General features: G+C 44.8%; 3 protein-coding genes across 12 annotated transcripts; 2 read left to right on the top strand and 1 right to left on the bottom strand.

Annotated features, from left to right (window-relative positions):
- Positions 1 to 10,777: 10,777 nt before the first annotated feature.
- Positions 10,778 to 145,831, top strand: KIAA1549 (KIAA1549 ortholog). The gene is made up of 20 exons (XM_045089746.1): positions 10,778 to 11,744; positions 60,835 to 63,540; positions 66,629 to 66,717; positions 67,954 to 68,131; positions 69,073 to 69,203; positions 71,331 to 71,514; positions 72,723 to 72,782; positions 74,219 to 74,367; positions 83,527 to 83,704; positions 87,347 to 87,531; positions 95,677 to 95,873; positions 97,539 to 97,654; positions 102,699 to 102,904; positions 104,569 to 104,792; positions 105,641 to 105,794; positions 111,447 to 111,764; positions 120,150 to 120,196; positions 126,459 to 126,616; positions 137,958 to 138,103; positions 140,065 to 145,831. Exons 1-20 carry the CDS (start codon positions 10,778 to 10,780, stop codon positions 140,317 to 140,319), a joined length of 6,648 nt encoding a protein of 2,215 aa, XP_044945681.1. The 3' UTR covers positions 140,320 to 145,831.
- A 19,171-nt stretch (positions 145,832 to 165,002) lies between these two features.
- On the bottom strand, positions 165,003 to 171,509 carry TMEM213 (transmembrane protein 213). The gene is made up of 3 exons (XM_013049992.2): positions 171,353 to 171,509; positions 167,517 to 167,588; positions 165,003 to 166,663 (listed from the first exon to the last, which is right to left on the bottom strand). Exons 1-3 carry the CDS (start codon positions 171,507 to 171,509, stop codon positions 166,494 to 166,496), a joined length of 399 nt encoding a protein of 132 aa, XP_012905446.1. The 3' UTR covers positions 165,003 to 166,493.
- On the top strand, positions 170,394 to 244,604 carry ATP6V0A4 (ATPase H+ transporting V0 subunit a4). Of its 10 annotated transcripts, none has more exons than XM_045063022.1 (29): positions 170,394 to 171,182; positions 171,323 to 171,420; positions 172,376 to 172,487; positions 180,749 to 181,231; positions 181,930 to 182,114; positions 191,992 to 192,086; positions 192,191 to 192,256; positions 192,776 to 192,880; positions 193,181 to 193,269; positions 194,704 to 194,837; positions 195,916 to 195,994; positions 196,479 to 196,573; positions 199,453 to 199,578; positions 200,041 to 200,135; positions 201,174 to 201,300; positions 203,169 to 203,251; positions 203,884 to 203,977; positions 206,721 to 206,933; positions 209,432 to 209,582; positions 210,650 to 210,789; positions 212,448 to 212,605; positions 215,602 to 215,695; positions 219,481 to 219,599; positions 221,195 to 221,411; positions 224,198 to 224,299; positions 236,692 to 236,820; positions 240,524 to 240,641; positions 242,963 to 243,134; positions 244,199 to 244,604. In XM_045063022.1, the coding sequence occupies exons 10-29, from the start codon at positions 194,721 to 194,723 to the stop codon at positions 244,290 to 244,292; spliced, it is 2,523 nt and encodes an 840-aa protein (XP_044918957.1). In that variant the 5' UTR covers positions 170,394 to 171,182; positions 171,323 to 171,420; positions 172,376 to 172,487; positions 180,749 to 181,231; positions 181,930 to 182,114; positions 191,992 to 192,086; positions 192,191 to 192,256; positions 192,776 to 192,880; positions 193,181 to 193,269; positions 194,704 to 194,720; the 3' UTR covers positions 244,293 to 244,604. The 10 variants fall into 10 exon arrangements, with proteins under 10 accessions (XP_044918957.1, XP_012905416.1, XP_044918958.1 ...); XM_013049962.2 differs by having other exon boundaries at positions 170,394 to 171,420; positions 180,749 to 180,815; positions 181,083 to 181,231; XM_045063023.1 differs by adding an exon at positions 192,405 to 192,695 and having other exon boundaries at positions 170,394 to 171,420.
- Positions 244,605 to 245,343: the final 739 nt, after the last annotated feature.

Raw genomic sequence — 245,343 nt, 5'->3', positions numbered from 1 at the left:
AGAATTCTTAAATAAAATTCCAATGAAGAATTGAACAATAATAATTATCATGGTATACTATTAGTGCCAATTATACTACTGAGTGACTTACTTGATTTTTTAACTTATTTTCATACAACACTATGAAGTAGGAATTCTACTAATATTTCCATTTTTAGGTGAGGAAACCAAAGCTCAGAAAAGTCACAACCAAAGTTAACAGGGTTATTAAGGGGTAAACCAGTATTTACAGTAAGGTCTGAAAAAAAAAAAAATAAAGTCCCAATGTTCCAAACTACACCATGGCTTTGTAGAACTTATCTCCAAAAATATAAGACTGGCAGATCACAGAACTCCGAATATATTCATCATGTCAACAGAATGAATAATGAACATCAGAAAATTACTTTGTAAGGGTGCTTGGGTGGCTCAGTGGGTTAAAGCCTCTGCCTTCAGCTCAGGTCATGATCTCAGGGTCCATTACACTCTGGGCTCATTACACTTTTCTCACTCTGGGCTCATTACACTTTTCTCCCCATGGTTCAGAGCTTTGCTGTCCCGTATGGTGGTCAGTAGCCACAGGTGGACAATTAACTTTAAATTAATTAAAATTTTTAAAAATATTAAAACCACTTCTCGGTTGCATTAACCACATGAAGAGCTTGATAGCCATTTATGGCCAGTGGCTACTTCGTGGATGGCACAGACGTATGGAGCCTCTCCACTGTTGCAGAAGGTTCCATCTTCTGGACAGCACTGGTCCAGAAACTTCGTAACTTGCCCTTTTAAAGGCCACAGTTGTTTTTTTTTTTTTTTTTTAAGATTTTATTTATTTATTTGACAGAGAGAAAGATCACAAGTAGGCAGAGAGGCCAGCAGAGAGAGAGGAGGAAGCAGGCTCCCCACGGAGCAGAGAGTCCGATGTGGGACTGGATCCCAGAACCCTGGGACCACGACCTGAACCGAAGGCAGAGGCTTTAACCCACTGAGCCACCAAGGTGCCCCTACTTTTTTTTTTTTTATTAAAGATTTTATTTATTTATTTGACAGACAGAGATCACAAGTAGGCAGAGAGGCAGGAAGAGAGGGAGAAGCAGGCTCCCTGTTGAGCTCCCTGCTGGGCTCAATCCCAGGACCCTGAGATCAGGACCTGAGCCGAAAGCAGAGGCTTAACCCACTGAACCACCCAGGCACCCCACCCAGAGTTGTTTGTAGGCAGATAATTTTATCCAGCTTCTCAAAATTTTCATCCAGAGCCTATGAAATTCAAATTTTGTGAGCATATTTTATTGTTTGGAGATTGTCATTTCCTAAAGGGCAGAGATTGTGTTTTCCCTCTACTTCGGGGAAGAGTCTAAGTTCACTACATTTAGTAAATGTTTGCTGGCACCAATTACTGTAGCTTACGAACTCTGTGTAAGACCTAGGGAGTGTCATATTGGAGGTGACCTTTTCCGTTTTTCATGTGCTCTCCATTGGTGTTTCATCACGGATCATGGGGATATCTGGCATTTCTGGACAGACTTTGAAGTCTGAGAAGTCCCCTGTCAGCGTGAGGGTAGAGACCTGGATCCCACACAGCGCCTCCCTCCTGGGCCTGGCACCAAAGAACTGTGGGCAAACTTATGCTCCCCTTAGGCTAAGTTGCTAAGTTAACCTAATTAGCTAATTAGGTTAATTGTTCATCAGGGAGAAGGGAGAGATAAGGTGAAGGAGGAGTCTGGCTTGGAGCATATTTTTTATATTTCTTTTTTTTTTTTTTAAGATTTTATTTATTTGACAGAAATCACAAGCAGGCAGAGAGGCAGGCAGAGAGAGAGAGGAAGGGAAGCAGGCTCCCCGCCGAGTGGAGAGCCCGATGCAGGGCTCGATCCCAGGACCTTGAGATCATGACCTGAGCCGAAGGCAGAGGCTTTTTAATCCACTGAGCCACCCAGGTGCCCCTATATTTCCACTTATTTATTCAACAAGCATTACTTGAGCCCTGTAATCTGCCAAGCGCTGCACCAGACACTGAGGAATAGAGATGAAAACAAGAAGGTCTCTGCTCTTGAAGAACTTAGAGACAAGTGAAGTTTTATTGTGTGTGCTCAGTGCCGTGATGGAGGCATCCCAGGGACTTCGGGCAGCTCAGAGGGAGGGCATATCACCTCTGGGAGACCACGGAAGGCTTCCTGGAGGATGCTTTGCCCACAATTCTAAGAGGCTCAGAAGCAGAGATCTCTCCCAGGAAGGGTGTCCACTGAAGGTTGTGAGTGAAGAAGGAGTTTTCTAGAGGATCAGGGTGATCAAGACAGATACCTAGTTAGTGTGGGTTTGGCTTTATTGATTCATGGAATTGATCGGAACTCATGACAAGATGGAAGAAAAAGACACTGAGCTAGACTACAACCATTATTCTCATTCTGAATCTGAGCCAGCGTTGATGAGTTTTAGAACACAGTCATATGTGAGTTGGAGTTAGTAGAATGCCAGAGAATGAGAGTGATTCTAAAAACAGCTTTCGCCAACTGTTGCCATGATTCCAATGTGGATTTTTGGCATGCCTCAGTAGAGCATGCTGGGTCTGGGGCTATAGTGGGAAATGACCATGGAGAGTGTGGGCAGAGGACTAAGCCAGTGGATCTGTGGCAGTCATGTGTTGGGGGGGAAGGAGTTGGGGGAAAGGTGGTGAGGCAAATTGCAATGGATGAAGGCAAGTCTGGGACTGTGCCTTAGGAACATTCTCACTTACCACTAAATTGTGCAAGGATAGACATGTCCATCCCGTTTCCAAGACAAGATCCTGGTTTAAACCTTGTGTGTTTGGGGATACCTGGGTGGCTCAGTTGGTTAAGCACCCAACTGTTGATTTTGATCTCAGGGTCGTGGGATTGAGCCCTGCATCAAGCCCCACACTGGGCTCTGTGCTCAGTGGGGAGTCTGCTTGAGAGTCTCTCTTCCTCTCCCTCTCCTTTGAGAGAGATCACACACACACGAAAATAATAATAATAATAATAATAATAATAATAATAATAAAGAAAACACATTGTAGCTGTGGTGATCAGTGCTTGACAATGTCACTTGCGTGCCCCCAACCCCCACCCGCCGGCTTCCCCTTTGATAGGCAGGAGTTCCTCTGTAGGTAAATTAAGGTAATGACAGGTATCCTACACTTTCTGAAGGTTCATGTTAGGCCAACTGGTTTTTACCAAAGACTTGTGTTAGCACCTGTTTTTGCTAATGGAAAGAAATCCAAAGAAGATTTTCACTTTTATGAAAATAGTTGTTCCTGTATTAATGTACATCTTTCCAACTTTCTGAAAGTGGGGTTTACTCTCCACTTTGTGCCATTTCCAATGGAGAAAGGTTTCATAGCTAGGCCTACTTTCAAATAGTGGGGGAAACCGTATTTAGTTTAGGCCATGGCAGACCTGAATTCTTGCTACAATCTCACCACGTTCTATGTATTTGCTCTTTTGTCCCCAAATTCCTTCTAGATGGCTTTTCTTCCAGAGAGGCAAGTGGTCGCTGCCCACATTCTCTTCATTTCTACCCTCTTGTTTTGCCCTTCTACTTTTCTTTTCTCTGCAATAATCCTCTCTCTCTCTCTCTCTTTCTTTAACAGATGTTTTCCCTCATTCCCATTGTTCAAGACCCAGCTAAGCCTCACCCGGTCTGTGAAACCTTCCCTACCTACTGTAGTTCATGCCGATCTTTTCCTTTTTTGGGTTTTCACACTTCCAAGTCCAAATCCTGTCATCTAACACTGAGACGTCTGCTGTTGGAAGAATGAGAAATCGCTTTGGAGACCACCTAAAACCTCCTTCTCAGTCCTTGTCTTCTCTTGGAGGAAGACATTCCCAACATTTTTTATGGAAAAGACAAATCCATCAACAACCTCAAAGGGTCACATGCTCATAATCCTTACGTTACCGCAACAATCTCAAATGTTGCACAATTCCTTTCTAGTCCTTTATATTAACACACAAACCATTTTATATTTCGTTTTGGTCCCATTTAACGTTATAACCCAAACACGCCCTACGTGTCTTCACAGTCATTGTAACAGAAGCACACATTCCCTCCTTACTGGAATATGATTCCATCAAGCCGCTCTCCTCATACTGGACATAGGGTCACTGGCCCTGTCTTTTCAAAAGACGTACATGTTGCTCTTGAGTCCGTCTCCTCTAAGCTCTGAGAATGGACTCAATGAACCTTCTCTTGCACTTTGTCATCTCACCATCTTCAGGCATCTTCTCTTTCTCTTGGCAGGGATGCTTAGTCTTCCCTGTCCTAAAATAGGTCTCAAGCCTACTGGGTACCATTCTCTTTGGCAGCCAGCATTTCACAAGCAGCTCTTTCTTTTCCTTTGTTTGCCTCTCACCCTCACCATCTCAGTGGAAAGTCTCTTTTTAATGACCAGTCATCAAGTCCAAAGAGATTTTCTCAGTCCTTGTCATCCCTGACACCGACCATTCCCTTTGGAAGCTTCCCTCCAGGCCTTTGAAGACACTACACGTCCCTTGTTCTCTTCAGCGTTCTCCTCAAAGTCTCTCTGCCTTTTTCCACTCCCTTTCAGCTCTTCTGTGATGAAATTCTTCCGTGAGGGCCTGTCCTCAGCCCTCTTCTGTTCTTCTCTCCTTTCTTCCCAGACACAGTCATGTACCCTCACATCTGCAGCTAACAGCTTTGAGCAAATGATTTCTGTGTCTGTGTTTTGAGCCCTACCTGCCTTATTTCCCAAGCTGACGCTCTTACCCTCACCGCACTCTGTGTTAACGTTGCTCCCTGGGTGCTAGCCGGGCTCCCACAGCCGACCACTCTGACCTCAAGGATCTTGCCCTCTAACCTGGACCCTCCAACCGACTTGCCTTTAATTATCCTGACATATACGGCCTCAGATTCTCTGCACTTGATCTTCACCAAAAGGCCGAGAAGTAATGACCTCAGAGCCTCGAGTTGTCAATCCTTTATTTTTTTCTCCCCTTGTATTTATCAGTTGATTTAAGATCCAGAATATGTCTCATCTATTTTCTAATTTCCATTCCAACCCACAAAGTTTTTATTAAAAAAAATTTAAATACATGGGGCGCCTGGGTGGCACAGTCAGTTAAGCATCTGACTCTTGGTTTCCACTCAGGTCATGACCTCAGGGTCGTGAGATCAAGCCCACTGTGGGGCTCTGTGCTGAGTGTGGAGCCTGCTTAAGATTCTCTCTCTCCCTCTCCCTCTGTCCCTGCCCTGCTCCATGCTTGCTTGTGCTTTTTCTCTCTCAAAAAATTTTAAATACAAAAGTAGTACACGCCTGTGTTAAAAATGCAAATGATATAATATTACTATAATTATATGGATTAATATAGGAGTAAAAAGCAAGTGATTCTCTTCATAAAAGTGAACATTCCCTTTCATGTATTTGCTCCCCAACCCTCTCTCCAAATTCTGTTTCTTCACCCAGTGATACACTTATACTTTTTTTTTATAAAGATTGTTATTTATTTGTCAGAGACAGAGGGAGAGAGAGTGAGCGAGCACAGGCAGACAGAGAGGCAGGCAGAGGCAGAGGGAGAAGCAGGCTCCCTGCTGAGCAAGGAGCCCGATGTGGGACTCGATCCCAAGACCCTGGGATCATGACCTGAGCCAAAGGCAGCTGCTTAACCAACTGAGCCACCCAGGCGTCCCACACTTATACTTTTTTAAAGCAGTGGATTTATAATCACATTTTTTCTCATTAATGGGATTACACAATACAGTGTCTTGCTTTCTCTCACATGTAATACATAGATCTTCCATGGAACAGAGTAGGAAGTCCAGAAATAGACCTACACAAACATAGCAATTAATTTTGAGAAAGTGTAAAGTCAGTTCAGTGGAGAAAGGAGTCTTTTCAACCAGTGGTGTTGTAACAACTGACATATACAAAAAAAAGAAAATTAACTGCAACCCTTATCTCACAAAAATATAAAAGTTGACTCAGATGGACCATAGAGCTAAACATAAGAGCTAAAAATTACATATCTAGAGGGAAACATAGAAAAAAATATCTGTGACCTTGGGTTAGGTAAAAATTTCTTATGTAGGACTCAAAAAAGCAAGAGTCAAAAAAATAAAGAAGAAAAAAATAAAAACTGGGTTTCATCAAATTTAAAAACTTCTGTTTTTTTTTTAGGATACCATCAAGAGAATGAAAAGATAAATTACAGAATATGAGCAATTATTTTCAAAATATTATCTGCAAAATGATTTGGTATGCAGGATTTTTAATGATGCTTACAACTTCATACTAAGGAGACAAACAATCCAATTATAAAATGAGTAAAAGATATGAAGAGACACTTCACCAAAAAAGAAATATCACTGGTAAATAAGCACATGAATAGATGCTCAATGTTATTAGTCATTAGGAAAATGCAAAATGAGACCACAAGGAGATAGCACTGCATACCTACTAGAACTGTTCAAATTAAACTGACAAAAGCAAGTGCTGACAGTTACGTGGAGCAACTGGAACTCTTATACAATGCTGATGAGAATGTGAAGTATTACATTCACTTTGGAAGACAATTGGGCAGTTTCTTATAAAGTCAAATATACAGTTGTTACATAATTTTGGAGTTTAATTCCTATTTACCCAAGAAAAATGAAAACATATATTCACACAGAAGCAAACATTTATAGAAGCTGAATTCATGATAGCCCCCAAACAAGCAAAACAACCCCCCCAAACAATAAACTGAAATCAGCCAACATGTCCATCAGCTGGCGAATAGATAAACAAATTGTGGTAAATCCATTAAATGGAATGCTAGTTAACAGTAGAAAGGAACAAATTATGGATACATGTAACAAGGTGGATGAATCTTAGAGACACAATAGGTAAAAGAAAGTGGACACAAAAGGCTACATACTGTATCATTCCATTTATGGGAGATTCTGGGAAAGGCAAAGCTATAGAGACAGAAATTAGATCAGTGTTATCAAGGACTGGGGTAGAGGCAGGGGGTAAACTGCCAGCTGGCATAAAGGAACTTTTGAAGGTGATGGAAACATTCTATATATTGAACATTGTGGGGGCTTTAGGATTTTTCATACATTTTCCAAAACCCACTGAAGTGTAAATTTTAAAAACAGTGAATTTTATCTGATGGAATTACTGGACTGAATTTACCTGTCTGAAGTAAGCCTAACTAAAGAACAATAACAATAAAAGAAGAAACACCGAGGAAGAAAGAAAGAGAGACACGCAAAAGCATATCTACATACAGAATTTTCTTACCAGATGGTGAGCTGATTTTAAATTTAGATAGATAAGGCCAAATTGTCCTCCAAAATGGCTATACCAATTTATACCTCCATGAGTAGAATCCAAGAGTGCCTATTTCCCCATGCTATGGCACAAATGGACATAATCAATTTTTTAAAAGTTCTGTCTATTTGATGGTGAAAAATGTTATGATCCTGATACTTCAGGCACGCACAGTTAAGATCTTGTCCTAATTGGTCTCTCCACTCGCAGTCTATTCTCTCTCCAAATCATCTTATATAATGTTAATAGAGTAATCCTTCTTGTGCCTGGTTCTAATAATATCTCACAAAAATTATTAACGATACCCCACTGCCTAGAAAATTATGCCCAGACCCTTTATCCAGATATTTGAGTCTTTGTTCTACCCCAGCTCCTACTTTCTCTCTTCTCTATGACTGTCTTCTTATTTTTAGCAGAAAATGTTGACTTACACCTCTAGTTCAATGGTTCTTACTCCCTTTTCTTTCCAGCCTTTTTGGAGGTAGAGTTGACACATAACATTGTACAAGTTCAGGGTATACAATGTGATGATTTGCTACATGTATATTTTGGGCAAGGTGGGTATAATCAGGCCTATCATCAGAAAAGAAAAGACTGAGGTTTGAGAGTAAGTTTTCCCCAAGAAGACAAGGTTTTATGTGAGAGAGCAGAGCTCAGAACTCAGCTCTTCCCATTCCTAGTCCAGGGCTCTCTGTTCCATTCCCTCCTGCCTTCTGGCCATCTCCAACTTTCAGGCTGTCAGTCTGTCCTTCCTGTTTCTATTCTACTCATCAGCATGAAGGGGCCTAGGTCAAAAATACAGCTGGAGGTTTACACGTATTTCGTTGAAATATTAGACACTTATATGCCACGCAAGCAACCTATTAAATATTACTCTCCTCCTTCCTTGACGAACATACCTTCAAAATGACCTGGTAGGCGAGATTCAAAAGCAGAGGGGTTCCTGGGTGGCTAAGTTGGTTAAGCGGCTGCCTTTGGCTCAGGTGGTGATCTCAGGGTCCTGGGATCAAGCCCCGTGTCGGGCTCCCTGTTCAGTGGGGAGTCCGCTTCTCCCTCTGCCTCGGTGCTCTCTCTCTCAAGTAATCAGATAACATCTTTAAAAAGAAAAACAACAAACCAAAAGCAGAATTCCCAGACTCTTTGAAATTCTGAGTAGTACGGCAGCCAAGCCATATGAGTATGAATATGGAGCTTGTTCCGCCCTCTCTGCCCACTCCTTGTTCTTGGCTTCATTCACTTGGGCTCTGTGGGCTCATCTCATCCTACCTGCACATCTCAGTTCCCTCACTCCCCGGCAAACAACTACCCATGGCTGCCTTGGGACCAGACATACCTTGGCTCACTCACCCTTTGGGAAGAAGAGGCCACAGGGGCCCTGAAAGTGAGCGTGGGGCCGACTGGTGGGGCATTCTGGGGGCCTGGGTACCAGACCATGGGGGAATGTGGGCTCCTGCTGGGGTGCTCCTTTGGCTTCTCAGACTCCTTGTCCTGTGGGGAGAGGTACAGTTGGAGGAAGCCCACTCTGGGGCCCTCCTGTAAACTGGGGCCCATTGTGCTTAGGTCTAAGGGTGGCACTGATCCTATCTCCCTCCCCAAATCAGACAGCAAACCTTTTGAGGACCCAGGCTAATTCTTCCCTCACCCCACCCCAGAGACTGTATTTTACTGGAAAACAGGAGATGGGGATTCTACTTGAGGGTCAGCCCTAGGTAAATAAACTCACCTGCCTGGTTGGTTTCTTTCTCCATACAATGAAAATTGCATGAGATAATATCCAAAATCACTATTTTAATCTTCTTTTATATCTCCCCCCACCCCCAGCACTAACACGTTATAGTATGGTGCTCAGAAGAATTTGCTGGATTTATTCTGCCTCATTTGGTATGAATGCTCTGAGGCCTTGTCTTGATCTCTTCTCAGGCACAAGTGTGCATGGGTGTGTGTGTGATTACACACGTAAGTGCCCCTACCACCCGGTTGGCCTTGGACTTCCAAGTCACACAAACTTCTAGCTGGATGATTAGAGCCCCAGGAGACTTTTTCTTAGACACTCAGGCAGAATGCATTACATCCTAACAGAGGTAACATTCAGTTTTATGCCTTCAGAGCTTGGAATCTAGGAGACCCTAGGGGTCTTTCTATAGAGAGTTGGTGACCTTGAGTCATTTCTAATATCTCTAAGTTGCAATTTTTATATCCCACTGATGTCAAACCCTTCTTAATGGCTCGGCAACCATTTTATTTTCTTTAAATTGGCTGAGAACGGAGAGGGAGACTTCTTTCTCTAACAACCCCGGTACTAGTGTAGGTGGGAGCTCTCTGGAGGCTGGGGCCAAATCTGAAAGCTTGAATCGCTTCCCTGGGCCTGTAGATACTCTGGTTCAAGACCACAAATGTATAATGAGGACTTACTGGTGCTATGGGGATCCCTAAGCTGGATAACATCATCTTGGAACTTCATACTAATTTGATTAGAGAGCAAAGGATACATTTATAAAAGATAAACTAATACTTGAGGACAAGACGATTTAAGAACCACCCCAAGGCAGTGGTCTGTAGTCCAATGACATGTTTACACAGTGAGTTCAGAGGGTGAAGAAAGACATTGAACAAGAGATCCTAGATCTCGGGCCAAGGTATCCCGGGCCAGACATGCCTGAATAGGCAGTGTTTTCCCAGAGGAACTCACCTGGAGATTGTGAGCTGAAGGCAAGGTATGCAGAACCCTCTGGAAGCTGGTGGGGAATCAATTGTTACTAACATAGCACTGTTTACGATTGGAGGCATAATGAAGTACAAAACAAATTAGGAACATCAACAAAAGCTAACTTTATCCTTTATTCTCAATTATCTTCCTCGAAAGTAACAGGTAGGTACTTCTAGAAGGGTGCCTCAGCCTTCTTCAGAGGAAGGACTACTACTGATTCTCCAGTCATCTCGCCAGGGGGAAAGGTGCCCAGGTGGGTTGGAGTCGCCAGGCTGGGTCTAGCAGGGGAGCCAGACTGGAGAGCAACCGGGATCCTTTTATCAATGGAGATGAGTCACATTTTCCACTAACCACTACAGTTTCCTAGGCAATGAGATAGTGTCTCCAACTCACACCTTTAGTCCCCTGCCTGGTGCAAGCCTTCTAAAAGGATGCAAAGATGCAAAATTGCCAAGTTCACATTCCAAGACCTTTACACCAGGTGTGTTCGGAGTTAGACGCCTGGCCCGTAGCAGCTATTTGACCGATGTTAACTCCCCTCTTGGCTTTCCACGTTTCCCCTCATCCCCAAACTCTGACTCCCCAAACGCTTATCTTCCGACCTTCTCTCCCCTGCCCAAGATAGCTGCTTTCCCTAAGAGGGCCTGGACGGGCGCGCTTCTCTCCAGCGCTGCGGCGGTTCGGTTCAGCAGGCGCCTTCTGAAGGCCTACTACGTGCGGGGTTTGCGGGCCTCCCAGGCCCACAGCGTCCTGTCGTTCCGGAACGACCCACACAGGAGGCAGAACCTCTGGAGGGAGAAAGGATGCGTGGAGCTGTGTGCGCGCGTTTCCCGCCTCCTCGACTGCACGTCGGGCTCTCGGGAAGGGAGCCCGACCTTTGCTTCGCTTTGTCCCCTCCGCAGCCCCGAAGGCTGTCCTCCGAGCGCAGGCGCCCCGCTCACACCTGCTGCCCCGCACGGAACGGAGCAGAGCGAAGCCAGGCGCCGGAGGAGGAGCGTGAGGCCCGCCGCTCTCGGGGCCGGCCAGGTTTTCCGGCTCTCACCCCTCCTCGCGGGCCTCCCTCCCTCCCGGCGCCCCCGGGAGTGGAACGCGCGGGGCCACCCGGGCGGCGGGCCCCGGGGTTCCGTGCGAGGCGGGGCGGCACCGGCCGCCGGCCCGGCCCAGGCCTCCCGCGCCTCCCCCGCGCCCCTCGGAGTCCCCCTCCAGGGAGGCGGGACCTGGGGGAGACCCGGCACCGGCCCCGCGCGGCGCAGCCCCGGCGCGCCCGAGCCCCGCGCTCGCCGCCTGGCAGCCCCGCAGGCAGGCGCCGGGCCGGCCGGGAGGTGGTGCTAGCCTCCCCGCGCCCGGGCCCGCGCGTTGCCGAGCAGCCGCTCGGAGGCTCCGAAGGGGGCGGAGCGGCGAGGCCGGCGTGCGGCTGGCGGCCCCTGTCCGCGGTTCCGGCCCCCGGCCCGCCCCCGCCTCGCCGGCCTCCCTCCGCGCCGGTGCGCGGCGCCCCGTCCCAGCCGCAGCCGCAGCGGCCGCCCCTCCCGGGCCCGACAGCGCCGAGCCCCGAGGCCGGGCCGGGGCGCCGGCCGGGACTGCCGGGGGCGCGGCGCCGACGCCGAGGCGCGGCCATGGAGGGGAAGACCCGCGCCGGGGTCGCGCTGGTCCCGGGGCCGAGCGGCCGCGGGCCTTCCGCCCGCCGCGCCCGCCGCCTCCGCCGCCGCCCGGGGCTGCTGCTCCCCGGCCTCTGGCTGCTGCTGCTGGCCCGGCCGGCCTCGTGCGCCCCAGGTAAGCACCGCCGAGACCCTCGGGCCGCGACCCTGCCTTTTTTTATTGCTGTTATTTTCCAAAAAAGAAAAAAAAAATCCTGCTTTCCCCGCCCACCCTCTTTTATTCTCCACGGCTCCCTAGCCCTCCTTTCTTGAGATGCTTTTCCGTTCTTCTCGGGCCCGGCCAATAAAAGGCACGGCGAAAATGCACCGAGAAAGCGAACGGATTCTGGCCAGTCTTGCCAAAGGTCTGCAAAGCCCCCCTGTTATCCACGGAGCCCGAGGCGGGTCTGTGGCTTCTCCAAAGGTGCCTTTATTTTCTCTGCAAAACGCAGGCACTGGAATTGTATTTGTTCATGGCTGTGCCAGTGTGGCGTGTCAGATGTTCGGGAATACTTCATTGTAGGGGCGAAGGGGTAGCCTGGGTGTGTGGGCTTTAAAACAGTGTTGCGTTACTCCGAGCGGCCCGGCGTCCCCCAGATGCAGGCAGGCTGGCGGTGTCCCCCAGTGCACCAGGACACAAAGAACATTCAAAGAAAATCTCTTGGAAAGCGCCCTGGCCATGGATCTTTCCAGGGAAATAGCTAGTGCTATTACTTCTGCAAAGGCATCAGTACAATAGAGGGGGAAAATATTGTGATTCTTCAGTGTCCGGGCATGAGAGGAGGAAGGGTTGTTTTATAATAGATGCAGTTTACTGACTGTTCGTCACCCTGGAATTAAGAGGCATCATTTATGAAGGAGCATGTGGGCGGGTTTTGTTGCTGAAATGATTTAATTCATACTGCTTCTCTGAAATGTTTACTTGTCCACACGGAGCACACACACAGGATGCTCTGGAAAGCTTCTCTGAGCTGACACCCGGTAAACCAGTGGTTGCCCCAGCACACACCCTCTACCACTTTGGGGCAGAGAAGGAGAGGTGGAATGAGCAGCTCTGGGTGGAGAGCGGCTGCACAGTGAACACAAACAGAGCCATGGAAGCTCCTGCAAACGCTCCCTTCGTGGCGGCAGGGCCGAAGGACTGCCAAGTGGCTTTGGAAGGAAATGGAACACATTTGAAGGTGTCCCTGGGACATCACTGTCAGAATTATAACCAGTGTCCTGCAGGGGATGGTACAATAGAAACACAAGAAGGGACTTTGGGGATCACAGAGTGAAACCTCTCCTCTTACTACAGGGGAGAGTGATAGAAAATTGGCTTGGTCAAGGTCATTGGCTAGTTGGGGCAGACTCATTGCTTTTCCGTTACCCCCTGCTGCCCTGTGACCTGTAGGCTTATAGGCACCTGAGGCTACTGCAAAGATTTCCCGTGGCTGGGTGGAACCCTGGCTCAGGGAGCCCTGCCAGAGCTGGGGCGACAAAACAGGTCTCTTGCAGGCAGTATACAGAGTGCAAACAACTTTCCTAACCTAGCGGCTCAGGTCCCAGTCCCGCCCTCTGTCTGTTCCAGCCCTGCGTGTCCAGAGGAGAGGAGCATCAGGGCTTTCTGTGAGAAGAGATAATCATGAAGAGTGCCCTTGGCTTTCATCTGCAAAGAAAGCCCATCTGATACTAATGGACTCATCTGTGAAGGGACCCGACGTTAATCATTTCCATTTACTGAGTGCTTTCTCGGTGCCAGGTGCTGCATTTTATAGACACGATCCAGTCCCGTTGCGAGTTGGGCGGGATTAGCCCCATTTTACAGATGAGGAAACTAAGACTTCAGGAGTTTAGGTTAGTTTGATTCCAGACTCTATGCATTTAACTTCTGCGCAGCTTCCCCATGTGCATATACCACAGATGTTGTGCAGAGAATAAGTAATTCTTTTGATAAACTTAAGGTATATAGCGGAGATGTTTGCACTGTCCCTCTGTAAGTTTCTTCTCTTAGTCGTTCCTGTTTCCCATCAACCCCTGATACAAATATTCACCCTGGACACATGAAATTCAGTGTATTTCTGTGCTGGAGCTGACATCACAGAGGTGGAGACGTCTTCCTTTCAGTAATTTGTGTTTTGGGCTCCACCGGTTTGTACAATTACTTCTAGAACAGGTGATAGAATAGCAGCTGAAGAAGTAGAGGACCCTGGGTCTGTCCCCAGAGTTCCAGTTGGAAACTCAAAGCAGGTGCAGATCCGTGCATGGACTGTTCCTTCGAGAAAAAACATCTTTAAGGTAGCCCCTCACCCACTTCTCGAAGGCTGTGACAATCCACAGTGGTGGAGGGTCCCTTCCTGATGTAGAAGACATGGGCTAGTGCGTGCTGATTGGTGCTAGGAAGAGGCTGCATTTCAGTTGGCCGGTGTCTCCTCTCTGCAACTAGGACTCTCTGGCTCCCAGTCCTGAGTGTTTCCTTTTCACCATCGGAGTGGGGATGGGGGAGGCTTTGCCGATCCCTGCCGCAGTGGTTCTGTTTCTAAAGAGCCTGATTCAGAAAATGGCATGTCTTAATCCTGTGTGGGATTTCCTGGGTTAGGCAGCAGTCCCTTTCAAGGCTGATGGAAAATGATCTCCTTCGGCAGGCTTCTCTTTCCTTGTTAACTTCTGTTAAATGGAATCCACCTTTCAGTGGGTCCCCTTATTTCAGTCTTTATTTAAATTTCTGTGTTTTATTGATTTCTTGTCTCTTTCTGTCTCATTCAGAATCTTGAATGTGCCCTTTTTTGTTTGTTTAAACATTTATAAATTTGGTCTTGACTGTTCACGGTTGTGGAAACAATGTGAAGTACTTTGGACTTGCTTTTGATTGCATTTTTTAGGCGATCCTATATCTACAATATAAAAAGAAAGAATTACACTCCATTTATTCATCTTATTCATGGATAAGTCTTTCTTAAAAATAATGGTTACTATGAAATCGATAACTTTGCAGAGATTTTGGAAATTACTAGAAGATACAGAAAACAGGTACCCATGACCCTGCAGCCCACAGATAGCACTGTAAATAGTCTTTTCTTTGTTAACATTCAAAAGGTGAAAATGGAATTATAGGCATCATTACATTTATTACTTTTTTCACTCAATATTTAACTTAAGCATTTTCCTATTCATTAAATATTGTTTGGAAACTGTTTCATCCTAATAATTTCCTTAATTATTCTTTTATTATTTCGAGCTTTTTTGGCTGTTATAAATAATGCTACGATGAATAGCTATGTAGATAAGGTTTTATAGTTGTGTGTGTGTGTGTGTGTTTAGCATATGTTTCTAAAGGGAGAATTAGAATGCAATTTAAATCTAAGACCCACCAGGCTGAATCTTTGCGTGTTCAGTGTGCTGGGTGCCTAATAGGTGCTCTGTAAGTGGTTGTTGAATGAATTGACTTGTTCTGTATGGCCGTGATGCTGAAATAAACCTTAATAACTTACACAGTGGCCTGTTTCACTTCATCATCATCAGCATTGGATATTATTTTAAAAATTCTTATAGAGGGGAACCTGGATGGCTCAGTGGGTTAAGCCTCTGCCTTTGGCTCAGGCCCTGATCTCAGGGTCCTGGAATTGAGCCCTACGTGGGGCTCTCTGCTCAGTGGGGAGCCTGCTTCCCCGCCTCCCCCTCTCTGCCTGCCTCTCTGCCTACTTGTGATCTCTGTCAAATTAATAAATAAAATCTTAAAAAAAAAAAAACTCTCATAGAATAAATTTGTAACCCACCGCTTAAGTTTTTTTTATTTTGGGTTGGCTATTTTTGGTTTATTTTGTATTTGTATTCTGTGAATTCTCTCTGTTTTTGCTCACATGTATGTTGTTGGTATATATTTAAATCTTTTTATGTTAAGGATAGCAACCATTTCTCTCCTGCTGGTTGCCTTTTCTCCCTTCCAATGGGTTTTCTTTTCCATTTTATACAATTTAGAAATTCAGAAGTTTTGATTATTTTGATTAGCAAAATCTGCTGTTCTGCTTTTCTTTTTGTAACTTTTTTTCATTGCATTTATTCTCGACGTGTTAAATTTTTATCTTAATGTACTTATTATTAGCCATTTTGAGGTGAATATTTGTTGTACTTTTTGGTTTAGTATCTTATAAACAAAGACTTGAAATGATTCAAAAGTGTGATTCTCCAGCCCCCTGCTTCAGTATCACTAAGGGATGTGGGGGTGCTTGTTAAGAAGGTAGATTTCTGGGTCTCACCCTTGACCTGTATTAGAGTCTTCAGTGGTGGTGCCTGGGAATCTTCATTTTTAACAAGGTCATAGTTGATTGTTAGGTCCTTTAAACTTTGGAACCACTGATCCAGAGACTGTACACCCAGTAATTGGAAGTTTTGGGGACACACTGCTTAATATCTCACAATTGTCTTTTCATGATTAGAACAGTTGAGTCAAAATTGTGACGTTGCAATTTTGTTGTTTTTGTTGTTCTATCTTGTTGGCTTGGTTTTCTTTTGGTTGGGAATCAAAGGGCGTAGAGGACTTCATTTTAAATTCTCAGTCTGTTCACTGGGGAACAGTGGCTGCCATCTTTGTCAGGAAATGCCTCCCTTAATCCTGAAAACAGAACCCAGCCAGGGAGTTGTTAAAACTCACCAGGGACCTAGGAGCCAAAGGTTTTCTATCAGTGTGCCCTGGGTGCTAGAGGCAGCTAGTTACTGTAATTAAAATTACACTAAGTTGATTCAGATGAGAAGATGCTGCTGTAACCGATCCAATTTGTTTCATGTTGCGTAGCTCACAGTGACGTGGTTGCTTTCTTGGTCTTAAGCAGCATGATTTGTTGGGGGGAGCTCACTGAACTGTGAGCTCACAGACCCAAGTGAGTTCTTTTCTGCTGGTAACTTGCTTTTTGAGTATGGACGAGTTACCTTGCTCTGGGTTTCTTTGTCGGTGTCAGAAGAGGTCGCTGAGATGATCTCTGAATTCCTTTTACCTCTTATATTTCAAGTCCACATGTTGGATACCTTGGATTGCACTTGTTACAGACAGCGACAGTCCTGTTTCTATTGAATGTTTGTGTCAATGTCTGCCTGTCCTGTAGATGTTCCAGCCCCGTGACTTGCCGAAGGCAGTTCATTCAATTCTTTTTTTTTTTTTTTTAATATTTTATATATTTATTTCACAGACAGAGATAGGCAGAGAGGCAGGAAAAGAGAGAGGGAGGCAGGCTCCCTGCAGGCAGGCTCCCTGCTGAGCAGAGAGCCCGATGCGGGCCTCGATCCGAGGACCCTGAGATCATGACCTGAGTCGAAGGCAGAGTCTTTATCCCACTGAGCCACCCAGGCGCCCCTCAATTCTTTTTGTTTTTAAAAATATCCTCCTCTGCTCTCCCCTCCTGCATCCCCATACTTTGCTCTCTTGTATTTTCTTTTTGTCTCTTCCTTTTTTATCCATTTTCACTGATAATGCTTCAGGTGGCTTCAGGCATTGCTTCTCCTCGTTAGTGAAAATCTAAACTTTTTACTTATTCTTAAAGTGTCAGAAGAGGTTGTTAGAAATGCAGAATCTCAGGTCCTACCCCGAACCTCCTGAGTCCGAATCTGCATTTTCATAAGCTCCTCAGGTGATTTCAAACATGCACCTGAAGTTTGGGAAGCACTGGGCCAAGATGTGGTGCCTCCTGTTCCAACCATCTGGGAGCAAGTGGTATTGGATCCCCGGGGCCTGAGTCAGCCCGCAGTACTCTGGAGCCCTTCCAGATCTTCAGGGACCTTGAGATGCACCTGCCTTAGGGACTGAGTCTGTGTGAATAGTGTGCAAGAGCCCTACTGCCTTTGACCAGGCAAATTCAGGACAATATGATTCTCTAGATCCACCCTAATTTTTAACCCATTCATTCATTATGGCCATTTGGCTGGTTGTGAAAATACTGAAATTCGGCCCTACCACTTGGTAGATGGCTGCTAATCCCCAGCTCTCCAAGTCCATGGGGCCTCCCTGTCCTCCTCAGGCACTCAACTTTTGAAGACTGAGATGTACCCACCTCAGACGGAGGGTCAGCCCACACAGGTTTTTCAGCCTCAGGGTGTGCTTCCTGGTGACAGACCAGCAGCTGATTGCGGGCCATCTGTCACTTTGGGCCGGGATGGGGTGGTGGTGCTGCTGCTGTGTTTGTGCTAGGAGTGAAATAGGGCAGAATGTTAGGGGATGGTAAAAGAGGGTGTGGAAAGGTAGGGACCACTTGTGCAGTTGAGGAAGTAGAGAGGAGCACGGCAACACCGCGTGGGGCTCAAGGAGGTGGAAGGGGGGCAGGAGGGAGAAATGGGGGGGCTCACCTGCAGACAGAAGCATTGAGGAGAGGGTAGTTTTGTAGAGAGAGGTAGACAAGATGACCTTTTGGGAGGACGGCAAGCAGGGGAGGACCTGGGGGCTCGAGAAAATACAGCTGGTTTCCCGAGACAACTGAGACAGCAGCCTCAGCTGTCAGGCGCCTGCTGTCTGCTTGCCCCACAGCAGCCCCCGGGGTGGCCCAGAGCCTTGGCGGGCAGTGAGCGGGCGACTGTGCTCCTGGGTTACCTCCTGGCAAGTCTTGGTGCGAGGTCCGACTGGGGAGGCTCCTGCTCCTGATGATGGGGTGGGGGGGGGGTTGCCCAGCCGTGCGGAGTCATTTAGAAAACTCCTTGCTTCTGTCTTTGTTCTCCTGTCTCTTGTTTGGGCCTGCGGAAGCGACCCTTCATCACTATGGTTTTGGGCGCTAGGATTAACTTCGGAGCCAGACAGCCTAAAGGGCTTTAAAACACTGGGTAAATACCGCTGGGGAGCTTTCAAAGGGGGAAGCCTCAAACATACAAAACAAACCATCTTCTGAAGCCAGCTTTGAGGCGAACTTGGGCAAAGCCCGGGAGACAGGTGTGAACTGGTGGCCAAGTCAGAGGCCTCTGCTGCTCCAGGTGTGGTCCACAGACGAGCAGCATCAGCAGCCCCTGGGAGCTTGTTAGAAAGGCACAGAGTCTGGTCCCTCCCCACGTCTACCCAGAGTTCACCTCTGACCACCCCTCACCCGGGATTTGTGCGCGCACTAAGGTTTGAGATGCTCCGGCCTAGGCTGTGTCTCCTTGAGGCTGGGTGCATTTCAGAGATTTTAGGGTGTTACCCAGTTACTGAGGAGGCTTTTTTACCTTGTAAAAATCCACCCCAGATTTTAAGTTGATTGGGCAAACCGGGGGAAGGAGCAGGAGCAGAGTAGTCGGTTCAGAGCTGAGCTGGTGTCTGGCTGGACGTGCGAGTCAGAGCGCTGGTCCCACTCCGCCTCTCCCCACAGAACACCCCCTCCCCAACCCCCATGGGGCCCGAGTGTGTTTGGGAGCCTTTTTTCTTGCCCTTAATTTCTCTGCCCTGATAGCAGGAGTCAGGGCGGCTGGCTGTGGAGGCCTGCGGGAACACGTGGAGCTCCTTGAGGCAAACAGGTGTCCAAGCTGAGGTAGAGGTGGAAGGGCCCCAGGTGTCTGTCAGGAGATGAACGGATTAACAAAATGCGGCTTATACACACAATGGAATTATTCCTTCTTAAAAAAGAAGGAAATTCGGACACACGCTATAGCATGGACGGACCACGACATTCCGCCAAGTGAAATAAGCCAGTCACCCAAAGACAAAACCTGCATGAGTCCTCTCAGCGAGGTATCTGGAGTTGTCAGCATCCCGGGGACATGGTGCTCTCCAGGGGCTGCGTGGAGGAGGGAATGGGGGCGTAGTGTGCGATGGGGACAGAGTTTCAGTTCCGCAAGACGAAACGTGTTCTGGAGATTGGTTGGTTGCACAACGGGTGTGAAGATACTTAATGTTACTGAGCTGTGCGCGCAGAAGTGGGAGGTCGATATGGTGAACTTTCGGTTATGTGTGTGTGTGTTTTTAACCACAATTATTAATCAAAACAAAGTGAAGCTGGGTGGGGGCTTGCTGGTTGGGTAGCAGAAGTGGACGCTTCGGAGAGCTGGGAGCCACAGTCTGGGGACAGGGCAGGAGCACACGACAGGTGTTCCGTGGGCTCAGGTGAGAGGCGGGAAGCAAGGGCTTCTGCAGACCATCAGAGGCCAGATCTGCATGGGGACAGGGAAGGGGCAGGTCAGAGCCTGGTGGCCAGGAGAGGAGTCACAGCCCCTGCACCTGGCCTGTGGCATCAGCTAGGATGTCTAGGCCTGTCTGCCTCAGGACTGCTTCACCTCACCCTGACCGCCCCCGACTCACTGCACCTACCTCTCACCTCACCGCTCATCTCACTCTTCACCTCACCCATCACCCCTCACCTCACCCCTCACTTCTCATCTCACCCCTCACTTCTCATCTCATACTCGTCACCTCACCCCTCACCTCACCTCTCAACCTCACCCCTCACCTCACCCCTCACCTCACCCCTCACTTCACCCCTCACTTCTCATCTCATACTCGTCACCTCACCCCTCACCTCACCTCTCACCTCACCCCTCACCTCACCCCTTACTTCTCATCTCATACTCGTCACCTCACCCCTCTTATCGTCCCTCCCTTCTCACCTCATCCTTCACCCTTCACCTCTCACCCTTTACCTTTCACCTCCCCCTCACCTCACCCTTAACCTCAGCCCTCACGTCCTATCTCACCCCTCCCCCTTTACTTCTCATCTCACCCCTTCCCTCACCTCATCATCTTCATGGTATTGATGGAGGATGGGCTGGGGGACTGGGCTGGGGAGGCTGAATAGAGTCTGGGGAATTTATAAAATCAGATTCTTTTTCCTAGCCCTTGGAATGGTGCTTTTAAATATTTTTATGCATTTTCACTACGACAATAGTTTTATTGGTTTTTTTCCTGATTAGGAAAATAATATGTGTTCATTGCACTGATGTGGGTGTACCATTCTTTCTGCCTAGAACATTCTTAATCTCTGATATTATCTACACGGTTTACTACCCGCTTTCTTCAGGTCTGCTCAGATCTCATGTGGTCAGAGAAGCTTCCTCTAACTAAGTTTTAAAAATACAGTGACCTCCTTCATAATTCCTTGTTCCAGACTCTGCCTCAGTTTCCTCCGTGGCGCTCAGCACCGTCTCCTGCGTGTCTCTTTATTCCCTGTCGGCGTGCGTGAGACAGTAAGCTTCCTGAGCGCCAGCTGTGTTCTTCTGTGTTGTTTCCTCATTTACTTGTCCCATCTTTCTCCAGTGACTGCTCTGGGCCGGCGCTGTGGTGGGCCCTTCCGATCCATGGGTGAACCCGCTTACCCGTATGCTGGGTTCCTAGGCCATATGCGCCAGGAAGGAATGGGGCAGAGAAAAGGCTTGGGTGTGAGGGATTGAAGTTTTAATCTGAGTGGTTAGGTAGGCCTCACGGAGAAGGCGAGTATGGTAGTATGCTAGGGCTGCGGTAACGAACCGCCACAAACTGAGTGGCTTACACAAAAGTTACTGTCACATGGTTCTGAAGACCAGAAGTCCCAGATCAAGGTCAGCAGGGCAGTGCTCCTTCGGAAGGCGTTAAGGAAGGGTCTGTTCTCAGCGTGTCTCCGAGCTTCTGGTAGTTCCTTAGGCTTGTGCAGCACAACTCTGATCTCCGTGTGGCCTTCTCCCTGTGTGCGTGTCTGTGTTCAAATTTCCCCTTTTATAAGCACAGTCATGTTGGATTAGGGCCATTCTACCCCAGTGTGACCTCATCTTAACTAATGACATTTACAGTGACCCTGTTTCCACATAAGGTCACATTCTGAGGTACTGGGGCTTAAGACTTGAACATATGAATTTGGTGGTGGTCGGGGGGAGGGCATGGTGCACCCTGAACAGGGACATTTAATCTAAGACTTGAAGGAGGTGAGGGGGTGAGCCAAGCAGGCCTTTGGGGAAACAGCGTTCCCAGAAGGTGAAATAGGCAGCATAAAAGTGGGAGTTTGCCTGGTGTTGGCGGAGGGGTAGGAGGCCAGTGTGCCCAAAGCGGAGCGGGTAGGGATGAGGGTCAGCGGCTGCTCAGGTGGGTGCTGGGCGTAGGGGGAAGTGGGTGCTGGGGCAGAGCATCAGAGGCCCTCTTAAGGATGTTGGCATCACTCCGGTGAGGTGGGAAGCGGTTGGAGGGTTTTGAGCAGAGGAGGGATATGATGAAGCTTAAAATGTAAAATTTATTGCACATTAAATGACTTCAGATGGTAAAAAAGATGTAAGTTAGAAAGTGAAAATCACCCCAAATCCTACCACTCCGAGATAACCATTATGACATTTTGGTGTTTCTCTTTTCAGACTTCTTGTTCACACATACAAGCACATACACATACACACAAAGTGATGGTGTCATACTCGCCATGTTGTTTGCTGACTTGCTTTCTTGCACTTCACACTTTATCATTGAATCTTTACATTGTCAGGAAATGTGGATCCACGTTATGATTGGGTATGATGCTCTGGATGTTCTATACTTTACTTAACCAGCTCTCTGTCCATGGGTAATTATATTGCTTTCAGCTTTTGCTGTGACAAAGAACATTGCTATGAACATCTTTGTCTTTCTGTCTTTCCATACTTTTCTAATTATTCCCTTAGGATAAATTCCCAGAAATAGAATTGCTGGACTAGGCAGTATTCATACATTAGATTTTGATGCATATTGCCAAATTGCTCTCTAGAAAGGTTGAAGCACTCTGCATTCTCTCTAGCAATGAATCAGAGCGCCGTTTTGCTTCTTCCCTTCATCTGACTGGCTGTTACCAATCTTCATTATCTTTGCCAAACTCCTAGGTAACAAATAGCTGCTTTAAAGTTGCATTTCTTTGGCTCTTAATTGGCAGTCGGGCCTGTCATCGAGGCCCCCTTTGCTCTCCTTCTTTGGTTCTCTCCTGCAGAAATCTCCAGGCTGACCTGGGAGTCATAATACCCAGTAATTACAGAGCGCTAGCTAGCCAGGTGCCGAACGTTGTGGGAGGCACAATATATCTTTTTAAATCTGTACAGTAACCGCAGGAGGTAAGAGCTATTATTATCCCCATTTTGCAGATTAGAAAGACCAAGATCAGAGAGGGTTACTAACTTGCTCAAGGTCATACAACTAGCAAGAGTCTTCCTACCTTCAAGGTTGGGGTGGGGGTTGTACCTCAGCCAGTGCCTCCCGGGCTCTTGGTCCATACTAGTGAATGAGTCTATAATCTCTACCATTTAGATGCCCACTCACAGGTTTTGCTTGCTGGGTAGAGTGAACTCTTTGGGTAGAGCTCTGCAGTCAGGGTCCTCTGTGGCCCCTGTGTGTGTCAGAAGCCCTGGCTGGCTGTGAGGGCTCGCCCAGGGCCCCACACAATGATAGAAATGAAACTGGACCCCAAAGTCAAAGGCACAGACAAGGCTTTATTAGGGCTACATCTCGAGTGGAAGAGAGACAGGGCACAGGCGGGGAGACCCTGATTGTATAGAGACAGTTCCCTCCTCCTGATTGCTTGGAAGGGCCTCATCCTGATTGGTGGATATTCGCCTCTGAGGCAGGTCATTGGTGCTTTTTGGAGCCGCGGCTTCTATTTTAAGTCCGACTTGCCTGTGACTGGGTGTCCTGGGCCTGCTCTGAGAGAAACATGTGTGATAATGATAGTGTCCCGTGTGCATAATGGCTTTCACTCAGGGCTTGTGCCCGTGGTCCCTAACTGTCTCCCGTAGAAGGTGCTCACTATCTTGGTTAAGAGAAATGAAGGAAGCGGGCATGTGAAAACTACAGTATTGTGTGTCATTGAGGTTTCATTTTGTTTGATCCCAGCAGATTAAAAATTTAAAGTTTTAAAAGTAAAAAAAAAAAAAAAATTCAGAAAGTTAAAATTAATCTTTCGAGCCTATAGTCCCTGTCCTCCCACACGGAGAATAACATTTTTTGTAATACCAAGTAACATTTTTGTACTGCATTTCCTCTCTTATGTGCTGGGCCATATCCTTGTGGGTTTGATAATATTTCTTCTTTGTTTCGGCTACACTATCTTCCTGTGGTTTGTTTCTGACTGCAGAGCGTGTGGTTGGAATACATTTTCTTTGTTAATAAATTGGCATATACCACTGGTTTAAAATCAATTTCTCACTAACTCTGAAATTTTGGTGGGAGGAAGTCAATGCCATAAAATAAATACCTTGTTCGAGACTCAACCAGTGTAACTCGCTGTCCTGGTTCCATTGTTTTATGTGCCTCTTGAGCCTTTTTAGTTCTTCGTAAAACACAGTGTATTAATTCCTTGAGTTCTTGCCTGGATCTGGTGTTAAAGTTTAACCTTCTGAATAATTTCCAGAAATCTTAGGCCTGAAACTGTTCTATTTGTTCCCTCACAGTTTATATTGACTTTACTCATTGACAACCTTCAAGTTTCTCTTCTCCCTCTTGCAATTCAAGGTTCAAGTCCCACCGAGAGGAAAGCCACATGTAGAATATGTATTCTCTCAATCAGGATAGACTCGTTTTGTTGCAGAAACAACCCCAACTCTCAGTGGGTTTCACCTTTTGGCTTCAAGACTCCACCATGCTGATATTTCCCTTTGTCTCTTTCCTTTACCTTTTGGATTTTGTGTGGTTCTGGAAATTTTGCTTTTCCATCCTAGTCTTGGGTTTTCCAGTGCCAGAATGAGTGCCTGAAGGTAGACCAGTTATATGAAGGCCCCATTCATTCGTGCATGTGTGCATTTTTCAGCTAACATGTTATTTTTTAAAAAAGATTTATTTATTTTTTGGAGGGGGAGAGGGGCAGAGGGACAGAGAATCCTAAGCAGACTCCATGCTGAGTGTGGAGCCTGACGCAGAGCTCAAGACCCTGAGATCACAGCCTGAGCCAAAACGAAGATTTGGATGCTTAACCAGCTTTGCCATCCAGGCGCCCCTTCAGCCAGCATTTTTTGAGCACTCACTACCATGTGCTAGAAGCTGGGATATGAAGATGAATATGGCAGTCAGTCATGGCCCTCAAGGAATTCTGTCAGGAAGGCGAGAGAGTCCTATACATAAGTAACTATACAACAGAGTGGTCGGTGCCGTGTTAGAGGACGACAGTGATGATACAAAGAAGGCAAGAACTGGTTGCAGATGTAGGATCAAGGAACTGTGTGGGATATTTTGTTTTAAGATGGGAGGTAAGATTGGAGCATTCTTTTAGTGCTGAAGGGGAGCATTGTTCAGTTATGTATGACAGCATAACAAATCACCCCAAAACTGAATGATATGAAACAATAGTGATATATTATTTCTCATGATTCTCTGGGTCAGGAATTTGGACAAGGTTCAGATGGGCGATTCTTCTCCATATAGTCACTACTGAGGTCCCCCACTTGGCTGCCTATGGTTGGTGCTGGGATTGGGCTGGAAGGTTTAGGAGGGCTTCACTGATGTGTCCGGTTCCTTGGTGCTCCTCCATATGCCCCCCCTTCTCGTATGACTGTCTGAGGCTTTATCGAAGCATAGTGGTCTCAGGGTAGTAGGATTTGTTATTAGGCTACAGGCTTCCAAGAGGGGTGAAATAGAAGCTGCCAGTTCTCTTAAGATCCTCGGCTTGAAATTTACCCAAGGAAGCCATGAGAATGTTGCTTCTTGTGCATATTGTTGGTTAGAGCAAGTCACAAAGCCAGCCTAGACTCAAGGGTTGGGAGGGGACAGGAGCTCGCCATTGATGGATAGAATAGCATATGAATTGATGGTAGACATCTTTGGAGATCGTCTGCCACAAGCACAGAATTATCCCGGATGGAGAGGAGCTGGAAAGGAGACAATTGCTGGAGCAAGTTCTCAGAGTGGACTGAGGGAATAAGTGGTAACAACAGGCATTATAACAGCAAACTCACACTAACTGTGCCCTTGCCATATGCAGGGCATTCTCTGTGCACTCAGCATGTGTTCACTGTATTTATTTATTTAATCCTGACAGCAACTCTGTCAGGTACAATTGTTAACTCCCTTTCTCAGATGAAGAAGTTGATACACAGGGAGGTGAAGTAACTTGCCTTAGATCGCCCATCTAGTAGCTGGGAGCGGAGGAATTCAGGCTCCTTGGACGGGAGGGATGGCGTCTCTTCCACTGAGGTAGGTGGGAAGGAAGGAGTGGTGGGTGCAGGTACGCGTGGGAGGGTCATGCTGTTGAGGAAGCCGACGTCCGATTGACTCTTTTTTTTTTTATTGTGTTGTGGTCATCACTTAAGTGTGATGGGGCTGAAGCAGTTTGGGCTCCATGAAAAAAGTTGTTTCTGGTTGTAACATCTGTGCATCATAGCGGAAGGGGCAGAGCAGGGAGCTATAAAGGGACTGTTGAGTGGTCGAGGTGTGTGCAGCAGCAGCACCCTCCCTTGGCCCAGTGGGGGTGTCTGTGGCTGGATATGTCAGGTGGAGAAGGTACACGGTGGGGCTGATCCCAGAGCCGCTCTTTGAACCCATCATAAAAGTCTCTTAGATCTATATTTTCTCCGGCTGCTGTGACTGTCTCGCCTCACAAGATTTGCCCAGTGGCTCTCAGAAAGCAGCATGTCCATCATAGATTTGAAAAGAAGAGTGCTAGGTGACTCCCTGTGTTGATCCCACAAATGTTCCTTGACTTTGCATTGGGTGCCTGTTCCACGTACCGAGTGTCAAATGTCAAGTCTTGAGATTGCCCCTGGGACAACTTAGAATAGGCTCCCAGAAGAGATGCCACTCTTTTTGGTGGGGTGAAGCATGTGGGCATTGACTGTTACCCAGCTCAGGGTGAGGCTCCCATTCCATAGGCCACACTGATGGCCTGCAAGGGGCCCGTCTTTCCACAGGACTGCACAGGAAGGGGTCATGCTGGGGATTGAGGAAGAGCCTGCGCTTTGGGTCCCATCCACCCCTTTTATTTGCTCGTACAGTGTGGGATCTATGGTGTTGCTGCAGTCTCCCAGTGCTTACCACTTATATTCTTGAAGACTTTGAATCATAGGAGTCTATTTTCATAATAATTTGATCTCTTTGGAAAATTCAGAAGGTACCTCCACATGTCTTTCTAGTCCCACAGGGCTTTAGAAAGTATTTCTTTCTTTCTTTCATTTTTTTAAAAATATTTTATTTATTTGACAGATCACAAGTAGGTAGAGGCAGGCAGACGGAGAGGGGGAAGCAGGCTCCCCGCTAAGCAGAGAGCCCGATGCGGGGCTCAATCCCAGGATCCTGGGATCATGACTTGAGCCGAAGGCAGGGGCTTTAACCCACTGAGCCACCCAGGAGCCCCTAAAAAGCATATCTTGCAAAAAGCACACTTAATATGCAAGAAACAGCTTTACCCCAGAAGGTTCCAGATAAACTCTTATGAGGTGCCGAAGTCTATAGTTTTGGCTCCAGCCTGGGGTGCCTGGGAGGTTCTGGGTGTCTGGGATCCACTTGCTAGTATTAGAAACATTTTAGTCTGTTATTTTTTGACATATTATACTATCTCCTAAGCCATAGGGCTCCAGGGGACAAATTCTACTTCTCCTGGACCCCAGTGGCCCAATAAGCCTTCAGCCAGTTGGAGTGGGGATATCACTCTAATTCCTGCTTTGATTTGTCTATCTTGGATTAAGTTCTGTGGTGTGAGCTAAAGCCTCCTACTGGACCAGATCTTATCCACGTCAGAGGACCGGCAGTCTTCTCCATCTCTGCCCTGTAGTCCAGAGAACGGACCTGAAACCATGAGGCCATGACATTGGGAGTTGAAAATGGTTAGTGCTTAACACTGGTGTTTAAAGAAGGGTCATGTCTAATTCAGAGGCACGGCTCCCTGCAGTCGCTCTGTGATCCTTACAAGTGGGGTTGGCTCATTTCCCTTGACCCAGCAAGTCAGTTCTTTGGAATTTAACCAACTTCTGACTCTTTGACAGTAGAATTTACATAACTGAATAAAGACATTTGTTAATGGATCCTCTAATCAAGAAAAATCAATGTCTCAAACTTAATGTAAATTTTTTTTTTTTAAAGATTTTATTTATGTTTGTGAGAGAGAGAGAGAGCCCGCCCGCCCCGCGCTTGCTCACAAGATGGGGGAGGGCAGAGGGAGCAGCAGACTCCCCACTGAGCAGGGAGCTCCATGATGCCGATGATGCCGATGATGCCGGGCTCCATCCCAGAACCCTGGAATCGTGACCTGAACTGAAGGCAAACAGACGCTTAACCAAATGAGCCACCCAGGTGCCCCTTAATGTAAATTTAAATCTTATTTTACAACAAAACTTTCAAGACTTACTTCATGTTGAAATAACTGATAACCAACATCAGGGTTAAAAATCATCATAACAATGATTATATTTTCTCCATTTATAAAATCCGGGTTTGAACTGCAGGCTTTTTATGGGAATTAAATAGAAAGACCTTTTACCCTGTGCCGTTTGGGCCTCTGCACCATGAACCTCACCTATTCCCTTTTTCCCATAGTGGGAACCCCGTTCATATGATCTTTTTATTCCATGATGCCCACTCAGTGTCCCGTACAGGCAGACGAATGAGTGAGTGAATGCGTGAGTGGCCCTTTTTCTAGTTGTTCATGGTCGTGATTTGTGGTCGTCTTTTGGTTTTGGTGGTTGGTCAGTTGCTGAGAGGGAATGAATTAATATACACCAGGTTTTTGTAATACTATTGGGGTTGTTGAGTTCAAAAATTATGCATCAGAACTTCTAGCAATAGTACGAAAACAAATCTGCATTTCCTTAAGAGGGTAGCTTGTGCACCTACCTGGACAGGAGCAGCTTCTGAATCATACCACATTGTTTGGGTCCCATTGGATCGTTGCTGAGAGATCCAGTGGGGTCTGCCGTCCACACTGGGTGGGGGTTGCTAGGCTGGTCCTTTCTGGACCTGGGAGAGGGAGGTGGCTGATGGGGGATAATGGAGCAACAATAAAGGGAACTGGGATGAGAGAAATACTCTTAAGTGACAGTCCCCGGCAGAGTTGTCATCATGGGAAGTATGTGATAGATTGTAAAATAGTTCCCGAGTCATGGAACTTTTCAGCTGGGGAGTTATATAAATAATCATTCATCTATCTCTATATATGTCAGTTTCTACTTCTGTGGCCTTGACAAGATGCCCCAGGGCCTGCACCGCCAGGATCCAGACTGTAGGAGTTGGAGCCTCTTCCTTTAGGACACACCCAACAGGATGAATTTCAGCCTTTTTATTATTCTGTCAAGATTCAAGTTTTGGGGAGAGAGCCTGCGGCTTAGGATTGCTGCCCCTTCCTTGGGCAGGAGAGCGTGGGCCTCTTGGGTGACAGATGTACTTAGATCATGCTCCGTGGTGGAGGGATCGTCCCCAAAACAAGACTGGGGGAAACCGAAACCAATGTCTACTCCCATGGCCTGCATGTGCGAGTCATGTAGGTGCAAATGTGCAGACCCATAATCAGAGAGAAACACGCCTGTGTATCCAGAGGAAGACAGTCATGCAAAGATGAGAAGAGGCAGAAATAGGCATTAACAGACATTTCCACGCATACAAAATACGTGAAGACACGTGAGTATATAAAGATGCATCGTGTGTACGAGGGTGTAGGTCAGTAGCGGCATGTACAGAGATGCCCCTATAGACAGGCGCGTGGAAATACATGCATAAATGCAGACCCACTTACGAATACGTGCCCGTGGCAACGTGCGTGGGTGCTTGGAGAGAAAATGAGCAGAGGAAAGGAGGCTGCATCGTAGAGGGCGGATAAAGGAGAGAGAGTCCGGGGGCAGCAGAGTGCCACGCTTTCGCCAAGTAGTCGGTCAAGATTTATAGACTGGCTTTGGATTTCTGCCTGTGCTCTTCCTAGGCCTCTTGGCTCTGGTCCCTGTTCCTGTATCCACTAAGTTCATTTGATCAGAAGGGCAACGTGATGCCACAGATGGCAATCTCCCCGCGGAGCCTTCATTTACCTTGTTCTGCCTGTATTAATGGAACAGCCTCTTCCCCCTTTCATGCCTCAGTTTCTTCCTCTGCTCCTACCTTACCGTCCTGGCTGTGTGGCTGTTCCCATAAGGGGAACTATGTTGAGTTCTTTTATGCTTCCATGCCTTTGTACATGCTGTTCCTATACTGTTCCTTCTGCTTGGGATGCTCTTTCTTCTCATTTGCCTCATTCTACTCTTCTCTGGAAAATCGCAGGCCAGATGTTGCCTCCTCCAGGAAGCCTTCCAGAAATCCCAGAATGGTTTAGACACCATTCCTCCATGTGCATCCCTATTAAAGCACTAACCACTCTGCGCTATAATTGTTTTTTAACCAGATTGGAAGCTTCTGGAGGGTAGAGATGTATATTTGTATCCTTACCATCTAATGTTGTACCTGGTCCTCAATAAACATTTGTTGAATTGTTAAATGAATGATTGAAAGAACGATTCTGTGAATGAATGAATGATTGTATAAATGAGCAAATGAATAGAATAAATAATGACTTGGTGAGTTTGGTAACCTGAACTTCATAAAGCTGGGAATTCCTTTTATTTTTTGCTGCTTCTGACCTGTTTTCTCCTCTTGAATCATAATTCAGAGCTGCTTTTCATATCCCCCGTTCTTACTTGAAGATCTTACTCATGTGGTTGAACCTCAAAACTACACCTTAACTTAAACCCCTGGAGTTGATTGTCATTGAAAACTAAGTAGTTTCTGAGTCTGAGTTTTCCTGGCATGCCCATTCTTTCTGTGTGGGACAAGAAAGGTTTATTTGTCTCTGATGGCAAATAATACTCATTTACATATACTTTGTGAAGTATGGGAAGTACATTTGGAAGAAAATAAGGATCTTTATTTCTACCACCTCACTATTTTGTAAAATGTCTGATATATGTTTTTATAGTCTTCTAGGAAATGTGCATACATGTATGCAAATGTAGAAAAGACTTGACTTTTCCATAAAATGAGATCTATGAGAGATCTATCTGTGTAATCTCGCATCTTGTAAATTTTACTTCCGGACAACCGTTTCCCATGCTATCACATACTCTCTGAAATGTTTTTGAGGAATGCATAGTATTCCTTTATAGAGCAGAATTTTTCAGGTCACTCTTTAATTGTTTGGTATCTTTATTGGTGCTTATTGTTGCTATTATATACGATGTTACGATGAACCACTTTGTACATAGGTGTTTGACTTCTAGTTATTTCCTTTAGGATGGGTTTATCAAAGAAGAATAACCGGGTCAAGAAGGGTAGGCTTTAAAAGAAAAAAATCTCGTGTGTCTGTGTAAACCAGAATGCACTGCAGAAGAGCGATTACAAAATATGCCCTCTCTGTTGGGATTTTCAAAATAGATTTATGGTTCATGTTATTGAGCTGTTTTCCAGAACAGGAGTTCTCTGGCTGGGACTGTTGCTTTTCCCAGCCCTGCTGTGTGGTCATGTCCTGTGTCATCTCTCATTGGGAGCAGGTGTTTCCCCAGAAGGGGGTCCCCACCCTATGCACGCCTTTAAAGATCCAGAGCCCGGGAGACAGAAGGTGTTGGCTTTGGGAATCTTGGCCACACTGGGGATGTGGGATGTTGTTTCCTGGGGCCTGATGGTGTGATCTAGAGGTGAGAGGAGGGGCGCTGGAGAACTAGGCCCTTTTCTGGGGCATCCCGCCTGCCGTCACCCAGCGGTGACCCTCCTTTGTGCAGCAACTCTTTCCATTGTCTTTGTACTGGTGGTCATACTAGTGACTGATCGATTGATCGCTTATTGAGGTAAATACGCACGACACAGGATCTACCATGGAACCATTTTTATGGGCACTGTGCGGCGGTATGAAGCGCACTCATGCTGTTGTGTGCTAACTCCAGAAGTTACCATTTCTTACCGAAACTCTCCCAGTGACTTTTAATTCGGAGCAGTTCAGGGTCAGGGACCGTGTCTCCAGATCCCAGAAATCTGGGGCAGTCTGTGGCACAGAGTAGCAGCCTGTCGGTGTTGACAGAAGAGATGGCGGAGCCCCCTGGGAGGCCCAGCTCTACGGTTTGGGGTCTTCCCTGTTGCTGGGTATGGCCCTGTCCGCCCTGCCCACAGCTCCCCGACTCCGCTGTCCTGGAATTAGACAGCACAAGTGCCCTCTGCTTCCTTTTCTTTTCTTTGTTTCTTTCTTTTTTAAAATTAGGTTTTATTTATTTATTTGTGGTGAGATAGAGAGCACAAGCAGGGGGGGCGGCAGGCAGAGAGAGGGAGAAGCAGACTCCCTGCTGAGCAAGGATTCCCAACTCAATACCAGGACTCAGGGATCATGACCTGAGCCGAAGGCAGATGCTTAACTTACTGAGCCACCCACCCGTCCCTCCTTCCTCTTCTTTTAGCCATTTCTGTCTACTTCATTCACTTGCCCTTATGAGGATCAAATTTTTATTATTCTCAATCTGAGTTTTTATGTATACATCTTGTTTCCCTGCTAAGATGATTCGCTCCCGGCTAGCATAAAGCCTTGCATGTTGTAATATTACTGCTGATGACTGATATAATAGTTCATTGAAGCTAAGATGCCATCAGCAGCGTGATGGGCCATTTATTTTTTGCACCTCTGAGAAAGCAGTATCATGAATCAAAAAACACTGCCACTTAAGCCATGACACATCATTGGTTCCAAGTGCACCCTAATTTCAGATATCTTAGAATGTGAAAAAATGTATTTTTGAATGGATGAATCTCAGTAAGCAAGAAATAAATGCTTGTTTCATGTTTTGTTTCTCTGTGTGTATCTGCATTAGGCGAAAGACGGGTGAGAACGTTTATAGATATTATAGGCAACTATAGGGAAAATAAAATTTTATTTTGTGAAAATTCTTGAATAAATTTCCACTCATTCTCTTCTTGAGGATGTAAATCACAACGTTCCCTTTTGAATTGAGCACTCCATTCTTTCCTGAAGTGGCTGTCCTTCTTTTGATTCACTTGTGTTTCTTTCATTTTTTTTTTTAATATTTTATTTTTTTATTTGACAGACAGAGATCACAAGTAGGGAGAGAAGCAGGCAGAGAGAGAGGAGGAAGCAGGCTCCCCACTGAGCAGAGAGCCTGATGCAGGGCTCAATCCCAGGACCCTGGGATCATGACCTGAGCCGAAGGCAGAGGCTTTAACCCACTGAGCGACCCCGGCATCCCATCATATTTTTGTTTTTTACTACAGATTTTCAGTTTATTCGTTCTGGGTTGTGTTTTTTTTTCTTTTTCTTTTTCTTTTTTCTTTTTTTTTTTTTTTTTTTTTGCCATGTTTCCTGTAGGAAGGGTGATCTTTCTTTTAAAGGCCTCCTAGAAACCTCTAGAGTATTTTTTTTCAGGGCCCCAAAGAGTCTTACAATTAGCACAGAGTGACAGAAGTGATAAGAGCAAGTGTTAGTGTCTTTAATGTCAAGTGCAAATTTCAGTGACTGAAAAATGCATTTTCAGAGTATGAATATTTTGCTAAAGTGGCCCATTAGATGATTATATTAGCACCTGGTTGGATCTTCAGGTCCTGGGAATTCATATCAGCAATTTACAGTTCCTACCTACTGCTTAACTATGGGTAACCTTCAGTGAATACCCCTTGATACAGTGTGTCCTTAATTTATTCCTGGGAACTACATTTTCTTTTTAAATTACACTGCTGAGAAGAGCAGGAACAAGAAAGTGTTTTTGTTTCTATGGGCCCTCAAACCTATTTCTGCTAAAACTTCTTGATTATTAACTCACTTGCCTTAGCTTGATTTCTTTTATGTGCCTAATCTTGTTTACACCCAGATCCTGAATTCTTATTTTTTTCTAGGGCATATTATTAATAATTATACAAAGAGCTGGCATGTGTTTTGAAAGCTCGCCTCTTTATTGTTCAGTGGCTCTTGACCTTGGGCACATTAAATCACCTGGGAAAGTTTCAACCTCCAGCCCATATCCAGACAATTGCAGTTAGGATCTCAGAGCGGAACCCAGGCATCATATCCCTGCCGTGTACTATCTCATTTAATCTGTCCGATAACGCTGTGAGGCTTATATTCTTTTCCTTATTTTATGGACGGAAATACCGAGGACAGGATTGAGTGACCCAGCGTTACTGGAGACTCAAACCCAGTCTGTCAGATACCGAGGACTGTTCTTTCCATACCTATTAGGTATGCATTGGCACCAGATTGTTTCATTAAAACAAAGCAATTATTGGGACGCCTGGGTGGCTCAGTCAGTTAAGCGTCTGCCTTCGGCTGAGGTCGTGATCCCGGGATCCTGGGATCGAGTCCCATATCAGGCTCCTTGCTCAGCAGGAAGCCTGCTTCTCCTTCTGCCTGCTGCTCTCACTGCTTGTACTCTCTCTCTCTGACAAATAAATAAAGTTTTAAAAAAAATCACATTAAAAAAAAAACTTGAAGCAGTTATGTTCTGCAGTATTTATAAAGGTAACTCTTCACCCATCACTTCACGAGTAGTTTCAAAGTCCTGGCCATTGATGCAGGCCTATATTGTGTTCTTTTCTCTTGTGATGGGCTCTTCAGGATGTATTAAATTTCCGCTGGCTCCGAAGTATCCACCAAATTGGTATTTTATTAACTCAGATGGTCCTGAAGGATCCTGGAGGAATGACTTGTTCTGTTTGTAATACTTCGGTCAGTTGTTTTGTGGAGAGAGCAGTGTTATGTCTAAGACATGGGTTTATGGAGTGAGCCTGTGAGAGTTGTTCATCTGAGTGGCTCCCAGAACCCCAGGGATGGACAGAAACAGCCCCAAGGGTTAGCCTTGTGAGTGTAAACCCACCAGAGAGGAAATGCAGAGAAGAGATGCTAATCGCCCCTTCCAGGAAATGCCTGGGGAAGGAAAGGGCCAGGGATTAAAAAAAAAAAAAAAAAAAAAAAAAAGAAAGAAGTAGAGGCTGGGTGGGAGCAGCAACAGGGTTAAGGACCTGTGTCTGTTGTTTGAAGGAGAGAAGAATTTAAGGAGGAAGAGAGACAAGCTGTGGCTGGAGGAAAGGTCCCTGTGAGCCTGCATTCTGAGATGCCGTGTTTGGGTTCAGAGAGGAAGATGTATAGGTAGATGGGGAGGGGAGAGGTGCACCTGACCTTGGGGGACGAAGGGGTCATAGGGAGGTAACTGGTGACCCAGATGGGCCAAGGTCAGGGTGAAGGTGGTGGGGACCTCGTGGGAGATAATTGAGCTGACACTTGAGCAAAGCAGGAGAGCTGATCTCGTGAGAGGGGGTGGTTTCAGCCCCTGCCAGAGCAGGAGGACAGCAGCCCCAGGGAGGAAGGGGATTCAGGGAGCTGGTGGTCGCCTCCGCCCTCATCAGTGCAATAAGGGGGGTGGGGCAAGAGCAGCCCTGAAGGTAATTTGGAAGTGAATATTCTTGTGCTAAACAATCTTTAGATGATAAGAGGCCCCTAAGGCATTTAAATATAATTCAGATTCCAGAGGTGGTTTCCATACAGGTTTTTAAGAATTCATCTCATCAAAGCATTAAGGCTCACAAAGCATTTTCTCTTTTCTGGAAGACTAGGAAGGCTGGAAGGACGATTATAGGCGACCTTTCCCTTTTCCGAACAGCTTAGTTGAGGGCTTTAACTAACCAGCTTAGCTGGAGTGTTTGGTGGGTCTGTTAGAAGTGTTTTAAGGGTTTTTGATAGAAGTATAGTTTTTGAAGTTTTATATATCTCTACACCTTTTACTTGTATCTTGAGGTGTTATATATTATTTTATTATATATGTTATGTATGTATGTATACACACACACACACACACATATATATATATATATACTCTTAAGTATATAGCTCTCTGAATTTGCCCAGACTGAATACAGCTGTGTAACAATACTGAGATCAAGCAACAGAACATTCCCTGCCCTTCAGAAATGCACCGCCCCCCATGCCTTGTTCTTCCAGGCTCAAACCCCTCCCAGCAAGGTAATCCTTGTCCTGACTTCTGACAACCCAAGCACTAAATTAGTGTGTGTAATCATTTCAGATACACATTTGAATGCGATGGAGACCACCGGAGTGTTAGCTTATGTGGCTGGGGTAACTTCGTTTTAGTGCAGATCCTAAAATAAGATGGCTTTAGCCGTCTTCTTGAAAATGTGGCATGAATTAGGAGGATTGTGGCTTGGCACAGTCTGTTGACTTCAGCTCTGCTCAGTACCCTCTTGACCTCGCGCAAGCTGCCCCCAGTGCCCGTGCTGGCTCGTAGGGCTTAGGCATGTTTGCTTAGTGTGTGTGACGTATCCCTGGGTTCTGGGAGCCCAGTGTGTTACAGCCCTTTCTGGGGTCTGTCTTGGCTCCCCGGTGCTCCTGGGCCTCTGCATTCATTTCAGGAAACACAAATGATTGTTAGGTGACTTTAGGGACTCTTAGTAGTTTTATTATTTTTAATTTATTATTATTCTTTAAAGATTTTATTTATTTGACACAGAGAGAACACAAGCAGGAGGAGTGGGAGAAGGAGAAGCAGACTCCCCACCGAGCTGGGAGCCCAACATGGGGCTCGATCCCAGGACCCCAGGATCATGACCTGAGCCTAAGGCAAACGCTCAATGACTGAGCCACCCAGGCACCCAATATTTTTATTATTTTTTAAATTAAAAAAATCTAATTCTGGCATAGTTAACATACAGTGTTCTATTAGTTTTGGGCATATAGTCTGGAGATTGAGCAGTTCTACACATTGTACAGTGCTCAGCAGGGGAAGCGTGCGCCTCGCCGCCTTCACCCGTTTCACGCATCCCCTCTGGTAACCATCAGTGTGTTCTCTGCAGTAATGGGTCTGTTTTTAGTTTCTCTCTCTTTTTTCCTTTGTTCATTTGTTTGTTTCTTAAATTCCACATACGAGTGAAATCATATGGCTTTTGTCTTTCTTTGCCTGACTTATTTCACTTAGCATTACACTCTCTAGATCTGTCCATGTTGTTGTAAATGGCAAGATTTCTTTCTTTTTTACGACCGAGTAATAATTCCTCTGTGTGTGTGTATGTGTGTGTGTGTGTGTGTGTGTGTGTGTGTGTGTGACTTCTTTATCCAGCCGTCTGTTGGTGGACACTTGGGCTGCTTCCATAACTGGGCTCTTGTGACCAATGCTGTGCCTAAAACACAGGGGTACAAAGATCTTTTCAAATTAGTGCTTTCATATTCCTCAGGTAAATATCCAGTAGTGGCATTACTGGATCATGGGGTAATTCTGTTTTTAATGTTTTGAGGAATCTCTAGATGGTTTTCCACAGTGGCTGCACGGTTTGCCTCCCCTCAACAGTGCAGGAGGGCAGAACTCTTCAATCTCAGGGCAGACATTTCCTGGTGCTCCTGTTTTGAATTTGAGCCTGAAGAAGTGGGCTTGTTGGCCTGCAGACTTACTTATTTATTTATTTAAAAGATTTTATTTATTTATTTGACAGACAGAGATCACAAGTAGGCAGAGAGAGAGGGGGAAGCAGGCTCCCTGCTGAGCAGAGAGCCCCATGCGGGACTTGATCCCAGGACCCTGGGATCACCACCTGAGCTGAAGGCAGAGGCTTAACCCACTGAGCCACCCAGGCGCCCCTTATTTTTAAATATAACAAGAATCTCTAACATTTAAAAATGGAGAGATTTCGCATCAAAATGTAAATTTCAGTCTTATCTTGAGGTAATAGGATAGTCAGAATCCTCAGCCTCACTGAGCCCACTTTTATGAACCGTGGCCCCATGCTGAGGATGCTTCTGGGCAGCCCCCTTTACTTGACCTCACACCCCGTATTTTGTAGAGTCACTCCTGGGCGTCTTTCTTCCTCCTGTAGGTGCTTGTGTTGAAGAGCATTCAGAGGTTGCAAAGTGAGGAGTTCAGGAAATGTTACAATTTTTTGTTAAGTTTGATTGAGAATGTTCTCGGTATTGAGCAACGTAACTATTTTTCAGCAAATATATTTATCTAAATCATGGATCACAAGCTTCCAGCCAGAATTGGCAGACAGGGTATGGTATTTGTTGTTTTAAATATTTTATTAATCGAATGTTTATTGAATAGGTCCTACTTTCACCTGGTTCCAAGTTTAAAAGGTTAAGTCACAAACTCAGATGCCTGCAGGGGGGAGCCAGGCAGAGAATAAATAAATGAAGCAGGCTGGTGGCACAGTAGTCGAAGGACAGTAGGGAAGAGTGGGGCCGGTGGAGAATGCCCTTTTAGGCATTACAACTTCATTTTATTTTATTTTTTAAGATATTTTATTTATTTATTAGAGAGAGAGAGAGAGAGAGAAAACGAGAGACAGCAGGAGCAGGGGGATGAGGGAGAATCAGGCTGCTTGCTGAGCAGGGATCCTGATGAGAGGCTTGATCCCAGGACCTTGGGATCATGACCTGAGCTGAAGGCAGACGCTTAACTGACTTGAGTCATCCAGGTGCCCTTAGGCATTACATTAAAAAAAAAAAAAAAAATATATATATATATATATATATATATATATATTTTTTATTTATTTATTTGACAGAGATCATTAATAGGCAGAGAGACAGGCATAGAGAGAAGGGGTAAGCAGGCTCCCTGCTGAGCAGAGAGCCCGACGCGGGGCTCGATCCCAGGACCCTGAGATCATGACCCGAGTGAAGGCAGAGGCTTAACCCACTGAACCACCCAGGGACCCCCAGGCATTACATTTTAAAAACTATGTGCAAATGTTGCCAAGTGCCTGAAAGTGACTGGATTTTTTTTTTTTTTTTTAATGTTTGTAGGATATCTAATAATTTACTCGGTGCCTGGTAGATACTCAGTAGACAAGCATTGGCCCAATGAGACTAGATGATTTGACCTTTATTTACTTGGAGCTGGTGGACCTTTTGGGAGTTAAGATGTGAGAGGGGTTCTACAGGTCTCTCGCTTTACCATATGACGAGAGAGCAGTGTGGACTTGTGGTTTCCAGAGTGGGGCAGGAGAACAATAGGAGAACATTTACTTATTTTTTAAAAATTTCTATTTTATGGGGACATCTGGGTGGCTCAGTCAGTTAAATGGCTGCCTTTGGCTTGGGTCATGATCCTGGGGTCCTGGGATGGAGCCCCTCATCGGGGTCCTTGCTCCGTGGGGAGCCTGCTTCTCCTTCTCCCTCTGTCCGTAGGTCTGCCTACTTGTGCTCTCTCTCTCTGTCAAATAAATAAGTAAAATCTTTAAAAAAAAAAAAAAAGAAAAAAGAAAAAATACCTATTTTGTATATAAAATTCGAGATGATGTTTTCTAATAGGTCGTGTATGGGTTGAGCCTGACGCCCTCATCTGGTGGGTGTGACAGAGGGTTTCGCGTCACATACGGAGCACAGAGTACACGGTCACCGGGGAGGGAGGCGATGGCAGCGGGTCTGTTTCGTGTTGCTGTTTTTCAGTGGCTTGGGGTGGACAGAGGTGTGTGAATGCTCTGGTAAGGGGTTTTCAAACGATATATAAACAAAATTTCCCTGGTAGACCAGTGGCTTAAACTGGTATTTTGGAGGGTGTGGGGACTGGCAAAGCAGAGTTTACCAGTGCGAACAGGTAGGTGAGCAGGTCTGGCCGAACCCACGCAGCTCCTGATCCCAGCTGAGCTCTTCAGCCTGGTCGCTGTGCAGACAGTGGCCGAATCTCTGTGGTCTCCCAGGGCTGCCCACACAAGGTACCCCAAGGTGGCTGAAAGCCACAGAAATGTACTGGCTCGCTGTAGAACCTGTTTCCCAAGAAGGTCATGTCCAGAGGTACTGGGGGTAAGACCTTCAACATATTTTTTGCAGGGGACACAATTCCACCCACAGGGGCATTTTATCAGATGTGGTAAGAAATTGACCCTTGAATATTGACACTGAATAATGTCATTTCTCACATGTTCATATCATTCTTTTAGAACTTGGTTATGGGTGCGGTGTTCGGTTGGCTCAGTTGGTTAAGCATCCCACTTGTGACCTCAGCTCAAGTCTTGATCTCAGGGTCGTGAGCTCAAGCCCTGTGTTGGGCTCCATGCTGGGTGTGGAGACTACTTAAAATATAAAATGTGGTTATGTGTATGATTTGTAAGATTTATAATATTAAAACACTAAGCTTTTTTTTTTTTTTTAAAGATTGTATTAATTTATTTGACAGAGAGACACACAGCAAGAGAGGGAACACAAGCAGGGGGAGTGGGAGAGGAAGAAGCAGGCTTCCCGCCCAGCAGGGAGCCCAGTGTGGGGCTAGATCCTGGGACTCCAGAATCATGACCTGAGCTGAAGGCAGATGCCTAATGACTGAGCCACCTAGGCACCCTTGTGTGGGGCTTTTAAAAAAGAAATAAAAGCATATGAGTGGAGGTGTGCTTGGGAATTTTTTAATGGAGTGTGTGTCCTGCCAGTCTGGAGACCACTGCCTGGGCTCTCTGACCAGTGGGGGCAGGTGCACAGAGCTGGAGGCCGGCAAACCCATGTGTAGATTCCTGTTCCCCATCCTAGTATCACATGGCCCCCGTGGATTCCTTTACCTTTCCAGCTTTAGTTTCTTCATTTGCAGAATGGGTTTTTGGGAAAAGTTAGTGCTATGATCCCTGAAAGGTGCTTAGCACGAAACTGAGCTTACAGTAGACAGTCAAGAAATATTATCCATCACTGATGTTAATAAGTGGGGTTTTGTCTCCTTTCATTTCATTGCAAGGAAACTGCTCAGCCCTTGGGGGCCACAAATCACACAAGAAACACAACTGGATAAATTGTGATTCTGTACTGACTTAAAAACAGTGAGATCGTGTAGAAGGGAGTGGAAGAATTTACTTTTAGTGCCACCCGCTTGGTGTGAACATGTCAGCAAACCTAACTGAACATACTACTGTGGGTTTTCTGTACCGGCTGGGAGTGGGGCTGCCAGGGGCGACCTGGGGTTGTTGACCTGTCCTCATCAGCTGCTCTGCCCAGGCTGCCCCAGTAAAGGGGCAGGTACGACAGTGGTTCTCAGCCGGGGAGTGCCACCTGCAAGGCATTTGTTGTCACTGTCAGAATAGGGGACACATTACAAACAGCTGGTGGGGTCGGGGATTCCAAACAGTTGGGGACCTCTACATGTCCCTGTGTAGGACTGCTGTAAGGCCTGAATTTATTTATTTATTTGTAAGCTAAAGTTCTGTTTTAGAATATCTTTGGTCTGTGAGAGACTTTTCTTCCTGTCCCCACAGCCCAGCAAAAGAAGGAGTCATTGTATCATGACAGTAGAGTGGTTTAAAATTCTCACTGAGGATGCCCTGTGTTCCTTTTTTAAATGGTGTCTGTAATCAAGACCCTTTTTCTCTCCGAGGCCACGGATTCCTCAAGAGAAATCAACCAAGGCTTCCATACAAGCAGGAAAAAAAAAAAATTTTTTTTTAAAAGAACAAATTACAATCAGTGTTTAAAAGCAGAGAATAAAAAGCCCCTCTCAGTAAATGTAACAATGACTATAATAGGTTATTTGGTTTCATATTCTTGTGTTAAACCAGTGGAGGAACGGGAGAAGACAAGAGGCAGATGAGAACACAAGCACTGGGGAGAAGCTGGGGAAGGATGGGGAGAGATGGGGAAGCGGCCAGGGGGAGGGCCCTTAGTAAGAGATGGGGGACGAGCTTACGGAGCGTTCACTGCCAGGATTGCTGCTGACCCAGACTGGAGGTACCTGTCACAGTTGCCACTCACATAAGAAAATTTCTAATCTTATTTAAAAACTGGTTCATCTTAAAGGAAGATTTTTTTTTTTTAAAGATTTTATTTATTTATTTGACAGAGATCACAAGTAGGCAGGGAGGCAGGCAGAGAAAGAGAGAGAGAGAGGAGGAAGCAGGCTCCCCACCGAGCAGAGAGCCCGATGTGGGTCTTGATCCCAGGACCCTGGGATCACGACCTGAGCTGAAGGCAGAGGCTTTAACCCACTGAGCCACCCAGGCGCCGCTTAAAGGATGATTATAATATGTCTAGAAGAAACTGTGTTAGTAATCTTAGGTTTTAAAGTGGAGATGGTCAGAAATCAATCACAGTCTTTGGGTCAGATGGCACGTATGAATTCAGGCTTTGAGTACCTAAAATTAAGTACATAAAATTAACAGATGAAAGTACAATGTAGAAAACCAACAAAGTCTCATCAGTCTCAAAAGCAGGGTAGCCACCTCTGTGGACCAGAAACGGCCCAGGGCTGCACCTAGTTAGCAGGGTCAAGGTCGGCTTCTGCCCGGTGGAGGTGCTTGACTTAGCAAATGCGACTGAGCGCTCACACAGCAGATGCTTCCAGCTCGGAGGGGATACCCAGACGGCAGCTGTCAGCATATAGGAAGGAAGTGATCAACACCTTCCTTTTGAGAAGCTCTGGGAATTGGCTGGAAGGACAAGGGTGGGCGTCTCAGAGGCGGTGCTAATGCTCTGGGTTCCTGGGTCCCATCCTCTTGGAAAGTCGGGGGAAGGGCCTGGAAATCCATATTTTTAAAAGAGCTTGAGGAGATTCTGGGAGCAGGACCCCTTGGAACAACACTGCAGGGATAGGAAAGATAGTTTGGGGATAGCAAGCTCACCAAAGTTAAATGGGCATAAGGGTGTTTCACCTGTACCCCAGTACCCAGGAGCTTTTTGTATTTGAGCCCTTGAATTGATTGCTTTAAAAAATTATCATAAAATGCACATAACCTAAGCTTGGCATTTTAATTATTTTAAAGTGTGCAATTCGGTGGTTTCAGGGATAATCACAGTGCTGTGCAAACATCACACCCCCCCCCCCCCCCCCCCCCCCCCCCCGTCCCGCACCCCCAGGCAGCCCCTAATCTCCTTTCTGTTGCTCTGGATTGCTGATTCTAGATATTTCATGCAAATGAAATCATACAATATGTGGTGCGTGTGTGTCTGTGTGTGAGTGTGCTCTCACTTAGCATAATGTTTTCAAGGTTCATCTGAGTCAGAGAATGTATGAGTACTTCATTTGTTTTTGTGGCTGGATAATAATACTGCCTTGTAGGAATGGGCCGCGTTTAGTCTCTTCATTTGTTGATGGCTTTTTGGTGGTTTGCACCTCTTGGCTGTTGTTAATAGTGCAGCTGCGAACATTCCGGTACCAGTTTTTGTTTGAACACCTTCTCCAGTTCTTTCGGGTCTCTGCCTAGGAGGGAGATTATTGGGTCCTATGGTGATTCTGTGCTGTTTAACTTGCTGAGCACCGTGAAAATCTTATCCACAGCCAAGGCGAGGCAGTGAATGAGGATTCCAGTTCCTCCACACTTTGCCTAACACTTTTTAAAAAATCGGGCTCTCGGGGCACCTGAGTGGCTCAGTGCGTTAAGCTTCTGCCTTCCGCTCAGGTCATGATCTCAGGGTCCTGGGATCGAGCCCCACACCCGGCTCAGCAGGGAGCCTGCTTCCCTTCCTCTCTCTCTGCCTGCCTCTCTGCCTACTTGTGATCTCTCTCTGTCAAATAAATAAATAAAAATCTTAAAAAATTTTTTTTAGAGCGCTTGGGTGACTCAGTGGGTTAAAGCCTCTGCCTTCGGCTCAGATCATGATCCCAGGGTCCTGGGATCAAGCCCTGCATTGGGCTCTCTGCTGGGTGGGGACCCTGCTTCCTCTCTCTCTGCCTGCCTCTCTGCCTACTTGGGATCTCGTCAAGTAAGTGAATAAAATCTTTAAAAAAATTTTTAATAAAAAATAAAATAAAATCGGGCTCTCCTAATGGGTGTGAATTGGGATGTCATTGTGGTTTCTCTAATGGCTGATGACATTGACCACCGTTTCCTGTGTTTGTTGGCAGTTATATTGCTTTTAAGTTCCGATGTATTCAGATGGGTGTTATTTGTGTCATGCAGTGGAGTCCTTTGGTATATTGTGACTGAAGACGCGGACAGCCCAGGGTCCTGATTGTCTTGCTAGAACTCTCCGCGCCTGCCCTCCTGTTGCTGAAGCTCTGACGGGACCTTCCCTACCTTCCCGGCAGGGCTCTACACTTTACAGGTCCGTGTAAAGTGTCTAGGAGCCCTTTGTCATCATCGTTTTCACAGATGAGGGCATCTCTTCTTAGATCCCTGCTTCTTTCTTGTGGGTCTGACAGCAGTCCTCAGCGACTGAAAAGAGACCTCCCCGAGGGGCACGTTTTTGTTGTCAGTCCACTGTGCGAGGCCCCTGGGACCAATTTCTGAGTTGCTGGGGGTAGCAGGTGTTTTGGGCCTTTGTATTCCTGCTTGAGTTTTCCTGCTTTGGGCCCCACCTCCCGTTTCCCTTTGCAGGTAAGGCAGTGAATGTATTATGGGCACAGTGCCTGGGAAAGCTCATCCCTAGGAAAGTTCTCAACCTTTTCACGGATCCCCTTTTTGGGCCTTCCCACGGGCCTGAGCATCCTTAGCCAAGTACTGGGTCTTCCTGTGGCATTACTCCTCTGCGGTCCTGGTCCTGGTCCTGGAAGATGCAGAGCTGACCCCAGAAGCTTATTTCATCCCCTATGGATACAGGGTCTAAGACGTTCTCCTTGCTGTGTTATTCTTTTACATATTGTGTAATGTACAGGCCTGCGTTGGGAGGCAGTGAGCACAGTTTTCAAGTTGGAAAGTTGTTTTTATTTTTATTTTAAACATTTTTTTAAAAAAGATTTTATTTATTTATTTGACAGAGGGAGATTACAGGTAGGCAGAGAGGCAGGCAGAGAGGGGGAAGCAGGTTCCCTGCTGAGCAGAGAGCCTGATGCAGGGCTCAATCCCAGGACCCTGAGATCATGACCTGAGCTGAAGGCAAAGGCTTAACCCACTGAGCCACCCAAGCACCCCGGGAAGTTGTTTTTAATATATAGAAATCTTGTTTGTCGTGTAATTATAAAGACTTTTGCACATAGTTATTCAAGAATGATAATCTGGAGCTTTCCCTTGAAAACTCTTAGGTGCAATTTAAGATCCACCTCCCCAGAGAGGCGGTGTGGTGTTGTGGAGAGAGCAGCGGGTTTTGGTGACAGAGGGGTCGGGGTCACCTGGCACAGAGGGGTGGTGATTGCGGACACAGTCTTACGGGCTCAGCTGACCAGTCATTGCAATGTTTTTTCTTTATTGCAATAAGACACACAGAACATACAATAAACCATTTTAATGATTTTTGAGGATACAGCTCTGTGGCATTCATTGCAACATTTGAAACATTTCCTTACTCGCGGAATTCAGCCTCCCTTCCCATCATCCCTGGAGGCCACGCCTGATGGCAGGACTCCCCAGCCCCTCCCCTACTACTTGGGGCTCCCGCAGGCTTGTCCTGTGAGCTGCAGACTCCCTGCCCCAGGGGGAAATGCAGGCTGGCCTGGAAGGCTTAGCTATTAATAGAGGCTTTCTCGGGGTCATTAAATGATTCCACAGAAGGTATTAAGTAGTGTCCAGTTTTGGAGGAGGGGAGGATTCTTATGTTCTCAGAGGCATTACACTGTTTATTAACTTCTGAGTATGGGATAGGGTAAAAAAAAGATTCAGGTTCTTTTTTGCTGTTTTCTCGAAACTCCAGTTCAGGGGAGAAAAGTGAAATTGACCATGATGTCTTAAAGTTATTTTAGTGCTCCATTCATCTCTTCTTTGGGAAGGGACTCAAATAAATGTACTGCTTTGAGATATTCTGACGTTTTATTTCCTCCTCCCTTCCTCCTTCATAATTCTCATAATTTCCAAGATTTCCTTTATTTTTTATTCACTATCTTTTAGGAACTTGGAATTTAAGAGCGAGTCAGATAGACCTAAGGCTTTATTCTATTACGTGCTGAATCAGTAATTTATCTGTAATCTTTCTAAAGAACAGTACAGAAATGAACATCTTTGTATTGAATTAACCAGGTGACTTAAGAAATGTTCTCAAACACACACAGATATGTTATTATGTAATCATGTTATTGTTTCAGACACTAAATAATTACTATTCTTTCTGTGAGTATATCTCAGAAGTGTTAGGAATATCTTTTAATTAACACAGGCTTAAACAACTTCCAAATTCCCTAATGAAATAAGGGATGTAAGCAGTAATCGTCATGACTGTTTCATCATTAGGTGACAAGTTGGTGAAGAGTCTTTTCATGCGTAGAGCCGACTGTCACCACCTAAAACCCCTGATCAGGTTGAGACTCACTGAACATGGGACAGCCAGGTACCAGTCACCTCCTGAAGTGTTGCCATGGGAAGTACAAAAGACCACCTAGAAAATATTCTTGCTAAAAATATTTATCCTGAATCTAATGAAGGCTCTCGATGTAATGACCGGTTTATAGAAAATTTGGGGGTTAGAAAAACACGTTAAATGACACTGTGAGAATACAGTTAGCCAAATACGGAATATGGGCTGGCCATAAATGACCAAATATGGTGATAAATGACCTTTTTCTTTAACAAGTCAATTGTGAGAGCTTGAAGATATAAAAAAGGAGGAAGAAACTCTTATAGAGTAAAAGAGACTTAGGAGACACATCACCCAAAGCAGTGTGTGTTCTTGGTTTGGATCCTGATTTGCAATAGGCAATTGTGCAAAAATATTTGGCGGCCATCAAGGAGAACTAAGTATGGAACGTGTAATTAGATGATATTATGAATTATTTTTAATTTTGTTGGTTGTGATAATGCTTGTGGTTATGATTTTTTTAAGTCTTTATCAGAGATACCAGAGTATTTATTGGTGAAATGAATAGTATGTGTGACTGGCTTTACTCTTGGTTAAAAAAAAAAAAAAAGAGTGCGGGATAGAGGAATTGAGTTGAGATTGAAGTGAAGCCTGGGAATGGGTTCTATCTAGTCTTTCCGTTTCCATGTATGTCTGAAAATTTCGTAATGAAAAGTTTAAAAGGCTGAAATTGGTTTAGTGGTGGCATTTAGATACTTTAAAATAGCAAAAACAAATATAGAACTCTCTACACTGGTAAAGCCTCAATTTTGGAAAATTGCCTTTTGGCTTATCTGCCTATTTGGTCTGGTTAGTTTCTTGGCAAATTAGTATTTACATTAACTTCATGTTATTCCTCATCCTGGAGTCCCACGGAGCCCTCAAATAAACTAAGAGAAGTCATAATTATAGATACTTAGAGAGTTAATGCTACGGATAATTGCTAATCAGTTGGCTCTTCATACCAATAAGCAGGCAGAAGAGGGGGTTGGGGAAAGATTGTCAGTGAATGGAAATAAATTAAGTAAGGATGAGAGTAATTTGTGTGCTTGACTGAATTGGATTGTGGAAGGGTATGTAAATACCACTGTGTCTGGTATGATCGCTAAAGGTCGCCCCTTCTGATTGCTGCAGAAAACTGGGTTCTTTTGCCACCCCTGAAATGAACTAGAGTTACGGGAATTGAACTTTTTTCTCTCTCTCTTCCTTGATGGGGTCATTTGACTTCAGTCATCATCTTTCCGCAGATAATTACCTAATCTGTCTCCCCAGCCCCGGTGGCTCTTTGGAGCACTAGAATCACATTTCTACCCACCCGGGGTTGGCTTCCTGCCTTCTGCACCGGCCTCCAGCCGGGCTTCCCTCCCCAGCTCTGTGCCGTGCACACCGCACACCGGCTCTGTTCACATCTCTCCTGCCTCAGGCTTTTGCACACGCGCCATCCCTGCCGCCCGGAGCAATCTCCCGCTCTCTCTTACTCCTGGCTTCTCGTCTTCCAGGTGTTGGCTCAGACACAACTCCTCAGAGTTGATTTTCCTGACCTTTGCCCATCATTCTGGGTCGCCAGCATCTTGCTTATTTCCTTAGCAGCTTTCTGAGTTGAGTCAGTAACTCCTGTCTCCTCTCCTCCGCGGTGACGTCCCTGAGCAAGCAGGGGGACCTTTCTGTCTTGGTAGAGTTCTGAGCAAGCGGTGATAAGGACTCAAACTCTTCGGCAGGCGTGATGGGGATGAAGGAATCCGGGAGTTCTCGGAAAGACCGTGGTGTGAGAATGAGTGTTAGCTGGCAAGGAGAGCTGGTCAGGGTGGGGGTGGGGGGTTCTTAGCGACAGATACTCCGGGGTGTTGTCCGCAGTGGGCAATTGAATCTGTGACTCAGAATCACCTTGGACTTCCCGGTCCATCCCTCCAGCTGCCGAGTTCTGCAGCTTTTACATTTGTGCGTCTCTCTGACTTGTGGCTTCTTTTCCATCTTTTCCATTCCCACGTGACCCTGCTCTGTTACTGCTTGTCCCATCGGCTGCGTACCTGCGCTCAGGGTCACTGTCTCCTGCTTCTGCCGGCTGTGCTTTCTGCAGAATAACTACTAAAAAGGCCCCTTTGCTCAAAATAACCCAATGGATCCCCATTGTCTGGGGACTTTCTCACGTCCCTTAGCCAACTTTTCTAGTATTCTCTCCAACCGGTGGGAGCCACGACTGTTTGTTACGCAAACACATCCCACATTGTGCAGACGTGGAGCCTTTTGTCTGCGCTGCTGCTTCCAGCCAGAATGGCTCCTCTCTGTCTTTTAAGCCTCCTGCTCCCCTGATATAATATAAAAGCTTAATTTAGAGCTGAATTAAGGAATTCAGCCCGTAGCATAAGCTCTTCACTGTTTGTTGGAATTAGACCCATCCAGGGAGGTGGTGATGTCTCCTGGTCACTTAGTTAAGGGCTCATGCATTTGTGTGGACACGGGTACTGGGGTGGCTGCCGGCTCCTGTGTTTGGGCGGGAAAGTGCCTCTTCCTGCTGAGTCATGGGATGTCCTGCGCCATTCCAGCCCGGAGTGTAACCAGAGACAGAAGATTATCTCGAAGCTGATGGTGTCCTTTTCCCTGTTGCTATGGGACTGTGTTTTGAATTAAATTATTTTAGAAACAGATGGCTGACTGAGAATTTTTTCCTTTGTTCTTAAGTGAGTGGAGAGTTTGGTTTGGTTGGTTTTTGTGGCTTGCAGTGCTGATGGTCCTGTCTCGCGGGGTGGTAAGAGGATTGCGTTTTATTTCGGAAAGGAGAAAGCAAAGCAAACCAGCATCTTCCGATTAATACTCTGTACCAGGCTTTGAATTAAGCCAACGTTTCAAGATCTGTATGTGCTCAAATGAGAAAATCATGCAAAGAAATAGAGTCCCTAAATCCCAGCACAAAGCCCATACAGTAGCCCCCCCTTATCCACGAGGTATACATTCCACGTCCCGTTTCCGTGGATCCCTGAAACTGTGGCTAGTACCGAAGACTATATATATATAGTATCTTTTTTCTTATGCACACATACCTGCGGGCAAGTTTAATTGAAAAATGAGCATAGTAAGAGAGAAACGACAATACATAGTAATAAAATAGAACAGTTATAACAATATACTATAATAAAAGTTACAGGAATCTGCTCTCTCTCAAAATATGTTATTACACCATCCTCAGCCTTCCTGGGTTGATGTGAGATGACAAAATGCCTCCCCGACAAGGTGAAGCGAGGTGAGTGACATAGGTATGGTGAAGTCACGTTAGGTCTCTGTTGACCTTCTGAGCTTCCATCAGAAGGAGGATCATTTGCTTCTGGACTGCAGCTAACAGCAGTTGTGGAGTGAGAACTGTGGTTGGAGGGGGGACTAGTATACTGTTGATTTTAATTGTAATAGTGTCAATTTTTAAAGAAGCTTTGTGCTACCATTCTTCAGTATTGTGTTAGTTATTTTCTGAAGTTACTCATTCGTTCTCGCCATGTTTTAGCGAAGCCACAAATTGTTCTGCGTCCCCATCTCTAGAGGAGGAAATGGAAGGTGTGGCTAATTATAAGGGATTTCTCCAGGGAACCTGAGCAGGTCTGAGGTAAAACAGGGCCCATTTCTCTGTGGAATGTTCTGGAGCTTTTGGCCCTATTGTCTCCCTCTCTGACTGGAATTGTATTCCACCGGTGCTGAAGGGCTGTGCTTTTTCTTAGCTAAAACTGAAGCTCCCTCCATTGCTGACGTAGTGGCTATTTGTCATCTTGGGAGCCTCCCCTTTCCCTTTCCAGGAAATCTTTCATTGTGTGAGGGTCAGAGGACTGCAGGGTTGAGGCAATGTGGCATGGGATTTAGGCATGGCCAGTGGGACCCTCCCAGCTGGACTTTGTATTCTGAGGATGTTTTGCCATGAAGCAGAGGAATGGCAGGTCTGTTGGCAGCTGGGCCAGTGGAGAGACTTGACATCATCAGCGGACACTGTTAGCCGTGGGCTTCTCTGCTGCCCAGTCTCATTTGGCTCTTTAAAAAAAAAAAAAAATAATAATAAATTAATTAATTAATTTGACAGAGAGATCACAAGTAGGCAGAGAGGCAGGCGGGACGATGTTGGGGGCGGGGGAGCAGGCTCTTTGCTGAGCAAAGAGCCCAATGTGGGACTTGATCCCAGGACCCTGGGATCATGACCTGAGCTGAAGGCAATGGCTTTAACCCACTGAGCCACCCAGGTGACCCTGGCTTTTGTCTGTGTTCTGAAACAGAGCTGCCTTGTCCATTCTGTAGACCCTCTGGTATCCTTCCACTGAACTTTCCTCCTGCTTCTGCGGTCAGAGTTGTTGTCACTGCAAACAACAGAGAACCCTGACTGAGAAAACCTACAGCATAAGCCGAGGCCCCTATTTCGGGCTTATACATAGAAAGTCAACCCCTGAGTGCTCATTTTTCAAGTAGTGACTTTCAGGAATCCTATATCTTATTAGCCAAAGCGGGAACTGAGACCCAGGAATGTGACCTGAGTTACACAAAGTTGGCAGTTAATTAACTGCGGTAGACCAGGGTAAAGTCCAAAGCCCACAGTCTCTTGTTTCTGGTAGTGCCTACCCCTTCCGAGCGCCTCTTGTTTGAGTCAGGAGGGGAAATTGTCTCTTAGCCTCTTGGGCTGTTATAACAGAATGTCACATACTGCGTGGTTTAAACAACAGATGTTTATTTTCTCATATTTCTGGAGGCTGGAAGTTCAAGATCAAGGTGCTGGCAGGGCTGATTTCTTGGGAGGCCTCTTTCTGCTTACAGATGGTGTCTTGCTGTGTTCCTATGTAGCCTTTCCTCTGTGCCAGTGTGCTGAGAATGAGCGAGCTCTGGTGTCTCTCCCTCTTCTCAGAAGGACGCCGGTTCTGCAGGACCAGGACTGCACCCCTATGACATCATTTAACCGCCTCTACCTCTGTAAAGGCCTGTCTCCAAATACAGCCTTATTGGGGGTTAGGTCTTCAACATATGAATTTTTGGGGGGGGCCTCACGATTTAGCCCATTCTAGATGTGAAATATGGAAAGAAATATGGACATTCTGATGTCGTCTGTGACATGATAAAAGCTGAGCAACAAAAATATCAAAGGAATATTTTTTCTTTTTCTCCTTTTCTTCTCTTTCTTAAAGAGAGGGAGAGGGAGCATGTTGGGGGTGCTGAGGGAGGAGAGAGAGAATCTGAAGCAGGCTCCATGCTCAGCACAGAGCCCCATGTGGGGCTCCATCTCATGACCCCGAGATCATGACCTGAGCCAAAATCAGTAGGCAGACGCTTAACTGACTGAGCCACCCACACACTCACAAAGGAAGATTTCTAAAAGTTTTGCACAGTGTTGAGATCTTCAAGTGTCAGGACTGTGTAGCCGGGTTCTTAACATTCACCCTGAGAGCTCATCAGTGGTTGTTCTTAGGGGGAGTCCCCATATCCAGCTCTAGCCTAAAATGCTGATTTGGGAACAGCAGCTTTTCCTCACACGGGACACGAAACCTGCTGTGTCTCTATGGGAGAGCCTGGCGGTGTTGTTCATGTCTGTAGGCAGCCTTGCTCCCCACTCCATGTGTTTTTCACACATGTCCTGGTGTTCCACTGTCCTGGTGTAGTCGGCCCTATGCTAGCTCTGTCCTTCCCTTATGTTGTCGCCAGCATGTCTGTACAACTGACCTGTCTCTGCTCTCCTCCTCTTAGTCTGTTCTCTAATTGAGCATCAAAGGCCACTTCCCCTCTGGATGCCATTTCTTCTTCCTTCTCAGCCACTGGGATTCCTCACTTATCCACTGCACCTTCCAGCTCTTCCTCTTTTCTGGATTGTTCCATTGGCACTGCTCTAGTCCAGTACCTTTCAAAGGAAGGTCTCTATACTTGTATTAGAATTACCCATGGCGTTGGTTCAAAATGTAGACTCTAAAACAGCAAGAACAGCAGCAAATACAACACCCTCCAATTCCTTAGCCCCGTGCCTGGTCTACTGAATGAGAACGTGAGTTTAGTTTTTATTTTAGTACACTGAGTTCCCATATACCCTTTAGTCAGCTTGCCCTAAGGTTAAGATCTTATATAATCATAGTAGAGTGATCAAAACTAAGAAATTAACTGTGTTACAACACTATTAACTAGACTACAGACTTCGTAGGGTTTCACTAGTTTTCCCACTTCTGTTCTGGAATCCAGTCCGGAATCCCATATTGCATGTGGTTGTCCCCTCTCCTTCATCTTCTCTAGTCTGTGACCATTCCTTATTCTTCCTGATCACTTATGACCTTGAGATCTTTGAAGGGTCAGGTCTTCTGTAGAATGTCCTTGAGCTTGTCTAACATCTTCTCTTGATTAGATTGGCATTTGCTTTGTTGGAAACCTGTACCTTTAATGATCTCCTGGGTGATTCTTACCCACTCTCTGAGAAACGACTTCCCCTGGGCTCTTCCAGTTGCCCTCCTTTCCCGATCCTTCCCTACACAGCTAAACCCAAAAAAGTTCCTGCGTATAATCTCTGTCTCCTCACCTGTCATTCACTCTTTAACCCACACCAACCTGGCTCTGCTACCACAAGGCCAGAGACCAGTTATCCTGTCCAGGTGGTGCCCCCCGTATTCCTCTGCTTGGCCTCTCTGGGTCATTCAGCACAGGTGACCCCTTCCTGACTCCTAAACAACTTTTCTGTCGGCTTGTCATCTCACATTCCTGGTCCCCCCTGCTTCTCAGATTTCTCCTGACTTTTGCAGGTTTATCTCCAGGCTCATATGTCTGTTTGCAAACTTGATAGCTCCACGTGGTTTCTCTTTAAAAAAATCGCCCCCCCCCCAAAACAAAATAAAACAAAAACTTTAACGAGCACATGAATCACCGGGAATCTTGTAAAAAGCAATTTCTGACCCACTGATGTCTTGATGGGCCAAAGAGGCTGCATTTCTGAAACATCCCCACTGATGGTCTAAAGGCTACACTGAGTAGCAGAGTTCTGGAAAGACCACTCTACTGTAAGCCACCATCATCTCAGGCCTTGACTACTGTGAGCACATAACCAGTCTCTCCCCATCTCCTCCTGCCCCTTGTTCACCTGCTCTGCACACTGCAGCAGGAGGGAATTTTAAAACCATTCTTCTGGTCAAGTCATTGTCATGTTTCTAAATCCCTTCGATGGCTTCCCGTTGCGTTTATGAAATCGTTCTCCTCAACATCATGGCTTCCAAGCCTTGAATGTTCTGATGCCCTACCTCCCTCTGACTCCATCTTTGGGTACTTTATCTTTCCTTCCTTCCTTCCCAGACACACTCCTCTTCTCTGTGTTCTTCAGTGGGCTGCCTTACCAGTTCTTCCTCCACCTGTCCCACTCCACTGGACCTTCTGGAGATCCCACATCCTCTGCCCAGATGATACTGTGCAATGAGCTGGCCTGCAAAGTCTTGTCTTCCATCCAAAATGGGACAAGGAACTTAGACCAGAGCACAAATTGACCCCTTATGGAGAGCATGCTTTCTCGTTAGCTGACATTTTTGTATCATGACCTACTCTCTGAAGAAGCCGTGCATCTTACATGCTGACTCCAGAAACTTCTCTCATCACAGGCCAGTAATGAAAAGTGCAACCACTTTGAGTATCAGTCTGAGATACTCTCGTCCGTGTTCATACTGCATACTGTGTGCACGCACACATACACACACATGTGCACACAGACTGTATACCTCCAGGCACATGTAGCTTTAGATGGGAAAGGCAAAACCTCAAAACTTTGAGAAGACAGTCTAAGGCCATTGTCAAGCCTTTTTTTTTTTTTTTAAATTTAAAAAAATTTTTAAAAATTTCTTTTTAGTGCCCTTGTCAAGCTTTTTGATGTAGGGAAGGATTTCTTATACCTTAAGAGCAATGCCTGTGACCCTCAGGCAATAACAGAAAAGATTGTTGAATTTGACCATATTAAAATTGAGAACTTCTGTTCATCAGAAGGCCACATAAAGAGAGTCAGACAACAAGCCACAAAACTGGGAGAAGTTATAACTGACATAGGATTAGTGTCCAGAAGATATCAAGAATGCCTTTAAATCAGAAAGAAAAAGACAACCCCATAGCAAAATGGGTAGTAGAATTGAAAAGACACCAGAAGAGGCAACAGGAATGGCTAACAGATATGGAACAGGTGCTCAGTCTATTATAATCAGGGAAATGCAAATGAAAACCTTAAAACTATAAGGTTTCACACTAGCCAGATTAGTAAAAATGTGGATGTCTAGGAGTCTTTAAGTATTTTTTTTTTAAAAGATTTGTATTTATTTATTTGACAGAGATGACAAGCATGCAGAGAGGCAGGCAGAGAGAGAGAGAGGGGGGAAGCAAGCTCCCTGCTGAGCAGAGAGCCCAATGTGGGGCTCGATCCCAGGATCCTGGGATCCATCTGAGCTGAAGGCAGAGGCTTTAACCCACTGAGCCACCCAGGCGCCCCATAGGAGTCTCTAAGTATTGATGACAATTTGTAGCAACCAGGAGTGGGAGTATAAACTGATTCAACTACATTGAAAGATTACTTGGCATCATTTAGTAAAGTTTCATGTGAATATCTCTTTTGACCAACATATTTTTTAATAAAAAAAATCAATATAAACATTAATATATAAAAATATAATATATAATATTAATATATATTGATATTGAAAATATTAAAAAATATTTTATTTATGTATTTGAGAGAGAGAGAGCATGAGCAGGAGGAGGGGCAGAGGGAGAGAGAAAAGAAGAAACAGACTCCCTGCTGAGCAGGGGGCCTGACATGGGACTCGATCCCAGGACCCTGAGATCATGACCTGAGCCAAAGTCAGATGCTTAACCAACTGAGCCACCTAATCCCTCCCAGTCCAGCAGTTCTTTTCTCATGCATGCATACACAGCACACATGCACACATGTTCTTAAGACACAGGTATACACACACAAACATATACAATACACACATCCATGTACACATATGTACTCATATGAACATCTATATTTTATATATACATTTATGTACCAAAAGATGAGTAAGAAAGTTCATGTCAGAAATGTTTGGGGTGCCTGGGTGGCTCCTTCAGTTAAGATCTGACTCTTTTTTTTTTTTTTTGGAGATTTTATTCATTTATTTATTTGACAGAGATCACAAGTAGGCAGAGAGGGAGGCAGAGAGAGGGAGAAGCAGGCTCCCCGCTGAGCAGAGAGCTCAATGCGGGGCTCGATCCCAGGACCTGAGATCATGACCTGAGCTGAAGGCAGAGGCTTTAGCCCACTGAGTCACCCAGGCGCCCCAAAGCATTCTGACTCTTGCTCTCAGCTCAGGTCTTGATCTCAGGGTCGTGAATTCAAGCTCCACGTGGAGCTCCATACCCTCGGCATGCAGCCTACTTAAAAAAAAAAAAAAAAGGTGGGCGCCTGGGTGGCTCAACTAGTTAAGCATTTGCCTTTGGCTGAGGTCATGATCCTACGGTCCTGGGACTACGGCTTGCCTTGGGCTCCTGTTCAGTGGGGAGTCTCCTTCTCCTTCTTTCTCCCTCTCTTCTCCCTCCTGCTCATGCTCTATCTCTCTCACTCTATCAAAAAGTAAAAATAAAATCTTAAAAATAAGAAATGATTGTATTAACAAAATAGACAGTAGTCCAACTGTTCGCCAACAATAGATAGATAGGGGCACCTGGGCGGCTCAGTTGGTTAAGCCGCTGCCTTCTGCTCAGGTCATGATCCCAGCGTCCTGGGATCGAGTCTCACATCAGGCTCCTTGCTTGGCAGGGAGCCTGCTTCTCCTTCTGCCTCTGCTGCCACTCTGCCTGCCTGTGCTCTCTCTCTCTCTGACAAATAAATACATAAATAATCTTTTAAAAAAACACAAAAACTATAGATAGATACATTAATTTTAGTATATTCATACCATGGAATTCATGTCGAAGTGGGAATAAGTACCTGAAAAAAATACACTTGGACGAATCTAAAAAAAAAGGAGTGAAAAATAAGTTGCAGGAGAACACATGCAATATAATTTCATTTTGATGAAGTTTGAAAACACAGGAAACGAGAGAATATGTACTCTTCAGGGATACACACATGTGGTAAGACTAGAAGGAAAGCAAGACTTGAGAAAGGCAGAGTTCAAGAGTGATTCTCTCGGTGGAAGGGAAAGGGGAGAGGGGTCCCCAGGGCGTGTCAGAGGAAAGGGCAATCTGTTTTTTCTTAAACTGGGTGATAGGAACTCGGATGTTCTTTGTATAATTGTCTGTCTACTTGGCAAATATGTTTTTATAAATAGTATTTCTTACGTACTTGATAATTTGATAATAAAACCAGTACCAGTTGGAAGAGAGACTAATTTAGAAGGTATTAGTATGTGGTTGGGTTTGGAAAAGGGAAAGGGAAGGAAGATACTTTTTTCTAAACCAGGGAGAAAAATGGGCAGGGGGAGGATGGTATTTGTTTTAAAGATTTGCTGATTTATCCTAGAGACAGAGAGAAAGAGACAGAGAGAGAGAGAGAGAGAGCGTGCACGAGTGAGAGCGCGTGCACGAGGGAGCGTGCGCGCGCAAGGAGGGGGGAGGGTCAGAGGGAGCGGAAGAGAATTCCAGGCAGACTGCCCCAGGGAGCACAGAGCTGCATGTGGGGCTTAGTATCCTGATCCCAGAGATCATGCCATAAGCCAAAATCAAGGGTTAGAGGCCCAGCCGACTGAGCCACCCAGGCAACCCCGGAGGATGATTTTAATAATGGCACTAAAAGCTGCAGGGTAACCCGAGACCTGCAAAACGAATAAAAGTTGCTAAACACCAACTGAACTGGGTACTAGTTTAACTATCTGCTTTTCTGTTTTAATTCTTAGAAACCCTAGGGGGTCCTTGTTTAGTAGTTGAGTTAACCTCCACCCAGAGTTGAGATGACTCACTATGCTTTGAAAATTCCACAATTTCACAAAGAAGCAAAAGTAATGGTTCTATTTGGATTAAAGCTCTTTAGAGGCTTTTGCCCCTGGGTTTCCGAGGCCAGCCCTCCCAGCATGTGTTGTTCTCCTGGCACCTGAGCCTGCACCTGTGAGCTGTCCCCAGGTGGATGTGGGGCCTCACAGCTCTGCACGGGCTTCCGCAGCACAGAATCATAATATATGCTCTCAGCTCCTTTATGATGTCATATAACTTGGCATGTTTTCCAATATAATTTCTTTACTAACAATTGTAATTAAATGGACTGATTTGAGTAAGGGTGCTGTGATGTGTGAGGCGCCTTCAGTCACTGGGCTTTTATGAACCTGCCTTCCTAAGGCTGCCTTGGGCCTGGGTGCTATTTTAAGCAAGTCAGCTTAAACTCTTTGAGCCTCCTTTTGCAACGTAATGGGATCAATTCTGGTCTTAAAGGACCCATTCAGGTAGGGAGGTCCACAATTCCATGATCGACCACTCTATTTGGGGATGATTTCCAGATAGAACAATATGACTAAAACCAAGAAAACAAAATTATCTTGCTTGGGTAAAACCAACAAGTTCCTAGAGACAATTGGGCATCTCCCTCGTGGATTTCTAAAAACATCCTAAAAAGCTTTCTAAGAGATTCTTAAAAGCATTTGTTTTTTCAAAGAACAGTTTTAGGTTCACTGAACGGCGAAATCGAGCAGAAGGTGTAAGTTCCTCTATGTTCTGTACCTCCCACACATGCATAGCCTCCCCCTCGCCCCATCAACATCCACCCAGCGGCATGTTTGTTACAAACCATGAATCTATGTTGACAAATCATTTGTCATCCAAAGTCCGTAGTTTATACCTGAGGGTTCGTGCTTGCTGTTGTACGTTCTGTGGGTTTGCCTTGTGAGTTGCTAAGCCCTGTGAGTCTGCAGACAGTAGGACAGGCCCAGCTCTGTTACCTACAGCGTGGCAAGATTGGAGGCCAGGTCGAAGTACAAGGTAGGCACCCAGTACGTCTGTGTGGCTTGGTCTCCATGGGAGAGAGTGCCTCAACACGGGCTCTTCAGGGTGGCTGCAGACCTGACACCGCCTGAGAGCGACACAGAAACTCAGTGCCACCGCAGCCCTGCTGGGACAGCACCTGCCTGTTATCAAGACCCTCCTACTGCCCCCCCCCCCCATTTGTGAACATGGAGTCTGAGAAGCAGGGGTATCTCTCCAGCCCCCTGCCATTCTCTCTGTTGGCACAGAGACAGCCTTTCGCTCAGGTGAACTAATGCTTTAGAGCTTGAAAATTGATCTCCAGGGCTTGAAATTAGAGTCTATGAAGGCTTTTCGGCTGGGAGAGACTCACTTGGGTTTTCTAACCTCTTCCTGAATTAACTGCAGAAGTTATTCCCATGGCATCTCAGCTGCTGTCTCTTCAGAGCTGGTTTCTCTCTCTTCAGGGGCCTGGCCAAAAAAGCAGGGGAAAAAGAAAAACAACCCCAGAACCACAAACCCCATCACAGCTTGGCGTACCTCACAGTTCTTAGTGGGAAGTGTTGGTTCCTCTTTTTTACCACTGAGAGAATTTTTCATCTTTTTGGCTGCTTTGCTTTTCCTCTTCCATGTCCTTTGTAAACAGAGTGAATTGAATTCTAACTTGCATCAGATACTCGGGCTTATAACTTAGCCCCAAACTGTTGCTTTTCTTTGCTGTTTCATCTCTTGTAGTCTTCTGGTGCATTTTCAAATATGTTTCTGATTCATTTTAAAAGGGATCATGCTCTCTCTTCAGATCTTCTATTTCAAAATAGATTATATCTTAGCAGAGTTTTAAAGCACACATAAAATGATTTGTCCTTAGAAAAACTTTGAAATCTATATGTTATGTAGGTGGACAGAATGTTGATTTTATTACTTTTATTATTATAAATAGATTTATAACTGTTTATCCTTTACTGGGGAAAAAAAACCAGCTGTGATTTACTTGGCTGCGGTTGTGAGAAACATTGTGATTACTTTTTGGCCTATGCTTGGAATGTGATAGGTAAATAGTAAAGTATATAGGCAAAATATCCTGGAGCTAGGTTGTGAGGAAGGTTGTAAGGAAGACAACAGATGCCTAATAGTATTGAAATCTCTAAGAAATGCTTTCCTTCTTTTATTCATTTTTTAAAGTTGCATTCCATAAAAAGGAGTATGACCTGTTTAAATAAGTAGCTTATATCTGGTGTAAGTTTGTGACTTTCAAATGCTAATGGAACCAGTTAGAAATCTTTTGTCTAAATAAACATGTAGCTAAATATCATGTACAAATTTTAGAGGATATACATAAAATCGATTAACAGAATTTGGTCTTAATCTTGATTTCCATTTCTCCTAACGAGTCACAAATAACCTCTGGATGCCCTCTTTCAGCTTCTGTGGGATCATAGTAAGCTATATAAATTCTGTAGTATGTTTTTTAACCTTACAAATTATCTAACCTAATATTGTTCATTTATACCCACAGTATTTGCTTAGATTTAGCTGTATTTTTATCATTTATTTATCCTCTGTTCTTCTCCGATCTTCCTTCTGGGGTAATTACCTTTCCTTTTGAAGTATATGCTTGTTTAGAGAGGCCCCTCTACTGAAGGTCTTCAGTTGGTATAATCACTTTCTGTTTATCAAAAAATGTCCCTATTTTAACAAATAGTATTGTCGGTTATTCAAATCTAAGATGTCAGATATTTTCTCTTAACACTTTGAAATTTTTATTTCACTGTCACTTGGCTCCTAGCTCTGGGAAGAAGTTATCTGATGGTGTAATTGCCAGTCCTTTCCTCTGACTCATTTACAGTTTCTCTCTGTCCTTGGTGTTCTTATAGTATCATCATGTGTGTAGATATGAGTATTTCTTTATTTATTATTTTGGTGGGAGGGCAGAGGGAGAGGGAGAGAGAATCCTAAGCAGACTCCACACCCACTGTGGAGCCTGCCGCAGGGTTCAATCTCACAACCCTGAGATATGACCTGAGCTGAAATCAAAGTTGGGTACTTAACTGACTGAGCCATCCAGGTGCCCCTAGATATGGGTTTTAAAAAAATTCTCCTGGCTTGGGATTTCTTTGTCTTCCTGAATTGAAGGATGTCTCTTACTAATTTTGGACAATTTTTAGTGCTGTTTCTTTGCATATTCTCTCTTTAAAGTAGGTTCCACACCCAGTGCAGAGCCCAGTGGGACTCAAACTCATAATCCCGAGATCAAGACCCGAGCTGAGATCAAGGGTCAGATGCTTAACTGACTGAGACACCCAGGCACCCCATATCTTCCATGCTTCTTAACTTCTCTTTTTAATATTCTCATCTTTCTCTTTCTCTGTATTCCATACTGTGTAATTTTTGGATTTATCTTCCAGTTCACTAACTCTCTCTTTAGCTATGTCTAAATTGCTATTCACTGTTTATTTTGTATTGCATATTGAGTTTCAAAATTTTAGCTGCTATATATATATTTTTAAAGGTTTTAAATTTAGGGGCATCCGGGTGGCTCAGTCAGTTAAGTGTCTGCCTTTGGCTTAGGTCATGATCCCAGGGTCCTGGAATCGAGCCTTGCATCAGGCTCCCTACTCAGCAGGGTGCCTGCTTCTCCCTCTGCTGTTCTTCCTGCTTGTGCTCTCTTACATTCTCTGTCAAATAAATAAATAAAATGTTTAAAAAACAATAAAAGTTTTAAAACTTATTTAAGTAATCTCTGCATCCAATGTGGGACTCAAACTCACGACCCTGAGATCAAGAGTTGCATGCTTCTCCAACTGAGCCAGCTAGGGCCCCCCCCCCACTTTATTTTTTCATTTCCAAATATTCTTTTAATTCTTTTTTCAAGCCTTTCTGGCAATTTTTATATGGTCTCTTGCTCCTTACTCATGTTTTCAGCTGGCTCTTGTGGAAGAGCAGGAACGTGGGCTTGGGAATCAAGGCAGGCTTATATTGAGATTCCACTCCACCTCTGTCTGGGTGATCATGTAACTGATGTAGTTACCTTCTCTGAACTCTCTTTCTTGTGTGGTAAATGAGACAGAATGGACTAGACAGCGTACCAGAACCTCCTCCACTTCTGGTATTCTGTGGTGTCATTTGAAAGTAAGAGAAAAAAAACGTCAATGGGTTCTTACACATAAGCTTAAGTAAAGGTGGAGGTCATGGTTATGAATATTGGCAGATATTACCGTGACTGTAGTTCTGGCAATTTCTGGCTCCCAGCTAGCTGTTTAACTTCTAATTGTGAGTTATGCATATTCACACTGAATGGATATTTGTTGTCTGTTTTTCTATCTGAAACAAAGTGTCGGTAGTTTGACTTTGATTGCCTTGCAACTAACCCAGCTTTTACTTCCCTTATAGATGAGCTCTTCCTGGAACAGCAAAACCTCTCTTTATCCTCTGCAGAGCTCATGATGAAGAAAAGCACCGTGCACAGCACTGCACACGTGGCCTTAACAGAAACTGCCCCAGGGTCCCAGCAAAGCAGTTCTCTCCATGTCATATCCTCTCCATCTGCCACTATTTTTGATACAATCTTTTTTAACCAAGGAACACTGACCCAAAGTATAGCCGATCACAGCATCTTGGCGGCCAATTATATGTCGATGATGAGCAACGCGGGGGTCAGAGATGACGATGAAATGGATAACTTTTTGCCAGAAGCTCCCTGGACCACTTCCCGCGCTGTTTCTCCGATCCAGTATCTCCCGCTCAGCCCACCAGTGCCGACTCCATCTTCACCCATTACTTCTTTACGAGACGAACAGATGACATCAGCCTGGCAACATACAGTGCAACAGCCAACAACGTACACTGAATCCCCTAGTCATTTCAGTGCTTTTCCGTCAGCTTTTCCCACATCTGGGGGCATACTTCCAACTCCTAGTAGGAACTTGGTGCTTTATCCTACTGATGCTTATGGGCACTCAGCAAGCAGGACTTTGCCGGAGATCATGGCTTCAGGCACGGGGGAGGCAGAACCCCTTCTTTCCAGCTCTCTGTCTGCAGGGCCTCTGCTCTTAGGTAGTAGCCTTCCTCGGCAGCCGTTTACCTCCTGGGCGGAGGTCCCACCGCCTGCAGAGGATCTTCTGGCCACAGGCACCGACAGATACCCCGAGGCAACCACCGCTCCGAGTCCCAGTCTACAAGGAACCATCCTCTCTAGAACAGACCCTGCTGAGGCTCTGGCATGGACAGCCCTGGCTTGTAGCAGCGGCAGCCCCAATTCGGCTTTGTCCCTTTCTCCTCCTGCCTCCGTGTCCTTTTCTCCCCAATCAGCCGATGTTTCTTTTCACCCCTTTCTTCCCGGCAGCTCCAGGGAGCTGTCGGAGCTGCCGGGTGAGGCGGCGGTGGCCCCAAGTCTCGTGGACGACCCTGGGGTCCTGAGCCCGGGGTCGTCTCGGAGACCCTACACGTGGTGCGTGTCCTGCCGCGTGGCGTCGCCTCGGCCCGTCGCGTCAGCCAGCCTCCCGGAGGGGGAAGACGTGGGCTCGGGGGACGGCGCCGAGACCCTGTCGGTGACCACCCCGCAGGCCAGCGGCGTCCCTCCGCCCAGCCGTGGAGTGGCGGACTTCTCCGAATTCGAATTCGGAGAGGAGCCCCAGCCATTCAATACGCTTTTCCCCTCCCGGCCGGTGGTTGCCCTCTCCTCTCCCTCCGGGGGCAACTCGGCCGCCGAGGGGGGTGTGGGGCGAGTCGGGACCACCCGGGTGCCTCTTGCCGGCGGCCACCTCTCCACGCCCGTGTCGCTCAATCCTGCTCCCTCGGGCTGGTCCCCTGTCCCCGAAGCATCGGGAGCGCCGTCACCATCGAGCGGGGCATCTGGGCTCCCCTGGGTCATCAGCAGCGCGCTCCCCGCCGCCTCCGTCCCGGGCACAGCCGACCAGCACCGAGGCCCGCCCGCGGCCGCAGACGCACGTCCTTCCCGGTCCTCCGCCCCGGGCCTGTCGGCGGGGCCCTCGCGGCTCCTTGACCTCGAACCTGGCAGCTTCTCCGCGCCCCACACTGGCGGGGTTTTGGAGTCCTCGTCCGGTTTTTTCTCAACGCCGCCGCTGGAGTTCAGCAGCCTGGCCCTCTCGTCCTCAGAAGCGCTGGCCTCTCCGTCCGCCCCGTCTGTGGCGCCCGCGGGCGACCCGGCGGCCGTCACCGCTCAGGCCTTCTCCACCTCGGCTGAGACGCTGGCCTGGTCGGACGCTCCCCGCGGGCCCTCCACGCCGCTTTCCCTTCCCAATTCCACAGCCTCTGGCTCTTCCCAGCTCTGGCCGAGTTCAGACCTTCTCATAAGCACCTTCACGTTCCTTCGTGGCTACTCTGAAGGGTCGCTCCTCTCCGGCTTCCCTTCTGACTCTCTCCAGTTCTCTGAAGCAGCCACGGTTTCCGCGACGGGTCCCGGTGCCCACTTTACCTCAGCCCTCACTGCAACTACCTCCTTCTCTTTTGAGTTGTCGCTCATGGCCCGTGAATCTGCGGTCACCACGCCGGTGCCCTCCAGTTCTGAGCCCCCCCTTGACATTCTGACTCTTGGGACTCACTCACCAACACCTTGGACTGCTTTTCCTACAACACCCATTTTAGCAGAATCTTCTCTCCTTCCGTCTCCGACTCCAGCACCTCCCAGTGACGATGTCAGTGCTATGGGTGACCACACACCTGTCTTGCCCTCTTTCTCCAAAGTCCTTCCTAGCCCCACACTCCTGGTCACTGATGGGTACTTGTGGTCAGCATCCTCCTTGGCTCCTGAGGCGATCCCCTCTCCTCTCCCTACAGAGCCAATGTTTGTGGGCCCGTCATTCCCACCCACAGATTTACCAGTGAACACCACCATGGAACTGAACTCACCCAACACCAGTGTTGCCCCTGATCGTACTGTTGACAGCACCCTGAGCAGCAGGGGCGACACTGCGAGTCAGACCCCCCCGGAGAACAGTTCGGCCCGACCGCCGCCATCCCTTCATCCTGTGCCCACCTCCACTTCTGAAACAATGGCTGACACTCCAGCGCTGGTAACCACCAAGCCGCCATATGTGTGTGATATTACGGTTCCTGATGCCTATTTGATCACGACCGGTAAGGCCTTGCTTCAAGTCACCTCTTGGTTGGGGTGATCTTTCTAAGGTGCTTGTATGGAATGCCTCTGTGATGTGGAGCATCATGGGAAAGAGCATGGGCTTTGGCCCCAGGGAACCCTCACCCCTTCACCTTTCTCCTGTGAGTTCTCTGGATAGTTCTCCCTTAGTCGCTCTACTTCTTGGTTTCCTCAGCTATCAAACAAGAATGATTGTGCCGCCTATTTCGTTGGGTTATCAATAAAAAGTAAAAAATAAATAAAAATAAATAAAGTTAAGAAGCAAATAAAAGTTTTAAATGGAGCCTTAGGAGTGTTTGCTAAGATCTTTGTCTTTGAAACTCCTATCCCGGTAGATGCATAGATGGCATGGTTAGAACAAAAACCTTCATGTTTCGTTTAAGCAGGTAGTTGTGCAAATGTGTAAGGGCAACTGCTACAATTTCTTACTAATTTCTTATTCTTTCCTTGAAAGGAAGGAGCACTTTGCTCCTACGTGTTCCTGGAAATGTCACTTAGATCCCGAGAATCCGAGAAAGAAACAGGGAGCGGCTAAATGTCTGATCTCAATTATAAACTTTGATCTGTGCCCTGGTCCACAGCCCAAGTGACAGGATGACAAACAGCAGCTTCCCTTGTACCTGCCCAGCTGCTTTAGTCTAACGAAATGAGAGCATGTTTGACGTCATGTCTGTATAGGTCCAGTGACCGTGGCCTGCTGTGCCGCGTTCTCCAGCTTGTTCTTCATCAGGAATGACAGGCTGCGTGTTAAGTCTTACGACCTGGTAATGTACTTGAATGCAGTATCATACGCATCTGCAAGCCTGGCTCTGTTGTGTTGATTTTGGTGGGAATGGAAGGTAGAAATGAAGGAGGGAGACAGAAGATGGTAGAAGTAAAGGAGGAATGGACTGGAGTAGAGAAGGAGAAGAACAGGGAAAGGTAAGTTGAGGAAAAAGAAGGTCGTGCTGTGAGGTAGGCCATGCCTCCTCTGCCCATCATGGTGGTGCCTCCCCTCTCTGAGCTGGTGCAGAGAAGCTGAAGCCTTTGCTCTCCTAACTCCCTCCCTCCCCTAAATAAGGTACCATTTATCAATTCATTTGACAAATAATTATGGAGCACTCAGTATGTGCAGGTGCCTTTAGAAGGTCTAAGGGTTATCTAGATGAAGGACACAGATCTGACCTTCAGGGAACTTAGATTCTAGTAGGGTAGACACAAGATATGTTTTCTTGGGAGCTGTGGTGAGAATGGTTGAGAGAGAGTTCTCTAAGAGCGACTTTTGGGATGATGAGGGATGGGTTTGGAAGGATTGAATTGGAGGTACACACTCGAGAGGGCTGTTGTCTGGAGGTGGAGGGAAGGGTCCTCCTGGTGGAAGGTGTGCACACAGGTGGAGAGGTCGGACAGCCCAACAACAGTATAATGGGATGAGGCTGGGGGAAGTGGTGAACTTTTGTCTGTGATATAACAGCAGTCCAGAGGAGGGAGAAGAGTTTCTGGTAGATACGATACTTTTCTCCCTTTCTATAAAATTACTACATAGTAACTACGAAGTGGTCAGTTAAAAGAAGCTTATTAAAAGAACTACTGAAAGCTTCTTTATTTCTTGGATTTCGTGACATTTGTGATACTTGGAGGTATAATGCGTCTTTTCACATTTTTCTACAAATAATTAGAAAACATTTTTAGAAGTATCTCTAAGAATATCAGATAGATACAGCATTGATTAACTGTCGCAGAGGATATACATTTAATGAATTTGGTGTCCTTTGTTAGAGATCTGTGTATTTGCAATTTTAGGGTAAAATTCACCCTCTGTAAATGTACACTTCAGTTGTTAAGTATGTGGAGTTGTACATAAGTAACCCTACTGTTACATTGTATTTTTAAGTGGACAGCTGTCTTTTGCTTTCAGTGGTTATCTTTGAGCCATAGGAAGAATCACCTCATTTAGAATTTTCATTTGGATTTGGCCGTGGTTTATTTTTAAGAATTATCAGAGAGAAAGGGTTGGGTTGATCTCTTGTCCTCTGAAAGGGTTCTTTTTATGGAGCCGTATCATGAAAGTAAGAGCCCTCCGTCGATCTGTGGCGGGCTGTTTGGAGAACCCTTCATCCTGTGGATCCTCTAAGGGGTGAGGCTGTGCTCCCACCCAGGACCTGCCTGACCCTGGCCTCCTTGGCAGGGGTCTCTTGCCTCTCCTGGTCCATACCAGATACCTAGAGAAAAAGATAGTTATTGCTGATGACTCTTTTCCCCCAAAGACCCTTGTGCTCATATCCTGATGTTACAGTTTAGGTCTTACTCAGATTAACTAGAAAAGGTGTAGGTTTTCATGGTGGGCCGTGCAGACTATTGAGAGTAGTATGTGGCTGGTTCTCCCTTTAGATGGGGCTACTTACAATGTGTGCTTCCTCCTTTCCTCTTTTGGGTTTTTCTGTCTCTGATTCTCCATTCTGTCTCTCCCTTCCCCAAGTTTAACTTCTGAGATCTTGGAAGAGAAAAGAAAAAAATAATAGGGAAAAGAAAGGGGAGCAGCAGGACATGTTTACTAAATACCGAGAAAGAGGCTCTCTCATTACACATTTTAAAATAGAATTTCTCAGATGTGGAAGGAGAGTTAAATATAGCTAGACTTTGTTACAAGAAATATTTTACTTCCTACATAAAATTTTAATACACGAGGATTGTGAAAATCTTTTCTGCCCTGTTATTAGTGGTGAAAACCCTTCCCTTATCGCATTGAAAAATTGTGGTAGGAGACCTCATTTTATAGGGGAAGATGTCATCTAGTGTTGCCGAGTAACATCTTAAAGCCTTTTAAAATATTATGGCTGAGAGTTAAAACTTTGTGTTTTACTGTCAGGGGCATAGCCAAGAGGGGGAAAAACAAAAAACAAAAAACCCAGGAATGTCCAGATCTACTGCTGTTCCTCTGTTCTTTCGTAGTCTGGGCCTCATTTTACAAAATGATTTTCAGAGCTGGTGTCACAGTTCGGCTGAGCACTGCCTTGGGGCCCAGAAATGTGCAGTCCACTTATTCGTAATGAAACTAAACTGCGTTTGGTGGTTGGCTTTGGTTTGCAGTGCTGGCCAGGAGAGCCGTGCACGAGTACATCATCACGGCCATCAAAGAAGTGCTGAGGATTCACTTCAACCGTGCAGTGGAGCTCAAGGTGGGTTCCTGTGGCGCGGGAGCTCAGTCTGAAGGCCTGTCATGGTTCTAGAACGCTCGCTCTCTCCTCTCCTCCTTCCTCCTCTTGGTGAATGCCTGCTCATTCTGGGATAGCTGCTCAAACGTCACTTCGTCAGGGAAGCCCTGATCCCACCGTAGGCCAGGTGTAGTGCACTGGAGGGGTGTGTTGGCAGAATTGGAACAAAAAGGCTCTAAAACCAGAGTTGGGCATGATGATGTGATGATTTTGCTTCCTTTGATTTGTAAGAAAGGACTTGGATTTGAATTTTAATTATATTTTAGAGTGAGTGCTTATGCACATTTCTGTACACTCAGTGGGCTAGAGATTGATTTCTGTATGTTTTTCAGTGGACAAATGCCTCCTTCCTCCTCTCCCTGATGAGGTCAGAAAGCCCCACTCTAGGCCTGCATGTGGCTGCCAAGCACATGAAAGGGGCTTGTCTGAATTGAGATGTGCTGTGAGTGTAACACTGACATAGGATTTCAAGGGCCGCGTGAAAAAAGAAATGTAAACGATCTCATTAATAATTTTTTTTACATCGACCACATGTTGAAATGCTGTTTCAGATGTCTTGGGTTAAATAAAATTAATGTGGCTACTAGAGATTTTAAAAATTGCATATGGGGGCTCATGGATTTCTTTTGGACAGCCCTACTCAGCAGATTAAGTATTCCTCTACATGTGGATTAGACACAACAACATTCAGTTCCCCATTATTCATTACTCAGTTCTTATTATCAGCTGTTGTTTCTTGCTGCCTTTGCTCTTGTTATTCTGTGCTGTTTTTTTTTTTTTTTAAAGATTTTATTTATTTATCAGAGAGAGAAGTGGAGAGAGCGAGCACAGGCAGACAGAATGGCAGGCAGAGGCAGAGGGAGAAGCAGGCTCCCCGCTGAGCAAGGAGCCCGATGTGGGACTCGATCCCAGGACGCTGGGATCATGACCCGAGCCGAAGGCAGCTGCTTAACCCACTGAGCCACCCAGGCGTCCCTTCTGTGCTGTTTTTGAGAAGGCAGGCAGATCTGCAAAAGGGATAAAAATGGATAACTAAAATAAAATGGATTGTTTCTGCAGCCCTCCCTCTTCATTTAGAGCTACCTGTTTTTCACCTCACTTGCTCTGTTATTTTTCTACTTCATGCAACTTCCTTTAATTTTGAGTTACAGTCCTCTCAATTTGATAATTGCTGTCTTTTGTGTTTTTTAATTTTCATAGGTTTATGAACTATTCGCTGACTTCACTTTCTTGGTCACATCTGGACCTTTCGTTTACACAGCAATATCAGTGATAAATGTACTTATAAACAGTAAACTTGTCCGTGACCAGACTCCTTTAATCCTGGCTGTGAAACCTTCCTTCCTTGTGCCAGAGTCCAGGTTCCAAGTTCACACGGGTGAGAAAACTGAGCATAGTTGTTTTGATTGATTTGTATATAAAATTTTATTTTTATTTTTTACATCGTTAAAACATCGGGGGAGGATTTTAAAAAATTAACTTAAAATTTTAAAAAGCCTTTATCATTACAGAAAACTTGTAGCATATACAAAATTGCACAGAATACTTGAATGAGCCCCTGCGTAGTCATCGTATGGCTCCAACAATTTTCACCTCCGAGTCTGTCTTGTGACACCTACGTGCCCTCCTCCCACGTTATTTTGATATGGTATCATGTCAGCCCACCCATAAATATTTCAGCCCGTTCCTCCAAGAGATGAAGCTTATTAAATACACTCTCACACACATATCCACGCCTGAAAAATTACCCATTGTTCTTTTTCCCATTGACATTTTCCCATTGTTCTGTCTGTCCCCCACTGTGTGTTTCTTTCTTTCTTTTTTTTTTTTTTTCAGATTTTATTTATTTATTTGACACAGATCACAAGTAGGCAGAGAGGCAGGCAGAGAGAGAGGGGGAGTGGCTCCCCGGTGAGCAGAGAGCCCCATAGGACCCTGAGATCATGACCTGAGCTGAAGGCAGAGGCTTAACCCACTGGGCCACCCAGGCGGCCCCTCACCCCCCACCGTGCTTTTTGAGGAATTGAGAGTGTGTTCACTCTCCACTTGAAATGTTTCTGTCAGTTGCATCTTTTGGTGCTCCCGCTGTTACCTTTTTTCATTTTCCATGATACAAGTCACCTTCACTTGCATGTATCCATTTGGTGCCAGTTTGCCTTGTATGTTTCCCTGCTGGGAGGCTGCTAACTGCTCCGTCTCCATACTTAATCCTGTGCTGGGGGGAGCGTTCTCGGAGTTAGATAGTATTTTTCACCTCCTCGTCCTCAGCCCTAAGCCAGCACCTGGTTCATGGGCTTGTGACTGCTGTCCGTCTCTTAGTTCTTCAGTTCGTGCCTCAGAGTGTGGATACCGGCTTCTGCAACTTCACCCAGCACATCGAGAAGGGCCTGATGATAGCTCTTTCTGAAGTGAGAAAACACCACCAGGGGACGCATAACTTCACCGTGCAGGTGAGAATAGCACTGAATGCAGAACAAGGAGCTTTGCCCTTTGAAGAGGAACTTGTTTCACAGTCTTGTTGAGGGCACAATTAACTCTTCCTCATTTCATCTCATGGAAGAAATTCAGTTCACGTGAATCAGGGTCGATCTCTTTCTGGGGCACGGAGTTCACGGGCGTGAATAGGCAAGTACTTGAAGATTACAGAGCAGCAGGATAACCACGGAGCTCAGATGTGGTGAGCTGGACAGAGATGAGCATATGCCAGAAACACAGGAATGTTCTAGGAGGGAACAGTATCAACCTAACTCCGCCCTCCCCCCCAAAATGGGGGGAGTGCCTCAGCATACTGGTATTTCGTGTTATGGGGTACCACGAAATGTAGTGTTTCATTCTACAAAACAGAATCTAGCCACTCTAGATGAACAGGTTTTGTGTGTATTGTATGGAAATCACTGATGTTGTTATATTTCTTTGATATTTTTTCTCTGTATTCTTTGTTCTCTCTTTCTAGATTTTACAGCAAATAGATTTTTGTGTACCTGGAGCCACCTTTCGTAATTCGTATGTTTTCTTGTAATACCATCTCTTTTTAAATTCCCCATTTTTGCACACCATTTATTTATTTATTAAGGTTTTGTTTATTTATTTGACAGAGAAAGAGATCACAAGTAGGCAGGGAGGCAGGCAGAGAGGGGGAAGCAGGCTCCCCGGTAAGCAGAGAGCCCAATGTGGAGCTCGATCCCAGGACCCTGAGATCATGACCTGAGCTGAAGGCAGAGCCTTAACCCACTGAGCCACCCAGGCGCCCCTGCACATGTGCTAAACTTTGTTCCCTGAGTCATTAATTTCGTCTTCAGCTGTGTGCATCGTGTTTCTCAGTCCCTCTGTTGACTTTGCTTTCAACTGTCCTTTTTCTGTTGTTCTTGGCTCTTTTCTCATTTCTCCTGCAAAGACGCAGGATTATCTTGACTGGTGATGCGATATCACCTTGAAAGTCTCTGAGGATATTAACGAGCATTTGTTTAAAAAGTTGCCTTCCGGTTCCCACCTTGTGTTTTCTCCCAAGCCATTGTTCTTTGTTGATCTTGGTCCTTGGCGCTAGGGCTCCTAGTTTTCCATAAACTATCTGGACACTGTTGGTTAGTCGCCATGAGGAGTGAAGAAGCAGGTTGTTAATTTTGGCAGCTCACCCCTTCAGCTGTGGCGTCTGTAGCCACATCCGCCCTGTCTCCCGATGGGAGGACTCCCTGGCGCACTGGGTCCCAGGCAGGGGATGAAGTTGGTGGGGCGGACTGGAACCCCTGCCCCAGTGCAGGACAAGGATTTTGGGGGATGGAAGGCTTCACAGCAAAGCTGCCTTTTCTTTCGTTTTCTTCCCTTCTCTGTCTCTCGTGTGCTCTGGTGGGTAGGAGTCTCTACCCTCCTTCCTAGTGGCTAAACCCACAGCCTTGTAGTCTGCTCTGACCAGGAGCTCCTTTTCCTTATGGAGCTGTTCCTTGGGCTGGTCAGGGGGCCCGTGTGGCTGCGCCAGCCCCTCTTTGTTGGCCTGCCCGTGGCCATGAGGAAGGAAGAAGGAGGGAGAAAGTCAGCTCAGCTCTTTGGTACGTGGGCTTTGAATAACTGTACTGATTGCTGTTCATGGCCTCCTCTGGGGTCGGTTCCTGCAGAGCCCTCCTGGCTCTCTGCTCCTGCGCGCCAGGCCTGGCTATGATTTGGGTCTCTGTTCCCTCCGTTCTGGTTTATATCATTACGATCCCATCCTGTCTCCATCTTCCAGGAATGTGACAGAATCTCTGATTTTCTTCCATTCTCCGAGCTGTTGTGGATTTACTCCCCTTTGTTCAGCTTCTTGTTATTTCAGTGGGATTTGGTGTGGGTGGGGCGGGGAGGGACCGTGCCTACATGTGTTGGGTTCATCGCTTCATGTGAAAAACATTTTCAGTAAACCGAGAATTTTAAGTATTGCAAACGGGACCCAGGTGGTGGAGCTGGTTTGTTCCTTTGAAAAAAATGTTCTCTCCTTAAAAAAAAAAAAAAAAAAAAATCAGTGAGAGAAAGTTTAAGGGAGAAACCAGCGGCTTTTCCTCAGTGTTTCGCTTTCTTTTGGAGGCTGATCCCACCTTCCTTCTCTTTAGATCCTGAATATCACCGTGGGTGCTTCAAGGCCGGCCCCTCGGCGGGGCCCGGTCAATATCATTTTTGCGGTCAAAGGCACGCGGGGGTTTTTGAATGGGACAGAAGTGAGCCAGCTGCTCAGGAACTTGAGCGTGGTGGAGTTCAGTTTCTACCTGGGGTACCCCGTGCTCCAGATCGCAGAACGTGAGTATGGCTCTCACCAAACGCTGGGAAAGCGGCCACAAGTGTTTTCATTGCTGGACCTCTTTTGAAATATTTGGCTGAAGTCCAGAGTGTAAATCAGATAAAGTCAGAGCTTCTCAGAGTCCATTCCGGCTGGGCCTCCGGAGCCCTCCTCACCCACGGGCCTTGCTTTATTATTGTCCTTTGAGAGTACAGGGCATTAGTAAAGACTGCACCCGTTCTGGGGAGGGTAAAACCAGAGGCAGAAAAAACAGACCTGTGGTTGCCAGGGGTGACGGGTGGGAGCAGGCTAGACTGCGGAAGAGTAGCAGAAGGCAACTTTTGGGGGTTGATGAGCCTGTTCTGTATCTTTGATGTGGTGACGGTTATGCAACTTTGTGTATTTGTCAAAAGCCATAAAGCCGTACACCAAAAAGAGTAAGTTTTGCTGCATGGACGCACAAAACTGAGAAAAGAATAATAGATGAAAACAAACAAAACCTTTCTTCCTGGCTGAAGCAATTAGAATCACGGTGCACATGGAGCAGGCTGGGGGTGGGGTAAACATTTACTTCAAAAAACAGTAGATTTGAGGGTTGAAGTCAGGCCAAAAAATGCATCAAATTCCTTTACAAAAATGGAACAGCCAAATGGTCCAATGACTTTTATGTGTTTTCGTGTGTGGTTAATTAAATTAAAAAGGGTAACTTGTCAGATGCAAAAGTAGGCAGGGATAGAAATTGTTCTTTACACATTGCGCCGTTCGTTCTGTGCTGTGCAGGTATGGGGAAAAGAGTAAGGATGAGAGTGCGGGTAGCCCGGGTCTGTCCCGGGCAAGCCAGGACATAGGGTCACTTTACCTGGAGTCATTGCTGGGAAATCCTGGGGTCCCAGCGAACACAGTGTGAAATCTCATTGCTCTGGAACAATGAGATTTCCAGGGGATCATGTGGGTGGGTGGGCTCTGTGTGAAGCAGTGTCCCACTGGGTCACTCGAGCCAGCCTTTCACTTCTCCTTCTCTGCCTTTCTCCTGGAGACTCCTGTGCTCAGAAACTGCCTGTGGTCCTCGCCTTCACACCAGCCTGGCATTTTGTTCTAACACATTTTGCACTAAAGGCGAAATACTGTGGAAAGGCAAAGTACTGTGACTTAGCAGGTACTCCCTAGACTTACCTTTCTGATGCGTGCAAACATGTTCTTACGGATTTCCCTCCTTTGCCTTTTATAGCCTTCCAGTACCCACAGCTGAACTTATCTCAGTTGTTGAAATCCTCCTGGGTGAGAACAGGTATGTTGGACTTACATAATGCTTTGGCAGCTGTAAGAATAAAAAGTCTGTGCAGGTGTACTGAGCGTGATGTCAACTTTCGTGCGTCTGAGTCCTAAATTCAGGGCGCCATGTCCCTTAAATTCTTGGCAAAGAATGAATGAGAAGGGAATTCAGATTCAGCTGTGGGAATATGTCCCGCTGAGTTATGGCACAAAAAGGATTGGCTTTCTTTAAAATTCATACATCAAGTTCAGGGGAAGGTCTAACAAGAATTGACAGTCTTCTGATCCAAAGCAGGATAGAGTTCCAAAGCAAGGATCTCTTTCTCTGTGTGTGTGTGTGTGTGTGTGTTTTTTTTTTTCTAAAAAGGCTTATTTGTTTGGTTTTATGAGGACGAATAAGATAACTTGGTGAGCAAATAAGGTTTTTTAAAAAGTCTCGTGGGCCTGGGTCAGATATTTATAGCTATGGCATTGCAGATAAAGGCTTTCTAACTGGGTAACCAAAGCCCAAGAGATAGTGACACCCTCACTATGTTCTCAGTGTGTGAGCGGCACAGTAAGTAGCTGGTCACGGAGAGAACCGTGTGCTGTGGTGGCGGTCACCGGCTGTGGTTTCTCAGACCCTGTCGGTTCTCCTTGCTTCACATCCCGTGCAAAGGCTCCACTTCTTTGCATGGTGCAGTGGCCCCATTTTCCAGATCGTTTTCCTAGCACTTAGGAGACTCGTCCCTTGTCTATCTCCGGGCGGATTTGAGCCGGTTCTGGCTGCAAAGCCCACGGGTCTTTCCTTCGACGTATGCTGACAAGCCCATTATCTGTTTGATAATCTTGTTTACAGCAGATATTTTTCAGACAGGCACCCTTATCTGGGGTGAGTTTGTGCATCTAAGTCTTGAGACTAGACGAGATATGAACTAGAGCATTTCCAGAAGGTTTTTTTTTTTTAGATTTTTACTTATTTATTTGACAGACAGAGATTACAAGTAGGCAGAGAGGCAGGCAGAGAGAGAGAGATTGGAGGAAGCAGCTCCCCGCTGAGCAGAGAGCCGATGTGGGGCTCGATCCCAGAACCCTGGGATCATGACCTGAGCCGAAGGCAGAGGCTTTAACCCACTGAGCCACCCAGGCGCCCCCAGAAGTTTTGAAATAAGGATGGATAAAATGTTTGCCCGTGTATGGGAGTTCTCAGCTCCAAAGCTTCTATGCCGCTGAGTTCCTGGGACTTCTGGCCACCAGTCTGTGTAAGAGCTTGGAACTGTAAATAAGACCCTTGAGCAGCACTTCCTGGCTCCCCAGGACCCTGTTCATGTTCACTTTCTCTCCCTAGGATCTCCTCTCGAGGCAGGGGCACGTGATAGGAATCCTATGTTAATTTGTCCTCCGCACGCGCTCATTTTTCCTCCGCTGCTAACTTGTTTCGGGGCCTGTGTGTGTTTCATTTTGTAAATGTAGTTCTCCTGGGCGTCGTGGAGAAGCAGCTCCAGAATGAAGTGTTTCAGGCCGAGATGGAACGCAAGCTGGCCCAGCTGCTCAGCGAGGTGTCCACGCGGAGGCGGATGTGGAGGAGGGCCACCGTCGCTGCCGGGAACAGCGTGGTGCAGGTACTCCTTAAGAAGGCCAAGGGAGGAGGGAAGGAGGGAGCAGAGATTTGTCTAAAAACACACGGAATTTCCACGCAAATGGAAGATGCTATGAGAAAATTCTAATGGGGACGGAGGACTCTATCTGGTAGTAAGTGAGAGTGGTAGCATTTCAGTTCGACCAGAGTCTAGACACGTAGACACGTAGACCCGTGGGGAGCACGGCAAGAAAATTGTGTCACTGGGTTGCCATGCCATCAACATGACCTTGTTTTTTGGAGTAGTTTTTAATCACCAAAAACGTAGTCAATTTAATGCAGTGGTAAGTATTATTAATCACATCATAGCTATAAATCATCCCTCTGCAAGAGACCTTAAGGGATCGGAGAGAGGAGAATTTTGTGTCCTCCCTTGAGCACTTGATCCTCTTTGCCTCCAGCCAGTGCAGGTGGTTTCATGTTACCCAACTATCTCCACTTTGTTGCTGTTGGTTCAATTGGGATAAAATTGGTATGTGACATTATGTTAGTTTCAGATGGACGAGAAAATGATTTGATATTTGCATACACTCCAAAACGACCACCGCAAGAAGTCTAGTTACCATCCGTCACCCTATAGTCCATTTTGTAAACTAGCAGGAAGGCCACGGAAAACAGATCCACTTGAATCCAAAAGTGACCCATCAGAAATGCAAGTGCACACAGAGAGCTGGAGATTGGGGCTGTAATTTATTCCCATCTCAATGTGAATTCTGATGTTTTGGATGTTTTTCTTTATTGACTGCTGACCTCTAGAGCTAGGAAAACGGGATATTTAAAGTTAAGGCGTCGAGGGATGACTGGGTGGCTCAGTTGGTTGAGCGGCTGCCTTCGGCTCAGGTCGTGATCCCAGTGTCCTGGGATCAGGTCCCACATCAGACTCCCCGCACAGTTGGGAGCCTGCTACTCCCTCTGCCTCTGCTTGCCACTCTGCCTGCCTGTGTGCTCTCTCTCTGACAAATAAATAAAAATAAAAAATCTTTAAAGTTAAGGCGTCGCAGAGACAGGAAAGCTGGTGAAACCCGGGGGTGCAGGGGCATCAAAGGGAAAGGTGTGCATCTGACTTGGATGGGGGTGGCGGGAGTTTGCCTTGAGCTGGCGTCATTGTCCTGTGACCCTCTTACCAAGTTTTCCCCGTCAGCATTGCTTTGGATTCCCTCTCCCACAGTCGTTCCTTTGCCAGCTATAGTCGAGTATAGAGAAATTTTAAAAAACTAATGAAAAATTGTGAATAACATTAAATAAGCATTAAACAAAGAAGAAATTAAAATGACTTGTAAAAGCCTTGCCTTATTTAGCAGTTCTGGCTTCGTAGAGTTCAAGGTCTTGGTGGAGGCGAATTTATGCACATAAAACAGAGACCTCATTAAACTACCTAAGGAAGTGCTATGTTAGTTGTGCAACTTCCCTCAGGTAGGAGTGTGAGGTCTGTGGAAGTGAACCAAGCCACCCCTAGCCAGCGGTGCCACCTGACGGATTGCACTGGGACTGCGCCCCACATCTTCCCCCCCCCTTAGGGTAACCCAATGTGGAGACGTAGACAAGGATTCATGTGCAACAGTTCAGGACTCTTCATTGAAATATCATCTGTAAAAGGGAAAACATGAGAGCAACCTCAATGACCAGCAGTTGGAGAATGAGTAAATAAATTATAGTGAATCTTTGTATGTTGGAATGTTAGGTGGCCATTGTCATTAAAAAAAAAACCAAACTATTGAGGAGTACCTGGGTGGCTTAGTGGGTTAAGCATCCGACTCGTGATTTTAGCTCAGGTCTTGATCTCAGGGTGGAGAAACCAAGCCCCACTCCACACTCAATGTGGAGCCTGCTTCAGATTCTCTCTCTCCCTCTCCTTCTGCCCTTCCCCTCCTGGCCCCCTCCCCCACTCACTCTCTCTCACTCTCAAAATACATAAATTAATAAATTATTGAGTGATATGGTGAACAAAGATTACCAAAGAATGCATGCGCTGTCATCTGAATATTGATATGAAACCTATGAAAAAAATAATGGAAGTATGCCACAGTGTTTATAGTAATTTTCTTTGGTTGACTGAACTTCAGGTGATTTTCATCTTTTTTTTTTTTTACACATTTTGTGTGTTTTCAGAATTTCTCCAATGAGCATGTAATTTGTACAGTGAACATGTGATTTGAATCAGAAAATAATTTTTAAAAATGAAATTGAAAACGTTGCCCAAAATAATGACTCCATCCTACTATGGTTGTATGGATTCCAGATATAAATCTGATAAGAAGTCATCTAGAAAGGATCTAGAATTAGATTTTACTGACTGTTGCTTTTAGATTGGATGAGTTTATAGAATCTTTAATTATATACCCCAATACATTGGAACTTGGTTACTGCCAGGTGAAACCATTTCTAAAAGGTATCAAAACTTTTTCAGTGTAGTAAACATTCACATAGTCCTTCGATAGTATTCCATTCTCAGGGCTAATAAAAAATTAATCATTACCGCCCAGTTTGGGGAGCGAGTAGGTGGTTAGGGAGTAGAAGTGGTCAGGGAGTGAGCCTAGACATAGCAAACAAAGGGCAGGATAGATGAGTCCTTCTCCCCTGGAGAACAGATTCCCCAGGGATGAGAGTTTGGACCTGTTTGTTAAGGATCTTTTAAAATTATCTGGAAGAAGGCATTCACAGTGAAATCATGAAGTTGTTGATTTGCCAGAAGTTTCCAGTGGGGAAGAAGGAGTCCCGCAGCCGTGTACAGAACGCAGGGCCGTATTACAATTCTGTACACGTGGCTAGAAAAGTAGCAGCTGCGTTTTGCCAATGGCAAATGTAGAGACCAAAAATTCAAATTGCTTATGCAAAATAGAGGGCTTGGACTCGTTGTTGACAGTAGTCCTGCATTTTGCTGGAATCTCAAGGGGCAGTAAAATTGTTGCATATTATTAGAGAAACAGCAACAAAATAGAAACATATATTTATGTAAAACTGTGATACAGCAAGGATCCCAGATTCTGAAGTCCTAATATGAGAGGGCACCAGAGGGAGATCAGTTCTGAGACAAATCAAAGCACTATTTGACTAGGTGATTGTGAATTTGTGTACAACTTTCTAGCTCCATTGAAAGATACTTGATATGATACCATATAGGTTTAAAGTGTGCAATTGATGATTTGATATATGTATATATTGCAGAGTGACTGGCACAATAACATTAGTTAACACATCCATGACTATTTTTTGGATGTGGTAAGAATTTTTTTGGTTGTGGTGAGAATTTTTAAGATCTATACTCAGCACCTCTCAAGTATATATAAAACAGTATTGTTAACTATGGCCCTATGCTATGCATTAGACCCCTGGAACTTACTCATCTTACAGCTGGAAGTTCATACCCTTTGGCCACCATCACCCATTTCTCCTGAGCAAGAGCATACGGTGATTGTCTTTCTGTCTGCCTTATTTCGGTTTGCATAATGCCCTCCAGGTCTATGTGGTTGCAAATGGCAGGATTTCCTTCTTTCTTATGACCCAATGATACTGCGTGTGTGTGTGTGTGTGTGTGTTTGTGTGTGTGTTTGTGTGCACATGTGTGTGCATATCACATCACATCTTCTTTATCCGTTTGTCCATGGATGGACACTTAGGTCACTTCCATGTCTTGGTTGTTGTAAATAATGCTGCAGTGAGCAGGGGCAGGGCTGGGGGAATACAGATATCTTTTCAGATAGTGGATTTTACTTCCTTTCGGTGTATACCCAGAAGTGGGATTCCTGGATCACATGGAAGTTCCATTTAAAATTATTTGAGGAAAGTTCATACTGTTTTCCACAATGCTGGCACCAATTTATATTCCCACCAACCATGCACAAGGGCTCCCTTTCCCCAGCACCCATCTCTTCTGAGGATAGCCATTCTGTCAGGTGTGACGTGATACCTCATTGTGGCTTTGGTTTACTTTTCTCTGATGATTAGTGATTTTGACCTTTTTATATACCTGTTGGCTGTGTGTATTTTTTGGAAAAATGTTCAGCTCTTGTGCCCATTTTTAAATCAAAGAGTTTGGGTGTGTTTTTATTTGTTTGTTTGCTCTCGAGTTGTATGAGTTCCTTATATATTTTGGATATTAATCTCTTATCAGATATATGATTTGTTGCATATTTTCTCCCTTTCCATATGTTGTCTTTTCATTTCATTGAGTCTTTCTTTTGCTATGCAGAAGCTTTTAAGTTCGATACAGTCTGCTTGTTAATTTTTGCTCTTTTTTTTGCTTGTGCTTTGAGTGTTATATCTAGAAAGTCATTGCCAAGACCAACGTCAAGGAGCCTTTCCCTTATGTTTTCTTTTAGGAGTTTTATGGTTTCAGGTCTTACATTTAAAACTTTCCATTGGAGTTATTTTTATTTTTTTTAAAGATTTTTATTTATTTGTTTGACAAACAGAGATCACAGGTAGGCAGAGAGGCAGGCAGAAAGAGAGGAGGAAGCAGGCTCCCCCGTGAGCAGAGCCAAATGCAGGCCTCCACCCCAGGACCGTGGGATCATGACCTGAGCGGAAGGCGGATGCTCAACTGACGGAGCCACCCAGGTGCCCCTGGAGTTATTTTTTGTGAGTGATATAAGATAGGGACCCAGTTTAATTTTTTTGGTTGTGCATATGCAGTTTTCCTATCACCATTTATTGAAGAGGCTTTTTCCCATTGAGTATTCTTGGCTCCTTTGTTACCAGGGTCTTCTGTGATTCCATATGAATATTAGGATTATTTTTTCTATTTCTAAAATGCCATTAGAATTTAGATGGCTACAGAGGTGGTGTCTGTAGATGGCTTTGGGTAGTATGTACATTTTTAAAAAAAAATTTATTTATTTGAGAGAGAGAGAGAATGCACAAGCAGGCAGAGGGGCAGAGGGAAAGGGAGAAATAGACTTGCTGCTGAGCAGGGAGGCCAACGTGGGGCTTGATCCCAGGACCCTGGGATCATGACCTGAGCCAAAGGCAGATGCTTGACCAACTCAGCCACCTAGGCACCCCAAGATAATATGGACATTTTAACAAATTCTTCCAGTTCATGAACACAAAGTATCTTTCCATTTATTTGTGTCTTCAATTTCTTTCATCAGTGTCTTATAGTTTTTAGTGTACAGATCTTCTAATTCCTTGGTTAAATTTATTCCTAGGTATTTTATTATTTTTGATGCTGTTGTGAATGGTACTATTTTATTTTTCAAAATCTTCATTATTATTATAGAGAAAACATAAGGGCACCTGGGTGGCTCAGTTGGTTGGGTATTGGACTCTTGATTTCAGCTCAGGTCTTGATCTCAAGGTCATGTGTTCAAGTTCTGCAATGGGCTCCACACTTGGCATGGAATCTACTTAAAAAACACACACATGGGCACCTGGGTGGCTCAGTGGGTTAAAGCCTCTGCCTTCAGCTCAGGTCATGATCCCAGGGTCCTGGGATTGAGCCCCGCATCGGGCTCTCTGCTCAACAGGGAGCCTGCTTCCCTCTCTCTCTCTCTGCCTGCCTCTCTGTCTCCTTGTGATCTCTATCTGTCAAATAAATAAATAAAATCTTAAAACACACACACACACACACACACACACACACACACACAAGGGTGCCTGTGTGGCTCAGTGGGTTAAGTCTCTACCTCCAGCTCGGATCATGATCTCAGGGTCCTGGGATCGAGTCTCTCATCAGGCTCTCTGCTCAGTGGGGAGCCTGCTTCCCCGCTGTCTCTGCCTACTTGTGATCTCTCTCTCTTTCTCTGTCAAATAAATAAATAAAAATCTTTAAACACACACACACACACACACACACACACCCGCAAACACAACAGATTTTTTAATATATTAATTTTGTATCCTGTAACTTTACTGAAGGTGGAGTGTTTTGGGTTTTCTATGTATAATATCATGTCATCTTGCAAATAGTGACAGATTTTACATCTTCCTTTCTGCTTTGGATGCCTTTTGTTTTTTTTTTTTCTTGTCTGATTGCACTGGCTAGGATAGTATTGTATTGAATAGGAGTGCTGAGAGTGGGCACTCTTTTCTTATTTCTGATTTTATTTATTTATACCCCCCCAATTCTATTTATTATTTATTTATTTATTTATTTATTTGACAGAGAGAGGGAGAGACACAGTGATAGAGACAGCACACAAGCAGGTGGAGTGGGAGAGGGAGAAGCAGGCTTCCTCCTGAGCAGGGAGCCTGACGTGGGGCTCGATCTCAGCACCCAGGAATCATGACCTGAACTGAAGGCAGACGCTTTATGACTGAGCCACCCAGGCACCCCTTGTTTCTGATTATATAGGAAAAACTTTCAGTTTTAGCTCTGGGTTTGTTATATATGGCCTTTCCTATGTGGAGATATGTTCCTTCCACACTCAGTTTGTTGCTGGTTTATATCTTGAGTGGAAATTGAATTTTGTCAAATACTTTTCCTATATCTGTTTAGATGATTGTATGATTTTTATCTTTTATTTATCAATGTGATATATCAAACTTACTGATTGACTTGTTGAACCATCCTTGCATTTCAAGGATGAATCCCACTTGATCATAGTGCACAATTTTTTTTTTTATGATTTTACTTATTTATTTTAGAGCGTGAGAGAGAGTGTGCAAGAGAGAACATGAGTGCAAGTGATGGAAGGAGCAGAGGGAGAGGGAGAGAAAAAGAATCCTGAGCAGACTCTGTGCTGAGCCTGGAGTCTGATGTGGGGCTTGATCTTACAACCCTGAGATCATGACCTGAGCCAAAACCAAGGTTCAGGTGCTTTACCAACTGAGCCACCCAGGAGCCCCATGTTGCATGATCTTTTGAATGTACTCTTGCATTTGGTTTGCTCGTATTTTGTTGAGAATTTTTGCATCCAATTCGTAAGAGATATTGCCCTGTAGGGTGTTTTTTTGTTTGTTTGTTTGTGTGTTTTTGTTTTTGTAGTGTCCTTAGTAGACTTTGGTATCATGGTAATATTGGTCTCATAAAATGAGTTTGGGAATGTTCTCTTCTCTTTATTGTTTTGGAAACTTTTGAGAAGGATTAGTATTAATTCTTTGAATGTTTTGTAGAATTCGTCAGTGAAACCATCTGGTCCTGGTTTTTTGGGGGGGAAGTTTTTGATTACTGATTCAGCCTTCTTAATTTTTTTTTTTTAAGATTTTATTTATTTATTTGACAGACAGAGATTACAAGTAGGCAGAGAGGCAGTCAGAGAGAGGAGGAAGCAGGCTCCCTGCTGAGCAGAGAGCCTGATGTGGGACTCGATTCCAGGACCCTGGGATCATGACCTGAGCCAAAAGCAGAGGCTTTAACCCCCTGAGCCACCCAGGTGTCCCCAGCCTTCATAATTCTTACTGGTCTGTTCACATTTTCTGTTTCTTCCTGATTCAGTCTCAGTAGGTTGTATGTTTCCAGGAATTTATCCATTGCTCCTGGGTTATCCATTTTGTTGTTGTGTAATTATTTAAAGTATTCTTTTATGATCCTTTATGTTTCTGTTACCTGTTGTAGTGTCTCCTCTTTCATTTATAACTTTCATTTGAGTCCACCTTTTTCTTTGTTCTTTCTTTGGTCTAGCTGAAGATTTATCAATTTTGCTTCTTTTCAAAGAGCCAATGCTTAGTTTTGGTAATTTTTCCTGTTATCGATTTTATTAATTTCTGCTCTGATCTTTATTATTTTCTCCCTTCTGCTAACCTTGGACTTAGGTTTTTCCTTTTTTTCTTAGGTCCTTGAGGTGTAAAAGTTATTTTTTTGTTTTTTGTTTTTAAAGATTTATTTATTTATTTATTTTAGAGAGGGAGTGAGAGCGTGTACTATGAGCAGACTAGAGGAGGGAGGGTCAGAGGGTGAGAGAGAATCTCAAGGCTCACGACTAAGTATGGAGCCTGATGTGGGGCTCAATCCCACAACCCTGAGATCGTGACCTGAACTGAAATCAAGAGTTGGATGCTTAACTGACTGAGTCTCTTAGATGCCTAGGTTTTTTACTTGAAATCTCATTTTTCTTAATGTATGCATTTATAGCTATAAACTTCCCTCTTATAACTGCTTTTGGTATATCCCATAAATTTTGGTATGTTGTATTTCTGTTTTCATTTGTCTCGATATATTTAAAATTTCCTTTTCAATTTGTTCTTTGGTCTAATGGTATTTTCAGGAGTGTGCTGTTTAATTTCCATGTGTTTGTGAAATATTCAACTTTCTCCTATTATTGATTGTATTTTCATACTGTTGTGGTCAGAAAAGATACTTGATATAATTTCTGTTGTCTTGAATTTGTTGAGACTGTTTCGTGGCCTAACATATGGTATATCCTAGAAAATGTTCCATGGGTGCTTGAGGAGAATGTGTTTTCTGTTGATACTGAATGGAATGTTCCATAAATGTCTGTTAGGTTCCTTTAGTCTATAGTCTGCTGTTTCCTTACTGATTCTCCATCTTTGTGATTAATCCGTTGTTGAGAGTGGGGTGTTGAAGAATTTATAATCCCGAGAGCAGTGGTTCTCAAGTGGTGGTGATTTTATGCCCCCTGCCGGTGCATCTGGCATGTCTAGTGACAATTTTGGTTGTCACAGCTGGTGAGGGAGGTGTGGCTGTTGGTACTGGCATCTAGTAAGTAGAGGACATTGATGCTGCTAAATATCCTATGATACTTGGGATAGCCCCCTGTTGAACCCAAATGGCAGTAGTACCAAGGTTGAGAAGCTGTGCCTTAAAAAAAGAGAAAATGCTGATTCAGGGTGAGATTGGATGAAACCAGGAATAGTTTCTGAGAACCAGGGATGCACACAGCCCTTATGATTCATGTTGGGAGAACAGCAGCATTCTCCCATAACAGGCTGGACGTGGTCGGTCTCAGCTAAAGACTGCGTGGCCTTGGCCAACTCTGTGTTCTCTCTGTCCTACTTGCCCATTTGTCTCAGGGATTATTTTGAGCAAGATGAGGCACATTTGTTATTCCGTACAGAGTAACATTCATTGTCCCTCTTCCCATTGAAAGAGCATTGTGGGGATTCTGGGATCCAGAATGGTGTCACAAGCTCATTATGAGCATTGGAATGAATCCTGAATAACACAGTCAAGACTGGGTGCCCTGAGCCAGGGCATCTGGAAATAGGAGCTTCAAAAATGCTAATGGTTTCTGTTATCTTTCAGATGGTCAACGTGTCAAGGCTAGAGGGAGAAGACAATCCTGTGCAGCTCATCTACTTTGTGGAGGATCAAGATGGAGAAAGACTCAGTGCAGTCAGGTCTTCAGATCTGATTAACAAGATAGATATCCAGAGAGCAGCCATTATCTTGGGTTACCGCATTCAAGGTGCTGTTGCCCAACGTAAGTGTGTGACACATAGACCCTAAGTGCTCTCTGTGCTGTGCTGGCATCAAAAGCCAGGTTTGGTGGTTGTTTCTTCCCTAACAATGAAATCTGAATTTAAAGCATTCTTGTGTGCATAGAGTAATGTCTTAAACCCTTATTATTTATTATGTGGCACTTGAATAAAACGTCATTTTTTATTTTTATTTTATTTTTAAAGATTTTATTTATTTGACAGAGATCACAAGCAGGCAGAGAGACAAGCAGAGAGATGGAGGAGGAAGCAGGCTCCCCGCTGAGCAGAGAGCCTGATGTGGCGCTTGATCCCAGGACCCTGAGATCATGACCTGAGCCAAAGGCAGAGGCTTTAACACACTGAGCCACCCAGGGGCCCCTAAAATGTCATTTTTTAAAAAGAATTTTTATATATTTGAGAGTGAGGAAGCAAGAGAGCATGAGTGGGGGGAGGGGTAGAGGGAGAAGGTGAAGCAGGTTTCCCACTGAGCAGAGAGCCAGAGAGCCTCTCCAAGAGCCCCCTGAGCCCCTCCCCCCTCCAGCCCCTGAGAGTCGCTGAGAGCCCCCTCTCCAGAGCCTGAGGTAGGGCTTCATCCCAGGACCTTGAGATGCCTTACCAACTGAGCCATTCCAGTGCCCCGCAGTGTCAGTTGTTAAAATTTACTTGCCAAGTCCTTTATTTCAACTGCTTGTACTTGTAGCTTGCACAGCTGTTCCCCTGCCCAGCATTTTGTATCTCCAGGGTTAGAGTGAGTTACCTTAAGTTAACTGTAACAATTTTCCCCCTACTCCTGTACTATGTCTCTTTTTAAAAAATTTTGTCTTACCTAAAATAACTTGTTTTCTCTCTATTTATTCCGAAATCTTGCCTGTCATATTTTGACGTTGGTGGGGACAGTTAGTCACACAGGAAGCTGGGAGGTGCCCTCTGCATTTATTGGCTTCCTGCTGAGTTTTGCAACACAAAGAAGTCCTTGATCCTTACCGGGTTCAGTGCTGTTTCTCTCCCTCCCGGTCCTCGCAGTACTTCACAATTTAGAAAGAGGTATTTTGATATTTCTGTATTATTGTTGGAAGACTCTTGGCTCCTGCCTCCGGCAGCGGTTGCTCCCAGTGCCTTAGTTTTCAACTCCCAGATTCTGGGCATTTAAAATTAAGAAAACGGAGAGACACAGAAGAGTGTCTTTCTCTAATTGTTCCTTTATGAACCAGACGGCTTTTTTTTTTTTTTTTTAAAGATTTTATTTATTTATTTTACAGAGAAAGAGAGATCCCAAGTAGGCAGAGAGGCAGGCAGAGAGAGGGGGGGGGAGGCAGGCTCCCCGCTGAGCAGAGAGCCCGATGCGGGACTCGATCCCAGGACACTGGGATCATGACCTGAGCCAAAGGCAGAGGGTTAACCCCCTGAGCCACCCAGGCGCCCCAGATGGCTCTTTTGACGTGGATGCTTTTGCCTGTGAGCCAGAGAGCAATCCTTGTCGGAGCTCGGCCATATTTGCTCCCAACATTAAAGGGATAAGTAAGTGTTTAGAAGGAATAGAGCATCAGAAAATACTGAAAAGTTCTTTACAAAGAACACGTAGGCCGCGAAGGCACCTTTATAAAATGACAGCTTCACGGTGATCTTCGGTAACGGAAGGCTCTTTGTGACCCCTGTCCTTGTCCCTGGAATCTAAGCAGGGCCAGGGCTCAAGGGCACGCTTTGTCACATTCACAGATGATGATGCGGAGAGTCTAAGCAAACAGTCCATTGGTGGTTTGTGTATTTGAGATATGATAGTGTATTAGTGTGTTCTGTTTCAAAGCAGTGAGAAAAAAATAACGAAGCACTTATTACATGTCTTCGTCGAGGACGTCTCGATTGTAGGAGAGGTGCCCCAGTCCAGCTAAGCCTCTGAAAGAAGATGAGTTACTCTAGGGTGTTAGCTTTTGAAGCTCCTTCCCTCTGTTGTTTGCACCTCTCTTCCCTCAGTTTCCTGCTAAAAACCACAGGATAAAGATCCAAGGGATTGGAAGCCTCGGCCGGCGTCAGGCTCAGCCCCGGGCAGCTGTCGACCCTGGGAGCCGGGCCTGCTTGGGTCCATCTGGGCCCCTCCTGGGTGTTCCTAGGTCAGAACTAAGAAGAGCATCCGGTTGTCACAGCTCCTTGGTTTGATTCTGTCCCTCCCGTGTTGTCCGTTTTCATGCAAAATGAGCTACGTGTATAGACGCTCTTCAGGCCAAATTTAAAGATAAGATTAATAGTTTGTCCCTTTTTCCATTTCCCGTGTGGTCTCTGCTGTGTAATTTGTGCCTCCTCCATGGCACTCAAGCTGTGGACTGCTTGCTCGGCTCCCTGGTGTCTCAGAGGCCGGAACCCACCCGTACACCAGCGCCGAGAATCTTTCCTGTTGTTACATCTTTGAGCAGAATCATTTTGATCCCATGGCAGGTGCTAACCATCATGGAATATGAAAAGAGCATAAAACTTAGCCCCTGCCCCTGGAGACTGAACTGTATTTGAAAAGACAAGACTCAGAGTCACGACCGTATTAATGACTAAAGTGCACTGTATCGAGATGACAACATTTATGTAATAAAATGCACTTTAAATTAGTAAGATACCAGGACGGCTGGGTGGCTCAGTTGGTTAAGCATCTGCCTTCAGCTCAGGTCAGGATCTCCAGGTCCTGGAATTGAGCCCAGCATCCGGCTTCCTGCTCAGCAGGAGTCTGCTTCTCTCTCTGCCTCTGCCCCTCCCCACTGCTCGGTCTCTCTCTTTCTTTCTCAAATAAATAAAATCTTTGGAAAAAGAAAATAGTAAGGTACCATTTATAAGGCAAAGGCCTCCAGGACAGAACAACTTAGGCAAGGAGGAAACTCGCCTTCTCACGGAGCAGTTTTTATGAAGTGATGATAATGGGTGAGAAGGTTGGGCAGAGGGGAGGGGGACATTTTGGTAACTGGAAACTGAGCTTTAAGAGGAGCTGAGTCCTTTGAGAGGATGAGCGCGGTATGAAGAAGACGAGGGCCCAGGCCCAGGAGGGGAGGTTAGGAAAGGAGCTGGTAAAGGAGAGAAAGGCAGAGCACTTGAAGCGAGTTCCTCCAAGGCCAGGGAAGCTGGGAGGCTGCGGCAGTGGTCGGGGTCGGGGTTAGGGGGGAGGTGATCAGGAGGGTGGGGAGGGGCAAACTCTGAGTAAGTAAGTTGGAGGTCATATAATGTTTAAACTGACACCTGGTACCTTAAATCTTGTTTCAGGAATTTAGAGAGATACACAGGTGAAGAAATTAAGGCAGACCCCGTAAGGTAGACCGTTTATGGGGATTTCTGCCTTTTAGTATGGAAACGTTCCTGCAGTGAGATTAGGGCAGAGCCAGTGGGGTACCCGGGACTCAGGAGACCTGGAATTAACCTAGCCCTGCCGTCAGATGAGCCGTGCTCCTTTAGACCTGTCCGTATGTCACCCTGGTCCCTCGGGCGTTAAGGTCCCTCTAGGCAGTGTTTCTGGCCATCAGGAGATTGCAGAGTCTAACCATTTGCCTCAACCTGAAATGACGAAGAGCTTCCAGGTTTCTCATAGAAGAAGCCACGTTCCCTGCACAGACAGGCCGTCAGGGAGGTGAGTGCAGAACAGTTAATGAACAGCCTGTCTTCCCTCCCTGCAGCCTTGGACAGAGTGAAGAGGCCGTCCCCCGAGTCCCAGAGCAGCAACCTCTGGGTCATTGTCGGCGTGGTCATTCCAGTGCTGGTGGTCATGGTGATTGTCGTCATCCTGTACTGGAAACTCTGCCGCACGGACAAGCTGGACTTCCAGCCTGACACGGTGGCCAGCATCCAGCAGCGCCAGAAGGTGAGAGGGTGAGCCCCAGTCTGCACGCAGGTGGTCTCACGGGCTGGGGTAGGCCGAGCTCAGGCTCTCGATGCTCAGCAGTGGGGCGGAAAGCTGAGAGGGATACTTTTTTGGCTTTAGTGGTGGTATCTCTTTGCCTCACATTTGCTTACTGGAACCACGATTCTTCTGTATTCTTAATTATAGGCCGCGAAGATGAAGCCCTTATCAAGGCTTAGCCGTGTCACGAGTGCTGAGTTCTCCTGTAATTTTATTTACGAAATGGTTAATTCAAAGATCACATCCATTTTTGTATGAATTCTGATCTATAGTCACCCTGGATATTTTCAAAGAACAGGAGCCAAAGGAGGTTGTCTCAGATCTGTGTGTCTCTTTTGTACACGGTACCACTGGACGGCTCCTTTAGTTTCTGTCCACTGTATCAGAAAGCCACTGTGTGCCTTCATCAAGACCAACTAATCATTAGAAAAATGATACTATACTCCTTAAATATTTTAATTTAAATATATGAGTGGGTCTGTATTCACCAGTCTTTTGATGTACCTCGAGTCTTTTTTCTTTTTTTCTAAAGATTTTATTTATTTATTTGGCAGAGAGAGAGAGACAGTGAGAGAGGGAGTATAGGCAGGGGGAGTGGGAGAAAGAGAAGCAGACTCCCCACTATGCAGGGAGCCTAATGCAGGGCTTGATCCCAGAACCCTTGGATCATGACCTGAGCTGAAGGCAGATGCTTAATGACTAAGCCACCCAGGTGCCCCTGAGTCCTTTTTTTTTTTTTAACATTTTATTTTTTGGACTCTTGGTTTACTCAGAGGATTTTGTTTGGTTTTTCTCATAAGAAACAACACACCTGGGGTACCTGGGTGGCTCCGTCCTTTACGTGTCTGACTTGATTTAGGCTCAGGTCATGATCTCAGGGTCGTGAGACTGAGTCCCACATCAGGGATACCAACATCGGGCTCTGTCCCACACCCGAGACACCAACGGAGCCTGCTTGTGATTCTCTCTCTCCCTCTCAAAAACAAAAATTAAAATTAAAAAAATTAAAAAACAACACCAAAATGCAGTTTCCAGTGTGGGTTTCTTTGGAGAAAAACGAGCAACCTGATTGTAAAATTCCGTTTTTTTTTTTTTCCCCGATCCCACCCCAACTCTGTAATCTTCTAGAGCTTGTTCACTTACACCGAATTTGACAGCAGTGTGTTTTTAAACATCTTTTTCATGTCGTACCGAAGCATCCCATTTAGTTTTCATAATACTAGCAATTCTCACTTTTATGTTTCAGTGATTTCTGCAATCTTGAACTGTCACGTACCAGCTTCAGAGCAAAGACATTAGGTTTTGGTAAGGATTGAGTTTTGGTTGATCTGGTGTGAGCGAAAGAAACCTGACAAACCTTGGAAGAGAATGCAGTAGCCGTTCACCTCTAGTATATCAGGGGACAGGCCATTACCACAGGGATGGAAAGTGGTCATCGTCCACTGTGTGTGAATGTGCCCCCTCCGTGGGTCTCACACATTTAGAGGAACGTACTTGACTCAGGAACTTTGATAAGAAAAAGCAAGGAAGAGAGAGAACAAGAGATAAAGGGTTGTCTGTTAACTTTTTAGCTTTATTCTGTCTGGGTCTAAAAAATTCTGCCCATTACAAAGGTACACCTGCTGAATAAAAAAAAGTAAGCATTCTGAATTTATTGTACTTTGTAAAAGTAAATGAAGAGTATTCCTTTTCTTAGGAATTAGGTAAAATTGCAAAATCGTGACTAAATTGGAAGTGGATGGTTATCAAGTGTATTGGAAGCATTTTGTACATTAACATTATATTTATTACCTATCTCCATTTATTATTTACGGAGTGTGCTAAGATTGTTTTGTTCTTAGACAAGATAGTGCCGTGGAAAACCCTGGAAAAAGTGTTGGAGGCACTAAATCATTCATAGTGTGAATTTCATTTTAGTAAGATCAACAGTGAGTTTGGAAATGTTTTTGTTCTGGTGAAAGAGTGTGGTTGCAGAGAGCGATGCCCAATGTAGATGGTTATGGATTCAGGTGTTTCATGTTCTAGGTTCCCTAACTTAAACACTCCCTGGGAAAGCCCATCTGTCATCTGTTACTTCATGCAAATGTCAGAGGACAGCATCCCTTGAGTTCAAAACAGGATGCTCCCCAAGTTTTCTCCTTCTCTTACTTTTCTGCCGAAATATCTTCATGCACCAGATGTTGCTGTAAATCAGATGGACAGAGGGACACCTGGGTGGCTCGGTCGTTAAGTGTCTGCCTTCGACTCAGGTCATGAACCCAGAATCCTGGGATCAAGCCCCATGTTGGGTTCCCTGCTCGGCAGGAAGCCTGCTTCTCTCTCTCTCACTCACCCTGCTTGTGTTCCCTCTCTTGCTGTCTCTCTCTCTCTCTCTCAAATAAATAAATAAAATCCTTAAAAAAAAAAATCAGGTGGACAGAGTTTCAAATAGAACTCCAGCCCTGGGGTTGCTCTCGCTTTGCGTGTGTTGGAGGATCTGTGCATGTCTTTACAACTTATTTGTCAGAAGGTTTTCTGTGTGGCAGAGTCCCTGGGGAGTCTGCGTCTTCTGACCTGGGTGAGGGGGCCTAACTTCCATGGCATTTCAGAAGGGTGGTCCTTGCTTCGCTGGCACAGGAAACTACCGTATAGATTCTGTTGTGTGTTTATAATGGGAAAAGGATGATCTCTGTTTAGTTGAGAGTCCTATTTCTCCTTCACCAGTGTTTCTTCTAAGATTTACCCGGCAGTAGTGAAGGGCCTCGATCCAGCCCATCCCTTGGGACGATTTGAAAAGGTGCTAGTTGTCTACGGTCATACCACCCTGAACGCGCCCGATCTCGTCTGAAAAGGTGCTAGTTTCCCCTGGGACTTCAAGACTTCTTTTTCCTTTGGTCCAGCTCTCTGTTGTCTCCGTATTCTGCTCACCCTGCCCCCTTGCTGCTGCCTCACTGCTCCTCGAGCTCAGTAATCCCAGAGCTACCAACATCGCAGACAGTACACGTGCCCACCAACACCCCCCCCCCCCCGCCCCCTGTAATGAGCAGGAAGCCTCTTCAGATTGGCTGGGGAGTGGATTAGTTTGATCATATGGTATGAAGGAGAGGCCGTTCTCTCACATTTTGAGACAGGGTCCTTTTTTATTTCCAATCATTAGAAAACCAAATCTAACCCTTCTCTTTCATCTGGAGTCTCTTTAAAGTCATCCCTGTTTACTGGTCTCAGGAAAACGGCAGCTGGACCCACATCGCCCTGTTGAGGTTCTGTTTGAAGAGAGGAATGGCATTGGCTAGATGCCGCTGGTCCTGTCACACTTGTTCCTTCCCGTGGGGACAGTCCGATCTCTGGTTGTCGTGGGACCATGGTTCCTGACCAGTGGGTACTGCGGGCAGCCACACGGAGCTGCCTTAGTCACTGCGTATCCGTTCAGCAAACACTGAGCATTTTCTCTGAGCCAAGCGGGGCCAGGCTGGTTGCAAGCCCCGGCAACGTGCAGTCCCTGGTTCGAGGGCTTCCGGAAGGAGAAGGACACACAGCAGTGGAAGTCTGTCTAGGCTATCTTAGAAGCAGGGAGGAGGGGCAGACCCACTCCGCACCCCCCTACCCCGCCGTTGGGTGGGGGGCTGCCTCTGCCTCCTGGAAAGAGGCAGGGCTGGGGCTGGAGCTCAGAAGTAGAGGTGAAGCCAGGTGAGAGCCAGCCCAGGTGGAGGGGATGGCCCATACGTCGGGCATGATGGAGCAAACGTCTGGAAGGGCACAGCCAAAGGTGACAGGAGGCATGAGCCAGGCTGGGAGGAGCTGTCGGGCACATCAGCGGTGGGCAGTGGTGCTGTAGGTAGTGGGGAGCCACAGAAGGGTTTTCAGCAGGGAGAGCAGCTTGAACACATTTATGTCCGAATGACCGCGTCGGGAGGCCGTGTGGACAGCTGACTGAAGAGAGAGGCTCCACGGGCGTTTCTCCCATCTCAGCCAAGTTCATCTCGTCCCCCGTGGCCGGGTTGCCCTTTGAGTGTCTGCAGGGACCCCGTGGCACCTAATACGTGGAGAGTTCAGTTCACCGGCGGTCCCTCGGCTGCGATCTGCTGCAGCCCCCGGGGGCGGCAGAGTCTTGGGGTTCTGCAGGGTGACCGAGGCCCGACGGCACGGCAGACACAGGCAGTAACGACACCGTGCCCCCGCCTTCCGCATGGAAGCAGCGCGGCGACTGTGGAGACGTCCACGGATCTCATCCGTCCAGTAAGAAATGGGAAGACAATGCCGCTGTCTTTGAGACGGCGCGGCTGGGGTCTGCTCTGTGACTTCTGTTGTCGTCTTAACTGCTTCTTCCCAGGGCCTCCCGCTCCCTGGAGGGCTGGAGACTCGCTCCGTCTTGTTCCGCCCGGGCTGTAGTATGTTCACAGCTCACGTGCTTTAGAATTCATCAGGCATCTCTCCTGTTCTTCGGCTGACCTGCTTTACCCGCCCGCTCTGACTTGGTGGCGGCGTTATTCCAGTGGGGCACGGACAATCGGGCTGTCCCCTCTGTGACATATTAAAGAGAGAAGGAACAAAAGAGCCTCCTTTCCTCAGAAATAAGGGGTCCTAATGGAAATATCGAAGGCACTAATTAATTGTGGCTCTTCTTCTATAAAATACTGATTGAAGCTTATTCTGCATGTGGAAGCTGGGGATACAATACAGCCAGATTTAATACTAGATTTCTTTTTTTTTTTAAAGAAATGGAAAAGCTAGAAAAAGCATTCTGGAAAGTAAGGATGAAACAAAAGGAGCTAATTCCACGAGAGGGCAAGATTTTCTCTAATTTCTTCCTTCTGGGTGTTCTAAGATAGCTTTTGTTTCGTGCAGAAGCACCGAATAGTCGCCACATTTCTATTGTCGTAGAAGGTGGAGACTTACCCTGCTGGTGAGAATTGCAAGGATCTAATGGAGATATTTGATGATGTTAGTGGGAATCAACAGTAAACCCACAGGGCTTCGATGGCCATATAGTTATTGATGACGTATACCCTTTTTCATGGCTCTCCACAAGAGCCGCAAGTTTGAAGCTTCAGTTGACTTTTAAAAATTCATTTAGTCATCCAGTATTTACAGATGGTCTACCATGTGTCACACCCTGTTGCTAAATTATAAAATTTTGTATCTAATGTCATAGCTTTTATCTGATAGCCAAGAATGCGTAGGTATTTATAATAACTGCCAACAGCCAAAATAATGAAGCATTTGACACATACATACGCTTGTTTCTTGCATGAACCCTGGCACGTTTGTCAGGGTAGACCAGTTGTATTAACTCCTGGGCTTCGGGTACGCTGACTGCACACAGAGGCAGAGTTGTTTTGTTTTTCCCTCATTCACTTGGAGACCTCTGCTTGGAGGAGGCGATCTGCGGCTCCTCCTTCAATTTTGGTAAAGCAGACCATCTGCCTTACAACATTGATTGTCTCTTAGTCATTGGAGGCATTTAGTTTCTTGCTGGGAAATAGACTAAAAAAGATTATACCATGTTTTCTTAAATGGCGTTGATGGTGTTGACTCGGCGACCATTTATTATGCTTGTGATTCTTTCAGGGGCCGCTGGTTTAGGGAGCTGCCATGAGGTGCGGCTGGGTAAAGGCTCCTGTGTGGGTGAGGGGGCGCCTCTCTCCTGTAAAGCAGGAGAAGGACCCTTAGAATGGGGGGTGGGGGCAGTAGCAGGGAACAGGATGCCTAGACTACAGGCACACTGGTGATGGGAAAATCACTGGTGATGGTAAAGAGAGTACACAGAGCTTGTCCATCTGGATGTTGACGGTCTCAAAGTGGCTGCATGCCCCTAGGAAGACGAACACCCCCAGGGATTGAGGGAACCCTGCTGAAGGTCACAGTCTGTGGAGGAGGAGATTGACTTATCCTGAGTGGTTGGAAGGGACGGGGAACCAGAGGGTGGCAGGTTTGGGTTCATATTCATGGAAGAGTGTTCCTGAGCCAAGGACTGTGGTGGAGTCGCTTGGCCTTGTCACATGACATCATTAATTTAGAAAATACAGCCACATGGGGTCTTTACCTTTTGTTTCCAAGCAACATCTGTGTAGACCGCACTTCTAGTAAGTTTTGTCCCCCTCTGCTGGCAGAAGTCATCACTGCAGACTCCTTCCCTTCTCTTCACTGATCGTAGTAGATTTGTGGTGCTTAAAAGACCTTCGAGATCACCAACAGAAGCCCCTGGTGCTCATTTGGCATAAAATTAACACAGATATGGCAAAACCTTTTGCTTCTTTATAACACATTGTCTAAAATAACTCCTTAGGTTGGTTTGGCCTTTGTCTTTGACGGATGGACGGTCTCTAGGGGTGGAATGCAGCTTGGCTAAGGGTTTCGGTTGTGCTGTGGCCTTCTTTCCAAGGAGGACATTGGGACAATTCCTGAAATGCAGCTGAGTTTCCTCTACCTGCAAGCTCAAATTAATGACGCACGACCCCTCCCCCCTACACTTTTAGTGTCGCACAAAGGGAGCCTCACCTTTGTTGCCCACAGTTCTCTGTACTTTTTAGCACCTTTCCTGTGTTCATGCAGGAAGCTGGAAGCCGAGTGGGAAGCTCTGGGTGGTGGGTTGTAGGACTTCTGCGACCCCCAGTGTGAGAGGTGGGGCTTTTTTGAAGACCCCTCTCTCCTTCCTCCTTGTGCCCCCCAGGACTTCCGTTGGCCACTGGTTTCTAGAAATTCTCTATCTTGCCTTCTGTTACATCAAACTTTACAAATTCTTTTCTTTGAGGTTATCTATTTTTTCCTTGCCTCCTTTTCCTCCTTGGAGCCCCAAACTATTAGATGTTCCCCAACATTTTATCCACAGACTCTGTTTTCATCTTGAAAAATCTGAGGGGGAAAAAAAAAAGAGAGAAAAGTCTCAGGTTCCCTACCTGTCCTCTTCTGTACAGATTCTCTCAAAGTCCTGTCTCCAGCCCGAAATTTCCCCCAAGCTATTGTCCTCCGTGTCCAGCCACACAGGGCTACTCTCCGTTGGAGCTTTTTCTGCCATCTCCAACTAAGCGTGTCTAAAGTGAAACCCGTCTTTTTATCTCCTCAGGTTAGCATCCTTTCATGATGAATGTCCCTTTCCCTGCTCAGGACGCCTGCCTAGAAGTCATTGAAGTCATCACTGGCTGCTTTCCCTCCTTTGCCTCCTGCGTCTATTTTTGGCTTCCAGATCCTTCAGTCCGGTCTCTAGATCTATTCATTCCTTCCCGTTTCCATTGCTAGGGTTTGGGGCTCAGGCTTTTGTCATTTCTTGCGTGGGTACCGTTGGCCCTCCGACAGCCCTTTGTGTCCTGTCTGCTTGGATTTTAGAAATCTGCCTCTTCAGAAATATTTCATGGTTTTCTGCTCTAGAAACTGGCATTTGGCGTTGGCCCCCCTCTTCTCCCCCTCCCCACATTCTGACCCTTCTAGGGCAGCTGACGGAATGTCTTCCCAGCCCAGAAGTGTTCTCTGGTCATGATCTAGAACATTCTCTGTGTACCTGCCCCTTTTCATTTCCAAGTTCTACCTGTCCTGTGAATCCTGGCTCAAGTCTCCATTTCTCTATAAAGAATATCTCTCTCGGGGGTACCTGGGTGGCTCAGTGGGTTAAGCCTCTGCCTTCGGCTCAGGTCATGATCTCAGGGTCCTGGGATCAAGCCCCACATCAGCTCTCTGCTCAGTGGGGAGCCTGCTACCCCCCCACCGCCTGCCTTTCTGCCTACTTGTGATCTCTCTCTCCCTGTCAAATAAATAAATAAAATCTTAAAAAAAAAAAAAACAAAAAGAGTATCTCGCTCGTGCCACTCCCTCCGGAATCGCCTAGCATGTGATCGCGCTACTGTGACAGTGGGTCAGGTATCGTCTTGTGATACGATTTGCATTATGGTCTAGCTCTTTGATCCTGTACTCTTCTTTAATCTTTCGCCAGGGTCTGTCTTTTCTGCAAACCCTACGTGTGAACGGCACTGTGCACACGGTTAATGATTTAGCGATGCTTGTTGAATTAGAATGATGGGCTGGCAGGCACCATCTCAGGTCAGAAGTCAGCGCTCAGCAGTCTTACCAGCTCTCACAGTCCTCAGATTTCAGATTGACGGTCTTCACTTGTGTGTGTACGTGTGTGTGTTTTAGTTGCAGATCCCTAGTGTGAAGGGCTTTGACTTTGCTAAGCAGCATCTGGGTCAGCACAATAAAGACGACATCCTGATGATTCACGAGCCAGCACCACTGCCCGGACCTGTGAAGGACCACACCACGCCCTCTGAGAACGGAGACGTGCCGAGCCCCAAGGCCAAGATCCCCTCCAAGAACGTCCGTCACAGAGGAAGGTTCTTATCGGGCTTTCTGTCTTGTTCCCTGTTGCAGAGCATGTTTCCCTCCTCAGTTTTGTCAGTTTCCAGTGTCCCAAGAGCTGATGGTGAGTATTCCTTGGGTTCGCAGCCCAGGACACTGGCGGCAGCTTGCCCAAAGTCCACGAACCGGAGGGCTCTTGATCCACGCCAGGGGACCACCAGAGGTGGCCAGATTCTTTGGTGGTGTCCCCCTGCCCCGCACCTCGATACTTGATTAGCTCTTGCCTAGCCTGGTGGGTATATTCTGGGGTGATCATTCTGGGCCCTCTGGAGATGGTATCAGAAGAAATGTCTAAAAAGTGCACTGCACATCATAGGCACGCAGCCAGTGGTTGGCTTTGCCTTTGCTGCTGTGCCAGCGGCTGGCTCTGCCTTCATTGCTTTGCCTGCGGGGGACTTTCATCAGATCCTTTTTTCTTTGCTTGCTTTCCCTCTGGCCGCCTGTGTTGTCACCCTCGTTAGCATGTTTCCATGGACTCGGCACCGTCTCCTCCCTGTCCCACTCCCCATCCCTAGTGTCTTTCCATTCCTCCTATCAAAGGGAAGCAGGCGGAGGGTTGCATGTTAACATGCCCCCTGGAAGTCCCCCATCGCCCTCTGATCCTCGGAGAAGGGCCGTAGCTGGGTGAAAGTTCGGAGTCAGGTTTTATGCAGCTGCCTTCAGATCTCAGCACAATCAACACTAGGGTATGGAAGCCTCAAATTATCAGCCTGCCTTTGAGCTTTGAACTCCAAATCTTGATTTCCTGCAAAGAGGGAAGAAGTGTGTGATCATACCAACATTTGAAACGCTGTCACGATTTCTGACTTCCCAGAAAACCTACCCCAGGGGCTTCTGGCCTAGTTTTAACAATTTTAACGGATATTACACCACGATCTTTACAAAAGAAAATGAATTATGTAGAGAGATGTTATTTGCTTAATCATCTTGCTGGCTAAGACTAAATCAAATCATTAAAGACTGTTGAATATGTTAGTATAATTTTGCCATTTTTTTTTTCCTCTTCCCTTGGTCATCTCATCCTAAACATTTAGAGGCAACATTTCAGTGGTCTGCATGGCTAATGTAGGACTTTAGCATCCCTCAGGGGCCCAGAGAGAAGGGGTGCTAACTGGTTGAGGCCTTTGATTAGCCTCGTGCAAGTTGGTTCTGTGTCACCCTTGCTTTTGATAGGCAGAATCAAAGCTCAGGGGAGATCGTTGCTTTTGTATTGTAAGTATGGACTTCTCCCAGAGCTGTGGGGTTCTGTGGGGTTGACGATAGGACCATCCTGGGTTCTTTGGGATTCTGCAGTCCCCATTGACCTGGAACTGGGCCTGAATACAGATTTTATGATACAATCTGTGCCAGACTCAGACTGCCAGTCCAGAGCTCTGGTAACTGAGGGACCGTCCTCCAGCCGGCCTTTAGCTAGCTTCCTAGCATTTGTTGGAATGCCGCCTGCTGAGCCCTAGAAGCCGTGTGATATTGTCTTCAGGAGGGGACCATGTGCTATCCTTGAAGATGGTTTTTGGGAACGGTCTAGTTTCGGTCTGTTTTGCCCAGAAGCCTGACTTCCACATCTAAATTAATGGGACCTCTCCCCAACCCCCACCCTGTGTCGTCGTCCCCTAACGTTTGCATTTGTTTTGTGACTGTAGAGTTTCTCCCTCGGATGCTGACTCTACCGTAAGCGAGGAGTCCGGCGAGAGGGACGCTGGAGACAAGACACCGGGAGCGGTGAACGATGTCCAGCCCCACAGAGCTCCGCAGAGCGGTCGGTGACTCTTCCCATTCTCCGTGGTAAACGTAGGGATTATGAGATTCCAAGAGGATCAGGTTTTATGCTACTTCAAATGCTAGACACTAAAAAAAAAAAAAAAAAAAAAAAGTCTGCAGGGGAATATTCATCATCCATATGGTGAATTTCTCCGCATTGAGTATCACTGCCTAATGTCGAACTGGTGTCTGGATGGAGGCAGGACACCGTGCCAGAGGTTAGGGGATCGCTCAAGTGTGTTTTGAGGTTAATAGCCACGTTCCATTCTAGTTTAGAGTCCTAATGGTTTTCCTCCCCGAAGAACAGGAGAAATCAAATGAAAACCAGAGTCTCAAAAACTACCTCCAGCATTTAGGGACCTTCTTGTGATCCAATTCTGGATTTTTCTCAGCTGTCACTGCCAGAAGGCCCTTTATTTGTCATGGGTCCAAGTGCATCCTGTTGGGTCCTGTTGCTAGAGCCTTCTTCCTGCAGCTAGTTCCATGGGGTCCAACAGTGGAGCGCATTTGTGTCTGTAGTCTGCGGCTTGTTAGGTCTGGAATGAACTTCATGTCCACCCCAAAGGACTGTACTGTAGACCTCATGCTCTATGGTCAGACTAGGCCCACAGGTTCTAACTAGACTTAGGGACACTTTCTGGTGTGATGGCGAGGTAGTTTGGTTTTAGTTTCACAGATTCTGTTAATGAGTGTGCTCTTACATTTGCTGGAGTTTAATTTATATCTCAGGACTCTTTTAGTAATGCAGAGAAGAATGGGATGCCTCAGATATCATTTTTATTTTTTATTTTTTTATTTACTTTTTTATTTTTATTTTTTTTCTTAAAAGATTTTATTTATTTGACACAGAGAGAGAGAGAGATCACAAGCAGGCAGAGAGACAGGCAGAGAGAGAAGTGGGAGGCAGCTCCCCGCTGAGCAGAGAGCTCGACATGGGGATCGATCCCAGGACCCTGAGACCATGACCTGAGCTGAAGGCAGAGGCTTTAACCCACTGAGCCACCCAGGCGCCCCTCAGATATCATTTTTAATGCTAATTTTTAGACTTAAACATCTGTCATCGCAAATTTCTTTGTTTGAAAATGCAATACAGAATGAGCCATATTCTGTCAATGAACAGATTCTAGCTGGAAGCCAGAGGGCCTGATCTGTCACTGTCATGTGTGTAACCTTGTGAGTCCCTCAGCCTTTGGGGCTTCTGTGGGACTAAACTAGCTCATTTTTGAAATTCCTTCCCGCTCCTTCTTGATGTTAAAGAAAACCCCCTTAGAATAAGGGAAGAGTTTTTTTTCTTTGGATTCAGTTTCACAGAATCTTAGAAGTTGTCTGGCACCGTGAAGACAAGTGCTCGGTTTCAGATAGACAGGACTAAAATCTAATTTTGATCCCAGGAAGGAAATATTTGGGGGGGGGGCAAGAATCTGCTCTGGAGTTTCTCTCTTCCTGTTAATTGCTTATCTGAGAAAATCTTACTTTTTGTTCTTACATTTAACTCCCAACAGTTTTGGTGTATTCTGCGTGGGTAACAAAAATCAAAAGTCACCATCCTCGTATATTCAAAATCCAGGTAGTGAGCATGTCAGGTGTGGGACTGAGTTGCCTGTGGCAGGAGGCAATTGGCTTCGATGTTTTTGTGAGTTCTAGAAGCTTAGCTGCTGCTCTTACGATTTGGAGAGACACCACAGTCTGCATGTTATTTTCATGTTTTAGAAAGATGATTTTCTCACTGTAAATATCAATTCACTTTATTTCTGTAAAGCTGCCGTGAAGGCATTTTATTGCTTGCATAGAACTTAATTAAATAGCCTAGAGAAAAGATGGCAAGTTTCTAATCCTAGCTTTTGAATTTTTTTGGTAAACATGTGAAAGTCTTTCTTCTGTGGCAAGTCCGTTGCTTGAGAACCATTCGGGTCCCTCCTCCATGTTGCCCTGGGGCCAGCATCCCCTCTTATCCCAGCAGGTGGTATGGCCACTGGGTCCCTTCCCACTCCTTGGCCAGGCTTTTGATGGATGTCACAAGTCATCTGACATTTCCAAGACCTACATGGCAATGATCGCTGAGAAAAGAGCATGGTTTTGGTTTTGGTCCATTAGAGGTCATGCTTGATTCCTTCCCAGCTGACGGTCTGTGGAAGGCAGCTGGACCATGATGCACACAGGACTGTCCATGGATAGACCTTTATGAGGTTACTGACTCAGATGCCACTGTGTCATGGTTTTAGATTAAGTCACAGCATTACCAGGGGTTCCCTTTAGCAGAGCTGGGGAGAGCGAGAGGAGATAGGGAGGTGACGCACCTTCCTCGAGTGAAGGCGGTGGCATTCACAGTGTTACTGTGCCCCCACTGTGCTGTCCTTGTGCAATGCCACATCCCCCACACTTCTGTCAGCAGGATGCCAGCCAGTAGGTAAGGACTGTGAAACTCGCGTGTGCAAGGGTGTGATTTTGAAGTAGTTGGAACTTCATTAATAAGCTTTGCACAAATTCCGAATTCTAGAATGGAATTCTTAGCTGGAGCTGAGCGGACATCCACTGTGGCACGTGTGAAAGAGTAGGCAAGGCAGGAAAGTGTGGTCTGCTGAGTCTCCAACTCTTGGTTTCGGCTCAGGTCGTGATCTCAGGGTCCTAGGATGGAGCCCCGAGTCGGGCTGTGCGTTCGGCCGGGGAGTCTGCCTGAGGATTCTCTCCGTCTGCCGCTCCTGCTCGCTTGCCCTCTCTCTCTCAAATAAATAAATCTTGAAAAAAAAAAAAAAAAAGGTTTGCAACACAAATTCATAGTTTTAGAGAGATTGCACAGCAACTGTTTTGAGTGTCTGTCACATCAGAGTTTTCCAGGTCATTGTGGAGTGCTTATTTATGAAACGAGCTGAGGTCATAAATTAGAATTCTTTGTCTCTTTGGGGTAACATTTTATAAACTTAGTTGAGGTGACTGGTCGTGTAGTCCTGTGTTCAGCAGATGTGCGCTCTGGGACTGGAGTCCGAGGCGCTGGGACAGGATGGAGTGGGAGGGAGAGATGGGGTCCCTGCCTCACCGGATAGTAACTGGGGGGCCCTGGGCCTTGGTGCTGATGCCCTCTGGCTGTATTCACCCACAGATAATGAAGTTCGTATTTCTGGAAGTGTCCTATTGCTTCAGCATTTTATTTATTTATTTTTTAAATTTATTATTTTTTTAAAGATTTTAGTTATTCATTTGACAGAGATCACAAGTAGGCAGAGAGGCAGGCAGAGAGAGAGGGGGAAGCAGGCTCCCTGCTGAGCAGAGAGTCCGACTCGGGGATCGATCCCAGGACCCTGGGATCATGACCTGAGCTGAAGGCAGAGGTTTTAACCTACTGAGCCACCCAGCTGCCCCTTGGTTCAGCATTTTAGCAGCGGATACTGCGCTTCCCTCTGTCACTCTGCTCCATCGATGGTATCCCATACTCTGATTTCTATCATTACAATTTTGTTTTGTAATATTTGAATAGAAATGGGTTTTTATCCAAAGTCTCTAAACTTAACCTTAAGGCAGATTCGCACCCATGAATCTGTGTCTCCAGTTGTACTCGCTGTTGGTTATTGTTGTCCACATGTTTTGTGTGTGTTTGTGTGTGTGTGTGTGTGTGTGTGTGTTTAAAGTATGCAGTACATGGCAAACAATAAAAATAACCCAGTTATAAAATATATATATTAGAAAGGCTAGGTTCTGAGCAGTATGGAAGCTTGATGATTTTCTGGGCTTCTCGTGTGTCTCTGGGTGCAGTGGTGAATTCTAGAGCCATGAGCCATGACCACGGCTGGGGGCTGGAACAGGGCCCAGACAGGAGCTGGTCCCAGGCCTGCAGCTCGCAGGTACCCAGGCAGGCACACAGCACTGCGGGGATGATTCTTCCTTTGTCATCTGTGTGTCCTGGTCTTTTCACCCTCTTGGAGGAAAGCAGTCTCACCTTTAAGTGTCAGTAGCTTAATGCCCCCTCCCCTTTGTGACATTTGCTGCTACCTTGTAAGTTCTCTTATAAGGCTAAGTTTCAGTTAGCCAGGCTAGACTATGTGGAGAAGCTAATTACCTCCTTTTAGGCATCCTGTCTGTAATTTGAGCAGCGGCCGCCAGATGAATGGTGGTGCCCAGCTGTGCTTGTGTTGCACAGATAGGCTCCCTCCCTGCCCAGGGCAGAGAAAGAAAGCCCCAGAATAGCCTGAATCGAGACAACTCTGCCTCCTCGCTACCAGAGGCGTCATTCATTCACAGTTGCAACAACCATTTCTAATCCTGTGGGGTAACGAATGAATGTAATTCACACGGAGAGGAAGTACAAAGACTTACATACCACTGATGTGTGTGCGTTCCTTATGTCAAATAGCTGCTCCTATTTCCTACTGTTTTGTTCAAATCTGTCCTGTTTTATTTATCTTTTTACGATTTTATTTATTTGAGAGAGACAAACAGAGAGAGTGTGAGAGAGCATGAGCTAGGAGGAGAGGGACAAGACCGTTCCCTGCTGAGCAGGGGGGCCGACATGGGGCTCGAACCCAGGACCTGAGAACATGACCTGAGCTGAAGGCAGACACTTCACTGACTGAGCCACACAGCCCCCTCGACGATTTTTAGGGGTACTAGTCTTCTTTTTTTAAAGTGGGAACAAATCCCCCACATGTAGGACCCTTTCCTTCTCATGGGTCTTCACCTTGGTTTTCTTGGTGAACCAGAACTCAGAGGCCAGACGCAGACGCAGACTCAGAGGCCGTACCTGCAGACCCACACTCCCCTCATCCCCGGTCTTTTTCCCAGTATCATTGCCTTGGTGACTACGTTTCTCTCCTTCCAGATGAGAGCGGGAGGTCAGAGCTGCTGTCCGTGTTTCTCTAAAAGCTCCGTGAGCTGCTTAGTGACTCACTGCGCAGCTCCTGCCTTTTCCCTTCTCCTCCTAAAGACTTTGAAACACCTTTAGGCAAAACAGGGCACTAAGTTTTGGCACCAAGTAGCGTGAGGACCGATTACTTGCTGTTTCTTTAGGATGGCTTTACTTATTTGTGCTTTTGCTTCCCCTTTTGCTCCAGGGCCACCACCGCCCAGTTCGGGAAATGAGCAGCACTCGTCGGCCTCCATATTCGAGCACGTGGACAGGCTGTCCCGGTCCTCGGAGGCCAGCCGGCGGGTCCCCAGTAAGATACAGCTGATCGCCATGCAGCCCATCCCGGCACCTCCGGTCCAGCACCCCGGACTGGCCGACCGGGTGGCTGAAACCAACAAAATTAACAAAGAGGTATTTGCTCTTTTTTCCAAAAGCACATTTATATTTTTAAACATTCACATTCTGATTGGGTCAGTGCTTAAAAACAGGTGGGAGTTGCAGCGTCGGAAGGTTACTGAGGCGAGGAGCTGCTGACACGTATTCTCCGTTTTCAGTGTGAAGCTGAGTTTTTTATTTAGATCCAGTGCCATTCAAGGACACGGGCAGGCGTATGGCAGACGTGCAGAGAGTTGACATAGCAAAGCCCGCTGTCCTTCAGGAGTCCTGCTGGGGCCCTTGGCTGGTGTTTGGGAATTTACATTTCAGAAACATTCCCACTATTCCCAGAACAGAGCGGCTCACCGCGCCCAGATCGTTTATGCAAACAGTATGACTTATCTGAACATCTCTTTTCCTTCCGGGACTGTGGAATTTTGGCGCATGGTATGCGGAGGGAGCCTGTTGGACCGGCCCCAAGTACGCGTATCCTGGGCTTTGCATCTCTAATGGGCTTCCTTGCTGGACATTTCACATGCATTGTCACAATCATTGCTGGAGGAATGAAGCGACATTGTTCTGTGTGACTCTCCTGGGGAAGGCCTCCGAGAAGCTTGCTCTTGGTTTCCTCCAGACTTCGCCCCACATGCCATTTCTCTTTGCTTATTTTGATTTGCATCATTTTGCTATAATAAATGGGACTAGCTACTGAGTCCTATGAGTTTTCCTAATGAACCTTTGAACCTGGGGTGATCTTGGGACCACTGTAGACTTTGATCCCTGATAGATCCTGATAGACTATGATCCTTGATAGATCCACACTGGCCCCAAGGATCCAGTAATACCTTGTAAAATCCTATTCCATTGAATCCTGGAAGAGTGAGTTAGATCCACGTTCCTCCTAAGATTCTGGGAACCAGAAGGCCAGGCCAATTCACTGTTCACTGGGCCTTGAGAGATTTGTCCTGGGCTGGACAGTGAGTGGAGTGAAGCCCGTTTAGGGTTGCACCTAAGGCAGCTCCATGTTTGTCCATTTCCTGCCTCTAAGAAACACCAGCAGGTGTTCTGAGAACTACGGAGAACTATAGCTGTGAGTTCTGCCAGGATGAGGTAGTAGAGAATTGGTACAGTTGCAACCCCCTCCCTGCTTTAAAGGTGATCCTTAAAGTAGATGCTCTTACAGAAGTTCTAGAGTTCTTAAGGATCTTTCCTTCTTGCTGAGAATGTGCGCTGTGGGTATGGGGTGGTGTGCGCAGTCTCTGCTCACCAACGCTGGGGAGCCCCAGCCTTGCACAGCCCCGTCCTAACCTAGACCTGTCTCCAGCATCTCCAGTTGCACGTGCCTCTGTGCCTGCCTTAGAGCGGATTCTCCATCTGCTGGAAAAAAGGAAGGGCGTGTGCTCACCAGGCCGGTGGCCCCACAACTTGATAGCATACACTGCCATGTTTTTCTTTTCCTCTCTTTTTAAAATGTAGTTCTTGATGCATAGCAGGCTATGGGAGCCAGCCCTTGGGGTGGCAGGTTCTCTGCCCCCGTGTGTGGGTGTGGCTGTCCGTGTCACACCCCTCGCAGCTTCGCAGGATCCTGGGACGGCTGTCTGGGGGAAAGGGATGCCTTCCCAAGATGCTGTTTCCGCATGGGGGCCAGAAAGCTTCCAAAACATTCCATGTGTCTCCCTTGTCTCCCCTTGGCGGTGCAGATCCAGACGGCGCTGCGGCACAAGTCCGAGATCGAGCACCATCGGAACAAGATCCGGCTCCGTGCCAAGCGCCGCGGTCACTACGAGTTCCCGGTGGTGGATGACCTGTCCTCGGGCGACACGCGGGAGCGGCACCGCGTGTACCGCAGGGCACAGATGCAGATTGACAAGATCCTGGACCCCACGGCCAGCGTGCCCTCTGTGTTCATAGAGCCCAGGAAGAGGTGCGCCTCCCCAGCAGGCCCCCCCAGCTTTGCCTTCAGAGGCCCCGAGGGCTCTGCTCCCACTGGGGCTGCTCTCATTCGCCACCCCCTCCCCCGGCCCCTCCAGTTGCCACGGAATCTTGTTCCTGGGTGTGTTCTGCCTCCTGGACTTCAGCTAGTTGAAATCGGCAGTCACTCTTAGTTTCTCCGATGGTTGCCCCCTGGTTTCCGTCCTCCGTGCCCCCCACCTCTGCGGCATGGGCAGGTCCCTTTCTTTTCGCACCGCTGCCCTCAGAGTCTTGGTCTCTGGGTCTTCCAGACCCCTGTCCCTAAGGCACCGCATTTTCTCTCATCACTGCTCTCATTCACGTCTTGCTCTGTTCAACACCTGCCATGGTTTTGGTTACCTGTGGGGCCTGTGTTTCTGCAACAGGCGGGGCCCTGCCTCTCCACGCTGGCTGCTTTCCACCATCCCGCAGTGGGGACAGTGTCACTGCCCCCCACATTCATCTGTTTCCTGTTTCTGGCCCTCAGGGTGGTGGAGCCTTCACGTCCTGCCCTCTCCCCGCATCCCTCCCCTCCGTCAGATCCCGCTTGCTCTTCCAGACCCGTCTCGGCCGGAGAGCCAGCCGTGCTATCCGTAGCTCACGCTGACCTTGCGCTTTTCTCTTGTTCCATGCGTTTAATATGCTCAGGTGGACCGTAGCTTCCTCATGGCCGAGTCTCACACACTGTTTGTACCCTGCGGGGTGTTTACCACAGTGGCCAGCATATCCCAGAGGCTCAGAAAATACTTAGTGTGTAGTTGATAAGTTACGGGCAGGAAGGTTTATTTCCTATGAAGATAACCTTTTTGTTCCCCCCGGAAGCTCCAGGATAAAGCGATCTCCCAAACCACGCCGGAAACACCAGGTCAATGGCTGTCCCGGCGATGCTGAGAAGGACAGACTCATCACCACAGACAGCGACGGCACTTACAAAAGGCCCCCCGGGGTGCACAACTCTGCCTACATCGGTTGCCCGGTATGCAATGCCGCCCCTTGCTTCTGGGATCAGGGTGGGTGGCTCTTAGGGGGAGGAGAGTGAACCGTGGTGGCTGTGGCCCTGTGCGATGGTGTTGCCAGCTGGGCCCTGAGGCATGGGGGGAGGCGGCCGGTGGGTCACAGAGCCCAGTGGGCTGCCAAGAGAGCCCCCTGGAAGTGTAACTCTCGCGTTGGTCCTTTCTGTATGCAAGCCCGTTTTCTAACGCTTCGGGGTAGGTACTCCTTGAGGTTAACTGGAAAAGAGAAGGTTTTTTGTTTGTTTTGTTTTTTATCTTCCCCTGGTCAGATAATTGTTTGGGTTCCTTGGTAATAGGAGGGATATTTAGAGTTCTGTCTCTCCCTTCTGTTCCTGCAGGGCTAAGAAGATATTTTATTTGTGTGTGTGTGTGTGTGTGTGTGTGTGTGTGTGATCTGAATGGAAGAGAAAGCTTAACGGAAACTATGAAATACAGAATTAGATATTTTTGTTTTCGAACGGAAAGGAAAGGCCCACTCCGAATTGCTTGAAGTGTTCAAGGCAGACATTGATGGCATTAAGGCACACATACACAGACCCCATTGAGCCGGGGAGAAAGGGACCGCCTCCCCAAGGGTCTGAGAGACCCCCAGACAGAGAGGGAGCTCTAGATGTGGCCGACTCCATCAGCGCTAGACGCACAGTGGACACCTGGAGCTTTGTGCCAGGGGCAAGGCTGTCTTGTTGCACAAGACCCCTTCCTTCTTCCAGAGACACTCACAGAGGGCATCCTTGTTTAGCGAGAAATCAGGAATAAACCCTCACATCCTTGGAGAAGGGGTTTGTGACATGCAAGATCACTTTGGATAGAGCTGGTGTGCCCTTAGCCTTTGTCTCCTATTGACACAAATAACTAACCCTGAAAGATGCGAAGCCTGATTACACACATATGCCAAACACCGTAATGACACTGGGGCTCTATATCATTAAATCATGATCATCTGAAAGAACCCGACTTTTCCCTGGAAGCTTCCTGTCTTTCTAGTGTCCTAAAGACTGGGAGCGCCTGCTTATGGGGATGGGTGCGGTCCTGAAGGGCGCAGGCTTCTCCAGACGAGACTGCTTTGCTCCTGCCTGGAATGAATCCAGCCGGTGGGGAAGGCGCGAGTGAATGCCTCTGACAGGGGAGCTGCTGGCCGTTCTCACAGCAGATGGAGCTCTTGTGCTGCTGTCCTGTCTTGGACAGGTGGTTGTCTGGGCATCTGCGGTGTTTGCCTTCATCTGGGAGGACGGTCCCCTTGGCTCCCCACAGTGGTCACTTGAAGCTTTGGCTTTGGTCTCCCACAGGACTTGTAGGCCTGATGTGTGAAGCCAGTGATTAGAAGAAGGGGGGCTTCCTTCTCCCCCCTACCCTACGCCTGCTGCTTACTTCCCTAGTCAGCCTGGCTCCTTCCCTCAAAAGAAATCTGTACCAGTGCTAGCTCAATCCTGGCCCCTCTTTTTTTTTTTTTTTTTTTTTAAAGTAGCTCCAAGTTCTGTCATCTGAGGCCCTTGGGTCTCTCCATTTGTCTTCTTCAGTGATCTGAAATCATGCTGCCTTTGCTGGCGGTGGGGGTTGGGGGATGCTGGGGGAACTGGGATCATCTTTTCTCTTCTTGCTTTTTTCTTAGCAGCAAGTGGAGGGTTTCCTCCTTCAGCTGGTGGAAAGAAACCCTTCCCCAGAGAGCACCACCGCAGTTGACCGGCTTCATTTTTCAGAGATTCCCTGAAACGAAATTTTTCTCAGATGGACTTTTTACTTTCTGCAAAAATTCTGAAGCGCGTGCTCTCACATGCAGTGCCTTTTTGTGGAACTCCTCCCCCCCTTTTTAGGTAGTATTTAATTTTGAATATTTCACAACACATATATGTTTTTTCTTAAATTTTACACTTGGCCCTCAAAATATCTTTTCGTTATGAGCTCTTTTCTCTTAGGGTGGAAGAAATATTCCCGTTATTTCTTGGCCACTAGGGTCACCATTATAATTCAGGCCTCGGCACACCACGGGCCTCAGGACAGATCTGGCCAGCGACCAGTTTTTGTGAAGTTTTGTTGGAACACCATCACTCTTGTTCATCTGCATGTTCTCCCTGACTACCTCTTCGAGTGGTAGAGTTCTGTAACAGCAACGGAGACTATGTGACTCAGAGCCTATGATATTTTGCCACGTGGTCCTTTACAGAAAAAGTTTGTCTACCCCGATACTTTGTCACCCAAACCTGAGAGTGGTAGAAGGCTCTATCAATGATTCTGTGGCGACAGCAGGCACAGGCTGAGATTGTCCTCGGCCATCCCAGGTCACTCTCTTATAATACCGACAAATGATGCCCGATAGCACCAGGATACATCTTTTCCGATGACTGAAGGTAAAGAAGAAATTCCTACGTTCTTCTGAGAAATGACAGGTGGATGCATATCTGTGCAAGGGAAACAGATCGACTCGTAATGAAATTATCAGACTGAGATTCAAAAGAGCGGAATTCAAATTCCAACAGGGACCCTGGGTAAATCTTAACATCCGTCCACCACTGTTAATCCATTTGTTAATTCAGTACCACCTGTCTGTGAAACGCTGTGCCGATGTCAGGATTTAGAAAAACGAACAAGACCTCTTCTTGGTCTGGGAGGTGCTGGCAGTGGAGCCTGCCGGAGAGGAGACTGTTGAAGGAAGAAAGAACGAGAAGCTCTGACGTCCTGTGGCCCTGTAGCTCTTTCCTTTCTTGGCGGGATTCACGAGTCCCATCTTCAGAGCATCACAGCCCGTTTCTTGCTATAAGCGTTAAGCCGCTGGACTCTCAGTTCAGGCTTGCAGTGTTTTATGTGGCTGCACGCTCCCTTCCTTGCCACGTGGTGTTCTAAAACAAAATTCAGCTGAGTAAATTTGAAGATCTCATTAGCTTTATTCAGCAGTTCATGAATCGGGCAGTGTCCCCACCCAGCAAGTAGAAGAGAGCTCTGGGGGGCAGTACAAAATGCAAGGTTTTTAGAGACTCAAGGGGGCAGAAAAAGGAAGCTTTCTAACAAAGAGTGGATTGTTTCAGGCAAGGTCACCTTTCTTTGGGGGAAAAAGGGGGGGTCTGTTGTGCAGATTACCTCACTAGGGCTGATCAGGAATTTCCAGATCGACTGGTTAAAGGTCACATTCCTGGGAGAGGCTGGAAGTCTTGCTTTGCTCTCTGGGGGCAGTGACTCCATTCGGGGCCGGTCCGTCGTTGCTTTCTTGCTTGCTTTTTTGTTTTTTGAAGAACAGCTGCGCAGTCATTTACTGGAACCACTGCTGGGAGCATCCCTTCTGTCTTTGGAAAGACTCATTCACTTACCAGTGGGATGTGTTTACAGGGACACTTATCCTCTTACTCCTCCTGTTAGGTTGATGACACACTCCTGGCCGCAGTCTTCCGCCTCTACTCCCTAGGAAAACCCAAGAGTGGGAAAAAGGCCTGCACACGGACCTTTTATCCACCTCACCGGGAAAAAAACACAGAGTTCTTCCAGGGCTTCGTCATAGATCCCCTTTTGGGGCCCCAAATCCGTACTTAGAATTCGTAGCTGACAAATGTCACTTAGTAGAACCTTTCCTGGCATAGCCCCTTTTTTTTTAAATGAGTTTTTTTTTTTTTTTTTAGATTTTACTTATTTATTTGACAGACAGAGATCATGAGTAGGCAGAGAGAGAGAGGGAAGCAGGCTTCCCACTGAGCAGAGAGCCCAAAGCGGGGCGCGATCCCAGGACCCTGGGATCATGACCTGAGCTGTGACCTGGGATCATGAGCTGAAGGCAGAGGCTTTAACCCACTGATCCACCCACCCAGGCGCCCTGGCATAGCCTAGTTTTAAGGAAACAGACTTCTGGGGCCAAGGGGTCCCGCCTCCAGCAGGGAGAACGCCCACTCGCTGCTGGGAGGGGCAGGCACCCGCCCAATCTCAGGAGGGCAGTCCCGGCTCAGGCCAGTGGTTTCTGTGGATGAGTCGGGGCCTGGTGATGCCACAGGTTCAGAATCAGCCAGGAGAATCCGGAAATCTGAGCTTTAGTATGAAATTTTCAGATTTTAAGAAATATTGACTCTTTATTTATTTTAGATGGCACAGGCCAAGCAAAACAGGTCTCTGGGCCATGTGTAGTGTGCCAGTTCGTGGTCTGGTTTTCTGTCTGGAGTTAACCAACTGCTGCCCTTCAGTGTTCAGTGCTGGCTTGGATAATAATGGATTACCCGTTGGACGGAACCTAATCATGAGGAAGCATTTTATTATTTTATTTTTTTACGATTTTATTTATTTGACAGAGAGAGAGAGAAAAAACAGGAAGAACAGGAGAGGGAGAGGGAGAAGCAGGCTCCCCATTGAGCAGGGACCCCGATGTGGGCTCCATCCCAGGACCCCGGGATCATGACCTGAGCTGAAGGCAGAGGCTTAACCAACTGAGCCACCCAGGTGCCCCGTGAGGAAGAATTTTAGACAGTTGTCTGAGAGTAAGGGTATGTCTGTGGAACAGAGATTTTTCTGTATAAGTTATTGATCCAAACATTGATACAGACAGGAATGTCTTCTTCCAACCAGCTGAGCTGGACTGGGCCAGCTGGATGAGCGAAGCATTCTAGGTACAAGGCGCCCACCCTTCCTCATGGAAGACGCAGGATCACCAGTCCCTCATGCCCAGCCCCTCCTCTTCTCAGGGTGTCACTGACAGTGACTGTGACGGTGCGCTTCCGGCACCGGTGACACCGGGAAGGCCTCTCCTTACTTTAGTGTCCTCTTTGTCTCTTGGGAGTTGACTCCGTGTATATGACAACAGTATTTTGCTCATAAAGCAGTATCAGGAAATAAGATTTTAAGAAACCTTAGTTGTTACTTTTATCCCTGACTCTTCGACAGTAGGTGTAGAATATAAGTTAAACCTTTCTGGGTTGACTCATGTTATCCAGAGGTAAATCCATTTGAAAGACGTGAAAGACATGGGGTTTCTGAATCAACACTTTCTATTTACTATTATAAGCAGTTGTTATAATAAGTATTTGAGTTGTTTATACACAGACAGGCACGATATGGTGGTGACTTTGAACTCTTCTGGGTGGTATGTAGGGCAACTTTTTCTTGCCATAGTCAATAGACTGCTTTAGTTTTTGGTATGTGGGAAAAGTTGACTTGGTATTTTAGTATATAAGACTGAGACATTTTGTGGCTTCTTAGGGGCATTTAATAAAAATACATACTTGCAGGTATTGACATGCATTTCCGATAGTGGGTGAGTTCTTTTGTTTTTGGTTTTTTTTTTTTTTTTTTTTAAATTTTTATTTTTTGACAGAGACGGTGAAGAGAGGGAACACAAGCAGGGGGAGTGCCTGAGCCAAAGGCAGACGCTCAACCACTGACCCACCCAGGCACCCCCAGATAGTTGGTTGAGTTTTGCTGGCCAAATGATTGTTGACTATTTTCACTTTTTTCTCTCATCCTGATTTAAGCTCCCCTTGCCACTGCTAGCTACCCTATAGCTGTTATGTAAAAAATTCTTACGGTAAACTTTTTCCTCAGTGTCCGTGAAAATTCTTAAATTCCATTTGGGCCCTGTGGTCACGTTTTTGCGTCATCACAGGAGCTCACCTTGATCCTCCTTCCCTTTGCTCTTTGCCTTGCTGCAGTCCGATCCCGACCTCCCGGCCGACGTGCAGACACCGTCCTCAGCTGAGCTGGGGAGGTATCCAGGCCTGCCCTTCCCAGCCTCCCAGTATATCCCGCCCCAGCCGTCCATCGAGGAGGCGCGCCAGACCATGCACTCCCTCCTGGACGACGCCTTTGCCCTCGTGGCCCCCAGCAGCCAGCCTGCCAGCACTGCGGTCCCAGGCCCTGGGGTCCCAGCCGTCCTGCCTGTGAACAGCACCCCTTCCCGGGAGGAGAGGCGAGTCACCCAGTGGGGGTCCTTCTACAGCTCTGCTCAGACGGCCAACAACCCATGTAGCGTAAGTACTGGCCTTCTAGAAGTCTCTGACGGGCCAGATGTTGGAACTTTGTTGCCTGTCTCCCTCCGTTTCAGAATCACTGCAGTAACACTCGTTTCACTTGATAAGAATTAAAGCTTGGCTGAGGTGTCTCAGTTTTCAGTATTTTTTCCCAAGTTAATTCTTAATGTTGGAAGCACCCTTTTATGCAACTCTGGTATTTAATGGGAGTCTCTTCCTGGGTTCCCTTCAGTGCCATGAAATGGAGATGGGGTAAGTGTCAAAGCATATTCTCATTGATGTCTTTATAAAGGTGCAGTTAGAATGTACCAAGTCATTAGGCTTCTTCTTAGAAGGCCACCTGGGACCGGAGTGGTCCTCAAGGCTCCAGGAGTATGGGCAGCTAGGCCACAGGCAGGCAAGGCCAACCATTCCAAATATCAGGTTTCCATCTTAGGACTTAATATCAGGATTTCATCTTCCATTGTTATCCTTTTTTTTTTTCCCATAATCCCTCAGTCCTTTCCAGTGTGTCTTCTCAAAACATGGGGGAAGGGGTAAAACTGAAGGATGTAAAATTAAGTATTGTTTTGCTAATTCCAGATTGGATGATTGAACTAAAACATTCAACTCTGGAGGGAAGTTCATTAGACCCAGTTTCTCAAGGAGTGCTTATACCGGGTCGTCTGATTTTGCTACCCATATTAAGGTGAAATTGGGTGGTCATGAACACATGTTAAAGGAATCGTCGTCTCTGAAATTGTTTTGAATTTTCGAAGTATGTGGTTAGTGATAGATTCTTCCCTTCCATAACTGCTACCATGTGGTGAAAAATATTCCATTTCATTGTTTTTAATGTTACAACTATAAATATTAACTACTTCATATTTATAACTGGTAGTTTATAACCTTTAAGGAAATGAGTGATACAGAACGAACTCTTTGGTAAAGCGAATGTGGCTTCAGCTGCTGTCCCTTCACTTTAAGCTTCTTTCACTTGTTTATACATCCAGGGAGCTTTATGGAGCAACTGCTGTGTTTGGGTATTCTGCTGGGTGTTGGGGGTACAGCAGTGCACAAGGCACAACTCCAACTTCTGTATTACAGCAGGGGGATATGTGGAAAAATTGAAGCAGTAATTTTAAAACTGCATGGTGGCTGCCTTGGCAGGGGTAGAGTACAGTCAGGGAGCACCTGCCTGAGCTGTCAGGTGTTTAGAAGGATTCTGTGGCTAAAACGGCATCAAAGCGAAGTCTAAGGTTAGTTAATGTAGAGACACATGGCAGAGACAGAATTAAAAGTATCCAGTACAAGCTTCTTCTGAACAAGATGGAAGAACAATGTGGGATTACCTGCCTTCCAGAAACAACTAAGATAACAAGGAGGGAAAATATATATAAATATACATACACACATACATATCTGTGGGTTTTCATAGCCCTGGGCATTAGGCAGCAAAGGAGAGGGCTTGCTAAGAAATGGGTTGAGCTCTACACTTATTCCAGTTCATTATCTTGAGAGAGTTTCTAGCTGCGGTGTAGGGAGGGAGACCCTCTGGCAGAGCGCTGTATTCTCTCTGAGTTGAGAAAGATAGAGTTGGAGACTAGGGAGGAAAAGATAGCTAGATTTCACAACAGGGAGTACAAGAAAGCTGAGAATTTTAGAGATCTGCAGGGAACCTTCATCTGAATACTGACCAGTTTAAGGGTATGAGGAAATTACCCAAGCCTGGGGAAAGAACCACCTAAAAAGATTAAAGCGAACAGTCCTCAGAGCTCACACAGGTGTGGAGATAAGTCCCTACTGTGGAATGAATTGTGTATCCCCAAATCTAAATGTTGAAGTATAAACCCCCTGTGGCTATATTGGAGCTGGGATCTTTCAGAAGGTGACTAAGGTTAAATGAGGTCATAAGGTTGGAGCCCTGATCTGATAGAACTGGCACCCTTATAAGAAGAAGAGACACCAGAGCTTGCTCTCTCTGCTATCTGAAGATATAGCAAGAAGGTGGCTGTCTATAAGGCAGAAAGAGAGCTTTCACCATAAACCAAACCCTGCGGGAGATTTGATCTTGGACTTTCAGACCAACTACTGCAAGAAAATACATTCCTGTTACTGAAGCCACCCATTCTGTGGTATTTTGTTAGGACAGCCCAAGCTGATGATTACAGTTCCTTTCCTTCCAGAGCAGAAAGCTGCATAATTCATGGAGCACCAGTTAGGTTACTCAGAAGGGACATTACTTTGCTTCAGTAGTGGGACAAAATGAGCCCCAGATTAAAGCTTCCCTAGTTCTGCCTCACAAAGCAAAAAACAATACGTGAACCCAAACAAACCTCAAAAATATGTATAAAAATCAAAAAATACATAGCACTCAACAAGTTAAAATTAATAAGGTCTGAAATCTAATCAAAACTAGCCAGATAAGCAAAGAGGCAGGAAAATGACACAGAAGTAGTAGACAAGGATTTTAAAAGAATAGACAAATGGAAAACACACACCAAGATGTTAGACTTAAATTCAGCCCTATCAATAATCCATATGAATGGTCTAAATATTCCTATTACAGGGCAACTATCAGTGGAATAAAACTCACAATCTAATTATCTGTTGCCCACAAGACACAAATATAAAGCCACAAATAGGTTAAAAGTATGGAGAAAGAAAAAAAAAAGCCTGGAGATAGATGAACTCTGTTAACACTAATCATAAGAAACTGGAGTGGCTCTATTAATGTTAGCCAAAATGATTTCATAGTAAAGAATATTACACAGGGATCATTTTATAGTAATATATTAGTCAGTTCATCAGGAAGACATAAAATCCTAAATGTTTCTGTGCCTATGACAGAGAATCAAAATATGGTAAGTAAAAACTAATAGAACTTTACACAGAAATAAAGCCATTGTTATAGGCAGAGACTCCAACACTTCTCTTTCAATAATTGATAGAATGAGTATATGGAAAATCATTAAGGTAGAGAAAAATTGAACAAGTCTTGCATTCATACTGATTATGAGCTTGAACTAATTGACATTTATAAAGGGCTTTACCCAAGAAGAGCAGAAAGAGTACACTGTATTTATACGGTGGGCTACTACTCATTGATAAAGAGGAATGAATTATTTATACATACAACAATTATTTATACATATGACAACATGGTTGGGTCTCAGAATAGTTATGCTGAGGGAAAGGAGCCCCCCCACCCCCAAAAAGTGCATATTGTATGATTCCATTTATATGTAATTCTAGAAAATGCAAACTACTTTATAGTGACAGAAAGCAGATCAGTGGTTGCCTAGGGATGGAGTGAATTTGGGAAAGGTTATGGGACAGAGGGATTACAGAGGAGCACCAGGAAGCTTGGGTGGTGATGGATATGTTCATTATTTGGTTTATGAACATGGTTTGTGGGTACCAACATTTGCCAAAATTTAAAAATTTGTATACTTGAACATGTACAGTTCATTGAGTGTCAATTATAATGAAATGAAGGCTGTGAAAATTTTTGCTCCAAAATGTTTTTAACAATGAAATTGGTTCTGAGGGACTAATACAGGGTGAGAAGTAGGAGTGGTGAGACATGAGGCAGGAGAGAAAAAGCAGGAAGCTCTTGGGACAGAGCCTAGACCTCATCCTGAGGGTAATGGTCAGACACTGAGGAGTTTTGAGCACTCTAAAGACATAATTCAGTGTGCCTTTTTGACAAATTGCTCTCATTTTAAATTGGAGAATGGTTTGTCAGAATGCAAGACCAGAAGCAGGGAGACATTTAGAAAGTTTTCATAGTAATCTTGGTGAGTGATGTTGGTGGCCCCAACTAGCATGATGCAGTGAATGGATTCCAGAGGAAGAATCTTCATGTCCTTAGTGTGTTTAATTGCTAATGGCCCTGAGCCAGCCTATAGGAAGGGGAATCCAGAGTACTGAAGGAGGAATTGTCTTTAGAAATGAAGGGGTATATTTCTTGCATTTTAATAGCGGGTGTGGGGAGGAGTTGGGTGCAGATATAATCATGTTTGTAGTGGGCGACGAGAAGTTGAGGGACCTCCCATCTCATTGTGGCTTCTGTTTTTCACAGTGGAGAAAGCAGAGCCACTTAGTGAGAATGATTCAAGTGTGGCAGGGCAAGAGATTCAAGGGAGATTCAAGAGATTCAGAGATTCAAGGGAGAGCAGAGATTATGCATACCTTTTGTAGAGAATGGAAGAAGACCATTTAGGGACATAAGAGTAATTACTTAGTGGCATTGAAGCTCCTGTTGAGACTGGCTGTCACGAAATTATAGTGGCACGAATTAAAGTTCTGGATTTTTGTTGATCAGCATTTGGATACGCAGGTGGAGACAAGGAGAAGATGGGCAGTTGGATTGATCCGAGAGTAGAGGTTTCTCAGGCAAACGTGATGAAAGGACAAGGGGCAAGAGATGCGCAGACTAGAGGGTGCAGAGCACCTGGGTGGCACAGTTGTTAAGTGCCTGCCTTTGGCTCAGGTCATGGTCCCGGGATCGAGCCCCACATTAGGCTCCCTGCTCAGAGGGAAGCCTGCTTCTCCCTCTCCCACTCCCCTTACTTGTGTTCCCTCTCTTGCTGTGTCTTTCTCAGATAAGTAAGATCTTAAAAAAAAAAAAAAAAAAAAAAAAAGTTGTTGAGAGGCTGCCATTGAAGTAGCAGTAGATCATACACTGTAGGGCAAAGACAGGGAGTTGGGGTCCATTCAACATGCTGCAGCTTTGTAGGTTCTCCCTCTAGCGTCCTCGGCATCATGTAGGTTGGATCCACCTTCATCTCTCACCACCCCTGCGGGACTTCCTGATTGTTTTCTGGCTCCAGTCTTGGATGTAGGATATGAGGGTGGTGGCTGACCTGTAAAATGCCATTTATTGCTCTTGAGCAGGCTGGGGAGTGGAGAGGCTGACACATCTGTGACCATCTTAATTTCCCTTTTCCTGGTAAGGGCTTATACGTACCCTACCTGCTAGGAACCCTGAATAATTTGGGGCACTCAGCTAGTTTTTCTGAATCATTTTCCTCCATGAGTAGGCAGTGTCCATTTGATCTTCAGATTCAGCTTTTTCATTCACTTTAGGGAAGCTTTCTTTAATATCTAAATCAATTTTCTTACTCTCTTCTATTTATTGGAGTCGAAGATACCAATTATCTTCGTGTTGGCTCATCTTTGTTTTCTGTACCTATCCTTTCATTCTCTAATGGCTTTAGCTACTTTGTCCTGGTTTCTCTGCCTTCTTTATGATTATCATGGACCTTTTGTCTGTGGCATTGATTTGATTTGGAGCCATATTATTCTTTTCCCCACTAGTTGATTTCTTAAAGTCATAAAGGCATTGTTTCGGTCCTCAAATTTCCATCAATAATTAGGTCCCAAATTATTTCAGTTTTCTGGTCTCCCATTTCCATTTATTCTATTCGTTTATCATATCATCTTTGAACTTAAAAAAAGTATTTGCTATTCTTACTATTTACCATTATGCAGCCACAGTCCTTTTTTATTCCTTGGCTGCTAGTTCTCTCAGTTTATGGCATGAATCTGTTTCTTTCTTTGCTTGTTTGGTTTCTGCTGGTGAATTTTAGCAATAATTTTTGATTGATTTGTGTTACTATTTTTATTATTTTTTCATTGTTCTTAGGTTTTGGAGATGAACAATTCCACAATGATACCTTAATCTACCATCTTTTTTTTTTTTTAAAGATTTTATTTTTTTATTTATTTGACAGAGAGAAAGGGAGATCACAAGCAGGCAGAGAGGCAGGCAGAGAGAGGGGGGAAGCAGGCTCCCCGCCAAGCAGAGAGCCCAACGCGGGACTTGATCCCAGGACCCCGAGACCATGACCCGAGCCGAAGACAGAGGCTTAACCCACTGAGCCACCCAGGCGCCCCCTTAATCTACCATCTTAACCAAGAACTCAAATCCATAGCAAGATTTTTATAAACACTCTTAAGAGAGTGGTTTTCTTGTCATGGACCTTGGATATTACCCTTATTTGTTTTGATAATGATAGCTGTTTAATCTAGTGAAAAGCAAAATCATTGGCTATATATATGCATATCTAATATAATTTGATGATGTTTATAAATTGGTCATAAATTGCTGTTTGTTGCCAGGAGGAACCTTATCACCCTTTATTCCCTCCTTTGACTACAGTAAAAACATAATAATGTAGATCTCAGGATGTCCTCAGTTACCACGTGAACCTTATTTACCATCTAATGACATTTTTTTAATCTTTTTTTTTTTTTGCCAGTGTAAGGGTGTTAGTTTTGCATTGGTGAGAAGGCTACTTAATAGGTGATGGGTGGTGTTTCTGCTTTCCTGAGTAACGTTAACCTCCCTGGAGCTGTCTTCTGAGTACCAAGTATGGATGTCTGAAGCAGGACATTTTATAAGTAGACCCATCCCAGTCTCCACCGACGATTTAACATGTCTTTCTTGCTCTATTGGCCTGTTTTATACTGAATAGAAAGAAGGGATTCATTAAAATGGGATTTTTATTTGACATCGCTGGTTGAAACCTTAAAATTCTATTATGTTGCCCAAAGTTTTATATAGCTGTGACCCACTTAAACACCTGTCATTATGTCTCTGATTTTTTTTAATCCTTTTCACTGGGGCCTGCACTACTGAAAAAATCACTTCCTTTTTCTGATTACAATAGAGTTGAAATCCCTCGTACCAGAATAACAAAACAGGTGGGGTAGACAGCTCGTTTTCACTCTTCTGTTAGTTTATCACTTACTGGACCTCCTGAAATCCTGATATGTAATATTGATCTTTTTTGTTTTGTTTTATTTTGCACATGAGTATGTTTAAAAAATCAAGACTGCTGAAAAACACAGGGACCACTGTGAATAATCTTTATCTGGTCTCAGATTTCCCTTTAATTATTTGAGAAGGAATAGAAACTCCTCTTCCTTCTATTCTTCCCTTCTTCCATAATCCCCTTTGCCTGTTTGACCTCAAATGGGGAAATGTACAAGGTTCTCTTCTCCCTCCCTCCGCCAAGGAGATGGAAGCAGGGAGGGTCAGAAGATGAAGTAATTTAAGCACAGTTTCATACATAATAATCCTTTCAAACTGTATGAGGTATAGGGTTCATTCTATCCTCCTTGGCATCACGAAATAGGCCCGGGGAAGTTGAGTAGCTTGGCTAGTCTGTTTAACTCCAAATCCTCTACTTTTCTTCCCAAAGAAGAGATTTATTCAAGGGGCGTATATCTGGTTTGGAAACCATGGGCCTTGCATGCAGTGGTTAAAACCTGGTCTCTTGAGTCAGAAAGACTTACTAGGAGGAAATTACTTAACTTCCTTGTGAGTTGATTTCTTCTATAAAACGAAGCTAGTGAGCCCTTTGTTTCTGTTACTGGGGCTGGAGTCAGCACTCATCGTGCTTACCCCAAAATACTAATTCATTAAATGGCAACTTAAAATATATCTAATATGAGAGCAGGTCCAGAAGCAAGTCTGACTTAGTAACTTCACTTGAAGCTATGGATCCTGGACAACCAGTTGGTTCAAGCTGACTGCAGTTGGATGGACTCTGGCCAGAGTCCAGTCTCTGCTTGTTAAATCTGATACCCAAATATCGACTCACAGCTGTTGAAAGGAGTGTTGAAGTAGGAGTCCCATGAATGTAGAGTCAGGATGTGTTGATATCATGAGGAACACAACATAGATACATGTTTCTTTAAACTGGATGCCATATTAGTATTGTTTTCGCCAAAGAACACATGGTTAGCTGAGATTAACTCAAGTAAAAAGAGCTGATTGAAGGATATAGGCATTGGGGCAAAACATATGGGCAGGAGTACGGCTGGGACTCCTTGGAGCCAGAAAACTTTAAGAAACTGAAGGTGTTAACCTCATCTTTAAGCATATGTCTAATTTCTGGTTCTTGTTTTATTCTTTTCCTTTTCACAATGTTCTACAGCACAGTACAACACTCACGTACTTTAGTTTTGTGGGTGTGTTTGGATTGCTGCTGGAAACCCGCTGGCTGTGGTGACCATCATGGCCCATGTGGGTAGAGTCATTTGTACTCAGTGTGACCACAAAGGCCTATCTTTTTAGCAGAAGGTACAGATTTGTAGAGAATACGCCTGTAGGGAAAAACAGAGGCCAGAAGGCTGTTACTCATATTTTCAAAAAAGAAAGAAAGGTCTAGAAATGAGTTGTGTGGGTTTTTTAAAAGCATGATAGTTTCAGTTCCCCAGGCTGAAACGTCTGGCATTATTGATGGCAGAATGCTTAAATGACATGCCAGCTATCTTATGAGAAAATAATTCTCTTGAGAGTCAATCCTGCAAACCCAAATTTGTGTGTTTGCTATTGTCACTTTCTAATAAATGTGGAATGTTAATCTTCATCTTCTTGTGGTTTTCTTCCAGAGATATGAAGACTATGGAATGACTCCCCCATCAGGCCCATTGCCGAGGTAAAGTTTTTAGGAGAAAATGCATTAGGACTCCCTCACATAAACTTTTAAAAATTTTGTAAACTCACTTTTTTGAGCTAATATTTAGAGCAGATAAAAACTTCAGAGTTGTGTGTTCTCTTGGACTAATCTGAAGAGGAGAAAAAAGGTGGAATTTACGGTCTGCTTCCAATAATGACAGACTAGATAATTTGCTGAGGGCAACTAGAAAAGCTAGACAAGATGTTAAAATAAAACAAACCCAAACCCAGATAGCTAACAGGACAGTGAAGTGGCATGGGGCCAAGGTCCAGGAAATCCAGAGAGATGAGCCCTGCCTTTTGGGCGAAAATTCTCCCAGGGGCCCCTGCTGATTCCAAAGGATGTGACTGAGAAAGTGAGCAGGACTTTGGACAGACTCATGCAGCTTGGAGTCTTGAAAATTCGACATGAAAGTTGTGGGATACATCTCAAGGCATGCTCGGGGGGGAGTTTGATGCCTTAAGTGAATCAAAATATATTTGAAAAGAAAAATGGCTGGAAACCAGTGATCTAAGCATCTATCTCAATGTTTAAAAAAAAAATCTAATTAAACCTAAAGTAAGTAGAGGGAAGGAAATAATAAAAATAAGAATAGAAATTAAAGAAAGGGGCACTGGGTAGCTCAGTTGGTTGAGCATCTTCCTCCAGCTCAGGTCATGATCCCAGGGTCCTGGGATCCAGCCTCATGTTGGGCTTCCTGCTCAGCAGGGGAGTCTGCTTTTCCCTCTCCCTCTGCTTGTGCGCGCTCTCTCTCTCTCTCTTGCTCACTTTCTCTCAAATAAATAAATAAAATCGAAAAAAAGAATAAATAAAAAGAAATTAATGAAATAGAAAAACAAGTACCATAATAGAGGAGATTGACAAAACTAGAAGTTGGTTCTTTGAGAGAAGCTAATAAAATTGGTAAATCCCTGGAGAGCTTGATCAAGTAAGTTGCATATCATTATCACTGACGGGAATGAAAAAAGACATTTTTTTTTTTTTTTAGATTTTTTATTTTTTATTTGACAGACAGAGATCACAAGTAGGCAGAGAGGCAGGCAGAGAGAGAGAGGGAAGCAGGCTCCCCGCCGAGCAGAGAGCCCAATGCGGGGCTCGATCCCAGGACCCTGAGATCATGACTTGAGCTGAAGGCAGAGGCTTAACCCACTGAGCCACCCAGGCGCCCTGAAAAAGGACATATTAATCCAGATCTTTCAGAAACAAAAAAGATTTTGACGGATTTTTAAAAAGACTTCACAGATGTTAGGAAGATTTTATGAACTCACTTTTGTTAAATTTAAAATGGAAAGTAGGTCAGTTAAGCATCCACCTTCAGCTCAGGTCATGATCAGGTCCTGGGATCTAGTTCTGCATTGGGCTCCTTTCTCAGCAGGAAGTCTGCTTCTCTCTCTACCCCTTCCGCCTGCTTGTGCTTGCTCTTTGTCTCATGTTCTCTCTCCCATTCTCTGTCTCAAATAAATAAAATCTTAAAAAAATTCTTAAATGGAAAAATTCTGGGGCATCTGGCTGGCTCGGTCAGTGAGCATCTGACCCTTGATCTCAGGGTTGTGGTAGGAGGCCCATGCTGGGGTTAGAACTTATCAAGAAATAAATTAAATTGAAAAAAAATTTTTTTTCAAAATAAGATGAATGGGAAAATTTCTAGAAAGAAAGCCTGAATTGTCATATAACTATTAAAGAAATTGAAATCATTCCTAAAATTCTTCCCACAAAGAAAACTTTGGGCTTTAATGATGAATTCTACCAGAAACACGAAAGGAAGTAAACATGCCAGTGTCCTACGAATTATTTATAGAATATAAGAACAGAGAATGCTCCCCACCTCATTCTTAAGGACTGCATAACCTTTATCTTTTATTTTTTTTTATTTGACAGAGAGGGAGAGAGCACGAGAGAAAGCACAAGTAGGGGAGGTAGCAGGCAGAGGCAGAGGGAGAAGCAAGCTCCCTGCTGAGCAGGGAGCCCAATGAGGGACTTGATCCTCGAATCCTGGTATCATGACCTGAGCCGAAGGCAGACACTTAACAACTGAGCCACCCAGGTGCCCCAAGACTGCATAACCTTGATATCAAGGACAGGGAGAGGGAAATTGCAAGAAAGAAGACATTAAAGGTTCATGAGTTTTATTCAGGAGCATAGATGCAGAAACTTGAAACCAAATATTAGCAAACATATCCAGCATTGTATATGAGAGGATATCATATCACAGCCAAACTGGATTTATTCCAACAATGCAAGGGCAATTTAACATTTCAGAAAATCAGCCAATCTAATTCACTACCTTGAGGAGAAAAAAAGAGGGAAATCTCATTTCACTAAATAGAGCATTTGATAAAATTCATCATCCATTCAGTGGTGAAAATCTTAGCAAGCAGAGAGTAGTAGCAGCCTTGTCTAATCTGATAAGAGTTATCTCAGCAAATATGACTTAAGATTGAAATGTTGAAAGTTCTCCTTTTGAGAATAGAAACAAGACAAAGATAGCTGCTTCCATTACCTCTGTTACCATGGGGGGTCTACATTGCCCTGGGGGTCTAGATGGTATAAAGAAACAAATAAAAAGAAAGAAAGAAAAAGATTAATGAATTCAGGAAAAGAAATAATACTCTTATTATTCTTAAATGATTTTTTTTTTTTAAGTAAAATCCCCAAAGGTCAAGTTGAGAGGTAAAGTGGAGGGCTGGGGGGTAGAGAAGGAAAAAATGAAACAAGATGGGACTGGGGAGGGAGACAAACCGTAAGAGACTCTTAATCTCACAAAACAACCTGAGGGTTGCCCCAGGGAGGTGGGGAGGGAGAGGGGGTTGGGTTATGGACATTGGGGAAGGTATGTGCTATGGTGAATTCTGTGAAGTGTGTAAACCTGGCGATTCACAGACCTGTACCCCTGAGGCTAATAATACATTATCTGTTAATAAAAAAAAAAAAAGAAAGAAAATCCTCAAATGTCAACACATAAATTGTTAGAATTAAGAGAATTTAATAAAATAGATAAATTACAAGATAGCTAGATATAAGATCTGCATACAAAAATCTGTTTTATTTCTGTTTATGAGCAACAGACAAAATAAAAACTTTTAAAGATACTACCCAAAATAGCATTAAGAAATATAAAATATCTCAGAATTAATCTCAAAAAAGGTAGCTAAGCCCTCTAAAGAAAGTGTTCATGGATTGGGCAACTCACTGTATTTAAAATATCAGTCTCCCATAAGTGATATACAGATTCTTTTTTTTTTTTTTTAAGATTTTATTTATTTATTTGACAGACAGATCACAAGTAGGCAGAGAGGCAGGCAGAGAGAGAGAGGGAAGCAAGCTCCCTGGTGAGCAGAGATCCTGATGTGGGGCTGGATCCCAGGACCCTGAGATCATGCCCCGAGCTGAAGGCAGAGGCTTAACGCACTGAGCCACCCAGGTGCCCCACAGATTCATTTTGATCCCATTCAAAATCCTCGTAGTTTGTTGTCTTTGAAGAAATATGTGGAGACTGACAAGCTGATTTTAAAATGTATGTGGAAATGGAAAGGGCCTATAATACTCAAGACACTTTGAGAAAAAGAATAATATGTGAGGACTGTTCTAAAGGTTGTAACTTACTATAAGGTAATGAAGACATTGTGCTATCACCGTAAAACTAGACGAATAGACCAGAGGAACAGAATAGAGTCCATAGGCAGACCCACAGGAGTGGACAAGTGATTTATTACAAAGAAGGAATTGCAGAAAACCAGTTAATCTCAGAAGTCATACTCAACTATTCTTTCAATGACCACATATCACACAGAAGTAGGAATGTTACCTGCTTCCTCATTTTTTTTCTGTTCTTTCTTTGCCCACATTTTCAGAGGGGCTTGTTTTATTCTCCCCCAAAGCCCTCCCCAGTGCAGGCACTGCTTCATGGTCCAAAAACAACAAAGGTAAAGAGAGTGCATGAAGATTAGGTGATCTGGGGCAGAAGTTAATGATGGGGGGTGATCTGATCTGGTTTGCCCAGTTCAGTATACACCTGTTTTTTAGTGTAAATTATTAATCACTTGGACTCTCAAAGGCATTCTGGTTTGGATGGCCAATTTTATGGTTACTCAAGTTAAAGGATTCTGGGGGATTGGGATCCAACTAAACTGTGTACACACAATTTAGGATAAAAGGATGTACATGTAGCCAGGAGGTGGATAACTGGGCAAAGTAGAAATCACTAAAGGGCAAGAGCTAGTTCTTGGGTAGATGGTCAAGAGATTATGATTCGATGAGGTGAACTGCAGGATACAGATGCGGAAGGAGAAGCATGCCTTCATGTTAACGCTCTCAGATCCGTAAGGTCAGAAATGTCAGGCATCTCTCTCTGAGGTCAACCTAAAACAGTAGCAGTGATCTACAGATAGCAATATAAATAGCTCGGGCTTCAGTTGACAGGAGGTACTCCAGAAATAAGACTATAGAGTTGGGGCAAACCAGTCTGTGTTCTCGTCAGACTAGTTTGATCCGTTAATTACTGGTTGACTGTCATTTGCAAAGAGCTGTAATTAGACTATCATATTTTTTTATTCTCGAGTTTCATTAGAAGAATGGTTCTCAAGGTGGAATTCTCAGACCCCTAGAGGGTCCTCAACACCCTTTGGGTGGGTGGGGTCTATGAAGTCAAAATTGTGTTTCGTAATAATATTAAAGAATTATTTGACCTTTTATTTATTTGTTTGTTTGTTTGTTTGTTTGTTTAAATTGTGTTGATTCCTATACTGAGGGGCAGAAGCAGTGGTGGATGAAACTGCTGGAGCCTTAACCCAAGTCAAGGCAGAGAGGCACCAAATGGCCGGAATGTCCTCATATTCCTTACCACCATGCAGTCCGACTTTTAAAAATGCCAGTTTGTTAGTTACGTTAGCGTGTCCTTGATGAAGTAGTACAAATTATTAATTTTATTAAAAGTAAACCCTTGAGTCTTTAATCACAAAAGAGGGCAAAAGAGGAAATACATATAAAGCGCTTTGTGCAGTATGGAATTTTGAAGGATAAGCACCTGTTCAGGTGTTTATGTCGAGAACTGATCTGTACTGCTGCTTGGTTTTCCGTTTGCGTTGTCATTTGGCAGACATCGTTATTCAGACTTGCCCTGCTTGGCAGACACTGTCTTGAGAATGAAGGAAGTGAGCCTGTCACTTCAAGAAAAATAACTGAAAGGATTTGTTGTGAATTATAAAATTGAGCTTTCAAGCGAAAATTTGATTTTTGTCTGCCACTGGGCACTTGACAACTTCCTAGTGCTTAAAAGACTGTTTTGCTGAGCTCAGTGGTGATATTAATGAATTAATTTTTTAAAATACTACCAAATGAAATGTATCAATATCTAGGAAGTCTGCAAAACTCAACAAACCCATATTTTCCAAATGACTTATGTCATAAAATCATGCATGGGTCTGTTCAAAGTGCAAAATAAATCAGTGGGATTTCTAACTGACAACAACTGATTGAATACAAAGTATATGAAAACCCAGATGTTTTCTATTAAGGAGATTTGAAAAAAAAGATTCTTCTCACTACTGTTTGGGGAGTGAGGGGCTAGAAAATATAATTGATTTCGTGAGAAAATACTAACGGGTGAGATGCTTAATATTGTGATTTTTAAATTAATTTTAGGCATAGGTATTTAAAAACATTTTCATTTTAATTCCAAATGCAAAAAATATCTGTAGATATATTCCACATAAACAGACATTCTCAAGAGTCCTCAGTAATTTATGAGTATAAAGGTGTCCTGAGACCAAAAAGTAGGAGAACCCCCACCTGAAGCACTGGTCTTCAGCCTTTAGTATCAGGACCATCAGTGGAACTCTGGGTCCTACCTTTAGAGATTCTGTTTTCATTGGACTAGGGTGCAGCGTGGACATTGGGGTTTTGTAAAAGATACTACTGTGCAGCTGGGTTGGGAACCACCACTCAGTCCCATGCTGGAGAGGCTCCGGCCCTGGAACTTCGCCTGCACGTTCATGGGGTCTGTGAGCTAAGGCCTTTCTTCCTCAGTCATCTGGCAGAGATGTCTCCAGCTTCAGCTATATCCCAGGCACTATTCTTAGCGCTGGAGATATGTCCTTGAGCAAACAGAAAACGCCTCTGCCCTTAAGGAGCTTGTGTTCCAGGCAAGGAGACAGATAATAACACTGCTAGGCAGAGAGGTCTTCCTTTTCTGTAGAGCCGGGGTGATGTGTGGTCCTGATGCCTGGGCTTGCTTTGCCTTCAGACCAGGTTTTGGGCCCGGTTTGCTGCAGTCTTCGGAGCTCGTGCCGCCGGAGCCCCAGCAGCCACAGACGTCGGCAGAAGCCCCGTTTGCCGCCCGAGGGATCTACTCGGAGGATGTGCCATCGGTGGCCCGGCCACGGCCCGTCGGGGGCACTACAGGTACATGGGGCTGTTTAGCTTGCATTCGGCCACAGTCTGGCAGAGGCCATGTCAGACTTCCCGGTGTTTCAGTGTCCCCGTGTTCGGTGACCTCCTCCACAGGTCTGAGCCGCCTTCCCCTGGATCCTGGTGGAGGTGTAGGCAGGGGGGTGGGAGGAGAGGGCGGCTGAGAGATCCTGGGACTGACGCCCTCTGGGTTGTTCCTGGGTCTGTGTCTCAGAAGCTGTCCCTTTACCTGGAATTCACGGCACAACTCTTCCAGGGAAGACATTCCTACATTCTCACGGTACACTGAAAGATCTCTGGCTGGGCTCTTGGTGGTGAGCCCCCTAAATGTGGTGAGCCCCCTAAATGTCTGCTGTGATAAGCAGCTCTGGACGTTGCTGGCCAGTGACCTGAGGGAGATTTTGTTTCATTTGTTCCTCGTGATGAGGGTTGCTGCTCATAGCTGACAGGCGGGGCCCAGCAGGGCCGAGCTGAGGTTCCTACATGGCACTGGGCTGGTCTGCCCCAGCAGTTTACCTGAGAATTAAAAATTGCTTTGTAATTAATTATCAATTAATTAAATTTAATTAATCACCATTAATTATTATATAATTGTTAATTAAATCTAATTAATTAATTAATTAATTGAAATAGCTATTTCGTGTCGTGGAACCCCATCTTAAGAACTGTTGATACTATGAATGGCTGTTCATGGTTCCCAAAGCATCTGTGGAGTTTCTAAGATTCTAAGCCCTTTCTTCTTTTTTTTTAAAATACAGCTCAGCATACTCTGAAAAATCCTCAAATTTCATGTTACCTATCTATGTTTATTCCAAGGGCTCAAAGTCTCTCTATTGTTTTCCTTTTTTTTTAAAAGATTTTATTTATTTATTTGACAGAGATCACAAGTAGGCAGAGAGGCAGGCAGAGAGAGAGAGGAGGAAGCAGGCTCCCTGCTGAGCAGAGAGCCCAATGTGGGGCTCGATCCCAGGACCCTGGGATCATGACCTGAGAGAAGGCAGAGGCTTCACTGAGCCACCCACGTGCCCCTATTGTTTTCCTTTTTATTTTATTTTCATTTCTTCACCTTCATGTTGGAAGCTTTAGTGAGGAGCCATGACATATTAAATAGCTTATCTTTTTTTAATTTTTTTTACTATTATCTTTCTGGATGATCCCTACCTTTATAATGTCATCAAGGAACCAGTTTAAGCCAATTTGAAACTTGTAATAATTGGTGAATAATTACCCATTATGGCTTCTTTGGAAGTTCTTGTATGTTGCATTATCAGTCAACCAAACAAATAATATATCTGGTTGTCCAACAGGATTTCATATATTCTACACATGCTATGCTTACAGTCAGTTTTGTTTCTCCTGCTAATCATTATTTATTGGAACATTGTTGTGTATTATATATCCCAAACAAAATTCAGACATGTCCATCTTTACTCTAGAAGAATAGGGAAATGATACATATAGAACCTTTGAGGGTGCCTGGGTGGCTCAGTGGGTTAAGCCGCTGCCTTCGGCTCAGGTCATGATCTCAGGGTCCTGGGATCGAGTTCCGCATCGGGCTCTCTGCTCAGCAGGGAGTCTGCTTCCTCCTCTCTTTCTGCCTGCCTCTCTGCCTACTTGTGATCTCTCTCTGTCAAATAAATAAATAAAATCTTAAAAAAAAAAGAACCTTTGAAAAGGATGTTGTTCCTAATAATTTCTAATAAGAGATTAAGTTATATAAAAACTTGTGATAGAAAATATTAAGATGTACTTTCTGACTGTGTAAAATGGTCAAATATGTCTATGTCTAAAAATTAGTAAAAGCAAAATAAAGATAGTATCTGGGGAAGTATTTAGCAGATACATAGGTCCATGAGGTGTTTTTATTAGAGGATGACTTGTATAAATTGATAAGTGGGCAGATTTCAGAGCATGAATGGGCAAAGGACAGGAAGAATGAATTCACAGAAGGAATATTTGTGTGGGGTGTGTGTCACATGAAAGTAAACATATGAAAAATGCCCAGTTTTGAAAATTACTAAAGAAATGCACATTAAAACCATGGTGAGACACAGTTTCAGTGTTCTATTTTTCCATAGTAACATAGCGTGACAACATTAGTATCCAATTTCTTGCTCTGTACAATGGACGTAATGTGTTAGTACTTACCTCCTGTCATTGTTTTGAGGATTACAGAAGAGAAAAGATATGAAGGGCTCAAAATAGTGCCTAGCATGTTGTAAACTCTCCGTGAATATCAGCTACAATTATTATGTTTTCAGTGGTGGTATAAACCACTGAACATTCGGAAAGCAGCTGGGCAACACGACTTACTGAACTTTGGATTTGGTAATTCCACTTTTGAGAATTTAGGATTCTCCTTCCCAAAGAAATCCAAACACTGGGAAAAAAACTACATGTGCAAAGATATTTATTAGTGCATTATTTATAATAGTGAACAGTGGTGAGCCCCCTAAATGTCTAGTGATAAGGGAATCAGTGAGTAAATTGTGGATCGATTTATTTATTATTAATTAATTCCTTAATTTCATTTTAGTTTTTTTTTTTTTGAAATCCCAGTATACTTAACATATAGGGTTATATGAGTTTCAGGCATACAGTATAGTGATGCCGCATTTCTGTACATTACTTGGTGCTCATCATGGTAACCACGTTTATCTCTTTCGCCTATTTCACCCATCCCCCACCTCCCTTCTCTGCTAACCATCTGTTTGTTCTCCATAGTTAAGAATTTGTTATTTTGTTTGTCTCTTTTTTCTTTGTTTATGTGTTTTGTTTCTTAAATTCCACATGAGTTTAATTGTATGATATTTATCTTCCTCTGATGGACCTATTTCCCTTAGCATTACACCCTCTAGCTCCATCCATGTCATCGCAAATTGCAAGATTTCATTCTTTCTTACAGCTAAGTAATATTCCAGTGTATACACACACCACCTCTTCTTTTTTTTTTTAATTAAAAAAATTCTTTTCAGTGTTCCAAGATCCATTGTTTATGCACCACACGAGTGCTCCATGCAATACGTGCCCTCCTTAATACCACCTTTTCTTGACCCATTCATCTATGGTTGGATACTCGGGTTGCTTTCATAACTTGGCTATTGCAAATACTCCTGCTATAAACATAGAGGTGCATATATCTTTTTGCATTACTGTTTTCATTTCTTTGGGTAGATACCACTAGTGGAATTACTGGATTGTAGAGTAGTTCTATTTTTAATTTTTTTGAGGAAACTCCCTACTATTTTCCAGAGTGGCTGCACCAGTTTGCATTCCAAGCAAGAGTGTGCAAGGGCTCCTTTTTTCTCTGTCTCCTTGTCAACACCCATTGCTTCATGTTTTTTGTTTTTTGTTCTTACTTTAGCCATTCTGACAGGTGTGAGGTGATATCTCATTGCAGTTTTGATTTGCGTTTTCCTGATGATGAGTGATGTTGGACATCTTTTCCTGGGTCTGGATATCTTCTTTGCAGAAGTGTCTATTCATTTCTTTTGCCCATTTTTAATTGGATTATTTGTGGGTTTTTTTGTTTTTTGTGTTGTTTTGTTTTTGTTTTGGTACTGAGTTGTATCAGTTCTTTCAAGATTGTTTTGGCTATTTAGGGTCTTTTATGGTTCCATACAAATTTTGGGATCATTTGTTCTAGTTCTTTGAAAAGTACTGTTGGTATTTTGATAGGCATATTTGATAGGGATTGCATTAAATCTGTAGATTTCTTTGGGTAGTATGGACATTTTAGCAGTATTTGTTATCCCAATCCATGAGCATGGACTATCTTACATTTTAGTGTGTCGTCTTCAGTTTCTTCCATCAGTGTTGTATGATTTTCAGAATACAGTTCATTTCCCTCTTTGGTTAAGTTTATTCCTAGGTATTTTATTATTTTTGGTGCCATTATAAATGGGATTGTTTTCTTAATTTCTCTTTCTGATACTTCAATATTAGTATATAGAAATGCAGCAGATTTCTGCATACTGATTTTGTGTCCTGTGACCTTACTGATTAATTTATCAGTTCTAGTAGTTTTTTGGGGTCTTTGGGTTTTTCTATACATAGTATCATATCTCTGCAAATAGTGTAAGTTTTACTTCTTTCTTACCAATCTGAATGCCTTTTATTTCTTTTTGTTGTGTAATTGCTATGGCTAGGACTTCCAGTAATATGTTGAATAAAAGTGGTTAGTGGACATCCTTGTCTTATTCCTCCTGATCTTAGGGGGAAATCTCTCAGTTTTTCACCATTGAGTATGATGTTAGCTGTGGGTTTTTCATATCTGGCCTTTATTATGTTGAGGTATGCTCCCTCTAAATATAGTTTTTTGAGGGTTCTTATCAGGAATAGATGTTGTACTTCATCCAGTGCTTTTTCTGCCTCTACTGAAGTGGTCATATTGTTTTTTACTCTTGTTGATGTGATGTATCACATTGATTTATTTGGCAATATTGAATTACCCTTGTATCCTAAGAACAAATCACACTTAATTGTGGTGAATTATTTTTAAAATGCATTGTTGGATTTGGCTTTCTCATATTTTTTGAGGATTTTTGCATTCATGTTCATCAGTGATATTGGACTGTTGTGTGTGTGTGTGTGTGTGCGTGTGTGTGTGTGTGTATGAGAGAGAGAGAGAGAGATGTCTTTATCAGGGTAATGCTAGCCTCATAGAATAAATTTGGAAGATTTCCTTCCTCTTCTGTTTTCTTGGAATAGTTTGAACAAAATAGGTATTAACTCTTTTTTAAATGTTTGGTAGAATTTGGGGCACCTGGGTGGCTCTGTCAGTTAAGTGTCTGACTCTTGATTTTGGCTCAGGTCATGATCTCAGGGCCATGGGATTGAGCCCCACACTCAGCAGGAAGTCTGCTAGGGATTCTTACTCTTTCTCTGCTCTTCCCCACCCATCTCTCTCAAATAAATGAATAAATCTTAAAAAAAAAAAAAAAAAAAGTTTGGGTGCCTGGGTGGCTCAGTTGGTTGAAAGACTGCCTTCAGCTCAGGTTATGATTGTGGAGTACCAGAATCGAGTCCCTCATTGGGCTCCCAGCTCCATGGGAAGTCTGCTTCTCCCTCTGACCCCTCTCATGCTCTCTCTCTCTCTCTCAAATAAATAAATAAAATCTTTAAAAAAATTTTTAAAATGTTTGGTAGAATTCATCTGTGAAGCCATCTAGTTCTGGATTTCTGTTGGCTGGGATTTTTTTGATTACTGATTCGATTCCATCACTGTTAATTGGTCTGTTAAAAATTTCTGTTTCTTCTTGATTCAGTTTTAGGAGGTTATATGTTTCTAAGAATTTATCCATTTCTTCTAGATTGTCCAATTTGTTGGTTATTACTTTTTCTCTTTCATTTATCATTTTGTTTGAGTCTAGTCTTGTCTTTTCTTTCTTTCTTTTTAATGATTCTGGTCAAAGGTTTTTCAATTTTGTTGACAGTTTCAAAGAACTGGCTCCTAGTTTCTATTGATCTGTTCTGTTTTTTGTTTGTTTGTAGTTTCTACTTTGTTTATTTCTGCTCTGATCTTTTTTATTTTCTTCCTTTTACTGTTTTTAGGTTCAGTTTGTTCTTTCTCTAGCTCCTTTAGGTGTAAGGTTAGGTTGTTTGAGATTTTCTTCTTGAAATATGCCTGTATTGCAATAAACTTCCCTCTTAGATCAGCTTTCACTGCTTTCCAAAGATTTTGGACCATTGTGTTTGTTTGTTTGTTTCATTTGTCTCTCTGTGTTTTTTTTATTTTCTCTTTGATTTCTTGGTCAACCCATCCATGGTTTAGCAGCACTGTATTTAACTTCCATGTATTTTTGATCTTTCCATATTTTTTTCTTGTGGTTGACTTTTAGTTTCATAGCATGGTGGTCATAAAAGATGCATGGTATGACTTCAGTCTTTCTGAATTTGTTGACACTTGTTTTGTGGCCTAACATATGATCTGTTCTGCAGAATGTTCCATGTGCATTTGAAAAGAGTGTGTATTCTGTTTTAGGATGGAATGTTCTGAATCTGTTAGATCCCAGGGGTCCAATGTGTCATTCAAAGCTACTGTGTCCTTGTTGATGTTTTGTTTGGATGGTCTATCCATTGATGTAAGTGGGGTGTTTTAGTTCCTTATGATTATTGGATTGCTGTCGATACTTTGTGTATATTTGTTAATAGCTGTTTTCTATATTTGGGTGCTCTTTTTTTTAATATTTTATTTTTATTTATTTGACAGAGAAAGAGATCACAAGTAGGCAGAGAGGTAGGGGGAAGCAGGCTCCCTGCTGAGCAGACAGCCCAATTTGGGGGCTCAATCCCAGGACCCTGGGATCATGATCTGAGCCAAAGCCAGAGGCTTAACTCACCTAGCCACCCAGGTGCCCCATGGGTGCTCTAATATTGGTTGCATGAATATTTACAATTGTTATATCTTCATTTTGGATTGTTTCCTCTATGATTATGTAGTGTTCTTCTTTGTTTTTTGTTACAGTTTTTGTCTTAAAAGTCTGTTTTATCTGATATAAATATTCCTATCCCAGCTTTCTTTTCACTTCCATTTGCATGATTATATATTTTTTCATTTCTATACTTTCAATCTGGTGGGGCACCTAGGTGGCTCAGTTGTTAGGCATCCCAGAGTTCTGGGATCAAGTCCCGTGTCAGATTGAAAGTATAGGTCTGAAATGGGTCTTTTGAAGGCAGCATATATATATATTTTTAATCCATTCTGTCCTCCACCCATGTCTTTTGAATGGTGCATTTAGTCCATTTACATTCAAAATAATTATTGATAAATGTGTACTTACTGTCATTTTGTCACTTCTTTTATGGTTGTTTTGTAGATCTTCTCTATTCCCTTCTCTTGCTCTCTTATCTCATGGTGGCCTGGCTTAATTTAGTGATATACTTGAATTCCCTTCTCTTCATTTTTTTCAGATCCATTACTGATTTTTTCTTGTGGTTACCATTAGGCTTATATATAACATCTTATGCATATTGCAGTCTATTTTAACTTGATGGTCATTTAAGTTTGAACCCATTCTAAAAGCACTACATTTTTACTCTTCACCCTTCCATGTTTCAGGTAAATGGTTTCATACTTCGTATCCTTTTATTGATGTGAATCCCTTGACTGATTTTTATAGATATACTTAATTTGTACTGCTTTTGTGCTTCCTACTGTTCTTATTTTTGCTATGGTCTCATTTCTACTCAGAGTCCCCTTTAACATTTCTTGTAGGGCTAGTTTAGTGGTGATGAATTCCTTTAACTTTTGTTTGTCTGGGAGACTCTTTATCTCTCTTTGTATTGTGAGTCATAGCCTTGATAGTTAGAGTATTCTTGGTTGCAGGCTTTTTTTTCTTTCAGCACTTTGAATATGTCATGTCACTCCCTTTTGGTCTGCAAAGTTTCCACTGAAAAATCCACTGATAGCTATATGGGGCTTCCCTAGTATGTAACTGTTTTCTTTTCTCTTGCTCTTTTTTGAAACTCTCTGTTTATCACAATTTTCTTGCCATTTTAGTAACTATGTGTTTTGTTGTGGACCTCCTTTGGTTGATTTTATTGAAAGCTCTCTGTGCTTCTAAGATCTGAATTTCTTTTTCTTCCCCAGATTTGGGAAGTTTTCAGCTATTTCTTCAAATATATTTTCTGCCCCCTTTTCTCTCTCTTCTGGGATCCTTATAATGCAAATATTGTACTTGATGGTGTTCCTGAGTTCCCTTAATCTAGACTCATTTTTTATGATTATTTTTTTCTCTCCCCTGTTCAACTTGATTGTTTCCCACTACTCTGTCCTCCAGAAATTTCAGTGACTTAGTTTTTCATCTCTGATTCATTCTTTATGTTTTCTATCTCTTTGTTGAGGGTCTCACTGAGATCTTCCACTCACTTCTCAAATCCAATAAGTACCTTTATGATTATTACTTTAAATTCTTTATCTGGTGGGGCACCTAGGTGGCTCAGTTGTTAGGCATCCCAGAGTTCTGGGATCAAGTCCCGTGTCAGGCTCCCTGCTCAGTGGGAAGCCTGCTTCTCTCTCTCCCGCTCCCCTTGCTTGTGTTTCCTCTCTTACTGTCTCTGTCTCTCTGTCAAATAAATAAATAAAATATTTTTAAAAAATTCTATATCTGGCTTATTATCTTTCATTTAGCTTTCTTGCTGTGATTTTGTCCTCACTTTCATTTGGGACATAGTCCTCTGTCTCCTCATTTTGTCTAACTCTCTGTGTCTGTTTCTGTGTGTTAGAAAAGTCAGCTATATCTCCTGCTCTTGTAAGTAGTGGTCTTATGAAGAAGAGGTGCTGTAGTGCCCTACAGTGTCCTCTGTTCTCCAGAACATGGTGCTTAAGGGGTATCTCCTAAACACCTCCTGTGTGAGAGAGCCTCCTGTGTTGTGGCTGTGCCACTTTTGCCTTCAGTCCAGTTGTTGGTGATGGCTCTCATTGCCTGTTGTGGCCAAGATTTGGACCCTTGTTGTTAGTGGGCTGTCTGGGGCCACTGGGCTTGTTTTGGGTCAGACCAGGTGTTTGCCAGAGATACAGTAGCACTGAACTGCAGGGCACTTTCCCTGTGTTGTCCCCTTAGAAGCTTTCCTTGGTTAGTGGGGCTTGCAGTCACAACAGATGCCTGCCCCCAGCCCACTGCTGGGGTCCCAGTTGGACTGCTGTGCATGTGGTTATCTTCCTCTCACTCCAGAGCAGGAATCCGTTTCTGAGTGGTGCTGATCTCGGTCAGGCTGGTTGCTTACTGCCATGCTGTGACACTTCTTTGTATGTGTTCCTACCAAGGTGGGTTGGAGGGAGTGTGTCTGCAGGAGGATACAGGAACAGTGTGCCCAGTGTTAGCAGAGCTTCTCAGTTCTGCCTGGGGAGGAACCTGGAGCTTCTTTGGAGAGGTGCTAAGGACAGGTTGGAGGGGGTGGTTCCACAGAAGTGTGTGGGGACAGAGGGCACCATTAGGGAGCTAGGTGGAGAGTATTTGTGCTGTGCTGGTTCCTGCAGGTGTCACCTATATGTAGGCTGGCAGTTGTGGGCAGGGAAGTGGCATCTCTATACCCCAGGCGTTTTACAAACTGTTGCCTCTATGCTGTATCAAAGTGGGGCTGTTTTTCCGCTGTCTCTTTAAGGGTGGGGACTCAGTTTCCTCTCACTCTCTGGCTTCCAGAGTTGAGCCTATTCATTTTTAAAGTTCTAGGTCTTAAACCCCACTGATTATAAGAATTCATGAAGTTAAGACCCTCTGGTTTTCAAAGCCAAATGATACGGGGATTGTATTCCCAGTGCAGGCCCGCTGTGCCTGGGGTGCCTGGGTTGGAGGCCTCTCCTCTCCCTTCTCTGTGCTTGCAGTGACCCTCCTCCTGAGGACAGTCTGGAGGGTTGGTTTGGTTCCCGACTGCATCTCTGCCCTACCTACCCTTTCTGATGTGGCTCCTTCTCTATGTTTAGCTGTGGAGAGTCTGTTCTGCCAGTCTTCAGGTCATTTTCCGGATTATTTACCCTGATGTGGGTGTTCTCTAGGTGTATCTGTGGGATGAAGTGAGCTCAAGGTTCTACTTCACCATCTTCCCTAGAAGTCCCCGGTTGTGCAGCTATTTAAAATGAAGAGCTCAGAAAGAATAAAACAAAAAGAGGGTTTTAAGATTTCCCAATTGCCTCTTACTTTTATGGTACTTGACCTATTTTATCTCTTTCAGTTCTTGAAATAACATCATGAAGTGAATTTTTTATGCCCATTTGAGAATTGAGGCATCAAGGCTCAGTGGGAGTGGTAGGCAGCTGCCCAAGGTCACAGTGGCGGGGCTGGAATGCAAACCCAGGTTTCCTGCATGTGAAGCCCCACTTGCATCGTGGGAAAAGCCTGTGCTGTAACATTAAGTTAACAAAGCAAGATATAGAATTGTGTCTCAATTAGGATTTCAACCACCACTGTAGTTTTAACACAAAGGTATGCTTTTCTGTCTACGTACTTGTCTGCACCTTGGTAAATGCTGGAGAACAGTGTGCTGCATTTTTGTTCTTTGCAGGATTTGCTGAATGTGTGTTGGGCAAACAGTACTGATGGTCCTAATAATTTTAATAACTATGTAAAACTTCAGTACCTGGCACGAGTTTCTGCAGGGTACATTGCTCTGATAGGAGCCTGGCAGGTTTTTTCTGACCTTTAGTTATTAGATATCCAAATAAAACTGTGGTATTCCTTTTTCTTTCTTTAATGTATTTGGTTAATAGAGGCTGTAAATTTGATAGGTCGAGTAGGAGAGAACTGGAAGGTGGAGAGGCCCACCTCCCCTACCTCTGTGAAATCTTTGAACCTTGTAGGACCGGTCCACACAACACAGATGTATTTTATGATCTGAGAAGCTTTTGAATACAAGTATTTTATTTCACAGTGCTTAAAGATCACTTTTTTCCTCCCTTAATCTATGAAATAGGGATATATCCATATACCAGAAGTTGATGGAGGAGAAAATATGTCATTTATAGCCCAGCCTTCATAGCTACTTGAGACTACAGCATGTCTACGTGTGGAGCATGAGCTCTAGAGAGACTCCTGGCTTTAGCCATCAGTGTACCTCACTGGGGAAGCTGGGGGGAGGGGGGCCTTAAATTTTTAATTATGACATAGACAAGTTAGGGAAAAATAGGAGTATAGTGAAAATAAATATACTTAAACATTCTGAAAGGAAAGAGGCACCCTGCCTTTTAAGAAAAAAAAAAAAAATGCATATTGTATTTTCTCTCCTTGTGAGTCTCAACGCCACGAGCAAGAAGGAACTAGGTTACATCTTCTTTATGATTCCAAAACCTTTCACTCGTTTTTTCTAAGTAAGATCATCCTTATTTGTAACCTCTATATAAATGACTGGAAGGGCCCTCTATTATAGCCATTATACCCTGTCCTTTGATGTCTAGCCAGGAAAATAAGAACATCACTGTATTGGAAATAAGAGCCCATGAACCTAGAAGCTCACGGTCTGTTTTCCGTAGGAAATGTTGTTCTCTGGAGATAGAATTGGTGCCATGTTTGAATACTGCTTGTATCCCTTGTCCCTAAGGAAGAGCTGTGGTCAGAACCGAAGTGTCTTGAGCACAAGTGTCCGACTCTTGGTTTCAGCTCAGGTCATGATTTCATGTTGTGAAATTGAGCCCATATGTTGGGTTCCCTGCTCAGCGGGGAGTCTGCGGGAGATTTTCTCTCTCTCTCTCTCCCTTTTCTTCCGCCCCTCCTCTCTTTCTCAAATAAATAAATCTAAAAACAAAACCAAAACAAAAAATAAACAAAAAACTGGAGTGTCTTGCCAGGCAGCCTCACTTCCCAGCAAGTGGTGACCAGCCTGTCCCACTGTGTTCCTTCAGGCTCCCAGATTCAGCATCTGACACAGGTGGGAATTGCAAGCAGAATTGGAGCCCAGCCAGTGGAAATCCCACCCAGCAGAGGCGGCCAATATGGGGGACCCGGCTGGCCTTCATATGGGGAGGATGAAGCTGGCCGAAGAGAGGCTGTGAGTATCTTGTGTTTGGGTCATCACTGAAAACTCAGACATAATCATTAAATTTAGCTGCTTCTGCTTTGAGGATCCCTTTTTAAAACCTACATTAAAAAAAAAAAAAAAAGTTTTAACCTGTTTCCCTTTTCTCTGTGAGTGTATTTTTGCTTGCAGTTTTTACGTAGTAAATTCCCACCCACCCAGGGTGGCTGAGTAATTACACTGTACTTATAGAAAGCATATAATTTTACATGAGGCAGATTTCAGGCTTAAAGTAGTGAATTTTTGAAAATAACCTTTTAAAAAGATAGTAAAAGTGATACTCATTACAGAAAATCTGGACAGAGACCTATAAGTAACAGCTACCTTTAAAATTTTTCTAATTTTTATATAATGTGGTAAAAGACGCATAATATAAAATTTTCCATCTTAGACACTTTCAAGTATACAGTTCAGTGGTTTTAAGTACATCCACGATGTCACGCTACTATCTCCACCATCTGTCTCCATAGTATTTTTCATATATAAAGTGGAAATTCTTTGCTCATTAAACACTAAGTGCATTTGCCCTCCCCCCTCCCAACCCCAGCTGCAGGCAACCACAGTTGTACTTTCTGACTCTGATTTTGACTTTCAAGTAGTGAATTTGAACCTGTAGGTGACTAAAATCTGGACTTGATCTTTGGTGTTATTGGGTACATTTGCATGATCTTACATACCTACTTGCTCCCCATTTATGGTTTGTTGTGGGTTTATCCACATCATTTCCCTTATGAACCCCCACGGAGTTGCTTCAGCCATAAGCTCACAATTTGGGGGTCCCAAGGCACACTTTCTCTTGGAAGCTTCTCATCCCTTTGATCACTCCTTTATAGGAATAGGATCAATATAGGCATAGATGCTGTCCTTTGTTTTTCTCAAGAATTTTACATGCATTTACATGTCTTTCCAGCAAATGCACTAAATTATTTTCCTAACTGGAGGCTTCTACTACTCAGTGAAAGAAAATTATTTTGAGAATATAATTTTCCTCTAATAGATACATTGTAATACTTTGAATTTTAGGTGTCTGCTTTACATTGCTGAGCTTTTTCTGCCTTCATTGTGCCTAACTTATTTTCATACGGTATTTTGGATTTTCCTATCAAACCCGGTGTTTACTTGACACTGACACTTTATCACTACTTGGAAACGTGAGGGCTTGAATGCCATGTTTACCAGGAGACTTTTTTAACATCAGGGAAACCACAGATTTAGTACTCATGTATATTATCTAAAGAGAGATTTTTCATTGAAAAAATATGAAAAAATCACTGAGTACAATAATTCTAGTCCGATGAATGCCCAAGTACTTTATATTATGCAAATATAAGCAAAACTGTTGTGTGTCCTAGTACAGATAACTTTTTAAAGAAAAGGCTGTGCAGAAGAGTCAGTAGATGCACATAAATAGAATAGAAAATGATTTTGTGACATTCCGCACGTGCTGCGGTCCCTGTGTGTGTCACACGCACACCCTCCCAGGGCTCAAGTCCCAGAGCAAAGCAGTTCTTGTCAATCTCTCTGCAAGTACTTGCTCGTCCCTTACAACTCTCAGATACTCTCATCTGACCCTTCGCCTCCACGGGACACCCCAGCTGTCCAGGTCCCTTCCTGTTCTCTCAGTGGGCCCCTCCCTTGCACACACAGGGACACTGAGACTTGGCCAACCTCATCATTCTTTCTGTCTGCCTTTAAGTCAGTATTGAATAGGCACCTGTTAAGTTCAGGGCTTGTTTTTTGGTACTGCTCTCCCTCCAGCAGTTCTTCCAGCAGTTTCTATATTCCATCCCGGGGGCCTTCTTGGAGGGCCCCGTTCGGTGGGAGGTGGGCAGGAGGAGTTCAAGTCCCAGGGGCACACCCACCACCAGTTTGAATGGGATTATCCCCCCTGCGCTTCCCTGGGAAGCCCAGTGACGTTTGCCGTGTTTTTTCAGACGCACGTGCTTGGACATCAGGAGTACTCTAACTCACCGCTGTTCCAGGTGCCAAGGACTTCAGGCAGGGAGCCTTCCGCTCCTCCCGGGAACCTCCCACACAGGGGGCTGCAGGGCGCGGGGCTGACTTACACCACCAGCTCCACGGAAGACCTCCAGCCCGGCCACTCTTCAGCTTCACTCATCAAAGCGATCCGCGAGGAGCTGCTCCGGCTTTCCCAGAAACAGACCGCGGTGCAGAACTTCCACAGCTGATCGGCATCACCTTGCAGATTTGCCAAGTATCTGCTTCCCGTGGAAGCAAGACTAAACGGAAATCAATGAAATGGGTGTTGGTGAGAGAACGTGCCTCTCCTGGGCTAGGTGCCCGTGGGAGGGAGCGAGCGGCAAAGTTAGAAGATGCCATAAGTCACGGGACTGCTCACGATGCTTTTAATAAGTGGGCAGTTTTTTGACCACTTGGGTTGTATTCGACATGTACATACTTTTGGCCAAAAGCCAGCAGCATTTTGTGAAGGCAAACCACAAACCTAAGCTAACGAAAAAAAAAATCACTAAATTCGTCTCCTTTTTAAAGGTAAAAGGTGGAAATGTGTAGATGGTATAGGTATGAACAGAATCGAGCATTTCCGTGGGAAGGTGTGATTCAGACTGGTTTGTATGGGGAACTTGCTGCTTTGTTTTCTGAGAAAAGAGATTTGAAGACATTTTATTAACAGCTTGATTTCCCTCTTTTTCTCCATAGGAACTTATTTTAATAGTCATATTAACAACAAAAATACTAAGACTGTTTGGGAATTAAAAAAGCTACTAGTGAGAAACCAAATGATAGATTGTAGAGCCTGATGATTCCAAAAGAAGCCATCATCTGCATTTTTCCTTCTTCTTCTGGTGCTACAGCTCCGAGGGCCCCTCCACCTTTATGTCTGTGAAATGCAACTTTGGCTTTTGCAGTGGTAGGAACACGCTGAAGATTTCGTTTTGTTCTAGAAAGAAAAAAACAACCAACCTCCCAAACGGGGTGGGGTGGGGGCCTGGGGGAAAGTTTAATATTTATTTGGTTATTGAAAATACATATTGAAGTTTAGATTTACATTCTTAATTGTATTTGCTGTTTATTAATTGGGCGCATGCAAGTACCAACAACATCCCATTTCGGTGCATGCCATCATTAAGGTCAGACCTATAGAAGGAGGCTTTCAGGAGGTCATAACCAATCCTTGCACTTGGCTGATGAGTTGCTCAGAAATTATGTTTGAATGAGAAAAAAAATTATTTACCAAAACTACCGGGGCCAACAAATTGTTATTCACAAGTACATTTCTAGTAATCACATTCTCTGTGTTCAAGACCTGGAAATGGAACAGAGTTCAATCCAGCCTCTCAGTAATAAATCAAGAAATGTAAAGAAGAGCTTTGAGGACCACAAGGGAAAGGCAAGAGTTGCTCCTGGTTTCCGATTTTATTGTGCACGACCACTGAGTGACTGTTAAAACCATCTTGTGTTCTTGTGGCCTGACAGAGGGTACCATCTGTCTTGAGATTCACTACTGAAGTAAACATTTCCCTACTTCCCCAGCTAGAGTAAGGAATATAATAACTAGGGCCATTCTTTTTTCTGATACCTGAGTGAAGCACAGAGGAAAACCATAACAGATTTCCACTAGGAATGCTTTTTTATTAGATCTGCTAATACTTTTGATGAACGACAGATAAACAGATTTGGAGCTCTGATGAATCAAAATCTGTAACAAATTTTAAGAACCCTGAAACAGCTAAAATAGGTTTCTGAAGTGTAATCATTGGGGGCCACAATCATGTTTTAGCGCTTCCTTAATGAAGCTGGTCAGACAGTCTGATGATACAGGGAATATTTCTTCTGGGAAGTTAAATGTAGCCTTTTCTTCCTCTGTGCCAGTATTCGGGAAATACCAGCTTACCTGAATATGTTAGGAATTTGAGATAGCCAAGCAGAATTTTATTACGGACACCTTATAGTAAATTCAGGTTGTGTGACAGCAAATGGAGTAAACGTAGGCCCTTTCCTGCCATTCTGCTCAGTGTCCTCTTTGCACACAGTGTACTAAGAATGGTTACCTCCTCCGTACATCCCAGGAATGTGTTTCTGTTTTCCAGAGGGCTGCAGTAGTGATTTGATGCCTTTCAGACTAGTATAAAAGGATTCCACCTGTATTGTTATGTTTAGAATTGATAGACTTTTCAACTAATGTCATGACCAAAGATAACATAGGATAACCTGTAGTGTGTGATGTGGTGTGGGCAGGCTCATGGGATCACCAGCACTCTTGTTTTGATTGTAAAGCACACTCTGCAACTGTTCCCTCTGAACACCTACAGCAGTTTTCTGTCACCAAACTCAGGACAGACTGACTTTTGTTGGGAGCACCACACCCAAGTGGGTCTTTGGACACTCGGTTAACATGATCTACTTAAAAGAAAGGTTCTCATGTTGATCTTGTGTGGCTTTGGAGTTCCATTAACTGAAGTACTCTAAAATGAAAAGTCAAATTTTGTGTCTATTCTCTTTTCCTAGTTTAAGTCAGGTGGTGGGACACTTGGGTGGCTCAGCTGGTTAAGCGGCTGCCTTCGGCTCAGGTCATGATCCTAAGGTCCTGGGATCGAATTCCACATCGGGCTTCTTGCTCAGCAGGGAGCCTGCTTCTCCCTGTCTGCCTGCCACTTCCCCTTCTTGTGCTCACTCTCTCTGATTTAAAAAAAATAATAGTAAAAAAAAAAAAGTTCTAGTGGTAATCATGCAAGCCATTAGGTTGAGTCAGAATTTCAGAGGGGGTTGGAGATCATTTTCAGAGTCTACTTAGTCACCAACTTGCTATGTCAGGTACCTTCCTGAGCCTCTTCTCCTCATCAGCCAGATGAGGACAGATCTCTTCTGTCCACTCCCAGAATTGATTGTTTCAAGATTCAGATATGATCTTGTGTGCAAACAACCCTTGAGGAGGGTGCATAAATCTTGGTGAAATGTAAAATGTTATCTGTATGATTGAACTGGTATTGGACAGTCCGACATGCTGTTACCTACCAGTGAATGACTTCACATGGAGGTAACCAGAGCAAAACTAAGGGCGCCATGTGACTCCTCTTCCTTTTTCTCTATTTGCTTGAAATTCACTTCCTTCATCCTTAACTTTAAAACATCATTTATCAAACATCTTTTTGCACCCGAATTTTTGCCATTTCTAGCACCAAAAATGTCAACATTATTCTTGTCTTTTAGAGCTTAGAATTTAAATCAGATAGCATAGCTGGGTATAAAAGATGGAAGCTACAGATACACCATGTGGTGTGAACATCAGTAAGATTCACTGAAAGTACGCAAGTGCATTGGGTACTCAGGAGAAGGAATGTTGCACATTTGGAAACCAGGGGTTCCTGGGGAGGAGCCCACTTCAAAAGCTACTTTAACGAAGGTTGGGGAGCTGGTGAGATGGCAAGGGAAGAGCTGGGAATGGGCATGGCGAAGGATGGAGAAATTGGATGAAGCTGTCCTTGAAAATGAACTTGATCTACTGCAATATGGATACAGGATCCCTAACTGCACCATATAGGGAGTTCTAAACAAGAGGAGGAAATGGGGCTGTGAGAATGTGTTTGCAAGAATACAGTGAGACAGTGGCTGGGTCTGTGAAGAAGGTCTGCACAGCAAGAGATCCAGTCTGGAGGAGGGAAGAGAAGTGTACCAAGAACTGCTGAAGGACCAATTGTAAAGTATGAAAATATTGTAAGAATTCCACCGAGGTTTACTGCTTAGGGCAGCTCTCAGTGGTCAGCCATTCAAACACATTAAGTCCTTTGTGGAGCATAGTAGGTTATAACTAAACATATTCCACTTCTGTGTAGCTATCTACACAATTTTCTCCAAATTTTATTTGACTTCAGAGTATGTTTTGACTTTGGTGGGACATGGCTTTTGAGCACCAGACGAAGCAGGTTTTGCCAGCCAGATTTTTCAGGGCCTGAGGCCTGTGATTCAAAGCATAGGTGACGGAGTACCTGAAGGCTTTGGGCCAAAACAGGTAATTCTGTGTTTTATGAGCCTCCCATTTAATTGTGTACAGGGTCAGTGTTTACTGCATTGCCCTTCTTAGTGCTCCAGTGGCCAAACCAGTCACTGGGACACCGATTTGCATTTGCAGTAATTCACATGTTAATCATTAAATACACTTCTCTTTCCCTTTCATATTAGATTCTTAGACGTGAATGCATTTGTTGGTTGAAAGGAAAGCTGGTTAAGGTTCTGGGCAGGTGAGAAGGGGGCCTCCAGTCTTAACGGCCATACCGACTTCAGCTCAAGGTGAGCTTTAGCCATTCCATTTCTACCTCCAAAGCCAGTCTCCAGAGCCTGCTTATCCACATTTGTCCCTGACGGGAGTGTGAAGGAGTCCACTTCTAGACATGCACACTGACCATTTGATCACAAAACATGTTTTTATGGAATGGTAACCTGGACTTCATTTTTACATTTAATCCAACACATGAATGAATATTCTTAAAACAGGTGAGAGGGGTCTCTAAGAGCAGCTGCTGTAACATACTCATAAAATGTAATAGGCTCATACTTACTACCTAATGAATAAGGAGTGTGTATATTTTAGGTTTCTTTTGATATTCTTGGAAGTGACTTTGAGTGTTTAGGACTCCCCTCCCTAGTATTAAAAAGACTTGAAAACTGAAACCTCACGGTACGATCCTAATTCCAAGCTCATGCGTGTTAATAGTACGTTTAAGAACTTATCTTAAGAACACGCAGCAGCATTGAAATTTAGGAAAAGAATATTAAATGCCTTGGAAATACGAAGCAAAGTTAGGAACCAGCGAGCAAGTGAGAGAAGGAATGGATGTCTTAATCTGAGGTGGTCTAGCCCAAAGTAGTTTCCCACAGGGTAGTTCTACAGGATCCTTGCTTTTCCTTCTTCTTCCAAGTTTTTCTGCTCTGGGGCCACTTCACATTTCAAGAAAGAGTGAATGGTAGAAGAAACAGAGATAGAAATTGCAGTGATTTGAGTCACTCGGTCCCTGGTTCCACCGAAACGTTTCTGGACATCTTGGAGCATCATGAAGGGTCTCATGCCCCCGGTTTAGGCATTCATGACTTGACTTCCTAAGTGTGCAAGTTAGGAATAGTACAGGACCAAGTTTAATCCAGACCCCCTGTACTGTTCCTCTTGTTCATGTGGGGAAAGATGGAGACTCCACTGATGAATGCACTCGCTCTAAACACCAGAGGGCTCATTTCAGAAAGGGGGGGGGTAAACACTCAGCTTGGCCCTCCTCCAGAGAATCCTTGAGGGAGCATGAAGATTGGGTTCATTACCTGGCTCAGCAGATCTGCTTTGGGATACCCACCTGTCTCCTCCTACTTTGTCAAGGTCCATGTTCTTCAGACTTCCTGCTCTCATTCCTGGACTGTGAGTGGTAATGTACGAAAATATGCAGAGTAAATTGAGGCCATCTGTGGCATCGATACTGCAACTTGAACTTGACAATCATGGTTTGCTGGTCTCAAATGGGCACTTAAATTTCAGCGTGGGTATATGATTTAGTAATCGAACCCTCCCTTCTGTTTGTCAGTTATGTTTCTACCCTTCGATTAGCCGCCCTGTTTTCTAATGTGCTGTAGAGTTTTTGAAATAATTTATGCAAGTGTTTGGTTTCCATGTTTACAATTTATACTGCTTTCCTAGCATTTTAAATGGAAATGTCAATAAATGCTATAATTGGTGTCAAACGATCTTTTCTGTTTATTTCCTTTGTAATGCGATTTTCTCATTTGTAAAGTGTGATCGTAGAAGAAAATGATCTCTTCCTCTAATGGTTGTGTCCCTGATGAGAACACCTAGGACCTTCATCTTCTAAGGAGTTAAGTTGAAATGAATCTAGTCTGCTGGTGCAAATTGCAGAACTGTTCATTGCTCCCTTGGCTGGTACCACCTGCTTCTGCCCACTGTGTTTTGCTTTTCGGCTTCCCACTAATCAGATTGATGCTTCCACTAAGAGAAGATTCATTTTGGAATTAAAGGATTAGGTCTCTACAATCTAGACTGATAAAGGAGAAGATCAAAGTCTGCACAATCTTGGAGGGGCATAGGGTAAACCTGGAGTTGTTTATGAAACCCAAGACAATAATGCCTTGAAACTGAGAAAAGCGAAAGGAACAAAATGCGGGCCAACAGCACAATGGCATCAAATGTGGAAACATGGATAGGATCCGGGAACAACAAGAACAATAACAAATGACATTAGAGGAAAAAGTAACGGAACCCAAATCAAGTTCATAGGGTAGTTGGCAGTATTATACAAAGGTTAATTTGTTGGTTTTGCTAACTTCACTGTGATTACTAAGACTTCTCTCAGAGGACATGCAGAAACACTCTACTTTTACAGTTTTCTCTACATCTAAAATGGTTTAAAAATTTACGAATTTGGTACGGAGGAGGCTGCCGGACCCTGTGCAGAGAGGCTCATGTGAGCCTGCTGGGGGAAGCCACCACTCAGCCCCTACCATGCTTCTCAGAGCAGCTGGTTCCTATTGGAAGTTGGAACCACAGTTAACAACGGCCAAGTCTTGGCAGAAAATAAACCTCCATGAAGGAGAAGTCATAGGATCAACCAAAGGAGAGTTTGGACCTAAAAATCAGAAAAAAGAAAGAGACCTTAAGGAAAGTATGTTTTAAATGACAAAACCAAATATTAATCCTTGATGGAAAAATAAGGGAATTTTAAAACAAATGTACTCTAGTATTTTCAACATAGCTGGCAGTTTTAATTAATATGTCCTCATGTTTTAATAAACATAGCTTTAGATTAAAAAAAAGAACAAGCAAGATAGAATGTAGACTAAGTGCCGCAACTGGTTCCCCTAAGAGATTTTATATGTTCTGCACGTAAATAGATTCAAAACCATAGAAGAACAAGGAGTTACTGGAAGTAGCTAAGTTGTGAAAGAAAGGTCAGGCTGGTCCCACGCCCAGAGCCTGAACACGGAGTTGACATGAATATGAGTCTAAACCATGATTGGCATTTCTTTTCCCTCTGCCTCCCCTTATACTTTGCACCTGCCAAGTGCCGCTTACTATAAAAAGAAAACACGAAATAGTAGCAATACAAAGAAAGAGCCTTTGGTCCTTGGAGCCTTTGGTCTGAATTAGATAATCAAATTAATGAAATGTTTTTGTTGTTGTTGGACCATGCACTGTTTGTTTAGTAACTTCTTTCCTTTAAAGATTTCCTGAACATTCCTTGCTATACCCCTCTAGGGTTAAGGACTCGAAAAATTACAACCACAAGTCCAGGTAACCCACATTTGTGTAGTTAAACTATTTTTTGTTGTACTAAAGGATAGTATTACAGAAGCCTAAAACAGAACATAGCTGGAAAACTTACCATAAACTTGTTCTAGAATGGCTGGGTCTTGGATGCTTGTACCAGTGTCTTGAAATCTGCATTAGTGTAAGTACTTAAGTTTCGATTCTGTGATGTGATGATATCAGTGGTTGGTTTCCTTCATCCAGCATTTTGAAATTCTGAGATTGTTCTAAAGCAAACAATGCAAAGAGTGAAAGAGAGAGAGAGAGAGACTTAAAAGCAGAAATGGAGTTGCTGCATTTAGGTAACAGTGAATGTTGGTCTTTTTTCCCCAACAGTATTGTGCACCATTCCTGCTTTTGAAGAGCAGCAAGGACGTTCTACTTTTAGCAGAATCCAGAAGTATCTCTTCCCCCTTAGATCCTCCTAAAGCTGTGATGGATGGGAGTTATCCTGGGTTTGAAGGTCAAGAGCCAGTGTATTTTCAGATTGCTGTCTTACATTTCCCCAGTACTGTTATTTCTGGATTCCTTGTGAGATGAATCTTATACACAAAGGAGTAAAGTTAAAAAAAAAAAAAAGACATAATTTTAACCAAATTTAAATCAGAATATCCTGTTACTATATGTAACCAGGTATCCCTAACCTTTTTATGTTCTGTCTTTCCCGGTCAAAGAGCAGATTAGCAAAAAAAGAAGAAAATAAAATAAAAACAACTCCACCATCAGAAGCAAAAGCCATCAAAATTTTAGTGAATTTTGGTCTTAAAAAAGAAATCTCCACCAACTTAATCTTGTGATTGGGACTGCTGAGAATGCTTTGCTTTCTAATTGATTTTACAATAAGCTATTGGTTTGGATTCCAAAGCACCCAAGGACAGAGGGAGGGCTGGGAGGAGGGCAGAAGGATTAGAGTTGGTGTTGGAGGTCATCTGGAAAGGATGGGGAGATGTGTCCGAAGACCTTCAGCAGCAGATTTTCTAACTGCTAGAGGAAAAGTGCACCATGACCTTGAGAGGCCCAACCCTTTCTGCCTATCTGCATGCCAGCGGGGGTGCTGCCCAACAAACCCCCTGACCCATCTCCTGGAATTTTGCAGGGACCTCCTGCTTGGTGTTGGAGATAGAGGACTTCATGGATAGAAAGTAAGTATTATTTTGGTCCGGAGAGTAATAGTCTGTTTCTGGCCCTTAGCCTTAACGCTTGGTAACTTAAAGACTTCAGTACACAAACTGTGTTTGAGGGACCCTTGTGAAAAGCGTGTGCCTCAATGTCTTTTCCTTGATGGTGGGGCTCTCCTTAACTGGCTAACTAGACATAAACATCAGCTCTGCACAATGCATTTCCTTCCCTGGCTGGCACTTGTGTCCTCCCAGATGAAGGAGGAGTAGCATCTCAGCTGTTTCCACAGGGTCATGACAGAGTCCTCTGTGCCTCGACACTTTTCTGGATAACTAAGGTTTCACCTTCTGAGTTTACTGGGCCCAGGACCTCAGAAATTAGAGTTTCTTTGCTCTTCACATAAATGAGTTTAGAGTGGTTTACCAAATTTTATATTTTTATATTTTCAAAATTTAGCAGGATGGTATTGTGATGGGCGGTAATCAGAAGTCAAAATGTGGAGCTCCTGGGTGGCTCACTTGGTTAAGCATCCCACTTGATTTTGGCTCAGGTCATGATCTCAGGATCATGAGATCAAGCCCCACATCGTGGTCCACACCCAGTGGGGAGTCTGCTTATGATTCTCTCTCTCCCTCTGCTCCTACCTCCCTATGCTCGCACTCTCTAAAATAAATAAATCTTTTTTTAAAAAAAAAGTTAAATGATATTAACAGGCTACCTCACAGGCCACAAAAAAAAAAAATCAAAATTTCATTTATTCTTACTAAGTTTAAAGTTCTACTTCTAGGATTAAAAAATCTATAATATGCATATAGAATAAAGGGAGTAGGGTCTAACAACACTTTATAGGAACAGAATTGAGGGTGTTAACAGACATGTTAGGAGTGCTGTGCATATCTGAAAGATCAGTCCAGACTTAGACACTGTAAATAGAAATATATTGTCCCAGTGAGGGGATATAAGAATTTCCATCTCCCTTGGTTGTTATTTGAAAAGTATAGGTGCCTTATTTTGAAAGGAATGCTTATGAATTGGATGGAAAGATTGGGAGAAGAGGAGCCAGAATGGAGAGATGGGAATCCATGTCGTTTGAGGAAGAAATGAAGAAATTAGGTGTTTATCGTGAGCAGCGAAGGCTTTGTAGGAAGCATAGCTGTCTTCGAATATCCAAACTGGTGTCATGAGGACAGGGATTGACTTGCTTTATGGTATGCTAGAAGACAGAACTAACATTTTGTAGAAAGTAGATCTTGGCCCCATTAAAAGAAGGAACTTAACGCTTAATAGGTCCACACAGAAAAGCCATTCTCTGCAAGTCCTTCCCATTGGCCCCTGGTGAGAACCTGTCTCCCATGGCAATGAGCTTGTCCATCACATGGCCTCCAGTGGAAGGGTGGGCATGTCCGGGCGTTGAGGTCTTCCAGCTCACACACTCCTTTTCTAAGATTCCAGAATCAGTACAATGGAAAAACACTCCATCCCCTTCTCCATTAGGCTGGGGGCAGGGGAGGCTATTGTTTAGTATGTCTTGGGAAACTAGCTATGAATAATGGTTTACACATGTACTTATACAGTTAGAACTTGGTATACCACTTGTGCATAAGAGCAAACAATTTTAATTCCATGAACCTCATGGAACAGCAAATATATTCACTGAAAACGGACTAGACTGTATGGTCATACTACCGATGCATGAATGCATCCCCAAGGATTTATTGACTGCCAGCTATGTGCTAGATACTATTGTAGGCACCAGGAATTTGTAATATACTGGGGAATAAGACAGACAAATCCCTTGCTCCAAATGGGGAGTTACAGATACACAACATGGGGGTGTGGGGGACCTTGACAGGAGCAGTTTCTGGGGCATGCTGGAGAAAGAAGCTAGCTTGGAGGGAGGCTGACAGAGGACTAGGAGATGGGAATGGAGAGAGCAGTGAATTTAGAAAATTCTTTTCAGATACTTGGCCGAAAAGGGATAAAAGAGAAATGTGGTGGTAACTGGTAGATGACAAGGGTTGCCAAATAAAATGCAGGGAAACCAGTTAAGATAAATTTCATTATAATTTTTTTAAAAATTTATTTTACAGACAGAGATCACAAGTAGGCAGAGAGGCAGGCAGAGAGAGAGAGGAGGAAGCAGACTCCCTGCTTAGCAGAGAGCCTGATGCAGGGCTTGATCCCAGGACCCTGGGATCGTGACCTGAGCTGAAGGCAGAAGCTTTAACCCACTGAGCCACCCAGGCACCCATAAGATGAATTTCAGATAAACAAAGAATACTTTTTTTTAGCTTAGGTATGTCCTAAATATTGCATGAGACACACATACTAAAATATTATTTGTTGTTTATCTGACACTGATTTACCTAGGTGTCTGGTTTTTATTTGCTAATTGGAAACCTTAAAGTGACCAGCACTGAATACGTTGTATGCTGATGGGGTTGACCCATGGAGTGGGGGAGGTTATCACTGATAACACAGAAAACAGAGAAGGAAGTGAGAGGTTCTGGGATTCAGAGTATAATGGGGAAATTAACCTTCAGAAGAGCAGGGATATTATTCTATTGTGTAAAGGAAGAAAAACAGAGCATAGCACAGATCCAGGTCATTGAATTTTTTTTTTTAAGATTTTATTTATTTATTTGACAGAGAGAAATCACAAGTAGATGGAGAGGCAGGCAGAGAGAGAGAGAGAGAGAGGGAAGCAGGCTCCCTGCTGAGCAGAGAGCCCGATTCGGGACTCGATCCCAGGACCCTGAGATCATGACCTGAGCCGAAGGCAGTGGCTTAACCCACTGAGCCACCTAGGCGCCCCATTGAATTTTTGATTCTGAAAAAAAAAATTCCAAGTGAGTATGTTACCATTTCTTTTATTTTTTTGAACATTTTATTTATTTATTTGAGAGAGAGAGAATGAGCAGGGGAATGGGGGATGCAGAGGGGTAAGGGGAGAGAAGCAGATTCCCCTCTGACCAGGGAGCTTGACGTGGGGCTCCTGGGATTGTGACCTGAGCAGATGCTTAACCTGCTGAGCCACCCAGGTGCCCCTGTTTTGATTTAGAAGTTCAGGGATTCTTTTCTTTCTTTTTTTTTTTTTTAGTAGCAAAACATTATTTTATTTCATGATAAATTTGCTTAAATTGTGCTTGCTTAAAGATGGACTCTGGTTCATTTTCAATGGCTGGTAAGATACATTCAGATTAATAGTGTCTATTATTTGGGCTAACATAATGACTGAGTGACATGGTGGTATTTATTTTGTTAAATTTTTTAAGGTGTGTTTTTTGGTCCAGAATGTGGTCTATTTTGGTGAATATTACATGTGGGCTTGAGAAGAATGTGTTGCCTGCTGTTGTGGAATGGAATAGTCTATGAATGTCAATTAAATCCAGTTGATTGATGGTTCTGTTCAATTTAACCATGTCCTTCCTGATTTTCTGCCTGCGGGGTCTGTCAGTTATGGGTAGAGGGGTGTTGAAGTCTCCAACTGTAATAGTGGATTCATCTGATTCTCCTTGTGGTTCTATCAGTATTTGCCTCACATATTTTGTTGCTCTATTGTTAAGAGTGTACACATTAAGGATTGTTATGTCTTCTTGGAAAATTTGATCGTTTATCATTTTTAGTGCTTCTCTTTATCTCTGATAAATATTCTTGCCCCGAATCCTGCTCTAAAATTAATATAGCTACTCCAGCTTTTAACGTTAGCATGGTCTATCTTCCTCCATCCCTTTACTTTTTATCTGTCTTTATATTTAAAGAGGTTTCTTGTAGATAGGTATAGGTGGGTCTTGTTTTTTTTTTTTTTTTTAAAGATTTTATTTATTTATTTGACAGAGAGAAATCACAAGTAGATGGAGAGGCAGGCAGAGAGAGAGAAAGATGCAGGCTCTCCGCTGAGCAGAGAGCCCGATGCGGGACTCGATCCCAGGACTCTGAGATCATGACGTGAGCTGAAGGCAGCGGCTTAACCCACTGAGCCACCCAGGCACCCGGGTCTTGTTTTTTTAATCAATTTGATAGTCTTTGTCTCTTATTTGGGTATTTAGACCATTCACATTTGAAGTGATTATTGGTCTATTTTTAACTGGTTTCATCTATAGACCTTGTTCTTTGTTTTGGGGTTTTTGTTTTGTTTTGTGTTTTGGTCTTCCACTCTTTTTCTCCTCCTCTAGTTTTATTAGCATTTTACATCATTCCATTTCTCTCCTCTCTTAGCATGTAAGTTTTTGCTTTTATAAGCAGTTGCCCTAGACTTTGCAATATACCTTAATGATTAATCCAAGTCCTTTTGCAAATAATACTGTACTGCTTCATAGGTAGTATAAGGACTTCATAGCAGAGTACCAAGCTCTTTACATGTTGGACTAAACAATTGCAAGACCTGGTATATCTAATTCACAATTAAATACATATTACAAATATGCCACCCATACACATTCCCTCATCATGTTGTTCAAATTTACTATGCAATATATTCAGACAGCCCTCAACATTTCAGTGAAATCCCTTCCGGGCTTTTTCCTATGCCTTTTCTTATACCCAGTAGAAGGGTATATTATATATACAATATTTTTTCCTGTTTTCCTTCTTTAGCATGGTCATAAACATTCTCTTGTATCATTAAAGATTCATTTTTGTCCATCATTTTATGTCTATAGAGACATTTTTTCCCCAGATTCTTGTGTAATTTGTCATTTGTTTATCTTATAGCTTCCATTTTTTTAAAAAAAGATTTTATTTATTTATTTAACAGACAGAGATCACAAGTAGGCAGAGAGGCAGGCAGAGAGAGAGGGGGAAGCAGGCTCCCTGCTGAGCAGAGAGCTGGACTTGGGGCTCTATCCCAGGACCCTGAGATCATGACCTGAGCTGAAGGCAGTGGCTTAACCCACTGAGCCACCCAGGCGCCCCTGAGTTCATTTCTTTATTGAAATCATTTTTTCCTTTGGCAACTTAATTACACTTGTTTCTTTTAAAAATTTTGTAGTTGGCACTCCCATTTCTTTTAACATTTCAGCAAAGAAATTGCTGATTTGTTCATCATTCTTGGCTAAATAGGAAGCACATAATTAGTTTTGGAGGAAGAAGTTGGAAATCAGGGTGTGAGCTTGGTAGGGTGAGGTGCCTCTGTCTTCCAGGTTGCAGACTTCTCATTGTATCCTCCCATGGTGGAAGGGGCTAGGTACTTTCTTCTGCATAATATTCCTTCTATGGATCTACCATAACCTATCCATCTCCCTAATGTTAATGTTTGGTTGTTTCTAATGTTTTGCTGTTATGAATGATGGTGGGCTAAATACCTTTGTGTTTAAGTAGTCTGACTTTCAGATTACTTCCTTAGAATAAATTCCTAGAAGTGAAATTTTTTTTTCATTTATTTATTTTCAGCATAACAGTATCATTATTTTTTCACCACACCCAGTGCTCCATGCAATCCGTGCCCTCTATAATACCCACCACCTGGTACCCCGACCTCCCACCCCCCTGCCACTTCAAACCCCTCAGATTGTTTTTCAGAGTCCATAGTCTCTCATGATTCACCTCCCCTTCCTATTTACCCCACCCCCTTCTCTCTAACTCCCCGTGTCTTCCATGCTTTTTGTTATGCTCCACAAATAAGTGAAACCATATGATAATTGACTCTCTCTGCTTGACTTATTTCACTCAGCATAATCTCTTCCAGTCCCATCCATATTGCTACAAAAGTTGGGTATTCGTCCTTTCTGAAGGAGGCATAATACTCCATAGTGTATATGGATCACATCTTCCTTATCCATTCATCCATTGAAGGGCATCTTGGTTCTTTCCACAATTTGGTGACCATGGCCATTGCATGCACAGCAAAGGAAACAGTCAAGAAAACAAAGAGGCAACCCACGGAATGGGAGAAGATATTTGCAAATGACAGTACAGACAAAAGGTTGATATCCAGGATCTATAATGAACTCCTCAAACTCAACACACACAAAACAGACAATCATATCAAAAAATGGGCAGAAGATATGAACAGACACTTCTCCAATAAAGACATACAAATGGCTATCAGACACATGAAAAAATGTTCATCATCACTAGCCATCAGGGAGATTCAAATTAAAACTACATTGAGATACCACCTTACACCAGTTAGAATGGCCAAAATTAGCAAGACAGGAAACAACATGTGTTGGAGAGGATGTGGAGAAAGGGGAACCCTCTTACACTGTTGGTGGGAATGCAAGTTGGTGCAGCCTCTTTGGAGAACAGTGTGGAGATTCCTCAAGAAATTAAAAATAGAGCTTCCCTATGACCTTACCATTGCACCCCTGGGTATTTATCCCAAAGATACAGATGCAGTGAAAAGAAGGGCCATCTGTACCCCAAAGTTTATAGCAGCCTAGTAGTGAAATTACTGAGGTGAATGGTCTGAGTAGAGTTAAAGAGAGTTTTTCTATATTATTTTTTGGAATTCCTGGGCCAATTTATATTCCTAATGTCTACTTTGAGAATACATGTTATTATCCTCTTACCAGTGTTGATAAAATAAAACTATATACATATACGTGTGTGTGTGTGTGTGTGTGTGTGTGTGTGATTTTATTTATTTATTTGAGAAAGAGAGAGAGAATGAGCAGGAGGAGGGAGAGAGAGAAGCAGACTCCCTGCCCAGCAGGGAGCCCAATGCAGGGTTCAATCACAGGGCCCCGGGATCATTGGCTGAGCTAAAGGCAGGTTCCTAAACGACTGAGCCGCCCAGGCACCCTATATTTATATTTTAAACACTTTATAATTTGACCAAAAAAAGGTTTCCACGTAGTTCTCATGGTTATCATTTTATATCTCTCTAATAACCCACAGTAATATTATCTTACCTTAGCCCTGTTTTTTGTTAGTGTTCTAATATGTTACATTATGTAGAATAGCTGAAAGACCCGCGGATCCCCTTACCCAAGAATCCAACACTGCCACTGGATGCAATCAGCAAGAGGTTCTTTATTGTTACGCAGGCGCCTGCGGGTGGTCAGCGCGCGCGCCTGCGGGTGGTCAGCAGCTCCTGCTAGCTGAGCACACCCGGCTGTGGTGGCGCCGGGTTTTTATAAACAGGTACAAACAAGTTTTGGGTGGGGCGCAACTGATTGGTTGACAATTAGAACTTTTGAAAAAGGCCTTAGTGGAGTTTGCTGATTGGCTTTGGGGACCCGCTCGCGCGAAGAGAGAGGCGGGAAGGGGGAACAAGCTGATTGGTTCTGAGGGCCCGCGCGTGGGAGGAGAGGCAGGGAGGGGGAACAAGAAGGGGGAAGGTAGGAATGCCATCATGGCGTCTTCTATTATTTCTATAAGCCAAGTGGTTACAGAAGGGCAAAAGAGCAATTAATAACCTAATTTACGCCTAAAAGCCAGCGGTTCACAGAAAAGGAAACAAGCAGTTAGTTATCCTATCTATCTTCTAGGGGAGGGGTCTTTCATAGCAAAATATTAGAAATAACTATTTTCCAGACTATTTTCTACCTTTGTTTGTCTTTGGATTATTTTTTTAGTGAGACAAATTATCAGCAATAGGTCATAAATTGTGGACATTTTTATTACATATGGACTTTAAGGAGGTCTCTTATAATGTGCTAAACATCATTTACTGGAAGTCACTGAGCAAGAACACATCCTTAAAAAGTGTGTGTGTGAGTGTGTATGAGAGAAAGAGGTCGGGGGCAGGGGGAGAGAGAGGGAAGGGGAGAAAGGAGGGAGGGAGAGAGGCGGGGAAGGAGAGAGGGGGAGGAGGAGAGAAATGGAGCCCACTGGCCTCTAAGATCCCTTCTAATTCTGATTTTGTGACTCCCTATATTGTCCAGCATCCAAGGCAGTCTTGGTGATGAGGGTTTAAAGAACTCCAGACCTGGAGAGGATCGGATTTTTGTTTGTTTGTTTTTAATCCAAGCTGAGCTGTTTAGACTAATGTGACTTCAGCCAACTTACATTATCTCCTTGGGTTTCATTGAAAGCCATAGATGCCCTAAAGGTAGTTCATGTAAATCACATTAAATGCTAACTTAAACGTCTCTGGATTAAAAACAAATTAATGTTGTTGTCTTTGGACCATTGTGGAGACCTGATTTACCTTACATGCAAATTCCTCCTGCCCCATAGATGTTGTCCACCTGGCTCCCTGCCGCCAGCCCACCCCACATACCTCAGGGTTCTTCTAAGGGAATTACCCTTGGGAAACTGGAGGTGAGAGGCTTGTTTGCTCCTGTTGAGCTGATTGCCTTCCATGTGGCTTTATCCAGGATGGCTTGGAAAGCTGCTCTCTCTGAAAGAAAATTAGAGATACTCAGATACGTCATTGTCTTCTGAAGAATTTAACACTTGCAATGGTGTAGCAAGTCTGTGGAAATTATCTTATCTTATTTTATTTTTTTAAAGCCTATTTATTTTAAGTCATCTCTACACCCAGTATGGGGCTCGAACTCATGATCCTGAGATCAAGAGTCACATGCTCTTCTGACTGGGCCAGCCAGTATTTTAAATTATATTAAAATACTAAAAGTAATTTTTTTAAATTACAAAAATACCTGGCCCCTGGTATCAACATTCTAGCATTTTATAGAATAACAATGGAAAAGGGCACCTGGGGGGCTCAGTTGGTTAAGCGTCTGCCTTCAGCTCAGATCGTGATCTGGGGTCCTGGGATCGAGCCCCACATCCGGCTCTCTGCTCAGTGTGGAGTCTGCTTCTCCCTCTCCCTCTGACCCTACCCCTCCTCATGCTCTCATGTTTTCTCTCTCTCTCTCAAATGAGTAAAATTAAAAATCTTAAAAAAGAATAACAATGGACCAAAATATCCTCTGTATAAACCTCACAGGTCATGATGTCTGAAAGTTTTCTCAGCATCTTAACACAAAACCTGGGTTTTAGGATCTGCTCTTTTGTTTGTTCTCATTGCTAGGGTGGACTTACAGAACTGACCAGTAGTGTATACATTTTCATTCATTCTGACAGAAACCCCCTGTGGTGTGGTGTGGTCTCACGCATAGTTCCCAGAAAGTCAACTGCCGAATTACTCTTTTGAACAAGGCATTTCCCTAAACCTGGCACGATCCTGGCATATCTGAGGGTGAAAAGACTGCCTTGGAGCCAGGAATCTGGTAACGGGGCCACAAATTTTATTTTTATTTTTATTTTTAAAATTTTATTTATTTATTATTATTTTTTTAATCGTCTTTTTTTTTTTTTAAGATTTATTTATTTATTTATTTATTTGACAGAGATCACAAGTAGGCAGAGAAGCAGGCAGAGAGAGGAAGGGAAGCAGGCTCCCTGCTGAGCAGATAGCCCGATGTGGGACTCCATCCCAGGACCCTGAGATCATGACCTGAGCTGAAGGCAGCGGCTTAACCCACTGAGCCACCCAGGCGCCCCACAAATTTTATTTTTAATCAGGCAAAATGCACACTGGCCTAGAATTATATTTACAGCCCACCTTTAAAACTCTCACATAAAAAGAAAAATATTCACTCTAATACAAATCAATAGCAATTCTATCTTCAGAGTCAAAATAAAATTGAATTCAGTAAGTTGAATTCAATATCTAATAGTGGGAATGCTGTGCGTGTTATCTTTGGGTAAAACATAAGGGCATGATTGATGTCTCTCCTGAACTGGCAGGTAGAAAGAAATAATAAAAAGTCAATTTCAATTCCTGGGACAATTGAATGAAATATCTATATGCCAATTTAAAAAGCAAGTTATCCCGTACTACTTAAATTAAGAATATATTTCTCCTGTGACCCAGCATGACTGTATCTGGCAATATTTCCCAAGGAAGTACATTCACAGGCCCATGATGGGAGAAGGTAAGGATTTTCATGGTGGTGCAGGGCCGGATTGGGGCTTGAGCCCAGCTAGGAGTGCATCTCCCAGAGAAGGGAGAGGTGAACCGTGGTGGTTTATGCAGAACACAGTGCGGGCAGCCAGAGGCTCTGGACATAGGGACGTAGGGTCAAAGATCTGAAAAACATTACTCTTGTATGAGCAAAGAGGCAGGATGAAATCTAGTTTATGTAAATTCAAAACAACTGAACTTAAAATAACTCCCAATCCATAAGAGCACAGAGAGGGATCCCTATGGTTGTCTTATGGAATGGGAGTTGGAGACTTGGAGAGAGGCCTGGGGGGGGGGATAAAGGTGACTGAGGAGTAACATGAATGGAACTGGCTGCTGATGATAGAGTCAGAGCTACCTCCCCACACAGACAAGCAGAAAAGTGGAGGAAAATGTAGGCAATGAATGAATTAAACTTTTGAGGAAGGCTGGGGCTAAGCCTGGGAATATAGCATACATTTTCCCCAAATCCATAAATAAATGAGTACAGTTCTCTTAAGAATAAATGGGTACTTACCATTTTAATCTATTCAGTGATCCTAAGAATGGACTTGGTGAGCTAATTTTGGCATTAAAGTTTGGTGCTAATGCATGAGATACAGAAGGCGTCCGTCCATTAGTAGTCCTATGTTGAATATTTTAAATTCAAGTGTATTTAACTTGATGCATACATTATCACCTTTCTCTTGAGCAATAAGATTCTCCCAGATTCTTGTAAATGGGTTTTTCAAAAAATAGACTCCTCCCACTCATTCTTGTCTCCCCACTAATCTGTTCACTGATCTGTTCGCTGTCTCCATAGTTTCGCTTTTTCCAGAATGTCCTATGGTTGGACTCATACAGTATGGAGCTTCTTTCACGTAGTAATATTTCTCCTTTCCCGTAGTAGTACACATTTAGGTTTCCACCATGTCTTTTCATGGCTTCCTAGCTTGTAAATCAGTTTCCAAAAGAATATTTTATCTGAGCATCTTGGAAGTATAATTGAGTATTCTCTGTACTTAATCTATCGCTCATAACAATATGAAGTTTGTTTGGGGGTTTTTGTACAAGACAAAGTTTTGGAGAATTTGTACCAGACAAGCCTATAATGGAAACCATGTGTTTTACCTTATGTGTCATTTTCCCCCCACTCTTAGGTTTTGGTGGCTCCTAGGACACCTCTGTGCAAATGATAAAAGGTGCCCATTCTTCAAGAAAAATGGAGTAAGTGCATATGAACAACCTGAGCTACCCTAGAAGAGTTTTCTAGGCCCCAGGGTGCAGCAGCCTTGGTGACCCCATCGCCCTCCTGATCAGGTGCACCCTGGACTCCAGGGTGCCCCGTGTTAGCTTCTCAAACAATGCATGTTCCTTTTCTCTGCCATCCAGAGACAGGTGAGGACACAGGCTCAGCAGTGTCGGGGGAGGGGGGAGGAGGGAAGCGAGCTTGGGGCCCCCAGAGTGGGGCTGGGATAAGGTGCTGGTGAGTGCCCTCTGCAAGTGTGTGCACGGCTGTGTGTACAGCATGGGCTTATTAGAAGGGTTTACCAGAAGGGGATTCCCGCTGCCCCAGGACCAGTATGAGAAACCTGCATTGCTTCATTCCCCACCCCTCCTGCTCCCAGCTCTCACACAGATAAGTCCGGATGGAATCCTGACTTGGCAGGGCGCAGGGAAAGTGTGTGAGCCTGGGGTTGGCATCCATCACCTGAAATAGCAGTTCCCAAGGAGAGTCTCCACCCTCTTGCCCTGTTCTTGGGCAGGTCATATGTGGTGTGATGGCACGCCGGGAGGGGCAGGCAGGCTGCCCGGGTGTCTTGTGCACGGGGAATCACTGAACACTCCCGTAGCTGGACACTCCCTGGGCACTGCCTCCTGCGTACCTATCTAGTTGCTCACATGTCTGTGGTCTGTATATCATAGGCACTTGAAAACAGACTGCACTTTGTTTCAAGTTGAAACTGCTCTTTTCAACAACTCATGCTCTGTATTAGTTTGCTAGAGTTGCTGTAACAAGTGCTACAAACTGGGTGACTAAGACGGACAGAGGGAGAGAGATGGAGGGTCTCACTGCTCAGTGGCTAGAAATCTGAAATCAGCATGTCAGCAGGGCTGGCCCTCTCTGAGCGCTGAGGGGGCGAATCCATTCCAGACCTCTCCCCTGGTGTCCGCTGGGTCACTCGTGACCTTTGGGACCCCTTGGCTTGTAGATATGTCATCCCGATCTCTGCCTTCAGCACATACTCTTCTACTGGTGGGCAAGTCTAGGTCCAAATCTCCCCTTTATATAAAAACAGACTGGATTAGCGGCCCACCCTATTTCAGTGTGACTTACTTTAAGTAATTATACCAGCAAGCACCCTACTTCTGAAGAAGATCACATTCTGAGGTCCTGGGGACTTCAACATCAGCATTTGCAGGGGACAGAGTGCAGCCCATAATTATCCCTCTTGGTGGTTTCCTTCCTTTGATGGGGTAACAGGAACTTCCTAGGTAAAAAGATCTCTCCTTCAAGGTATAAAGAACAGGACAGGTGTTTCAACAAAGAGTTGAACAAAATGTCACCGTGGAAATGAAAGAGGGCCACCCAAATGGGAAGCCAAAGCTATTCATTCAGAGTCTACTCTTGCCAGGGAGTCCGCCTCCATCCCTTACATCTGGTAGTCACTGGGAGGCAGGCAGGAAAGTGGGAAAGCTTCACAGCGGAAGAGGGGAAGGCTCCCGATCTTCCCGGTGCCCTGACTAGGACTGTTGGCAGGGGTCAGCTGCAGTGGGCTGACTGGGACTGGGGCATCCTGTGTGCTTGCTTAGGGGTACACATTTCACTTTCCCTGGATGGTCCAGACTTGGAAACAGGGCTGAAAATTAACTGAAGCTGTCTGTTATTCACCAAATCTTTGGCTATTTGGGCTGATTGTTATGGAAGCTGTTTGCTCTCCTGGCCTGGGTGCTACACATGGTAGTCTGACTTCCTAGACTAGTTGGTGTCCGAGACTACCTTCCTACACAGGTAGTGGTTTGGCTTCTTGGGCTGGTTGCTGCAGATTGTGGGTCAAATTTCTATTTTTATACACAGTCTGGTCCTTGTCCATTGTCTCTCCTCACAGAACTGGTGGGTAGACCTGCCCATTACTCATTTCCACAAATGACTTAAATATATGTTTATTATAAACTTATGGAAAAATAATTAAAATTTTTTTCCAACCTTGAGACACCAAATTTGCCCAAGAGCCTCCTCCTCTGTCTTCATAGTTCTACCTCTTTACTGTGGCTGTTGGCACAGGTCACATTCTTGGGTCTTGTCTGAATCACTAATTCATCAAATGTTTACTGAGTTTGTGCTGTACATCTGGGCCTTGGGAAGGTGGAAGGAATCTGAGGTTAAAGACACATGGGTTTTCCAAGAGACCCATGAGAAAGACTAGGTAGATATTATACTCTAACATGCGCCATTGTCAAAGATTTAAAAAAAAAAAAAGCCACATACCGATGTGGTTAAGAACAGATTTTAATCATAATATACTATTATAGTAGGGAAGTAGGGAAAGAGGGTCTAATATGAACTCAACTTTGATTTGTACAGAGTGACTGGGTGTGTTACAGAGGAAAGAGGGGGAAGGGAGTGGGGAGAGCTGGGGCTCAGTAGAGTCAGGGAAGTGAGAAATGCAAAAAGTTGGTCAGTGTAATCGCTGATGATTAGTCCAGCTGTGTCTGCCAGCTGTCAGTCATCAAAGTTAGGATCCTGTCCTTCCTGATGATTACATTTTAAAGGAATAGCTTCCAGATCCTGGTCGTAACAGATATATAGATGGTAGATATATAGGTAGATATGTCGATGTCGAAATAGGTACATATATTTCAAAGCGTCAAAGGAAGAATTTATGCTTGTAAGTCAGTTTTAGTAAAAGCTCTAAGAAAAGGTGGTCAGATGCCTCCTGTCAGACATCAGTTAGAACAAAGGGTCAATCCCTTTGTCAGCCTTGAGCACTCTCAGGTAAGTGCTTTAAGGGGGTGGGAGTAGGGTCATCCTGGGGATGTGGCCTTGAGTTGTTAGAAGCTATATTAGTGTTCGTTCAAGTCTTTGAATATGTGGGAAGAAGGCAGACAAAATGGTTTTTGTTGAGATTCTGTGGTTTTTCTAGGCCAGGGTTGAGGCCTGGTTGAGAAGAGGGATCAAAAGGAGCTTGGCTAGAGTTTGGTCAAACACTTTGTCATTGTGTTGCCCTGAAGGTGAGCACAAGCCCTTGAGGTGGTGCATGTGTCCCTCTATCCAGGGACGAGCGTCAGCCGGACTGGAAAGACCACATCCAGTAACCTAAATGAGTCCAATCAGAAGAGGAAATGGGGCACAGAAGGACAAGGTTCAGGTTTACGGGGTCTCACATGTGTACAAAAGGCCCTCTTAAAAAAAAAATACAGAATTAGAAATACAAAATTAGGTAGTGGTCCTGGGGCGGGAGAACATGCAAGTGAGCGCAAGCCTCTCTTGGCTCATGAGAAATCTGCCTCCTGGGAAGAGTATGTTCCAGGCCCTGTGAATGGCAAGAACAAAGAAGGGGAGGATAGAAAAGACCTGGCATGTTTAGGAACTGAAATAACTCACAGCTGGGTTTGCATGAAGGATGTGTAAACGTTAAGCTAAAGAAATACCTGGGGATCTAATCCCAGAAGGCCTTAGGGGTCATCCTAAGAGTACAGATTTACTCTGTCAGCTGTCAGGAGTCACAGGAGGATTTCAGGCGGGGGAGTGCCTTGATCACTTATTTAGGTATTAGAAAGATTGTTCTGGAAGAAAGTGTGAAGGATGGGCTCGATCAGGTAAGGCTGGAAGGAGATGCCAGACAGAGGTTGTCTGTAAGGCCTTCCTACCACACACCGATGAAAACCAATGCAATCACACCATATTCTGTATACATGATCTTAAAATAGACGTCAGGGTTCAGGCAGAGAAAGTTGCTCTTCATCAAAAACAATTCTAGATTATTATTTCTCTAAGTTAAAAAAATGTATTTACATGTATTTTTATGGAAAAGGTAGCCTAAGACTTGTTGTTGATGAATCTTGCATGGTATACTATTTTATTTTATAAAAGATTTAATTTATTTATTTGCCAGAGAGAGGGTTGGGGGGAGGGAGCACAAGCAGGGGGAGGGGCAGAGGGAGAAGCAGACTTCCCAATGAGCCGGGAGCCCGATGCGGGGCTCGATCCCAGGACCCCAGGATCATGACCCAAGCTGAAGGCAGATGCTTAACTGACTGAGCCATCCATGCGCTCCTAACATTTTATTTTTAATAAAAAAAAATATATATTTGATTTATTTGTCCCTGGGTATCATGCATCTATAAAAAGGAATAGATTTTAAAGTCAGATAATTGTGCCGCACCTTAATGTTTAATATTCTGTTTCTACGCAGGCCACTTTGGTACAGAGGTGCCCCAAGCAGTGTGGACTCTGTGTCACCCAGCCTGTGACAAGCCTCTGGGGGCAACACCATCTACTAAAAGCAAAAATCTTAGATGAAAAGCACATCTGCTGTTAGGTGGGTCCTGCCTACTGCTTTATACCAGGGAGTTCCTAGGTCCCCGGAAGCTGGTACTTGGTTTTCCCCTTCAGGTTTTCATTTTTAATTTATTGACAAGTCTTCACTTGGATAGAGTGATGAGATCCCATGCAGAGGGAAGAGCTAAGATGAGGCATCTGGAAAGACTAGCCATCAAATTACGTAACTTGTCTTTCGGTCTAGTCTCAGAGAAAAGAGCGATTATTTGGATTTGGTCTGTCCTTGCTCTGGTACAGAGGAAAGGGAGGCAACTCACAACACGCCTGTATTTGAATGTGACAGTGACAGCAGCTATGTATTACTCACCTCAGTGTAGTCTAAGTAACTTCAACACGTTGCCCAGATCCGAGGGGAGGTTCCGGCTTTCTGCTTCTATGGCAGCAAATGAGGGGGGGGTGGCGCCTGGGTGGCTCAGTTGGTTAAGGGTCCACCTGTTGATTTCAGCTCAGGTCATGATCCCAGGGTGGTGAGATCGAGCCCTGCGTGGGGAGTCCACTGGAGATTCTCTCTCCCTCTCTGCCCCTCCCCCCCACCCCCTCTCTCTAATAATAATAATAATAATAATAATGAAGGAGCAAATGAAATTATTGGGGAGGTCTGGTATCTAGAGGAGGTAAGAGCCATGCTGCTTTGGTGGCAAGGACCGGCCTCACGCCCACCCCTTCCGCGCGGCACCCCCAGCTAGCCCTCCAGGCTTTGGCAACTGAGTCTGTAATCACGGCTGTGTCTGATTCCTACATTCTCTACTTAGGAAGCTGACATTCCCCAAGGTGAAGTGACTCATTTTTGTTCACATTGGCCAGCCATCAACCTCCATTTCCCTTCTCTTCTGTTGCTTTTCGAAGGTCATGTTCTCACCACGAGGTCACACTGTTTTATTTCAAAAGCGCTTGCAGATGTTAAATCCCAGGGGGTCCTTACTGAGTCTTTCCATCTCTAAGGATTTCAACCATCACATCCTGTGGAAACTCTTCTCAAACAGCTAAAAAAGGAGAACCTGCTCGTGTGTGTTCATAACATCGCACGGGGCGTCACGCAGACACTTGTTCACGCCATCACTTAGCGCAGGGGCACAGTAAAGCCATCCAATTTATTGATTAAACCACGGAGAGTCAGAAAGGAGCAGACTAAGCCAGGCAAAATTCCTTCAGTTCCCACCGTCGGGGAAATCTACTTAGATTTTCTGAAAGCACCTAGGAAATGCTTCTTCAGGGGCCCCTCACTTTCTTGTGCATAATTATTTGGTGGTTCAGACTAAATACACGTGTCTCATAATAAGAAGAGTCATTTTGTTCTTCCTTCCTTCTCATGAACCCGCTCTCCTCTCCTCTGACCCACACCCCCCTCCCCCCATGTTCCCAGCGACCAGTAACATCCTTGTGCGGGGTAAGCGGGAAGCAAACCCGCTGGCTTCCGTGGAGATGGGTTATTTCAACCCTTTCTAGAAAAGTGAAGTTCTCTACACGGAATGAGTGTCATAAATTCATCTCAGGCCAGGACCTGCTCATTGGTTTGTTCATTCATTCACCATTCGTTGGTGGGACAGACATTAGGAGGAACTTGCCCCAGGAGCAGGACAGAGTATCCACTGACTGTATATTCATGAGGACTGCACTTCAGGGCGGAGCAGACGCCCCCACCCCCCACCCAGAACACCAGCTCTGGGTCCCCCAAGGCTACCAGAGAAAGCATTTGGGCTGGACTTTGAGGCCTGCGCTTCCATCTGGAGACGGAGGGCCTGACAGCAGGAAGTGGGAGATGTTGGGACAAGGACAGGGTCCCTGGAGGCCTGGTCCCGGAGGCGCGGGGGGACAGACCTGGGAAGGAGAGTGGAAGGCCAGCCCTGTGAGAGGTTCGGGGGTGAGGCCTCACAGAAGGTCATCCGCAGGGGGTGACAGCACCGCACTGACAGCGGCCCTGGGGAGGACCCCGTGGGGAGGACCCGTGGGGAGGATCTCGTGGGGAGGACGTGCTGGGCCGTGGTGAGGACAGAACCGAAAAGGCCTGAGGCAAGGCAGGGGTGATGTAGGAAGGCCAGAGCCGGGCTGCGGGCGGGGACGGTGGGGCAGGACCGCCGTGGAGGACAAGGTTGAAGAAAGAGCAAGAGCCGGAGAAGCAATGCACGAGGGGGTGGGGCGGGGGGAGGACGCTGGGCCGGTCAAAGCGAGTCCTGTATTTCGGAAGGCCAGGGATGCCCTTGGATGAGACGAGAGACGGCACACAATGGCCTGTTTGGGGTGAGAAGGTTCTGAGCTTAGCTCCGAAGAACGTGCGGACAAAAGTCAAAGTCACGTCGCGCGGCCCGCGGGCGGGAGCCCTGGGGAGAGGCGAGGGGATCCGGACAGAGACGGTCGGGGCTCTGCACGCACGAACGCCTTGTGCGTTTCGGTGGGGGGCAGCACTGGCCTTCCTTCCTCGGATCTCTCTTTCCTTCTTCCTTCTCTTGTGGAAGTCACCGCAGCGCGGAGGTGACAACGCCTGGAGCTGCACCCCTCCCCTGGTCCCGCGCAGTGACCCGCAGTTGGGTGGCGACCCACGTGCTCGGGGCTCAGGGTCTAAGCCTCACGCTCGCAAATCCTTGGGCTCGTCCGGCGTGAGCTTCATCAGTTTGTCCACGCAGAGCAGGATGAGGGTGAGGAACCACAGGCTCCAGCCCACGGCCGCCGCGATCCAGCCGTACTCGTCCACGCCGGTGTGGCAGCACCGAGCCGCCTGGGGGCAGAAGTCCACGTCTGGGGGGGAAGGGAGAGCAAGAACAGCAGGGAGCACGGCACCCGCCCACCCAGCTCCTCCTCCGAGGTTTGTGAGAACAAACAGGGCGTCATAGGAGGGCTAGCATTCACTAAAGGATGCCACACACTGTCAGGTGCTTCCCACACGCTCCCCCATTCATTCCGCACCGGGGCGAGGGACAGCGACTATTCCCATGAAGGAGCTGAGGCAGTAACTCGCCAGAGGTCCCCAGATGGCAGACCAGGACTCAAACCCAAGTGTGAAGGAATCCAAAGCCATGAACTTAATCTCTACCTATTATCTACCTGTACCCCTCCTTTGGAAATGCCCAGAGGTAAACCCATTTGGTCATCCAGGGAGGGCAGCAGAAAGGGAGCCAGACATAGAATGAAACAACACTGTCTATGAATTGGACACAGGGTAACAATGCTCCCTGCTTGAGGAAGTACTGAGCTCCTCGCCATTGGGAGTAATCAAGCAGAGGATGGACAGAAATATGCAAAGAGTGTCAAAACAGAGCTCCTGCATTGGGCAGAAGTTGGACTGGCGGATTTTTACGGTTTTCCGCCTTCTAAGTTTCTAACGTGTCTTTGGTTGCTCTGCTGTGGATGGGTCACGAAAGCCATCTGTACCAAAGATGGTGAGCCTACATCAAGGCCAAGGCTGAGATAGCTTTTTCAATGTGCTAGGCAGGAAGTTCTGGGGACCATGAACAAATCACACCAGGGAACAGGAAGGCCAGGCAGGCACTGTGCCACCAGACCCCCATCAAGAGAAAGCAAGCAGTCTTCAATTTCCCTCCCAGATTCAGGGCCAGCTCTGGGGTGAGGCCAGTAGCCAGGAGAAGCTTACTGGGGCACTGCTCCAGGCTTCCGGGATCTGGGTGCTGGGTGGTCAAGGTTGAGTTGTTGCTGTTCCTCGTTTCTGGAAGAAAAGACAAAAGAGGGTCTCGGGCAGTAGGAAAATTCATCTCCAGGCATAGCGTTTGAAATCTTTTTTGTGAACTCACAGTGATACTGCAAAAAAGTATTATAGAAGTCCCGGCCTAGGTACTTTAAGACTTCATGCAGCAAAGCTAACCCTCTGTTCTGGACTGAGCTGTCCCGTCCAAGTTCACTGAAGTCCTAACCCATGGTAGTGACTGCCTGTGGAGAAAGGGCCTTTAAAGAGGTTAAATCAAGGTTAAATGGAGTCATCTGGGTGGGTCCCCATCCTGTATGATGATGTCCTGCGAGAAGAGGAAGAGACACCAGGTGTGCGCCTGCAGAGAAGAGACTGGGTGAGGTCACCGTGAGAAGGTGGCTTCAGCAGAAGACAAGCCTGCTGACACCTGGAGTCGCCACAGCTGTCAAAAAAGAAATTTCTGTTGTCTAAGCCACCGAGTCTGTGTATGTTGTTACGGCAACAAAGAAATACAGGCCCCTTTGCCTGTCACTATTGTCATTCAGAGACGGTTTATCTGCGTGTCTCATGGATTCAGGGCTTCACAGCTCATCTCCTGCGTATCTCACCCTTCAGTGGCTGACGGCTTGCTGCAAATAGCTTTCCAAACACTCTATTTTAGCTATTTCCCATGCAAAGAGCTACGTGTAGAAATGGTTTCTTTCATCTATTTGAGAACGATCACTTAACAAGCTCCAATGTCTTCTCATAACGATCTCCAATTCCCTTAAAAAATTTGAATGACTAGGGGCGCCTGGGTGGCTCAGTGGGTTAAAGTCTCTGCCTTCTGCTCGGGTCATGATCCCAGGGTCCTGGGATTGAGCCCCGCATTGCATCATTGGGCTCTCCGCTCAGCAGGGAGCCTGCTTCCCCCTCTCTCTCTGCCTGCCTCTCTGCCTACTTGTGATCTCTGTCTGTCAAATAAATAAATAAAATCTTTAAAAAAAATTTTGAACGACTGAATGTTGAAATCTGACTTTGATTCTTGACTTCTAATGATTATGCTGGTATACCTCAGGCGGATGGTTATAAAAAAAAAAAAATCCAACAGTATGCAACCAAGTCCAGAGGTGGCTAGGATTTGCAGCCACTAGAGTTGCCTCTTGATCAGGAAGTAAAGAGCACAAAGGCAAAAAGAACTTTCGTGGGAATTCTCAAAGTTCTGTCAGACTGTGGGGGTGAAGTGGAGCTGTGGAGATGAACATGGAGATGCCCAAGCATGGGAAGCCATTGTCTGCTTTCCTTTTCTTGACTGAGAATGAGAAGACAGATGATCTAGGTCCGCTCTGTCCCATATGGCAACTACTTGTAGCTACTTAAATTTATTAAAAATTCAACTTCCTGATCATATTAGGCACATGTCAAGCGCTCCGTTACCACATTGGATCACCACATTCCGGAACGCTACCATCCTGGAAACACAGCACAGACGTTGAACATTTCTGTAGAGGCCGTTTTCAGACGACCGGCATGAGCTCTGGAAACTTGATCAGGGCAAAAAGGTCCACAGCAACCTCCAGCTGAAAGCAAACAGGGTCACGAAGCCTCGAAATAGCCGCCCTCCCTGACCCATTCCAACCAGGCACAGTTCCCTGGAACAGGGGAATTTCTCTGTTCCCACGCTCCCTTGCTCTGCCCTGTAACTACAGCCACCACCACCTCGCGGCAGTCTCTCCCTGGCTGTCCTGCCCACTGCCCCTTGCAGTGAACTCAGTCAACTTCTATCTCCTATGTTCTGCTTGGGGGAAATTCTCTCACTATTGGTACGGCTGGCTCTCACCCCATTGGGACACCCCACAACTTCCATCATCAAAAAATTTTTAGTGTTAGATAGTGTTAGTGTTAGTCTAGGTAGGTCAAGACCAAGAGGTCAATTGCAAAGAATTGTTCTGGAAATTAATTATATGCTGTTCAGCTTCCTTGAGGATGCAAAAAAAAAAGTACTTTGGAAACTCTCAAGGCCCCACTGACTCTAGAGCAGCGTGTCCTTCTAGGGCAGCGTGTCCTTCAAAGGAGCTTGTTGTCATGCCGCAGGACAAGTTGGGAAGAAACTCCTTGTTTAGCCAAAGCCATGAAATTGCTGCTCAGACTAATTTTATGCCACCTGCCCACCAAGCCACTCCAATGTCCTGCCTGAAGTATAGTAATTACCTTGACAAAATCTGATTGTTACTGTAAATTATTTACAACTAAATGGCTTAGAACCTGGTCTTTATTTGTTTTGGAGAAATTGATTCCTCCACATTTAATTTCCCTTAACTTCCTTGGCCTTGACTTTCATCTCCCCTCTGCCCTCGAATGGGAGTCGTCCCTGTCTAGAGCAAGTGGATGGAAAAAACCTATTTAATCAGTCGCTGGTATTATGCAAAAACATTTGAAATCGCCATTTCGATAGGTCAAAATTTTTTTCGATATCAGTGATTTTGTATGATTCGAACTGAATAGTCTAGTTAATAATTTCTAAGAATTTAAACCTCATCTTCCTCCCTCATAAGCACAGCCAGTCAGGGACTAGTCCCACTTAGGGTCACTTCCAAAGTACTGGGTGCTGGAAACACCCAACAATTAAGTGCAATTAAATTTGTCAAGCTTTTTGAGAGCCCATTATGAGCGAGTCACTATGAGGGTAAACAAACAAAAGAAACGAAACATTTATTTGGGAAGCGGTATTGGAAAAGAAAACATGCTAACATTCATTGTTTACCCTGTGCTGATTTATTAAAAGTTCTTTATATGCAGTGGTCTCATTTCATCTTTAGGACAACCCTATATATATAAGCGCTATGATTATCCTCACGGTATGAATAAGAAAACTAGGGCGCAGAGACGTTACGTGATTTGCTCAAGGTTGCACAGCTTGTAAGTTGTGGAAGCCAGACTTGAGCTGAGGCTGAGTGACTAGAGCTCACGCTCTGAATCTGCAAAGGAGAGGCGGTGAGGATAAGGGAGACAGAGCTCTGAGGGCTCATTGTGGGTTGGTTTTGAGAGAGGGAAGTCTGTCAAGGACAGGGCAGGAGCTGCAGAGCAAGAGATGAAAGCCAGAGGCCACAGCCAGGAGCAAAAGAGTGTGAGAAATATCTTCCTGCGTGGGGTGCAGAGCCCAGCCTGAGAGAGCAAGCCAGGGGCTGCTACCAACCCCTCTTGTCTGGGAACAGACAGGGCAACAGCTCAACATCGCCTGTGCTCAGGGAAGGTGGGAGCATTGTAGACAGCGTTGGGCAGCGTTCCTGTCTGAGGATTTTGAGAAAGTTGCAAAGGAAGCACAAGATCAAGGGAGAGACTAAAGACCTTAGGGCAGGATCAGGAGTACAAAGCGGGAATTGCAAACCATAATAGCCAAGGACACGGGGAAGGAACCATTGAAACATAGCAAACCAATAAAATGTTACTTTAGGCCAGACCAGTCCTTGGATGAGAGGGACCGTGGGTACTTTGCTTTTTCCTCTTTCTTTGTGGCAAAGTCCGCTCGAGGTGGCTAATCCTGTCCAAGCTGAGGTGCCCAGCATTTGATCAGGGGCTCAGGTAAACATCGGACACCCCCCACGCCAACCCGCCACCTCCTGTCTAATCCTTCAGGTGAGAACTGTTTGCTCTTTGCTTTGTGCGGGACCAGCCCTAGCCAAAGAATCCTCCTCCTGCCCTCTCCCTCCTCCCACCCTCTTCCTCCCTCCTCCCTCCTTCCCTCTCCTCCTCCTCTTCTCCCTCCCCCTCCCCAGCGTGGCCAAGAATAAAGCCCACAGTTCTACCTGCCAAGCAAGCCAAGTGGAAGGAGGCAAAGACCAGGCCGAGGGCCAGGGCAGCCCAGGGTGCAGAGGTGAGGCGCTTCATGCCGAAGAGGGAGAGGGAGAGGGAGGCGTCTGTCCGCACTATCCCTGCAGAGGTGCGCCGAGGGCTGTGCCTCATGTGTCCCGTGTGGACCGTGTCCTGCGGGAGCTTGAAAGCAGTGCTGTCAGAGGTGAATTTCTGCTTGTGTTTGGGGGAAGAGAGAGGGGGTGGAGCAAAAGGAACCAGCTGTCACTCCTCGCTCTTACCTCTTCAGGAGGGAAGCTGAGCTATGTTGGCTGGGGGAGGAAGGGAGGGGTAATTTATGCAATTCTGCCTTGAGTTCATTGGTTATCCCTGCTGATAAAAGAGGGGGCCAGAGCAGAGTTTTGTGCCCTGCCAGCTCCTTGCGGTTGAGTTGGCTGCCGCTTTCATCTGCCCGGTGTAGCCCTGGATCCTTGATTCTCTCTAGTCCAGTATTTACTGACAGCTACTATGTGTACTGAACTATGCCAGAATCTGGGAATGACCGCCCTCGAAGTCCTTTCAGTACACACGCATGTCATCCAAACACAGACCAGTGTTTCAGGCATGACTGGGGAAGGACAGAGTGCTTTGGGTTCTTGGCAGCAAGAAGCTACATCTGCAGATGGGGTGCTTCAAGACCAACATGGGGTTGGAGTTGCGCCTTGAAGGGTGAATAGAATTTTCACAAAGAGAAGAGGAGGGCACTGTAGGTTGGAGGGACAGAGGAATCAAGGGCCAGAGGTAAGGGGTGCTCAGGAGTCCACCGTGAGTCCACTGCAGCACAGATAATGGGACGGGACCAGAGGAGCGGGAGAGGGGGAAGTGACCAGCGAGCCATGGGACTGAGACTGGTGTGCCAGGCTGGGCGGCGGGGGCGGTGGTGGGGGGGTTTGAAACAACCAGGAGGCAAAAGAAAGTCTTTGTGAAGATTTTGAACCAAAGAGTAACACTTATTGAACACCCCCCATTTATAATGAAAGGCATCACCATAGGCATTTGGAACCCAACAATGCCTAACATGATCCTACTCTTGATCCCACTCATGGTCCAGCAGCGAGACCAGCCATAAAGAAAGATGTGTGATGCAGTATGGTAAGACTCAAACATGGGTGTCTTCTACAGTAGAAGGGGGGAGTGGTCCATTCCGGGGAGAGTGGTTCAACCTGCCTGAGAGGTACAGGCGACGCATTCACGGGAGAAGTGACATTTGGGCTGGGTATTAAAGTTTGCATACACAGGTGGGAGCTGATGGGGCAGCCCACACAGGGGAAAGAGGATTGTCTGGGGGCCTGCGGGCCCATCATGTATAGATAAGAATGCTGTCTTCGTGCCCAAGAGCTGGCCTGGTCAAGAGAGTGAGGGATAAAGTCTGGGTGGTTTGAAGCTCTGTGGAAGGACATGTAAGCCACGTGTCATCTCGGGTGTCTTACTGGAGTACATCAGCCCAGAGGAGGCATTTTTTCCTAATTTGCCCAAAAGTACAAATGAGTGGTGGCCCTATAGTCTTGGGGTTGGAGGGTTGGGAGCAGAGGTGCTTTAAGAAGGCTAACCTGGGGGCACCTGGATGGCTCAGTGGGTTAAAGCCTCTGCCTTCAGCTCAGGTCATGATCCCAGGGTCCTGGGATCGAGCCCCGCATCGGGCTCTCTGCTCGGCAGGGATTTCAGGGATTCCCCCCACCCCCCGCCTTTCTCTCTGCCTACTTGTGATCTCTCTCTGTCAAATAAATAAATAAAATCTTAAAAAAAAAAAAAAAAGAAGACTAACCTGCAGGGGATGGCACGCACATCCACGTTAGACATACCGCTTGGTAGAACTTTCAGTTACCGAGCAGCTGCTGTGTGCTGGGTGTTCGCTATGGGAGAGGCTTCTGAAGTGGCTCAGGTACCACAGTCCTTGTCCTCAAGGAGCTCAGGGCCCGGTGAGAGAGAGAGAGAGAGGAATAATGACAACACAATAAAATAAGTGTGGCAAGGAAGTCTGGACGAAGAACGGGAAAATCATGGAGGAGGGTTGGGGACTAGGGGGTTCAGTGAACATTTTGTAATAAGGAAGGCATTTTGACCTGATCCTTGAAATCTGTGTGGTCCGTCAGGCACGGGAAAAGGGGACAGTGCGTGTGCAAGACCCGTGAGGCATGAACGCGTGCCTCTTGTCCGGGGGAGTAGTCACTGCCTTGGGAGCATGAAGTGGGCTGAGGATGTGTCTGGTTTGACTAAGAACAGATCATAAATGGTCCCAAATTTATGACAAAAGCAGACAAAGCAGACTGGCCTCTATTTTACCACTGGGGCACATTTTAGGGAACTTGTGTATGTGGACAACTTAATATTTCAGAAACATGGAAGATAGATCCACAGAGGGCAGGCCTGGATTCAGAGAGGTCCTCTAAGACACTGTTGCTCTAAGACACTCTTGCAAAAATCCCAGCCAGACAGGGAACCTGGCTGGCTCAGCTGGTAGACCATGCCACTCTTGATCTTGGCATTGAGAGTTCTAGCCCCATGTTGAGCGTAAACCTTACTTTAAAAAAAAAAAAAAATCCCATACAGAGATCCAAAGAGCCCTGAAATAAAAAGCTGGACTGAAGATAGAGAAGAGGGAGCAGAATTAAGAGGCATTTATCTGGCTGAATCAACAGAAGGGAACCCAGGAAGTGGCTTCCCCAGGTTCCAGCTGGGGCGGGTGGGTGGCCATGGAGTCAGCCTGGGGTGCAATTCCAGCCCAGCTTTTCTTGGCTGAGTGGCCCTGGCAAGTTACTTTATACCTCAGGTTCTTTATCTGACAAGAACTAAGATCCATCTCATGGCTTGTTATGATGCCTGAATGAAGTGACCCACGTGACCGGTTTCCCTGCAGTGCTGCGAGCCCGCGGTAGTAAACACTCTGTCAATGTCAATGTTAACTCTTATTTGAACAGAAGGATCTTTAAGTAGAAAATGTGGGATGGAGGTAGTCCTCTGGAAAAAATGATGAAATCGATGTGCTGACTTATTTATATCCTACGTGGGTCCAAAAAGAGTTGAAGGAAGCTTCCCTACAATTAATTAAGCCAGATAAAATAAATTTAAAATGAATAGGAAGAAATGAGGCAAAGGAAAAGCTAGGGGAGGAAATAGAAGAGGGATCTCTGAGTGACTTTAGAGCACAAAATGGCACACATGTTTTCTAAGCTCTGCATTGACCCGTGGGAAGAGGATAGGTCATCTGCCTACAGGTTACCCACATGACTCATGGGCTCCGAAGATGAAAAACAACAAAGTGAGTACAACCACTCTTGATACCAGAATAAGAGACATTTTTCTCCTTGGGTCCTCCACAGAGATGACATGACTTAATGGGACGTACGTTATTCTGGATGTTTCCTTCACAGTAAACCCTGCGGTAAGCCTCAGAGACTAGGGCTGATTTATCCCACGAATGCTAGAGATGATAGCAGTGCCTGGAGTTCGACAACATTTTTGAGGGTCTCGAAAATGCAGGACACCTGAAAAGAGGTTCTTGGCTCCAAAATATGAACAACAGATCATGCATTCAGAAGGAAAAGATGACTTCAAAAGCAAAGTCATACAATTTGTTTTCAACTTTTAAGCAGAAATGGACGTAGGGTGTTGGGTGCTTTTTAGTACGTTGGATGTGCTTGTCCCTCTGAAATGGTGACAGCCTGGGACGTGCAGAGATTTGAAACAGCCCTGCCTAGGGTCATTGTTGATGGTGGTTTGAGTAGCACCCACTGATCTAAGCTGACAGCATCCTATCGAATCATACCAGGGAAAGCAATTCTGGGAGTAGCAGTAGAGAGAGCAAGGACAATAATCTGTCCCCTGTCTCTTTCTTTTTAATACACTGTGGTTTGATCCTGGACTGTTTTAGATTAGGAGTTTGCAAATCAATGGAAAGACAAACATTCTCTTAACAGATGAGAGGATTTTCTTATCCTAAAATAGGATAATATGGGCTTGACTGGTGTCTAATACCTTGTTAATTCCCCAAGTCTGGGCTGCATAGCAGATATTCTTACAAATATCACCATTATGAGCCTTTTTAAAAAAACAGGTCTGTACTTAATAACTCTGTGCAGATGGTTACCTCACCTAGCAACTCTCTCATACATTTTATATTAGGTTTGCTTTGGAGAGCATACCGGGAAGTTGTGCTGCTCAAAGCTAGACATTTTCTGGGAACTTCCTCAAGATTATTTTTTTTTAATGGTTGAGTTAAGTGTTTGGTTACCTTTCAAAAAAAGTCCAGGCTAAAATGTGGCCAGCCTCCATGGTGGCATTTGGGATGGGACTGGCCGAGATGGTGGGAGTTTCATGGCCCTCACTGCCTCCAGTTTGATGTTTTCCTTGATAAAGTTGCATTTGAAAAAGAAAAGGAGCGGGGCACAGTGTTTCCTGTGGTGAAAGACTGAAAACCAGCATTCTGTGGGCTGGAGTGTTCGCCTATAGGTGGGATACTTTATGAGAAGGAAACTTCCCTTGTGATTCTGATAGGCCCCTTTCCTGTCCCTTCCATCCCTGGGAAGAGACCACTGGCTTTGAACTTGGGGTTTCATTTCCAATGAACCCATTCTGAAGAGAAGCATGGCCCTAACCACAGTTTTGCCTGCTATGCCCTAACTTCTGACCAGACATGGGCCCATGTCTCTTTCAGCAGCGGGCTTTGTCACACTCTGTTTTCTGAAGATAATGGCAGTCTACGTTTGCGCATGGACTGAGACATGTAGCTTCCCCTGATCAGGACCTGGTTTGTGGGGGAAATTAACCACGCCCACTGCTGCTCAGTTATGGGTCTATAATTTGGAGAGCGTGAGAAAGAAAAATGAAGTTCAATCCCGAGATCACGCCATAGGGGTGACCGAAGCAACAAAGTGAACAAGGTCTTGGGCCCACCATTTGGAAGCATTTCTGAATGGTTCCCAGGATAATTCATTCAATTATTGCACGAGGGGTGTGTGTGGGGGGGATGGTACCAGACAGAAGTGAGGTTAACAAATGGAGGAGATTTCTTCTTGGCGAAGGCCATCTTCCATGTGGGCCCTGGATCTCATTCCCTCCCATCTTCTTAGATTGCACTGCAATCTGTGAACATACTTTGAGGATTTCTATGTTTTGTTATTCATTAAGACACATCATATGGCCATTTGGGGAAAACATTTGGCAGTGCTTGAAAAGAATGTGTCACACAGTTGTGGGGTTCAGTGTTCCATGTAAGTCCATTAGTGTTAATTGTGTGGCTTACATCTCTTGTATCCTTCCTGTTTTCAAAAATCTGGTCTGCTTATCCTGTCAAATACTGAGACAGATAACTGTGGATTTCTCTCTTTTCTTTGCAGTTTTGCCTATTTTAGCATTAAGTAGTTGAGGCTGTCATTAGGCCTCATGCCTAATTGACACCCTGGTGAATTGAACCTTCTTAAAAAAAAATCACTTTGTAGTATCCCTCTCTATCTCTAGTGGTACTTTGTGCCATCAAGTTCACTTTGACGTTACTACAGCTAAACCGCCGTTTTTTTACTTTGTTTTGCATGCTGAGCCTTTTCCTATCATTTCTTTCAACTTTTCTGAATTCTGACTATTTTGGATGTATACCTCACAAAAATGTAGTGTAGGATTTTTTATTTTTTAAAAGCTGGCCTTAGATTATTTACAATAGCCAGCTTATGGAAGCAATAAAAACAAAACAAAACAACACAACCTGGACTTAGAATCTTTGTCTTTAATTTGGCTATGTAACCTGTGTACGTGGGATGTATCGATAGCGATCGGTTTAGGTTTGAATCGCCTTCTGACAGAGTGCTCTCTGGTTTTCCCATCTGTTTGACATCCCCCTTTTTTTTTCCTCACCACTTTTGGATTGCATTTTTTATCCTGTTTTTTGGTTTTTTTTTTAAAGAGATTACTGCAGACATTCTTGTCTTTTCAAAGTCTAATATTGACACTTTTACCATCTTCCCAAACAATATGAAGAGCTTAGAACTTTAATACTACTTGTCTACTCCTAATTTTTGTATCATTACAATTATGTATTTTAAGTATACACACATATATTTTTTATCCTGGTAACTCACCATTACTATTCTATACAGTGAATGTTTACTTAAATTTATCCATGTATTTGCCACTTGATTGTTCTGGATTCCTTTCTGCAAGTCTTGTCTTCCAGCTATGTTTCTTCTTCTTGAAGAGGATCTTCAGGTATTTCCATGTTGGAGTGATTAATCCTCTCAGTAGTTGTTTGTTAGGATATGTTTCTCTTCTTCCTTTATTCTTGAAAGTTATTGTCATTGAGAGCAAAATTTTAGCTTTTTTTCTATCAGTGCTTTAAAGATGTCATTCTAGGGGCACCCGGGTGGCTCAGTGGGTTAAAGCCTCTGCCTTCAGCTCAGGTCATGATCCCAGGGTCTTGGGATCGAGCCCCGAATTGGGCTCTCTGCTCAGCAGGGAGCCTGCCTTCCTCTCTCTCTCTGCCTGCCTCTCTGCCTATTTGTGATCTCTCTGTCTGTCAGATAAATCAAAAAAATAAATAAATAAATAAAAGATATCATTCTATTTCTTTTGACTTCCACCGTTTCTTTTGACTATCCGCTAACTGTGCTCCCTTCTAAGTAATTTGTCTCTCGTTAGTTTGGTTGTTTGAAACATTTTTTGCCTTTGGTTTTCAGAAGTTTTATTACAATGTGTTTAAGTATGGGTTCTTTTTATCTCTTTTGCTTGGGGTTTGTAGGCAATAGAATATGGAGTTTGATGTCTTTCATCAGTATTGAGATGTTGTCAGCCATCAAATACTACTGTTGTCCCATTCTTCTCTCTCTGTCTGGTCCTCCAATTACACATAGGTTAGACTTTTCCACTGTAGACTCTAATACTCTAACCCTCTTCTTTATTCTCCATCCTTTGGTTTTCATGGGCTTTATTCTGAATATTTCTTCTGCCCTATCTTTTATTAAATCTCTTATCATCTGTGTCTAATAAACTTTTATAATTATCCATAGGAGTCTTAATTTCAGTTGTTTTAGTTATAGTTCTGGAATTTCCACTTTGTAGACTATTAAATAGCTTTTTGTTGTATGGTCTCATTTTCCATCTTCATGACCAGAGTGAACATAATTAAAAAACCTGCTTGATAACATCGATATTTGTTCACCCCCATTGATCTCTTTTTATGGTCCATTATTTCTCCTGGTTGGTTTTCATTCATATCACTGTGTTTCCTTGTATACCTGGTTATTTTTATTGTGTGCATAATTGCAATTACACACAGTTGTTTGTAGAAATAAGTTGAGACTTAGGATGAGTCATGGTTGTTTTTTTTGTTTTATTTTGTTTTTGTTTTTGTTTTTTTTTTGGTTTGGTAGCTTCAGTCGGGGGCCAACAACAATCTGCCACAATGTGTCTAGTCTCCAATGCTGAGATATTTATAGCTAAGTTGTTGACTTTGAAAGGGTTAATTTATTTTGGTAACCTTTCCTTCTATGTGCAGCTCTTTGGAAAATTTTTCACCAAGGTAATTAGAGATGAGCACAGAAATGCATATCCAAGATTCTCCACCTCAACATTACAATATTTATGAAAATGAGAGCTTAGAAGCAGCATATAATGGGATAAAAGATAGCTTTTAAAACACTGTTTTACACTGATATTTAATTACTTGGAAAAACACTTGCTGTATAATACAAAGCAGAAAAAACAGGATGTGAAACTATATATTTAGTAGAATTCTAGTTTTGTAATACACATGCATATGCAAAGAAGAAGCTTGGGAAGCATCCTATCAAGATGTTGGCAGTGGTCGTAACTAGAATTAACACTGCAACAAATTTTATTTTCTTCTTTACACTTTTATAGGTCTTTCAGATATTCTGCAATGAGTGCATATTCCTCTTTTTTTGCATATGTATTACTCTTATAATCAGGCAATAAAATCAAATTAATACATCTTAAACTCTTTTTTAAAAAGATTTTATTTATTTATTTGATAGAGAAAGAGCAAAAACAAGGGGAGCAGCAGGCAGAGGCAGAAGGAGAAACAGGCTCCCCACTGAGCAGGGAGCCTGACTCAAGGTTTGATCCTAGGACCCTGGGATCATGACCTGAGCTGAAGGAAGACGCTTAACAGACTGAGCCACCCAGGCACTCCCTGATTGTTTGTTTTCAATTAAAAAAAAAAACATTTTTTTAAAAAGAATATTTCAGGGGCACCTTGGTGGCACAGCTAGTCAAGCATCTGAGTTTTGGTTCCGGGTCAGGTCGTGATCTCAGGGTGGGGAGATCAAGCCTTTTGTCAGGTTCTGTGCTCAGTGTGGAGTCTGCTTCAGGTTCTCTCCCTCTCCCTCAGCTTCTCCTGCTTGTGCTCTCTCTCTCTAAAATAAATAAATGAATCTTGAGTATTTCACAAGAAAGCAATATAATTACAATAGAGCAGATAGACTACATTTAACAGTACTTATCAGGTGGCCTGGGAAAATTTTCAATGTCAAGGAATCTTCTTTTCCATAAAAAAAATTTTTTTAGGTGCTATTTATTTATTTGTTTGTTTTAGAGAAAGAGAAAAAGGCAGGGAGGGCAGAAGGAGAAGGGCACACAGAGAGAGAGAGAAAGAGAGAGAGAGAGAGAGAGATTCTTAACCAGGCTGTATGCCCAGCACAGAGCCCAGTGTGGGGCTTGATCTCACAACCCTGAGATCATGGCCTGAGCCAAAATCAAGAGTCAGATGTTTAACTGACTGAGCCACTCAGGTGCTCCCCTCAACCACCCCCCCACCAAAAAAGCAAACAAAAAAAACCTAATTAAATGTCAAGTTGTATGTGGTGTAGATAATTGCTTATTGACAGACAGCCTCTGTTTTTGGAGTGCCCAAGGTATATAACAGAAGGTCACACTCCAGAGTGTTCAGGACATAAAGAAGACTAGAAATGGGACAGAGAAAAAAAGGTAGAATCTCAATGTTGGAAAGGGACCTTGAGGCCATCAGGCCCAATCCTTAACTAGTAAGAATGTTCTCCTCCAAAGAAAGTAGTATGTTAGAGAGCTTGGTAAGGCTGTATTTGACCTCTCTTGCCTCTCGAGGTTGTTACTGGACTTCTGCTACAATGACTCACGTAGCAGGTTTCTTACTAATTGTTTTTTTTAAATATTTATTTATTTATTTTTGAGAGAGAGAGAGAGAGAGATCACAAGAGCATGAGCAGGAGGGGCAGAGGGCAAGGGAGAGAGAATCTCAAGCAGGCTCTGTGCTGAGCCCGATGTGGGCCTTGATCTCATGACCCTGAGATCATGACCTGAGCTGAAACCTAGAGTCGGACACCACCGACTGCCCACCCAGGCACTCCTGTTTCTTTCTAATTTTTAAGGCAGCCAGTTCCACTGTGGGATAGCGCTACCTGTTGGAAATGTTAGTGAGTTACTAGCACCAAAAAGGTAAGGGCATTTTAAGGTAAAGTTAATACAGTGGGAGGGGAGGGCCTGTCCAGCTCTAAAATTTTATGATTGGCAATTGCTGGCTTCTTCATTCCCAGCCTTACCGTTTGTACAAAATATTTCTGTTGGCCCAACAGTGCTTGTGGTCAGCTTCATTTTTGTTTGGTAAACAGAGATGTATGTTCTCAAAGAGTAATTTTAAGCTAAGGTTTTTGGAAAATAAACTGCATGTTTGTGATAAACACTCAGCCCATTTTTCTTTTCCAGTTTGTCCACATGAAACTAAAAAGGATCAGAGAGCTGAGTCAGACACTTTTGGGCCTTCTTCCCTCTGGCTGTGTTCTTCTGGCTGCTTCTGGAACTTTCCTTCACTCTCTGTCGTTTGTCTGGGCTACCCATGGCCCGGAGAACCAGTTGTGAGTCAGGAGTCCCAGATTCTATGTTCGTGTTGTCTTCTTCTGTGTGACCTTGGGGGAGGTCACGTAACCTTGGTGATGATGGTACCCAAGAGAGGTGGTGGGAGCTCTCTGGGAGAGAGACACATGGGGGAAAATCCAGGGAAATGTTGCCCTCAATCCTTTGTGAGAAAATTTTTATCTGGGGTCCCCAGGACCCTCCAGATAAGCTAGGTTATCCCTACTAGGGGTTTTGCTACCTGTATTGCCTAATGCAAAGGGATGTTTTGTCCTGTGAGAGACAAACAGGAAACTAGCAGTGATGCTGTGAAGAGACTCTAAGAGTCTAGAGCCCGTATTCTGCTTCTAGCCACTAATTCGCCTGCGGACCTTAGGCAAATTCTTTCACCCCCTGGGGTATTTCCTCATCCCTACAGCAAGGGGGTTGGACTCGATGATCTCTACATTTTCCTCCAGAGGTACAAATCTGTGACTCTGTGTTCAACAGAGTATAGTTAATGGAGAAGCAAGTCGAGGCGGCCATCATGTGGCAAAGGGCCTCCCCAAGGGAGTTTGGAGTAAATATTATTATGGAAAAGGCAACTAAGTGGGGAGGTGCTCCTGAGTGCAAAATGGGGAGGTCTGAAAGGTAAAATGCATCGGTGAGGCATTCTGTTTTCTTCATGAGGAAATTTTGTTTTCCTATATCTCACTGCCAGTCGGTCTGTGACTTGGCAAGTGAAGACAGAAAGGAGTGGAGTGTGAAGTAGCTCCGCTCTGGAGAAAGGAGACGCAGAGAGACGAGGCCAAGATACGTGGAGGTGGAGGACAAGGAAGCTGGAGGGTTCCATGATGGAGGGTTTTCTCCTGAGGAGTGAGGCGGCCGCCTGCTGAGGAGAGGGAGGTAAGATGAAATGGAGCAGGGGAGGAGAATGTGGCTGTCAGGGGACTCTTTCTTTTTTAGGGAATAATCTTGGGTTGTAGAGTTGAGTTGTAGAACAACTCTGAGGGCCAGACTGATGTTGGAGGGCACCATTGTACATCGCGACACTCCCTGGAGAGGGTCCACGGCCAGGAGGGGACAGGGAAGTACTCGGAGGAGAAGATTCTGGTTTGAGCAAACATCACACTGACCTCAGTGTGCTGTAGTGACATGAGCTCTTGGACATTACTGTCAACAAATAGCATCTTTCTGCTCGTGTGTGTATACGTTGAATGTCATTCCCTCTCTTTTTAGCAACCTCAAATCATCCCCTCTGTCTCTAGCACTTTCCCTCTATGAATGCATCTGAGGAAGGATTGTGGATGGCGCGGGGTCAGTGTGTGGCAGACGGTGAAGTGTGCCAGGCAGGTGGATGATACAATCCATTACACGAATGAAGGTGATCTGGCCGGAATTCAGTTCAGAAAAATTAGACACTGTTTTTGGAAAAACAGGTTGTTACTTTTGCAGTTAGATTGTTATTTTTGGATTAAATTCCTTGGGAGTGTGTTAGCTTGCTCTCCATGTATCCCTTTTGGTTTTTTAAATTATGATGATCTCCTGTAAGGTGATCTTGTACCGCTGAACCTGTGGTCGAGCAGAGTACCTTTGTAATGCCCTCTATTGGGACGTGGGAACAAAGGAGGCCCTTTGTTCAAAAGAATGTCCATTTGGAAGGTGTAAGTGGAGTGTTCACGTCTTTGGCTCCTCAAGAGCCATTTTATAGAAAGTCCTCGGGGCACAGAAGTGCCTCGCCAGAGATCTGCATAGACAAGTATAAAGAGGCCCCAAAGGGCACTGCACTCCAGCCTTGTCTAAAGAATGGGACCATTGGCACTAAAGCCTAAGCGTCAAAAACATTTGATAATAGAGGGAACTGAGTCTGTTCTAAGAAGTTTGTTTTTCTCAAGACCCGATGCCAAAGGTGTCAATTTCCTTTAAAGTATTGGGTTGAGAATTTTGAGAACTCATAAAAACGAGGCTCAATGACCAACAGGAAAACTACTGGCTTGCGGGGAAATGTAAAAGCCATCTTTGTATGATTCCAAGTGATTGTCTCACAGGCACTTAATGGATAAGGAAAGGTAGAAGATGCCGGTTTCCCGATGTGCTGGGCAGCTGGAGCTAACAGAATTATCTTGGACTATCAACTGTCTCTTCCTTGAGAAAATAAGTGAAGTCTTCTCATGGTGCCAGTTTTCTCCTCAGTTCCTGTCCCGCTCCCTCCTTCCCTTTCACAGCCTGAGATCTTGAGAGAGTTTGAGAGTATCCGGCATTCGTCACCGGCCACTGACTTCCCAATTCCCTAGTTGCTTCTTTAAATTCTGCCCCTGCAGGAGGTCCATCAAGGTCACCAGTAACCTCCAGAGGACAGATAGTCAGCACCCCATGTTTCTCGAGACACTTGCTTCTCTTGACTTCTCTTCTGACTGTCCTCCTCGGTCTCTGTTTCTGGTCCATCTTCTCTGTCCTGCCTTCAGACCTCTGGGCTCTCCCACTCTGGGGCCAGACTTCATTGCCTCCCCCTTATTGTGAACTGAATTGTGTCCCTCTCACCCACTCCCTGTTTCCATAGGGTGACGTTCTAACCTGAGGACCTCAGAACGTGACCTTACTTGGAAATAACCTGTTCTTTGTTAGTATCAATACCTATTTTTATGAAAATACAGTATTTTCCAAAACAATTTAGTGAAAAGAATAGCAGGGATTGCTTTATTTTGCAAGTTTCCTTAATGGTTGACTTAATAGGAGACAGCTGGATGCCTTTTGCATATCTATTTTTACTTTCGGACTCGTTGCTATATGTTTTTTGTTGAGATATGTGATGAAAATCTCGCCTCACATAAATATGTAGTTTGAAAAAAGGGAAAAAGGGGGATGCCTGGGTGGTTCAGTTTGTTAAGTGTCTGTCTCAGGTCAGGATCCCAGAGTGGTGGGATGGAGTCCCGCATGGGGCTCCTTGCCCCGCAGGGAGCCTGCTTCTCCCCGTGTCTGCTGCTCCCCCTGCTTGTGCTCTCTCTCTCTCTCTCTCTGACAAATAAATAAGATCTTTTAAAAAAGTAAAAATAAATAAAGAATGGAAAAATGTTACTAGTCTTTTCAGGGAGTTGTGTATATCTTTCATTGATACTCTCCTGAAACTTAACAAGTAGTCATTTTTAAAAGCATGGGTGCCATATGGAATCAGAAACCAAACCATTGACCTTTTCATTACAATCCCTTGGCTAATCGTGTAATTTCCATGGATCATTTGCCCAAATGTGGCTGTATAACATCATGAATTGGGCATTTGGGAAATATTGGTTCCCTGGGTTTTGCAGATCTGGCAAATGCTGTCACATTTCATCATACAACCACTTCAAAAAAAAAATCACATTTATAAATATCCCCCACAGAAATATCCTCATCAGAAAAGTTTTCTGCATTGAGAAGCTGTCAAGTTCCTGTTGGCGCATAAAAGTTTTTCTAAAATTTTAATTGTGGTTTGAAAGTTAGAATTTCATCATTGGCAACAAACAATGTCGGTTGTTTTCCTTTGAAATGACAGAATCGTTTGGATTGGCTCTGAGAACGCATCCGCCAAATGCCTCTGTCTGAATAAGCATCACTTGTCAGCTGTTCCTTCAAGTAAAGATGGTGTTTATGAAAAGAGCAGCTCATTCTGCTGACAACTCACACCAGCGTTCTCCTGACTTCATATGCCAGGGATGTGCTTTCTGGGTGCTTTCCGTTTTGTCCCCCAGGATATTAAAAATAAAATATTATCTTATGGTTCGCCCGGACCACAGCTCTGCCTGCTGGGGCTCTTGCCTCCCTCCCCACCTGCTCTGCATTTACCACCCCCGCCCCTGGCTCTGGACCCATCAAGGGCACCAGCCGCTCTTGTGATAAAGCCACAGTCCTTAATAGGGTCCGGGCTTGTGGCTGTCCTCCTTGGGCTTGCTGTGCCAGTGCAATCCCACTCCCCCGCACTCCTTCTCTCTGCCCTATTTACCCGGACTTCTTTCCCCAACGAAGAAGTTGGTTGTGCAGCCCAGAGAGCTGTGTTTTCTCCTTCTGTGTACACATCACAGTTATTACACATTTGTCCCTGTGGTTATTTAATAATCTGATTACTGAGCCCAGAGTGTCTCAGCTCTTGGAGCCGCGCTATCGGGGTTCAAGTCCCTGTTTTACCACTTGCTAGCTGAGCATCCTTGAACTTGTCACCTGTCTCAGATTCCTAATCTGTAAACCAGGTAAATCACAACAATGAGGATTTAAATTATATCTATCTCTTCGGGCTTTGTCTTACATTAGGTCATAGAAAACCTCATCTGGGTATTAGCCATCGAAATTAGGATTATTATGTTTGACTGTCCTGCTAGACTTCACCAGAACAGGAACAGTTTTGTTCATGTTGTACCTTGTCTGGCACATCATAGTTACTCAGTACTTTTGAGATGATTTTCTTTTATTGTCAATGAAAATTTAGTTTTAATTAAATGTTTGATTTTCTTTAAAGTAGTCAATGGGGGAGCCCCTGGGTGGCTCGGTTGTTAGGCAGCTGCCTTTGGCTCAGTTCATGATCCCGGGGTCCTAGGATCGAGCCCCTCATTGGGCTCCTTGATCATCAGGAAGTCTGCTTCTCCCTCTCTCCCTCCCCCTGCTTGTGTTCCTTCTCTTGCTCTCTCTCTTTCAAATGAATCAATAAAATCTTAAAAAAATAAATAAAATGGGACGCCTGAGTGGCTCAGTGGGTTAAGCCTCTGCCTTCAGCTCGGATTATGATTCCAGGGTCCTGGGATCGAGCCCTGCATCAGTCTCTCTGCTCAGCAGGGAGCCTGCTTCCCCCTCTCTCTCTCTGCCTGCCTCTCTCTCTCTCTCTGCCAAATAAATAAATAAAATCCTTAAAAAATTAAATAAAATAGTCAACGGAGGCCAATTTAAAAAAAATCAAGTGGTGCAAAGAGTTTATCAAAATAACGATAAATTGCTCCCCTCCATGTGCAATTTTGTTCCCTTAGGATTACTTTTGTCTAGTTTTTTCTTCCTGTGGTTACTTTCAAAATCTCTAGATAATAAGCTGCCATTGCTATTCTTGATTTCTCTGCCTTAGACAGTATCTATTGACTTGTCCACTGCTTTAGATATGGTCTCTCCTTCCTCTACTAAAATGCAAGCTCCACGAAAGCAGTGGCTTGGTTGTGTTTCCAGCTGTTCTGCAGAGCCTAAAACAGAGCCCGACACATTGTAGGTACTCCCCAAATAACCGTGGTGCCTAAAACAGAGCCTGACATATTCCAAAATAACCACGGAATGAGTAAGTGGTTACATCAAGACATGCTTCTGGAAGTTTCTGTAGATGCTTAGCCTTTGGCTTGGCAAAGCACCAGTAATGCTCAATGGAAATGAAATGCGCCCTATTTCTATCTTTGCTCTTGCACAACTGTTATCTTCTGTCTCTTCTCTGATCAGTTTCCATATCCATTTTACAGCTTACCCAGCTGTGAATATGAAGCCCGCTCAAGTTGCCATTTCATTTTGTATCATTGTATCACTAAGGACTGACAAGTTTTCCCCCAAAGAATTTTTTGTATTGTTTTTCTCTTTGTGGACAATAACTATTATTTGCAATGCAGAAATCCATAAAACTCTAAAAACAAAAACAGTTTTTATGGACTTAGCAGCACAATCTGACCTGATTAACATGAGGCAGGTATGATTTCTATTGATTATTCATAGTAAGAATGTAAATATTTAAGTACAGAAGGATTAACATGCTTTGACTACAGGGTGCTGCCCCCAAGACCCACAGGGATATAATATATCATCTGTATCTGGCTTAACTTTCTAAATAGAGAACATTCTGAAATCTGCAAGCCATCTGTCCCCAAGGTTTAAGATCTGTATCAAAAGCATTATGTGTTTGTTACAGAAATATCAGAGAATAAACAAAAGGACTAAGTACATAAATCTAGATCCAAACCCAACCCATTGTTATGCTTTCAGTGTATTTCCTTCCACATCTTTCTATGCGGAATATTCATGTTGAAAAATATTCAATGATACTATATATACACTGTTTCATAAAATATTTTCTCAACAGTGTTCCAAAAACGCATTTCCTTGTCAGTAGAATGCTTTTCATGCTGTTTTAATAGCTACCCTGTATTTTTTTTTTAAGATTTTATTTATTTATTTGACAGACAGAGATCACAAGTAGGCAGAGAGGCAGGCAGAGAGAGAGGGGGAAGCAGGCTCCCCACTGAGCAGAGAGCCTGATGCGGGGCTCAGTCCCAGGATCCTGAGATCATGACCTGAGCTGAAGGCAGAGGCTTAACCCACTGAGCCACCCAGGTGCCCCGCTACCCTGTATTTTACCACACACTTTTAACCCCCTTATCCTTCCCTTCTTCTGCAAAGTGGTCCCTGAACAGGGTTCTGCAAAATCTCCAGGGTTCTGTGCACCAGTCTGAAAACCACCAGTCTGGCTCAATATCTTCATTTGGCAGTAAAGAAACTTAGTCTCTTGATGGGGAGCTGTCCCCACCCCCACCCCGGGGCTGCTCAAATCTCTTGGGCTAATTTGATTTAGAACACACATCTCCAGAGATTGATCTCTGTCCTCTCTCCATGGTGTAATGACAGCTAAGCACAAGTCTTCCTTGCTCTTACCAAAATCTTAAAAAAAAAAAAATAAATAAAATAAAAAAATTATTTTGAAATAATTATAGATTTCACAGAAAGTTGCAAAGAGAACAGGGAGATCTTCTATACCCCTCACACAGTCTTCCCCCATTGGTTACACGGGGAAACTGACAATGATATAAGGCTTGTATATGGGTCTATGTCATTTTTATCACATGCATGAATTCACATAGCCAGCCCCATAATCAAGACAGAGAACTCTCCTGTCATTGTGAAGATTTCCCTCATTATCCCTTCAGAGACCTGTGCACACACACCATCCCCCTCCACCACTCCCAGCGGTCCTAATCCCGAACAACGGCTAGTTTGTTCTCCATCCCTATCATTTTTGTCAGTTAGAGAATGTTATATGATCGGAATCATACACCGCGTGACTTTTTCAGATTGGTTTTTGTCACTTAGCATAATCACCTTGGGATCTACCCAAGTTGTGTTTATTGATAATTTATCACTTTTCATGCTGAGTAATATTCTAACATATGGATATGTCCTAAGTAGGAAGTTTTGGTTGTTTCTAGCTTTGGGCTATTACCAAAAAAGCTGCTGTGATTGATATATAGGTTTTTGTTTTGATGAATGTAAGTTTCCATTTCTCTGGGGTAAAGGACATGAGTGTGACAGCTGGGTCCTAAGGAAAATGCCAATTTAGCCTTTTAGAAAACTGCTGGACTGTTTTCCAGAGTAGAGCATTTCACATTTCCACTGGCAACGCGTGACCGATCCAGTTTCTCCACATTTTTGCCGGTGTTTGGAATTGTCACAATTTATTATTTGAGCTGTCCTAATAGGTATATACTGGTATCACATCATGGTTTTAATTTGTATTTCCATAATGGCTAGTCATGTTGAATATCTCTTAGTTACCATCGGTGCATCCTTTTAGGTGAAATGTCTCTTTATGGCTTTGGCCCATTTTCCAATTGGATTTTTTACTGTTGAAGTTTGAAAACTTCAGTTTTCTTTATCTAGTTGAGTCCTTTATCAGATATGTGGCTTACATATATTTTCTCCCAGTCTTTTAGCTTGTCTTTTTGTCCTTTAAGAAAAAAAAAAAGATTTATTTATTTAAGAGAAAGCATGTGAGTGGGGAGAGGGCAGGGGGAGGGACAGAGGGAGGGGGAGTCTTAAGCAGACCCCATGGTGACTGCAGAACCTTTCCTGGGGCTCAATCCCATGACCCTGAGATCATGACCCAAGCCAAAGCCTGGAGTCTATGCTTAACCAACGACACCACCCAGGCTCCCCTCTTTTTATCCTTTTTACAGGATCTTTTGCATAGAAAACTTTTGTATCATTTTTTGGTTTGTTTTATGGATTGCATTTTATATGTCTTATCTAAGAATTTTTCACTAAGCCCTTGGTTCTGAAAATGCTCTACTATGTTTCTTCTCAGTTTTATAGTTTTACATTTTCTTTTCTTTCCTTCCTCTCTTCCTTCCTTCCTTCCTTCCTTCCTTGAGTGAGAGAGCATGGGCTTTCACACACGTGGAGGAGGGGAGGGGCAGAGGGTGAGAGAGAATCTCAAGCAGACTCTCCACTGAGCAAGAAGCCTGACTCGGGGCTCGATCTCCCAACCCTGAGATCATGAGCTGAGCCAAAATCAGCAGTGGGATGCTTCACTGACGGAGCCATCCAAGTGCCCCTAGTTTCACGTTTTAAATTTATGATTCGTTTTGAATTAATTTTTGTAGAGGGTATGAGGTTTAGGTCTTGGTTCTGTTTTTAACCCATGGATGTCCAGTTGGTCTAGCACCATTTGCTGAGAAGGTGGTCCTTCCTCTACTGAAACGCATCCACCTTGGTCAAACATCAGTTGACCTGACTTGTGTTGTGGGTTTATTTCTGGGTTCTCTATTTTCTTGCATTCAACTGTGTGTCTATGTTTCCATCGGAACCACAGTTTTGACTGTTGCAGCTGTGCAGTAAGTCTTGAAATCAGCTTGAGTAGTTTCTCCTTCTTTATTCTTCTATTCAATAGGCCTCTGTTGATATGACCCTCTCTGGGAGGAGAGGAGTGCCTGGTTATTCCTCTTCACAAGACCTCCATGCCCCAGTGAGGGGGTGGTCCCATTACAGATGGACAGTCGGGGAAGTTCTCATTAGATATCTTCTTTTTTTTTTTTTTAAGATTTTATTTATTTATTTGACAGAGAGAGATCACAAGTAGGCAGAGAGGCAGGCAGAGAGAGAGAGAGGAGGAAGCAGGCTCCCTGCTGAGCAGAGACCCCGATGCGGGACTCGATCCCAGGACCCTGAGATCATGACCTGAGCTGAAGGCAGTGGCCTAACCCACTGAGCCACCCAGGCGCCCTCATTAGATCTCTTCTGATACCACCCAATGAGGCTAAGAAGGGGCGCCTTATTATCACAGGGTGGGACTGGGAGTTCAGACTCTGCACTTGGCCTTCTCTGACATAATACTAGGGGTGTCACGTTGGTTCATCTGGGTGAGGGTAGAAGTCTGGGCTTTCTACTTGGGCTTTGCCGGCATGAGGGGGCATGAGACCACAGTTTTTTCTGTGGTGTTCGTCTGAATTAGAGTGATTATTATCTGGAAGTCTTCTTTCTTGCTAGGCTGTCCCTTTCCTTATCCCTTGGCTAGAGAGAACAGGCTTTATTTGGGATTTTTTTTTCTATCTGCATATCTTGCTGTAAGCCTAGAATGTAATAGGCAAAAGAAACCCTAGAGAATTCACCTCTGTCATTTCTCAGACCCTGAGTTTCCTAAAAGGTCTTCTCTCTACCTATCAGAGCCTTCTAATATTTATTATGTATATAATGTTCAGAATTTTCTGTTTTACTTATCGGGAAGAAAAAGTATTTCGACTCCATCTTTCCAGAAGCAGAAGTCAGAGATTTTTTTAAAAAAGCGAATCAAGTAAGGAATGTCATTCCCCTGCTTCAAAATTTCTAAGTGCTTCCCAGTGTGAATAGAATAAAATCCAAATTTCTTATCGGCCCCTCAGAACAGTCCCTGGCTTGGTTCCTGCTCTGCTCTGACACACTTGCCCCAGCCACACGCTTCCTTTCCGTTGCTTGAACATGTTGTGAGACAACACCTTGCACAGGTGCAAACAGGGACTGTGCCATTAGAGGACCTGTCCTGAGCGGCTGTGTGACCTCCTGCCACTTACTTAGCCTTTTTGTGCCTCTGTTTCCTCGTATGTGACTTGAGACTAAGAACACCGCCAACCTCATAGGGTTATTGAAAAGATGACGTGATTGACACACATGTAAAGTAATGAAATGTGCTCTGCAGGCATAGGGACAATGCCCAGCGGGACAGGGGGCCACTCAAGAGATACCTTAGCTATGGGGATGAGCTCCTGCAAGGCTGGCTGTTCCTTGCTGCCTGGCTCCCTTCCCCCAACTCCTTTTTTGCAAGCCGGGCTCATTTTAATCCTCTAAACCTCAGCTCCAGGGCTGAGTTTGCTAATCTAAAGTAGCCTCTCCTCCTTTCTCTGAAGCCTAGCCTTCTATAATTGGCTCTTTTCATAATCTGCAATATCTTGCTAATTTATTACTTGTTTACTGTTTGTCTCTTTCCTTCTGGACACGAGCTTCATGAGGGAAGGGACCTTGTCTCTTACTGCCCTATCCTCAGAGCCCAGAACAGAGCGGCACATAGTACACTCTCAATAAATATTTATTGGATGGATGAAAGAATTCAGGTCATTTATGGTTACACACTTAGGACACAGGATGCTGCAACAGACATTATACCACCTTAAAAATTTTCTCATAGGATGAAGTTCCTAAAGTGGGATCACTGGGTCTGAGGATATGCAAATTGCCTTTTTGACAGATTGTATTAATTTATTGTCTGGGAGGAGTCCTATGAATGTGCTGCACATCTGTACCCTCCACTTAGGGCTTTTAGGAGGAAAAAAAAGCAAGCCTTGAAATACAGTCTCCCTCCTATACTTCCACATTCACAATAACTAATATTCTGTTATACTTTGCAGAGAAGGGCACTGGGAACCTGGGGTTAAATTGCTTCCCCAGGGTGGCACAGGGTTAATGCGAGCTGGGATCCCGGTGCAGGCAGTTTGGTTCTAAACTCTGCTCTTAACCCTCAAGATGTGCTTTTTCTCTCTGTGTCCTTCAGTGATTCCTGGGCCCTGGGACGTTTGAGGACAGCTGCCCCATCCACAGAGGGGGAGACACAGCGACCCCCAGCTGGGCAGAAGAGCAGAATGAGAGGTGGGTAGGGGAAGGGGCAGGGGCATCGGTTGTGGGGGGCTCCCCCTTGCCTCAACTTCCCCTGACGAGAGAGGCAGAACGAGCGTTGGTCATTCTCCTTGTAGTCTTCCGTGCTAACCCTTCAGCTCTGCCTTGTCGCTCCTGAGTTCAGCCTTCAGAACTTGGCCTGGGTGAGTGCACTGGATTACAGAATTCAACAGGCGATGCTGTCCGTGGGGCTTCCTTCTCGAGTTCTCTGTACTCTCGCAGGGGCTTCAGTTTTTTCCCAGTAAAAAGTCAAAGACAAACAAACAAAAAATAGCCCCCCTTTCATTCTAGGGTACCTCTTCCAGGCACCCCGGGTGGGTGCGTGTGGGGATTTGTCCCCGTGCCGAGCTCATTAATGGGCAGGAAGTGACCTCTGCAGAGGAACTTACCCCGAACCAGGAGACGTGGCTGTACCCGCTTCACCCCTCGCTCCTTAGCCCCCCGCCCACCCCGCTAAACAGGGAAGGCAGGAATAGGAGTGAAGGGTGACTCCTACGTGTGGCCCTGACTCTGTTTACCTGGGTCAGGCCCGAAGTGTGACTTTTCGCTACGGACTTGTCATCGGTGGATTCTCTTTTAAAAGTAAAGTGTTTTCGAAGACATGGTGAGGATGGGGGGGCGCGATATTCTTTTCGTTTCCAGAACGACTTCATTTTTTCCAGTGACAAGGAGTGGTTGGTGTGCTTCATAGACACGCTGGAAGGTCGTCTCTAGGCGCCCTTCGAAGGCCTCTAGAAACCTTTCCCAAAACTTCTGCTGGCTGCCGGGTGAGTTATTTTCCTTAGAGAAGAAAGTCACCGCTTCCAGGTGGGGCCCCGAGGTCATGGCCCTGGGCACAGGTGGCTGGGGGAGGGAGGGGGTTTGAGCAGGGCTGGCCGGTGAGGCAGGTTTGTCCTCGCCCACGGGCAGGTGTTGATACAACAGAGCTCGCTCTGGGCTCGGGAGCACCTGGGGAGGAGGAGTCCTGGGAGGGGCTGGTGGCCGCAGGGAAGCTACCTGAGGAACCCCCAAGCCAGGCTGGTCCCGGCCTGCCACTCACAAGCCCTGACCAAACACCTCTGGTCCAGGGCGGCATGAGGGGGTTGGTCTGAGGAAGCACTGAGAGCGGCAGCCCTACTGCAGATGCCTGCCTAGGACCTGCTGGGACAAAGCTGGGGTAAGAAGGCTTTTCACCCTGGGTTCTTGGTCAGCTTGGTGCTAATGTATGTCTGTCTCTCTTCTATGGAAACATGGCCTTCTTTACCAGAAGGGGGGAGTATGAAAAGTTTTAATTCATCTAGGTGTCAAAAGGCAAAAAATGGAGGTGAAGGCCAGATGTTTGGGTTCTAACCAGTACATTGGGAGCTAGCTTCTGAGCATCGGCTTTGTGGCTGAGCTAGGCTGGTGACAGAATGGAAAACATGGCGTCGTTCTAACCTCATGAAATTTACTAGCTAGTGGGCAACACAAATGTTAAAAAGTAATTGCTGGCGATTTATATTCTGGGATTTTTATTCTGAGGGTGCTTGGTTCACCTAGTGTTGGTGGTGGTCTGGAAGGGCTTATGGAGGAAGAGGGTCCTGACACGGAGGCTCCCATGACAGGATTATGTTGGGTGTGTGGGAGGCTCCCATGACAGGATTATGTTGGGTGTGTGGGATACGGGTAGGGGGCAGAGTGAGGTTCCAGATCTAGGGGAAAGCGTGGACAAAAGTCCTGAGGCAAGAGGGAGCTCTGGGAGAAGTTCCGTGTGTCTGGAGAGCAATGTCAAGAGAAATGAAGCTAGCGGGGTAGGCAGAAGCCAGATATGCAGCCTTTTTGTTGGACAAAATGAGGGTTTTAGCGTTATTTTATGAGAAATAGACATAATAGAAAACTTAAAGCAGGGAAGGGATAAACCCAGTGTCTGGCAAACAGTAGCTACTGTATACATTATAAAATGAAATGAGCAAAGGGGGCCCATTCTGGAGGTGTGCTGGTTCTTCCGGAAGGTCAGTCTTTGGGGCAAACAATTTGTCTTGGCAGTGGCAGCACAGTCCAGAGGGTCTTGGATGAGAAGACCTTGGATGTCCCTATAGAGGACATACAGATTTACTTCATTCTGGCTGACTGCACTGGGTTCTGGAGGTCAGCTTAATCACTTTCCTGGTGATGGATATCTACGTTAGATTCATTTATTACAATTATTATATACGATGTTATCAGAGACATCCTTGTGCATCCATTTTCCCATATATCTCCAAGTTGGTCTGGATGAGGAGCAACGGAAATCCGGGGTCATGGGTATGAGTAATATAAAATGTGATAGACACTGACATATTGCCCTCCGAAAAAGCTGCACAAACCTACACTTCAAGTACTAAGTGTATGAAAATGCCTGCTCTCTCGTACCATCTACAACAGGAGTTTATAATCGTATTTTTTAATCCTTCGCCAATCCAGTAGGTAGTGAAAAGTGCTATCTTGTTTTTGTTTATATTTTTAAAAATTAGGAGCCCTTCCTGTTGGATTTTTTTTTTTTCACATTGGATATGAATATAATGCAACAAAAGCCAGTTTCGATCTAAGGTTTCTACTCCCTTATTCTCTCCAACATCTTTTTCTCCCGCAGACCAAGGCTGTGTCAAGATGGCGTCCGTGTTTCGCAGTGAGGAGATGTGTTTGTCCCAGCTGTTTCTCCAGGTGGAGGCTGCCTATTGCTGTGTGGCTGAGCTTGGGGAGCTCGGATTGGTTCAGTTCAAAGATGTAGGTGCTGCGTTCTTAGAATGTCACTTTCACACCACTTTTTCGTAGTGAACCAAGTGCAGGGAGCAGAGCCATGAGCCGGGGTAGATGGAATTCCATTTGGTTCTAGTTGTTCTGGCTAAGATGTGGGATACCATTGAGCAAGTGATTTGCATACCTGTTCTCCTTTCCTGCATATGTATCTCCTCTCTAGAAATGTTTTGAAGCCCTACTACAGTCAGTACTTGTTAGACGGCATTATACGTTCTTTCCTAAGGGGTGTCTTCGAAGATTTGATCTCTCCGATGGGCCTGTAGATTACCAAACCTTGTTCCAAGGACAGAAACCAGGACTTCCTAATTAGTCAGTCTGAGGATGAAGTATCCAGCGGCGCACCGTCTCTCTATGGTGGTTATCCTAGGGCCACATGGTCTTGAGTGTGATGTTGGGGTATCACTTCCCAGAAGTGGTTTCCTTACCAAGCTTTTTTGAATCTGATTTAGAAAATTGGACTCTTTGCCAATTCCTCACCAAGATCACGGTCAAAACTAAGCCCCTGCAGGGAAGGGTTATGACTTGGTCTTTGCATCCTGAGTTCCTAGCATAGGACCCGATGAGGGGTAGCTCCTTAGTGACATTTACTGGGCAGGAAGCTGTTTTGTTGATGATTGTGGTAATTTTGGAAGCAGCTATGCAATTTCAAGAGCCTCTCGCATTCATGATTCCACTGAGGCTTTCAAGGCTCATTGGGATATAAATGCCGCTTAAAGTAAGGAAACCGTGTCAGTGGGAGGACTGTCTCTTAGAAGTGTAAGAAGGCTAGAGCTGAGGCATTTGGGGGATTAAGAGTAACATTTAAGAATTTAAGAACATTTAAGAATAACTCCAAATTACATTTGGAGATGTGAGACTATCAAGGTTTTTGCCCGTAACTCACGTCTTGTGCATGGAAATATTTCCTAAAGTGATTCCAGCAACATTTTCCAGCATTAAAAAAACAAAAAACAAAACAGAATAAAAAACACAACAACAAATAAACCAAAGGGAACACGTTGATGGCTGTTGATACCGACGGTCTTATGGTTTCTCCCCACTCTAGTTGAATGTGAATGTGAACAGCTTCCAAAGGAAATTTGTGAATGAAGTGAGGAGGTGTGAGTCCCTGGAGAGAATCCTCCGTAAGCCAATTTTCTGTTTACTGTCTAAATGGGAACTGGATTGCAGAAATGGATTATAACCCACATGTCCCTATGTGAATAGGGGCAAAGTGTTCTTGGGACAGCGTAGGGCAGGGAGGGTTGGGACCCAGATGCTGTGGCAGGTCCCGGGAACAATTGGGGCAGCTGAGCCGGCTAAAAGTCGGTTGTCTGCTTGGATCCATTTCTCAGGTTAGAAAACACAATCACCGGGGCGCCTGGGTGGCTCAGTGGTTTGGGCTGCTGCCTTCGGCTCGGGTCACGATCTCAGGGTCCTGGGATCAAGCCCCGCATCGGGCTCTCTGCTCCGCAGGAAGCCTGCTTCCCTATTTCTCTCTCTCTCTCTCTGCCTGCCTCTCTGCCTACTTGTGATCTCTGTCTGTCAAATAAATAAATAAAATCTTTAAAAAAAAAAAAAAGAAAACACAATCACCTTGGGCCTTCTGGTGGGGGTTTCATCCCACAGGTTTTCTGGAAGATGAGATGCAAAATGAGATTGTGCCTCAATTGCCTGAGAGGCCTCCACCGACCCCTCTTCCTCGGGAAATGATTACGCTGGAGGTAGGTTGCGCCAAGAACATTCTAGCCGGCAGCCTTCCCTCTTTCTTTTCCTCTCTACTTCCTTTTCTAAAACCCTGACTGACTGCCATGTACAAGGTTCCTTAGAGAGAAAGAAAACATGGCCGTGCCATCTAGAAGCTTCTAGAGCTGGTAGTGGAGGAAGGAGGGAGGGCTGGGCAGTGGGAGAGGATGTCACAAAGTAGGCAGAGCCAGATCCTGGAAGCCCTGCAGAGCTTGATTTTAAAAATTGGATATTTTATCCTCAGAAGAAGAAGGGCCCACTGAAGGAGGCAGGAAGGTAGGTGGGGAAGCTTCACTGCCAAGCCTTATCTCTGCCTGGGTTTGTTTTTTCCTTTTAAGATAACTTCAGATTCTTGACATTTTTGAAGCTGTTAGTGGTATAAATAAAGATACTCTAACAGAGATATGAGACTTGCAACTCCACTGGGGGAAAAAAAAAAGAAAGAGAGAGTGAGAAAGAGAAAGAAGGAAAAGAAAAGAAAAAAAAATCAGTGCATTTGGTATTGGCCTACTGGTTGGTTTTGAAACTCTACCCTCTCATACATTCATAGTCATAACCAGTTAGATAAGGTATAATTGGATATGTTCCAACAGTCCCTACTCAGTATTTTCCTCTTGGGTATTATTTATTGTTGTTGCTTTTGAAGATTTATTTGTTTGTTTTGGAGGGGGAGAGAGAATGGGTGTTGGGGGCAGAGGAAGAGGGAGATGCTTAAGCAGACCCTGCGCAGAGTGTGGGGTCCGAGGCAGAGCTAGATCCCACGACCTTGAGATTATGACCAGAGCTGAAACCAAGAGTTAACTGACTGAGTCGTGTAGGCACCCCTGGATATTATTTACTGTAAAGATAAAATTAGAACAACACGAGCTTATGAGTAACAATATCTGTCTAACCATTGATCAAGGGGACAGACTGATTCGACTGCGGTAGCAGTTAGTGGGGTATTCCCCCGGCATTCCGAGGGAGGAGTGTCCTTCTGGCTGGAGTACACAGTTAGCTTTGGGCCCTTGTCTTGCAGAATTTCTAAAGAGGCTTTCATAACAATCCTAGATGAAGTATTAATTAAAAAAGAAAAAAGTCTACCCACAAATCCATCATCTCAGCAAAAAATGCCTTTTCTGTTTTCAGGTTTTGTCCTTATCAGCTATATATTTATGTAATTATTATATGTCCATAATCTACATTATAATTTTCTCCTTTTTGCATTTACTATTGTATTATAAACTGTTTTTTAAATAATGCATGATTCTCCAAAATGTTTTTAAAGGCAGCATTATTTTTAATAGAATCATTAAATGGATAGAACAAATGGTTAAGAAATGGAGATTTCATTTTCCCCCCCAACTCGGCGCCACTAATATCTGTCTTTGACTAGGTGACCTTAATCCATTTTCACATAGTGTGGTTGCTGATTTACTGGCAATTGTCTTTGTTAAATATTGAGTTGACAGAGTAGAATTAAAAAAAAATATATGGGTAAGGTATAAGGAATAATGATGTAGCAAACATCTAGTGCCATCACCCTATATGACGTAAAAGTTGACCATGGTGATGCTCTTAAAGCCTTCTGTGCTCCCCTCCCCCTCCTTCCCCTCCCCCTTCTTTTCCCTCCCCCTCCTCCAACCTTGAGATTATCTTGTTCTGAATTTTGTATTTTTCTTTTCCTTGTTTCTTCATAGTTTTATCACATATTTAGTCTTCTAAGTAGCATATGATTTAGCTTTGCACATCTTAGTTTTAGATAAATGAAATCATAATGTTTCTTCTTTTGCAACTTGCTGTTTTTTTTTTTTAACATCATTTTATTTTTTAAGACACCGTGTTGTTTCATGTGTCTGAAATTAATTTGTTTTTACTGTTGGGCAGTGTTTCTTTTATTGCATGTACCATATTTTATGGAACTTTATTCATTTACTGTTGATGGGCATTTGGATAAATGAGAAATGAGCGTTCATATTTTTAAATTATATACCAAACCTTAGTGCATTCATGAATTGTGTCCAATAGAGACTTGATCTTTACTTATTAGGTTTTGAATTTCAATACCTATATCTTACCTTTCTAAGATTTCTTAATGATTCCCCTTTTATATTTAACTTTTCTTTCATTTTAGGACATGTTGGTTTAATAATTTCTTGGTGTGTGTGAATGTGTGTGTGTTTAAGTGATGCCTTCTCTTATCTCTTTGAGCTTTCTAAGAAAAGCCTTAAATTCTTTTTTAGACTAATCCATAAAAATAATTTCACCCAATGTAAATTTGTGTTCTGATTGTTTATTTTTTAAATTTTCCTTATCATTAGATTTCTTCTTGAGATTTGTTTTTTATGCTCATTTGCTGCTCATTTGGAAGGAAGATTGTTTTTTTCTTCTTGCCTGTTATGGTCACATTTCTCTCTACAGCTTTTTTTACTTGCTTGTACCTGGTTCTCCAGACTCCAACCTAGAACTAGAGATTCCTCTTTTTTTTTTTTTTTTTTTGAGATTCCTCTTTTTATCTTTCATCATTACAGTGTATTTGAGGCAGAAGGAATTCTCAACATGTAAATTCACTCCAGCTTCCCTTTTTTAGTGTTTTAAATGGGGGAGAGATATTCAATTTTGCTGAAATGCCTTGGCTTCTTCAGGAAGCTAATTCTCATTCCCCCAGAGTGTTTTCTAATCCTTCCTATTTGATAAAAATGTATCTAGTTTATAGCTCTACAATTATTTCTAGTTGGACTAAACATGCCACTGGACTTCTGGCTACATTATGATACACTGAATTCTTCTTTAATCTTTAGTCATTTGTACTGGTTAATGTACAGCAAATATCTCAGTATCGTTTGCCTGCTTTCCCTTCTTTTTCCATTCTGCATAGACTCTTCTAGAAAAACTAGAAGGAGAATTACAGGAAGCCAACCAGAACCAGCAGGCTTTGAAGAAAAGCTTCCTAGAACTGACTGAACTCAAACATCTCCTGAAGAAAACCCAAGACTTCTTTGAGGTTATTATCTGGAGACTATTTATTAAAGAGACCTTCCCCCCAGAGCCTCAAGTTTCCATTTGGAAAACTGGCTGGTTTGGAATATGCTAATCACACTTGTTTCTCTGCCATATTGAGGTCGTTAGTGACGGGGGGGGTGGGCATTCTGGGTGAAACGTGGTGCCAATTTGAACTAAACACAAAAATATTATGATGCTTGTTAGGAAATATGTGCCCTAAATGCGCCAATAAATGTGGAAGTGAGAACAAAGCACAACAGTGAGTTTGGGCTGATTTGGGATTTCGGTAGTGAAAGACTGGGGAAGTTCTTGATCTGGCAAAGACCCCTCGACTTCTTGAATTCTGTTAACCATCTGTGGAAAATTAGAGTTTTGTTAAAAATAGACAAACCTTTGCGATGTAGGGAGCTTTGAAGATTGCCTAAATACATTTAAGAGAAAGCAGGTTTCCTTTGACTTTCAGACGGAAACCAACCTCGCTGATGATTTCTTTACGGAAGATACTTCGGGTCTCCTGGAGTTAAGAGTGACGCCTGCCTACGTGTCAGGAAAGCTGGGGTTAGTGGAACTCTGCTCTGAAAGTTACATGTGGATGGGTTTCTGGTCCCCGACTGAGTGCCTGGAGTGTGATAGATTTCCCTGAGGGTTTGAGCAAGTGAATGAATGAATGAACATGCCACTGGAAAGAGGGCTATTTCACATAAATATAGACTTCCCCACAGTAATAAACCCAAGAGTAACCTTTTCAGGCTGGTGCAGTGGAAGGTAGTGTTACCTTCTTGTTAAAGGTGAAACTAACATTCTGGGAGCCTGAAGACTACAAAGTTTGTGTTGTTCCTACATGAGGAGGTTGTGGGGAGAATTATTTAGATGGGTTTTCTCAATGGGTCCCTGCTTCCTTCTCTTGGAAATACTGTGTTGGCAATAAAACAGATTTGAAATTTGCTGTTTGAAGTGCAATTGGCAATGAGGTAGTTATATGATCACGTTGTCCATAAGAAGGAGTAATACGGTATTAAAATGTGTGGTGATTCAAAACGGTGGGATTTCATTCAGTGTCCAAGTACAATGGATGGTTATGCATTGAAAACAAGGATCAGCGTAGTTTGAAGTAAAAGACCAAGAAAGTAACCATTTTAAAGTTACTATGAAAAGTTTCAACTGGAAATTAGACACCAGGATGCTTTTAAAAGTAGAGATAAATGGAAATCAGTATGTCTGTTTCACTTCTAGTACATTATTTGTAAAAATGCACAGAGCCCGTTGTTGAGTAGTTGGAACAGTTCCTTTCTTTAGCTAGGGTGCCCTAACGGATGGGCTATCCTATTTCTAATTGCAAGTAAGTGACTTTGTAGTATCGGGGTGATTAAGGAAGTCTTAGCACATAAGAGGAAACAGGAGGCCAAAAGGGACTTGGGGCGAGTAGGGGCTGGGTTGCCGAGTGGTCTTGGAACCCCGGCCAGCTAGGGAGTCCTCCTCGTTCTCAGAGGGTAGTGGGTCTCCATGTCATGCTGGTGCATCCTCAGGTCCTACGGGGCCGTCTCCCTGCACCCCGCTCCTTGGACCTCAGCAATGCCTCCCTGTCTGACTGCCCAGGTTCACGGCTGGGGTGATCAACAGGGAGCGGATGGCTTCCTTTGAGAGGCTGCTGTGGCGAGTGTGCCGAGGGAACATCTACCTGAAGTTCAGTGAGATGGACACGACTCTGGAGGACCCCGTCACGGTGGGTGTTGCGGGCTGCGGGGAACTGTGTCCTCAGTGTCCTGGGGCCCTCATCTTGGCGGCGGGGGGGGGGGGTGATTCTCTGAAGCAGGGTCTTCACTTCTGTGAAGCTAATAGCTATTGCTTTTCTTTTTCCTGGCTTTTCTCTTCCCCCAATTTTTGTAAAAAAAAAAAAAAGTATAAAAGGTCAATTCAAGGATTGATTATTGTGAATACCCTACATTGCTGTGAACACCCCACAACTGTTCATGCTTCCAAGACGCAGCTGTACCTGGAAACTTAGCAGCGCTCCTGCCCCATGAGGCGGCCGCTGGGTCTTCCTCACCAAGAGCTAAGAACTGGGCTTGGTCAGTGCGCCCCAAGTTTCAGTGTGCACCTGAGCAGAAGCAACCTGGGCATCTTGTTAGAATGCACCTTTGGAAATAATGTAAAGCTGCAGCCCCCACCCCCAATCCTAAATAGTGTTCCCGGGGTTCCCATGAGCAGCTGTCAATGTAACGATTCATTTTTTTCTTCTTTGCAACTGATGCCTAAGATCTCCAGTGAGTTCATGTGACTTTGTCTATCTACTTATGGACTTTGTTTCCAAGTTTTCTCCAGAATCTAGACACTATGATGAGCATCTCCATGCATGTCATTTTTATTTTCTTTTGAATTACTTTCTTGATATACATTCAGGGAAATCGGTTTACTGGCCTAAAGGTGTGGGCATTTTCATGACTCTTGGTCATGATAGCTGATAGCTGGCTTTTCAGTGGGACCATACCTCATCCCAGTGCCCTGAGTGACATGTGGTGGGCACACTGGATTGGTTGTAACTTTTCCAACAATGGATTTCATTATTTTGCCTTTACCGCCCTCTACCCCAAACTAAGTAAGTATAAAATAGCACATTTCTTTGCTTGAACAATTTCATATATGGTTGGAAAATATATATTCTTTCTTGTGGATTATCAAACTTGGACTTGAAAATCGCATTTTAATCAGAGTTCCTATGGACACACAATGAATCAAAAATTAGACATGGCTTTACCTTTGTTAAACATCCACTTACCCTGGAAATGTAAATGTTGCGTGTGAGTTAACTCTGGTGAGCTAGGTCTGCTTTTTTCATTTTAAGCCTTATAATAATAACCTGGTTTCTCTCTTCTGCATGGTTTCTTGTTTCTGAACCCACCTCTTAAGTATAGTGTTAGAGCTGAATACGGGCTTGGCTGTGGTCTGGCTGGTGTAGCCAGTAGTGGGGTTGTTGTTTTAAGGCTGCCTTGGCCTCTCTCAGTGGCCTTGCCCTCAACCATAAAGAAGTATAAACTTAGATCAACGAGGAGAAGCTGACGTTTTCCAGTTGTAATCTTTTTAAAAAATTTTTTTATTTTGAGTCCCTGGGTGACTCAGTTAAGCGTTTGCCTTCAGCTCAGGTCATGGTCCTGGAGTCCTGGGATCGAGTTGTGCCCTGGGCTCCATCTGCCCCTCACCCTGCTCACGCTCTCTCTCTTTTCCTCTCTTCCTTTTGCTCTCTCTCTCTCTCAAATAAATAAAATCTTAAAAAAATTTGTTTTTAAGTAATCTCTATACTTATAGAAATTAAACTTATACCCTGAGATCCAGAATCACATGCTCTACCAAGTGAGCCAGCCAGGCGCCCCTCTGGTTGTAATTTTTAAATTTAAAAAAAAAAAAAATCTAAAAACGGGATTTTATATTTCTATTACATTATAACCAAAAAGAAAAAATTGGTACATTTATATAAAATTATATATATATGTTATCATATATATTATATAATATATAGTTTTATACAGATAAAATATACAGATAAAACTATATTTTATTTATATTTATATAGTTTTTACTGTTCTGATTTTCCAGAAAGAAGAAATTAAAAAGAACATATTCATCATATTTTATCAAGGAGAGCAACTCAGGCAAAAGATCAAGAAGATCTGTGAAGGGTAAGCGGCTGTTCGTGGCTCTTCCATCAGTGATGCGGGTCACGATCTGGTAGAGAGGTGTGTGAGACAAAGTACGCTTGACTGGGGGTTCCTTGGAGGTCCCTCAGGATTTTAAAGCAACTCTCCTGCATTTGACCAGATAGCGTTAAATATGAGACTGATCTTCAAGAGCCATGGGAACAGGGGCGGAGAGGACCTAGAAGTAGACATTATAACCACATCCGTGCATTCCTCTCACGCCCTCCATCAGCCGCTAAGAAGCAGGCACACCTCATGCTGAGTTGCTTCTGATTCTACAGAATCCATTTACCGTAGCAGAAATGATTCGGTAGACAAAGCTGTTATTGCAGTAATATATTCTGTGGTCTCGTTTACCTAAAAGCTCCCAGGTTCTTCAGTTTGAAGGGTGCTCACTCAGATAAGGGAATCATAGCTTGAATTTAAAGAGCACCGAGCAAGGCTTTGGGAACTCTTAGAATGGGGACTCATTCTCCGACTGCCGAAGAGACAATTATTCTAGAAAAAGGTGGTCCTCTAACCAGAGGCCACAAGTGATGGCTTTGGCTGAAGGCGACGTGGGGCATGCTTTCTAGGGGTCACCCCCGGTGACCTTCAGAATGTCCAAAACACAGGTTTCGAGCCACCATCTACCCCTGCCCGGAGCCTGCCGCAGAGCGCAGAGAGATGCTGGCCGGCGTCAACGTGAAGCTGGAGGATTTAATCACTGTGAGTGGGGCGCCGGGGCACGTGACCGCAGTGGGGGCTGCGAGGGGGGCTACCTTTGTCATTTCCATGAAGTCCCGTGTCCCAGGGCCCTCACGTCCAGGCAGGCTGGAATGTCAGCTGTGCTCTCCCAGCGATCAGGACGGGAGATTTCATCATTGGAACAGAGCGTTCAGTACGCTGGGGGTGGTGATTCCGAATGTCAGGACGGCTCTGCCTGGGCTTGGCATGGACTGCAGCCCCAGTGAGCTGTTGGGTGGCCGGCCCAGTCCGATAGAAGGAGCCCTTTATGGTGAGCCCGGCCTGGGCCACAGCCAGTCTGATTCTTTTTCCATTGACTCACCCAGTTGTTGGAGTGGACCAACTACTTCTGTAAGAACAGGGAGTGAGGCTAGCATCACCACGTGAGCCCACTCCAAATTCACAGCCTCTTGTAAGTCAGTTGTCTTCCTGGGTGGCACTTAACACTTATGTGATTGGTGCACTTGCTTCAAAAAGCTTTGAAAGGAATCCCCTAAAAGCAGCTGGGCCCGCATCACGCTGCTTCCTGTGCTCATCGCTGTCCTGTAGAACTTTCTGTGGACATGCTGTCTAACCTGCGAGCACCGTGCTGTGCCCACGAGCCACACGTAATCACAGAACACTTGAAATGTGGTTAGTGCAACTGAGGGACTGAATTTTTATTTTATTTTATTTTAAATTCTTTTTTAGAGGTAGGGAGGGGAAAAGGAAGAAGGAGAGAGAAAATCTTAAGCAGGCTCCACGCCCAGTGCAGAGCCTGATGCAGGACTTGATCTCATGACCCTGAGATTGTGACCTGAACCAAAATCAACAGTCAGATGCTTAACTGACTGAGGTGCCCCTTGAGTTTTATTTTTAACTGATTTTAATTAAATTTAAAATGTTCATGGCCACTGTATCAATTGTTAGCACTGTTCTGGATCCTCAGGGAGTATCTTTAGAGATGGGGTGTGTGAGTGTGTGTGTGTTGTGAAACTCTTAGAATAACAGACATTTTTGCCTACCCGGAAAAATCTATGCCTAATTTCCTTAATCCCCTCTAGTCCTTCCTTGTCACTTGTCCAGGAGATTGTGGTTCCCTGACGCAATTACCCTTGAACTTCTTTCCCCAAGCACTCCATACTAGATTTTATGAGAGTTACATGAGGAAAAGAAGTTACTCCACACTTATGTTCCTATGGAATATGACCTGGGGCACCACTGGTGAAGATGCTGCGATGGTACACTGGTAGCACTAAATAGAAATGAATCCCATTCAATAAATTCTCTGTGGGCAAATTCTTCCATTTTCTCCTTCATTAATTCACTGGCCATTTACCGAAGGCATTATACATATAAAGCGTTTTGATAGATGTATTAATTTCCGAGGGCTGCTGTAACAAATTACCATAAACTGGGGGGCTTACAACAACAGAAATTTATTTTCTCACAGTTCTGGAGCGTCAAAGTCTGAAATCCCCAGGTGTTAGCAGAGCCCCTCTTTTCTGAAGGCTCTAGGAAGGGATCCTCCCTCCCTTGTTCTGCTATGGTCCCAATGCGTGTCACCCCCACTCCCAAACTCATATGTTGTAAACCTAATGTTCCAGATGATGATCTTTGGAGGTGGGGCCTTTGGGAGGTGATTAGGTCATGAGGGTAGAGCTCTCATGAATGGGATTAGTGTCCTGATAAAAGAGGCCCCAGAGAGCATGCTTGCCCCTTCTTCCACGTGAGGATAGAATTTGAAGTCTGCAACCCAAGAAGATCCTGGCCTCACTATGACAGTAGACCCTGATCGCAGACTTCCAACTTCCAGAACTGTGAACAATACATTTTTGTTGTTCAAGCCACCTGGTATGGTGTTGTATGATAGCTGCCCGAATAGAATAAGACACCCCTCTCATGTCTGGTGGTTGTTGACCATCCTTGGCGTTCCTTGGTTTATAGATACCTCACTCCAGTCTCTGCCTGAATCACACAAAACATTCTTCCTTGTGTCTCTAGATGTCCAAATTTCTACTTTTTTTAAAAAAGATTTTATTTATTTATTTGACAGACAGAGATCACAAGTAGGCAGAGAGGCAGGCAGAGAGAGATGGGGGAGAAGCGGGCTCCCGGCCGAGCAGAGAGCCCGATGCAGGGCTCGATCCCAGGACCCTGGGATCATGACCTGGGCTGAAGGCAGAGGTTTTAACCCACTGAGCCACCCAGGCGCCCCCACTTTTTTTTTTTAATGGAACCCCGTATGGGGCTCGAACTCACAACCCTGAGATCAAGATTGGAGCGGAGACCAAGAGTCAGATGCTTAACTGGCTGAGCCACCCTGGCACCTCTAGATGTACAAATTTTTTATAAGGGCACCAACCGTGTTGGTCAGGGCCCACCCTACTCCAGTATGATCTCATGTTAATTACATCGGCAAAGACCATGTTTCCAAATAAGGTCACATTCATAGTTATCAGGGGTTAGGACTTCAATATCCTTTTTGGGGGACACAGTTCAATCCAGGACAAATAGTACTCTAAGGAATTTAGAAGAAAAAGAAGATACAGTCTTTGCCCACGCATTTTAACCTCAACAGGGGAAGATAAACTGCTCAGGAAGGTGGATGATTGGGGAGGGCATCAGGCCAGAGGAGGGAGCCTGGGGCGGGAGGAGACAAGATGGCCAAGGATTTCCGTCTTGCCACCGTGCCAGAGCTCCGCGTGAGTGTTCCTTGTTTCTCTGTGTGTTGCTGCCGGTCCAGGTCATCACACAAACAGAGTCTCACCGCCAGCGCCTCCTGCAAGAAGCAGCTGCCAACTGGCACTCCTGGGCCATCAAAGTGCAGAAGATGAAGGCCATTTACCACATCCTGAACATGTGCAACATTGACGTCACCCAGCAGTGTGCCATCGCCGAGATCTGGTTCCCGGTGGCAGACACTGGGCGCATCAAGAGGGCGTTGGAGCAAGGCATGGTGAGTGGCCGAAGGAGCAGGGAGGGGGAGGGATGTGTCACGTGCAGCTTCAGCAGCGCCCCCTCAGGCACTCAGAGGCTCTCAGCCTCCCACGTCCTGTGAACTTCCCAAGGACAGTCTCACTCATCTACGCATCTTCAGTTCTTAGTCCAGGCCTGGGCATCCATCAGAAATTCCTTTTCAGGCCAATAGTCAACATTTCTTTGATCTTCAGCAAATGCATATTGGACATGGAGGTGCCAGTCACTCTGCAGGTTGTGACTGTAGATTCCACAGTCCATGCGCTGTGGGTCCGTCCGTTCCCTCACGAAGGTCACAGCCTGGCTGGGAAGACCAATAACCAGACACCTGTGCTCGCTGTGTGCCCACAGCTGTGCTCAGCACTAGTGGAGGTCACAACCTTTATCCTTCACCTCTGCTGATGGTCATTGTGTCCCAGGAACGGATCTAGGGCTGTGTGGGCAGGATAAGACCCTTCTTGAACAGACCTTCTAGAAAGGAAGACAGATAGTAAGCATATCCATAACTAATGTGATTTCAGGCAGCAATGGTGGTGAGCAGGCAGTAAAGCGGGGGACAGGGGAGGATGGGGTGGGGAGGGAGGCTTTGCTCTGATCACCTACTCACCCTGTTGGGGAAGAAGGGAATGGTGTCTCCAATGGCCAAGCACATACCACCCGTTCCTGGACACATGAGACTGGCAGAAGCTGGTGAGTCACATACACTTAGAGCCACAGGGAGGAGGACACCACATGCTGCAGAGGGCCACATGGAGGTTGTACTTGGGGCTTGCACTGGGGGCAGAATGAGCCAGCAGGGGTGATGCGGGACGGCCTCCTACAAGAAGAAGTGGCCCTCGTTTCCGTGCAAGGACGTGAGGAGATTTTTTGAGTACATTTCTGGGGTGGCAGGGAGCTGGAGGACTAGGCAGGGTGCAGCTGGTCTGGCCATGGGTGGGGAGCCCTTCCTGCTTGGTGGCTGGCAAATCCCGCGAGGGCAGAGGAACTCATGGTTTGGCCTTTGGGACCCTGTGAGACTTGAAGATGTCAAGGTGGCCCTTGGAGTTTTAAGTCCTATAATACCATTTGAGGGCTGTACCTAATACCATTCGAGGGCTGTAACTGGAGAGGGCCCCTCCGAGCAGGTGGCTTGGAGCAAGAGTGGGCGGTGGGGTAGGGGGGAGAGCTTTCCAGGTGGAGGGTCTGAAAGTAAAGGCCTTGAGATGGGATTGGATTAGGAGCTGGGGGCTACCTTTATCCCCGTTGTACAATGAGGAAACTGAGGCCCAGAAAGTAGAAGGAACTTGATCCTGGTTCTGGAGCCAGGAGGCAGGATTTGAATGTCCCCATATCATACTCCAATAATGACCAAAAATGGGGCACTTAAGAAGAGCACGTCACTCAGACTGGGAAGGGCAGTGGTGCTTCGTGGAGGAAGTGGTGTCTGGGTGATCAGTGAGCAGGTCACCACCTGAAGGTCACGGGCTGGAGAGAGGGTAGAGCTTAAAGAATGGGAGGGAGGAAGATCAGGGAGAGGCTGCGGCATGGTCCTGAAGGACTTCTAGTGGCATAAGACGTCTGATTTTACTCCCATGCTGGAGCGACCCAATCCAGTTTGCATTGTAGAAAGGTAGGATGGGGGTGGGGGTGCGCAGAGAGTCTAAGTCAATATTGGGAAGAAGTCTTGATTGCAAAACTGAAGAGTTTTGATTTCATTCTTTAGGTAATAAGAGGCCTTGGAAGGTTTTTGTGTAGGAGGGTAGCGTGACTGGAGCAGTCTTCTCTGTTTTCTCTTCTCAAAGAAGGATTGCGCTGTCTGAGGGATAGGATACATGGAAGGGAGAGAGACAGAGGAGGATGGAGAGTCTGGGGGCTCGGCTGGTAGGGATGGGAGCAAGAAGAAGAGAGACTTGGAAGGGACACGCAGCAAGATTTGGTGATCGATGCATGGAGTGATTGAACCAGGAGAAGGGACATGTCTGAGGACTCCAGAGGCTCAGGGATCTGGAAAACGGAGTCTGCTGAAGGAACATTGAGGCCTTTGCGTCAAGTTGTTGAATTTGGTGTTAGGCTCCTGGGTTCTGTGGGGTTGCTGAGCCATGAGAATTTGAAAGCCTGGGCAGGTAGTTAAAGCAGAATTCAGAGGAGGGTCAGGGCCATTTGGAACAATGGGGCAGAATTCGGAAAGTGGGTAAACTCTTGAGGGAATGAGCAGAGAGAACAGAAAAGTAGAGGACCCAGAACTGCACTCAACAGGTCCACTTGCAGGAGCAGGAGAATGGGAATGGCCAGAACTCTACTTGCTTTGACGACTCTCCTGTCGGATAAATTAGATAAGTATTAGGAAGGTTTTCATTGTTACAGATGTGGTCATGGGTCTCACAGAGGTCAAGAAATTGTCCCAAGTTCACCTTTAAAGGATGGCGCGAATCAGACAGTGATCCGTGTGCTGACGCTCAGCTCAAAGCTTTCTTACATTTTTGTCTATGTTTTTTGTAGGAACTAAGCGGCTCCTCCATGGTCCCCATCCTGAACGCAGTGCAATCTAAAACAGCTCCTCCCACATTTAACAGGACCAATAAATTCACGGCCGGCTTCCAGAATATCGTAGATGCATATGGTGTGGGCAGTTACCGGGAAATAAACCCAGGTAAAAGGTCTGATGCATTGAATAATGGGACAGCTTGAAAATGAAAAGTGGGTAAGATTGACCTCTCGGGGGGCAGAGGAGGTGAATTGCTTATAAGTGTGACTTCCCTACAATCTTGTTTCACTCGCCGATGTCCTGTGTTGTCTTGCATTAGCGGCGATTAGTGAAAGCTTTGTTCTTTGTCAAGATTTCACCTGCTCTCCCTTAAACCATACCCCGACTAGGCAGTAAAGTTCAGTTCTTTTTCCCTTACCAATTCAATGAGGGTCATGTCTTGGCATCTTCACAGACTTGTAGCTGTTTTGTGGGTGTGATGAGAACATACACGACTTGGAATCAGAAGACTGGATTCTTAGTGCTATAAACTATGTGATGTTGGTTGCCTGGTCTGTAAAAACAAAGGGGTAGACCAGCTGCCCTTCAGCCATGTCGTCTACAACGCTCTTCTCCTCCAGCCTGTGTCCTAATCTTGTGACCTGTAATGCAGGGGCCCCATAGGTTGAGTATTTTGTGAGTGACTGCTCGAAGTGCCTGGTGCATGTGAATGCTGGAGAAACAGACCAAAAATGGTAGTGGAACAATATACAAAACATTCAGAGACAGAAAAGGGGTTTTAATTGTTTATTTTTTTAGAGCAGGCAGGAGGGAGGGAGGGAGAGGGAGGTATCGAGACTCCTAAGCAGGCTCCATGCCCAGCCTGACTCCAGGCTTGATCTCACCAGCCTGAGATCATGACCTGAGCTGAAATCCAGAGTTGGACCCTTAGCCAACAGAGCCACCAAGTGCCCACCACCCACCGCTCAGGACACTGGTTTTAAATCCCATTAAATTTTGTGATCTTGAAAACTCAGCTCATTTGTAAATGGGCAATAATAATGCTTACTTATCAATGAGCTGATGTATGTGGGAGCTAAGCAAGCCCTGGGGTTGGGGATGGGGAGGGAAGACAAAACCAGAAAGCTCCAGGGGAACCAGATTGTGTGGCATGGGATGTGATGGACAGATCTTTGATGGGGATGCAGCGGCTGTGGGAAGGACTCAGGCCGTTGTGGGTCTCGCTTCTACAGCTCCCTATACCATCATCACTTTCCCCTTCCTGTTTGCCGTGATGTTTGGAGACTGTGGTCATGGGATCGTGATGCTACTGGCAGCCCTTTGGATGGTCCTGAATGAGAGACACTTGCTCTCCCAGAAGACGAACAACGAGGTGGGTGTCCACTGAATATCTTGCCTCATTTCCTCGAGGTAATAGGTAGAATATGAAAAATGTGTATATTGCTTTCACCATAGAAACAACATATTTTACAAAAAGCAGAAGATAGAGAGTAGAAAAGGGCCAAAATATAACACAGAAATTCCTGTCCAAAGCTCAATACTTGGGCTGGTGTGGTGCGGTTCCTTTAAGAATTTTTGGTTTTTGTACATTGCTTGACAAGGCATTGATCTTATTTTTAAGTTTTTCCCCCTAACGTTGATTTTTTCCCCTCTGATTATAAAAGCAATATATGTTTATTTTTAAAAATTGGGAAAATTACAATAATTTAACTACCTAGAGAAAATCACAACCAATGTTTTTATGTATCATTCCAATTTTTTCTGTGCTTGTACACAGTTTTTTAAAACTGAGATCAAATAGTGCATATTAATTTGTGGTCTTCTTCTTCTTCATTTTTTTTAATACCACAAATACTTTTCCTAGGGCACCTTGTTGGTACAGCCATTCGGGGGTCTGACTCTTGATTTCAGCTCAGGACATGATCTCAGGGTCCTGGGATTGGGCCCCACGTTGGGCTCTGTACTCTATGGGATTCTCTGTCTCCCACTTCCTAGTGTGCACACTCTCTATCTCTCTAAAAAAAAAAAAACAAACCACAAATATTTTTTTCATGGCTGAGGCCTTCTCCTGCAATCAGTCCATGACCAGTGTTCTTATGAAACACCAAGAAACCCTGAACATTGCATCTTCCCTTTGACACTTGAAGTGTCCATACCTATTGTGAAGTGACTTGTCTGTGTTGTGAAGGTTGAGACAACTCAAGAGTCTACAGTCTTTCAAAGTTAATTAGCTATGGTCACATTATGTTCACTGTAATCCATTTTATAAGCTAGAAACATGCCTTTAGTTGTGTTCTGCATTTTAAGAATATCTGCAAACTTTTATTACAAGTTGTCTTAACTAGAGCTAGTTCAGTGATGTCACAGTGGGTTAATCATCAGCAAGCTTTGTGGGAAAATCCACCGCTGGCCAGTAGAGTTCTGCATGACCAGCATTTTAACAACTGTAGTTGCCTATAATAAATATTTGACATCCCAAAGATACACTTTAACAGGTCTGAGAATGATCAACCCACATCATTCCATATTATAGAAAGCACTTGAGTCTTCCTAGTGAATGTGCTTAGACAGATACTCGGTTTTGCAATGACAAGACCCAAAATGAGTGTGGATTTGAGTTGCTGTGAAACTGAGCCGCCATATGAGTCCTGCTCTGCGCTTGTCTTCTAGAAGCACTTGAGACAATGGCTGCCCACTGTCATGTCCCTTCTCTGACACGTGAGGCCTCAGCTTGTGCCTCAGTTATGTTTCCTAACCAATAATCACTTCAAGAATATGGGGCTTATATGGCTTTGCTTCTATAATAACAATTTCCAGTCTAGGACTTTCCCGATTCATAGATAGAAGCTCCGGAAAATGATGTGTGTGCTCCATTTGGATCACTTGTCCCATGGCCCCTCTGTGTAGGGCCTGCATACCTTGCCAAGGCTATTTCTGGTGGTGCTGGAGACATCTGGTGACATACATCCCACCCCTGGGGTCTGCTGCCAACCCCATTGACCGTCATCTTCTCTGTCTCCCTGAGGCCAGATCTGGAACACCTTCTTCCATGGACGCTATCTGATTCTCCTCATGGGTATCTTCTCCATCTACACGGGCTTGATTTACAATGACTGCTTCTCCAAGTCTCTCAACATCTTTGGCTCTTCTTGGAGTGTCCGGCCCATGTTCAGAAACGGCACGTGGAAGTAAGTTTATAGGCTGACATGGGTCCGGGGGACCTCAGTGGCAACAAAGAGTGAGAGACCTCAAACCCACCCCTCAGTAACTTTACTGGTAACTGTAAAACATGGAAATAGTTTTTAAAATTTCAATTAACTCTATAGCATGGAGTTCACAGTGTTACCGTGAAAGCTAATGGTAGAGCAGATAAAAATGGGGCATCTTGGTATCAGTCACAGAAACCAATTCCCCAGAGGAGAAGGAGGCTTTGAAGCAGGCCTTGTTCTGGCAAAGAATTGAAAACAGTGAAATTAGGGCATCTAGGTGCTGAGGAGAGGAGGCTTATGTGGGTGTTGAACTATATGAATTATTGGTTCCCCATGTTCAAGGCCCCAGACTCACCTGAAGGGCATTTTTTTTTGACAGCTTCAGAGAAGCTTGATTCAACATCAAAAGCAAAAGTGGTTCCCTGTGTTTGCCTGATGGGTGACGCGGTGAGGAGGGCGGGTAGGGCGGCATGGGTGGGGGTGGGGGTAGCTGGTGAGGACATGGGTGCAGAAGAGAGAGACCTGGGAGCTCTCTCGATGCCCATAAACCACAGCTTGGATGGATGGTAAGAGTGTGGATGGCTGTGTCATGGAGGGTCAGTGTGTCTCTTTAGCTTCTCTGCTGGGTCTAAGTTCCTTGCAGCGGAGGACAGGAATGTTAAACAAACAATATATGAATTAAAATGAAGATTAAGACATTTCCCAGAATTACAGATGGCTATATTAACAAGGGTTTTTGGTTTTGTTTTTGTTTTACAATTAGCGCCCTGATGAGATGCCTAGGAGAACAAAGCTTTCATAGACTTAAAGGCAGATTACTTAGTTTTGCTCTTTAGATTAAAATTCCTATGCATAACGGTGGGCTCTGAAACTTGTTGAATCAGCATCATTTCACCAAACCACCAATATGAAATCTCATTTGCCCAGGAATGTGACTGGGAGAGGTCTGAGTCAACTGGTTTTTGTCACTCTGCAAATGTGGGCTGGAATATTCTTTTTCTTTTTCTTTTTTTAAAAGATTTTATTTATTTATTTGACAGACGGAGAGAGATCATAGTAGGCAGAGAGGCAGGCAGAGAGAGAGAGGGGAAGCAGGCTCCCCACTGTGCAGAGAGCCCGATGCGGGACTCGATCCCAGGACCCTGGGATCATGACCTGAGCTGAAGGCAGAGGCTTAACCCACTGAGCCACCCAGGCGCCCCTGGAATGTTCTTTTATGCACGTATGAATGATCTCCGGCTCAATTCAGTGCTCCTGGACTCCAAGCCCAGTCTGAGGGCTGTTCCTCCACATGCCCAGGCACTGACTGTGTGAAGCGGGACCTCATTGACTGAGAGACACACGAGAATTGCTGTCATCCATCAGAACGGTAGAGGACGGAGCAAGCTAATTTCGGTCACCAGTCACAAGCCAGGTCTTGGGTTGCTTTCCCTGACACCTGCCTGGGGGCACTGGCACAATGCTCATCAGCCCAAGACCACCAGAAGCCTGCCGTCGTCCCCCACACCAAATTTATTGACTCAGGGGATGGGGTGGACCAGTGGAGGGCTTGAGCCACTCAACAAGGGGGCGTGGGAAGGGGCTTCCCAGGGCTGGCTCCCCAAGCAGGAGGGCAACATTTGGTCATTTTGGGGGTTTGGGCATTGTCCTTGCTTTTCTATGTCCATATTTTGATATCACATATGATTGAGGGCTAGTCTTGTTTGTGTCTGGATCCAGCCTGGTCCCGGGATGGCTCTGTCTGATGTTGGTGTTCTGTGAACTTGTTTACATTCAACAGCAGATAACGTGACTTCGCCATAGGCTCTCATCCCGGGTGACTTTCTTCTTTGTCCACATACAAACAAGTCTCTGCCAGTTCAGTGCAACCATTTGTCCTGAGGCATGCCATTAGCGTGGGGTGGGGAGGGGGTGGGGCATCGGAGGGTGCGAGTCTGAGATGGCCAGTGGGTACAGCTGCTTCCACGCATCTGGAGGGGCTGAGCGGCTTGATCAGGCTTCCGGATCCCCCGGCTGCTCTCTGACGCCCTCTAGCGCCTCAGCTGGAGGAGGGAGGGAGTCTCTCTCTAGGTAGCCCTGCAAAGTTGCCAAAACTCTGTTCCTCATCATTTCACTACTCCTTCTTGGCCCCTCTGTAGACGTGTGTTCTGTTAAACACACACACACACACACACACACACACACACACCCCCCCCCCCCTTGCAGAGAGAGTAAGAAATCCCTACCCACTAATGTTCATGCTTCTGAGCCAAGTCTGGAGACTGATTTAAAGGCATTCAATGGGGGGCGCCTGGGTGGCTCAGTGGGGGTAAGCCTCTGCCTTTGGCTCAGATCATGATCTCAGGGTCCTGGGATCAAGCCCTGCATCCAGCTCTCTGTACAGTGGGGAGCCTGCTTCCCCTCTCTCTCTCTGCCTGCCTCTCTGCCTACTTGTGATCTCTCTCTGTCAAATAAATAATTAAAATCTTAAAAAGAAAAAAAAAGGGCATTCAATGGACCACAACTTTTGAGAGCTAAGTTTCACAGAGATGAGGGCCCATGGGTGAAAGCCAGTTCATTCCTCCAGGATGAGCCCACGTGCTCTCTTGGGAGGTTTTGCAGGCTTGTCCTTGGGCTGAGATTTGTTTACTCTGTGCTCCTTCATCCCTGGCCTGACTTATTTTCTGATGTGGTTTAACTATTTTTATTTATTTATTTATGATTTTTTACAATACTCCAGCGGGGTAGGAGCCCTTTGGCGACTCAGACCGTGAAGCGTCTCAGGGGCCAGTTGGTAATGTCTGTAGCTTCACCCAGCACGATCCTTGGCCCACAGTGGCCACTCATGGAATGATTGAATGAGCCAAAGGGGGAGTTGCACCAACAGTGTGGGTTTGATTGGCTTACAAGTTCATGACCAAGGACACTATTGTATACTTTTTCTACCTCCGGTTGATCACTGGTTTTGTTTTTATTTTTCCTTTCTCCCTCTGTAGCACACACGTAATGGAAACAAATCCGTATTTACAGCTGGACCCAGCCATTCCGGGAGTGTACTCTGGAAATCCATACCCATTTGGGATTGATCCGGTAATAATGTCTTCTTGGGTTAAATATTTATCATGTAAAATGTCTTGCTGAGAAGATCTCTAGGTAGAGGAGAAGAAAGTGCCCGCGGCTGTCGAATCAACAAATTTACGCTGAGATAGAATTACACATGCTGAGGGTTTTATGACACTGAGCAGGAGGTAGGTAAGTGTCCTACCTTTACCCTTTCCCTAGCCCCTGGGTCATTTTCCATATAGTTGCTCAAACATCTTTCTCTGATGATTTATACCCCTGGTGGTTAATGATTGCTTCTTTCAAAGGCCCTTGGTTGCCTGGAAAGTATACCTGTTAGAGGAGTCATTTAGCATCCTAGTCAAGTTGCCTACTCTGGCATTTTCTTGCCGTGAATAACGTCTCCCTTTTCCTAGGAAAGTGTGGATTTGCTCTTATTTTTGCTTTATTTTATCGCATAGAATTGATATAAGTTTAAAAAAGAAAAGGGGTGCGTTAACTTTTGCATGGTGGTTATAGCTATCTCCGTTGGATTTGAGCCAAGCGAAACAAAGAGGCGCTTCCTCGCCTAGCCTTTTAGATATAGAGGGATTTCGAGAAGGCTCCCAAGCCTGTTAGCTAGCTTGAAGCCCTTTACGCCTGATGGCCCGGCGCATAACTGCCACCAGGTGGCAGCCTTGTGCCCCAGATGAGCTTGAGCAGGCCAGACTCGAACTTGGCAGATGCGCTCAATAAATGTTTCTTCTAAGCCCTCTTTGTGGGAGAGATCTCGGGACCTTGGTTTTGGTTGCTGACAGTTAAGAATAAACAGTACCGGCCCTAAAACTATACTCTCCTATCTATGGGTGGTCTCTTCAGTTTCCCCGAGTCCTCCCCAGGGCTTGTCTGCCTCCCTTCCCTTAGGAAGACACAAAGTATCACCCAGGATTTGTTTGTACTTTGCACTCGGAGGCGCTCCCATCATAAGCGCCATCCCAAGAGGTAAAGTCCTTGAAAGCTTGTGAACTGCAAGTGCCAAAAACGAACACAAGTTGTTATTTTTGTGGATTGAAAGACTTTGTCTGTGGTCCAAGGAATTTCATGATTAGCCCGGGCAGGGGGGTGGGGGAGTGTGGTGTGGAGGGGTCCAGAGTGGGCCGATCCTAGGATCTGGTCGACCTTCCTTGGCTTTGAAACTCTTTGCCACTACTGTCCTCTCTTCGCTTCCCAGCCCACCCCTGACTCATCAGCAGATCCTGCCTGCCTGGTTCTGCTCCTCAGACGAAGGACGGCATCATCACGGCTCAGAACACACTGGGCTATGGTGTCCATCAGGAAAGCGGTTTTGTCTTCTGCCCACCTGTTAGGCAGGAAAAAGGGGAGGGTGGAAGCGAAGTGGGAGGTTGAGAAGGATTCGCTTTTTTCCTAGTAGCATTGATTTTTGACATTTTTGAGATTTCTGGTCTTTTTATTATAAAACAAGGCATACATGAGATTAAAAATCCAATAAATACAAAATAGTATAAAAAAGAGAGAGTTCTCTCTCCTGTTCTGGAAATTCTGTTCCCCCAGAGATAACAGAACATTTCTGTGTCTCTGTTAGCACTTACATATTAAAAAAAAAAACTTTTTTAAAAGATTTTATTTATTCATTTGAGAGGGAGAGAGAGCACGAGAGAAAGAAGAGAGCACAAGTTGAGGGCGAGAGGGAGAGGGTGAGGGAGAAGCAGACTCCCCACCAAGCAGGGAACCTGACACGGGACTTGGGAACTTGACTCAGGACCTTGGGATCATGAACTGAGCTGAAGGCAGATGCTTAACCGACTGAGCCAGCCAGGTGCCCAAAGATTTATTTTTTTCATTTTAGAAAGAGAGCACACATGTGCAAGCAGGGGGAGGGGCAGAGGGAGAGGAGCTCAAGCAGATGTCTTGCTGAGCGTGAAGCCCTACCTGGGGTTTGATCTCATGACCCGGAGATCATGCCTTGAGCCCAAACCAAGAGTTGGTTACTCAAAGGATTGAGCCACCCAGGTGGCCCAGCACTCACTTCTATTAATGAGGGGTTGGATTTTTCACATAATGTAAACCTCTACAGGTGCATTTATTGACTGTGTGCAACACCTTTTTTGAGCATCAAATCACAAAATATTTGGCTGTCTTTGTAAAAGTGTTTGTAGACATTTTGTAATAAATGAACATAACAAAATGGCTTAAAGCCTATGCTCTTGGGTCAGACAGCCTGTGTATAGATCTTGCCCTTTCTATTTCCTTGCTATGGTTTTGAGCAAGTTAACACCTCTGTGTCTCTACTGCACCTCTGTTTCCTCATCTGCAAAATAGGTATGACAACAGCTCTAACTCACTGGGTTGCTCAAAAGAGTAAATGATTTTTATGCATAAAACACCCAGAACAGACTTTGGTCCGTAAGTAGGGTCGATACCCCATTTGCTGTAATAGTATTTCTTCCTGTGATGAGTAAAGAACTCAATCTCCCCAAGACTGAGATAAAATTCTCTTATGTGTAAAAGGGGAATATTTATGTTTATATCATAGGGTTTTTGTTAGAATTAAATGATAGTACACTTAAAGAGCTTAGTAGGTGTCTGGTACTTAATTTTAAGTTTATCAGATTTGGCTCGGTCTACAGTGTGCTGGTAAATGGGTCCTAACCATGTTAAGTGATCCCGCAGGGACTGGGCAAGCAGGCAAGCAAAGGGAAAAGCAGAGGCTGGAGGGCAGGCCTGGGGGTGCTGAAATACCAGGCAGATGGGGGAGGTAGAGAAGATGCCTCTGGTGTCTGGGCACCTGTTACTAGAGATCCTTTGCCTGCCTTCCTGGCAGCCTTCTTGGTGGTTGACTGGCTGGCAGCTGCTCAGGACATTGTAAAGAGAGAATCAGTGAGATATGGTTCCTGCCTGTATGTGTACCTGGGGTAGGGGCAGGGTACATTCGCACTGTGCCCAGGAGGGCTTTGAGCCCTTAACAGAAGCAAAGGAGTTCGGAGGAGGAAGTTATTGTAGGAGGGAGAATGAGATGACCCTCCTGGCTCTATTACCTTTGAGGTGCAGTATAGCAGATCCTTAGGACATATCCAGCAGGAGGCCTGGGGATGTGTCTAGAGTTGAGGAGGGGTTAGGAGTGAGAGCAAAGACTTGAACCATTTACATTGGAGGGGAAGTGGAGACCATGGGGCCATTAGCAAGCATGGAAACCTGACCAGCCCCCGAGCCTCCCTCTGAGTGCTTGCTCTATGTCAGTCTTGTCAGGAGGACAGGGACATGTGTCCCTCTCTTTGCAAGCCTGGCAGCTCTGTTTAAAACAGGGACCGTGGAGAAGGCAGGGACCATGTCTTGTCCATAGTGTTAATACATATTGGCTATAAGAGTGGCTTCTTGAGATGGACCCAGGAAAATGCTTTGTAATGTGAAGCACTACATTCACAGTAAAAGGTGGTGTTACCAAGAAGAAACTGGAAACATTCATGGGCCAGAAATCTCCACCACTAAGAAGTGGACCTGAGGCAAGTGTGAGAGCTCCCCACAATGTGTCTGAATGTCTTTTCCCTTAGGAGGAAAACTCATGCAGGATTTTCTTTTTTCCGGCCACTGGCTATTCACGAATGGCCCTGATGGTTCTGACATATTTGTCTTTAGAGTTGCATTGATGAGGGGTTTCTTCTTTTTCCTTTTCTGAGTCTAAAATGCATGCATTAAATGGGATCAAAATTTGAAAACGTGGTCCCTACAGTGACTTCCTCAGGAAAAGTCCTGCTGTCACTCCTGACAGAACTTCCAGACTCCGGTCTCATGCAGTTCTTGTCATGTTTCCCATCCAGATTTGGAACTTGGCTTCAAACAAACTAACATTCTTGAACTCTTACAAAATGAAGATGTCAGTTATCCTGGGAATTGTCCAGATGGTTTTTGGTGTCATTCTCAGCCTTTTCAATCACATGTAAGTTTTCATGATTAACTTGCTGCCTGTTGGTCTGACCCTGTCATTGAGGAGCAGTGACAGAGCCACCTGTGTGGCCCCACGTCCTTTTGTGCAAGAGTTTTCTTCTTCCTATGGGGAATGCTTTGCCATGTGTCTTGGCTTGAGCCAGGAGAAGCTGGTTTGGCAGAAGTGGGACCTCTGTTTTTCCTGAGCTGGGTCACTCCAGTAGAGAGGCACTTTTCACCTCTGAAATATTTGAGGGTCCAGAAACAGACTGGCAAACCCATACCACCTTGTGTCCCCCAACCTGAAAGGCCTCAGTCACTGCCATCTTCAGGATTAGCTCCCACCAGGGGGCAAATGGAGACATAAGTAGCTTTGGGCCAACCTGCCCTCAGAGTCTCAGTCCTCTACGATGTCATTTCTTTCAAAGGACAGCAGCTTCTTGCTTGGACTATCTCGGAATACTTCTCAAACCGATTTTTCTAAAGGTGTTAATGTATGAAAACATGGAAAGAGTCAATTACGCATGAACTCTTAAGCTTCCCCTCGGAAGGGACCCAGACTGCTTCTGTTCCATTGGCCAGAGCCAGCCCCATGGTGCCCTCTGACCGGAAAGCCCACACCAGTGCAGATCTACTCGAAAAGTCAGATACAGTTAATGAGTCAACTAGTGACAACTAGTGACTAGTGACCCTGGTACCATTGCCTCCCTGAAAGGGCCGTGAGAATTAAATGAGAGATGATCCCGGAAAGTATTTTCCGGAGCAGTCTGTCCTTGGTTTCATTGTGTGTCAGGCTGGCCTCAATGATGCAGGAATCCTGTTTTATCGTGAGATCTCCCTTTTCCCTCAGAGAACTCTTGCAATTAGCAAAGGGAGTGGGGGCCTTTTCTGACATTTTAACTTGGGGCCCCTCAATTTCGCTTTGTGGGACTCTCTCTGTATCTTAGAGCATGAGCGGCCAAACTTTTTCTCTAGAGGGCCAGAGAATAAATATTTTAGGCTCTGGAGGCCAGACTATCTCTGTCACAACTACCCAGACCTGATGTTGGAGCTTGAAAGCTGCCACAGACAATCTGTCAATGGATGAGTGGGTCTATGTCCTAATAAAACTTTAGTAGGGAACACGGAAATTTGAATTGCATATAATTTTTGCATATCATTATCACAAACCATTCTTTTCAGTGTTTCGGTCCAACATTGAAAAATGTAGAAATCATTTTCAAATTGTGTGTAGTTTAAAAACAGGTGACGGGCTCAGTTTGGCCCTTAAACCTTAGCTCTCCAACCCCTGTCTTAGGAGAAAAAGCTTCGTAGTCGTCCTTCTATATCTTTGTGCCCACGGATGTGTCCATACGAGCGAGGTGTGCCGGTGAAGTTGTGGTCAAACCACCAGCTCTGCCTGCAGACCTGCCCTTTGCTTCGGACTCTACCTTCCAGACCCTGGTTCTCTCGAATCCTTCCTTCCTCTTTTTTCATCCCTGCGTCATTGCTGCTCGCTCGGGGAGTCAATATGGTGTGTGAAAATGGACATTTTGTGCTTCGGGACAATTGATTCATTCTTGATGTTGACTCATTGTTCCGTCTCTCCTGTGTGTTTCCCACCCGCAGATACTTCCGAAGAACTCTCAACATCATTCTGCAGTTCGTTCCTGAGATGATTTTTATCCTGTGTCTGTTCGGATACTTGGTTTTCATGATCATCTTCAAGTGGTGCCACTATGACGTCAGCACGTCCCAGCGCGCCCCCAGCATCCTCATCCACTTCATCAACATGTTTCTGTTTAACTACAACGACCCTTCCAATCCTCCCCTGTACAAACATCAGGTATCGATGTGTTTTTGTTCTTCTTTCATGCTCTTGAGGATGTCACGTCCATCTCCTACTCTTGAGTATTGCAGAAAGTAGTTTTTTACAAGACTGAGCCTTCTCAGCACCCACTCAAGGCTGTTAGGTTCTTTGCGTTTCAGAAGGTGTTCATGAGAGCGGGTGAACGTACAGGTGCTTAGGGCAACATGGCGGTGTGGTGTCTAGCCGCTCCTATTTGGGTGACATGGGACAATCTGTACCATCGAAAATTGGCTTGCCCATCATTTGCGGCGAAAGAAAAAAAAACCCAGTCCTTCAAATTCGTTGGACTGAAACTACAAATGATCTCAACGGGGCCTCAAGATGTAATACTGTTTTTTTCTAAATATAAGCACTAAGGTGGGCAAGAAAGACAACTGGAGAGTCAAGAAGAGGGAGTGAGTGCCTCTGTTCATGTGGTCAGGGGCTCCCGGGAAACCAAGGTCCAAACTCACGCTCTCTTGTGAGCTTCCATGGCTGATTTAGGGTGCCTTCTCATTTTTCCTTTTGGTTCTTCTTCTGTGAACCATCCCTCGTAACACCTGGACTGTACTGCCATGTCTTTTTCTTCCACTTCTAGCAATTTGTCACCAACTTAGCAGGTCAGCCTCATCACTAACTTGATATTTTATTTTTAAAAAGCATAAATCCTCCATGGGAGCTGGAGACAGAAACCAGGCCTTGTGTTACCAAAACTTGTGTTTCGGTACCACAAGTAGTTTTCCTCTCGCCTCTCCCAGTGACTAACTTGATAATACTGTGTGAACGTTGATTGTCACTCAGGGAGGGCACACTTGTATCTCCTGAGTCCTGGTGGCTATTTTCCCAATGTGACCCTCTGCTGCTCCTTTCACTTGCCAGTGGCTGCTCACCCTGGATGTCCTCACGGAAGACATGCTCTGTCCCTCCTGTGGCCACATGTGGCCTCTTGTGTTTGAGTCCTAGTTGTATTCTCCTGCTTTATGGGAACAGCAAATAAGAAGAAAAGGCCTTGTGGAAGGGCATTTTTTATGAAAAATAAAGATAATTCAGATTTTAGATAAGAATCAGAGAAGACCTACACCACTGAAAGCTCTTTTGAGGTGACCTACTTTATAATTGTAACGTTTTTGTTATACCTCAGTGAATGGTATACGAACCACCCCAGACTGTGCACACTAAATGAACCTATTTGGAAGGTTGGTTTACTCAGTGCTGGAGTCTGAATGAAAGTTTCCTTGGATTTCCCAAACAAGTCTTCTCTTTTAGGCAAAGGATTCAGGCTCACTAACTATTTTATGCGCTAACTCCCTTCATAGAGACTCAAGTCCTCATCTCATCTGGAATGTGCACTGAATTTGGCACAGTGAATGGTTTTTCCAGTTTTTTTTCCCCTTCAAAACCCTTACTGGGAACTGGCCAGTTTTCCTGTGCCCTATTTTGAAGATGAATTATCATGACCCTGTTTGAAGTTTCCATAACCTCATTTTGGGGCCATGCAACGGGAAGAGACAATGGAAGTGGATAACCCAGACCCTTCCCAACACCGCGGTGGCCATCTTGGTGCCATGTTTGAATATCAAAGAAGAAGGGCAACAGATAAATACACGTTTTTGGTTACTGTGTACATCATGAGGTGGAAAACCTTTTCTAAAGATGAACACATGGTGATGAGGTAGCTTCATGCACAGGAACTGGCAAGCATGACGTGTGTTTCTGAGGCTCCCCTCCATCTTCTGAGCATTTCAGAGGGGAGGAGGATAGAAGATGGAGCAGATAAGATGTCCCCGCTGTTAGCAGGGTGAATCTTGTTACGACTGGCATTAAAATCGTCTCCTGGTGTTCACTGAGAGCTTGGCCAGAACAGTAGAAGAAAAGTGAAAGCCTAACAAATGTTTTTCCTTCCCCCCCTTGAGCACCAGTGACCACACCTTTCTGGTAGCTCCCCGGGCTTCCTGGTTCTTTGATAACAGCAGCTCTGGGTCACTCCTCTAGACTGATGACTAAAGGGTATATAATAAGAGGTAGGGACATGAAGACATGAAAGGAAATGTGTAGCAGGATGATAAGGTGAGTCGAATTCGAAGTTTTGACAGAAGCATCAAGACTGCGACTGCCTCAGCCCAGGGGGAGCTGTAAGAGAGACAGCCAGGGAGAGTTCAACATGGCTGCCCCAGAGCCCACCGGGTGACTCACCCACAGTGAGAGTGAGAGGAAGCTTTTTTTTTCTTTTTGAGAGGAAGTTAGTTTGTTTGTTTGTTTATTTATTTATGTGTCTTCTTGAAAGACAGAGAGCACCAGAGCACAGATAATTATCTAGTCCTGGGAATATATGATTGTTAATTGAGATCATCTTTGTGACTTAAAGTGACCCAAGGACTTTTGGCGACTACAGAGTGACCAGTGAAGTCATGGGGCCTGCCACACTTCTCATGCAGGGCCAGGGGCTAACTATTCCTGCGGGACAAGGGATAAATCAAGTTGCCCTTATAATGTGCCTCATGAGTACTTCTTGTTCACATATGGGTTGGGTGGATAGCAAGGGGGTACTCAGAGAGTAAGGAGTAAGACAGTGAGTTTCCAGTGCCCACCCTGGATTGACGCTGGGCACTACTGGACTACAGTGGGAATATTCCAAAACATAAAGGTGAATGGATACGTTGACATGCTTCCGCTCTCTCAAAATAAAGTACCACTAAAATGATCCATATTTATGATATTTATCATATAAGTTACACTGTGTGATCACCTTGAAATGATGGGATCTTACCATTCTGATCTTATAGCAAGAAGTCCAGAGTTTCTTTGTTATTATGGCTTTGATTTCTGTCCCATGGATGCTCCTGATTAAGCCGTTTATTCTTAGAGCCAATCATCGAAAATCGCTGGTAAGTGCCTACTTGTTGCCAAGCTCTCACTGTGGGTAGGAGCGTGTGTTCCCTGAAAATAGAAGTTTGCACTTTCTACAGAGTGCTGGGCTTGGAGGGCCTTCTGATTTGCAGAACAATGCTCTATTAAGGGAAAACACATTTAAATCTTACATTTTGCAAACTTTGCTCAAGGTATGTGTGTACACCAAGTCTCCTGGTAGCTAATGACTTATAAGAGTCTTAACATGGTTGTGTGATTAGTTGAAAGTAAAAGTATTCTACTATAGTTTGAGCTTGTTGATGAATATTGAAAGCTGTTTTTATCAGATTTTTCAGTTGTGAGCTTTTACTATATCATGGTAGAGTGTGCAAGTACAGGAGTGAAGAAATACAAATAAGCCAGCTTCCGTTTACTAGTGATTTTTTCACTTTTGGCAAATAGCCCATTCAGTCGGTTTCCTCCTTTTGTCTGAAATGCTCCTGAGCCTTGCGTTTACCCGGGGAGTGAAGAAGAGTTTACTATCAGTCTAAATCAAATAGGATTTGGGAAGATTGACCTCCCAGGGCACATCAGAATCTAGATATCTACACAGCGCTGTTTGAGATGATCAGTCTCGCGGTCTGTATGTACATCAGTGCAAAAGAGTAAGTGGAATGTGCTGAGATTACACATGTTTTAAGTGGTTGTAGATATTTTCAGATAAATACTTCCTTTTCTCCAATCTGTGGGATGCTGACCTGGCTGAGTCAGGGAGCAGGAGCGAGCTGAGGCTGGAGTTCCAGAGATCCGTCCCTAGGTGGCGCCCTCTTTCTACATCACCTGCTTCTCTTCCCGCTGTGTGGACTCCGTTAGGAAGCTTGTCTGATAAACACCGTTCAAGCCGGAGATGAATTAGAAAAAAGACGAAGCCAAGAATACTTGTTTATTGTTTGGTTAATTGGTGAGAGACCCAGCTGATAAAGGGCAGCGGAGGTGGAAGTGGTCTAGAGGTGACCAAGGGTTTCAAAGGAAGGTGGCAAAGAGCTGTTTGCCGACAGAGACGCCACTCTATTTTCTAGAACCTCAGCCTGTCCATAAATGCAGTGAGCTTAAGTCCATAAGCCCGTAAGTGAGCAGCTGACTCCTGCGACTCCTGCCTTGCTCTTTGCTCCACAGAAGGTGTAAACAGTTGCTGATCTCAGCATAGTTGTTTTCTCCCTTTTCTCCACGATGACTTACCCAGTAGGGAATGGGGTCAGAGAAGGTTTTCTTAGTCTGCCTCTTGGATGATACCCCCTAACCCGACTCTGGGTAGCAGGAGTTCCCCAAGATGGTGTGGAGGCCTGTCTCCTTGGGATCTCCTCAAAATGCGTAGCTGTTGGTTGGCTTTTTGACTGCTGATTAGGACCCTGGTGGTCATTTTTCATGTTAGAAACATTTCTACTGCCTGCATCCAAGAGATGATTCCATAAATACCATCATCTGGCCCCCCTCCCAGTTCCCTCTATGAAACTTTAAGGAAACCCAGCATGGAGAGATTCTAAACCAAGTGTTCCGCTGGGTCTTGGGGATATGGGCAGGGGTCCCCTGTATTCAGGCTCCTCTATAACCCTATCACTCAGGATCCCTGCATTTGGAAACTCCTGCACTAGCGGGTCGCCTGTGCTATGGCCCCTGTGGCGTATACCCTACAGCCAGCCCGTGAGTGCACACCTTCCTCCCCGGACAGCCCGGCCTTCCACATTCTGTCTCCCCTTCGACTGGCCCTCCTGGACCCAGGACTCCTTTCTCGCCCGTATCTCAGGTCACAGTGATGTAGCTTAGCATTTCTACTCAATGTCTTTATATTTACATGTGCCTTTTATGCTAAACTTTATTTTATGTTTAAAAAGATTTTATTTAGGGGCACCTGGGTGGTTCAGTGGGTTAAGCCGCTAACCAGGGTCCTGGGATCGAGTCCCGTATCGGGCTCTCTGCTCAGCAGGGAGCCTGCTTCCTCCTCTCTCTCTCTGCCTGCCTCTCTGCCTACTTGTAATCTCTTTCTGTCAAATAAATAAATAAAATCTTTAAAAAAAAAAAGATTTTATTTATTGATGGGGGGGGGGCATGTACAGGTGGGAGGGGCAGAGGGAGAGGGAGAAGCAGACTTCCTGTTGAGCAGGGAACCTGAAGTGGGCCCTGATCTCCGGAGCCTGGGATCATGACCTGAGCTGAAGGCAGATGCTTCCCCAACTGAGCCAGCCAGGAACACTAGCTTCGTTTGTTCTTAAATGTTATGTAAGGGGGATCATACACATGCCCTCTTCTGGATCTGGCTTCCTTTGTCCGGTGTCACGTTCGAGAGATATGTACAGACATGCACGTGTGTGTAATTACTATATGGTATCACCGTGTATGAATATACCACAATATGTCTATCCATTTGCTCACTGATGGTTATTTAACTTGTTCTAGTTTTATTATATATTGATTTATTTTGTTTTTAATTAATTTTTAAAATATGTTTAAAATTCCAGTATAGTTAACATATACAGTGTTCTATTCATTTCAGATGGACAAGATAGTGATTCAGCAATTCTTTATATTACCCAGTGTTCATCATAGTAGGATGAACTCTTCATCCCTTTCACCTAGTCTACCCACCCCCCACTCACCTCCCCTCTGGTAACCACCAGTTCGTTTTCTGGAGTCAAGAGTCTATTTTTTGGTTTGTCTCTGTTTATCTTTGTTCGTTTGTTTTGATTCTTAAATTCCACATGAGTTAAATCATGTGGTATTCTCTTTCTCTGATGGACTTGTTTCACTTAGCACAACACCCTCTAGGCCATTCATGTCATTGCAAATGGCAAGATTTCGTTCTTTTTTATGGCGGAGCATTCAGCCATGCAATGACATGGGTGATACATCACTTCCTCTTTTTTTCATTCATCTGTTGATGGACAGGTTGCTTCTATAAGTTGACTGTTGTCAATAATGCTGCGATAAACGTAGGGGTACTTCAAAATAGTGCTTTCGTATTCTCCAGGTAAGTACCCAGGGTGGAATTACTAGATCATATGGTAGTTCGATTTCTATTTTTTTGAGGAGCCTCCGTGCTCTTTTCCACAGTGGCTGCCCCAATTTGCATTCCTGCCAATAGTACGCAAGGTTTCTTTTTTCTCTACATCCTCTCCAACACTGTTGGTTCTTGTGTTTTTTATTTTAGCCATTCTGACAGGTGTAAGGTGATATCTCATTGTGGTTTTGATTTGTATTTCCCTGGTGGTGAGTGATGTTGAGCATCTTTTCACATGTCTGCTAGCCAACTGTCTGTTTTCTTTGGAGATATATCTATTCATGTCTTCTGGCCATATTTTCATTGGATGATTTGTTCTTTTGGTATTGAGTTGTATAAGTTCTTTATATATTTTGGATACTAACCCATTACTGAATATATCATGTGCAAATATCTTCTCCCACTCAGTAGGTTGTCCTTTAGTTTTGTTGACTGTTTCCTTTGGTGTTTAAAAGCTTTTTATTTTGATTAAGTCCCAGTAATTTATTTTTGCTTTTGTTTTCCTTGCCTTAGAACACATACCTAGAAAAATGTTGCTCTGGCTGATGCCAGAGAACTTACTGTCTGTGTTTTCTTCTAGGACTTGTATGGTTTCAGTTCCACATTTAGGTCTTTAATCCATTCTGAGTTTATTTTTGTGTATGGTGTGAGAAAGTGGTCTAGTTTCATTCTTTCACATGTAGCTAGTTTTCCCTACACCATTTGGTGAAGAGACTCTTTTTTTCCCATTGTACATCCTTGCTTCCTTTGTCAAAGATTAATTTACCTTATATTCATGGCTTTATTTCTGTGCTTTCAATTCTGCTTCATGATCTATATGTCTATTTTTTGTACTGATGCCATACTGTTTAGATTACTGCAGATTTGTAATATAACTTGAAATAAGGAATTGTGATACCTCAAGTTTTGTTCTTCTTTTTCAAGATTGCCGTGGCTACTTGGTGATTGTCTGTGATTGGCGATTGTACAAATTTTAGGATTACTTGGTCTAGCTCCATGAAAAATGCTGTTGGTATTTTGATAGGGATTGCCTTAAATCTGAAAATTGCTTTTGGTAGTATGGACATTTAACAATAGTCCATGAGTACGGGCTCTCTCTATTTTTTGTGTGTCATCTTCAATTTCTTTCATCAGCGTTTTGTAATTTTCAGAAATACCAGTCATTCACCTCCTTGGTGAAGTTTATTCCTAGGTATTTAATTCTTTTCAGTGCAATAGTAAATGGGACTGTTTTCTTCATTTCTCTTTCTGCTACTTCCTTTTTAGTGTACAGATCTGCAACAGGTTTCTGTTCATTGATTTTGTATCCTGCAGATTTACTGAATTTGTTGATCAGTTATGCCAGTTTTTTAGTGGAGTCTTTCAGGTTTTCTGTATACAGTATTACAGTATTATGTCACCAGCAAATAGTGAAAGTTTTGCTTCTTCCTTGCCCATTTGGATGCCTGTTATTTCTTTTCGTTGTCTGCTCTGACTAGGATTTGCCATACTCTGTTGAATAAAAGTGGTGAGAGCGGACATCCTTGTCTTGTTCCTGATGTTGCTGGAGAAGCTCTCAAGTTTTCACCACAGAGGATGATGTTCTCCATGGGGTTTTCACATAGGGACATTTTTTTTTTTTAAAGATTTTATTTATTTATTTGACAGACAGAGATCACAAGTAGGCAGAGAGGCAGGCAGAGAGAGGGGAGGAAACATGCCCCCTGCTGAGCAGATGGCCCGATGCAGGACTCGATCCCAGGATCAAGTCTTGGACCCCGGGATCATGACTTGAGCCTAAGGCAGAGGCTCAACCCACTGAGCCACTCAGGTGCCCCATAGGGGCCTTTATTATGTTGAGGTCTGTTCTCTCTAAACCTACTTTGTTGTGCACTTTTTTTTTTTTTTATCATGAATGGATGTTATATTTTGTCGAATTTTTTTTTCTGCATCCATTGAAATGATCATATGGTTTTTATCCTTTCTCTTGTGGATGTGATATATCATGTTGTTTGATTTGTGACTACAAAACCACCCTTGCATCCCAGGGTAAATCCCACTTGATTGTGGTGAATGATTTTTTAAAAAATATATTGTTGTATTCAGTTTGCTAGTATTTTGTTGAAGACTTTTTGCATCTGTGTTCATCAGACATTATGGGCCTATAATTTTCTCTTTTTTGTGGGGTCTTTATCAGGGTAGTGCTGCCCTTGTAGAATAAATTTGAAAGCTTTCCTTTCTCTTCTGTTTTTTGGAATAGTTTGAGAAAAATAGGTATTAAGTCTTTAAATATTTGGTAGAATTCACCTGTGAAGCCATCTGGTTCTAGACTTTCGTTTATTGGGAGTTTTTTGATTACTGATTTAATTTCATCATTTGTTGGTCATCAGTCGTTCAAATTTCTCTTTCTTTCTGCTTCAGTTTTGTGGAGTTATATGTTTCTAGGAATTTATCCATTTCTTCTTGGTTGTCCAACTTGTAATATTCTCTTATAATCCTTTGTATTTCGGTAGTATTGGTTGTTATTCCTCTTCTTTCATTTCTGATTGTGAGTTCTCTTTTTCTCTCTTTTTTGATGAGTCTAGCTAAAGGCTTATCAATTTTTTTCATCTTTTCAAAGAACCAGCTCCTGGTTTCATTGATCTGTTGTTTTCTTAGGTTCTATTTTATTTCTGCTCTAAACTGTATTATTTTCTTCCTTGTACTAGTTTTGGGTTTTATTTGTTCTTTCTCTAGCCCCTTAAGGTGTGAGATTAGTTTGTTTGAAGTTTTTCTTGAATCTTGAGATGGGCCTGTATTGCTATATTGCTATACCTCTTACAATAGCTTTGCTGCATCCCAAAGATTTTGGACCATTGTATTTTCTTTTTTAAGATTTTATTTATTTACGAGAGAGAGAGAATAAGAGAGAGCGAGAGCATGAGAGGAGAGAGGTCAGTGGAAGAAGCAGACTCCCTGCCAAACAGGAAGCCCTATGTGGGACTCAATCCCAAGACTCCAGGATCATGATCTGAGCCAAAGACAGTTGCTCAACAAGCTGAGCCACCCAGGCACCCCGGACCATTGTATTTTAATTTTCATTTGCCTCCATATGTTTTTTGATTTCCTCTTTGATTTCTTTGTTAACCTATTCATTGTTGAGTAGGCTGTTAATTAACCTCCATGTGTTTGTGTTCTTTCCAAACTTTTTATTGTGGTTGATTCCTAGGTTTATAGCATTATGGTTGGAAAAGATGCATAGTATGACCTCAGTGTTTTTGAATTTGCTGAGACTTGTTTTGTGGCCTAACAGGTGATATGTTCTGGAGAATGTTCCATGTACACCTGAAAGGAATGTGTATTTTGCAGTGTTAATAAGTAATGTTCTGAATATATCTGTTAGATTCATTAGGTCCAGTGTGTCATTCAAGGCACTGTTTCCTTGTTGGTTTTCTGTTTGGCTGTAAATGGGGTGTTAAATCCCCTAATAGTATTGTATTACTATTGATTGACTCCTGTATGCTTGTTAATAGCTGCTTTATGTATTTGGGTGCTTCTCTATTGGGTGCATATTATTTACAATTGTCATATCTTGTTGAATTGTTACCTTTGTAATTATATAGTGTCCTTTGTTTCTTGTTATAGTCTTTGTTTTAAAGTCTGTTTGGTCCAATACAAGTATCGCTACCCTGGCTTTCCTTTCACTTCCATTTGCATGATAAATATCTTTCCATCTCTCTCCTTTCAAAGTGCATGTGGCTTTAGGTCTGAAATATGACTCTTGTAGGCAGCATAGAAATGGGTCTTGCTTTTTATCCATCCCATCACCCTATGTCTTTTGATGGAAGTGTTTAGTCTATTTGCATTCAAAGTAATTATTAATGGATATGTTCTTATTGCCATTTTGTTCCTTGTTTTTCGTTGTTTTTATAATTCTTTTCTGTTCCTTTCTTCTTTTGCTCTCTTCTCTCACCTTTTGGTGGCTTTCTTTAGTGATATACTTGGTTTCCTTTATCTTTACCTTTTGCATATTTATTACCAGTTTTTGATTTTTGGTTACCATTACATATACATATAACGCCTTATACATATAGTGGTCTATATTAAACTGATGGTCACTTAAGTTTGAACCCATTCTAAAAGCACTAAACGTTTTCTCTTTTATAGATGAACTTAATTTTACTTCTTTTGTGCTTCTTACTTTTCTTACTTCTGCTTATGATCTTTTATTTCCACCTGAAAAGTCTCCTTTAATATTTCTTGTAGGGCTGGTTTGGTGACAGTGAATTCCTCTAGCTTTTGTTTGTCTGGGAAACTCTTTATCTCTCTTTCCATTCTGAATGATAGTCTTGCTGGAGAGAGTATTCTTGGTTGCAAGTTTTTTTCTTTCCAAACTTTGAATGTCTTGCCTCTCTCTTCCTGGGCCTGTAAAGTTTCTGCTAAAGACCCCCTCATAGCCTTATGGGACTTCCCTCATAACTGTTTTCTCTTCTCTTGCTGCTTTTGAAATTCTCTCTCTGTATCACTATTATTTTAATTACTATGTATTTTGGTGTGGGCCTCCTTGGACATATTATGTCGGGGAAATCTCTGTACCTTTTGAATCTGGACTTCTGTTTCCTTCTCCACATTCATGAACTTTTCAGCTATTATTTCTTCAAGTAAAATTTCTGCCTCCTTTTCTTTCTTCTTCTTTTGGGATCTTTACACTATGAATATGATTACACTCAATAGTGTTGTTGAGTTCCCTTAATCTGTTCTCATTTTTTAAAAAGATTTTATTTATTTATGAGAGAGGGAACACAAGCAGGAGAAGGAGAGGGAGAAGCAGGCTTCCTACCAAGCAGGTAGCCTGATGCGGGGCTTGATCCCGGGACCCCGGGATCATGACCTGAGCCAAAGGTAGATGCTTAACAACTGAGCCACCCAGGTGCCCCTTTTCTCATTTTTTTTATTCTTTTCTCTTTCTTTTGTTCAGCTTTGATTATTTCTATTACTCTCTCCCCTAGGTCACTGATCCGTTTTTCCACTTCCTCTAATTTAGGCTTTATTCCCTCTAGTGTATTTTTAATTTCAGTTATTGAGTTCTTCAGCTCTGATTGGTTCTTTTTAAAGTTTTCTGTCTTTTTACTGAGGGTCTCATTGAGGTCCTCCCTTCATTTCATAAGTCTAGTGAATATCTTTATGACCATTATTTTAAATTCTCTATCAGGCTTATCTCTATTTCATTTAGCTCTCTTGCTGGGATTTTGTCTTGTGTCATTTGTGACATATTCCTCTGTCTCCTCATTTTGTCTAATTCTCTGTGTGTTTCTGTGTATTAGGAAAGTCAGCTATATTTTGTGCTCTTGAAAGTGGTGGTATTATGAAGAAGAGGTCCTGTAGTGTCCTCTGTTCACCAAAATCTTGGTCTTCAGGGGGCATCTCCTGGGTGTGTTGTGTTTGTCCTACTGTTGTGGCTGAGCTGTGTTTGTCTTTAGTCTAGTCATCTGCAATGACTCTTTGCCTGTTGTGGGCAGGGTTTGGTCCCTGTGTAGTTAATGAGCCAGTTTGGGCTCAGGTTGGGTCAGACTAGGCATTTGCCAGAGATGCAGTAGGACTGAACTGCAGGGCACTTTCCCTATGTTGTCCTTGAGAAACTTTTGTGGTGGGCTGGGCCTACAGTCAGTCCTACTGCTGGGGCCACTATTGAACATGTTTGAGTGGTTATCTTCCCTTCTCCCCAGGGCAAGAGTCACTTTGGAATGGTGCCGAATGCTGTAGAGGCTGCTTGCACAAGGCCATACTTGTGGTGCTGCTTTGGATGGACTCCTGCCAAGGGTGGTTGGCAGAAAAGCATGGTGGGAGGTAGGGTAGGGTTTGGATCACTGTTAGCAAGGTGGGTGGAGAATGTTTGCTGGCTGCACTGGTTCCTGTAGGTGACTGTGTGGCTAGCCTAGGGAATGGAGGAAGGAAATACCTGGGCCAGCTCTTTTGTTCTCGGAGAACTCAAAGAGCCTTGCCCCCCTCCAGCACTGGTTCTGAGATTAGCAAGTAAGTAAGTATATAAGGGAAGGAGTTCCCTTATATACCCCTCCCCCTGCTTTTTTTTTTTTTTTTTTACAAACTGCTTCTTTTATGCTATATCTCAGCAGGGCTATTTATTATGCCTTTCTTTAAAGGTGGGGACTCAGTTTCCTATCATCCTCCAACATTCCCAGGGTGGAAGCTGCTGATTTTCAGTTCTGTGTTAAACCTCATTGATTGTAAGAAGTTGCAAAGTTAAGCTACTCTGATTTTCAAAGTCAAATGATATGGGCTTTGTCCTCCTAGTGTGGATCCCCTGTGCCTGGGGTGCCTGGTTGCAATCTGCTCCTTTCCCTTCCCCATGCCTGTGTGTCCCTCCTTCCCATGGATGGTGTCATGCGTCAGTTTGTTTCCTAACCACAACATTGCCCTTCCTGCTGTTTTTTTGTTTTTGTTTTTGTTTTTTTGATGTGGCTCCTTCTCTACCTTTAGCTGTGGAGAGTCTGTTCTGGCAGTCTTTGGGTCATTTTCTGGCTTCTTTACACGGATGTGGGTGTTATGTAGGACTATCCAAGGGACAAGGTGAGCTTAGGATCCTCCTACTCGCCCATCTTCCCTGGAAGTCCCCGGCTTGTCTCTGGCTTTAGTGATTACAGATAATACTGCTGTAAATATCCTTGTGCATGTCTTTCAGTACATGTTTTTTCAGAAAGTTGTCAGTAACTAATTTGAAATTGAGTTGTACATTTGACTTCACTGGGCACTCAGCTTAATCATTGTGAGAAGGTTAGTAAGCGGAGAAGATGGGCACTAGGGTTTACAAAGTCCAGTATTAATATTTCTGCAAAATTATTCATGTTCATTTTATTTATTTATTTATTTCACAGAGACAGACAGTGAGAGAAAGAACACAAGCAGAAGGAGTAGGAGAGGGAGAAGCAGGCTCCCTGCTGAGCAGGGAGCCCTTGGCGGGGCTTGATCCCAGGACTCTGGGATTATGACCTGAGCCGAAAACAGATGCCTAATGGCTGAGCCATCCAGGCACCCCTATTCATGTTCATTTTAATCAGAAAAGGCTATAGTTTAGGTATTTTAAGGGTGAGAGAAAATAGGATTTCAGGAAGAGAAAGTCATGTTAACATGAGCCGTATCCTTTACTGTGGCTCAAAGAACTATGGGGCCAAGAGGAAGGCTTACCCAGAGCTCCCTCTTGGGACCTGGCACCCTGGAATTCTTGTCCAAATGGACTCGAGTCCACTTCCAGGCCCTAAAAAGGGCCAACCACACAGTGACATGGGTACCAGTAGACCCTGACATGCCAGGGGGCAGATCTTTTTGGGCAGTGTAGGTGGAACATGGACACCGCGGGCGGGAGTGTCCATGTGTGTACAACATGGCCCTCGTGCTATGGGATGAGACTGAAGGGAGAAGAATAGGGTGGCGTGCCACGGTGGAGGGCTGTGCTGCCATGTCCTGGTGTAGGACTCCAAATTTGAACCTGGCCTTTCAAGCTCCTATGAAGCTTGCTTGCTTGTTTGCTTGATTTATCAAGATAGGAGACTAGAACATATATATTTTTTAAGATTTTATTTATTTATTTGTCAGAGAGAGAGAGAGAGAGTACACACAAGCAGGCTGAGTGGCAGGCAGAGGCAGAGAGAGAAGCAGGCTCCCCACTCAGCAAGGAGCCCGATGTGGGACTCGATCTGGGGACTCTGGGATCACGACCTGAGCTGAAGGCAGCGGCTTAACCAACTGAGCCACCCAGGCATCCCGACTAGAACATATCTTATTTAGGGGTCCATGGGCTTGATTTATAACTCTTAAATATTTTATTATATGGCATGTGGACTTCTGTTTTTACCTTTGCCTAGGGCTCTGCACATATTAGATTGTAGACCCACTAAAGAAAAAAAGGTAAATGGGGCGCCTGGGTGGCTCAGTGGGTTAAAGCCTCTGCCTTCAGCTCAGGTCATGATCCCAGAGTTTTGGGATCTAGCCCCGCATCCGGCTCTCTGCTCAGCAGGGAGCCTGCTTCCTCGTGTCTCTCTCTCTCTGCCTGCCTCTCTGCCTACTTGTGATATCTGTCTGTCAAATAAATAAATAAAATCTTAAAAAAAAAAAAAAGGACAAAAAGAAAGAAAGATAAAAATACCTTAATGCCTAATTTGTAATACTCCACCCATAAAATCATTCTAGGAAACACTTTGGACATGGAACATTAAGTTTCACAGTGACTGGGTTGCTCAGTTGTTGAATGTCCAACTCTTGGTTTTGGCTCAGGTCAGGATCTCAGGGTCATGAGATTGAGCCCTATGTTAGGCTCTGCCCCGAGAGTGGAGCCTGCTTCCCCCTTCTGAGCCAGGGGGTCTTCTCTTCTCCTACTCTGCAATAAACAAACAAACTCAAGGATAAAACCAGGCCAAATTCCATGCTGATCACACCTAGATTTTTGCCTCGGAATTTTTTTCTTAGCTATTTTTATAAAGTGATGTTTTTACTTTTAAAAAAGGATATTAGTGTTGAAAAAGTACTTATGTTAGTCCTTTTGGACTGCTGGAACAAACTTCCACAGGCTGGGTGACTTCTAAACAACAAACTGATTGTTCAGGTCTGGAGGCTTCAAAGTCCAAGGTCACAGGCTCCAGTATGTTCACCATTGTGAGGCCCTCCACTGCCTGGTTCTTAGCTGCCACCCTCTCACTGTGGCCTCACATGGTGGAAGGGGCAGGGGAGTCGCTTGGGGAGTCCTTTATAAAGTCACTAACCCGTTCATGAAGGTTCTACTCTCATGACCTAAGTACCCCACCTTTGACTACGATCCCCTTTGGGGGTTAGGATTTCAGTATAAGAACTAGGGGAGATACACACCTTCAGATTGTAGCCGTCATTAATCTCTCTTAATTAATTTTGCCTGTAGAAATCTAGCTGCTCAGGTCACAAGGTACAATAATTTTATGATAGGATATATATATATATATATATATATATATATATATATATATACACTCACACACACACAATAAAAGGTACTCTTATACATGCACTGGTTTACTGCAAAGATGGATTAATTTGGCACATTCTGGAGCACCATAGAGAAAAACAGGTTCTGGAATCAGATTGTCTGGGTTTGAATCCTGGCTCTGCCACTAACTAGCCTTACAAGCTGTGTGACCTCGGGTGCACTTCTTAACCTTCCTGTGCTATAGTTTTCTTCTCTGTAGAACCAGGTGATAACTGTGCTTATATGAAAAGACTGTCACAAAGCCTAAACGAGGTGATACAGAGAGAGTTTAGAATGGTGTCTGGTCCGTAGTTAATATTTAATGATAGCCTTTAGTTTGTGTAGAATAAATTGTAATTCTAATTCTAAGGGTGAATTTAGTGCTTCACTTCCTTGCTTGTTGGCAGTTGCAGGCCTCCATGATCCAAGAAGAAGCCACAGAGGACACTGAAGGTGACCACTCCAGTCCTTCTGTGAGTGCTGGCCAGAGGGCTTCTGCAGGTGCCCACGGGGGTCAGGATGACCACGAAGAAGAGGTATGTGGGGCTCGATAGTTGACAAAGATTTCCCAGTTTGCACAGAGTCTAGATGCGGGATCTCATCAAGGATGATTGCAAAATATTTTAAACTGGGCATGGCCACCAGTAGGGCGTGGCCACCAGTAGGGTGTGGCTACCAGTAGGGCGTGGCCACCAGCCCATCAGAAAGGACTTGGGCAGTGGAGCTGGGAAGGTTGGGAGGACCGTGCTGGTGGCAGCCCTGTAGTCACAGAGTTGTGGGAAGTTGGGGAGGTCCCAAGGGAGGGGGAATGCCTATAGGATCAGAACAACAGCTCCTCGGGGTGCCTGAGGGGGTGCTCCGTCAGTTAAGTGTCCAACTCTTGATTTTAGCTCAGGTCATGAGAGCTTCTCTCCCTCTGCCCCATCTCTTGCTCACTCTGTCTCTCTAAAATAAACAAATCTTTAAAAAAAAGGAAAGAACAACAGCTCTTCCCCAACCAATCTAGGAGTGTTTTAACATTATAACCCAGGTGCTGCTGTCTCTGTGAGTGTGAGGTGTCAGCCTCCAGATCTATTGGCATAGGAGGTCATCCATGTTCGTGAGACCTCCTTGTCTCCGGCTACATTTATTATGAGCCGTCCAATCAGCGCCCCTCAACCCATGAGATCTGAGTCCAAATCTGGCCCTATTGTTGAAGTCAAAGGCGGGTTATTTCTTCCCAGCCCGCCTCCTGGACGCGAGCATGCCCTGCCACCATCCCCTCTTTGTTCTCCTGTCCCCACCCTGGCTCTGCTGGGACTTCGCTGACCTATCTTTGTAACATTATCTGCCTGCCTGTGAATTCAGGAATTGTTTCGTTCCCCCTCCCTCCCTGCCCGGTTCTGTTCAAGGACAGCCGCTCCCCCTCAGGAATGTGCCACATTTCCCCGATGAAGCAGGTGGCTGTTTTTATCCCAACCCTGCAGCACCCGTAGGCCTCAAGTGGGTGGGGTTTTAACAGGAGTTCTCTTCCAATCCTGGGATGGGGACAGGGCCCCTGTGAAGCCTGAGGGAGGCTAGAGGGAGCTCCCTTTGTGGTGTTAATGACTAATAATAATAATAATACTCATTTAAACTAATGGGTGGCCCATTAGAATTAATAAAGAAACTGGATCAAATGTTTCCAACAAGATTCCAGGTACAGAGAGTAACCCATATTGGTGGTGATTAATATTACTAAGTCTGTCAGACATGCTGGGATGTTCTAGAATCCAGACCACACATCGTCTGACTCATCCAGTCCCAGCGTGTCCAGTACAGCATCTCTCCTCTTTCTCCTGCCCTCAGGATCTGCCCAGTCAGGGTTCCCCTCCTGCTTCTGCAGTGAACGAGCTGTCTTTGTTTGGGCGACTTCAGGCACCATTCGTAGGTTCCTTCCCCCAAGTGCCGTCATGGGGGGGTGGTCTCCCGTGGCAAAGCAAACACGGGCTTGAGGACATTGTCCCCTCAAAGTCCTCTCTGACCTCTCTCCACACCAGGTGTTGGCCAAACTCAGGGTTAAGGACACAGTTCTCCAGACTGCCAAGTCCTCCCAAGACTCCTGACACTAGCCACAGGTTTGGGGATCTCCAGGACCACCCAACCCTCTCTTCAGACCAGTCAGTTACAAGTTCAGGGCCCCTCGCATTCTCTCAGGGCCAATAATTTGTAGAACAGCTTGGAGAACTCAGTAAAGTGTGAGCCTTACAACTGGAGTTTTACTGCAGCACAAATATAGAAGTCAGAAGGGGAAGAGGCAGATAGGCAGAATCCCACACTGGGAAGATCCCAAATTCCAGAATTCTGTGTCCTTAGGGAGGCCTTCCTTTCCCAGCATCGACATGTGGCAACAGCTGCACAGCACTGCCAGCCCGGGAAGCCCACCTGAGCTCCAGTGTCCAAAGTTTGATTGGAGTTTCATTCCGTGGGCCTGCAGCCCAGTGGTTGTACTCGGTCTCCAGCAGCCGCCTCCCACCCCCATGGACATGGACCGGAAACACATCGCTCCATGTCTCAACCTTCCAACCACAGAAGCGATCAGATGTGGTCCCAGGGGCTCACCATGAATAATGAAGAAAATTCTCTCACATGGGAGATGTTAGTTCAGTGCCAGCCCTCTCTTTGGGTGGGGTTAATGCTTCTCTACACAACCCTCTTCTACCGTGACTCTCTGTCTCTCCGGGGTCTCCTTCTCTGTCCGTTCCTGCCCTTGGCTTCCTCCCAACTGTTCTTGTGGCTGAATCAGAGACGTTGATTCCTGTCTTCTCTCCATAGCTCCTGACCCGGGTGGCCACAGCCCCCATTCCTTCTCGGTATCTCTCCGACCTTGACCACAGCCCTGTGACGACTCCTGGTCTCCTTTTGGAGACTCCTCTCGAACCTTGTCTCTGCATCACCAGTTTCATTCTTTCTCACCTCCCAGTGAAGATGTATTCCAAGCTAGGAGCTCTTCTCTCCGTGCTCTTCGCCTTGTGTATCTTTCCAGCTGACTTACCTCCCACTGTCCCTCCTCCCACCGGTGACCTCCTAGGTGTCCATTTCTAGCCCAGACTTTTCTTCGGAGCCTGTCCTGCCTCGACCACTGTGTGCTGGAAGATTCTACTTGTATGGCCAGCTGTCGCCTGAAATGCCACGCGTCTGAAAATCCCAACTAATCTCCCCCCATTTTTCATTTCTGTCAGGGCCATTCTTTCAGCTCCTCAAACTCAAGAGCCTCGGAACCCTGGATGGTCCCAGCCCCTCCTGGGTGAAAGGCCCTCTGTGTCCCCACTGTCCTGCTGATTCTTGGCTATTGCACTTTTCACATACATTGTCGCCACTAGACTGTGAGCCACTGGAGGGCTGGGATGGTGCCAGTCGGGCTGTTGTCCCCACAGCATCAGAGAGCATGAAGCCTGACAACAAGTTACCGCTATCTGTGCGCTGTTTCCTCCTCCCGATCCCTGGATTAGCGAGCTAATCAACAAAGAGGCTCTTTTGCTTATCGGCCTTGCCCTTGCCAGTTTATGCCAGTTTATTTTGTCACCAGATTAATCCCCCACCCCCACCCCCTGTGCTGCTTTATTCCCACCCTCTCCCCTGGCCACTTTCTACTCAGATGTTTTTTTATGGCTCCTCATGGGCTCCAGGTTATTTTCTCAACTCTGCGGTTTCCTGGAACTTTCCTCTCCTTTCTACTCCTCATCAAACAAGCTCCCACTTCCAGCCAAATTGTTTTCCCCCAGAACTTGCCTTCCCAGTGTTCCCGGCCACCTGCCTTTTCCTTACCAGGACACGTTTCCCTCAGCAGGAACGGTCCTCCTCATCTCTCCTTCTGGATGCCTCCCGCTCCTTCGGCTGCCATCTACCTCCCGTGATGCCTTAGCAACCGTTCTCTCTTCCTCTCTGGACTTTTTTCAGCTCTTTCTGGGAGATGTTACTGCACACGTACTATATCTCTGTTGTTTTTTTAATTTTTTTTTTAAATTTATTTTCAGCATAACAGTATTCATTGTTTTTGTATCACACCCAGTGCTCCATGCAATCTGTGCCCTCTATAATATATCTCCGTTTTTGTGCTGCTAATTCTCTTCCTCCAAATATATTAATATTTGTTTTCCCCTAGTTCCGCTGGATGTGATATACGGTGGAGGCCATGTTTTATTCACCCGTGCACCGTTAATGAAAGCTTTCATGGAGGGAATTCTTAATGAAAGTAGAATAAAGAACTCTCTCTTTCAGTTCAATTTCGGAGACATCTTTGTGCATCAAGCCATCCACACGATCGAATATTGCCTGGGCTGCATTTCAAACACAGCCTCGTACCTCCGGCTCTGGGCCCTCAGCCTGGCTCATGCACGTGAGTGAGCAGACCTCATGGTCACGGTCAGATCGCCCCTGGGAAACAGAATCAAAGTACTTGTTGGCAGAAGTGCCTTCCTGGGTTATTTCTGGTTCTTCTTTCTTAGGAAGATGTGACTTTTCTTCTGTAGGCCTGACTTTATATTTTTAGAGTGGTTACCCTCTATATCAGTTTTCTGTTGCTGCTGTCATGAATTACCACGAACTTAGCAGCTTTAAACAATACAAATTTACTACCTTACAGTTCTGGAATCCGAGAACCAAGGCATCAGCAGGGTTAGGCTCCTTCTAGAAGCTCTAGCAGTTTCCTTTTCTAAGGAGACAGGGCTATAAGGACCTGCATTGAGGCTCCTGAAGCTACCATGTTCTCTGGACCCTTCTGTGTGCTTGCCCTGCAGCCCACTTGCTTGAAATATTCCTCTTTCTCTCTCTCTTTTTTAAGTAGGCTGCATGCCTAGCGTGGAGCCCAGTGTGGGCTTCATGACCCTGACTGAAATCAAGATCTGAATTGAGATCAAGTGTCAGATGCTTAACCAACTGAGCTACCCAGTCACCCCTATTCCTCTCTTCTTGAACTTTCTCCTCACCCAGTATCTAATTCTTCCTTCATAACTCACTCAGATGGCATCACCACCCTTGGAAATCTTCCTCTCTGGTCCCCAGTCTGGAAGGTTCCCTTTCCCTGAGTTCTGGGAGTGCCCTGTCCTAGCAGTGCTTACAATTCTGTTGTAATCAGCCTGTCTCCCTACTAGACTGTGAGCTCTTGGAAAGCAACATCCCCATCTTTTATTCCTGGAACCGAGAAACAAAGCCAAAGTGTGTCCTTGCAGGATAGAAGCCAAAGCAATGAAAGTGAGCCTGTTTGTTAATTTATAGCAGAAATGCAAGTGCTTATCATTAGTCTTCACTGCTCTGGCCATGTTCATTTTGCATCATCTCCCACACATACACACGTACACACTTCTGCAGGCACACAGGGCCTTGGATGCATACACGCGGCCTGTAAGCATCTACATCCAGACACCCCGAGCCCCGCATGTGTGTACTTGTGTACTGACATGTACCCATGCGAAACGGTTGCCCAGGGACCCAAAGTGGATCTCTGAGCTTGTGTGATCAGCAGCATTAATGTCAGTCTTTAGGTTCCATCTCAGATGTGGTTTGGAGGACTCAGGTCACAACTAGATAGGACAGGAGGGACTCCTCTGGCCAGCCCATGCTCACTGATGATGTAATTTGACTCCCCAAAAACCATATGGTTCACAGCTGCCTGGCATGGTCCACCCATTGGGTCTTTCTGGAACTCCCTGAGATGTCTAGTTCCCATGGGTGCCGCCTTCTTCATGCTAATGAACTTGCTTGAAGAGGTAGTTCAGTAGAGTGGTAATAAATACTGATTCTGTTCTAGTTTCTCATATACTACTTTTAGCTCAGTAACTCAGGCCGCAGCTTAACCTGTGTGTGCCTTGGCTTTTCTGTGTCGTTCTGGTAGTTTGCCTGCTCTGTTAGTCAGGCTAGGCTAGAATGTGCTGCAATAACAACAATCCCCAGATCTCAGTAGCTTGAAACAGTGGCGATCTACTAGAGCACATCTGTGTCCATTGGTGCCAGGTTGAGACCTAAGTTGAAAGAGGCTGCATTTGGACACATGCTTCAAAAGTCAGGAAAAGTCAGGTGTTACTCCAGCTGAAAGCCAGAGCTTGGGGGCGGGAAGGGGGCACAGTACAGAAACAGGGACTCCTCCTTGTGCTCCCACATGTCTTTCTTCTTGTCATGTCCTCGTGGCCAGGTGCAAGGGATAGGCCTTGATCTCTCTGGGCCATGCCCCTGTGACCTTTCTGCTGGGTACACTCATCTCAAACCAATAATGTAATGATAGCTCTCTGCTATCTCTTCTTATAAGAGCACTAATCCCATCCTGAGGACCCCACCCGTATGACCTCATCAAACCCTAATGACCTCCTAAAGATCCCTTCTCCAACTACCATCACTTAGGTAGGTAGGGCTTCAACATATGGATTTGTTGGGGGGAAGGCACAAACATTCAGTCCATATCAAATCATATTGTATGAATTCTTTTATATTTTGCTTCTGTGGCATAACGTGACGTTACTGGCATTTATTCATGTTGCTGCTGGGAGCTATAGTTTGCTCCATTGTGAGCAAAGCTGCCATAGACCGACTTGTCCAGGTGCCCTAGGGCACACGTGCCTGTTTTCCACCCAAGACCCGAGATTCGGGATTCTAGGGTGTGCAGACCCAGGAAAAGAGTATGGAAAGATAACCCTGTGGCTGAGACTCTTTCTCTTGCTTTTCTAGAACTGTCTGAGGTGCTCTGGACCATGGTGATGAACATTGGCCTTCGCCTGCGAGGCTGGGGAGGACTCATTGGGGTCTTCATCATTTTCGCCGTATTTGCCGTGCTGACGGTTGCCATCCTTCTGATCATGGAGGGCCTCTCTGCATTCTTGCACGCCCTGCGACTGCACTGGTGAGCGTGGCTGCCCCATAGGGACTCCACAGGAGCTGGAGAGGGGTTGGGGGCCAGGACCTGCCAGCTGGCCTCAGATTCTGACCTCGTTCAGTCACCTGCTGGTGTAATATTACATGACAATGTGTGTGTATTTGTGTGTTTCCCCCTGCAATGCACACGTTTGTAAGTATATGCACATGTGTACCCACATGAGTGTGCTTCGCATATGTGTCTATGTGTGCACAGGTGTGCACACAGGTGTGCGTGTGTATGTGTGCACTGCGTGTGTGTGCACATAGGTGTGTGCACATGTGTATATAAGTGTGTACGTGTGAGTGTGTGTGTACCTGTATATAATGGCTGCCTTATAATAAATGTTAGTTCCCGTTTACTCGTTCTCTCTTAAATGTTCATTTGTTGTATTACAACTGGCTTCAAGGTAAGGGACCCCTCCAGCAGCTGGTAAGATGACAGATCTGAGAGAGGCTCTTAGAGGCACGCTGAGCTCATGGGAGACATTTGGCCCATGGTGCTGAGGGCAGGAATCACACCAAGGCATAGGCTCTTGACCTCTACAAAGTGCAGACAGACGGAGGGTACCCGGAAGAAGGAAGGCGCTCGCAGGACGCCCTTGACATTCACAGATGTGTCTGCAGACTCTCAGGCATCACTAGGTTTACAAACACGAAAACATTTGTTGAAGTTTCCATTTTTCTTTCAAGTGAAATCTTTGCCAAGAATCTCGAGTGCATGTGCGCGCCTGTCCATCCCACAGGCTGTCTTCAGCTTTCACGGATGCTTTCTCACCCCCTCTATGCCCGCTGTTGATAAAGAAAGGTGTTGACACTACATGTACTGAGAGAACAGAATCACAGCCTCTCCCAGAGGTTATATTGTCATCTCTCCCCTCATGGAGGAAATGAACTCTGTGATGTCATCAGGCATAAAGGATGACATGTGATGTCTGTGATAGAAGCCATAAGAGTGTTAAAGTCAAGGTTCTGGGTGTTCTTCCCTTTGGCTGCTGGCCTCTAGCTTATGTGTTTAATCTAACTTTTTCTTGTGCCCCACCCCCCATGCAGGGTGGAGTTCCAGAACAAGTTCTACGTCGGGGCTGGTTACAAGTTTTCTCCTTTCTCCTTTAAATGCATCCTGGATGGTTCCGCCGAGGAGTAGCTCCAGGTCCGCGGGCGGGCGGCCGTGGCCTCTGGCTTCAGTCTCTGCTGCTGGGAGAGAAGTTCAACTTGTCTTCGCTGTTGGCCTGGCCCAGCAGGCCAATGGGATGATTGTTCTGGGCTCGCTGGAGGCGGGAAGCCATGATCATTTTATTTCCAAGCCTTGGGATCTAATATGACTTCATCATGTCATAGAGGAGCCGATCTCATGTTGGGTGGTAATTGTCAAATCCTAAAACGGGGAGGGCTTCACTGATGTTTTCTTGCAATTTTGTAAGTATGATTCATAAAGAAATAAACTGCTGGGCCATTCCCTTGTTCTCCGAGGTGTCTTTGTGTAAAAGTATCCCACATAATTTAGTACTGATAATTACAGGTCACAGCTAAGCAATGGAAGTACACAAACTAATCCCAAAGGATTATGTTTAGTTTAGTCTTTCATTTCCTGGTTCCTCAGATACTTCTTCTCTTTGCCTGGGGCTAAGCTTTATAAGATTAGGAACTTTCTCATGAATCTTCCCCACAGGTGGGAAAGAAAGGGTCATGTTCTCTCTCTGGATGTGGGCCATGAGGCTCTCTGCATTGTGACATCCTGTGGAATGAAGGGTGACCACATGAAAAACTGGAGGAAGAGATCTGAAGGCTTGAGAAAGTTCTGGAAAACAGCTTGCCAGAAAGGAGACCACCAGACAGGCTTACTCTCTGGGTCTGTGGGCCCTGAAGTCATTTCTAAGGCTCCTGGGTTGGCAGATTCCTGAGAGCCAGGGGCAGAGTAATATGTGTGTCATCAACTATTCAGCCTGAGTGACCACTACTCAGGTTAATCATAGTCTTTATGGTCAATATAGCAGTAGAATTAAGTATTGTTAACATTGGTATAGCACTTTACAGTTTACAAGGCACTTCCAAAAAATTATTGATCCATTTTTTTTTTTTTTAACATAAACTCTACCCTCAACATGGGGATCAAACTCACAACCCTGAGATCCAGAGTCACATGCTCTTATGACTGAGCCAGCCAGGCACCCCACAGGGCACTTTCTATGTAATAT

The sequence above is a fragment of the Mustela putorius genome, unplaced genomic scaffold (assembly GCF_011764305.1).
Source record: "Mustela putorius furo isolate JIRA1106 unplaced genomic scaffold, ASM1176430v1.1 tig00003845_pilon_pilon_pilon, whole genome shotgun sequence".
NCBI lineage: Eukaryota > Metazoa > Chordata > Mammalia > Carnivora > Mustelidae > Mustela > Mustela putorius.
Note: the sequence above shows the minus strand (reverse complement) of the source record. Positions and strands in the feature narration are given on the sequence as shown.

Coding starts and splice junctions, on each gene's coding strand:
- KIAA1549 (XM_045089746.1), top strand. CDS start 10,778: ATGCGTGGAGCTGTGTGCGCGCGTTTCCCGCCTCCTCGACTGCACGTC. Junction 11,745..60,834: donor GCCGGCCTCGTGCGCCCCAG/GTAAGCACCGCC, acceptor CTTCCCTTATAG/ATGAGCTCTTCCTGGAACAG. Junction 97,655..102,698: donor CCACAGAGCTCCGCAGAGCG/GTCGGTGACTCT, acceptor CTTTTGCTCCAG/GGCCACCACCGCCCAGTTCG.
- TMEM213 (XM_013049992.2), bottom strand. CDS start 171,509: ATGAGGCACAGCCCTCGGCGCACCTCTGCAGGGATAGTGCGGACAGAC. Junction 167,589..171,352: donor CCACTTGGCTTGCTTGGCAG/GTAGAACTGTGG, acceptor CTTTTCTTCCAG/AAACGAGGAACAGCAACAAC. Junction 166,664..167,516: donor AAGCCTGGAGCAGTGCCCCA/GTAAGCTTCTCC, acceptor CTTCCCCCCCAG/ACGTGGACTTCTGCCCCCAG.
- ATP6V0A4 (XM_004741680.3), top strand. CDS start 194,721: ATGGCGTCCGTGTTTCGCAGTGAGGAGATGTGTTTGTCCCAGCTGTTT. Junction 196,574..199,452: donor GGGAAATGATTACGCTGGAG/GTAGGTTGCGCC, acceptor CATTCTGCATAG/ACTCTTCTAGAAAAACTAGA. Junction 203,252..203,883: donor ATCAAGAAGATCTGTGAAGG/GTAAGCGGCTGT, acceptor TCCAAAACACAG/GTTTCGAGCCACCATCTACC.